This window comes from Globicephala melas, chromosome 7, assembly GCF_963455315.2.
Source record: "Globicephala melas chromosome 7, mGloMel1.2, whole genome shotgun sequence".
NCBI lineage: Eukaryota > Metazoa > Chordata > Mammalia > Artiodactyla > Delphinidae > Globicephala > Globicephala melas.
In genome coordinates this window covers 23,713,687-24,002,044 of record NC_083320.1, presented here as the reverse complement: position 1 = coordinate 24,002,044, position 288,358 = coordinate 23,713,687, and the positions used below count along the sequence as shown (strand labels likewise).

Here is a 288,358-nt window from a genome sequence, read left to right as displayed (position 1 = left end):
TTTTAATTAGAAATGCATCATAAGCATTTATTAATTTATTTTTTTTTTTAAAAAAAAGATGATAAGATTTTATTGCAAATGTCATTAATAGACTAGGCTCTTATCCAGCATAACTTGGTGGTAAATTTAGAGAGACACATAGGCAAACAGTTTTCAAAAATAAAAAGGAACAAAAATATGAGAGAATAAAGGAATTTCCTATTTGTTTTATCATGTGATAATAAGCAGGAGGGATTAGCAAACATTTAAATTATCTTAGAATAATTACATTTTTGGATGTTGCAAAATTTCAAACTTAGCTTGACCTTTTGGTGACCTTTTGAGTTTGTCTACTTTTGGCATAAGATAGTTTCCTGACTTTAAAGGCATCAGGCAGCTCTTACCAATGAAAGTTTTAATTATTCAAGTTGCATAAATGACTTGAAAACATATGGAATCAATTTCCCACACAATATTCCTTGGTTAAAATATTGTGAGAAAAGTGTCTTTACTGTACATGAATTCAATTTTCTTCAACTTCAGATTTCATGGGGTTCAAGGTAGAAAGATTCCTGTTAAATCTCAAGCAAATCAGAATCGACCACAATGCCAGGGCCCTTCTGAACCGTTTCAAGTATTATTAGCTTACATCGCAATCAGTTTTTATCTACACAGTATATTTATCACTGCCCTTCCCCTGCCCCTTAACACACACTCATATTACCCTTTAAAACGATGCCAAACCTCTGCAGGATAAACCTGGCCTGCTACAATCCACGGAATATCAAAGAAAGCCAAAATATATGATTTGTGGCAATATTCATTTTGCATGGACTTTTGATGAAAAAAACAAGCCCATTTAATGACAAAATCATATTGGAAAGGCCATCGTTTATCAACTCAGCAGTGTTTACCATGCTCCAAACATCTCCATTATATGATTTTCACTACTTGTTTTCTAAGTCTGAATTCCAGGCCATGGGGAGATACAGCTCTGCTGTTCTATTACTTATTTTTCTGTCACTTCACTTAATAGCACTGAGCATCATGTGGACTGTGTGGGATTATAACACATGGTATGAAAAACTAGTGGGAGGACATTATAGCAACAGTTATGTTGAAATGAAAATCTGGCATACACACAAAACCATCTTCCAATTCTTTCACATTTCCAATTTTGGCCCTACTATCTTTTATTATTACTAACATTATTTTGTTATCCCTCTGAGTGATTTAATTTTGTGTTACAGTAACTTTAAAATTCATTATATTTCAGTTGGTTTATCCTTAAAACTTTAGTACAAAATGCATTATTAGATTTGAAATGGTACAGACTGAAGCAAGGTTGATCATTACCCTAATAACTGGTCCCCAAACTCCCAGTATGAAAATTAGGTCCATTGATTTCTCAGTGTGGATAGGAATGTAAGTGGCCACAGGTTGAAAACTAGTTTTGTATGGTTTGTTTGTATTTGCAGTTGAATGCCTTTGTTCTCAGTTTCTGTATTTGTGAGTTCACCTACTCACTAAAACTTATTTGCAACCCCCAAATCGCGGTGCTTTGAGGTCATTCATAGACAAGCCCAGAGCAGCAACGAATTTGTGTCACCCAACAAGCATATGTCCAGCTGAGGTAGAACAAAGGGATGCTCTCATACTGTAAATATGTCCTTTTCACGGTCTCTTTAGTGTCACATTTTTTGCATTTTTTTGCTTTTTGTTGTGATTCGATGTTTAAAATGAACTCCAAGCACAGTGATGAAGTGCTGTCTATTGTTCCTAAGTACAGGACGGCTGTGATGTGTCTTCTGGAGAAAATATGTGTGTTAGATAAAGTTTACTCCAGCAAGAGTTATAGTGCTGTCAGCTGTGAGGTCAGTGTAATGAATCAACAATAATAGTAAATAAAGTGCTTTTAAACAGAAACGTACACAAAACAAGGTTTGTATTAATCAGTTGATGAAAATGTGATGAATTGTAGGAACCTAACCCTTTATGTCCTCTAGGAGCAGTGGTTTAGTATTCAAGGCAATTTTATAGAACAGAACTACCACAAATAAGGAGAATTGACGGTATATGTGGTATTTTCATCATCTTCAGAAACGGTCAGATGGAGAGTTTAGAGGAAGGTATTAATACGCAGGGTTTATTTTAATGAGATGCTGTGTTTTACCATATGTCTCATGCTTATCATATCCTCTTTTATTATGGCTTTTAATTCCTTTTTTAAAAATCTTGCTCTTAGTTGTTTTTTTTTTCTTAGTATTGTTTGGGTGTCATTGAAGATATTTCCAAATCTAAAGCTCGACAAAGAGTGAGTTGCTCAGAGTTCCCTGGAAGTAACCTGGCGGTTGTGCCCACTTGGCCATGCAGAACATCTCTGCAGTCTTCCAGGTGGCCACATCACTTCTTCGACAAGATACATACAGCAGAAAAGAGTACTTCCTTTAAACATAAATGGATCCAAATTCAAGCTTTACCAATGCATGCTTATTTAACCTAGAATGAGCTATTTACCTTTGAGTTTCTTTCTCTCTCCTCCTCTGTAAAATAAAGATAATAATACAGCTAACAAAGAAAACTTTTACTTTACTAAAACCAAACCTAGAAACCCCTAGCCATGGAATAAGCAGCTTGGTGTTGATTTGGGTGGGGAACCAAGTTGCTTTGGCATTTCCCCCATTTTATCTTTCTGTGTGGTTGTCTAGATTTTACTACCCCTGCTAGCATCAGGAGGGACCCTCCCAGGCTTGCTGTTCTCTTTAACTGATCTGAAGGTCATTATAGCCTCCAAGAGACTTTGCTAACTATCAAGGTATACAAGAGCTCTGGGTAAGCATGTGAGGCCTATACTACAGATTGTTCAAAATGGCATTTGGAATCTCATGAGGGCTGAGTTCTAGTTAGCAGTAGCTGAATCAGGAATCTGCACTGTGTAAACTCGGCTTTTTGTCTTTTCTATATCTGTGTCCTTTTAATTTTTTTCTTATTATTTAGTTAAATCCCTTTAAAAAGAGGTGCCTAGAAAAAAGGTTCCAGTTTTGCTAATGAATGCTTTTGGTATTTCTGGCCATGCATTAGCTATAGCTTTAAAAGGGGTATAACTGGAGATGGAAGGTAAACATAGTATGCAGGACAGCAGTCTTATCAAGAAACACCCAAGAGGGCTTCCCTGGTGGCGCAGTGGTTGAGAGTCCGCCTGCCGGTGCAGGGGTCACGGGTTCGTGCCCCGGTCCGGGAAGATCCCACATGCCGCGGAGTGGCTGGGCCCATGAGCCATGGCCGCTGAGCCTGTGCGTCCGGAGCCTGTGCTCCGCAATGGGAGAGGCCACAGCAGTGAGAGGCCCGCGTACCACAAAAAAAAAAAAAAAAAAAAAAACACCCAAGAAACTTTAGGGAACAGAGTTGAGTTTATTTGGTTAGGTGTAAGTCCCTACTAGGAAGGTAGCAAAGTGGTTGTCACAAGGACCAAGTGTGACAGTATATGTAAATGTTTAGTACAATAATATGGTACATTCTTCTGAAGTATTTTGACAAGTATAAACACATATGTTAAAATTAGATAATATTTTTAAAACTTTTTCATAAGAAAGCTACCAAAGTTCAACTAGAAAAGGGGAGGGCGATATGATGTTTTAAAAAATTGTAATTCCGTCTATTCAGCTCAAAACATATCATGTAATAAAATCATATAACTTTTTTAATGAAATCTGTGTTAGGGATAATTATCGCTATTTTACCAAAGGTAAAAAGACATTACATACGTATTTCCAAATCACGGATAGAGTTTAAATTAGGACTGAAAACCTTTGGCCCCTGTACAAAATCAATGCTCGATAAAATTTGTTGCCTGAGTTAATGTTTTTAGTTGAACTCTACTGCTCTCTAGAATATGTCACATTTCATGATTTTTAAGTCTCAGAAAATCTGTTCGGTGCGCATTGCAAGACAATAAAGAAAAATACTTCTGTAAATAGTGTTAAATGACCCTGCCAGCTGGTAGAATCAGGGAAAAGGGAATCATAGCCACTAATTTATTTCCTGATTCAGAAAATGACTCACAGTGTAACTTTGTGAACATTGTTTAACCTTTCAGCATTCCAGTTTCTACAGCTGAAAAACAAGGGTAATATTTGTCCACCTTACAATGGTAAATGCTCTAGAAATACACACACAAAAAGTAATCTCATATTAAGGGACAGTAAAGCTGGTTTTTCATGTACTTGAGATATCACTGACACATTCACAAAACAGTTTCTGCCACAGTTGTGTGGTTACTGCTTCCAGATCACCTCCCTAAACACCACATTGTGCACTGAACTCTCTTTATCCTGCCCTGAATCAGAATGGTAATCGCCGCGGGGTGTGTTCAACATGACTGATGAGGCAAGACGTGCAGCCTTATCACCCGCTTGTGCCAGAGTGCTTTCTGCATGGTTGTCAAGGAAAACAACACTCAACAGAAGGAAGAAGATCCATACGATGGGAAGAAACTTTCTCCTTGAATTCTGATTCTGGGAAATATGACTAAAATTATGAATGAGCCAATTTCATTTGCAGTCTTCCTGCTACAGTACACAACTGTTCAGTTTCCCTCATATTCTGGATATCACACTTTAAGAAAGATATGTGTGTGTCCTCTCTGGTGCTTGCCTTATTATCTTCTTCCCCTCCTTGCATGCTTTGTTTTCTTTTGTTTTTAAAGAAGAGTTATTTACAAAGGTTAAATCAGAATCTCCAAGATCTGTTGCTTGACGTAGCTAAAGCTTGCCCCATTATTCCCACAGCTGGCAACAATTACAGTTCATTCAACTAAAGTCACTTTAAATGGCTTTCTCCTCAATCATCTATTGCTGACATGGAGCGTTATTTTTAAGTGGCAAATTCAAATATACCTTAACTAGATAGGGTCAAAATGTTATTACCACAAAGAGTTAATGAGCAGGCAGTATCAAAGTACATGGCTACCTTGACCAAAGTTCTTCTGTCACAGAATAGGTACGGGATTGACATCAAAAAGCCCATGGGGTTGTCACATACAACTAGACAAAAGCAGGGCTCCAAACTGAGAAGGAGTGGAGAGAAACTGGGCTGTTTAGAAAATAATTAAGATTTTACATCACGAAAGAAGATTTGTTTTTCAACGTAAACACTTTGGGAGGGAAAAAAAAAATAACATGACTCTTCTCAAACACCGTGTTCCCATTGTAAATACAAAAGAACATCTTCTAACTGTATTGAGCTGCAATTTGAAGCCATTGCTTTCAGTGCTCACTGACTGGCCTCCTCTCTAAAACTAAACTTGGATTGTTTTTTTTTCCTTTGGCTTTAACTATCCACCACTGCACATCAGAATAGGGTCATTAATGTTCACATTTACGTCAAGAAGCATGGATGTCTGAGCATAAATACTAAATCCACACATAACCGGAAGTAAATAAAATGGACTGCTACTGTGTATTGGGCACGCTATCAAGATGTTTAGATTTGACAACATGATATAACCTAACCAGAAAACTTAGACCAATGTTCAAGTGCTATTTCGTTCTATGCCAGTATTTTCCAACCTGCTTTCCTTAAAATATGTGAGATATTTTATACTGCCAAAAAGCTTTATGGTTGAGAATTGTTGCTTGTCACATACATCCCTCTCTTGAAAATTCATAATATGTATCAGCCTACCAAATACTCCAAAGTTATGTAGAAGGCAATAACTTTCTTTAACTCAGCCTTTCCGAAAATTCTTTAACCAAGGAACACCTTCTATATTTTAATTTTTGTGGGAGTTATAATAGAAGATCTCAGACCCTCTGCTGGAGTTTGGAAAATAATAGTCTATACTTTCTATACTTTTCAATCCCTTTAATGTGGAATTGAACTTCTGGCTCTACTCTTTCATCCATGATTCCTTCAACATATTCTTAAATGTGTACTTATATTTAAAATACAAATAACTTCCCTATTAGCAGAGACCTATTTTAGGTGTGACCTGGGAAAGGATTAACTACAATTCCTTTTTCTTCTGAATCTTCCTGTAGAGCATTTGTGGGCAAGCAGCTTCCTCATTTTGATGGTGAGCAAGCAGAAAGTATTTGTTTAATTGAATCAGAGTATACCAACGTCAGAAAATTCTGTTTCCTACAATAAAAATTATCCCAAAGGGCAAAAAAAGAGAGATTATTTTTTCTTTCACTTTTGCATATTTAAAGAGCATCTGCCAAGACAAAAAAGACAAAGACAGTGAGACATTTTATGTGTTAATCATTTTTATTTGCAAGTCCCTGTAATTTGAATGCTGAACTGTCCCGACCACACAGGTGTCTCCAGAGACATGAATTAACAGTGAATTTAGGCAACAGACACTGCAATGGGATCTACCCTTTCTCTTGGGAAAAAAAAGAGAAGTACATGAAGTTCATACATACGTTCCTTGATAAATATTAGCGTTTTTTCTTTTCTTCTCCCCACCTCTTCCTCCATTCCACTGTCTTCCCTTTTCAATGTAACTTGAATTTCTCTTTTAGTTTTGCTGTTAATATGATTTTGCTTTCACTTTTTCAGATAGCATCATAGAATCACAGAGTCCCCGAAACGCAGATCTTTCCTTCTAATGATGCATGCACTTTATTACACGAGTCTCATGTATCTTGAAGATACTTTTTGTTAAGTAGTGACATTCTCAAGTATTCCAGTCTACCTTTTAAAGGTAGAGGACAGAACATGGAGACTAGGTGACATGCATTGTCACCTAGTTGGTGACTCACCCACTTGCCTGGAAGAGGGAACCATTTTCTCTATCCATTCAGACAAACTTTTTTTTCCTTCTGTTTTCGCCCTGAGCCTTGTTTCCACTGTCTAATACATTTAGATGCTTTAGGCATGTGCGCGCGCGCACACACACACACACACACACACACACACACACACACCCTTTTACATCATTGCAGCATTATCCTTGACTTTTTTTTTTTAACATTTAATTAGCATTTGTACCAGGTCAATGCTAGTTTTCCTGTTATGCAAACCCACACCCATGCTAAGAGTCTCTAAGGTTAGGAACACAGTGATGATATGACTATTTGGTTTCGGTGTTTGTGTACAAGGAGCCCCAGGTCATTTCCAGAGAGAATGAAAGATTCTGAGGACAGCCTCACCATTGAAAATGACAGGTCTTTTTTTCTTTTTTTTTTTTGGTGATGAAGAAAAAGAGCAACCATGATAGAGGGTCAAGGGAATATGGAATATCAAAAATAGACAATGAATCAACTCTCCGTTCAGTCAAGAGAGTTGTAAAGCTAAATCTGGAGTGCACTGAAGAAGTGGCTTTATGAGAACTCTAGATGCTTAGGGAGAGGGAGTACACCCAGATGAGGAGACATATTATCTTGATGACAGCTCCTTGAAATTTAGATATTTGTGTAAAACTCCCCCAATTCCAAGAGCTGCTTCTGTGACTTCTGCAGATTTCCTCAGGGCGAGAGCTCCCATGAGCTCCTCTGCTTCTGGGATCCTGTGTCCCTACTTCTGCCCCTGCTAAGCACAGAGATGATTTTCACCCCTTCCCAGATTCCCACCAAACATCTCCTCCCATCCTAAGAGATGCATGGATGGGACCCAGCGTATGGGTGGGGCTGGGGAATGGTTTAATAGGGTTTACATTGAAGCAGTACAAACACTTCCAAATAAAACTTTAAGAAGGCCCAACTTAAATATCCTTTATTGTACACAGACAACCTCCTCCTCTGAGCCCCACCCTGCCCCAGAAATCCCAGGGGCATTTTCACTTGCCCTTTCAGCCACGTAGTTCCCGAACACTTACATTGTCACTGTTTCCCTTTTGCACTAGTCTCATCCCACTACCTGCGCTCTCCTCACAAGCAAAAACAACTACTTTTCGCTTTCTCAAGCTGACGGAGAGAGCCCTTTCTTAGACGCCCACACCCTCACTTTCTATCCCAAGCAGCTGACAGTGGGTTTTCCCTAAACAGTGGGATTCTGGGGCTATCTCATTACAGATAGAATCTCACCCATGTCACAGTTTTGCCCAGGACTACTCACGGCTTCTTCTCCCTCAGAGGCATTGCCACTTAGAGACCAACTTTGTGAAAAGTTATTATCAAATTCAGGTGCTCAGTTAGAGTGAGTCTTTCTCTATTCTCCTAAAAATTTGAAACTTTATTGAATTAGATGAAAAAATTAGGATATGAAAGCTTGCCCCCTCCTGCCCTCCCCACCCCCAGTGAATCTGTTATCTCCACTGAGACCACTCACTGCCTTGTAGCAGCATAACAAGGGGGTTAAGAGACCAGAAGCTCAGCAGCTACTAGTCCAATTGGCTCCACTCCTTTTTTAAAAAATAAATTTATTTTTGGCTGTGTTGGGTGTTCATTGCTGCACACTGGCTTTCTCTAGTTTCAGCGAATGGGGGCCACTCTTTGTTGTGGTGCATGGGCTTCTCATTGCAGTGGCTTCTCTTGTTGCAGAGCACAGGCTCTAGGCATGCGGGCTTCAGTAGTTGTGGCTTGCGGGCTCTAGAGCACAGGCTCAGCGGCCATGGCTCACGGGCTTAGTTGCTCCGCGGCATGTGGGATCTTCCTGGACCAGGGCTCGAACCCGTGTCCCCTGCACTGGCAGGCAGATTCTTAACCACTGTGCCACCAGGGAAGCCCCTGGTTCCACTCAATCTCTGGGTTCCTCAGTTTCCTCATCTGTAAAACAGTAGAACCACCTTGTTATACAGGCAAAATGAGTTAACATGTATGGAGCATTTTGAAAAATACTTGACACCTGTAAATGTGAGCTGGTTTTGTTTGAACTTGGCCAGATGACAAAGGCTAGGGAAGGGCTGGGCAGAGCACAGACAGATGGTGGCAACAGAGCTCATTCTGCAGAAGTTTTCCCCACGGGAGGCAGAAGAGATTGTTGATGTTGCTATTGTAAGAGTTTGGAAAACTCTACTCAGGAATTAGTCCTTTTGGCAGGCTTTTGGCTATAAACTTTTGTAGGTGGAAATCCTAAAGAGAAGCTAGGTGTCTCTCTGGCCCCAGTATTTCACAACCATCTGGGCTTTTTTTCTGGATAAGGCTTTATTTTATGAGCAAATCTGGGTATTTTCACAAGTAGACCCTAGTTTCCATTGAAATGGATTTCTGTTGCTCTCATGTAATATTCCTACATTTTCTGAACAAAGTGCACTTAAAAGTCTCTGAGGGAAAAAATAAAAAGAATGAATTGCATATGCTTAACATAGGGCTTGCTCACTGTCTCTCTGAAGAATCTCTATCTTATAATCTCATATCCATAAAGTGCCTTGTATATAGCACATGCTCAATAATTACCAGTTGGTTTGATTTTAATCATTAAAGAAAAAAACAACACTGAAAGATCATTTTAAAAGACTGGCAACTTCCACACAGGTCTAGCAGCAGCAACAGCAATTTAGATAAGTTTTCCATCCAATTCTAAAGGGACTTAATCACTTGGGTTTGTATGTTAACTTGCTGCACTTTAACCACATAGGAGTCTTAGATCTGGGAGTAACCAAGGAGAAAAGAATATACTTGTTCTCATTTTCAAGTGTCCTAGGATAAATTGCATTCTACTCACTGGTGCCAGAAAAAATCAATACAGACCATAACAGTAAAAATATTCATTATTTGTGAAGAAGAAAGAAGCAAAAAACAAAAGAAAAAACCCATGATGCCGGGAAACCGCAGAGAGAAATTTTCAAAGCATACCAGTATCATCAAGTGACACAGTTCTAGGAGCTGTATTTGCAAAAACTATGTGAAATGTCACCTGGAATTGCTCAAAAGGTAGCCTTGAAGAACACCTTTGGTGTCTACAATTTTAAGTGACTTGCATTATGGTCACAAATGGGTCATTCGTTTTCTGTTTACATGGGGTGATCACATTTAAAAGGATAAGAACAACATTTTTTGAGTACTTACTATGTGCACAGTATAGCCTAAGTTTACGCATATTAATTCATTTGATTTAAAGATAAAAGACATGAGATAGGTACTCTTATGTCCATTTTAAAGATGAGAAACCTGAAGCCAGAAATGTAACTCACCCAAGGTTATACAGTTATTAAGTAGTGGAGAAAGGGTTCAAATGTATTTGGTCAGGTTGTTCTAGGGTCTGAGGTTCTACAATGCTGCCTTATTTATCTGGCCTTAGTGCCTGCCAGGGTACCTTGGTATTCATGGCTATTATGGCTGATGCCAACATTTTCTGGCTGGGTACACTGAGCATGAGCTTTTTTTTTTTTTTTTTTTTTGTGGTACGCGGGCCTCTCACTGTTGTGGCCTCTCCCGTTGCAGAGCACAGGCTCCGGATGCGCAGGCTCAGCGGCCATGGCTCACGGGCCCAGCCGCTCCGTGGCATGTGGGATCCTCCCGGACCGGGGCACGAACCCGTGTCTCCTGCATGGGCAGGCGGACTCTCAACCACTGCGCCACCAGGGAAGCCCCAGCATGAGCTTTTTGATTAGAATTTTAGAGAGAATATGCAAGAGACTCATCTCTTCCCTAAGACTATGGGGATGTCTGACTGATTACAGAGAACTCCGAAAAAACACTCACTGAACAAATTCAGAAAAATTGGATGTCAAACCTTCTGAACATCCCACTGGGAATTCATGGAAACCAGGGACAAAAAGTCTTCCTACTTAATTGGTGAGAATGGGGGACTTTCTTAAGGCCTGGAGTGCTTCTTGTCTCCAGCAGGAAGAAAGTGAGCCAATGTCTACATGGTCTTCTCTAAGTAGGAGGACCCAGATGCTTTTGGACTCTAGCAGGAGGCCTCATTCATACCCTGGATTTTAAGACATCATACCTCATGTCTCATCTCCCATGTCTCCTTTGTGGGGAAATTAGAAAAAATCGCCATGATTGTTAGGTGCTTTGAGTTTTTAAGTTGGATGCGTCCTTGTGAATGTAAGGCAGTCATTTTCCTTTGAAGTCATTTGATTATTCCCAGATCAGCAATTCTGTCTCATGACAAAATCTTTGATAGTCACTTTTTATCTTTGAAGAGAATAATTTCCAAAAGAAAGTAGGTCAGGGAATTACCATAAGAGGATAGACAGTAGGCCCTCTGTATTCACAGTTTCCCCATCCTTGGATTCAACCAACTGCAGATCAAAAATATTTGGAAAAAAATTCCAGAAGCTTCCAAAAAGCAAATCTTGAACTTGCCGCAATCCAGCAACTATTTACCTAGCATTTACATTGTATTTACAACTATTTACATAGCATTTACATTGTACTAAGTATTATAAGTAATCTAGAGATGATTTTAGTGTATGCAGGAAGATGTACATAGCTTATATGCAAATACTGCACCATTTAATATATAAAGGACTTGAATGCTTGAGCATCTGTGGATTTTAGTATTTAGTAGGGGGGCAGTCCTGGAACCAATTCCCTGCAGATACTGAGGGATGACTACAAAATATTTGGCATTACTAGATGGTTATTTTAGGCAAAAGGAATAGGGAAGTCAAAAAAGAAAAGAAAGGGAGATTTTAGTTTTCTCAAAAACTAACAAAGTCCCACCTTAGGCAGTATCAGGTTAGAGCAGTTCTGAAAGGATTACCTGGCCCTCAGCCCTTGGGAATTCTCAGCTCTGTGGTGTTTGCTTTTGTCTCCCAACAGAGGTGTGGTATGAAGGGGTCACACAGAAGGTGAGCAAGACGTGGAATGCTTCACTTCCCCACAGTAAAGTAACACTCTTCAGTCAAACCAGGTGAGTTGAAATAACTGGATATTCTCCCTGAAGCTAATACATTTCTATCAGATACTTCTTCAACAATTCTTATTCCCTGACTGGAGCATTCTTTGCTGATACTAATTATAGGAGGATGGAAGTAGTCAAAACACCTCCAAAAAGAAAATGGCAAAGAAATAGAATGATATCTTATGTTGTCTACAAAAGAGATAATTCATAGTACACTATCTATACTTGAATGAGTTAGAGATTTGCAGCTTGGTCTAATAAAGAAATAACATGGTAAGCTTTTAGTTTTTCTTTTTAAATCAGATTGGCTTAACAAGCATTGCTGGTATAGAGCCAACTGAGGATATTTGAGGGAAAACAACTGTTTAGGAAATGAGGCAATGAGGCTGACTAGATTCTAAGCCAATCTGAGTCTCAGTTCCCTAGTGTATGAAATAGTAGACTGGACTAAATTATCTCTAAGAACAATTCTTGCTCTGAAAACTCCTTGGCTATTTGTTAATTTATAAACATATGCTACACAGTTAGTCACTGTGAACAAAAGCAATTGAACAGTATTATTTGTATTTCACTGAATCTGCTGTGAGAAACTGTCCTTGGCTTGTAGACAAAATACAGGAATAAGGGACTTTGAACACAAGCAGTACATATAGGCAATGAAAGATAAGACACCAAAACTTTCTTGAAGCTCTCCTACATTGCCTATCTACCTTACTAGAACTTTCTTAATGGCTATTTATCCTTTAGAAGTTCTCATGTGAATTACCAGCTACCTGTAAAAATAAATCATCATTTATTTCCAGTGGAACTTTTATTTCCTCCTTGAAGATGAATGCAGAAACTCAAAGAATCAAGGAAATTGGGACTACTTGGAGTTGCCAATGTAATCAAACTCCCCTCAATAAAAGAAAACCTGTATGTTCTGAAAGGATTATATTAGTGGGCTGACAAGTTCTTGAACATAGGAATCCACTTAAGCAGATCTACGTAGAGTGGAGTCTATTGCTGAAAGGAATTGGCTCACTCAACACTTTCACTCCTACCTAGTACACCTCCTACTCTTGCCGCACGCTTTTACCTTTTTTTTTTTTTTTTTTGAGGCTTCTCCAGTTCTCGTTAGGTTTCAAATAAAGTTTGGCATCCTCATCCAACAGTTAGTGCTGAGCATAACTAGAAAAAAGTCTGTTCCACTGGAAAGAACATGGGCTTTGTAGTAAAATAGATCTCCCTTTGAGCTCTTTGCTAGTTTTATTAGCTAGGTGATTTAGGGCAAATTATGGACCCTCTCTGAGTTCAGTTTCCTCTCTAAATAACTGGAAGGATAGCATTAACTTTTCAGGGTTATTATGAATAATAATAATTTAATGTAAGTGAAGTATTTAGTATCATAATAACATTAAATAAATGAACTAATTGTAACTAAAATTAAGAAAGTAACTTTGATAGGATTTTTGAGTGAACATATAATCTGATCGTGTTGCTTCCTACTTTTAAATTTTAATGAGCCCGTCTTGCTCTGAAAATTCCAAGCTTCTTCATATAGCTTACAATGTCCTTCCTGCTCTGATTCTGACCTCTCTTGTCCTGTTATCTGTCCCCACACCTTTCACTGCACTCTGCTTCAACCCTACTGAGGGCTTTGTTGTGGCTCTTGTATCATGCCCAGAGAAAATTCATTCTTCTGCCTGAAACTCATGTTTCCCTCCCTGACCTACAGCTAACTCTTAGCCAACTCTCAGCTTCGTTTAGTCACTGCTACATCCAATGTCTTCAACAGACTTCCTCAACCAGCCTAAATTATGAGTTGCCATAACATCCTGCATTTTTTCTGTCTTAGTACTTACCACGCTGTCCTTGGATTTCCTAGTCAGGTAACTGTGTCATCCTTACACTGAGTTCATTGAGAACTGGATTGTGTCTGTCTTGTTATCTCACCATAGCCTAGCAACATGCCTGGCACATACTATGCAATCACTAAGTAAGTCACAGTAGACAAATAAATGAATGTAGTCTTTCAATTTCATTTCTCCCTGTTGCCAGTTACACAACTTTGCACATCCATGAGAAAGATATGAGCTTCCTGTTTCCTGCTTACTACTCCCTGTTCTAATAGGAAAGGAACATGTGGATTAGTCAGAATGCTTAATTGTTAAGGGAAATTCTGCTGATTAGCGCAAAACTGGTTAAGATATTCTGTCTCAAGAGGTCAGTCTTGGAGAAACAGCCTTGATCAGTAGAAAGAGGTGATTTTTTTGTTAAGTTAATTATTAAAAATATGTAGTGTACTGCACATATGGTGTGATTCCAATTACATAAATATATGTATTCATACTTATGCAAAGGAAAAATACCAGAAAGAAAAGGAAAGTTTCAGTTAGGCATCTCTAGGTGTTTTTATTTTCTTCCTCATGTTTTTCTGTATAGTCAAATGTGCCGCAATGCCCATGCATTAATGACATAATTTTAAAAGGATTAATGCAGATAAAATCTTTGAAAAGAGACTTGTTTTTATTTGTGCTAGATACAAGAAGAGAATTCTAGGAAACTACTAATTTTTTTGCTCACCTATATCTATTACTTGCTTAAGTCACTATTTCTCACGGATGTTAGACTCTCCCAGGCTTTACACTATCCCCTCTACCTAGAACCCCTGTCAGGTAATGTACATTTCACTATGTCTTCAGAATTCACCTCCTTTGCAAAGTCTTTCCAGATAAGACACTTGTCAAATGAGAAAGGTCTTCCTTCCCCTTCAAGGGAAATCCTGTAGCAATTATTCTCAGGTCTATTTTCTCTATTCCTTTACTGTTTTCTTAGTTTTTTTGTTGTTGTGGTTGTTCCCTAATTTCCCAATTATATTTCTCGCTCCCTAAAGTTAGAAGCTTGCTTTTCACAGATTTAGTGGTTTTTAGGATGACACTGGTTACACAGAAGATTCTTCCAAAATACTATTGATGTAATGAATATTGCATAAGAAGATGCATTCTGCAACAACTTAGCAACTAAGAGTGCAGGTCCAGCAGTTCCTGGCATATAGGTGATCGGTTCCTGACATTTTAGGCCATTATGAGATTTGGATCTCTGGTATGTCCTCTTTTAATTTTTAATTTTTCCCCAATATGTTCTTATATCAAGTGCAATGAATGACAAATTTTTAATTAGACAAAGTTTTCCTTTCTTCTAAAAAAACCAAAATTACCTAGCTTTGGAAATCATTGAGAAGTTGTATCTGTAAAGTATGTTGTCTTTAAAGACAAATGAAAAATACAATCAAATGATAATGTTATGTTACTAGATCATTAATTGTTCTTACCTGTCCACTAAAGGAAATTTTAAAAGGATGCATGAATAACCCTGAAATAATCACAGCAAACTTCCTGCTCAATATTATGACAAGAATTGTTTAAAAATGAGAAAGTCAGTAAAGATTTCTTCCTTTTAAGAAACTCCAATTTGTTAGAACTATGAAATTAAGATAGATCTTTTAAAACTGTATGAAGTTTAATATATTAAGGTTTTGTACATCATCAGCTATTGTGCATCATCAGATTGATATGTTTTGCTGATTGGTGTTGCTTGTCAACAATTCCCCTAGTTCATACCAATTGCTCTTGAAAAGAATAAAAATCAATTTTTAGTATTACCAGGAAGAGAAGTTCTCAGTTTTAGGAACCTCTCCCCCTGCCAACCCTGCCCCAAGGAGGAAAGAAAGCATTTCATGGATATCTGAAAATGGTCAACCAGCTACCTCCAGAACCCTTTGGAAATGATCAGCATTCCTTGGTGCTGGACCTGGTGTCCTGAATTAACCCAAAAAGACAGGATCATATTTTCTGAGTCTTAATATGCTCTTTTACCTGAGCAAACCTGCAAGAATAGGAAAGGAAGGAAGTTAATGCCAGTACTCTGACCCTCTATAAAACCTCAATGTTCTGGGACTTGCAAAGATTCAGAGTAAAAGTGCATTGTGCCCTGCACATAGTAGACATATCACTGTTTATTTATGTCATACTTTAATAATTGAAATGCCAGCCACAGGAATCCAGCTAATGCTTACTTCACTGCAGCATGAGGTTACATTCAGCAACACCACTCAGAATAACCAGGAGAAGACAAAGGAAAATGGTATGACAGTAACGTCAAAGGCTCTGATTTCTAGATATAGTTGTGCTCTGAGTTTTTTATGTTTGCCCTTTTCCCACTGAAAAATGGGAATAATACCCTTTTCACTGACCATTGGAATGTTGAGGAGACAATAAGTTAGTAACTGGAAAGAATTTGTGGTGAAAGGTGCTATGTGAGTTCATGGTATTTGTTAATGTTATTACTCAATCAGTTCTGGCCCAATGTGGAAACAGAAGCAACTTCTATTACAAACAATGTAAGTTGCTAAAATAACCTTGGGAAAGAGAGAATAAATGAATCTACAAAGACAAATAGGTACCAGCTGGATTATTGAGACCTCATGTTGAGGCTGCAGGCTTTTAACACTAAAAACAATGTCCTTTTAATTTCAAGGAAGAATCATTTGGGGAAGAAAAGTAGGCAACCTATTAATAAATGAAAGAGTGACATTTCTAGGTGCATATTAACAAATATGTTTATAAAAACAATTTCTATTACAAGACTGTACTAAGCAGAAGTCTCCTTTAGCAGATTTTTAAAAATGGGATATGTAACAAAAGGTCCATGTGTGAACTCTGGAAACACTCAGGACTTAACCAGACTTCAGCGGGTTCATTAGGGTCTTAGAAACAGTACAAAGGGAAATATATATATATATATATATATATATATATTTAATTTATTAAAATTTGTATTAAAATTTATAAATATTAATATATATGTAAATTCAAACTGACAACAGCTATGACTTTACCATCTGCCTTTAAGCTTCTTCCAGTCAATTTCTAAAGGATACAATGCTATTTTTCCTGCCCGTGGATAGCTATTAATCCTGGGGTAGAGCCATCAGAAACGTCTCATCCCCACTCCTAATATTTCCTTCCGTGTAGAGGGATCTACATTAGCATAGTGGTGCTGACGTCTTTGCCCTCGTGGTAAGAAGGAATCAGTTAATTTTATTGAGCCCCTTTATCTCCTCATTCTCCTGGGAGTGGGGTGCCTACAGAAAGCACACATTACACCTTCCTATTTCAGACCCCAAGTTTTTCAGACCCCAAGTTTTAAAGGAGGACTATGTTTTCAATGCTGGGCAGAGGGCAGGTAAGTCTCTCTAAATCTGAGGTTCAGCATTCGTAAACTCATTCTCCAAAGTCAGCTTTCCTGGTAAGAAAATTGATAATGTTCTCTATCTTACTGTCTTATTTTTCAGGGGTTCAGAATCAGCTAAGGAAAGAGATGCCCCTAGTCTTGAGCTCCCTACTGACCCAACAACCCACATTACAATGGGAGTTACACCTGCCTTTTCTAGGCTAACGGAAAGAAAGGCAAACCTAGGTCTCCAGAGGCTTGGGAATAATGATCATAGATATAAACTCACCAAAGTTAAACTCAGCCATTAAAAAATGGACTTTGGGTTTTTTTTCCTTTGGCTGTTGTCAAATCACCACAAATTAAGTGACTTAAAAGCACAGAAATGTATCCTCCCACCGATCTAGAGGACAGAAGTCCAAAATCACAGCAGGGCCATGCTCCCTCTCGATGCTCTAAGTGAGAATCTGGTCCTTGGCTCTCCCAGCTTCTGGTGTCTGCCTGCGTTCCCTGGCTGTGGCTGCATCCCTCCAACCTGCCTCTGTGATCACATTGCCTCCTCTTCTTTGTGTGTCAAATCTCCCTCTGCCTCCCACTTATAAAGATATATGCAACCGCATTTAGGGCCCACTTTGGTAATCTGGGATAATCTCCTCATCTCAAAATCCTTAATCACACCTACAAAGACCACTCTTCTACTTAAGGTAGCATTTATAGACCCTAAGGATTAAGACCTGATAGCTTTGGGAAATGATTTTTTAGCGTACCACACAAATTTAATAGTCACAAACAAGTATCATCTTTCCTCCTTCCTCTATATTCTGAAATTTTGCAATTTAAGACACAAAAGTATGTGGTCTAAAAACACAGCCTTAGAGAATCAAGAAGGTGAATTCATCCTAGACTTAAACCAACCAAATGATATTTATAAGGAATATATCATAAAGTGATCAGCTTTTCTATGCATGTATCACCACATTTTCAAAGACATAGCATATAAGTTTCTACCAGAAATGTGGCAAAGTATAAATAAAAAACGTAAATAATCCCTACATATGTTATTCATATTAAAAATTCAGGATCACTGTTCCCTATGAAGCTACTGTTTAAAATCTTGGTTGAAGCATTTACCAAAATAGCTCAGGAATTAAGAATAAAATCTTTTGTTCTTTCTGTATATAAAGCATATGATGGAATTATTCACATCACTGATATGAACTTGGCATTTTACTATTATAGACAACATTCACCTTTTATCTAAGATCTGTTGCCTTCTTAGGCACACTGAATTTCATTTTACTTTTTAAACCAACATTAGCGGTTTCCTTTGTATTGTCATGTTCCATCCACATTCAAAAGATATTCCACTTGGCAAGTTACTGCTTACACTAAGGTGAGTTGGAGACAGCAAGTCATGAGGAAGGGTAGGCGCTCACCTTCTGCTAAGTACTCTCACTAGCTAAGAATCGTGTACTCAAGACCACACATGCACTGGTTCAGTTAGGATAGGCTATGCTGTAATAACAAAGAGATCTCCAAATTCAGTGTCTCAGGGAATAAGACATTTATTTCTCTTTCAGATAAAAAGTCAGGAGGAGAGTTTCAGGTCAGTGGCAGTCATTCAGTGGGCCAGGATGACCGAGTTCTGTCATCCTGTCAAGGTGGCTATTGGGTCCATGTCAGGAAGCCAGACAGTGAAGAGGCATGTAAGAGCACACCAGCGCCAGAACTCTAGCACCTGGCCACTCTAGCCTTGCCTGACCGCAAGGGAGACCGGGAAATATAGTTCAGCTGTGCTCTCGGGAAAACGAGGAGAAGGGATTTTTGTGAGCAGCTTGCAGCCTTTGCCACATTCACTATACAAATTTCTGCCTCAGCAAAATAAAAGATACTGTATAAATGGTGATCATGGCATTTGGGGTTGTCACAAGCATTCACACCTGCAAACTGCAAGAAGTCATTCTACCCAAGCATCTATTTATACTTAATCTCAGTTAAGGAGGGGAAAAGGAAAGAAATGGTTTATTTGGGGGGGGGGGTGATAATATAGGAGGTAATATTAGCTTGTATAAATTGTCTCCAGTGATGGTAATGCAAGGCTAAAGTCTTTTTTTAAGTACATTTTAGTATTATATAGTATATGTTGAGAAGCTTTTCTCTCTTCAGTTCTTCAATCTATTGAGGAGGGAAATAGGCCAAGGAAGTTAAACTTCTCTTCTCAGGGGGCCTAACTGTTGGCCCAGGCTGGTTTCCAAGAGCTGAAGCAAGGGATGGTAACTGGTGGGGCTGTTCTTTTGCTGAATAAAGAGAAGAAAAGAAGAATTCCATGTCTGTTTCCCAGGCACAGGGAGGACCAGGAAGCAAGGAAATCTCCAATTTTCAAGTCCACTGAGCAGAATACAAGAACAGGGTCCAAGACAAAGAGTTCTCCACTGACAACCACCAAGATGGAGCAATCGAGTCCTGTGCGCAGGCTGAGCCCGGAAAGAAGCCCAGAGGCCACAGCTTTCTTGGGAGGGAGGTTTCTCTGGACCCTTAAGGAACTGAGACTTTGACATTCCAACCCTGCCGCTAGTTTGAGGGTGGTCCACTCCCTCCATTTGGCGAAGAATAATCTGAAGCTAAATCAGCATGTTACGATCACGCTGATCTATGGCAAATCATGAAGCGAAAACAAAAGTTCACAAACAAAATTAGTAGAACCACCTGTAGGACCTGCGTTGAAAGAGAAACTAGCTTTTGTGGAGAAGAGGTGTTAATAGCATGGGAATTAAACACACTGACTTTGGATTTAAAAGGTTTGATTCAATTCCTGTTCCTGCCACTAAGTAGCCTGTGACTTTGGGCGGGTAATCTATACTCTTCAAATCTTAGTTTCCTATCTGTAAAATGGGAGATAAAAATAATACCTAACTCATATGTTTTCTTTAAGATTTAAATGAATGTTCAACTGTATTTAATAAGGTATAGGAACTCAACAACTATTAGCTAAAAGTATTTCCAAAAGTGGAGTTTTTCTTTACTTTCTTTCTTGGTATAAAATTTGTCCCTTATATCTAAAAACCAATCAGTCAATCAAACCTGACCCCCATGACCTCATAGGCTCTATTGAGTACAAGGTGAGGGTTAAGTTATGACAGCTGACACATCTAGCAAAAATATATGTTAATTTAAGACATTTCCTTTCAGACATGAGCGTTCCACTGCAAACCTAGGTATATTTCTAAGATTTTAAGGAAATAAATACTATAAAACATGACATAGTTCAAGTAATGTAAAAAAAAAATGTCCACAGGGATATCTCTGAGCATTCTTTCATATGAGATGTCCCATATACTAAGAATTCATGATTCTCCGCAATTTATTTAATATTTCCCAAACAGGCCATCTTTCCAATCATTACTCTTTCCAGATCAGTATAAATTCTATTTTCAAGGACTCCCAGTCCTTTCGTAGGAACCCATCATCACTGGGCATGCCAGTACATCTTCTGGCAAACTGTGAGAACAGTATTAGTTGACAACTGTGAGAACTAAAGGTTTTTCTAAAGGTGATGAGGCAGAAAGGGAAAGCAGATGCTTCTGAGGAACAGGGAGAAATGTCAAGAGAATTGGTCTATCTTCTTGGCACCCTGAAGCCTGAAGATGAGGGGGGCATGCCAGTTCATGGCCTAATGAAGGCCGAGAGGGAAGGATCCAGCTGACTGCTCACTAAAGGTGACTTGGAAAAGGAACTTGACCACAGTCATAGAGAAGAGGAGTTGCAACATAGATTGGAGGCATAGAAAATGCACTGGTGTGGCAAAATTAAAGAGACTTCCCAAATGTGCTGGAAAAATGAGTGGAATCTTTAGATTATTGCAAAACTGTTTCATAATAGTGATATTAATTAATATTTATTAAGCATCTGTTATGTATTCTATACTGTGCTAAGTACATTACATGCTTTACTAGAGTTAATATCCCACCCCTAAGGGTAAGCACCAGTATTGTCCCCAGTATCCAGATTGGGAAGCTGAGGTTCACAGAGGTTATGTCCTGAGTCTTAAGTAACTTTAAGGAATGAATGCAGAGTGCAGAGCAAAAATTTACTCAGAACCTAGCTAGGGAAAGAGTTCTGCTCATAAACATACTTTTCAGTGATACTTAAATTCTAAGAAAACTTTGCTCACATCCTCCTGGATGAATTGATAACTAGTTTTTGTGTCAGGAAAGGCATGTTTCTCTGAGGTCATGTTGCAACACTTTCAAAAGGGTTTCCCTCAAAGGTGTTTCATCTATTAGTATCAGCAAAGATCTCATGGAATGACTAATTTTTAGTAGTTGTGACCGGCAAGTCTTTATTGAGTCATTCTCTTTAGAAATAACATGCTGATTCATCAGATCTTTTTTTAACGTTAATTATATTTAACATCTGACATCTTCTTTACCCTTTATCCACATCACTGAATACCAGGGAAAAAATAAGCCAAACCCAGATTTAGGTTAAAATAATACTCGATTATTAGTGATTTAAAATGAAAATTGAGTAACTTCAACATCCCATTAAAAAGAAAAGCTTACATTTCATAAAGTAAAAAGGAACATTAAGTATTTTTTCTTAATATTTAATGTTAATTTCATCCATAAGTTACATGATACAAATTGTATGCTTTTACATACAAAAGATTTTTTTAATGCGATCATTCTAAGAAATGCAATAATCAGCAAAAAAGCATCTACTAAAAATTAGCTGCCTTTCTAGATTCTTGTGGAACTGTAAAATAGCTAAGGCTATTGTCACTAATGTTTGTATAATAAGGTGTGCCCTGGCCTTTAATTGAAAATGGTTAGTATTTGAACTCCCGATGTGCAGAAAGATGTCAGCAACACTGGATCAGATAGACTTAGAGAGAAACTTCTTTTTCCCTTTGATAAAACAAAAGTACCTGTGGTGAACATTTGTTGTTTTTGCCAGTGCAGCATCCCGTCTCCTTGGCTTGATAATGTCCCTCTGACTTTCTGGGGGATCTACCCATCCCCATCATGTACCATTTGGTGGGCTCATTAAATTATGAATCAAAGTGCAGAGGGGTACATTGGCATTTCTCATCTCTACTCTCACTTTCCAAGACCAATCAGATAGGAGTCCTAGGAATTTGGCCCAAGGACAGAACACAGTCAGAGCTGAGTCTTTTGATTACAACTCCCCAAAGAGATTGTCCTTGTTTCTTCCTGCCACTGTCCTGCTTCTCTCTGGAGGTCTGATTGTGCTTCCATTTCTTAGATCTTAGGAGCTACTCCACATTCTGCCACTAAATTCCCCTCTTAAGTTAGTCAATTTCTGTTGTTTACATTAACTGGTACTGTACATGTTCTTTCTTTTTTTTTACTGAAAATCTTAGTAAACACTTTTGTTCTTTTTAACATCTGAAATGAGATCAAACCTTTCCTGACAGTGTTTCAGTTTTAACAAACGTAGTATTTTCAGTTGGGATGAGCTCTTCTTGATTAAGAGAATCATACCAGAAGCTAAACCGTGTCATAACAGATACAAGTAACTACATGTAGTAAAAACAAGAGCTCTCTTTCATTCTTAATTTATTTCTACTAAACACTTACTATTTTGAGTTATCATCACTGGGGGAAACAAACAGAAAATATAACTCTTTTGTTCTTGAGCTTTTTCAAAGCCTGCCTTCTAGTGTGTTGTTAGAGCCAACAAAAGGATGCTGATGGCTCTTTTCGGGTATTGAAACAGGAAAGAAACTATCTTTCTGGGTTAGGCTAAATGTCTGTCCAAAGGTATACTATAAAGAATGAAAACTTTTTTTTTTAGACATTTCAGGTAAAATTCACTTAGGTCTAAGTTATCTGGCCAATTAAATTTGAAATGGTTAGCAGCTTGAAGTTTGGTTAGCTCAGTTGAAGTTTGGTTAGATCAGTTGAAGTTGGTTAGATCAGTTGAAGTTGGTTAGATCAGTTGAAAATAGATCTATCTGGCCATTCACTGAGGAGTGACAGTTACCAGGCTGGGCATGGGGACGTCCTTCCCCACCAGCCAACATGCCGGCCAGGCTGGGACCACCCTAGATCTCTCCTTGTATTCAACGCCAACATCCATGATGTCTGAGGTTTTTTAATTCATAACATGTACGTACAGAGAAGTGCATAAAACATGTAAGTACATGTAAAGAACAATTATAGGGGGAATACATTCAAAACTGTTATTACATTCATTATATTCAGCATTTTATATCTGCCTACTGAAAGCTCCCCTAAACCCCCAAGGCCAAGGTTCCATGCACCTCATGTGATGACCCTTAGTCCTTGTCTTATCCCTATCAAGGCACTTATCCCACTCTTTCATCTTTTTGTCCAGACATCACCCATACCAGTGCTCACACATAAAGCTTATTAAAGACACAGATTATACCTTCTAACCACTGTATTCTCTCAGCTAGGCATGGAGTGCGTTACTTTGTAAATAACTGATAATAAATGAATGAATGAAAATAAATAAATGACCCATCACTGTCTTCAAGTAACGTCAAGGACAGTTGGAGGAGAGAAACCAGTAAAACAAAAATTAAATACAATCTGCTAAGTGTTTTCATAAGAAGAGCCCAAGGGGTGCTGAGATTCAGGAAGTTGGCACCCACTTCAACCAAATCTTCCTGGAAATGGTGTGCTGAGCCTTAGTGGAAGAGCAGGTGTCTCTAGCTGACACAGCAACAAAGGAGTATGATGCAGGAAGGACAGGAGACCTCATAGCTTGAGATGCTGTTAAGAGACTAAGACACAGCCTAAGTCAAAGTTTCTTAATCCAGAATCTGCAGATCCTGACAGGGTCCATGGATAGAATACGGAAGAGTCATGGACTTGGATGGGAAAAAAAATATCTGTTTTCATTAACCTCTAACTGAAATTTAGCATTTTTAAAAAATTAATTAATTTAATTTATTTATTTTGCTGCATTGGGTCTTTGTTGCTGTGCACAGGCTTTCTCTAGTTGTGGCGAGCAGGGGCTACTCTTTGTTGCAGTGCACAGGTTTCTCATTGCAGTGGCTTCTCTTGTTGCAGAGCATGGGCTCTAGGCACATGGGATTCAGTAGTTGTGGCACACGGGCTCAGTAGTTGTGGCTCTTGGGCTTTAGAGTGCAGGCTCAGTAGTTGTGGTGCACGGGCTTAGTTGCTCTACGGCATGTGGGATCTTCCTGGACCAGGGCTCAAACTCATGTCCCCTGCATTGGCAGGTGGACTCCCAACCACTCTGCCACCAGGGAAGTCCCTCACATTTCTTTTGATTATAAATGTAGGTGACAAACAACTGCAATACTACAATACTATTATACAATCATAGTATTAGTGATAACCTATGACCTTTGTTATAAAGACAAATAATAGAAAATTTCATATCATAGTAGCGTTGTTGTGGATATCTTGAAATACAGTTTACACTCATTGATAATTTAATATTGTGGCAGTAATTGGATACACTAAAGATCTTTATATTTAATGGTTTAATAAACACAGGTACACATTTACAAATTTGTTTATTAATATTTAGGTGCCTATTTCTCTAAAATTGATTTCCTTTGTTATTCTATATATTGTATTATATGTGTTTAAATATTTAAAACTGTTGTTGAGAAGGGATCTATAAACTTCTCCAGATTGGCAAAGGGGTCCATGAAAACAAGAAGGTAAGGAACCCCTGCTCTAAAGGCTTTTCAGGGTGGAAATCATAGAATGGGACTAATGGAAGAATAAAAGGTAACCTTTGAGCCAGTGCTCTCACTAGAGGAACCCACTCAGTCCTAGAGGAATTTTTCCTGCATATCATTATTTTTGTTTTATTCCTTGCATGGGGCTCACACACCATGAAAGCATTATTTGCATTTAATGTTATCCAGAAAAAAAAAAATCAAGGTACAAATTTGCTAACTAGTGATTTCATTATACCAAGGACACAGCTTTCAAATTTTGAACCAAGTCAATTTTTTTACAGATTACAAAGAAGAAGGGGCCAAATGTTGAGCTTTAGGAGATGAATACATAAATTATATTTGGAAGTAAATTTATGAAAAGAAAATTATAATTATCATCATCATAATAAATTATCTTGAATTTGTACTTCTTTTCAAAGATGTTTCATATCTACCATGTTTGTCCTCATAAAGTCTTTGAAATAGGTAGAATATGTATACAGGGGAATAAAAAGAGGAAATTGTGACACGAAGGAAGATGTTAGGATTGGTTGACTGAAACTTAACAAGTACTTAATGTCTACCATGTACTCTCCATATTGTGTGTGACAGTGGAATGACACAGGGGGTAAAAGACATCATTTCTAACTTCAAAGCATGCCCATTTTATTCCATATATGGAGCCAAACCATGTATCTGTGAAAGAGTATGAGACTGTGTATCCGTATAACTGGGGACAAAACTTCAAAAGTAACCTACCAGAGTAGAGTAATTTTAACACACATAAATTTGGGGATGCTTCATGGAAAAGGCGTTGTAAGCTCCACTTTTAAGCTCAAGAGTAGTAGATGAACTAACAATTATTGAGCATTTAGTAAATTCTGGGCACTATGGTAAGCATTTGTCACGTTCCTTAGGGTCATACAGTAGGTAGGTGATAGATTCTGCAGTGGAACCCAAGACAATCTGAATTCCAAGTCAGAGCTCTTAAATAATTACCTCCATGGGAACTAGGACTGGGTCTCTTTGTTATGTTGTTTCTGGAGCAGCTAGCACAGTGTTTGGTAGCTTTTAGATGTTTGAAAGTTTGCAGTTGAGTGTATTTTAACTAAATCAAGGAGGAATGGCTCCAATCTAGTAAGTGGTTAACACTGAAATTCAACTGAACTGGCTGTTAATTCTTTCCATTAAACCCATTACTCCAAACAACTAACAGCTCAGACAAAGACAAAATCACACTTAATCATCCCTTCATTCCTATAGCTCAACACTGAACGACGAAATACATAACTATATATAGAGAGGGAGTGAGGTTGAGCACGTGTATGTGTGTGCATATATGTGTGTTATTTATGGGAAACTCCTGTTCATCATTCAACTTCTTCTTGGCCTCCATTTCTTTTTATTATCATAAGGCCTATACTTCTTCTTTTCATTATGATGTTCTATTTTAATGTGAGCATACATTGGATTTTAGCCTTCTTTATCATTTCTTTATATTTAATTTTCACTTTGTATCTTATAATATCCCATCTCCACAAATCGTTTGGGTAGATGACAGATTGTTTCTTCCTTGTATATATTTCCAAATAGACTATCCTTCCTGGATGTATTACTCACTTGTCCTTTATTCTTTTCTACTGAGGGTCCTGACAGGAAAATCACAGGTCTTGATTTTAAAAGGCTTGCCACTCGGTTTCCTTGGAATTCCCACCTCCATGCTACCTCTCCCCATAGAAATCCTAGTTGAACAGTTCTGATTGAATTACCTCAATCCTTTGACACCTTCCTGTCAAGGTTTTACACAGGACAATTACCTAAAATGAGCGTTTTATAAATAATTACATCAAATGCTTCTCAGAGTTCAAATTTTAAAATGCCATCTCTTTAAATATTAGCTAAAGAGATGTTCATAAAGAGATGTTCACATTGTCACATTCCTATTTCCAATAACAAACTATATGAATTATTCTGCCATGCCATAAACACTAGAAATAATCCTTCAGATTTAAACTGAGTCTTTCTTCCAGTAAAAATGCAAAGCATTTCAGGCATATTAAAGGTAATTCTTTCATTTTTTCAGTCTTGAACACGGTTTTCCAAGATCTTCAAGAAAATGCAAACATCTTAAAATAAAATAAACTCAAAAGTCATTCCTTCCTTACCACCACTATAATATCCTCATTCTCTTTACCTACAAATATGAAGGGAATAGAAAATTACAATATATGTTTGGTCTAGTTCAAGTTTTAAACAAGTCAAGGAGTAGTTTTCTAAAAGGACAGCTTTGATTTATGTTGTTGCTCATAATATTAATTCATGTTTAAAGTTATGAGTTTAACATAACCTCCTAAATATTGTCATTCCCGTGACAATATTTAGGAGGTCGTATCCACAGAACAATTCAAAAACAATTCCGGGATGTGCTCTCTATTTCCCAGGCTGGACTTCATTTCTTCAGAGGCAAGGTAGTATTTCTTCAGTGGCTCCTTGATTCAAGCAGCAGTAACTAAACAAGGGATGTTCCCTACTCAAACTGTGGTCCTTACAGCAGCATCTGCATCACCTGGGACTGCAGAACTCTGGCTCCACCCTGGGCCTGCTGAATCAGAATCTGCATTTTAGACCAGATGCCCAGAAGACGTTTGAAAGGTTTAATCCAGTGCTTCTGCTCTAAAGGATTAGTAGTGAGTATTTAAGGATACAGTATGGAGATGAAACCTTCACTCAAATTTGGGCTCAGTGAGACAGAGTGAGGGAACTGACAAGTGAGAGCATGATTACCTTAGGAGTGGGGTAATTGCATCGCCATTACAAACCCTTCCTAACTCTTCTTCATCTTCTCCTTCTCTACCAAATTTATATCATCTTGAATTTTTTTTTTTTTTTTTTTTTTGCGGTACGCGGGCCTCTCACTGTTGCGGCCTCTCCCGTTGCGGAGCACAGGCTCCGGACGCGCAGGCTCAGCGGCTGTGGCTCATGGGCCTAACCTCTCCGCGGCATGTGAGATCCTCCCGGACCGGGGCACGGACTCGTGTCCCCTGCATCGGCAGGCGGACTCTCAACCACTGCGCCACCAGGGAAGCCCAGGAAGTGCTTTTTCCTACCAAATGGAGTTTCAAATGCCCATTGGTTGGTTGACTTCAACACACCACAGACTGACCGTGGTAGAAGGGATGAGACTAGGGAGACACGAGGGTCTGCAGCTCTGAGGAGCCTCCAGTGCCTCCGCCAGGACAGCCATAGCTCTCTTGAGCACACCTGGAGGAGAGTGATGGCCATGTAGAGGGAGAGGTAGGAGGTAAATGAGGAGGGAAAAGTGGGTCTCTGTCCTTAAGACTGCTGCCATTGATGAGTCTCCCTGCTGGTCTGGGGAGTGATGTGTGTCTTCCCAGCAGCCCCCAGGGCTGGGTTGGCCACATTCTCTCTGGTAATGACACTGGGGCATTAGCTTTCTATTTTTTAATAAACTAATTCCCATGCCCGTGCCTCCTTCCCTAGAATGTTTCCCTCTTAAAAACAGCATCCTTCCTTACCTAGACTGTCTGCACTTAAGGAGGAAAAAAGAATACTTTTCTGTTTACCCTGTGGTTTGGGGGTCCTGCCCTCATATTCACAGGGTCAGGATCAAAAGTACAAACGGGGCTTCCCTGGTGGCGCCGTGGTTGGGAGTCCGCCTGCCGATGCGGGGGACGCGTGGTTCGTGCCCCGGTCCGGGAAGATCCCACATGCCGCGGAGCGGCTGGGCCCGTGAGCCATGGCCGCTGAGCCTGCACGTCCAGAGCCTGTGCTCCGCAACGGGAGAGGCCACAACAGTGAGAGGCCCGCGTACCACAAAAAATAAAAAGTACAAACGGAGGTCCATATACTCTATGTCTAAATATTTAAAAGCTTAAGCCAACGAATGCTTACATGAAATATGTTCCAACCTACATTCTTGACCTAGAAAGCTAGGCTCAAATTTAGGATCCATCATAGCCCTTAGTTCTGTCCACGACAGAACTAAGGGCTAACAATAGCTGCCCTTTATCACAGTCTTGGGCACAGTCTACCCTTTGGAGGATGGACAAGACATAGATGCCAATGCAGATCCAATACAGTCAGTGTCTTTTGGGTGCGGAGTTCTGGGGTCTCTGAAATGCAGGCAGTGGTCTTAGAACCGGGGTCACACACAGTGAAAAGGGAAAGAGCCAGCAGAGGGCTAGAGTCAAATCTCTGACACAGGAGTCCAGAGCAGAGGATTCTCTTCCCCAAGCCTAAGGGCAGTACTGAGGCTGGGGGTGGGAGGCAGACAGGGACTCTTGTACATCAGTACAAAAAATTGTCACTGCACAGCAGAGAAAATGCAGAGAATACAACCCAGTGGAAAACTCACACATATACTACTCAGGTCAGAGAGTTAAATGTTGCAGTCTCGGGAACTTTCCACACAAACAAACAGGCATCTGGTATTTTCAGCTGATACTGGAAAGAATTCAAGTCCTTCACACAGGGCAATTGGAAAAATCTCCATACATAAAAAATGTACTTGGTGTCAACTGCATACATAAGAACTCGGGCCTTCCTGAGGCTTTTACGAAAGCCCCTGAAGCAAGATGCCGACTCCCAGGACAACCAGGTTAAGATACAGAGAAAAGGATTATTGCCAGAATCTAGAAAAAGAAGACTCCAGACCATCCTAGGTCAGAAATTATGTTCTTGGTTACAGATCTATGATATATCCTCATGGTTCACTGGACAGCAAAATGTACATAGTTCTTTCAGGGTCAGGGCACGATGACCCTGAATATATCCTGTTGTTATCTATATGAATTCTCTAAGTCATATTATTTATAGATATTTACACCAGCGCAGGAGAACCAATTGTGCCCTCTCTTCCCATCCCTGCCTGCAGTGACTTCAGGGTGGTTGCTTGAAATTGGCATTGGTGAGGGTATTTTTTTAACACCATAGAAAGCCACAAACGCTATAAATCAGAGCTGTCTTCCCCTGGAGAGCCTTTTGTGATGAATTTACCAGCACACAGCTGTACGCAGGCCCAAAGTGGGCAAAAGTATCAGGCAAGTAGTTCTCTTCTTAGTCATGCTAATTTCTGAGTAGGCTACCTATTTATGACACACAACCATAATTTACATACTTGTAGCTAAACTTTATTTCAAGATATAGTTGTCCAAAAACACTTTAGAGTTTGTTTTCAAAGTGTTATGAATCAGAAATATCCATATTTTAAAATTGTCAGGGTTATCTCCCAGATTATTTTATCCAAATGTGATTTGAAAAGAATAATTTATTGCACAAGAAGGTAACAAAAACTAGTTCCATGTTTAGGAAAAAGGAAAAAAAAGATTCTCCTGCACCTGGTCAGAAAGTGCTACTTAGCTTTTGAGAATAATTTTGAACGGCACAAAGGCATTCTCGTGTTATGGTCTTACTCTGGGGCTTGTTTTCTGAAACTGCCTAGAGCATCAAATCCAAAATAACAGGTGTGCGTGCATTTCCTATGGGAGTCTGTCATTCCTTTGGTTCCCCTCTCCTGTAAGAAATGAAAAAGTCAAGTTTCCTCCTTCGAGTCACGCTTCAACATGCCAAGGGCGGACATGGCACACCTGCTCCACCTTCGCCACACGTCACTCATCATCAGTGGGAAGAGAGGCATCGAGAGAGAAGAGCGTGAAGATGTTCGTCAGCCACCTGAAGAACTGGGCACGGCTTCCTTAGTTGTTTTCTATGTCTGAAGGCATAAAGTTACAAAATTTGGAAAGGTCAGAACTGCAGGGCAAACTAGCTGCATAACTCCTTTACTGGGAATAGGGATGGAAGAGAGTGTTTACGGTTTGTCAGCTTTCAGCACAGTTTGGTGCCATTACTCCAGCCTTATTCTGATTTATTTGCAACATCTGTGGAGAAAACCACAGCCTAGAAAGAAATCACCTTGACAACTTCTTTTACTCAAAGAGCTGTTGTATTTTCTCAATGTTCTAGTCTAACACTCGCTCCAAAAACACATTTGTAGAGCTGAATTGGAAAGTTTTTCATTTGAATTGACTTTACCAGTTCTGACCTGGCTGGAGTTAATTTGTCTCATGAAAAGTAAATATTTTGATTTCTAACAAAATTTTAAAGAATAAGTATCTTCTTTATTAATTTACTATGGTGGGCTTAATGATGGCCCCCAAAGATGTCCACATCCTAATCTCCAGAACCTGTGAATATGTGATGTTACATGGCTAAAGGGGTTTTACAGGTGTGACTAAGTTAAGATCTTGAGATGGGGCGAGCATTCTGAGTTACCCAGGTGGGCACAATGTAGTTACAAGGGACCTTATAAGAGGGAGAGGAGAAAGCAGGGAGGTTTGCTGTTGTGCTGCTGTCTTTGAAGGCTGAACAAGGGGTCTGGAGCCACGGAATATAAGTAGTCTCTGCAAGCCGGTAGAGCAGGGAAGTGAATTTGCCCCTAGAGCTCCCAGAAGAAATGCAGCCCTGTTGACACCTCGACTTCAGCCCAGTGGAAGACATTTTGGACTTCAAAGCTCCAGAACTGTAAGAAAATACATTTTTGCTGTTTTTAAACCACTAATTTGTTATAGCACTGGTAGGAAACTAATACTTTTACAGAGTAAAAGTGAAAACTCTGTTCAACTTTTTTGGGGGAATTTGTATCTGAAGCCCACAACGTTAGAGACCGTACGATTACGTTTCACCACACACTGTTACTTGTCACAATTATATGCAAATAACTATCTAGATTTTATACTCAAGATACTTGTGATTCAACAACACTGTTTTTATTTTAAGGCTAAAGGATAATTTCTAGACTTAAGGAAAAACATACGATAGCATCAGTGGAGAGAAACATATTTAAAATACTAACACAGATTCAGCACTGCTGAAGCAGATAGGTTGCCAGTTAATTATGATAACTTGACTTTTTGATGAATAAAATCTCACATTCTGTGGAAATGGAGTTTGGGTGTGTGCGTGCAGTTAGCTGGAAGGATAGAAGGAAGCAGAATAAACCATTTGAAGAAGGGTATCCAAAACTTCAAGGGAAGTCTGTGTTTTATTCCTCACCTTAAAAAAAAAAGGGGTAGATGCCAAGGTTTGTGGCAGAGTGGAGTAACCCAACAGTCACTGGCTTATAAACTCTGAGTGAAGCTGATAGGGCACCGGCAGGACAGTGTCTTTAGGAAATCTGTTAAATGGGGCACAGTCCTACAAATGAACCATAAACCCAAAGAAGAATACAGGTTTTTAACCAATTTTTCTCTGACCTAAGAAACCATGAGACAGAAAAAAAAATTCTATAAGGAAGAAGCCTGCCCTGGAGAGAAGCCAGGGTCAGCCAACTGGAGCAAAGCTTATTGTTACTGTTTTCATAAGGTGGATGGATGTGGGTTCACCGGGTGAATGAGGAAGGAACAGTCAAAGGTGGTGATTCAGTTTGGAAAAAAGTATCTCTGATGTTCCCTTGCTGTGAAATAAGCAGAAATAAGAGAACAGAATTAACTTAGGTCTTAGATGTTGGATTACCATTTATGAAATCTGCTACCTTGATGGGATTTGAGGAAACCATTCAGACTTGGGGGTGGAGCAGCAGAATTTCTTATCCAACAGTTCCTCTTTACTCCGCAAATAGAGGGCTGTGTAAAGGTCTCTGGATGCAAATCTCAGAGCTGTGTGATGAGCCAAGCACAACAGCAAATAGGTCCTGAACCCATTTGCACCTGAGGTGGAATTAGTGAGCGAGACCTTTGGAAAAAGCAGTACTTGCTGGCAGTTTCCAATGAATACCAAAAGCTAGAGACTCCTTTCTAGGTGGATGGGATGAGGGTGTCCTGATGCCTTTTCCTCAAGGGTCTACATTAATTTTCTCTCAACTCAACTGCTCTCAACATATTCTAGTTTTACTTTGCAGCAGTGACCAGGGTTTTCTATCTCTTACTTCCATGACTACCTAGATGGCCTTGCTTTTAAAAATTGTGTCGCATGTACTATGCCAGCGTCCTCATTCTGCTTCCCCACCCACTCAACTTAGACCCCAAAGGCATAGTTTGTAAACTGTGTTGTTTCACAGACCCCTTTAAAAATCTAATAAAAGATGTGTAACCCTCCCACTCCACTGAAACAGGAGACTATATATGCACATAATTATACACCAAATGCCACATATATTTGCAGGAGTTCGTGAACCCCTGAAAGCCCATTTATGGAAACCCATGTAAAAAAAAAAAAAAAAGGCCTTTGCCCTAAAGGATTGTTTCACCCTGTTTTAGGGTTGCTAAGAGCTTTAAAAAGTGAGAGAGGAGTGCAGTGATGCATGTGCCTTTTCAGATAGCTTGGATAGTTCCGTGAGCTGTGGAAGAGTCAAAAAGCAAATAAACGTCAACAGTTCTGAATCCCAACATTGTTTAATGACAACCTTCCCGTGTTTGCCAACTTGCTGCTTGACAACAATCCTGTTGACACTGTGGAAAAAGCTTTCCAGGTCCTCCCAGGTAAATAACCCACTGCTACCGATCACCTGGCCGCCCAGCTGAACCCTTTAATACACACAGAATTCATGATGGTGAGTCATTCCTTGCCAAATGCACCTTGACATAGCATAGACTTTACTTTTTCATGAGATCTTTTCATATACTAATCCCAGCAAAGATAATTATAAGAAGGCATCAATTTTAAGCAAAACCGTATAACAAGTAAAATGTGTTGTTTCCATATTTGTGAAAAGTGTAAATGTCCAACTTTTCTGAAGCATTCTAGTTCCTATTGCTCTAATGCCTAGCATGTGACTTTTGGACAAGTGAAAAGATGTTTTTTAGGTTATTTCACTTGCTGGTGAAGTTAAGTCTCACCAATTTTTGTGAAATTCAGTGTGTTACTGGGAACAGGGAGGTAAAATTGACGAAAATTATAACATTCATCAATTCATTATAAACAAATGGGAGAAGTGGTAGGTTTCCTGAGGAAGAAAAACAGTAAGAGTCGAGGGAAGCAGAACTTTTGATGTAGAAAAGACAATTGTGGAGTGAACGGCAGATAAACAGCATTGTGCCCTTGCTGGCTCCACAGCAAAAGTAACTTGATCACTCTGCACAACTTGGCAAGAAACCTCAGGCAGGAGCAGAGAAGTATCCCAGGCAAGCAGGGGGTGGGGCGTGGAAGTTGTTAGATGGGCTAACCAAGCCCTTCCCTAACAGCCAGGAAGGAAACAGATTACCTATGGCTGTGACTAAGGAACCTATGGCCAACAAGACCAGTTGCCTACATAGAATTCTGCCAAGTCTAATAGCTTCAGCTTTCACAGTGGTTTTACTCAAGTTTGGAAACAGGTGGGAATATCTGGGGGGAAAAAGTCAAGAGGCACTTTTAACTTTAAACAGTAAATGAAGATAAAAAAGATTTCCCCAGTGGGGGGGGGGGAGGGATAAATTAGGAGTTTGGGATTAACATATACATACTACAGTATATAAAATAGATAACCAACAAGGACCTACTGTATAGCACAGGGAACTCTACTCAGTATTCTGTAATAGTCTATATGGGAAAAGAATCTGAAAAAGAATAGATATATGTATATGTATAACTGAATCAACTTTGCTGTATACGTGAGACTAACACAACATTGTAAGTCAACTATACTTCAGTATAAAATAAAAATTAAAAAAAAAGATTTCCCCAAATCAAAAGTGATTAAATTACTAGAAACCACCTTAAATGCTAGAGATCAGATTGGAGGTAGACAGATCAGCTAGGACAGGGTTTCTGGTTTAAGATAAGAGGAGCCTGAGTTGGAATTGTAGTACAATGAAATTCTTGAGGACCAGCATGTTAGATATAATTTAATCCCTTTCATGCTCCCATTTTACATATGAGGGTGTTCACAGAGCATCTGTGTCACTATATGATTCTACCTAAGGTACTATAGTTAGTGGAAAACCTAATAGGCTCCAGAGCCCCTGAGGACGAGTTCAGGGACCCTAGAAATAGGGAATTGGATGCAAGAGATACTACAGTGGAAAACCAATTATAGATTAATAACAACTGAAGAAGTTACAAATTAGTGAGAGAGCATCAAATTTAACCAGGTGTTAGCATGATTTAGAATACATTTTAGTGTTTTAGTTCTTTAACTTCTTGGGTTAGGATTCTTAGTTTTTAAAAAGCACACTCTAATCACTCTAACTATGCAGAAAGCCAAAAACAATAGTTAAGGGGTTTTACCATTACAAATGTCAAGAAAATGGAATGATCTACACTGTTCCTCTTATTTGAATAGAAAGTTCTTAGAAATGTCATTCAACAATTTGTCCATGTGGCAAATGATTTAAAATGAAGACTTCTAATTATTTCTAGCCATAAATTGAGAACAAATTTTAAGCTAGGCAAAATTATTAGATTCTAATAGTCACATGAACTTTATCTAAGAAGCCGAAGGTCTAAAAACCTGCAGTAAAAAAGGACACCTTGACTTTATTAATAGTGTTTTAAAACTCTAGTACAATCTTTTCCAGAGAGTTATAATAACACACAAAAGTAGGGCAAAGACTTCCAAGAAGTCTTCCTCAGTTTATTAAGGAACTTCATCTACTGGAATTTATTTTATTATTATTATTACCGTTATCATTAGTATTACTTTTACTATTACTGAATTAGGAAAAATTGATCTTTCTAGGCGTAGCCAAAAAGTCTCTGTTCTATACACTCAAAATTCACCTTAAATTATCCCAGATGTCACTTACTTGAAATGTGTAGCAGTAAAACTCCTTCACTGAACTATTGTTTTTGGGGTTCTTGATACAGAGTGAATAAGATATACTTAAAAAAATATGGATCTTAACTCAAGCTAAAGAACCATAAAATTAGTTTTAAATCATGCTAATACACAGTTATAATTTGGTGCCTTTTTTTTGGGCTGCGTTGGGTCTTCGTTGCTGCGCACGGTCTTTCTCTAGATGTGGCGAGCAGGGGCTACTCTTTGTTGTGGTGCGTGAGCTTCTCATTGTGGTGGCTTCTCTTGTTGCGCAGCATGGGCTCTAGGCGTGTGGCCTTCAGTAGTTGCAGCACGCGGGCTCAGTAGTTGCGGTGCGTGGGCTCTAGGGCATGTGGGCTTCAGTATTTGTGGCACACAGGCTTAGTTGCTCCACAGCATGTGGGATCTTCCCGGACCAGGGATCAAACCCATGTCCCCTGCTTTGGCAGGCAGATTCTTGACCACCACACCACCAGGGAAGTCCCTGGTGCTCTTTTCACTAATTTGTAGTTTCAACTGTCCTTTAATCTACAATTGATTTTTCTTAGCCTTGGCTTAAGACACAGTGTATCTATTTGGCCACCTAATTGGTGATGGCAAGGCCACGACAGAATTTACTGGGGCCCAAAAGTTAAGCACCAATCAAGTGACTCCAAAGAGAATGTAGGAAAGAAGTGAACCCTATCCTTTTTATTTACACAATTTTCTTTTTATAAGAAATTATTTAAAATTTATTACTATGTAGGTATTTCAATGATGAAAATAAACTAGATTAGAAATAAGCCAGGGGTGATACATGAAAGCATTTTGTCATAAAGAAGGAAATGTCTAAAGTAGTTTGGACTCCTCTGAAGAGAAATATGGTAAACAGCAAGTTCTATACCAATATAATTCGTATTACTATTAATCACCAAAGCCCATGTGATAAAACCTTATCCAAACACTAACCTCATAAGAGATGGAACATGCAGAAATGTCAGTGGAATCTTCATAAGCTAGAATCTCAAGAAACTACAAGAGTATTTTCAGCAAAAGGCAAAGCAACCTCTATCACTTCTCTTTTAGAAATATCGTGAATAGAACATTCTGCAGAATTTGAAATAGGAAGCATAAAGAAGGTGTATTGTGGTGGTAAGGATGATGACAGTGGATGACAGTGGCTATTTAAGGACCAGGCCTTGTTTCTTAGGCAAGAAAAGGCAACAGCAATGACCAAGAAAGTGCTGAATTCATTCTGCCAGGATTTAGGAATAAACTGATGAAGTTCCAAGCAGAGTGACTCTGCATATCACTCCCATCTCTGGGAAACTGCCATAGCAAAGTTTCTCAGTTATGTTTCCAGTTGAATTATCAGAAAGTGTTGCTCAGAGCACTAACTTACCCTTCAGAGAACTTCCATATTACTCATGGTATTTAGACAATTCTAATTCCAAACAATCCAGAGAAACCAGGAAGGAATCAGAGTTCACCCTTCAGTCACTGGTTCTTGGAACTTACTTGAGCCAACCTACACATGCCGATACCTTTTCTTTTGTTTCTTTATATTAATCTGCATTAATCCTTTAATCTTGAACAGATTGAGTCATTAAAAATTAACACAAATATTTAGGATTTTTGTTTAATTTAGTTATTGAAATTATCAATTCCCAGCCTATGTGTTGTGTATACATTCTAGTCCTATACATCTCAAGCCCATTTGGGTCTTCTGCTCATGTACCCGTGGCAGCTGCAGCTCCTGCACTCCTCTGCCATCATGATACTTGATGGCAAATGGTCTAATTGCATGTATTTCCATTGTACCAATAGATTGAAAGAAAAGGACAAAGCCACTCCGGATTGAAAAGGTAGACTTTAACAGAAGTCTCAGTAATTTTCAGGTATTAATAACTTTAACATCTTATTCAGGTAACCAAATGAATATTAACTATTATAATTCCATTAATCTATGTATAGTATCTTCTTTAAAATTGAAGTATAGTTGATTTACAATGTTGTGTTAATTTCTGGTGTAAAGAAAAGTGATTCAGTTGTACATATATATATTCTTTTTCATTATAGTTTATTACAAGATATTGAATATAGTTCCCTGTGCTATACAGTGGGACTTCGTTGTTTACTTTATATAGTAGTTTGCATCTGCTAATCCCAAACTCCTATTTGATCCCCCCATTCACCTGTGGTAACTATAAATTTGTTTTCTATGTCTGAGTCTGCTTCTGTTTTGCAGATGAGTTCATTTGTATCATATTTTAGATTCCACATGTGACAGAAGATGATATTTGCCTTTCTCTGTCTGACTTACTTTACTTAGTGTGATGATAATATAGTGTGATAATGATATAGTATCTTTTTATAATCACAAAAATTAATAAATATTACAAATTCACAACATAATGTGAATTCTAGATTTGGATGGAGTGCTGTAATTGTTCAAACACACGTCCATGAAGAAAATAGTTTGTTGAAAGGAGGGAGAAAAGAGAACTTCTATTTGATCTCTAATCAAGTTGCATCAATATAATCTTAAACATCCCTTTTGTCAGAAGACAATAATATAATTAAGGGCACATGTCTTATGAAAAAATCAAACTATCCATTTTATACTTCTTTACGAAAATCCTTTGGGGTAGTCGAGAGAGGTCAGATGGAAGAGAGTAGTAGCCTGAATTGAGTATTCACTTATTCTTTCAGTCAGGGCTCAGGAAACGAAGAGGAAGGCAGTTGAAGGGAAGAGTTTCCTTTTCCTTTCTCAGACTTCAACCTGTAAATCTAAGACCAGTTTTTAGGTACCCACTTACCTAGACAAATATTTATGTCAATATACACACTGGTGTGTGTTTATGCTATTAGTGGTGGTAGGGGTGTTGAGAGGAGTAGTACAAAGGGCAGGCAGTGTGGAGCTGATGCCTACATAAGCTATAGGAGCATTTGGCCAGGTCCACTGAAATATAGCCAGCTCTTGATACGTTCGTTAGTTCATTCATTCGTTGCTTCCTTCTTAGGTTTCTTCAATATTTAATTTATTTCCTTTAAAGTATTTACTGAGAGCCAATTATATTCTAAGCATGTCTCTTATCACAGCTATTTTCCTTTCAAATAGCTAACTAGCAAGCTAGAAAATAAGTTACTGTAATTCCATAGAGGAAATAACTCAAGTACACTGGAGTCCGCTTCACTAATATCAAAATGGTAACCTATTAAAAAAATAAAATGAGTACTGAAACAAAAATGCCATCTAAATTAGATATTCACCTGGGGATCTGTTAGTCTTAAATAATTTAAGTCAGTGATTAAATTGTAGCAAATTGAAGAAACAAGCTTCTAGGCGGCAGCGGTGGCACCGTGAAAGGGAATAAAATGAACAGGGTAATTAGTCTACCTTTACATTGAAACTGTATCTAAAAGCAAGCCTGTCTTCTTACACACCTTTCCTTTGTCTCCATGAAATAAGACAGGATCTTTAATGAAGTTCTGAATCTCTTTTCCTATTCAAACTGGGAGCTCAAATTTGAAATTTACATGTCGGCAGCTGACAGATACTTCCAAAAGAAATTCCGATGTATTTTCTCTTGTGAAGTCAGTTCCCTTTAAGAGACCAGAATTATGCTTTATGTGTAAGTATAATACATACCAAAAAACTTGATAGAAAAATAAATCTTTTATCCAGAGATGACTGACCCTTCTTTGTGAGAAGTAGACTGCAGAGTGCTATCTCTGAATTTTGCTCAGGGGACTGTGACGGTATCTGAGCATGCATGGGTACTCTTCCTACCTATATCCCAGCCCAGTACTACTGGAGTATCCCAGGCAACAGTTGAGGTGCGCTATCATTTTCAATCTAAGTGGAATGGATTTGAACCTTATCCCACAAGTGATGAGAGCCCCACATTGCTCATAGTTGTTCTAGAAATTCCGGTGCGGAAAAGGAGGGAGAGAGTAAAAGGATGGTGTGTGCTTTTTTTGCAGGGGGTCAGTGCTAGCTCTGAACTACTTGTAAACTTGTTATGTTCTTCCCAAGAATTGTGCCTGTACTGTACCGCATCACCCCTGAGGTAGTACTTTCTCCTTGATTTCTCCCCTAAAATACCACACTAGTTATGTGAGTGTATAGAACGTTGTATTAAAAGTTTGGGGATAACAAGGGAATTGATGTAGTTAGCTTTATAGTGACTCTTCAAAGCTTTCCTCCAATTTCTATTCCCTCACTTTATTATGCACAGCAGTTAACACACCCTCCACCCTTGTATAACCAAAGACTCTCAGTGTGCCAGCCTAAACAATGGGCTATTGACTCCTCTTTCCCTCTAGCAGCACCACAGAGATGCATTGAGATTCTAGACTTTCCTTTATTCACCCCCTCCATTAGACCCTCCAGGGAAGGCAATAGCGTTGATCTCTACTGATAAGAGTTTCGTCATCCTGCATATGAGCCAAAGTAGCTATAGTTGGGTTTTAAATAACCATTTGCTTTTTCTCCATTATACTACGTGGTCCTTGGTGTTACAGATTTCACTTTTTCTGCCACAGGATCACAGGCAAAATCCTCTCCATATCAACTGGTTTGTGGACCAGCTGTGGGTTGCCCATAATCTCAAGACCCAAACCCTTACTGGTCATACCAAGACACTCTGATTAGGAAAGGGAAAGAAACTTAGAACTTCTTGAGTATCTACTCTGTGCCCAGCGTGGTAGATCTACATTCACAAGGACTGAGCAAACAGGTACTAGTATTCCCAATCTTACAGATAAGGAGGTTGAGATCAGAGAAATAACTCTCATAAAAATCACATGGGTATTGGAGGCAGGGCCAGAGACTGGGCCCAGATCTTCCAGCCAGCAAAGCTATGTGCCCTTTCATCATATTGCAGTGCTGGGAAAAAGATGTTAAACTGTATTTTCCAGTATTTGACACTCCCATCCCCACCCCTGGGGACCTTTGTTTCTGAGACTTTCTCCAACAGCTTCTCAGATTCTCCCAGCAGGTGATAGGGGCAAATAGCCTCATGAGTCCAAAAGAGCACTTCCCTATGCCAAGCAGAGGGAAATTCAGGCCTTAATTTCAGGGGTCAATAAGTAACTACTGAAATAAACTGGAAACTAAAATTTTGGTTTGATGATAGGTTTGGAGGAGGTGAGCGGATTATTGTTTGGAGACAGAGGGCATGATCTGGTGGTAAATGTGTACACACATGTGTTTGCATACAAGTGGATACAGACATTTCCCACTTTTACTGCCTGCCTTTAGAAAACCACTTAACCCGGAATGGAGAAATGTACCCTTGTAGCCACCCTACTTTGTGTGTGTGTGTGTTGTAGTAAAATACATAAACATAAAAATGGTTAAAAAGGTAAATTTTAAGTGTATAATTCAGTATCATTAAGTATATTCACACTGTTGTATAACCATCACCATTAGCTAGCCAGGATTTTATTATTCCGAACTCCATACCCATTAAACAGTAACCCTCCATTCCTCCCATCCACCCTTCAGCCCTTGGTCGCCACTATTATACTTCTTATCTCTGTGAATTAGACTGTTCTAGGTACCAGCATGTAAATGGAATCATACAATATTTGTTCTTTTGTGTTAGGCTTGTCTTCAAGGTGTGCCCTGCTAATCTGATTAAGCTAGTAAGGGTAGTTCTCTGCTGCCACTGAAGAGTGGCAACAACTTCTCTGGGGTGAAATGCTTGGTTTGATCATGTCTAGGGATGCCTAAGATAGAGGAACTTGATAAATACACAGATTAACCAAGCAAGAATAATGTCTGTGTTCATATACACTGGCACTTGAGCAGATCAGCAAATTTCAAAATGACAAAAGGAAAGCTTTATGTATGCATTCTGCATATGTACGTAGCAATATTTTGACACTAGGAATGAGTATCAAATTTCTGTTCATTAGTTTAGGAAGGTTTACCAAGTTCCTACTGTATTAAAGATATCAAGGGAATGAGATAAAGATCCTGTTCTCAATAAAAATAATGTGAAAATTGTTTATGCCTATCATCAGCCATTATTATGAACATCACTCTGAAATATTATATACAATAAGATAACTAAAGGGTTAAAAATTGTGGCTTTATTTCCCTACAAATAATATTGTTGGGAAGAAAGTCATTCCTACTAAAGGGAAGGCATTGTGGTTTAATATCATGGAGCATATATTAAGAACAATATAATTCTGGCAAAATAATGCTCAGAACTCAGTCAACAAAACAAACTGGATGGCTGTTAAAAGCTAAAATATTACATTTCATCAATTCTAAGACCCACATTTTTCTCCTTTTAGATCTCTCAAACTGAAAGGCATCTTACAATCTATAGATGGAATTGGGTAAATTGAATAAAATAAAAAGTGTCTTCATTTCTTTCCTGAGATTGTTTGCCTTTCCTTTAAGGAAAGGTTTGTTTGATGTGTGTGTGTGTGTGTGTGTGTGTGTGTGTGTGTGTGTGTGCGCGTGTGCACGCGTGCGCTTTAAGAACTTGTTTGACTCTTCCAATTTCTAGTGTTGATAATTTTACAAGCTTAGAATTTAAATGGCACAAAACTCTGACCTTTGTTTTTTATTCTCTGTTCTGACCGTCACTGGGGAGTGCAGAAGCTGAAGCAGATACAAGGTCTGAAATTGGTGATACATAACCTGAGCGTTCTCTGTGCAAGACTCTGTAACGTATCTAGCTGTGTTTGAATCGTGCCTCTTCCACTTATCTCGCTTTGTGAGCTGACAGGTTACTAAACCTCTCTGTGCCTCGGTTTCCTCACGAAAGGTATCTACCTCATAGCATTGTGAGGGTTGAGTTTAATGTAAGTAAAGCACCTAGAATAATGCCTGGCACATACTAACCACTCTCCACTGTTAGCTGTTAACCCTTGAGCCTCACTTCCTGGATGTTCTCTCTAGGCTCATGTGTTTAACTACAACCCTTATTTGGGACAATTCCCAAAATTATGTCTTCAGTGTGGGCCTTCCCTCTGAACTCCCAAAGTTTATATCCAACTGTTTATTCCACTAGGATATCTAAAGGTATCTCAAAATTAACAGGTTGACAGAAGAACTCAACTTTTTGACTTTCATCAAATTGTCTCTTCAACTTTCTTAAACCACCCTCTTGATCTATCACATCCCTTATCCCAGCTTTCAGCAAAGCCTGTCCCTTCAGCATTCAAGGTATGTCCAGATTTGACCATTTCTCATGACCTCCCCTGCATTTATTTCTGGTTCAAACTATCAACTCTTCCTTGAACAACTGAAGAAGGTTCCCACTAATTTCTCAGCTTCCTTCCTCCTTGCTTCCTGTATTTTATCCAGAGTGGTTCCTTTAAGTTGTGACCCGTTAACATGTTACTCCTTTGCTGAAGACCCTCCAATCATTTCCCATTTCACTCAGTAAAGTCCTAGCACAGCTTTTCAGGTGATCCCTTATTTGGCTCGACTACCCCTTGCATCACCTCTTTTCCCTCTTCTCTGCTCCAACCACTCATGTCTTCAAATGGCTCATGTATCATCCTGCTCTTGCTAGTCTCTTTCCACAAATATCAGGGTGGCTCACCCTACTTTATTTCTTTCAGGTCTCTCATCAAATAGGCCTTCCTTCCCTGTCCACCATGTAGAAACAGCATCCATTTCCCTCCTCACTGTATACTTTTTCTACTTTACTTTTCTTCCTTGCACTTATCACTACACAACATATTATCTATTTGCCTTTCTCCTTGAGATCAGAGATTTTTCATTCAGGCTGTACCCCAAGGGCCCAGAATAGTGTTTGGCACATATTAGGGGCTCAGTAAACATTGAATAAATGAATAAAATAATGTGTCATTTTCTAAGGATGACTTTGTTGGGACCCTCATTTGAGTGATGGGATTTCCCACTGCAAATGGATTTGCATTTATCTTACCGGTCTGTGAAAGATTGGGTTAAAAGGGGCTTTTTTTTTTCTATAATATTTTCCCCCCGAGATTTGGACACTTACTCATTTGTTCAGAGCCAATCAGTGTCAGCCTTTAGTCTGCCAATGTGGTTGCTGAGTGATGAGGCATTTCATCCCTCTGGGAGTTTAAAGTACCACCTGTGCAGCATGTACAGTTGCAGCTGGCTATGAGCAAAACTCTGAGATTGATCAAGTCAGAATCTCCTAGTAGGGAGCATAGGCAAGGAATGTTCAGACTCTGGGTCAGCTCACGAAGGGTCTTTCAAGTCCTCTCTTCACTTGTATAGATTTTTAGTGCTCATGAAAGCAAGGCACCCCAAAGAGTTGGCTGTAGTCTAATACACTGAAAGATCCCCACAGAGCTTCAACCACAGCTCTGCAGAGAGAGATCTGGGTCTCTCTGGTGACTAAACTCATCATATACTTTTATAACTTAATTTCTAATAAAATATTATTTGAACCAAGAGAAAAGTCCCTTGTGGATTTTACTTTTAGAGCTGGAGCAGTAAAGAACTTGGCTTTTTCTCATTAAGATGACTTTTCTTTTCGTGCTGTAGAGCTAATATAATGATTGCTTAACAATGTGGTAGTCTTACTCTGCTTGGCTACTGTAACACTATACCAAAGACTGGATGATTTAAACAAGGGAAGTTTATTTTTCACAGTTCTGGAGACTGGGTAGTCCAAGCTCAAGGTGCTCACAGATTTGCTCCTGGTGAGAGCTCACTTCCTGGCTTGTGGATAGCTAACTTCTGGCAGTGTTCTCCTATGGCCTTTCCTCTGATGCAAGTTTCTGGAGAAAGCGAGAGAGAAAAAAAAGGGGGAGGGGGGAGATCTATCTTTCTCTTCTTACAAGAGCACTAATTTCATCATGAGGGCCTGACGCGCATGACCAAATCTAAACCTAATTATCTCCCAAAGGCCCCCACCTCCAACTATCATCGCATTGAGGGTTAGGGCTTCAATACCTGACATTCAGTCCAAAACAGTGGTTAAGAGGTTTGCAGTCAGCGTGACCTGGATTCAAATCTTGGTTGAGATAATTACTGGGTGCATTTAGGCAAATTACTCAACTTTTCTAAGCCTCAGTTTTTTAAATCTGTAAAATGGACCCTCAGCTACCTCACTGAAGTCCTACGGCAAATTCTGCCATCTCTATGGAGCAAATATTTAGATGGTAGCTGTCGTTATTATCTTTTAAATGCCTCCCTTTACCTTATGTAATCACTGAAAATATTTAGAGGAGTATTCTACTTATAATGATATATGGCAATTTTTATTTCTGACAATGCATTTTACATTTTAATACATATCTCCCCAGTGCAGAATAGCTTTATAGGTTCTTGAGCTCTTACTAAGCTGTCAATTTTCATATTATGTATGAAATGTATCAAGTATTATTTTACAATCATAAAATGAAAAGTATTAGATTGCAAAAATTTTACACTTCAATACTATAGCTTGCTTTTAATCTAATATGAAAGTAGAAAGTAAATGTGTTCTGATAAATATGTACACATGTATATTTTATTTACGTGAAGTACCTAGCTAAGTTCTAGGCATATAGTAGATGTTTAAGAAATGTTAACTTCCCTTCACCCCAATACCTACATAAAGTTTAACACAAGTTTTATATAGGAACCCATGACCAAAATGTTAGCATTTTAATTTTTTAAATGTTAGTTTCTATTTTAAACATTTTTTAATATTACCATTTTTTCATCTGCCTAACTTCCACAATTTCTAATGCAGGCAATAAGAGCTGTGAAAATTCTGTTGTCCAGACTGATCCCCTTAAATTGTTAATCATTGTTATGCCATTCTTTTGCTAAAATGTTCACTGCCAGATTCAGTCATTTATTAATTGAGCCAAAACTTATGAAGAGCCTGCTGTGTACCAGGCACTGCATTAAGCAATGGGTATATAGAGGTGAATAAGACAGGTAAGGTCTTTCCCCTGAAGCAAATTAAACTCTAGTGAGGAATGACAGATAATAAGCAAACTTTAAGATTTTCAAGCATGCTAGAAAAAGCCAAAGAATAATGAACAAGGGTAGTATATTCCTTTCTATAGCTGGTCAGGGGAGGTCTCCTGGAGGTAGTGCCATCTGAGCTGAAACCTGAAATTTGAAGTAACCAGCCAAGTAAAAAGCCAATGAAGAGCAATGCATTGAGAGGGGAAAGCAAACCCAAGGCCCCCAAGGCAGATAAGAGTTTAGCAACTTAAAAAACCAGTGAGTAGACCACTGCGAACATAACAAGTAAGTGAATCTGGAAGGAGATGATGGTGAAGTAGGCAGGGGCCAGATCAGATGATGTTATGCAGTACAAAGGAAAATGTTTAGATTTTATCCCGAATTCAATCAGAAGCCAAAGAAGGATTTTAAGGAGGGGAGTGACATAATTTTACTACATATGAAAATGACACACTTGGCAATTGTGAGCTGAATCCGCTGCAGAGGGGAACAAAAGTGAAAGCTAGGAGCCCAGGCTGGTGGCTATTTCCATAATCCAGGCTAGACGTAATGGTGGTTTAGATGAAGGTGGTGGTAGTAGAAAGAAGGAGTAAGGGAGAGATCAGACTCTTAGATTTTAAACTTGAGCACATGAGAAAAATTACTGGAGGGGGGAATCTCAGCACAGGGTTTGACAAGATGGGGAGTTATCAGGAGTTCTGTTTTTGATATGTTAAACTTGACATGTTTATAATATACAAGTAGAAATGTCAAATGTTGTTGGCTATGGGTCAAGGATAAAGACATATATTTAGGAGCTGTTGGCATCTAGGTGGTATGTAAATTCACTGGGCTAGGAGAAAGTATAGCTAGAAAAGTAGGCACTTGATCAAGCTCCAACATTTAGAAGTCTCATAAGAAGGAAATAGGAAAGAAGAATAGAGACGGAGCACTCAGAAGTAGGAGAAAAAAACAACACAAGAATGTGTTGTTGAATAATATCAATTATTGCTAGTAATTTCTGTGCCAAATACTGTTTTAATTGCCTTAAAATAACTTAATCCTCATAACTTCAAGAGGTAGGTACTATTATTACCCCATTCTACAGGTACAAAAACCAAGGCACAGTGAGTTAACCAATTTGCCTGTTTACACAGCTCATAAGTGGCAGATCTCGGAGTCAAAGCTATCTAATTCCAAAGGCAATATTCTTAGTTAGGACCTGATATTAGCTCTCTAATTTATAAATGAAAAGTTGCTTTTTTTTAATCCCCTTAAATACCAAATCTCCCTGAGACAAAATAAGATTACAGGAAAATATCCATTGGACTTGGAACATGGAGATAGATTGCTTCAATGGAGAAAACTTTTCAAGTGGAACATTGGTGATAGAAGACAGGTGGGAGTTAACGAGTTAGCAGGAAGTAGGCAGTAGAAACCACAGTGTTAGATGGCTCTTGTGCAAAGTTCTGTTGCAGAATGAAACAAAGAAATGGGGCTGCAGCTAAAGAGGGATTTGGGACTCAAGGGAGGTGTGCTGGTTAGGTCATCTGAGAAGCAGACCATAATATGGAGAATAGAAGTACAAGAGATTAATTGGGATAATGCCTTTCAAGGATAATGAAGAGGGAGCAGGAGTAGGCAGTGAAAGCCTTGAAATAATACAGAGGTTTGAGACCTGTGAAAGGAGAGGAGGAAGGGAAGGAGGATTAGGTCAGAACAGACTACTGTGCAGCTCTGAGAATGTCTCAGGGAGCTGTGTCAGAGATTGCCTGTAGAGGAGCCCTTCATGAGGCAGAATGGCCAGGATTTGGGAGCCTTGCCATGGTCAGTCATTGGCTAGGGTTATCTAGGAAAAACCTTGCCTTGGCTTAAACGCCACAGTGGATGCTAAAGGTGCTTAGCTCCTTGAAGCTGATCAGCAAGGCCTGTCTTAAGGCAGACCTGAATGTTTGTCTCCAAAGCCATCCCAGGAGGGTTGTTTTGTATATTGGCTTTATACACTGATAAGAATCAAGGTAAAACAGAGAACACACTTACTTAAAATTCACAAAAGCTAGCACAGGACTTAACTTTGCCTCTAACACCATTTTAGGCAAAAAAATTTCCCATTTCCCATTAAGTGTTCATTTAAATGGTCCCAACAAAAGTATTATGTAAAAATCATTATCTTAGGAACTTATCTTATTGAATATCAAGTCTGGACACTTCAACTCCTACAACTCAATAGAATAAAAATCTCATTTTAAAAAACAGGCAAAGGACTTGAGTAGACATTTCTCCAAAGAGGACATAAATGGCCAACAGGTATATGAAAATGAGTTCAATATCACTAATCATCAGGGGCGTGCAAATCAAAACCACAATGAGGCATCACCTCATACCTGTTAGGATGGCTATTATCAAAAAATAAAAGATAAGTGTTGGTGAGGATATGGAGAAATTGTAACCCTTGTACACTGTTGGTGTACAAGAGTCAAGATGTAGAAACAAACTAAATGTCCATTAACAGATGAGTGGATAAAGAAAATTGTATGTGCATACCACAAGGAAAATTACTCAGCCTTAAAGAAGGAAATCAGGCCTTATGGGACAACACAGATGAACTCTGAGGATACAAAACAGGCCTCAACAAATTTAAGTGGGTGCTTAATTTTATCTAAAGAGCTCAGAACACTTGGTAAATGTCATTAAAACCGTTTTCTTACTGTTGAATATGTCTGTGAAATGGTGATATAAAGATACAATTGCAAAGTCTGAGTGATAAGGTACTAAGGTGAATTGTGTAAAAGATCACATGTTTAGTGACCTGAAAACTATATTTTTAAAAATCTAGAAACCCTTTTTGGTACTGAAATGATAAAGCAATCAACAAACATGAGTCAAAACTATTGGAAAACTTAACTATGCAAAACACTAGTCTTGTTGCCTTCTTAACTGGATACAAGGTCAACTGCATAGGTTGCAAAAACGTTAGGGATTCATGCTGTGTATGTTGTTTTCACTGGGCTGGAAGACTGAATGCCTTGATTGATGTTTTGAAAACACGCGCATGCAGGCGCGCACGCGCGCGCGCACACACACACACACACACACTGCAAAATTTAAAAACCCTCACAGATTACCAAAAAACAGAAGATTTTTCTATACTAGATCAGAGTACATACTTTTTAAGTCAATACAGCACTTGTGGAACAATACTTTAATGTACTTTCCCTCAGAGTTAACAGGCTTCCTATTAGAAACAGAGTAATTCCTGAGATATCAGTTGCTTGGGGATTCTTGGTAAAATTACTCTAATAATCCGAGGCAGCATGAAGGCAATAATATAGTAGGCATATAAAAATATTCACAGCTACTCTCTGTTCCCTGGGAATTTAGATGGGTAATCCCACATGGTTAATAGTACTTGTTATGTATGGTTGAGAATGATTCCAAAACAATAGAAATCACCAAGGAATAATAAGAGGGAGTTAAAAATGAAGGGAACCTTGCCTTTCTGAAGAAAATAAAACTGCTGGCTATTTTGGCCAGTGGTTGCCAAGACCATGTCTTCTTCAAACCCACTTAGATGCTAATTTTGTTCAACAACAGACTATGGAAGAATTTAATTCATTCAACTACCTGTTTTGTAAAAAGACAGCAATGATCTCAGTGCAGACAACTGACTTCTTACTCTTGCTGGGCTGTAGATTGTTCAGCTACTCTAAGGCTATCTCTATGGGAATTACTATGAGTCGTTTTCACGGGGAGAGAGCAAGGATGAAAAATCCTGGAGTGTCATGGTTGCAGGCACATAACTGCTGCCCCCACACTCCTTAGAGAAAAACGACAGTGCACACAGCAGGAACAATATGTTCTCTCTACTGCTCTGTATTTGTGAGGGGATTTCCTTCCCGGAAGGGCAGGGTACTGGGCTTTATGTCAGCTCTAAGCAAGCCCATGAGGGCTTCCTTTACGTGAGGACTCAAGCAGTGAGATATAATAGGTCTCAGACTCATAAATTAGGAATAATAACTCTGCAGAGCAAAACTGACTTTGTGCACTCAGGCAATGGGATTAAGTTAATGCCACAAGCTCTACTCTTTGTGAAAGGTAAACTTCTGGCTGAAGAGAACAGCAATAATTATTCAAAATTCCTGAAGTAGGCCAACCATTTGTCCAGAGGGCAAAGAAATCCTGCTTAACTGGCTTCCACTCGAAACCAGTGTCAAGTTCCTAACCTTATGAACTCCCCAGAATGATATTAGGTGGCAAAGGAGGAGCCGTTCTCTTTAGCTTCTTTCTTCTTTTTCTCTCCTTTTCTAAAAATCAGAGCACGCAATGTGGTTATGTTTATATTGGCACGCACGTATTGTTTCTCAGAGGATTGTCATATTTGATAATGGACTTCCATCCTTTATAAGCTGGAAGATATTTTTCTTTCTTTCTTAAAATGATAGTGTTCCTTAAGGGAATTCTTTTCCTTCAAGTGGGTGGAGCTAGCAGATGAGCATGTACATTATTGTAGATGTACTGTCTCCCTTTAAGAAAACATTATTGTTAGTGATCTACTGCCTTTTTTTCTAAGTATTTTCTGAGTGGGGCTGGTGACAATTGGTCCAAGAACTGGAGAAAAGTGAGGAATGAGACGTGACGGTCTAAAGTAGTGGCTCTTGGGGCTTCCCTGGTGGCGCAGTGGTTGAGAGTCTGCCTGCCGATGCAGGGGACACGGGTTCGTGCCCCAGTCCTGGAGGATCCCACATGCCGTGGAGCGACTGGGCCTGTGAGCCATGGCCGCTGGGCCTGTGCGTCCGGAGCCTGTGCTCCGCAATGGGAGAGGCCACAGCAGTGAGAGGCCTGTGTACCACAAAAAAAAAAAAATATATATATATATATATATATATATATATATATATAAAGTAGTGGCTCTTAAAATGTGAGATGTCACAGATCTCCTTGAAAATCGGATAAAAATTAGGAAGGTACACTATTGGTTTCTATGCTCACAAAAAAAAAGTTTCTATGCTCACAAAAATTTATATAGAATCTCAGGAATTTCAGAACCCTCCTGGCAGGCATCAATGAACTCTCAGCCCAAAGTTTATGAATATCAGCTGAGTCCTGTATAAAGAAGGGGTGGAAATGTTTACCCCTACCAAGTTGTAGAAGACTGTGAACACCCCACCATCCTTCAACTTAAGGCTGAAGTCTTTAGGTCATCCTAGTCAGCCCCACTGCTCTGAGCACTGCTATCAAGAAATACAGTTGGGTCATCATTGGCAATGACTGGATTCTTCATAAGTGCTGGATGTGAAACAAATGCTCTACCCTATCTTCCTCTAAATGTTGAGTTCTTAAAACTTTAACCACAAACAGTGTGTTGCAAAACTCACTTGGAGCACTCAGGAGTTCACTTATGAGAAGACACACATGGTTTCAGAACTGGCTCTAGCTGAGTGACTTTGTAGTTGCCTATATGAAATGATCCGTCCATTTTAGCTTTGATCTTAGGGAAAATAGCCACATCTTGATACATTCTTCATAATAAGCAGCTTGGATAATACTCCTACCTCTGAATTAAAGGTTAAAAGTATCTGGAGAAAGAACTAACCTTTTTCTTCTTGAGACATTCCCTCCAGGGCAGGCCGAAGGTGTACTAGTAAAGAAGGAAAGCTTATAATTTTTCTCTCCATAGTATCCTGAGCTGTCAATTCAGCAGCTTTCACAAGAACTAAACCTACTTTACCAAAAAAAAAAAAAGGAGAGCTTGAAAGTGTTGTACCATTAGCTATTCTGATTCTAGTCCATGCCAGGAAGCAACGGTTCTTATACCATGTTCCATTTTTGATCTAATCCATTTCAACAGCCTGAAGTCTCAGCATGGTAATGCTGGGGGAATTCTTTGATGATAATTGGAAACTGCACTGCCTTGCCCCTTAAGTTATACAATCTGACTGTCACTAGGAGTGTCATTTGGGCTTTAAAGAGCCAGGGATAAGAAAAGTGGGCATCTGAAGTCTCCGTGGAAGGTACAGCAGCAAGTCAGAGTCTCTTGTGAAAGTTCTCCTGTTGGTTAGGTTGGGATATAGAAGGAAGATGTGTGTCCCTCCCCTGATATTTTAGAGCCTCAAGACAACTCAGTATATCATCACTCAAATACCCAGACTGCACTACCTTTACTTTGGGGGCACGCAGCCATGATATGGGATGAAAAGTCACACTACACAGCAGTTATTGATAACAGTTAAATATAACACCAGGCGTTAAAACCTGGTACCTTCTTGCCATGATAAAGATTGTAACAAGAACAGGAAATGGCACGGCACAAATCCGTTTTCATGATAATGATCTCATGAATGTAAAGATCATAGGAAATGGAACAAATGTAACCCATTCCATTACCACTTTCAAACGGTAACCTCCTTGTCCTAGTCACATGCCCTACTTATGGTCCTGATTAAATCACAAAGGAAATCAAAAGGCTGATTGTGACACCGGGGTAGCAACGCAGCCCCCATTTGTGTGTGTGCATATGTGTGTGTGCACACGTCTTTCCTTCTTTTGAACTCTGCTGCACTGTTACAGCTGATTCCCTAACTTTGACCTGAAGAAAGCAGGTCAGACACAGAAGGAACAAAGAAAACTAAAAACCAGGGAGTCAGCTGGGAATAGGCACTCTCCTTACCATCCTTTATCAAGATTAGGAAACCCTGACCTTCCCCTAAACAGAAGCCGTAAACAAAGAAGATGACTGGCTGCCTTTCTTCCTTCTAGCCCTCATAGCTCCTCAGCTTCTTAAGGAAAATGGAGCTTCTGTCTCATTATGTGTTCTCTTTGTCCTATCTAAAGAGGTTGCAACTTGATTAGGGCTCATCGAAAGTACAAAGAAAGGTCTCAGGAACACAAGGAAGCCAGAATTGGTTGAGGGCGATCAGGCCCATTCAGTGTTGCTGCTTCCATTCCTTCCTCTTTGACCTGGCCATGTTTCCCAGGAGGATCTGTTCTCCATGGAAAGCTCTTTAGGTAATGCAATGTGAAATCTATAATAAATCATCTCACCCCAAGATGACTGCTTCAGATATGAGGGGGTGTAGTGAGGAACGATGGCTGAGTTTGCCAAATAAATACTAGAGAAGATGAGAGCCAGATGGCCTGGAGTACTGTGCCCACACCCTTCCCCAACCAAATGTCACTCACTCCGCTCAGCTGGCTAGTAACTCCTTACATGGCATCCAAGTAGCTGCTTTATACATTTTCTTCCACTGGGGATTTGTCCAGGCAAGCAGGCCTGAATATGCTTTACATTTCAGGCATCCTGAATGTCTGTCCCTTCCACATGATATCCCAGTTATCAAACGGCCCTGGTTGGTTAATGAGGAATGCAATAGTGTTCCTTGCCCTGGTTATATGTCGCTTGTTAAGGGATGTTGGGAGATTCCCAGATGATTTCACATCTTAAGATAGCAATTGGTAACTGCCTTATCAGACATCATGCAAAAAATTTTCTGTGGGTGCAGCAGTTTCCTAAGTGTCCTATCTTGATTCCCAAAACTGATTACATTGGAATTATCTTTTCAAAGAAAAGGAAGCCCTAAGTTTCAAATGGTCTAAAATTTAAGAATGCTGTAAGCCCTGAAAAATAATCATTTGGGGACAGTACGGTGTCAGAAAAAGAATATATTGGAAAACTGCCTATGTAGTTTTGAATCTCTAATTCCTTCCTAGGAGGTATTAACTGATTGTATATGATTGTGGTGAGTCACAATAATGTGTCCTGTTTACTTAAAATCATTCTATAATACTCTATTAAAAAGTGATGTGATTGGAATAACTAGAATCTAGGTCAGGTTATTGAATAGGCTTCCATCCTCCAATTTTTTAAAAATTTTATTTATCATTTTTGGCTATGTTGGGAGTTTCTCTAGTTGTGGCGAGTTGGGTCTTTATTGCCTTGCGTGGCCTTCTCATTGTGCTGGCTTCTCTTGTTGCGGAGCACAGGCTGTAGATGTGTGCGCTTCAGTAGTTGTGGTGCATGGGCTCTAGGGCACAGGCTCAGTAGTTGTGGCGCACGGGCTTAGTTGCTCCGTAGCACGTAGGGTCTTCCCAGACCAGGGATAGAACCCGTGTCCCCTGCACTGACAGGTGGATTCTTAACCACTATGCCACCAGGGAAGTCCCCCCATTTTTTTTTTTTTTTTTTTTTTACTGTTTTTTTAAATTCTCTTTCACTATTCTATGGGAGACTTTGTGGTTGTTTACAAGGAGAACTGAAGTGATAGCAGGATGCGGAGGCAGATCTCACTAGCTGTATAGCCTGGGGATAATCCCTTGGTATTTCTGAGCCTCAGTTCTTTCATTGGTAAGATGAAGAAATGGGTCAACTTGGTACTGAAGGTCCCTTATAGCTCTGAATTCAAAGAGACATTGGGTTTCCATGAAATTTAAACCAGTGACATACACATTCCCTGCATTTGTTGTTGATGTCGTTCTGTGAAGTTTCGATGAACATCACCTTGAGGAGGGTGTTATCTTCTCTTTCCATGAATTTTAAGTCTGTCGCCTATTTCTTGCCTATCATTCTTTATCTTTACCAGTGAGAGGTACTTTGTTGTTTCCAACAGTATTTGTCTCTTTGTTTCCACAGTATTTATTTTTAAGGAATAAAGACATGAGAATAGGAAACAAAATTATGAAGTGAGTTATATGCAAAGTTTGCAAGGCACAACATGGACCTATGATGGAGACAAGGAGGAGGAAGGGTTTTTTTAGTTAGGACACTGCATGTAAAATCTCCAAAGTAATGGAATTATATTTTAAAGAACTACGACTGACTAAATGAAGGAATGAGTTTGTATACATGAAGTTCTTGAGCTCTATTTGGTGAGAAGGAGACTTTTGACTTTTGCTAAACCCTCAGACCTCAGTTTTATTTAAAAAAAAATTATCTGGATGTATAATTAGAAAGAGAATGTTAGAAGTAATTTTCCAAATCAGAAGTATGAGCCAGACCCAACTTTCCTACTATAGATTAATGCCATCATACATAACCCTGAAACATGCCTAACCAGAACTACTCAACTGGCAGAGCTGCCACTATCCTCTGCCATCCACTCTGTCCCAGCACCCTCTTGGGTAACCCACGTCTATTTCAAAGGCTTTCATGCTGTAGAACCAGAGATAAGAATTGTCTCAGGCTTGTGCAGACAATTAATCCTGACCACAGCAAGATGGCATTTCCCACCCCGGAAGTGGTATCCGCTGAAAAGGGAACTTTCTTTGATCTTATTCAGGGACTTCATGCCATTTAAAATTACCCCACTTGAGCATCCTATTTCCCAATTCCACAGTCATCTTGGTTGGCTGTTATTTGAACGTTTGAGTTCACCTTACTTGAAATTACTTCACACCTAGGCTAACTTACCAGGGGTTCAAAGCACTCATCGTGTGGTGTGCAGAGGATATAGAGACGGCCTTGTGTGCAAAGACAAACTGGTAACAAGACGGCATCTGTCAGTAGCTTGTGACTAGCATGCCTCTCCGTGAATCAAGTGATATTTTCTAATAAGACTTTAGACTTGTGGTTTTATCCTAAGTTGGGCTCTGGTGCCAAGATGTCTATGGCCAAGCTAATAAACTGGTGATCAAGCAGATGTGACTTTGTTACCAAAGATTAGAAAGACTATGGAAAAAGTAAACCAAACACTACAAGTGATAATACTACTACCTAGTACAGAAGCAACAATAAAAGCAAACAAAAGAATACAGAAAAATGGGCTTCCCTGGTGACGTAGTGGTTGAGAGTCCGCCTGCCGATGCAGGGGACGCGGGTTCGTGCCCTGGTCTGGGAGGATCCCACATGCCGCGGAGCGGCTGGGCCCGTGAGCCATGGCCGCTGAGCCTGCGCGACCGGAGCCTGTGCTCCGCAGCGGGAGAGACCGCAACGGTGAGAGGCCCGTGTACCGCAAAAAAAAAAAAAGAAGAAAGAATACAGAAAAACAATTCTTCCAAAGATTGCGTTTTCATTGCCCCCCTTGCCAATGCAGAGTGTCATATTCCTACACATCTGGTAATCCTTACCGGTCCTTTAGAAAGATGGGAGACAGAATTAATGAGGTAATTAGAGAGCTGTAGACAAATAAAAGAAGGCTAGCGTTTGAGATCTCAACTATAGATCTATGCACCTGGTTCTAGATCAACATATGTTTTATTTATGAATCACCTAAAATATGTTTGAGAGTTTGTTGCTTATATCCATGCATTTGTGCTATGGAGAGGAGCCTAAGGTATGTGTTATACGGCAGTCTCTACACTTGAGATAATCTAATGAAAGAGGAGTCAAATACATGTGATCGTGTTCATGTGTTTGTATGTAACATATCTCTAAACTCACTTTAGGTAAGGAAAAGGGTGCACTGGTCAAGTTGGAACCAAGTGTGCAATGTTTCCTCTGAAAATGGCCCAAGGGCTTCATTTGCCTTTACTAAAATGAGAAAAGCTTATGAATAAAGTGGATTTTGAGCTGAGTATTGAAAGTTTAGAAATGAATGTAGATGAGAGTATGGCTAAAGGTTTATAGGCAGGTCATGAAGAAGCAAGTAGGAGAAACAGAAGTAGAGCAATAGCCAGGAATAATAATGGGAATGTTGACGGATGACCTCAAAACCCACTTCAGGCACTTAAGGGATTTTCAGAAAAGAACTATGTGATCCCAGCAATGGAAACCAAGACAGGAATAAAGACACAGACCTACTAGAGAATGGACTTGAGGTAGTAGCATTTAGATGAACATATCTGCAGGATAAAAGAGTCTTGAATATTAATGGTGGAGCAAGAAATGGTAGCTAAGACCAAAGATATTCAGAACCCAGATGAAAAATGCAACTAAAACAATATAGAATAACAAAATACAATACATAAAATAAACTGATATTATTAGGGAATTTGCTGGGGCCTGATATCCCTTAATTTTCTGGGAATAGGAAAAGACTGCTTAATTTTCTGGGAATAGGAAAAGAATTTCTAAAATTGTTAAGTGTAATTACCAAAAAAAAAAAAAAAAGGGAAAAATCATCTACTCTAGCTATATGATCTTCTGCTGCTAGGGTTCAAAGGCTGGCTTAGTCTACTTAACTAAATGAAATGTTCTACCCTTCTTTTTCCTCTTCTCCCCTGCACCTTTGGAAATGGATTTTATGCTGATTTTGCATAAAGTATAACATAAAAATTTATTTGGAATATAATAATCTTGTCTGTTTCAAGAGGGATTTCAATTTCTTATAATGCCTTAAGTTTATTATTAAATATTTTGACAGGGATGAGTGGGGAGAGTATGGAAGAATAATGCTAAACAATTATTGGGTATCTTCAATTCTGGTTACTATGCAGTGGACTTTCCATATGTTTTCCTATATATTCAATTATTTTTCATTATAGTTATTTCAGTTCATATCTTTTTCTGTTTTACATAAACTTTACTGCACATTATATATAATATTGTTCATCAGCTTAATTATTTGATGGAAGGAATGATTTAGGGAAAAAACCAGTGTGAAGTAGCAGCCACATGAGAATGAAGGTCTTAAGTAAAATTAAGGAATTGAGGGTTTGGGGAACAAGTTTAAAATTAAGATATATAGTTAGATAGCTAGATAGCAATTTTACTTTTAAAAAGGAAGAGGAAGAAAAGGATCCAGGAAAGGCAGAGTCTCATTCTGTTAGAACTAGAAAGTTCTGGAGACATTCATGGTTGGACTTTAGGAGAAATACGAAGACAAAGAAGCTAATATTTTGCATTAGTTGCTATAGTTTTGAGGCATTACTGCAATAATTTTAATCTACTCCTGTTTCCATGGGGGCGATGAGCAAATTTTGTGGGTGATTAGGAATCTTGTGCAATATTAGCATAGATGCAAGATACTCTTAAGCAAGACTCATATTTCTGTACCTAATTGGAAAAGCTAGGCCTTTATCTTAAGATATCTTGACTGGGAGATTCATTAGTTATAAAAGAATTTTAACTTTGAATCCACAAACATGTATTGAGGAAATAGATGTTTAGGTCACTATGCACATTCCGAAAGGAGCATCATGTTGAAAGCCCTGAAGATGCATTTTCTTTAAGATGTTTCCCATTAAGATTGAAGATAGTTACTCCAGAAGAGAAATGCCAATGCATTAATAGCACTATGTTCTTTTTGTGGGGTCTGTCTATATACATAGGATCAGATAAAACAGTAATTCCGAGTCACGTTAATCGGGTAAGAAATGTTTGCTGTCTTTCAAATAATAGAACCACTGCTGCCAAGCACTATTAGGTGTTGCAGCTGAAAAATATGTACTGAATATATAAACTTCTGCCAAATATTGCATTTTATTCTGTCTTAATAAGTAATAGAGTAAATTGGAATTTCTAAAATTGTTAAGTGTAATTACCAAAAAAAAAAAGGGAAAAATCATCTACTCTAGCTATATGATCTTCTGGTATTGTATTACTATTTGTAGAGTAGGTTTTCTATGCTGCCATTTTATATAACAGAATGAATAATATGGTAAAAGGTGTGTAAGCAGGAAATTCCCCTAAGGGAAGGCTGCAGAGGGATAGGTGTTTACCAAAGTATTCTATATGTGTATAAGAATCAATGGGACAAAAATACAAGGAAACTTTGCAGTTATTTCCTGTAACATCAAATGATATACTATGTTGAGAATTACAGGGCATATTTACAACAACCAATATAATTCAGCAAAAATAAATAGAAAACTTCTGAAAACTCCGATCAAGCATTATTAATGCTTAGCAGTTAGATGGACAGTCCTTTAAGTTTTTCTTTACTAAAATGCATCTTACCACCTTTTCCATGATATTTCCCATGGCACTTTCAAGTTTAACTGAGCTTAAATATACCAAATATAAGCATATAATTCATGATTTGGAAATGTAGAGAAACAGATGTTCACAATTTGTGGAGGGAATAGAGTATCACTTGGCATTTGAGAAATGTTCTCCTTCAGTATAGTTTCAAATCCATTACCTTGTTTGATTTTAACAACATTCCTATGATACAGTTAAATTTGGCCTTTAGAAGTATTCACATTTGACTGTAGAAAATGAGCTTGCTACCTGCCCAAGGAGAGTCATGGAATTTCTATTCAGACAACTCTATTGCCTTGGTGTTCTTTCCAATAAAGCTTGCTGCCTTTCAGGACTAGAAACAGGATGGACTTAACAAAAAGTTGGAAATGACCCTGAAAAGGAGGAATTATTTTTAAAAGAGAGACAGACAAGTGGCTTGCCACTTGTGAAGATTATGCAGTTTTATAATCCTTCAGGTTGGTTTGGTCAGCATTTGTAATCTAACCCCTTACTTATGCTTTGGAGAAATAACATTTCCTCTTACAGTATTTCTTATACATATTACATGCTTTCAAAACTGTTCTTTACCACACATCTCAAAGAGAAGCTTAAAAATATCTGAACTGCAATGGGTCATGATGCAAATTCCTACTGACCCCCATTCCTCATTCTTTTCCCCTAAAAGCACATTTTTTTTATCGCTTCCAACTTGGAGGTGTATAACATTTGACAAAACGAGGTGAGGTGACTCTATTTGTGATTATCTCCTGTTTCCTTCTTAGAAATATTGTCTATGTCTGCCATGACTTCTATGTGGCTGTGTCATGTGAACATATACCATCTTTTCTTAAAAAGTGATGGCCTTTATGCTAGTCAAGACAGATACTACTGTAAACTAGTCATTTTCTATGAAGCTAAAGTTCACTTTTGTTCTTATTTCTCTAGAGGAAAAAGACTTGTTTATTAATCAAAATTTAATCTAAAAGATTTGTGAGAAAGTGGTATGTCTTACCAATTTTTAAGAGATTTGTTCTATTTTTGGTTATGGGCATGTCAGCTCCTCTAGTGAGAGTTACAGTAAAATTTTCAGTTGGCAACACTTGTTAGTTGTTTATAAAATATCAACTCATTGTTTGAAGTTCTAAAAACTATTGCTTTTTACGTTGTTTAAAAAAAAAAACAACAACAAATAACCCCAAGTTACTGCCTTACTGAATTTTTCTAAAATTTAAAGCAATCCAGACAAGTTAAAACTAAGCTAAACATAAACGAGTAAACTTTATAGTTGAGGTTCTAAACCTCCTTTCAAAATTGCTTCACGAGGGCTTCCCTGGTGGCGCAGTGGTTGAGAGTCCTCCTGCCGATGCAGGGGACATGGGTTCGTGCCCCGGTGCGGGAAGGTCCCACATGCCACGGAGCGGCTAGGCCCGTGATGCATGGCTGTTGAGCCTGCGCGTCCGGAGCCTGTGCTCCGCAACGTGAGAGGCCACAACAGTGAGAGGCCCACATACTGCCAAAAAAAAAAAAAAAAAAAATTGCTTCACATAGTAAGACTTTAAATACAGTTGGCCCTCCATATCCTTGGGCTCTGCATCCACGGATTCAACCGATAACAGCTCAAAAATATTCGGAAAAAAGAATCTAGAGAGTACCAACAAGCAAAACTTGAATTTGCTGTGTTCCAGCAACTATTTACAAAACATTTGCATGGTATTTACAACTACCTACATAGCATTTACATTGCATTAGGTATTATAACATATACGGGAGGATATGCCGTATGTTATATGCAAATACTATGCCATTTTATATAAGGGAATTGAGCATTGGATTTTGGTATTTGAGAGGGCTCCTGGAGCCAATACCCTGTGGCTACTGAGGGGTGACTGTACTTTAAGGATTAGTGGTGGTGATATTTTATATTTCTGTCACACCTCCAACATCATCTATTACAATTCTGGACAAATAATAGATGCTTTACAAATGTCTGATTGTTCAAAACAAATGCTTGTATCATCTGTCTCTTCCTTGCCCTTTTACTGATTTCAGCCAAAGCACACTGATAGGAAGTTATTTCAGTGTTTGTCAATTAGAACATTTAAAGATTAAACACTGAGTTTAATAGGGAAGGAGGATGCTAGACCTGGCCAATAGGAATAAGTGATTAATTCTGAAATAATGAAAGAGTGCAGGAGTAGCCGAAACAGTCAGTTTTATGCTTGCAAGGAAATGATGAGTGGGAAATTTGTGACACCTGACTAAAAATCAATGCTCGTGGAAGGTGATATAATAGCTTTAAGCTGGAAAAAAATAAGTACGGGGAAATCAAAGCTGACACGGTGAAACTGCACAGAAAGAAGTGGGTAGAATAATGACAATGTCAAGCAACTAATGGAGCTAATGAGGCATAACGCGATGGCACTAAAGATCTCATGTCCTCTAAAACAACTAGTTAATTTAGCTGATTAATTTCCTTACCTCTCCTACTAAATCTCTTAAGGACACCCTAGTGTGGTCCCCTTATATGATATTTTGTATCATTTCTCAGAATTTTCAAAACAATAATATTAGAAGGATACATTTCAAAAGAGGAAGTAAATGCTAAACATAAGCGTTTAACTTATTTATTAAAGTGGTGATTATCTAAATCCAAAACAAATCCCAAAGTTGTTTTTCTTTATGAGAGAACATGAAGGAAAGAGAAACGAAAGTAATATGTACACCTCCATTTTTTTCTGGCTCCAAGAGAAAAAAAGTTAAGATGAAATATTTGTGTTAAGAGAAGAAAGCTTAATACTAGATGTAAAAAGTCTATACTTATGCTACATTTACTTTATGTTAAATTATTCCCAATCTCCTGTTTGCTTCTAAGGAGACTAGTCAATAGCTTCCTGCACATTCCTCTGTCTTAGAAATAGTAAGAGAGGATTGTAGAAGTGGGCTAAAAGAGAACACTAATTAAAAGGGATTCCAGAGACATTTGGACTCAGCCGAGCAAACTCCTTAAAACTGTAGGAGAGATATTGTCTTCAAGGTAGCAGTCAGTGCCTTGCTCTGACTTAACTTGGCTGGGATAGGCTTCTCTGTTGGCGAGTGAAAGGGTCTCAAACAGCAAGAGATGTTTTATCTTGGTTAAGCTGATAATTTGTCCTACTTAAGCAAATGATGCAAATTTCCTTGCAAAGCTCATTGCTCATTAGCTCATAATTAGGGTAATAAATCTGTAATCACCAAACACATCCATGAAAACATCATAGTGCTGTAAAAGTGAAAGTGAGCTTATCCTGTCCTGAAGGAACTAGTAGAGAATTTGTGGAAACCTATTCAAATTCTGAATGCAAAGCTACATGAAATTGTTATAAATGTAACCCCTAGGAAGAAGAGAAGGAAACATTCTGGATGGTGTGAAATCACCTTAACAGTCCATGTGAAAACTGAAAGCTTTAATTGAATTTCTTAAAAATGTTTTAGAATTATAAGTATTCTTTATGTTATGCATTATTTTTAAGTGGGTCTTTCACACACATTTTCATACACGAACATTTTTGCAAGTAAGCACTTACTCTGCTGCTGGTGGAAACCAGTGGCCTGAAGGTACCAAGCAATTAGTCAAAATTCACATAGTGAGTCAAAATATCAAGTCAAGAAAAAAGCCCAGTAGAGGACTCAGCAAAGCACAAAGCCCACACTCCACGCTTAATATACAGAATTCTGGGGTGGATGGATAACTTGAACTACTCCTGAGACAAGGGAGAATTGTGAAGGCACGAGAAATCAAGCAATGCTGCTTTCTTTTACGTTTAACAGAAAAATGCTAATTCTATGCTGGTTCCTTGTATACTTATAATACATCTTTCATTCTGCATTGCTTGCAAATTATTTACAACCGTCGGTTTGCAGTTTGTTTACAAATATGACCCCTCCTCCCTCAAAGCTCATATTAACTAATGTCAGTCTAGATCATGCCTGTACATGCTACGGATCTTCTGTTTACTTCTGAGCTCCACCCAACTTGTTCATTTTCCTCATCACTCAAGATTTAGAAAATGTTGATTCATGTCAGTACCATACCATGTAGACTGACTAAAACTAACTTCAGAATTAGGGTAGACGTGTCTTCTTTATAGAAGTACATGGAATTGCCCTCAGACTCCATGTGTTTGTCCTAATCCATGTGACACTTAAATTAACAGAACTGAATTTCTTTGTAGTTTATGTTACTACTGAGAATATGTTTCTTCTTGCTCAAAAAGTGGTATGTTGAGACCCTAAATTGTTCCAGTCTTAGCAGAGGAGAGGCAGGATGAATTTTCCCGTGGTCTATGTACTCCTCTGAAGGGGAAACGTTTCTTCAGCTACCCATTTGGATCTCTTTTAGGACTTTTAGCTAAGATGAAACTATTAGAAATTTAGAAATTAGAAATACATGTCCTTTATTTGAAAAGAAAAGACAACAAAAAAAGCCATATAAAGTGAATGTGACATCTATTTATATTTTATTCTTAGGAGGTAAGTTTCTGGAGACAAGACCACAGTGGAATCTTAGTGTATGCTAATAGGTAACCAGGAAGATGCTTATCATGTAACATTAGCTAAAAGACCAAATGTGCATGGTAGGCTCAAATATATTTTTATTTTGTATTTAACTCCTTAAAGGTCTTTAGTAGTCTGGCTGCAACTAAAAATATTTAGAATGATATACATAGGTATGAGAATTAAATCCAATCGTTGTGAATAAATCATATTGGAACTTAAATACTCCTCTAGGTTTTACCTTAAAAATTTAAAGATTTCTTTTGCTCCCTTCCCCTTTAATTTATCAAAGACCTGCATATCCACTATCCTATCCCTATATGGGGTATTTAACACTAATTTACATTTCACCAATATATTCAAACTTTGCTCCTTGACCTTTTGGTGAAGTCAAAACTTGCTATAAAATATAAGACGTTCATCTACTGCCTAGAAGTCTCTCAGAAAAACTCCATTTAATTATCAGTTTTTCAAACTAGTAGAAGTACTCTGACATTTTCCAAAAAGCAGCTGCAAGCAGCATTTCTTCTGGCAGACCTACAGGCCCCATCCAGTGTAAGGGGCTTTAGTCCAGATCGTAGTCACCTCAACTAGAGTGTGAGGCACAACCAGTTTTTTCCAGAGCTAACATAAAGGAAGAGGGGAACTACCTTTAGATGCATTTAAATACTGAAGGCTGAATCATACAATAGAAACAAAAATAGAAAGGTGAGAGAAATGGTTGAGAATTTTTGTAGATTGCTAGCGGAAAAGAAAAGGATAACAGGAAGAAAGAAAAACAAAGGGCAAATACAGAAGACATCAGATATTCTGAAGCTTCTAACTTTAGCACTTCATCAACATTCCATTTTACCCTCTCCTGGAGAGACCAATTTTTCTTCTTGGTCCATCCTTCCCACGTCTCAGAAGAGCATCCCTGAATTCCAAGGCCACATTCTGACAATACTCGTCTCTCATCCCTGTGTGTTGTCAGCACTGCTGCTTGAACAAAATGAGGGGCTAAATCCTCCCATTCCCAAATATTCACCCCTATCTCAAGTTTTTTTTCCCTATATTTTCCTATGATTTATTGTGTATCATAAAAGGAGTAGATCCTGGGTCTTTTTTTTTTTTTTTTGGTACTAAATTTAGGTGTTTTACATTTATTGTGGGGAACCTGGACAATGAAGTAAAGAATAACCCCTTGGCTTCATGCAGATTCAATCAATGCCTCCTTTGGCTGCCTCTTTATTGTTATTTAAGACAGAAAATAGTAAATGCATGGAATCTTTTAGTTTATTAAACAAAAATAATTAAGTACACAAAACTTGTCTTTAGATGTCAACACCAATTCTGTCTTTTCTCCTTTTGGGATCTCCACTAGAAAACTCTCATCCCCCTCCTCCATTTACACATTTCTATGAGCTGAACTATCTGTGTTTCTTTCTTCAGGGGTATTTACATTTTAACCCTTGCATCTAATTCTGGAATGGAAAACTTTGTTCCCAAGACATTTCAGTTATTACACCATGTTTTTACCTAAGAGACAGGCTCTGAAAGTTAACTTCCCTCATTAAGTTTAAGATGGAGGAGGTGGTGGTGGTGAGTGATTTTTTGCTCTTATTCCATGTCCTCTTCTGCCCTGGAGGCCATGCAAGAGGCTGCAGCAATGGCAGCTGTTGCATACCATTTGCAGGAGACACAGGTAATCGTGGAACTCGGAGCTGGGTTGAAATTCTTCTAGTCAAAACCAAGACATGGCAAATAAGCAGGTTTTATTCTGCTTCTAAACCAGGCCTCATGTCGCTTCTGTCCTTGTCATGGTGCCCATACTGCCCCATATACTGAGGTGGCTGGGATATGTAGAATATTCATGTGTCCTACAAGGCTGGTGAGACATAGTTCATAAGCTGGTGCAAGGCGGAGAATTGTCTGTTTTATTTAGACCAATTCAGGAAAAACTGTTTATAGTCCACTTAAAATTTCAACATAAGAATAGCTTCATTTGGTCTTTTGTGAGGGTACATATATTCACTCAAACTTAGATTACCCATTAAATGTCAGTGAAAAAAACTGGAACCACTTCTTATTTACTAACGTGTTAAGGATTGTCATAATACAGGACAACATTCTAAACTGAATCCTAAACATAGGTCCTCTATCACTTGGAAAAGTCGGAAAGACTGAAAATCCGAGCCAGAAGTTGCTCATCACGGACCTGAAATCTAATCCTCTTTAGGTCATTCAAAAACCCAGAATAATTAATGTCAAAATTTCTATGAAGGAAGAATTAATTTCTTTGGTAGTGAGGACAGAGAGCCTCAAACTTGAGTCGTAAGAAAAGAGCAGGAATTGAGGATGTGAACCAAACACTTTTAACATGAGGGCAAATGTCATGATTATCTAATTCAACCTCCCAAATTTTACTGACAAGGAACCAGATCAATTACATAACTTTTCAAGGCATTTAGTGGGAGTCAGTCAACTTCGGTTTGATAACTGACTCCCTCATTTTTCACTTGTGGGACATTAAGTATGTAATTTTACCATAGTTTTCTGTCTACAGAATTGGGATGATTTGATAGTATTGCCTCATAAGGCTGTTGCAAGGAACAAATGGATCTGCTCATATATATACAGACCACCAAATCAGTATATGTAACCAGTCTGCACTCAATTATAAACTTTTCTCCATAACTCTCCTTTCACATGAGGGATTTTAATTTTTCCTCATAGCTTTCAGAATAATTTAAAGAATATAGAGAGATCTTCCATTTACACAAAACTTCTGGAAGAAATAGCATCCTTATGAATTTTAGAATTAAAATATAAAATATATTCAATTTTAGTTCTCATTTGAAATTTAAGTGGGTCTTTAACATGAACTTTGGCCAGACTTGAAAACATGTAACAATTCAACACGTCGGACAAGCATTTCAGGTCTGGCTAAGCCTTGAGGAATGGGAAAAAAGGGAGTGGAAGAGCCTCCCGCATTCAGAGGTAACACCTCCCCACCCTGCTTATAACTCAGACAGCTCTGTACTTTGAAGAGCAGAGGAATAAAAGGAAAAGATAAGAAAATTAAGACTTTCTTGCAGCTCTGTCTTTCTTAGAATTTCTCTTTCCATGAATGTCTTCCTTTCTCTTTCCAGCTCTCAGCCTATCATTCAAGTTCATGAAAATTTCCCAAGATACCCAGCCTACAGCCACCTCTTAGTCTCATAAACTTCTGATACTTATCATTCCATTAATTTGGGTATTAATCCCAAGCCACACTCTGATAACTCCTCTGCTGCTTTAATATTTCGCTATTACTTTTCTGGTGTTAATATTTTGTTTCCCAACTAGATTGTAAGTGACTTGAAGTTCCTGGAAGATATCTTTTTTTTTTTTTTTTAAATTGGTTGACCAAAGAAAGAAAAGGCAATGCAGAAAAAGAAAGTAAACACTGTAATTCAGAAGAATTTGCCAGAACAACTCAAATACCAGCTTTGCTCCACAAGCCCCACCTCAAAACTAAGCAGGACTGAAACAGCCAAAGCAAAGCCATAGCAAAGCTCAGTCAATATTTAGCTTGTATTGCGTATAGCAATAGATTGCTAACTAATCTTTTTGCCTTCAGTCTCTCCCGTCTAATCCATTCTTCACACGACTTCTTGAGTGATCTTACCTATGTTAGGCACTCAATAATCAGTTGTTTAACTGAATTTATTAAGCATATATTTTCTGCAAGGAAAAAATTACCTTGGTGGTTTGACCAACTGTATCAATGTTGTGCTGTAAGTGAAAAGACAAAACTTTGGCAATTTAAAGTGTAAGAAACTCAACTTAGAAAATAAGGTCTTGGTACAATGTATTCAGGTCCTTTCTAAATTCATAAGGACAGCTGCAAACTAGGGCCCATTTTTTGTTCACTGCTCTCTTAGCAACTATGGCAAAGTAATAACTCCTTAGCTACATCACTCTATACACAACATGCAATTTGACCATTAATGGTCTTACTGGAATAATACTGATGTTAGAAACCATAATTCAGGAAATCTTACACATTACATAGATTCATACATTCAATCAACAGGTAGATATTCAGTATCTACTACAATCCACACACCAAGACTGATAAAATTACCACAGAGGTAAAACAAATACTGGGGTGTTATGAGAACCTTGTTTTATTTAACTATGACAAAATAAATGCATATAGGTAAGATCATACATTTTGAATCAGTAGGGCTGAAGCAGGAAACAGATGGCACATTCAAATTAAGAAAGCTTGAGAGAGTGTAATGTGAGCTTTCATGAGCTGGGTAGAAAGACACTACAGGGCCAGTATCTGTTTGAAGGCAGGACTCTTCACAACCCTTGTCCTGAAGGAACGGTTGGGGGGAAGGGGTGGTGACAAGAACTGTAGATGGAATACTTGTGAGGAGGCAGCCGGGCAGAGCTGAAACCGTTGACACCCCACGGGGCTGGGGCCTGAGGTATACACACCCGCCCTCATTCTGGGCACTCCCTCCTATGCCTGTCTGAAGGTCAGAGAGCAAGGAGTCTCCCTGGTGGGGTCCACACGGTTCAGCCACCCAGGCCGCAGGGCAGTGCAGAGAACAGAGCACAGACCCAGAGATGATGTTATTCAGCACCCTTTAAAACTTTATCAGAAGTATGGATGCAGTCATTATGGGTTGGTTGAACAGCACCAAACCCTTAATGAATGAATGATTTAAAGTAGTGCATTTTTAAAACAGCACAATAATATTCTACTGAGATCACTAAGGCAAGGTGTCAGAGCAGCTGTCATTACTGATACTTTTTATAGAAAATGGAAAATTAACAAAGCAAGAAGAAGAAAATCTATTCAAACTTGGTTTAGCTGTAGAGAACTACTAATTTCAACCATATATATTAATTGCTTACCATTTATGCCTAATTACCATGTAGGACAATAATGTGTATCATTACACATGTGTCATATTCATTTTACAATATTAACTTTGCAATGTTAACTTCACACAATTAGCTCAGTTTAAGTCTGGGCAGTTTTTGTAGTTTTTGACTCATGTAGGATGGTTCTCTCTTTTAACTCAGAGAAAGTGATTTGCTTCATTGATACTCTGTCCAATCATATGGTCTCCAGAGACCCAGGAAATGAAAAAAAAATTGTAGCAGATCCTTTCAAGATAATATGACTTAATTTAATAGTGCTCAGAGCCAATCCAAAGCCCAGGATTGGGTTATCAACTCATTCCAGTCATGATATCATGAGTAGGGAAAAGCTCATGCCAGACCCTTTGTAACTCTTAAGTCATAAAACTCAGTATGCAGTGAACTGCCACTAGGAGGATCAAATGGGCAAGGGGTGTGCTATCTTTAGCAAGTATATCCTGGTCACTAAGACCACATTCCATTTTTGCACGTGAACTAATTCTTAACTGTAGCGTAAAACTGGAGACAAGATGACCTACCCTCAAACACCAATGATTAAGGTGATTATGATGTGTTAATACTGCATATTTGCATTTTCAGTCATGATTCAGACATCTCATTACTGGGTTTGTGAGTTCATTCCAAGGATTTATCATAAAATTTTTCTTTGACCTTGATAAAGGGAGAATAGATTTAGTCCATAAAGTCTAGATCCTTTAAATTCTCAGAGAATGCCTGAAATATACTACAAGGTGTTCTGAAAAGGTTCAGTTTAACTATATCAAAAGCCATAATTCAGCAGTGGGTATAATACTATAATTAAAGTAGGTTCAAGGTACTATGTGGTATGCATTTAAAGGATTAATTTACTTTAAAGAGATGATCCTTTGATCCCAGTGAATAGTTGAGTTGCTTTGCCTCACATCTGGATGAGGATCTATACCCAGAAATGTAAAAGTGTGAGCATATGTTGGGGCATGGGCCGTATTTCACAGCCTTACAAAATACAAGAGTTTCAGCGATTCCACTCCTCCCTGGGGATTTATCTTCTAGGATCACAGGACCCTTCACAGTTACTGTCTCCTCATGTGTGGTAACAGGGGTGGATGGTTATATTAAGTCCCGCTATGCACCAAGAGAGAAAGCAACATGATGTGGGAAAAGGCCAATTGTTTGCATTTTCACGCCATCCTTGCCTGCTGATGTGTTATCTGACCTTTAGACACTTTGCCACCGTTGTACATAGAGGGCCGCTAAATTAACCACTTAAATGTCAACAGGAATGAATTGACCATCTGCGGTAAGCAAATGATGGAAATATGACAGCTGGGGATATTTTTTATGGGTTAAGAACACTTCCTACATAATCATATAGGAAGTATAGCTACCCTATATTGCTTGCCTATTTTCTACTACATACTTAAATCCATCAGGATTTTAATTCTTTGATCAACCATGTGAGGTATACCATATACCTATACCCATTACGTAGATGAGGCAGCAAGATGAATGGAAATAGAAATTTACCTATGGTCACAGAGCACATGTAAGAGGAGGAGCCTGGATTGAGACCAAGTCTGTCTCGTTCTAAAACTCATATCCTTCCCACTATTCGGTAAGTCTTAGCAATGCCTTTTAGCATTCCAGTTATGGTTGTTTTTTCTCCATGGAGATTTCCCAATTACCGTATACACAGAAACCCACAGCCTATCCCTGACTCTCCTCCCGTTCTCTGTTCCTTCTAAAACATCTGACTCAGAATAACCTTCCTGAAGCAGCAAGATACTGAGACTAATGAAGCAGAAGTTACTATTATGTCATTTGGGACAACGACCTATGGGCTGTGGTCAGTAGATTACAGCCTGGAAAGGTCACATTTTGGGGGGTCAGAGGTGATGATTCATATGATATCTTCTTTTATCAAGATTAGTTTTAAGAAATGTCAGAATGTCCAGTCATCCAAGTTCTCTAAGAAATCTGCTGGTAAAATAATTGTTTTTTCTCAAAGTTTAAAAAAATCCACTAAGGTGTTCTATAACTCATCATTTTGGGAAGACTGTCAGGGGTTAACAATTACAGATTTCTCCTTCCCTAGGCTCACTCTGGCACCTGTGCCTTACATCCCATCCCTTCCAAATTCCTCAAGAAACTTGTTACCACATGTTTTGCCTTCATCTCTAGAATCTTCAGTTTCTGCTTCATTTCACATTTATTTTCTTCTGCCTTCATACTTCACCAAAAACTTTTAGTTTGCTCTGCTGTCCCCTCCAGCTACCATTACTCTCCTCGTCATTGCTGAGCTTTTTAAATAAGTGGTCTCAGTATGCCGCCATCATCTCTGCCTCATATAGCCTCCCTTCAGCTCCCACCCCACTACCCTTTCATGGACGTGCAGTGGTTTTTTTCTTTGCCAGATACATCAGACAGTCTTTATTCTTGGTATCTCTGTGTCACGTTAATTTAAACAGCTCACTCCTCCTTGAACCACTAGCTTCTTTCTTGGTTTCCTTTAGTCTCTTCCTACAAATTTCAGTAGCTTTTTCTCCCCTATTTTTCCTTTTGTATTTTTATTTACTTATTTTTCTATTTTAGGGTTTCTGTGTAGTGCTGATGTAATCTTTTTTATTAATCTTCGTTAGCAGCTTTATTGAGATATAATGGACATACAGTAAACAGAACATATTTAAAGTGTACAGCTTGATGTTTTGATATATTTATACACCCATGAAACCATCACTGCAAACAAGGTAACGAATATACCCATCACCCCAAAGTTTCTTCATGACCCTCTATATTCCACTCCTCTAACTGCCCCCCACTTCATCCCTAAGCAACCACTTATCTGGTTCCTGCCACTATATTTTTCATTTTCTAGAAGTTTTATAAATGGTATGATACAGTATTCACCCTCTTTTTTTGACCTGGCTTTTTTCAGTCAGCATAATGATTCTGAATTACTGTTGCACATATCAATAGTTCATTCTTTTTTATGGTTGACTTTGAATTCATTGTAAAAAATAGTATACTAGAATTGGTCCACTCATGTCAATTCTAACTACTCTTTGATGGACATGTGAATTATTTCCGGTTTTGGGTTATTACATAGAAATCTTCTATGAAAATGTATGTTCAGGTCTTCCTCTGAACATATGCTTTCAGTTCTATGGAGTAAAAAACTTAGAGTGAAATGCATAAATCATAGGTGGTATATTTACCTTTTAAAAAGCTGGTAAACGAATCTCCAAAGTGCTGTACAGTTTACATTCCCACCAGCAGTGTATGAGAGTGTAATTTCCTCTAAATCCTTCCTAACATTTAGTATGGTCCACATTTTAATTTCAGCTATTCTAATAGCTTTATTTCATTCTGTTGCTTTATTTGCTTGTTATTACAATATCAAAATGTCTTCATTACTGTAGCTTTATAATAAAATTTTAATATCTTCCTCACCTTATTTTTAAAATTCCCCAACTGTGGCTATTCCTGTTGGAACTGCCGCTGAACTTGAGCTTTCTCTCTAAACATGACTGGCCTTAGTGAATTCTGGAAACTTTCTCACAATTCCCATAGACACTTATTTTGCTAAAGGTGCTTTAAAAAAAAAAAAAAAAAAAAAAAAAAGCAGAACCGCTAGCCCCAGCTTCTCCTTTTCCAAGCCTATAGCTCTGCCAATGTAAAGATGACTATAACTATACTTGGAAATCTCATTTCTTCAAGTTCTGAACTTTTCTGAAATTCTCATCTGACCCTCCCCATTAGTTCTCCCTTCCACTCCATTATGTCAGCACTACCACCATTCTCCTCTCTGTCTCTCAGACTTGAAACTTCATCTGTGACTTAGCTCTGTCCTACTTCCCCTAATCCAATAAATCACCATACCCTGGCCATTTTTTTCATTCAAAATAATTTTCATATAATGCTTCTTCTCTTTTCCCATTGTTCATTCATATTCTCACTTTTCTCATTCCTGAATGACTGAAAACCTAACAGACCATCCCATTTCCAGACTCTCCCTGCCCCAAGCCATTTTCTTGGATTTATCTTTCTAGAGTAAATTTGTTCTCAAGGCAAACCCCTTCCCAGAAGTTTTCCTTTCTAGCTTTGTTTTCTTCTAACTCTCTTTTAACTTGTTTCAGTCTAGCTGGTTTTTTACTTGCATTTACACGTGAAACTAGCTAGTTTTTAAACAAGTATTTTCTAAGTAGAACAGAATTTTAAGTAACATTTACTTAAAGACTTTGTGGAAAGTCTGTGAAATCCAGGAACCATCACAGAATTTGGTTCTCTGTCCTCTCTATTTAAATTATACCTTTAGAGTTTTCTATGAACCGAAAGGCATCCAATCATTTGAGATTGAATGATTTTATTTAAACTTGTCCCTTGTCCTATATTCATACAAGAGCCTACTATAGGTTAAAAGAACAACAAAAACAAAAATAGTCTAGAGTAAGTTCTCTCATGTCTCTAAGATACGAAGTAGACCAACTAGACTGGTGTTCTACAGTAAAGAGAACAAATTCCTGTGACTGTAGGTAACTAAAGGAGAATTTTCAGAAGTGACAGCTTACTAACTATCCCCTTTCTTCAATTAAAAGTTCAATGAGGGGCTTCCCTGGTGGCACAGTGGTTGAGAGTCCGCCTGCCGATGCAGGGGACACGGGTTCGTGCCCTGGTCCGGGAAGATCCCACATGCCGCGGAGCGGCTGGGCCCGTGAGCCATGGCCGCTGAGCCTGCGCATCCGGAGCCTGTGCTCTGCAACGGGAGAGGCCACAGCAGTGAGAGGCCCGCGTACCGCAAAAAAAAAAAAAAAAAAAAAAAAAAAAAAAGTTCAATGAATCTACTTAATTTCAACTTAGGTAAATGCCCAATTAATCTTTAGACTTGCCGGCCTAATTGAAAGTCATGGGCAGGTAACATTTGTCAAAATAGAAACAAACTATAAAAGTTTACTTGTGATATTTTGTAGAAGAGATAAGAAATAAAACATTTTCTAATAAGTATAATTGTTCAAGGGAAGTAATATTTGAAGATCAATTACTTGAGAATGGAAGAAAGATTAGAACCATATTTATACATACAGAAGGACATGAACTAGGAAATGTATCTTCTCCTGGTTTTCAAGAATGTGGTATCCTGAACATGGAATCATTAACATGATGAAAATGCCATAGTTAGGGTAAATATCATGGTTGGTTATTCTGGCATAAGATTATTAATTCTTTAAAGGCAGGTATTTATCTTTTCCCCATTAGCACCTGATAAAATGCCTTATACATAGTAAGCACATAAATATGTATTTAAAAATTGAGTTCAGTAATACTATTTTCCCAAAATTAATATCACTGACACAGTTAAACAACTGGCTTCAAAGGGTCAATTAGATTTTAATTTGCAGGAAGAAAATAAATGAAAAAAAGCAGTACAATTCCAGATTCAACTTTTCCTAAGCTAAGAAAATAAAATAGATGACCTGAATCAGAGCAGGGCACCGATGAGATAATTTTCTGATACATAATGTAGATTTATTTATAAATGCTGCTAAACAGTAAACATTAAGGAAAAAAAAATTAACGCAGCACATTGTATTAGTAGAAAGGCTTTTTTCCCCAAGGAGCGCAAGTTCTTTTGGAAACCTGCATGTTTTTAAGGATGTGCAAGTTCAGGTATATGCACTTGTGTGGGGTAAAGGTGTCATAATCAGAACACGGTGTTTAAAACCCAGGTGCCTGTGCACTCACACAGTTCAACTTCATTTCAAAGTCTAGGAGAATTGAGTTTCCTAGAATTCTCATGAGTAGAAGACAACTAGCTTATTTTTTTTTATCTTCCCACTTCATGTGTGAGGAATGAGCGGCAAAGAAGGGTAGTGGCACTGTTAACCTCACGCAGCAAGCTAGCCTGAGCATTGCCTGATTACCCAAGGTCTGTATTGCATTAACTTTCACCTGCTCAGGAAAGAGCAGGAAAGTGCAATGCTATGTTTGGATGAAAACACAGGAATCCAGGTAAGCCAAACCAAACAGCTTAGCCAAGAAGATGATTCAGCTTATTAGGACTTGGGCAGGCAAATGGGGGAAAAAAGGAGTGGGGGGAAGGGCGGACGCTCAGCTTTTCCTCAGCAAACCCAATCCCCTTCTCCCAAAAAATAACAGGAAACTTTAATTTTTTTTTTTTTTTGGAAACTTTAATTTTTAGTAAAAGATGTATGTGATGATGCAAAGTAGGTAGAGCAACAGTTTGAAAAGAGACAGCAATAAATCAAATTTACATGTCGTACATGGAATGTGATTTCTGATAATTTTAGAAGGAGAATTTGAACATAGAAAGGTTTGAACAGACTTTAAAAGGCATGGAGAGGGAGGTAAGAGAGTGAACTTGTCCATTTAAGCATGTTTTTTCCCCAGTCCTTACTGCTCATCTGAAAACAAGAAGTAGAGCAGGTCAGGAAAGGGGTTATGGTTAACACTGCAAGATGAAAGATAAGCAGCCAGGCAGTTAGAAGCCAAAGCATTTTATCTAGAAGAGCAGGTCTGGCCTTGTTTCCATCTTGATAAGAATTTGATTGGAGAGCTTGTTTGTCTCTAGGCTAGGATGGGGTGGCAGGGCTGAAGAAAGGGGACAGGGAAGTTGGGGGCTTAGTTATGGAGCTGTGGCAAACCACTAATGTAGTGATAAGTCCTTCTTTTGTATTGTATGTCTACCTGAACTTTCAAATTGTTAGACTTGTCTGTTGAGATAACACGGCTGTGTTTCTTTCAAATGTGCAGACTTAAATATCCAGAGAATTTAAGTGACCTGAACAGGCTTATTATCCTAGTTTAAAATGTTAAAACAATGGCTAACTGGTTAAGCCACTGACTCAAAACTTGAAGGAAATGACATTGACTTTAACTCCTTTTAAATGGTATGTTTATCTTTTTTCTGAAGCATATGCACAACGTACACTGGATTACTTTTTAAAGTTATGTTCTTATTCCACTTCAAATCCTTTTCTTAAAAAAAGGAATACAATTATAGGACCTTCTACTTTCTGATGATATAACTGCTTCAGAAGTGGTTTTTTAAAATATAATTATTAAAATCAAAAACTTCTAGGGTCATCAAGTTCTGTTCTTGGTGTTCTTGGATAAGAGACATGGTTTCAGGTTTTCCTGGGGTTTTATTTACTATTACTTTAAGTATCTCAGTCTCTCATAGAACCAAGAAATCAAAAGTTCAAAATGAAATGAATTATTTTTTTAAAGTAGGCCTTTAAAATTATTTTAGCAGCTAATTGAAATGATTTTAATGTGGTGAATTTACTGCTCGTGCCATTAATTGCTCAAGTCGGGTTTATTGAATATGTCAGATGATTAGCAGAGGAGGAAGCATCATAAGATGGATATAATCCATATATTTGCTGGGGTTTATAATCTATACTATCTGAGAGATCAAGTAGAACATTTGTAGCCCAAAAGGTTAGATCATAAATAAGTTTGTATAAATGACTGGTGGAAAGAAAGATCTTAAAACAACATATTCTTATCTTGGCTACTTTACACATTGTCTGGCACTTTGAGTCTTGTCTTCGCTGGTCCTGAGGCTGTCCCTATAGGTAAGTAGCTCTGGACACTGCCCTGACCACCAGGAAGAGTGTCCAGAACACCCTACGAAGAAAATTATCTTTCTAGAATGCTCCCAAATTAAAATTTTTCTTCTTTTACCCCTTGCCTTTGGCTATTCAGTAACGTTGTACTGGTACTGAAAGTCTGAGGCCAGAAGAAATTTAATGGTAATCGATAACAATTATGATAATATAATAATAATGATAGCATCCCTCATTTACGGGAAGCCTCCCAGGTGACGGGACTTTGTAAGACATTTTATATATGCTGTTTCTCCATTGGTTACAAATGTCTACCTACTAGGCCCTTACTCTATTTCCTTTCACAGACAAGTTTTGCCAAAAAAAATTATATATTTATTCTGTATCCTGACTTCCAGGATGCTTTTAATTTTTTTCTTATAAAACAATGCATGTGTATGTATATATACATATGCATATATATACAATTTAGAAATGTGTGCAAATTTAAAAGTGAAGTAAAACGCATAATCCAACTACCCAGCAATAAACACTTTGATATATATAGCTTTTTAAAAATTGTCCTATATACATATGTACACATTGTTTATTCATAAATGGAGTCATTGTATTCATTTGGTTTATAATTTTTTTCTAATAATAAACTATTAATGCCTTTCCGTAGTGTTCAATAGTTACCATTTTTCATGGTTGCGTGTTATCATAAAGCATGGATACTTTTTTAATCAATCTTACCATTAAATATTTTAATTTTTGTCTATATTAGTTTAACAAACACTCAATATAAATACTTTATAGTATTTATTCACTTAATTCTTGTAAGACTCAATTAGGCTGTAACAACCATTTCTGACAATGGTAATCCTTTTACTATTTTACAAATAAGGGAACTGAAACACAGAAAGGTTAAGTAAATGACCCAAGGTCACAGAACTAGTAAGTGGCAGATTTCAACTCAGGTTGTCTGGTTCTAGAATGAGTGCTCTTAACTACTGTGATATGGTTACTATCATAAATAATGCTGCAATGAATATCCTCTTTTTTTTTTTTTGAGAAAATCATTAGAATGAGAATGCTGGCTTTTCAAATGCATTGGCCATTGACCTTCAAAAAGTTGATACTTTTCTTTCCACAAGCTGTATATTTCCAGACCTTAGAAAATACTGAGTGTTATAATTTAAAATTAAATCTCCTGCTGTTGTATTTCTCATTTCCCAATCCTCTTAATCTAGTGGACTTTTTTCAGTCATCTTTTAGCACTCTGTGGCATTGGGTAATTTTCCCTCATTCCCTTCTCATGCACCTCTTTCCTGCTTTGGTGTGATATCACCCTCTGCTACTCTCCTCTAACTTGTATTAACATTCCTTCTCTGTCTCCTTCACTGATACTTTTCTCTGACCTCTTTTTTAATTTTAGTGTTTCTTAGCTCTCCACTTGATTCTCTTCTCATGTTGCAGTCTCCCTGGGAAGTCTCATCCATCCCCATGACTTTAACAACAATTTAAATGCTAATGCCTCACTAACCTTTATCTCCTCCCAGACATTGCCCCTAAATTCTAGACTTATATATGTAACTATCTATTAGATATCTTCAGCAGGGATATTCTCCAGGCTTTAAAAAACAGAATATATTTAAAATTGAACTCAGTATTTCCCCCCTAAACCTGCTCTTCATCTTGTATTTACTATCTGAATTTGATGTTACCATCACACAACCAAACACCTAATGTGAGACTCACTCTAGGCTTGCACTACAGCATAGGGTAAGGATGAATAGCAATGATTTTGAATCAAGCAAATCTGGATTTAAACCTTACCTCTATGACTTAAAATCTGGATGACCCTGGAAAAGTTGTTTAAACTCTCTAAACTCCAGTTTTATTTTCTGTAAAATGAGGATAAAATTACCTACTCTGCAAGGCTATTGAGAAGATGAAATGGGATGGTGTATGTTACATATGTTCTTATTGGAGTTCCTGATATACTAAAACACTTAATAAAGAGTATTGCTATTTGGGGGATAATGTCTCACCTCTCACATCCAATTGGTTTCTAAATCCTGTTGTTTCTAACTCTGTAACTTCACTCCAACAATCCTTGCTCTTTACCATCACTGCTGACAATGCCTAGTTAGGATCTAGTCATCTCTACCTCAGTGATTGCAATTTTCTTTAACTCAGTGGTCCTCTCCATTTTTTCCTGACATCACACAGGGTGATATTCACATGCATGATTCATTCCCTCAGTCATAGTCAATGTCAAGTACAGTTCTAGAAGTTTAGGCTATAACTCTACTCCTTTCTTTCCCATGCCATGAGAAAACATACTAGAATAATAGTAAGAGTGGCACTATTAAAGAGGTTAATTTGAATCTGCTCCCATTTATTTCAGTCTGGTGCAAATTTGAGTACTATATTTTCAATAGCAAACTGCTTGCAGCACATATGTGTGCAACTACATCATGGTTGAAAGCTTTGTGTTAACCAGCTTCCTTTACCAGTTTTCTTACCCCACACTAATCCCATCCCCCTCAAGATTGTCAAAGTGAGCTAGTTTCTATTATGTAGATTTTACTACATGTTTTGCATTTTCTATGGTGTAAAATGCAACTCCCTTTGGTCTGGCACAAAAGGCCCTTCAGACCTGGCCCTTTTTAGCTTCTTCAGGCTTTTCTCTTTCTATACCTCACCTTGCATATGACTTTTGAAACAACAAAATAATGACATTCTCATCTCCCTTTCTTCATCCCCCCTCTCGGTCCTCATCCCACTGCAGTCTGCCTTAGGCTACAGGTGGTCCCTTGATTGTGCCCTTCATCCTGGGCACTCACGACCTGTGCACAACTGAGTATCTTCACTCAGCAGTAATGGACACTTGGAACACTCCCCTTCCTCCTGATTCTTTGGCTGCCCCTTTATTAATTGCATTTTTGGCTTTTTTTTTTTTTCTACCCATACTTCAATATTCTGCCCCCAGGACTCTTTCCTATGCAGTTTTCTTTTCTTTTCTGTTTTTCTCTTCTTTTTTTATATTCTACTATCTTTGGGAGATCCTCTACACTTCGTAGTTTCAACTACCATCTGTATGCAAATACCAACAAATCCTTTTTTGTTTTTTCCTCTTCTAAGCCTTACCTCTTTCCTGAACCCTATATACCCAATTGCTCATAGGACTTTACGACTTGATGGTCTTATAAGTGACATAATTATTCACAGTGTTTCCAGAAGGGACTTCATTATCCCCCTACCCTCCCAAACCAACCTTTTTCTCATTCAAGTTGCACACTTCTATAAATGGAATCATTCACCCAGTTTCTAAGCCAGATATCTAGGAGAATCAGTACTTGACCTCTACAACTCTTTTGAACCCTACATTTCAACCAGTTATCATATCTTGATGATACCTCCCTAATACCTCTAAAACCCCACAACATATTTCCAAATCCACTGCTATGCCTTAATCCAGGCTGCCATCATCTCTTACTTAGATTAATTTATCTTTTTCCTTCAACTCTGCTGCTCACTAACCCATTATCCTCCACACTCAACCAGTTATTTTACCTCAATTCAAATCTGATAGTATAACCCTCAGGACTTAAAAGCCTTCAAGATAAGTTTCAAAGATTTAACATGATTGATATGGCTCTCCAAGACTTGGATCTGGCCCCTCCTTCCAGCCCAGACTACTTGCCATGTTCACTCTCATACCATACAGTCCAGCTATATTGAACTTTTTTCAGTTCCTCATGTGGTTTTTTTTTTGTTTGTTTCTGTTTTGCCTGCACAGGATACTCTCCTTATTCCTACTTCCTTCCTTTGCCTGGCTTTCTCCTACTTCAGAGCTCCTGTTCTCTAGGATTGATTGTCTTTCCACTGTAGATTTCTAAGGTCCCAGCATTTGCCATATCATTACATCACATTTCTTTACTAAAAATTTTCATCGCATATGACTGCTAATAAAGTAGATTCAAATTGGGGAACTATAAAAATGTTATCTACATACCTTAAATTATTTTTCAGCCTAATACTTTAAATGCACAATCACCACCAGCTTTTTGATGTAGGGCTATCACTTTTAATTTGGAGATGAGTACGTTGAATGAAAGCCATTGTCTTTCTTTACCACAGTGCACCATGTGTAAATTGTAGTTTCACTTTATTTAAAGTGCAGTGATAACTTAAAATAGGGTGAAAAGTTAAAGACATTGACCAACCAATCTGAATGTACAATTTTCTGGATTATTAAGACTTTTTTTCCTCAGTCTTTTCTGGTTTACATCCTTTACCTAATTTTGGTAGAAATGTTTTTAATGGTTCCCTTTTATTGAGTCTTTCCAAAATATTCAACTTAATTTTCAAAGAAACAACTCTTTCATTTTACAGTCTATATCACCAAATTATGCAACCAATGTTTAATTATATTACATGGTTACAATAATAAGTCAACTGTCGTAAATAGTTTGAGCATAAACACCGCTGATTCTTGGCAAGCATGCAACTCAACCAATGAGAGAAGTGTGTAGGCTTACTGGAGTGTAGCCTACTGTCTGAGAGCTTTCACTGAGCCCAGAATATTAATGAGTTTGTTTGCAAAGGCAATTGATAGTATTAGTTAGTTTGCCAAGTCAGTTAAGTGGAGGTCTGTTAAGAGTGCTCTGTTAACACAGTTGTCTCTCTTCCACATTGACTGTATGCACTGTGAGGACAGGAGAAGCATGCATGTCTTAGAAAGAAACCATCTCTTTTTTTTCCCACCATGATGTTCACCAACATGTGCTGGGCACACAATAAATATTTGCTGAAGAAATGAATATATTAATAAATAGGTGGAATACCTACTCTTCATAGCCTGTCTTTCCTCCAGAATAGCTCAAGTGTCAACATCTTAATTTATAGCCTGACTTCCCTGATTGATCTCTCTATCCTTCAAAGTAAAATGTGTAACTTCCCTCTTTGTCTCCACTGTATTCTAAACCTCTTTAAAATACTCTTACTAACATTTCATTTTGTTTCTATTTCCTTTTAATGTATTACATATTTCTGGAAGTCAGGAAATTTTATTTTTATATCTTATGTTTAATATATAAATAGCACATGTAATATTTCAGAGAAAAATTAATAAATAAATGAATAAATAGCTCTACCATGTAGGTATACTTGTCACTGCTTTAGACGAAGAAACTGAGCCAGAAAGATTAAACAGTGTAAGCAATATTACAAAGCAAATAAATCTTGGGGTCTCCTTGGTCCATGGACCCCAAAGCTCATTCTCTCTTTCAACTCTATTATGTCTCCTTTAACCACCTAGTAAATTAAAACCTCTTCTAGGAATAGAAGTAAAGCATTTCCTGGTCTCGATCAATTTTTACTTTCCAGCTATCCGTGAATATTAATATTCTCTTTGCTTAATTTTTTTTATAGACTCATAGGTGAATAGCAAGGAGGAAGGGCAGATGATGAGTGCGCAGGAAAAACGATCCAAACCTGAGCAATGAAGTGGAGTATGTGGTCTGAATTAGAGGAATGTGGAAACTGAGGTGGGAAAGAGATTATATAAAGCAAACCAGACCCAAAGATATAGATTTGCCCTATGGCATTACTTATCCCATGGAATGAGAACATTTGTATAAATTATCCATGCCACTGTTTCTCTCCATGGAGGATACTGTATTTCCCATATATGGTTTGGGAAGGTTTCCTGGAGTAGATTGATCCCAAGGGGGTATCTTGAATGACAGGAAAAAAGAAAATAGCTTAGTGTTTGGAACAAGGGATCTAATTTGCAGGCTGAAAAGCCAGTGTTATTGAAGGAGCTGACACAAATGAAAAAAGGCGAACCTGGATGATGAATAGAGTGAAGAAAGAGCCATTGCAATGTTGTAAGCAGTAGAGAATCTCTGCACACTCAAGGGAAGAAAGGAACAACATCTTTATATTAAGGATTTTCCTGAACCTCCAACTCCATACCACTGACTCTTGCATTCATCTCTGATTTTGTCCAGATCAGACTTGCCTAATGCTCATCTTAGTTCTTCAGACGTCATATCTAACGCAAAATCTCTTAGTTCTCAAACTCAAAGCTTCATATTTTAGAAAATTCAGACATAAAATCAATCCTCCAGTTTTCTAAACATTTATAACTGATTTACTTTCAGTATACTTAATAATGTAGCTGTTCAACAACTTTTTGTGTTTCACCACAAATTCTTTCATATAATCTGATTAAAACACATCCAGAATATACTACTACCTTTCCTACTCTACTCGTTTTCAGTTTTATTCAGCAAAGATATACATCCCTGTGGTCACTTTCTTCAATATCATTATCTTTGTAACATCATCTCATTTGTTTTTCTTTACTATTTATAAATTCTTAATCCACAAGCAAGGTGGGCGGGTCAAGTGGTCTCTCCCTTTCTACTTTTCACTTCAATCACTTTTCCACACATTTACTTCCTCTAAAATCAAATCGGCTATCTTCACTGAAAATTAAAAGTACAAAATTATCTAAAATATAAAATATATTGAGATATATAATTATATTCATATTTGTATCCCTGGATTATCACAGGTTAACTCCATAGATTTAGGCAAGCCATTAAACTCTTAAGTCTCTCGTTACTCCAACTAGAAAATGGGGTGGACAGTAACATCTACGTCATATGATTCTTTTGAGGATGAAAAAAGAAAAACATGGAAATCACCACAGTGACTGTTACATAACTTAATAAAAGGTAGCTGTGGTCATTACTACAATACAGGATTATTTATACAATTGAGTTTAACTGTTAAGACAGATCAAAGATCTGCTACTGAGTCCTTGGAATGTGGCTAGTGAAATATGTCTAGTCCAAATCGAGATACACTGTAAATGTAAGATAAAAACTGGATTTCAAAGACCATGAAAAACGAAGGTAAAATATAAGATTTTTTATGCTAATATTAGGTATATTAGATATATTGGAATACAAAAACTATTAAATTTAATTTCACTTGCTTATTTTAAATGTGGCTATTAGAAAAATTTTAAGTCACGTATGTAGTTTGTATCTGTGGCACATATTACATTTCTATCGCATAGCACCATGATACATAATAATCACAAACTCATGAGTGGGTTTAGTGTTACCTAGAAGTCCTGTCATAAACTTTCTATTTCAGATGAAATGTTGTCACCCATAATTAACTTTATTAATTTTTATAATATATATGTATAATAGAAGAGGCTCTCTCTTAAGATGATAGATTTTAAATAATCCATATATTATGATGTGAAATTCTTTCTATATTGTATTTGTAAAATGCCCTCCTACATAGCCTGCGAAAATAATATTGGGCATCGTATATTTTATGTATCCAGTTAATTTATATCCGTGTGCATAGCTGAAGATTTGTATGATAATAAATGGGAAAACATAGTTAATTTTACTACAAAGCACGCAGGTTACCAGAAGACCAGTAACACATTGTGGTTAAAAAGTGGTTCCAGAGAAGCCTATGTAGGTAAAAGAGATTGTCTAAAAGCGCTGTCGGGCTACAGGGTTGTTCTATAACTGTACATCCTGCCTTAGTGTGACCTTGAACACCATCTGACTATGAAACCCCAGTTCCCAGTCATGTGATGAGTTGGTGGTGGAGAAAAAAGGCTTATGTAAATAGATTCACCAGAAGCCTCGTGGTGAGGACCCCTGTTTCTAGCTCTGTAAATTGAGACGAAACCTCTAGCTCAAAATAAGATGATAATGCATGGCACATTTAAATAACTGCAAACATACACCTATTTTTTTTACACATATATGCCACATCTATAAAAGAACAATTTTAAATGGTATTCTATTGCATACATCACAAAGAGAAACAAAAAACTGTTCAAACCTTCTTGAGAGAAGGAGACACATGACTGGACACCACCCACCACCCCAGCTGAGGTATATGGGGATTCACTCTCTGGCCAAGGGGCGGTCTGTGTCTGTGCCTGTTTGAGGTCTCTGGTTGTGCTCTGTGTTTATTTTAGACACATTCAAATTCAGAGGAACTTAAAATTGAGGAAGCTTTCCCTTAAAATTCTTTTGTAACACAATTTCAACTTAGCTTTTTAGTTATCTTTCTGAGAACTTCCCAACAGAATTTTCAAAATCTCTCTTATTTATTTATTTTTTGGCTGCATTGGGTCTTCGTTGCTGTGCGCGGGCTTTCTCTATTTGTGGCGAGCAATGGCTACTACTCGTTGCGGTGCGCGGGCTTCTCTTGCTGCAGAGCATGGGCTCTAGGCACAAGGGCTTCAGTAGTTGTGGCACGTGGGCTCAGTAGTTGTGGCTCACGGGCTTAGTTGCTCTGCCACATGTGAGATATTCCCGGATCAGGGCTTGAACCCGTGTCCCCTGCATTGACAGGCACATTCTTAACCACTGTGCCACCAGGGAAGCCCCTCAAAATCTCTCTTAAATCCCACCTTTTCTATGAGGCTATTTCTGGCCCTAACACCTTCTCCTGGTACCTGTGTTTTGATTCTTGGTCACAACTTTTCTTTATAATCATTTCTGTACATCTCATTCCTTCTATTGTTTTATGCATTCCTTGATAAAACTCTTCTTACACTTTACACTTTAATCCCTTGAGTTTAACTTTAAAGTTTGCTTTTTTGCTGTACACTCTCCCTAGATGATCTCATCCACTCTGTGATTTCATATTACCATATATATGTATGTGTCTATATATAGTATACATACCATATATTTTATATGTCATATTGTGTGAAATACCAGTATGACATCCAAGTGAAGTTTACATGAACTGAAGCTCAGATCTCTCTCCTGATATTAACCTAGTATCTTCGATTTCCTACTAGACATCTCCATTTGGATGTCACACTGGTATTTCACACTCAACATGTTCAATATGTTCCTCCTCTTTCTACCCCTCAAATCTGTTTCTCCCCACTGTGATTTTGACATCAAAAAATGGCACCACTGTGTCCTTACTTTTCTGACTCAGAAACTAGGGTATCATCCTCAATTTATCCTTCTTCTTCGCCACCTACATACAACCAATCACCAGTCCAGCACCTCTACCTTTTAAGTATCTTTGGAGTCTAAGCACATCTGTCCATTTCCAGACCACTCCCATAGCATCAGCCACCATGATCTTTTTCTAGGATTTACTGTAGCAACTTCTACTTCCTGTCTGGCATCCCTCCAACCTAGTCTCATACTGAAGCCCAAGCAATTTTGCAAATCTAACCATGTTACTTCCCAATAGAATCTTCATTGGTTCTTGTTTCCCTTGGTATAGATTCAAATTCCTTGAATTAAAAAAACAAAGCCCTAATATCTGACTCTACTTACTCACCTCTCCAGTTTTATCTCTTGCTATGTTTCTGTTCTCATCATACACTCCAGCCATATTGAGCATGCAATTTCCTGAAGGTAACCATTCATATTTATTCTCTTTCTGTCATCTCTTTCTGATTCTCCTTTGTCCTATTCCTCTTGTCCATCTGTCTGTTTTCTCTCTACCCTCCTCTCCAGGAGTTTGTAGATGTCTTCCCTCTGCATAGAACACACTTTCCATCTTCCTCTCTCAGTTTTCCACATTCATCAAATTTACTTCGATTTATCCTTCTGGACTCAGCTTAGATGTCACTTCTACCAGGATGTTTTTTCTTGCTCCAGTGCTAAATTAGGTTCCCCTTCTATTTATCTTCACAGCATTTTACTTTTACATTTATAGTAATGACTATCATGTTTTATTCCTAATTATTTGTTTTCTTCCTCAGTGTAAGATAATTTCTTTGAGTATACAGACTTTGTCATATTCAATATTATATCCTAAGCACCCAATCTGACATACTGGAAGTACTGAATAAAAGAATGAACTCCCTGTAGTACTTAGCAAAGTGGCTTGCCTGCAGTAGACATTCTAATCCCTTAAATTTTAGATGATTTTACTAGTGAATACTGTAACAGGAACCAAACATGCACAAAAAGAGGAGATGGTATAGAAAGGAAAGGGACAGAGCTTACGGTCTCCTCAAACTTTCAAAGTAGACTCAAAGTTAATTTTGGAAACAAAATCATCTGCACATTCTATCCTCTTAAAGCCTCATCCTACAGGCTAATTCTGTAGACATTTGCTTAAACTTCAAGGACTTAAAGTGACCTTGTCAAGAATCCCAGAATAAATAATGTTCACTGGGCCAGAATCCTAGAATGAAAGTGTGAATATGTTGCTTCATACTTGTTTTTTGTTCTTCTAGAGCTATTTACCAAGTAATTTCTTCAAGGTTCTCAAAAGAAAAAAAAACCTTTACATCTTCAAATAATTTACTCCCTTCACCTTGACAGAATCAGGTTTAAATCTAGATTTTAAAATGTGTACATGCTTTCATAACTGTATCTCCTAAATATTCTATGTTTAATATTAATAAAATGATCAAGGACTTAGACCCATATGTAGCCTAACTTTATACTTAGAGTAAAATATCAAAAGGCCTTGCTGTGTCATGAATTAGGTGTTACTCCATATAAATCAGGCCTGGGCTTCCCTGGTGGAGCAGTGGTTGAGAGCCCGCCTGCTGCTGCAGGGGACACGGGTTCGTGCCCTGGTCCGGGAAGATCCCACATGCCGCGGAGCGGCTGGCCGCTGAGCCTGCGCGTCCGGAGCCTGTGCTCCGCAACGGGAGGTGCCGCGACAGTGAGAGGCCCGCGTACCACACACACACACACACACACACACACACACACACACACACACACACACACACACACACACACACACACACACACACACACACACACACACACACACACACACACACACACACACACACACACACACACACACACACACAAATCAGGCCTGTTTTGTACATAGTGATAAATGCAGTGGGGTAGGTCATTCACTCTTACTGTCATTCAGATGGCCAATGATATTGCTGTCCTTGTTTCTCCAAATTAGTTTTATTATGGAGTTCTGCCATAATAGCTGGACAAATGGGATGAATTTAGATCTCACAGACCAAAACAAATTTAGAAGCTAAAGCTCTTTTCCTTTTCCAGACTATTGCATTTGTAATTTACACAGGTTCAAAATAGTGAAAATAAGTCTTACTTAAAAATGAGAAAAGTAGAAAAAGTCTTTGCTTCTGAGAAATACAAGGGTTATTTATAACTCAGCCTCCAGAGAACTAAAGAACAAACAGCAGATAAATGGAACCCAGAAAGTTTACAAACTTAAAATGTAACAAGTGAACAAATTATACTAGTTGTACCTTAACCCTCTGCTGGTGTATTATAGGTGACACTGACTGTCCCAAAGCAGCAGCTGAGAGATCACCAATCCTGATGCTTGAATATGCTAGGTTACCATGGAACACTAGCATTACCCAAAGCTACTTATAAACCCCTATGTGGTGACTAATAATTGTAGTTGGGTTATACACACATGGGAAATGCGGCTGGCAAGGCATACGGACATTAATATGAGCCACATGATCACAGAAAAGGAAACACGTGCCCTCCATTTATCTTGGTCATTTGGGGAGGCTTTCTTTAAACTGGGATAATTGTGCCATGTTTTCTGAGTCACATACAGGAGTATAATATAACTGATCCAAGCATATCTAACATACTTCATCTTAAAAAAAAAACTACATCATTAAGATAATCTATATTGATAGAATGATATGTTAGCAAATTTTTACATGGCCTCAAAGTCACCACACAATATCAAGCTCTTCAGAGTTAAGTTTTCTATAGGTTAGAAACTATGCCCAGGATAAATTACTCTAAGAAGAGTTCAAAATATAGCACAAAGGAGAATGTTATTAACGCTGAAAAAGGTCATATTGAATATGGTGGCAGGTATCTCAAGAGGATGTTTAATAATTTTTAAAAAGCCCAAGCCACATTTTTATAATTAAGGCAGAGAGTGTTTTTCAGCATACTCTAGTTTAAATAGATAATATCGGTGTCTATTTTAGAGTTTCAATTTTAAAAAAGTGTAAGAGAGATAATAACATAGTGCTAATTCAAAAGAATTAGACAACAACTCATTTCATATCTCAAAGACCCAAGAAAGCTATTTAAATTCTTCTTGGCAAATAAAGTGCTGTTGTCCCTTTACCTGTGCCTGAAGCAGAGTTTTTCCCATGCTCATTATGTGATCAAGTGATCACATTCTTAGCTATAATCAGACTTGTCAAAACATTAAAGAAGAAAGCAGAAGACTCTGGGTTTATACTTGTAACTTGGAAAATATATTAGTGTAATACATTGGTATAGCCAAACTCTACTATTTGTTAGGATGACTACAAAGTAATTTGGCTAAGAGTTTGGAAAAACATGAGTCATTTGCTGTCCCAGTTTTTTTTTTTTCCCTTGAGTGTTATCAAATGATAGTAATATATATACATGTCACAATCTGATGCAAATAAATAAAACAAGAAGGGAGGTGGGGTGAGGTGGGGAGACAAAGGATAGAGTGTTTGAAGGCCAAAATATCAGGTTACTTACTTATATTGTAGAAGACAAGGGAACATGGTGGTAGGCGTAACTACAGCAACCATTCCTGAAGACTGGGGAACTTGTCAGGTCAAAGCCAAGAAATTCCAGATGGTTGTACATGTCTCAATCCTGAGGGTACACGATATCAGGTCGGATTTTATCATAAATATATCACTCACTTCATAATGGCTAGAGTTGGAACTGGAGTGAATCTTGGAAACTCCCTTAGGCTACAGAATTAACAAAGTGGTAAATTAGTAGATAGGTTTTAGCACCTAACAAGAATAAGCACAATATCTAGGCCACTTACAGAATTTGGAAGATACCATAAAGTGACAACTTATCATTGCAAACACTTGGATATCATGGCCAGTGCTTCCACTACAAATATCTTCATATTACTCATGACAAGTTAGCTCAAGAGTTTTAAATAGAAAGGAGTTGGAAAACAAGCGTAAATATTGGAAATTATATTCTGCAGTAAGGAAAGAAAAGGAGTATGAGGATATGGATAGACTGATATGGATAGGCAAAGAATGCCATTAATTATGGAGGAAACTTGGTAAACAAAAGCCCACACTTATTTAAATCAAGCATGAAGGCAGTTTTCAGAAGACCATGTTTAGGATAATTTATCCATCTTTAAAATTTCTACAGAAAAGTGTTAATTCCAGATTATTTTTGCCCTGCTACTTAATGCTGTTTCTTAGCCTTTCTGACTGTGTCAATGAGTTTATCTGGAACCATTCTGTTTAAAAATCACAATAAGCAAAACACTACTTATAAGGTATGACTGTTGAAACATTATTTTTTGTTATCACTACCTTATAATATTTGCTGTCTTTGTCCATTTGGGCTGATATAACAAAAGACCACACACTGAGTAGCTTATAGACAACAGAAATTTATTTCTCACAATTCCGGAGGCTGAAAGTCCAAGATCAAGGCACCAGTATGTTCGCATTCTGGTGAAGGTCCTCTTCCCGATTCATAGCTGGTGGCTTCTTGCTGTGTCCTCACATAGTGGAAGGCACTAGGGAGCTCTGTGAGGTCTCTTTTTTAAGGGAATTAATCCCATTCATGAGGGCTCCACTCTCATGACCTGATCACCTCCCAGAGACACCTCCTCCTAAGACCATCGAATTAACATTGCGATTTCACCATGTGAATTTTGGGTGGACACAAACATTCAGACTATAAATCTGTTATTCCCCTTTATTAGTGGGGCTTATCAATCAAATGCTGAATACACTTCTTTTGAAATGAAACACTGGACTAAGTATATATAGAATTAAGAGTCTAGTTTTAGCTTTTTCACTTATTGGGGGTGTTTATGAACAAAATCACAACAACCTGAACCTGTTATTAATAAAGTATCAGGTAGCCTACAATTTCCATGAGAACTTTGAGAGTAAATTAGATAAATCCAGTTAACAGCTGTGCTAATTTGTAAAGTCCTTGTAAAAAAGCATACTTAAAACTCATATTCTGGTTGCACTAAATTACTTATATTAAAAATGGCTGTATTTCAGATTAATCAGAATTGTGACAGGGTGAAGAAGAACAGATAGCAAATGGTGCAACCGGTTATGTTGAGAAGAGAGGGGAAAGAGAAAAGGTTGGTGCGGACACAGATGAGGAGGGCGGTGAGAAAGACGCTGGAAAGAGATGTAGATGAACTACATGACATCATGAGAAAAAACAGGGGAAGAAGGAAAAAAATAGGAAAGAAAATAAGGCCACTTACTCCCTAGACTGGGATATTCCGCTTCCAAGATACACATCCACTTTTATTGCTCTAATAGCCAAATGCCCTAGGTCTCCCCATCCCTACTTCTGAATGGGGAATGTTAGAAACTCCCCCATCATTTGCAAAAGTTGTGTGGGCCATAGTCTCTCAAGCTTTTATATCCACCAAACCAGAACCAATACGTGGGCCCAGCGCTTTGAGATAATAGGGACTTTATTCCCATTCCCTCTTAAATTCTCCTACTTCCCTATCAAGGGATTTCACAAAACCCTCCCAGTGGAGACAGCTGATTCTGATCCCAATCTCCATCAGCTGAGGTAAAATGACAATACTGCATGACTCTTGCCTCTTTAGGCATAGGCTTACCTAAGGCCCAGTAGTGCCCCACACATACACCCTTACCTTCATTTTTACCTTTGGTTTTTCCTGTGCATTTAAAAATCTTGCTTCTTTGCATATGTTCCAATGGGTCAGATGATCAGGTTCATGTAGCTCTTTTAAGGGCTTCTAGAACAACTCAACACTATATGTGCCTGACAACTCAACACTATATGTGCAGCAACTGTTTTTACTGTTTTTTTTTTTAATCTTTATTGGAGTATAATTGCTTTACAATGTTGTGTTAGTTTCTGCTATATAACAGAGTGAATCAGTTATACATATACATATATCCCCATATCCCCTCCTTCTTGCATCTCCCGCCCACCCTCCCTATCTCACTCCTCTAGGTGGTCACAAAGCACGGAGCTGATCTCCCTGTGCTACGTAGCTGCTTCCCACTAGCTATTTTACATTTGGTAGTGTATATACCAAATGTAATGTCAATGCTCTCTCACTTTGTCCCAGCTTACCCTTCCCCCTCCTTGTGTTTTGAGAGATTTGTCCTGTGCCTGACAAAACTTCAAGTTAGAAGTAGTTGGTCTGATCTAAGACATGTTTTGGGATTGTAGAGCAGCAGTAAGGACAAAAAGAAAAAAGCTAACATTTCTTTTTCTCAGATTGAGCATCTGTTTATTTTCTGGGATCTCCCTTTATTTTCCCCATTTTTATATGGAATTATGGGTACTTTATACTCTTTATCAATTCCTCCCCTCTGCCTGTTAGGCTAGTTTATGGAAGCACCCCCCTCAAGTTTTGTGCCAAACCAGAGAAGAGCAGCAAGATTCAGTTTTACCAGTTGTTATCCTTGTTGGTATCTCTAGCGAGAAGTTAAAAAAAAAAAAAAAATCACATCGGGAACTGTTAGTAGGGCTATTAACGAAACATGAGGTTTTGTTGAATGTTTAATGGGTCCATCTTAGTACTCCCTAATAGCAAGAGGCAGAGTGGCAGAGCTGCTAAAATGCTAAAAATGAACTTCCTTCGCCAGGTGGCTCACACCCCAGGGAACCCTTGGGCTTGAGCATGTTGATAAAGTCTTACAGGCATATCAAGATTTCAATTATTTATCATTTCTCTGACTCTACTGTAATAGAGAAATCAAGAACGTATGGCAGGCTTAAAAAATCTTTTTCATTTTGCTTCTGTCGATACTATAAGTCAGGAGAATTTGATATTTCTTGCTGATCTTGAAGGGATCCTTCATAAACTTAACACTTTTAAACCTTGCTACTTCATTTGTTTGCACTTTTCCCCCACAAGGTAGGTTAGTATTTTGGATTAAAGGCTGGTCAATGAAGTAACATTTCATTTGAATATGTGGCATTTTTCATTCTCTGTGGCATGTGGAAGTGAAATTATTGGGGAATGTGATAAATATTCATAAAATTCTAATACTTATGGATGAAGGAAAATTCTAACAGCCATCTCAAATGTGATGGTGGACTTTAACTTGGCATGGGGGGTAAAAGATAGCTAAAGCTCAATAAAATGAGTTTATAATCATATGTGTTCTTTTACGTTTCCAGTTATGGAGACATTTGTAACAACAAACCTTATGTTAAAACAAACCATATTTGTAAAATTTGAGGAGATTACGACTCACGTGGTGGTGGTATAACCTGAAGTGGTAGTATAACAGAAAACCCATTTTTGCCTATGTGATTGAACAATCTCTATGACTTAATCTAATCTTGGTCTGATTCCTAAGAAATGCTGGTTTCTAATATGGTGATTGACCATTACTTGGACGGCTTGGGTAATTTACTCTGTACTCTGGAGCAAGTCCCAACTTTCTTCCCTCATGTCTTACTTTTTTCTTCTATAAATAGGGGATAGGCTCTGACATACATACCTTTAAGATTCGTTTTAAGGGTAAAATAAGATATATATGAAAACTGCCTGAAGAGAAAAGAGAGGTCATCCTTAACAAAACATAGGTTACTTTGTTCTCTGCTTTGGTGGACTACATAGTAATGATGGAGGTTTCTGACCTCACATGTACCCAAATCTCTGGGTCAGAAAGCAAGACATGTATACACAATGGCAATGATAACTTAAGCCTGATATGATTCAATAGTTCAGTTTTCTGTATTTGAAAGATGTGTTTGTGTACAGAATTTTCGCCAGAAAGTTTTTATAGCAAACTTTTTATGTCAGAAGTTTATTTTATTGGTAAAATATTAAATAATATACAGAATTAAAAACTGCACTTACACTTCTGAGAAGAAATAAATCTTGGACAAATTATATGCTTGTTCCTGAGATTCCCTAAATTTATTCCAGTAGCTGTGCACTCAGACAGTACAAACCTTTATAATATAATCCTTTTCACAAAGTATTACAAAGTTTCTGCAGCTTCTTTAGTTGTACATACATACAGACACACACTCACACATGCATATACAACACTCATACACGTATACACAATACCCACATACATGCACAGAACATGTATGTGTGTGCATTAAAAACAAAGAAAATACAAGTCCCACATTTTAGTCTGCAGTGACAAAACTGTTAGTGGAGGTCTCCAAACTGGTATATAGCAGAGTGACTTGTCACACAGCTGCAAAGACTGTTTCAGTATTTCCGTAGTAAACCTCATTTTCTGAGGTATGGTATTCGAGCCTTAAAAAAACTACATTACACTGAGCAAACCTGACACACAAGGTCTGGAATTTTAATTTTACATATATATTTATATATATATATATATATATCTTTTTTAAACAATAGTTTTTATTTTCCCAAATTATTAGTTTGAAAAAAAATGAGGTTTACTGGTTTGACCTATTTTTTTTTCGCTTCTAAAACTTAAAATATCCTAGAAACTGTCAAGCAATTAGTTTTTAAAGTAGTCTAATTACCTTTGGTATTGTTAAAGAAAAAAAATCTAAAATGGCCAAGACATATACTGTACAAATGCAGTAACTGCCTTTAAAAGAAATGCCAAAGAAATGTTATCTTTTAAACGAAATATGTATTTACATTACAGCAGTTTTACTACAGGGACACAGGTATGTATAAAAAAAAGAAAATCAGAATACTACATATAAATATGTATGATATGAAAAATACCTCTTACTTAAGTTTGTATGAAAACAGGAGTGCTCCAAATATTTCTTAAAATTTTTCTCCAATAGGTGATAGGTAAGTGTTTAAAATTGAGCTAAGTGCTTTACTTTTATTTTAAAGTTCATTTCCAAAAGGAGAATAGAGAAATAAAAAAATACTAGGTTCTTAATTTAAAACACTGGGTAAGGGTCTAAGAAAAAAATTCAGTCTCTAAGAATTTCAACTTTAGGACACATTTCTCAGGCAAAAGATTACTAATTGCAAAGAAAATTTAGCCTAAATAGAGATACCATGAGATTAGACCAGTAGTTTCCACGTTCTCTAATCTTTTGACTGTGGAGTGTTTTTCTTTTTGCTTGTTGTGTCCTTTAACTAACATACCATAATTTTCAAGGGTTTCTTTTTGTCTTTAACTAAAGAAAGAAGGAGAAAAATAACCATAGGTTTTAAGACTTCAAGAAAAGTATTGCACTTGTACAGAAAGAAAAGAAAACATCTTTTAAACTACATAGCAGAAGCAATCATTCTGGGATTGCAAATAACACATGGTCTAAAAGGTCAACTATTAAGAGCAAAGGTGGAGCCTGGAGAGCCCACTCCAAACCTGGAATATTATTATAGTAATGTTAAAGCATTTTCTCCCAACTGGGAGATAGTTAAGACTTTTTGCTTCAGATTTTTAACATCTTTCTAAATTCTTGCAAAAAAATTGTTTAATCTCTCATAATACACATTTTAGGAAGAAAAGCGAATCAGAACACAAAATCCAGCAAAAAAGGAAGGCAAACATATCATGTTATTATGATTACATAATCTCTGAAGTCATATTTTAGATACCCAATATTTGAAAGTGAAAGTAACACAAGGGTTATATACCTTACTAGTTTTAATCCAACTACCTTTTTAAAAAAATTATAAAACTACACTTGAGTATAAAAAATATGTCAGCAGATTATACAGCCAACAAAAATCATACACAAAAAATTAAGACTTAAGAGACCTGTGAATTGGAAATAAGAGTTGACCTAATCCTCAAACTAGTAGGGGGAGAGAGAGGCAGAGATGTCCAGAGACAATGATGGAGGGAACGTGGACAGAGAAAAGAAAAGAGGTGGGGAGAGTAGACAAAATTTAAGAGATCACAAAGAACTTCACTACATAGAAGGGGAAGTGATTTATGTTAAAATCTGAGCGTGCTTGACTGTCAAAATGTTTTATCACAGTTTCAGAAATTGAACTACTTAAAAAAAAACAAACACAGAAGAATAAAACAACAAAAAACAAAACCCAGAGTCTTTCCCTTGTTACAGTGTATTCATTAAAAAAAAAAAAAAATCCATTTCCAGTAAATTAAGTAGAATCCTGATAAGTGCATAGTTGGGGATTCAGTGACCTCCACCCGTTCAAGAAGCTTTCCTTACTGTGTGTCACTTGAGGTAATTTGAAGGGCCCGATTAACTGCAAACTGGCTTATCTGTACCTATATGAAGTTTTATGCTGTACTTTATGTGGCTTAGCAGAGGGCCTCTAAATTTTATACTTTATTCACAATAAAAAGGACATCTTAGAAAACTAGTCATTCATGTACCACTCTCTGTATGGGATAAAGGTTAATTCACAACAAATTTATACAGAAAATATACAAATGCCATGTTACGGGAGAAAAACCCCATAAACAGAATTAGGAACTTATTTCTAAGAGTGTGTGTGAAAAATATCCACAAACTTACAGTACAGCAAGAGAAAACTGAAAGGCTAAAAATACAATGTTACATAAAAACCTTATGGAAATTCCAAAATTTTAGGTTTCTGCAATAAATGTAAAAATATTCAAGATGTCATTATTTGGCCTAGCAATACACTATGATAAAAAGAAACACTAGATTATCACAGCTTCTTGGTCATATGACATTTGCTTTGAATAACAAGCAGCTCATTTTTAAAAAAACTGTCATATTTTAACACATCCATTGCAAGTAATACACAACCATGGTAGGAAACCATTTGAGATTATGCTTTGGAGAACAGCAATGTGATATGACTGTTCAGTTTTGTTTTGTTCAAGGAGAATTAATTACCTGCTTCTCTACATCATTCCACAAAACATTAACAGGTTAGAAGACAGAAGTTCTAAGACTAGCAGAACACTAGTCTACAGGTGAAATTCCAAAACAATACTACATTTTATTGACCAAAAACTCCACTAATAAAGCCTTGTATGATATTAGAACTTATTCTTCCTTAAAAACAAAACAAAAACACATACCACAATGCAATTCACAGCTACAATTTCCCTCTACCTCATATTTTACCTGCATAATCTTGTAATGGTATTCAGAAATATTATCAAACTAAAAAGATATTAACATCTGGTTTCAAAGTTTCCTTTTACTTTAAGCAGATAAGCTGAAAGTCTCTGTATTGGAAATTCCTCTAACAGTTTTGACCTAGGAACGCAAAGAAGAATTATATAGTAATCAATTTTAAGTGATTTTTAAAAATACATAATAAAAGTGTGGTAGAGCTACAACGGCTAACCAACACTCTCTCAATGCATTTTAAAAAGGCACCAATATAAATAAATTTTATAAGTATTTAATACATTAAATTCAGGATCTTAAGACCAGTTACTGTATATTTTAATTATTTTGCAGAAACTGGAGGTTTAAAAACATTTCTAAGATAACTTTCATATATACAGACTTTAATTTCACCCCCCCATTCTTCTTTACTTTTGCATTTGGGGAATTTTCTGTTTTAGAATAATTTTCACACAGATAGTACTTACTAAAATATATATAAAATATAACTAAAGATGACCACAAATGTAACTTATCCCTTTTTGTAAAATGAACAGTTCAAAGTTAAAAAATAATGTATCCAGTACCTCCTATAATCTAAGTTCTGTCTTGAAACCAGGAGCATATAGTTTTTTATTTGTATTTTTGCAGCCTTTTCTGTTCTTTTTCCACCATAAGGAATCACTTTAAAGATAACATTTGGGAAGGAAGTAAAACATCATTTTCATCTAAATGCCTTCACTGATGTAAGTTTTGTCAAACATTTATAAAATATCATAAAACTTCATGGTTCTGTGAGGTCTACAACTCAGACACAAAAACCATAAATCAAAACAATACCAAGCTCACTAAAACATTCTTGTCTTTCTCCATTTGTCAACAAGTAAAAGTTGAAAATTTTTCTGTATCTTCCTATTCAAAAGTAATTTGTGTTTCTTTCACTTTGGAGGTTATATCAAATCAACTTAAAGCCTTTTTTTTTTTGATTTGATTTGTTTTGATTTGTTCTGTAAGTACACAGTAAAGCCTCACGGTTTGAGTCGAATAGTTGCAACTAGTCCTAAAGACACACTAGTAACTTTAATATTTCTCAGTACAATCTGGTAAAGTAAACCTACTAAGTTGCTCAGGTATTAACTATAATTTTAACTCTCTATAGGCTCTTGCAACACATCTGATCACTGTGCTTTTTTTCATGAATTTTCTTTAAAAGAATGTGTGTGTATGTGCACTATGATGCATGTATATAGCTGCTTGTATGTATGTAGGAGAGACAATCCCTACTTTTAGCCAAATCTGTATCCTAGTCTCTCGTTCTCCCATTTTGTCCCTCCAGAAAATTCTCAATGGCATGTTTCAACAACTCAAAATCTCTTCCAGTTTGCTTACTGGTCACTTTCACTATTTTAACAAGCCAGATTAGAATGGCTTTTTAAAAGTGACTGACCACTATCAGAGAGAGGTAACACCTTTCTCTAACAGGAGCTGGAGATAAAATTCTGGGCGAAATTAGGGCAAAGCAATGTGATGAATTTTTGCCAAACTGGAAAATACAGAAGCTAACCTATTTTCACGCCCCTCAAATGATCTGTAACGTGAAATCTCACCTAAATAAACTGGGCATATAACTGTTATGTAAAACTTGATTTATTTGGTGTCTGACTCTCATATCTATTTTTAGGTGCTACCACCTTGCATATTTCCTTTCATGAAGAAGCATGCAAATATAGCCATCCAGGGTTTCCCAGAAGCACTGTGTCCACAAAAATTCTGTCTAACCTACACATTCGAATTGATCTTGTCCTTATTTGTCCCTGCCATACCCTGAGCCATCTTTACCTCTTTTTGTTCCTTATATAAAGCTAAGAAAGTACAAGTACACACGTGTAGCAAATACACTCTCAAAAGTATTAAGTCCCTTCAATAAAAAAGATTCTCAGAAAGATGAAATCAGAAAAGGAGAGTGCATTAGTACTGTCCTCATGGGGGTACTATGGAACTCTGTAGGTCCACCTAAATTCAGTTTCATCCCAGGGCAGGTAGGTACATGATTGTTCATACACTGAAAATAAAAAATAGTAACCAGGAAAAAAATTCATAGATGATGCCAGCAGAAACTCACACATAACCAAAGTTATGAACATACTGACTGCCATCCAAATATTTCCTTGAATTGTAGTAAAACACAAAATCACTAGCCTTAAATTATTTCCCTTCCTCTAAAAGGAAAAAAAAATTAAATTCCAATTATTTATGAGGGGTTGGGCAGGTGGGTGAGGAAGTCTCAAAGACATGCTTCACCTTTGAACACACTGTATGTTCACGATGCAGTAAAATGTACCAAAGCATGCAGGAAAAGTGACAGTGGACGTTCTCTTTAAAACAGGTTGCATTTCTGTTTTGGTGCCTTCTCTCAGAGTTAAAGGAACAATTTGGACATTTCTCCAGAAATAATTACCACAGAGGGCTAGTAAAAGAGAGTTGCGTTGTAACCATTTTTGCCTAGCTCTAGCTGTGTCAGTGCTTAGAAGGTGCTTACATAAGCAGATGGTAAACTAGAAAACGAGTGAAGAACAGTACTGGGGCCAGATCTGCCTATCTGTCCACAGTTCTCTAGTCTTGCTAATTCTCACATCATTCTTGCATCATTAAGAAACACAGTTTCAGCATCCCATGTAATGACTTTTTTTTTTTTTTTACAGCGGTTATCAGCTTAATGTAATTTTAGTATTCAGAAATGGTTATCAGATAATCCAGTCATGGTCAGGCCTGTCCTCCGTAAACACAAACAGTAAGTTCCCCCTCCAAGGGTGTCCCCCAAGATGAATTTAATCAGTTTCATTCAGTTCCTCCCCTCTAGTGCTGTTAGACTGCAAAGAAAAAGCAGAGGAGCACCCATATAAAAGAAATTAAAATCTGTACATGAAATATGGCAACGTATGTATGAATTGAAAGAAGAAAAATTCTGTAGTAAGGGATTGAGATTCATTTCTGACAAGAACTTATAAATAGTTGCATGTTTTTGAGACAGAAAAATGTGGACGTGGAGACTTAAGCTTGGAGGTTCAGTCACATTCTGGACTCCAAGAAAGGTAAAAATAAGTTTTGCTTTTCTGTCTTATCTATAGTTAATGTACCGGTTACAAAGACGTTCCCTTTTCCTTGTACCAAAAAGTGGTAAATATTATTATTGAAGAAATACTAGAATAAATAGCCCTAGTTCCGTAATCTTATGGGGTTCAAGTTACCACATTCAGGTCAAATTAGCAATTGCTCTGAGGAGATTTTGAAAGAAATAGCCTATGGCAAGATTTTTATAGACCTTCCACTAGAAGAGTAAAAGACGAACAGACTATGGACAAAACACTGGGTGGTCACAGCTTGAGAAAAACCAGTGAAAAGAGAAATACCAGAAAAGGGATTTCTGAGTGGATATTTTTCCCCCCTACTGTTAGTCTAATTATATTTTTCTGCTGACTGGTTAACACTGATTAAATGCTGATAAAGTGACAATCGTAAGCATACTTTTAGAAACAGATACATATACTATGCTGCCATCACATTACAACTTTAAAAGAAAACTTCCCAAGCAAATTTAAGAAAAGCAGAGGTCCCTTCTGGAAACTACTGACTGCCTCTTAGCCGCTCTTAGACCATGTTATTCTGAAAACTAGATAAAAATACTATTCATTAAAGGTGTTAAAAGTAAGGCTGCCAGGGTGTCTATAAAATGCCAGTCATCAAAACTATGGAAAAACAGTGCTTAAGTTTAGAAAAATAAGATCCTAGGACCTCACATGTATTTGTAGCTGTCCTTAACTACCTGTAGTTTAAAAATTTTGCTATATGGTACAGTGTACAACATACCGTATTATAAATTCCATAGGGGAAGTAAACATAGAACCCACAACAACAACTCATCCAAGGAGTTATCACTGAAAATAATGTGTTTGTGTTCCATGATCTCTAGAGGGAAGAAAAAAAGTTTACATTTTGAAACAAATTCTTCTTTGAACAGTAAAATTACTTATCCCATTTTAAACTGTGAAAGTCCTACCCAGAAAACGCTAATCTTTCCTGCCTTCAATCATAATCCTGAACATCAGTGGCAAATTAGAATCCTTAGGTGTGAATCTTTACGAATCAAGTGATTATTTTTTTCTCAAAGCATGATATACCTTAACATCTATGCATGGCAGAAATGAACTGCTCTGTAATTCCCACAAAATAAACAAGCCAAGTTGTCAAGAAACAATATCCCATCCCTCCTCTCTTCTGTTTCTTCCTTCCTTATTGTAATTAGGCAGAGCAAATGACACTGCGTCCACAAAATAAGAATTAATGACAGTAATAATATTAAAAAAAAAAAAAGGTATGTCAACATCTGAAGAAGGTGGGATTGTAAGTGCAGTATTTCTTCATGTGCAGTTCATTACTTCATAGGGGTCCCCTTTGGAATGAAAAGGCCTAGTGGAATGTGTGCTCCCCTCGAACAATGTGTGATGAAAACTCATAACGGTCCTGGCTTCTGTAGCCACAGATGTTGCATTCCAGTGGGTCCCGGTAGCCATGGCAACCCATGTGAATGGTGTACATGACATGGTCTAGGAAAAGGACTCGACAGTGCTCACACTTGAAGGCCCTAATCTGTTCTCCTTCTCCATTAAAGACCTTGTAGATGTCCTTCAGCGAGCCCTTAGGAGCCTTGGTGGTATCCAAAGCCTTGACATCCTCCTTCATGTAAGCTGGGCTTTGTTTCCTCTTGGGATTTAAGGCTGGGTTTCCTTGGTAGGACTGGTGGTCATCATGGCTGCTTTCTGAGTCAGTAGAATCTAGGCAGCTATTGCTGGGAGAGGCCTCTCTTTCCTGGGGTCGACTCTTTGGTCTGATGAGAGAGATAGGGCCATCCATGTTGTTTTCATGACTATCGGAGGTTTCCCTGCTAATGGGTCTTTCTATCCTATTTGGATGATAGACCTGAGAATAAGCTGAGCTTATAACTGGGGCCACCTCAGCGATTGTGCTTGGTGGGTGCTGCATCAGAGGGTGAAGGGCCTCAGCTCCAAGGTAGGTGATTGCATTGTTGATGGCTTGGTCCATCATATGAGACTGCATCAGCTCAGCCTCCTTCTCATATGTTAAGTTCATATCAAAGTGAATGTCTGGGTAGCTGAATCGCATGAGCTTTTCCCCTGAAAGACAGAGGGGGAGAAAAGTAAAAAAGAAAAAAAAGAACACAACAAAATAAGTGGTTGGACTAAAAATATAAAAGTACAAAGTTAACTCATCACTTCCATTTTCCATAATATGGTATCTCTTATTCTTTAGATCAAGTATTTAAGCTCTTTAATTCTGCTGAGACTCACAAATACTCTTCACCTACAAAAAGGATTAGTAATAAAAATTTCACAAGCCATTTGCACTTGTTCTAATGCCACCACGAAAATGCATCTAGCCTAAAAGTTATCATTGTGTGTTATCTTATTTTCATTCTCTATTAAAATGTCCACTTGTCTAGAGCTCAGCCACTATAGGAGAAAGAAGAAATACCAGGTGAAAGTAAGTCAGAGATTATACTTGTTTTTGCATACTTTAAACATCAGTGACCAAGCTTCAAAGATCATAAAAGCGAGAGTGATCTGGTTATAACACTTGTTATCTCACAATTGTGTAGGCTTAATTTGGTTGATATAGGTGCTATATTAGAGAAAGATTATAGATCCAATACATGTCATTATGGAAAATTTTAAAATGCCACAATTAAAGTACTGTTAAAAGCTGATATCGTCTGATAAACTGAATGAAATTTAGGGCTATATAAAAATAGAATATTTCCCAAAGCACTTACTTATAAACTTGGAAAATACTATGTTTCATTGTTTTGCTTCTTGAAATGGATAATTATTCATTTTTGCATCAACCCTTTCTTATTTAGACACATGTGCAATGGTGCTGGTATGTATGTATACCCATTGTTAGTTTTCTATACATTTTCTTGACTGAAGGATATTTGTAGTTTTCCCTTTAACATTTACTTCAACTAATTTAATTTTACTTCAGTATTTTACTTCAACATAATATCTAATATTACCTATAAAAGAGTCTGGTGCATGAAATAGTAGTTTAAATTTTTCTCCTTCAAATATTGCCAGCTTTGGACAGAATATTTTATCTTTGAAAACTTCTGCCACTAAAACAGTGGGTTCTCCTACTAATACTTAGTTACTTTGATAGGTAAATCTCACAGATAAATGCTTCTTTAAAATATATGTGAAGTTCTTAGAAACGTTTGGTATGCTGTTGTAGGTGCCTAACATGTGACGCTGATCCATAGAACTGCATTCTGGAAAAATACTTTCATGTGGCTAGTATTATTACAGGTTTGAAGAAATGTCCCCCAAATGAGATGAAGGTAATGGTCAGAGTAATGAAAATGGAAGAAAAAATATGATGAGTAATTATCTTGTAGCATACAATTAAGATATTGCAACGTCAAGAGTTTAAAAGTTAAGCTAGACAAACCTAATCTATATTCTCAAAGAGTGTACAGTTTAGAGGGAGTGACAACAATTTAGGGATCATTTATAATACAGTGTGATATGTGGTATGGGGTCAAATAAGAGGAATACATAACTCATAGTAAAAGAAAACTTCTTGAAGAAAGTGACATCAGAGAGAAGAATGTGATGACAAATATTAGCCAAGTAAAGGAATGGTGGGGGTTGGAGCAGCTGGTAGGAAGGCTCAGAGGCTAGAGGGCATGACACATTCTAGGGATTACTTACACTTTGCATATGGCTGCGAATGGAAATAGATGAGAAAGTTGGCATCAGATAATATAAGGCTCATTCAACAATTAAGGAGTTTGAATTTTATCCTGAGAGCAGTAAGAACTGAAAGGGTTAAACAGGGAAGTGACTTAACTAGATATTTATTTAGCAAGATGGTTTAGGAAGTTCTTGCTGTAGAGGTGTAGAGATCATGGTGGCTTCAACTAGTAGAGTGGCAGTGGAAATGGAGAAAATTCGATGGAATGGAGAGAATTTTAGAAAATGTTGCTAGAACTTGGTGATTATCTAGACACAGAGAATGAGAAAAAGAGGTTAAGTATGGAGCCCAGGTTTCTGGACTGGGGAACTTAATGGATAGCAATGGGATAGAAAAGATGGTGAATTCAGATTGGGGAATACTATGAGTAATAAGTCATGTCTAATAAGTACTGAGATATAGTCTCAAACTCAGGAGAGAGATCTGGGCTTGAGATATAGATATGAGAGTCATCAGTTGATTGAAAGTAACTTCTGAAGCCATGGGAATAGATGATATCACCCAGGCATAGGTAAAGTGTGAAAAAGAGAAGGTCAAAAATAGAACCTGGAAGAACATCAAGATTTTTATGCCTGCCCATAAACTAGGGCAAGTGGGATTTGAGTCCCATGCTTAGAGAGCCCTGGGCCGTGCTGCTCATGGAATAAGGAGCGTACAGGGACAAGGGAATGTGCTTACCTGGAGCTTACACCCTAGACCATACTCTGGGCACCCAGGACCCCAGAATTCCTTCTCCAAATGGCTGGGAGCTTGCACCAAGTGTCGCACAGTCCTCTTCATAGGGTCCATTGTCCTGAGTACCAACTGTGCTGCCGATACGTACACTCTTAGGCTTGAAGAACGGTCAATACACTACTCTTGTGTGCTGTGTTTGGGGTGCGATATGAAAAGAACTTGGATGTGCAGACTAAAGTCTACACATAGGTACATAAGACCCCTTTTTGCTACTGGAAAGAATCAGGAGTGGGTTTAAAAGAAGGGCCTGGCTGCAGGTCAGGGAGTGGTGGCTCGGCTCATGCCTCCAAGGTCTGATGTGGAACTCCACGGAATCTGAGAATTCTATATTTATTTGAACTCAGTCTTCCAGATTAGGAGGTTAGAACACAATAGTTTTTAAGCCTGATTGACAATATTAAAATATTTAGGCATATGAATTGAGGCCTCCATTACTACTGTTGTCCCATTTGCATAACTGTTGGGGTAAATCCATACAAAAGACTGAGAAGGAGTGGTCAGAGAAGCTGGAAGAAATGCAAGAGAGATCAATGTCATAGAAACCAAGGAAAGAGAGTGTTTCCAAAGGAACTAACTATTCAGCAGTGCAAATGCTCTCTAGGTTTAAGATGGTCTAAAAAGGTTCCTCTGGACTTGACACTCTGAAGCTCGTGGACACCTCAGTGAGAATAATTTCAGCAGAGCACAAGGAAGAAAACCAGGTTGTACAGACTGGGGAATGAGTAGAAAGAAAGAACTTATAGAAAGCAAGTATAGGGAACTCTTTCAACAACTACATCCTTGAAGAGAAGGAGAAAGTAGGCAGCTGGAAAGAGACCTGGGTTTGGGGTTAGATTTTTTTTTTAATCATGAGAGTTTATCACATTGAATGCAAAAAGAAAAATGCCAATAGAAGGGAGAGGTTAAAAATATATGTGAGAGGGCTTCCCTGGTGGCGCAGTGGTTGAGAGTCCGCCTGCTGATGCAGGGGACACGGGTTCGTGCCCCGGTCTGGGAAGATCCCACATGCCACGGAGCGGCTGGGCCCGTGAGCCATGGCCACTGGGCCTGCGCATCTGGAGCCTGTGCTCCGCAACGGGAGAGGCCACAACAGTGAGAGGACTGCATACCGCAAAAAAAAAAAAAAAAAAAAAAAAAATATATATATATATATATATATATATATGTAAGAAAGGGGGGAAATAATAGTGTAAGTTATCTGGGGGCTGGGATAGGAGAATTCCAGAGTGCAAGAAGAGGAATTAATCAGAAGGAAGGATGCTTCCTTCATCAATGAAAGAAAGTATTCATGTGAATGCACGTGATCCTACAGGATTAGTGATATTATACTGAAATCATTTCAACTGATTTTATTTCCTATGAATCTAGATGTAATATCACCAAGGAGTGAGATACCATGTTTTGGGAGAGTAGAGAAAGGTCGAAATGCCCGAAGTGGCGAGTAGGAGAGAAAGCTATTCAGGGATGAATTAAAGGAAGGCTGCTATATAGTAGGGATGGGACAACCGGTATTTGAGATCAGTTACTCAAATTTTCTCTAAAATTACTAGCAGCTATGTAGATGTGGAAAAGAGGCTCAATTGGCTCCATTAGAGAGTGGGGTTTTACTAGGAGAAAGGTAGAAGGACAACAAGACAACAGAGTCATAGAATCTAAACTGAATAAGAAAAGAGAGGAGGAAACACATACAGAAAGTTCAAGGATCACTGGCCTGGAGGGCTTGATAAAATCAAAAAACAATATTTAACTGAGGGACATGATAAAAAGAAATTTACAGTAAGTGTGGAATGATGAAATTTCTCACTTCAAAAGACATCATAAAAACAGTTACTATGCAATTGTTTGTTATTCAGTTGACCCTTGAACAACATGGGTTTGAACTGCGCTGGTCCACTTGTAGGAGGACTTTTTCACCAGTAAATACTGTTGAATCCATGGATGCAGAATAGTGGATATGGAGGAACTGTGTATAAGGAGGGCCAACTGTAAATTATATGCAAATTTTCTACTGTATGAGGGTCACTGCCCCTAACCCCTATGTTGTTCAAAGGTCAACTGTGTATTACCACTAGGATAGAATCCAAATAAAGAAAAAATACCATCAAATTCTAATAAAAATCTAATGTCCTTATTTTAGAATCAAAATGTACTTTAAAAAAACTACCCTTTTCTAAGGAATTTAATCAAATCGAGAGTAGCATCTCTAAGTCAAAGGAAACATGGAAATATTACAAAGAGCAGAACTAAGTAAATTCAGAAAATAGAATAGCAATAAATTTCATATTTTTCCAACTATACTAGTCTCTAGTTGAGACATAGACATTTAATGGACAGCCATCAAATTAATTTTAAAAACAGATGAATGATATTTTTAAAAAGTTATTTATAAACAGGAAGAAAGAGACACAGAGAAATAAAAGTAACTTAGGGCCCAAGGCAGATCTGAGTATACTCTCAGAGGCTAGTTTTATACTGACCTAGTATAAACTATGATCCTTGGGGCTACCCTTCAGCATTCCTTTAATGAACTTTGTCAGTTAATCTCTCCAGCTTGTCTTAAACTGATATTTTGGTGATTTGTTAGTTCTTTAATTTTAGATTGAAAAGAAATCTTCTCTAAGTGTTTATTGGAGTAAGACAATTGTATCACCCTTTCCTCCCTGAAATAACCAAAGAAAAGATTTTCTCTCAGTCACTACTCAACCCTCACAAGGTGTTCTATAATGCGTTTTGACACTAGAATGTGAGAATCTGTTTATTTTTATCTTTTCTAATTTTTACTCTATGTAAGTCTATGAGAATATATATTACATATATAGTGATAATTCTTTATATTGAATCTGTTATTCATTCATTTTTTTTAAAAAAACTAGATGCTTCTGTATCCTCAGAGATACTTTACAACTTACACTCAGAGTTGGCATCATTCTGTATACTGTATCAAAGAATATCAGGGCTTGGAAATGAAAAAGGAAAGTCTAACACATCACATTTAATCTTTTCAGTTCAAAACTGTAGGCTACATGAAAACAAAGATCAAAATATGAATTATAGATCCAAATATGAAACATCTTGAATGTAGGCTGCTGCATTATATATTTTAGTGCAGAATTAAAAAAAAAGATTTCTTCATTCTAGATTAAATACTAAAAGCATTAACACTGTGTAAAGAAAACAGCTTAAAAACCTGGCGCTAATGCAAATTTAAAAAGATTACAAAACTGGCTAGTAGGCTACATCATTTCCCTTAAGTATTGTTATTTGTTATTTCACTTTATATAATATTTCATTTTGAGAAAGTAATTGATTACTATCACTCTTTCCTTCATTTCTCTTTCTTAGGCCCATATGCCTAAGGGTGTGTAGTGTGTGTGTGTGTGTGTGTGTGTGTGTGTGTGTGTGTGTGTATAAATGCGGTACACACGGAGTGGCATAATGGAGTAAAGAGATGGGCATTTACTTCATGAACTGAAATACACCAATATATATTTCTAGCACATGGGGACATGCCTTTGCTCATTAAAATCAATTTTTACAGAAATAAAACCCTTTGTAATGCTTACCCACAAACTTTTGTGGAGTGGAGCTTTTACGTTTTCCCATATTCCCTGTGAGCTTCTCTATGACAGCAGGTCTCTCAAAAGGCACCAGAGAAATATTGTTGTCCATAATAGGCTCTTGTTCCTTACAATCTTCCATAGGAGGTACTATATAAAACCATACAAAAAATGTAATCTGATAATTTCTTCAACATTTAAAAAGATACAAAGCTGGACTTGCCATCTCAATATGTGTTATACAAACATAAGCTAGTATGCTTGAATAAAAGTTAAGTAGAAAGAATAACCTCTAGTGTTAAAGTATACTTTTAACACTAGTGTGTGTATACTCACACACACACACACACAGAGGATTTGTTTTTATCCGAGTCTCTCTCAGATCAATGACATAAACTGTTGCCACTATTGGTGGCCAACATGTTCTTCTTGTGTCTCATCTTAGTCCTCTGAAAGTGTTTTTAGCATTGATTAAAATCAATACTACTTTAAGACTGCACTGTTCTCAAGGCTTCTGGAGTTTATTTTTCTAAAACAATTTAAGTAAGTCAATTTGTTTTGGAGGAAACCTTACACAGACACACAGAAGAGCAGTATAATATTTAATCAGTTTTTTTTCACCCATGTATTTTCCTGTAACAGATTTTCTACTTGATGAGCTGAGTGAGCTGTGAGCCCTATTGGCAGTAGCTACATACCTGCACAAAGCAGTCTTCATGAAGGAGATCCAGTTCTAAACATGTCCATGCACAGTAAACGGTGACAGCTTTATGATTGTAATTTATTTTAAAAAGAGCTCTTCAGCAGGACAACATAATCCATTTCTAAACTGGCATATTTGCTTACTAAACTACTGCTCTAATTCATTTGACATAAACTCTCCAGTCTAAGTTGCTGTGGGCTAATATATTAATTCATAGATATTGAAATTACATATTGACATTTATGGTGTAGACACAGAACTTATAAAAGTTGTTTTTGAATAAAAATACTGTCAAAGGACATTTAAGTAAAGATAGAGGAATATCAGAGACAGACCAGATCAGTTGATTAAAACCAATATTCACAGGAAGGACCATAACTTATTATTTCTTGATTACTGTTGCTTTCTCCAATCGTACTTGTGTCAGCACTGTTTGGAAATCTAAAGGTTTCATATCTTAGGATATCTTTACTTGTTCATCATGCACTGTAAAATGATTTATTCTGCTCCTTTCTTTTGTAAAGGGATAGCCCCACTGTGTGAAACACAATGTATTATCCTTTATAAGGGCAGACACTAAGAGTGAGAAAGCAAGAGATGAAAGTTAAGAAAATCCAGTGCACAATTCAGGTGACCTATTTAATAACCAATACAGGTTGCTGATTTTGAAGAAATGAAAAACGGCATCAGAAAATGTTTTTGTAATTCAAGCATGTTTAAAGACATCGATATTCAACCTAAGTTTTGGGTTAACCTAGTATAGCCAGGTGGATGGGCCAGAAAAATTCAATCTTCAATCTCTATTTTAATGGCAAGGGATTCTGTAATTACTGGATGTTAATTTGGGAAAAAATTCCAAGAGGAGACTTAGAAACAAAGAAACACATAAGTCACTTTCTATACAGGTATAATTCATGATATACAACTGCAAAAAGATGTCCCCAGATATTACACACAACATCATGTCCTCTCTTAGCAACAAGTAAAATAAGAAAAAAAAAAACTTAAAAAGAAAAGCAAAGAAAGAATGACCACAGAATTCAAATAAGGGGGGCCAGGAGGATGGAATGGCAGTGGTGATGTGGAGGGGGGCCATGCAATTAGATACAGATTATTGTCAAAATTTTAACTTTTGTTTTAGGTGTTGAATTCACGGGCACTTACTACATTATTAAAAAATAACTATATAACTGAAAAACTGGCCATGAATGGACCAAAGATGAAAATATGTCATGAGCCAAGATCCGAAACGAAAGAAGGAAAGAGAAAAAAGTTTGTTGTTGTCAATCTTGCTAAAAAACAGCAAAACTGGTTAACAGGGTTTGCCCCCAAATTGAATATACTAATTAGTTTTGAAATGAATAGTCTAAAACTTGGCAGTTTTGCTCTAAGTCTCACCTTGAATTTTCATATTTGCACACATTTAACACTCAAAACGAAACCTGGGTGTGGGAACTGTCCCGCACCACCTCCACCTCAATTCAAGTGATTTGTCCCAAGTTCAATGAAGCTCATATGAACTGAAAACAATGACTTTGGCAGAGCTCTGATCTAACTTCTACTTCACAGCCAACAGTCCTTTACATATCAAACATTAGTCTTGTTTCTACCATATCAGCAATAATAATAACAACAACAGACTCACCCTATGTGCTAAGTACTGTTTGAAGGCTTTCCATCTGATAATTTATTTAAGCTTTCAACAACCCACTGAGATAGGTACAATTACCATCTCTTTTATACAGATGGGGAAACAAAGACCCAAAGATGTAATTTTCTCAGCGTGCTTTTTTAAAAATTGAAGCATAGTTGATTTACAATGCGTTTTTTTTTTCAATTTTTTTTTACTGAAGTATTTTCTCAGTGTTTATATCTAGTTAACAGGGAATATACGAGTAGAACCCAGGTGCTGTGACTCCAGAGCCTGGGCTCTTAGCCACTATTTGAGTGTTGACTTTGTATAAACAAGTTTGAAATATTTTTAAGGTCTCCACTGAGAAAAGATCTGACACATTTTATATATTACATAACTAATCTAAATTATTTGCTTTCATGTGTCTGGGTGCAACTCATCAAAGTGCTTCTAGATATACATTGCTTGAAACACAAAACAAGTTGTCTAGTTAACTCAATAATGCATTAATCGCATTGTGAGACATTCAACTAGGCTAAGAAAATACCAATATGCAAACTCCACTTCTTAGAACAAACTTCATAACCAAATATCTTCCTTATTTTTGAAGTTATAACCATGATAAAAATATTTATCCTTGCATTATTTCATTATCTCACCACACTGATTAATCATAAAGATAGAACCATACAAGTGTTCCCAACATAGCTATTTTGCCAAACAATCCACTCAAATTTCAAATTCCAAGAAGACACAGTCTGAGGGACCTAGATTAGGTCACATGTCCACCCCCCACCAGAAGAGGGCAGGGCACCTAGACTGACAGTCCTGCCATGGCTTCAGCCGATTAGAGAGGACAGCTCTCTAAAGGAAAAGAGAAGTCTTGTTAACTGTAGGAGGATGAGGGCATGTATGACATGTATGACAGGCAAACAAAACAGATGTCTTCTATTTTGTCACAAACTTTCTCCATGTTGTAGAACATAAAAGAAGCTTTTACCTAAATTATATTCTTGACAACATTGGGCAGTGCCCACACTTGAAATCACTCTTTCCATTTTCCCATCCTCTGGTCTTACTCAGCTTCATTGCTCTTTTCTTCCCCTTCCTAATGTGTTCTTGGTCTTGTAGATGTCTTACTCTATGCTCTATATAAGGTTGTACCCATATAACCTTATAAAATCTCTTACTTTAGACTACTACCTATATAGTGATGGCTCCCACATCTTTATTGCCTACTGAGACTTCTCTCAAGAGCTCGAGATCTATATATTCAACTTCCTTCTAGATAGTTTCACTTGGCTGTCTCTCACAGGTGCCTAAAAGATAATGTGTTCAAAAACTGAAATCTCTATTTCCCTCCCCAAGCTTTCTCTTCTTTTCCTAATTTCCATCTCAGTGAATGACACTACCATCTACCTGGTCATCCATGCTAGACATGTTGGGCAAATCCTAGATTTCTTCCCTTTCACCCAGTCTTCTACCCCTCCTCCCTATCACCTCTCCTTATATATACGCATAGAGGTACTATGTGTCTTAGATTCTACGTCTATAGTTGCTCTCAAATAACTTCTGCATATTGCTGGCTACTAAGTCCAACTCAACCAATCAGGAGACTGTTGCAATGGACTACTTGGCCCTATCTTGACTCTTCTGATCTATCTCCCACATTTCTAGCAATAAAATGTAAATGTAATAATACTTTTTAGGGTGAAGTACAAAATTCTTTGCTTAGCACAACAGGTCTTTGATGCCCTGTTCATTGCCTCTCTTTCAGGTCTTATCACCTTCCAATTTCTCTCGCCTTTACCAACTGGGCTCTAGTTATACATAAGTACTGGTAGGTCCTTAACCCACCATGCTCTTTTAGACTTCTATTTCTTCACACATGCTGTTGTTCTCTCCACATGAAACACCCTTTTCCATTTATTCAGCTGGCTATTCTGCCTTTCAAAACCCCACTCAAAATTTTCCCTAGAAATTCCTCTTGGACACCCACTGTGATTTAGATATCTGTCCTCTGTGCTTATCATCTGATGCTTATCACTCAGTGCTGTAACTGTTGGTTTACTGGTCTATTTCTTCCAATAGCTGGTAAGTGACCTTAGGTAGGGACTGAATTTTATTTGACTCTGTGTCTTTAGTACCCTTTACGATGTGAGACAAATGTAATAGTCAGTGGATGTTCACTAAACATCTTAATGAAGGAAATGTTGTCACCCATTGGAAATAGGTTGAACAAGCTTACTAGGAAGTTTATAGGTTCCCAATTGTCTCCATCCTTGCAATAAAGAAATTCCCTTTACCAAATAATTCAAAACATAAACATAAGAATATATATTCTTGCTTTAAAGTTGGCTGTCTTTCTGGGTCACACTTTCATTTTTGTCTTCAGGCAAGGAGGAAAAGCTAATTACATACTTTGCTTTTTAAAGCTTTTACTTGAAGCTGAGAAGACTTGAAAAATGAGCATAAAATAACTTTCAAATAAGATAATCTGCCATAAAACCCAATTCATCATTATCTTTATTTCCAAAACTACAAGTCATCAAGTTCCTCCTTTTCCATCAAACTTGAGGACTTTTGATTCTAACTTGTAAATATGTCTTCAGTGTTTCATCCTTTTCTCCTGCTGCTTCTCTTCATCTTTTCCTTGGCATTCTCAGGCCTAGTCTCTCCTCACACTCCAGTCAGGCATCTATCCTTTATTCTACATTGGTGACACTGTTCTTTAGAAGACAGGAATTTGATTACCCCAATGAAATTCAAACACTGGATTAGCATGTAAAGCTCTATCGTTGCATCACAGCCTACTGTTTTAGTCTCATTTCCTACCACCCCTTTAACTCCCAACTATGTTCTACATCTAGAAACTTGTTAATGTTCTTTTATACCTCCAAGTCTTAGCCTATGGAAACTTCTCTCCCTGGAATGTGTTTCTGTGAATCTATCAGATCTATGCAATTTTTCTCATCCTCGTGTATGGATCAAACACTTCATTTAAGAAGCTTTTCCAAAAACAAACAAAAAAACCCAAACAAACAAAAAAAGAAGCTTTTCCTTGACTTCTCCAATCAGTTAGGTCACTTCTGCATCTGTGCTTCTGGGGAAGTGTATATGCCTTTATTAGAGCGTTTGCTTCATTTTATTGATCTTTTATGTATTTCCTACCAGACTACAAATATAAGAACAAAATTATATCCATTTATCTTTATATTCCCAGAACATTCCTTAGAGCTTGGCACATAGCAAGCCCTCGATATATGTTTCCTGAATGAAGTGAAAGAAAGTCTCTTTGACTTCAGATGCTTCCTCACTAGAAGGAGCCAACGTGGGAACATGTTTTGGGAAAGAAAGGTCTAGGAAATATAACAGTGTCAGATATGAAAAAGAAAGAATAGTAATTAATTTCAAAGAGCTAATGGGTGACCACAATAATGGCAACCCCCCTACCTACTCTGAAAGAAAAGACAGAATAACAGATACGATGTAACAGGATACTAAGAGAGGGAAGGTGTAAATATGAATTTCACTGTGGCTCTGTCAAAAACGAGTCACATGCCAAGCCATGTATGTGAGACAAGGTTAATGATGAACTGTAGTAGCATTTTATCCATATTGTCTCTCTTATGGCATTTATCGACTCCTACCTTATAGGGTCAATTCTCTATTAAGCATGTTAACAAAAGGAAGCAGAGATTAAGGATAATCTCAATTTATTATTAACACCACACCTAGAAAAAGTACAGCATGAAATAGTAGTAATATAAACTTATGTGGTTAAAACTCCATCCATTATTGAAGAACAAATATTTGGGTCTATAAATGATATCAAAACCTACCTGCCCCCTCCCGTGCACGCACACACTCCATCTTGGCTTTGTCCCCTGCTCTACCCAGTACCTGAGTGTCTTTCCCACTTTCCTCACTTCCAGTTTCAGAGCCATCTGTAAAGACCTTCGCCTGTCAATGGCTAAGCGATCTGGGGAATGGGGGTTGATGCTGAGGCTGTAGTTGTTTAGAAGTCTTTTTACCCCAAAATACACCTGTTGAAACTTTTTGGCACCACTTATTCTACAGCTGATTAATCTCTCAACAGATAGTTACATGTTGACTATAATTATTTATGTATGCCTTACCTCACTATAACAACATAAGGTCTTTTAGGAGAGATTCTATTTTTCGTATTCACATGTGTTTGCAACACAGTTTCATAAATAACTGTGAATGGAAAAATTAGTTAATAAAACTAATAATCCAGTCAAATGTCAAAATTGCAATGAGAGAATATTATACAGAAAAACTAGTAGTAGTGCCATACGGTGTCTTTGGAAAACTCTGGCATGCCCCATGCCTCCATCAGCTACCCTGCCTCAAGCCACCTCTAAAAGCAGCAATTTGAACAGAAACAATGTGCTCAGTAAGTAAATGAAACCTCAAATGCCTAAGTTAACACTGGTAAGTAACATAACTTTATAGGGGATGCAATATTTATTATTTCTTAATATTTAATGCCCTGAAATAGTAAAAAAAACTTTTTTTTTTTTTTTGTACATCCAATCACTTTTAATTCAAACCAAGCCTATGAGTGACAAACTCAGACATCACATATCTGGACCAGAGTTGTTGGACTCCTAGGTCCACCATTTTAACCTCGATGCTCTGGATCCTATACTACTGTCATAGGCCCCAGCAATGCAAGCTTGCAGTTCCAAATTTACAAAGACTTAAAACATGGACAGGGTTTTTAAAATGTTAGTTGATAATAATAATATAAAAACAAATAGACTCAACTCACAACAATGATAGAATTAAATCTGATTCTTTAGATTATATAACCTATCCTCAATACAAAGAAATGCTTCAATTATTCAGGATAACAAAATAAAAGATTCCCAGTTCAACAACAAGTAATCATTAGCTGTCCAATAAACATAGTTCCACAGTACATACTATATAAAACAAACAAAAACCTCACAGATAATTCTTGAGCTGCCTATAAATACAAAACGAATATTTATATTTTAAAAGTGACTACAGGATTTCCCAACTGTACTATTTAATACTGGGCAAATCTGTTTTAAATGAAAGATATAAATGTATCAGTAAGTTAACATTTCTGTATATATTTGTATGAATAATAAAATCAATCAGTATAAAAATATAGTAGGACCAAAGAGATGCCCCAAATCTAAAGAATTAAAATTCATAACTCTCCTTAAAAAGGATGATTTACTAACATTAACTTTTTAGTTACAGATAATTACTAATTGATAAACCTTAGGGACTGCTTTCCTACCCGCTATTGTAGGAGATCAGGATGTTTTGTTTGGGTTTTTATTTTTGTGGAGGGAAGTGGCACCTAATTTTGGTCTAGATTGTTCCCCATACTTGTAGAAAGCTAAATCAGTAACTTCCAAGATAAATCACAAGACAGATTGGAGACATTTTCAATTATATCACTGATCACTTACCTAAGAGAAATGAAAATACACAAATGAACGATTACTTCTTTTAGAAAAACCTATAGACTTATGCGAAGCCATCTCAAACTCTTTGGTGCAGCCAATGTAAAAGAAGAGTAAAGAGTACCTTACTTTGGTGTATTCAAGGCCAGGTGCCATTATGATGGCAATTGAAACAAATGCTATCAGGAATAATTTGGGTGTATCACAAAAACTCAATATAGCTTGTTTGCAAAGTGTCCCAAAGCTCAACTCATTTAAAGTACTGAAGATAATCCCATACAAAGTGAATGTGACCTGAAATTGCTCTAAAATAGACTATAATGTTACCTTCATGCTGAAGGGTAGAGAGAACTATTTAACCCATAACAAATGACAAAAACAGTAGGGGAGAATGAAAATGGTGAATGCCATTGCTACCCACCATGGTGACTCATGACCTGCCCGGCAGCCTCCATGCTGACATTCTGGAGATAGTTGTGGCAGCGTTCCTTGTGCTCCTCCAGTGAACTGCGCTGCTTGTAGCTTCGTCCACAGTAGTTGCACTTGTGAGGTTTACCCACTGTGAAGAGAACTCAAGGTTAGTGTGCTGTCAAGTCTCATCCAAAGCAAAATTACCAGCTAACTTTTGATAGTCTGGAGGAAGCATTTATATGCTTTTCAGACTTAAATCTCTTCCTCCACCACACTCCCGTTGAGACAATTAAAGATAATAAACTTCTACCAAGATTAAAAGACAGCAAGAAAAGGCAGATCGTACCTTTGGTGATAGGGGAAATAATGAATCAAATCATGCTCTGACTGTACCCTAGATCATGAGAGGCTGATGATTGATCTTCAAATTATCTGACTCTTAACACTAACATTTACTCTTACACAGTTCTCTCAGCTCTGACTCATTCAAAAGACAAATCAGGAGTGTCCTAGATACATGATGAGAATTATTTTTATTTATTGGGAGGGGGCTAAGAATAGAGAATTTTACTGAAGGAAACTAAAATCCAACAACTTGAAATGTCATTGTCTAATGAAAAGATTATTCATGGGTACCAAGAAGACTAGAAAGAATTCAGGTGATGAGAAAAAGCACAGATAAAGGCAGAGAGTTTCTCTTTTCTTTCCACCTTGGTAAGAACTATTCACACATGCAAAACTTTGCGGCAGATCAGCCTATTCTCCTACATCAGTCAGCACTGTTCTTATATTACCAAGAATTATTAACCTACTAGGTGCTTTGAGTCAGGATTATTAACAATAATCACCAAAGCCCTAACATATTTAGTTATACAACGATAGTGATACTTAATTACATATTTCACATTCAGGAAATGAATTATTTTCTAATAGCCACATCTCATTATACCTGGTAAAATACTTCAATGCTCACATTAAAAAAAAAAACTTTAAAAAATTAAAAGAAAAAAAACACATTTAGGGAAAGAGGTGTGTTTTAATGTAAGACTATTCACAAGGGTATCACAGAGCACTTTGATTCTTGGTGTTGAACGGATACAGAAAACCATAAAGCATCAGGTGGTCTGTTGCCAAAGCCCTCAGTTAAGCACATTGTGAATCAGGTCAGCTGCTCTCATTTGACTCCCTTAGGAATCATTTTGTTTTGCCTAGAGGACAAATAGACAACTCTTTTTTATGGTCAAAGATAGCATCCTCAACTCCAGGTCCCTTACAAACCCATGCTAGGATAATGGTCATAAATGAAATTGAAATACTTTAACAAGACAAGGTATTCACACCTGCATAAAGATTTCACTACATCGATTAAAAAACCCAAACAAACCTTTAGATTGTATTTGAGGTGCATATAAATTCAAATCAGTTATTTTGACAATCGCAATTTTTTTGTAAACCGTCTTAAAAAACAAAAGCTATCTAAGGCAGGATCAGTCATTTCTAAAAATACGAGGCAAAGTAACTTCTATTTTTCAGAACCAAGAATTTCTGGGAAGTAAAAACTAGGTAGCTTTTTATATTGTGAAGACTCTTACAGCATTGTGTGAGAGCATAAAAAATACAAGAAAATATTCTTTTAGTCAAAAATATTAATGTAAATAGTATAAATATATTTATATATAATTGCATTCCAAGATATGGGGCTACATATGACAAAAAGCCTTTTATGAATTTTCTCTCAACAAGTCTATTAAGCAGCTAATACTTGTTAAGCATATACATTGTAGTTAACAGCCCACTATAAACTAGTTCCATCATCTCTGCCCCTTCTTAAGTCCTGTTGCACTGTGTCCTGTGATACCTATGTTTTACTGTGAACATAATATCCTCCTATACTTCTTCCCCTTATTTCTCTAAGCAATTGACACCTTTTTAACTTAATTAAAATATAGTTCTTGTCCACTTCCCTTGGCTCACAACGCTCTATAAACTCCCAACTCCCCAGGTAAGGAAGAAAAGACAGGATACTTTCTACTCCCCTCATTTTAGAATTCAACCCCATCTGCTTTACTTCAGCCTCTCCCATTTTGTCATCTATTTGTTTAAAACGTCACTCTTCCTCTCTTCATCCCATCCTTGTTCTCTGTGAGTATAACAGATATTGGAGTAAATTGCTCTAAAAGTATAACCTCAATTTCCCCAAATCTTCATCTGTATTCTATTCCAGGAATCCACATACTGGGTGACATGCTGGACTCTGACATCTCATAACTATTCTATGTCCAAGAAATTTGCTCTGGAAGTGTTCCACCTTACCCTTCTACATGTCTCATTTAATACATCTTTATTGAAAGCCTACTAGGTACCAACACTGGGACAAGGCTGGAATGTAAAGTGGAGAGCAAATTCTCATGGTGCCTATCCTCATGCAACCAACAGTCTGTTGAGGAAGACAGACATTTAACAAATATACAAGCAATACATTACAAATTGTAAATTCTACAGAGCTAAAGAATGGTAAGCTAGTATAACATGGGGACCCCAATTTAGTGTGAGAAGGTTGGACAGGAAGGTCTACCTGAGGTATGAACATTTAGGCTGATAACTGAAGAAAAAGTAGAAGTTCGTCAGATAATGGGGATGTGGGGGAGGGTGGAGGAGAGACAGTGTTTCCGGGAACTGCCGTCATCTCTTTCTATTTACTCTCAAGTTCTTAGCTCCTTCGAATTCTAGATCATGCCCTTGCTACTCTTTGGAAAATTATTTTCAAGCATCATCAACAGTCCCTTCCAAATCCAATGGCCCTACTACCCCTACAAGACCATTTCCTGTCAGTTCTTTGATATTTCTTTTTTTCTTCCTCCAGTTTTATTGAGATATAATTGACATAAGCACTGTATAAGTTTAAAGGGTACAGCAGAATGATTTGACTTACATACATCATGAAATGATTACTACAGTAATTTTAATGGACATCTATTTTTCCTAAAAATCAAGGTCATGAAAATATTGTTTATATTTACTCCCTATATATGATGAGTTTAACTGTATAATAGGTATCAACTATATGAGTTAATATGTATAACATATGTATATATATTCACAGAAAAGGACCAGTCTTTTGCTACTTTTCTTTTTACAAATGTTATTATTTACACAGTCTCACTATCTGAAACACCTTCATTCTGCTACCCCTCCTCAAAGCTCCCTTAACTCCCCAGTGCCATCTTCTCCAGGCTCCAGGTCTCCATGATGTAGTACCTTCAACACAGGGACCTTCTATCGCCCTTCCCCTAATAAAGTTCTATATTGAGGGTTAAAAAAAAAAATTAAAAAAAGTCATCGATAGTCTCTGAAGTGCTAAATCCGGTAGACTTTAATCAGTCCAAAATGTTCCTAATTCCTTGCCCCTATCAAACTTTCAGGAGTCTTGAATCTCCTGTTTTAGCTTCTGGGATCAGATTCTGCATCCTCACTCCCTGGCTTCTCAATCTTTTCCTACCTGGTAAATATATATGTACCTCCAGGTTTTGCTCTCAGTACAGTAGTCTCCCCGTTTTCCCTCTAGATTAAGCCCTCATTTCTATGAAATGTCCAAATCATGCCTGGAATAATTTCCCATGTTTGGAAGCTCCTATTTGTCACAAACATTTAAAAAGTGATCATGGTGAACCCAAGGACACAGTTTCCTCCCTCTGTGCTCTCACAGCGCTCTGTCCATATTCTGTTGATGCATTACTTACGATAATTGCATTGTAATTACCCATCTGATCTCTGTTTCCCTTGTCCTAAACAACGAGTTCTGTCATGAGGACAGAGGTCATGTTTTATTCAATTTGGAATTGATAGTGCTTACTGTAGTTATTAAACATAGGAGGTACTCAATATGTATTTGCTGAATGACTGTACTTCAACCTCATACTTCCAAATGCCTTTGGAGTATTGCGTTATGCATATTCCTCTGAAATCTAAAATCTAAAATTCAACATATCCAAAATTATCTTCCTCTACAAAACTACTTCTTTATTCTGACTGCTCTTTTGTGCGTTACCACTGTTTTAATAAACTAGACTCGTGATAAGGCAACCACTATTGTTGCCTCCTACCTCATTTCTCACATCCAAATAACTGCTCAAGTTTATCCCTCCTTCTCACTCCCAGAACCAATTTCCTAGTTCAAATGTTCATTACCATGAACCTGGGCAAGCTTAGTATACTTCAAACCAGGTGTTCTCTTCCCTTGTGTAATTATTTTACTCCTCTCCTCAACAACCTTCAATGACTTTTCACTTCTACTGAACAAAGTCCAAATCCCTGTACTTGGCATTCAGCATCCTACACTGTCTGGTCCCAAGGGATACATCCCATCTTCTACCCCAGGATTCAGCCAGGATTACCTTCCGCTTTTACACTTCTGAGTCTTAGTTCTTTCTGGAATGGCTTCACACAATTTCTGCCCCTTGAAATCCCACGCATCCTTCCAATCTCCCTAACCATGTTCCATCCAAAAGCGATCTTTCCTACTAAAGAACTGTAACTGTATTGGTCCTCACACTTAGGAAACTTGTAACATTCTGTCTCTTGAGTTATTTGTGAATACATCTGACCCATGAACAACTTGGGTTTGTACTGCATGGATCCACTTATAATGTGAATATTTTTCGACAAATACATACTACAGTACTGCATGATCTGCAGTTGGTTGAATCCACTAATGTGGAACCGTGGATGTGGAGGGCTGACTGTGAAGTTATATGTGGATTTTCCACTGCAAGGGAGGGGGTGTTTGTGCCCCTAACCCCTGTGTTGTTCAAGAATCAACTGTATGTATACATTCATTTTGATCTCCCATGTTAGATTATGAGCTTCTTGAGAGACTGAAATAATGTCTTATATATCTTTGTAACCTCAAAGAGTTTAGCATGGTGATTTGTTCACAGCAAGAACTAATAAGTGGTGTTTTCATGAATGACATCATTTCCTAACTTTAAATATTTTCCTTTCACTGGTTTTCCCTGAATCTTTTACAAACTTTAAAAGCAATGCATCCATATAGAAAATTTTTTAATTCACCAAAAATTATTTATAATTATATCATTTAGAGATAAGTATCTTTAACATTTTTATCTCATGTATTTTTTCTATGCATGAAAAGATCTATTTTGTTATGAAATTGGGTCATTTTTTATGCTGTATTTTATAATCTGCTTATTTTACTGAACAATATATCTTGAAATTTCCCCATGATATAAAATAATAGTTTTGTTGCTGCTGTTAGGTAACAATTTTTTCCTGAATTCTAAAATTATGATATGCTGATTTAGTTTGCCTTAGCATTCTTAGTCCTTTTCTTATTTACTTTAATAATTATTTTTCTTTTTACCATAGTTACTATGCCCATACTTGAAAAAGAAAAAATCAAATAGCCCTAAAGGGCACTTAATGAAATAGTCTTCCCCTCACCCCATGCGCATCTAAACATAATCTATTTCTCTGTCCTCTCTTTTTGGAATTTCTATTAGTTTGATGTTAGACCTTCCAGATTGAGTCTTGAAATTTTTTTCCCTCATATTAATTATCCTTTTACCCTGTTTACTTATAGAAAAATTCCTCACCTTTTTCTTTGAATCTTTCTGTGAAATATTTTCTGGTAAATATAAATTTCTCTGATCTCTTTCCTTTTTCTTAAAAATAGTATTCTGTTTTTTCATAGGTACAATAACATTTATCTGGGCATAATTTTTTCTTTTTAAAAAAGTTCTTTTTATATTGTCTTCTCTGGCTTTTTTTCTTTTTTACATTGGTGTCTGTATTGGAGGCTTTCCTTAAATGCCTGGTGCCTGAATATTTATTGTCCATTTATATTTAACAGTAAGGCACTAAAAAGCTAATTGGAAGTTCAGGAAACACAGGTGAGGTTTGTGAACTACTGGTGAACTACTGCAGAGTGACCAGGTAATGAAGCAACCTTTTCATTGTCAGACCCCCAAATATAAATATATATGTCTTTTCTCTAGGATCTCTCAATTCCCTTAGAAAAGATACCTCCAATTTCCAGCCCTGGAGGTATGGGGGAATATGAAGCTAGATATTAGTATTCCGGAAGTAAGGCAAGATACGGGGCCAGAAATCTAAATGTTCAACTGTAGTCTTTCATATACTGTCCCTGCTTTAAGTCCTTTGTTTTCCCCCTACTCTCTACTTTTCCTGGAGTCTCTAAGCTAGAACCTTTCCAATTCAGTATCGCCAGAGAATAAATGTTATTTTCCTGTAGTTGGTTGGCTGTAGTGAGAGTGGTTCTGTGGCCTGTTTTGTATTCAGATTTTGAAATCCTTTTATATTCAATCCAGAATTTCATCCCTACCATCAACAGTCATGTTTCTTCCAAGTCCAGAGACTTTTCAGGATTCTCTAGGGCCAAATGGCTTTGCTACTCATCCTTTATTCCCTTCTATAATCACTATAAGTTCCCGAGTCTTCTGTTTTGGGAAGTCTATTACCACCCCTCCCTCTATCTTCTTTCCATCTTCCTCTTGCTGCTATTCTGTCCTTTCCCATTGTCTTTGATCTTAAAGCGTTTATACTTCTATAAACGTCTACTGCGATTTTAGTGTAGTTTTAAAGAGTAGAGACAGATGTAGCTTTTCATTTCATCATGTTTAGACAGCAACAGACAACATCACTTTTAATGTTGGTATGCTATGGCTCTGGAAGGGTGTACCATAACTCTGTATTTAGATAAACAGGAGCATGACATGTTAGTAAAGATTAGCCACCAAAAAAGGAATCACATATTTGTAAGACAAGGGGAATTTGTGGAAATGTAAAACTAAATATTTCCTCTATTCTACTCTAATCTGCTAATACAACATTCCTACCTATATTCAAATATGTTTTAGTGTAACCATTTGCAGTGGTTCTCAAAATATGAGCTGCATGCCTCCTATGTTAGAATTACCTGGAGTGCTCTTAAAATGCAGATTTTTGGGCACCATGCTAGGGCCTAGAATTTCTGAGAGAGGTACTCTGATCTCCCCATGTTTAACAAGCCTGCCAGGTAGTTGCTTATGTACTGAAGTTGAAAAACAATGGTCTATAGAAGCTCATAAATCATCATGTTCTCTAAGTCTGGTATTGAGTTAAAATTTCTTATCAAAGTGAAGAATACTTTTCTTAACTCCACCATAATGATCTTAGTTATATTATTGAAGGAGTTAAAATTAATTTTCTTTTACAAGAAATGTTGGGACGAAAATCTGAAAAGCCTATGAGTGAAGTATCATTTATTATTGGTAAAAAATTTTTAAAAATATTTATTTTGGTACGGGAGTTTACTCCTGTATGTTGATAACATCTTTTGAGGACAGTGATCCACTTTAAACTTTACATCAATTCTACTTCAAACTGACCTGTGTGTCTGGATTTTAAAATTCAAGTGGATCAGAGTCAGTTTGGGGCCATCCCGACTGGTTAGGAGAAACCCTAGAAGTTACCCCTTGCTCCTGGGAGACCCCAGTGGGGTTCAAATGCTGGGTGAGCCCAACATGTCCACAGTAGGTTCCCGAGGATACAGACCCAAGCCTGGAGATAGTGTGTGAGATGCCACCCACAGCATCGCCATCTGGGAGAACAGGAGGGGAGAGAAGACTCTAACAATCTGCCATTACCCCAAAGAGGCCTCACTTAGCCGGAAGTTACCATTTTACCCTAGAATTGTGTGTTACAACTGGAAGAAAAGGAATAATGTTAATGGACCCGTTTACTTCCCAATTCTACTGATAGTTCAAACTTGAGCCACACATTACTTGAATTATATGGTCAAGAAAGGAGCCACAGTTTCACGAAACGCATGGGTTCATGTTTGTTTCATTAAAAATTTGGGCCGCACCAGAAAGACAAGATCCAGCCTCATCCACCAGAACACAGGCACTAGTCCCCTCCACCAGGAAGCCTACACAATCCACTGAACCAACCTTAGCCACGGGGGGCAGACATCAAAAACAACGGGAACTACGAACCTGCAGCCTACGAAAAGGAGACCCCAAACACAGTAAGTTAAGCAAAATGAGAAGACAGAAAAACACACAGCAGGTGAAGGAGCAAGGTAAAAACACACCAGACCAAACAAATGAAGAGGAAATAGGAAGTCTGCCTGAAAAAGACTTCAGAGTAATGATAGTAAAGATGATCCAAAATCTAGGAAATAGAATGGAGAAAATACAAGAAGCGTTTAACAAGGAACTAGAAGAACTAAAGAGCAAACAAACAATGATGAACAACACAATAAATGAAATTAAAAATTCTCCAGAAGGAATCAATAGCAGAATAAATGAGGCAGAAGAAAGGATAAGTGACCTGGAAGATAAAGTAGTGGAAATAACTACTGCAGAGCAGATAAAGAAAAAAGAATGAAAAGAATTGAGGACAGTCTCAGAGACCTCTGGGACAACATTAAATGCACCAACATTCAAATTATAAGGATCCCAGAAAAAGAGAAAAAGAAAGGGACTGAGAAAATATTTGAAGAGATTATAGTTGAAAACTTCCCTAATATGGGAAAGGAAATAGCAAATCAAGTCCAGGAAGTGCAGAGTTTCCCATACAGGATAAATCCAAGGAGAAACACACCAAAACACATATTAATCAAACTATCAAAAATTAAATACAAAAAAAAATACTAAAAGCAGCAAGAGTAAAAAAACAAATAACATGCAAGGGAGTCCCCATAAGGTTAACAGCTGATCAATCAGCAGAAACTCTGCAAGCCAGAAGGGAGTGGCAGGACATATGTAAAGTGATGAAAGGGAAAAACCTACAAACAAGCTTACTCTACCCAGCAAGGATCTCATTCAGATTCAATGGAAAAATTAAAACCTTTACAGAGAAGCAAAAAGTAAGAGAATTCAGCACCATCAAACCAGCTTTACAACAAATGCTAAAGGAACTTCTCTAGGCAGGAAACACAAGAGAAAGAAAAGACCTACAGTAACAAACCCAAAGCAATTAAGAAAAAGGTAATAGAAACATACATATTGATAACTACCTTAAATGGAAATGGATTAAATGCTCCCACCAAAAGATATAGACTGGCTGAATGGATACAAAAACAAGACCTGTATATATGCTGTCTACAAAAGACCCACTTCAGACTTAGGGACACATACAGACTGAAAGTGAGGGAATGGAAAAAGATATTCCATGAAAATGGAAAGCAAAAGAAAGCTGGAGTAGCAATTCTCATAACAGACAAAATAGACTTTAAAATAAAGACTATTACAAGAGACAAAGAAGGACACTACATAATGATCAAGGGATCAATCCAAGAAGAAGATATAACAATTGTAAATATTTATGCACCCAACATAGGAGCACCTTAATACATAAGGCAAATGCTAATAGCCATAAAAGGGAAACCAACAGTAACACAATCATAGTAGGGGACTTTAACACTCCACTTTCACCAATGGACAGATCATCCAAAATGAAAATAAATAAGGAAACACAAGCTTTAAATGACACATTAAACAAGATGGACTTAATTGATATTTATAGGACATTCCACGCAAAAACAGCAGACTATGCTTTCTTCTCAAGTGCTCATGGAACATACTCTAGGATAGATCATATCTTGGGTCACAAATCAAGCCTTGGTAAATTTAAGAAAACTGAAATCATATCAAGTATCTTTTCCGACCACAATGCTATGAGACTAGATATCAATTACAGGAAAAAATCTGTAAAAAATACAAACACATAAAGGCTAAGTAATACACTACTTAATAACCAAGAGATCACTGAAAAAATCAAAGAGGAAATCAAAAAACACCAAGAAACAAATGACAATGAAAACACGATGACCCAAAACCTATGGTATGCTGCAAAAGCAGTTCTAAGAGGGAAGTTTATAGCACTACGATCCTACCTCAAGAAACAAGGAACATCTCAAATAAACAACCTAACCTTACAACTAAAGCAATTAGATAAAGAAGAACAAAAAAACCCCAAAGTTAGCAGAAGGAAAGAAATCATAAAGATCAGATCAGAAATAAATGAAAAAGAAATGAAGGAAATGATAGATCAATAAAACTATAAGCTGTTTTTTTGAGAAGATAAACAAAATTGATAAACCATTAGCCAGACTCATCAAGAAAAAAATGGGAGAAGATGCAAATCAATACAGTTAGAAATGAAAAAGAAGTAACAACTGACACTGCAGAAATCCGAAGGATCATGAGAGGTTACTACAAGCAACTGTATGCCAATAAAATGGACAACCTGGAAGAAATGGACACATTCTTAGAAAAGCCCAACCTTCCTAGACTGGACCAGAAGGAAATAGAAAATATACACAGACCAATCATAAGCACTGAAATTGAGACTGTGATCAAAAATCTTCCAACAAACAAAAGCCCAGGACCAGATGGATTCATAGGTGAATTCTAACATTTAGAGAAGAGCTAACACCTATCATTCTCAAACTCTTCCAGAGTACAGCAGAGGGAGGGACACTCCCAAACTCATTCAATGAGGCCACCATCACCCTGATACCAAAACCAGACAAAGATGTCACAAAAAAAGAAAACTACAGAACAATATCACTGATGAACATACATGCAAAAATCCTCAACAAAATACTAGCAAACAGAATCCAACAGCACATTAAAGGATCATACACCATGATCAAGTGGGGTTTATCCCAGGAATGCAAGGATTCTTCAATATATGCAAATCAATCAATGTGATAAGCCATATTTAAAAAATTGAAGGAGAAAAACCATATGACTATCTCAATAGATGCAGAAAAAGCTTTTGACAAAATTCAACACCCATTTATGATAAAACCCTCCAGAAAGTAGGCATAGAGGGAACTTACCTCAACATAATAAAGGACATATATGACCAATCCAAGCTAACATCGTTCTCAATGGTGAAAAACTGAAAACATTTCCTCTAAGATCAGGAACAAGACAAGGATGTCCCCTCTCACCACTATTATTCAACATAATTTTGGAAGTTTTAGCCACAGCAATCAGAGAAGAAAAAGAAATAAAAGGAATCCAAATCGGAAAAGAAGTAAAGCTGTCACTGTTTGCAGATGATATGATACTATACATAGAGAATCCTAAATATGCTACCAGAAAACTACTAGAGGTAATCAATGAATTTGGTGAAGTAGCAGGATAGAAAATTTATTCACAGAAATCTCTTGCATTCCTGCACACTAATGATGAAAAATCTGAAAGAGAAATTAAGGAAACATTCCCATTTTCCATTGCAACAAAAAGAATAAAATACCTCGGAATATGCCTACCTAAGGAGACTAAAAGACCTGCATGCAGAAAACTATAAGACACTGATAAAAGAAATTAAAGATTATACAAACAGATGGAGAGATATACCATGTTCTTGGATTGGAGGAATCAACATTGCGAAAATGACTATACTACGCAAAGCAATCTACAGATTCAATGCAATCCCTATCAAACTACCACTGGCATTTTTCACAGAACTAGAACAAAAAATTTCACAATTTGCATGGAAACACAAAAGAACCCGAATAGCCAAAGCAGTCTTGAGGAAGAAAAACGGAGCTGGAGGAATCAGGCTCCCTGATTTCAGACTATACTACAAAGCTACAGTGATCAAGACAGAATGGTACTGGAACAAAAACAGAAATGCAGATCAATGGAACAGGGTAGAAAGCCCAGAGATAAAGCGACGCACTTATGGTCACCTTATTTTTGATAAAGGAGGCAAGAATATACAATGGGGAAAAGACAGCTTCTTTATTAAGTGGTGCTGGGAAAACTGGACAGCTACATGTAAAAGAATGAAATTAGAACATTCCCTAACACCATACACAAAAATAAACCCCAAATGCTTTAAAGACCTAAATGTAAGGTCCAACACTATATGACTCTTAGAGGAAAACATAGGCAGAACACTCTGTGACATAAATCACAGCAAGTTCCTTTTTGACCCACCTCCTAGAGAAATGGAAATAAAATAAAAAATAAACAAATGGGACCTAATGAAACCTAAAAGCTTTTGCAAGCAAAGGAAACCGTAACAAGATGAAAAGACAGCCTTCAGACTGGGAGAGAATATTTGCAAAAGAAGCAACTGATAAAGGACTAATCTCCAAAATATACAAGCAGCTCATACGGCTCAGTATCAGAAAAAAACAAACAACCCAATCCAAAAATGGGCAGAAAACCTAAATAGACATTTCTCCAAAGACGATATACAAATTGCCAATAAACACATGAAAGGATGCTCAATATCAGTAATCATTAGAGAAATGCAAATCAAAACTACAATGAGGTATCACCTCACACCAGTCAGAGTGGCCATCATCAAAAAATCTACAAACAATAAATGCTAGAGAGGATGTGGAGAAAAGGGAACTCTCTTGCACTGCTGTAGGAATGTAAAGTGATACAGCCACTATGGAGAACAGTATGGAGGTTCCTTAAAAGACTAAAAATAGAACTACCATATTACCCAGCCATCCCACTACTGGGCATATACCCTGAGAAAACCATAATTCATATACCACGATGTTCATTGCAGCTCTATTTACAATAGCCAGGAAATGGAAGCAACCTATCAGTGTCCACTGACAGATGAATGCATAAAGAAGATGTGGCACATATACACAATGGAATATTACTCAGCCATAAAAAGAAAGGAAATTGATTTATTTGTAGTGAGGTGGTTGGACCTACAGTCTGTCACACAGAGTGAAGTAAGTCAGAAAGAGAAAAACAAATACCGTATGCTAACACATATATATGGAACCAAAAAAAAAAAAAAAGGTTCTGAAGACCCTAGGGTCAGGACAGGAATAAACACACAGACGTAGAGAATGGACTTGAGGAGACAGGGAGGAGGAAGGGTAAGCTGGGATGAAGTGAGAGTGTGGCATGCACATATATACACTACCAAATGTAAAATAGATAGCTAGTGGGAAGCAGCTGCATAGCAGAGGGAGATCAGCTTGGTGCTTTGTGACCACTAGAGGGGTGGGATAGGGAGGGTGGGAGGGAGATGCAAGAAGGAGGAGATATGGGGACATATCTGATTCATATTCATAACAAAGCTTATTCACTTTGTTATAAAGCAGAAACTAACACCGTTGTAAAGCAATTATACTCCAGTAAAGGTGTAAAAACAAAATTCAAGGAAAAACTTACATTGACCAATTTCTCTTACATTGCTGGTTGTGCTGTTGCAGTCTTTTAAGAGGGCTATATAGTGTTATTTCACATAAGAAAGGACAGCATGGAAATTAATCCTTTCCACTAGCAAAAGATAAATGGTTTGCCCGGGTGTTGATTGTGGGAGTCTATCTTTACCACTTCCCACAACACCACGTTAAAAGCCAACTGGAATATGTTGTCAGAACATAGCTAAAGCCTTTAAGTCATTTATTTTTCAACAAAATTACTTTGAGAACTCATGGGGAAAAAGATAAAAGTAGAGGTTGGGAAGAGAGAACCATTTTAGAGTTGCCAATTTCCTTACTTGATAAGCTAAAGTAGGGTTCATTCACATGATCATAGCTTTACATAGGCACTTCCAACCGTCTTCCTCAAATATCTGTTGCCTCTGAAATCTGACTTATAGTACATATAGATTTTTACTTTGTTAAATCAGTTTTATTGAGGTATAATTTACATTAAATAAAATCCACTCACTTTAAGTATATAATTCAAGGAATTCTGAAGTGTATATGGTTGTGTAACCACCATCACAATTACAATATTTTAATTTCCATCACCTTAAACCAAAGTTTGGGACTGACATGTACACACTGCTATATTTAAAAATAGATAACCAACAGGACCTACTGTAAAAAATAAATAGATAAATAAATAAACTTGGAAAAACTGAAATGTATGAAGAATACAAATTAAAATCATCTGCAATAAACATTATTATAAATCTAAAAGAAGTAGGTCTTACTAATAGAGTTAGTCTTTAAATTGGGTAGTGTAAGTCATCCAATCTTGATTTTTCAAAATTATTTTGGCTATTTTAGGTGTTTTGTATTTCCAAAGAAATCTGCAATCAATTTGTCAATTTCTATAAAAAAATCCTGCTAAGATATTGATTGGGATTGTATTGAATTGATAGGCTAAATTTCAGGAGAATTAACATCTTAACAATACTGAATTGTTCAAAATATGATCATACTATCTCCATTTACTTAGGTCTTCTTTAATATCTCTTGGCAGTGTTTTATAATATTTCTTGCACATAATTACATAAACCTAAGTATTTCACATTAAATTTATCTCTTTTTCATATATTTTGGATGCTATAATAAATGGCATTGCTTTCTAATTTTCAGTTTCCAATTGTCCATTGCTAGCATGTAGAAATAAACTTGATTTCTTTTTATTAACTTTGCATCTTACAACCTTAATGAAATCACACATTAATTTTAGTTGTTTGGTAAATTCCTTGTTATTTTCTATGCTATAGGTGATCATGTCACCTAAAACAAAACATAGTTTTATTTATTCATTTCCAATTTGTATTCTTTCCCTTGCCATACTGCATTGACAAGACTCCCAAGAAAAGAAGTACAGAGAGCAGACATTCTTGCCTTGTTCCTACTCTTAAGGGTAAACTTTCATTCATTTATTGTTAGTGTGATGTTAGTTGAAAGTCTTTCAAGGATGGTTTTTATCCTGTTGATAAAGTACCTTTCTATTCTATTGCTGAGAATTGATAAACCCCACTTTGTCATGATATATTATCCTTTTTTATATATTTCTGGATTCTACTTGCTAAAATTTTGTTAAGGATTTTTGCATTTATGTTAAGGAGGGATATTGCTATACAGTTTTCTCATGTTATAATGTCTTTGGTTTTGGCATCAGGGTAATGCTGAACTCATACAATTAATTTGGAAGTATCACTCCCCCTTCTATTCTCTGGAAGAATTTTCTCCTCACATTATTTCTACCTTAAATGTTTGACAGAGTTTAAAAGTGAAGTCATCTGGCATTTTCTTTGTGGGAATGTTTTTAAATATTGGGTGGGCCAAAAAGTGCCTTTGGTTTTTTAAATAAAAATAAAAGACATTTTTCAATTTCACCAAGAACTTTATTGAACAATGTATTCACCCTTTTGTTCCACTACCTTCTGCCATTTTTCAGGCAACTTCATATTCCATCTTCCCAAAACTTGTTATTTTTTTGAGCAAAGAACTGTTTCAGGTGCCTTTTACAGTCTTCCAGGGAACTGACATTTTTTCCAGTAAGAGAAGTTTGTAAAGACCGAAATAAATGGAAATCCGAAGGTGCAATGCCTGGCGGATGAATCAGAACTTCCCAGCCAAGCTGTTAACAGTTTTTGCCTGGTCATTGAAGAAACATGCGGTCTTGCGTTATCCTGATGGAAGATTATATGTTTTCTATTGACTAATTCTGGACACTTTTCATTGAGTGCCACTTTCACTTGGTCTAATTGGGAGCAGTACTTGTTGGAATTTAATTGGTTTTCCAGAAGGAGCTCATAATAGAGGACTCCCTTCCAATCCCACCATATATACAACATCACCTTCTTTGGATGAAGACTGGCCTTTGGTGTGGTTGGTGGTGGTTCATTTCACTTGCCTCAGGATCTCTTCCGTTCCACGTTGTTGTACAGTATACACTTTTCATTGCCCATCACAATTTGTTTTAAAAACGGAACGATGTTTTCATTACGTTTAAGTAGAGAATTGCATGGGGAAATATGGTCAAGAAGGTTTTTTTCGCTTAACTTACATGGAACCCAGCAAAGCAATTCACATAACCAAACTGGTGCAAATTATTTTCAACGCTTGATTTGGATATTTTGAGTATGTCAGCTATTGCCCACGTGGTATAACGTTGATTGTTCTCAGTTAATGTCTCAATTTGATCGCTATCAACTTCAAATGATCTACTCGACCATGGAGCATTGTCCAAAGAGAAATCTCCAGCACGAAACTTCACAAACCACTTTTGACACATTTGATCAGTCACAGCACCTTCTCCATATACTGCACAAATCTTTTTGTGTGTTTCAGTTGTGTTTTTACCTTTCTTGAAATAATAAGGCATAATATGCCAAAAAGTTTGCTTTCTTCTTCCATCTTCAGTATTAAAATGGGTACATAAAAATTGACCAATTTTGATGTCTTTTTTTTAAATGCATGCTGTTATGACAGCTGTCACATACAATCTAACAAAACTGTTTCAAATAAAGTTAGAGACAACTAAGTGCTACTAGAGCCATCTTACGGAACAAACCAAACGAACCTTTTGGCCCATCCAATATAATTTCAATTCCTGGAAAGAATATTAAGTTATTAAGAATATCTATTTCTTCTTGAGTGAGCTTCAATAATTTCTATGTTTCAAGAAATTTATTTCATCTGCTCGAATTTGTTTATTTCAAGTTTACTGACATAAACTTGTTCATAATATTTCCATATTGTATTTCCAATGGCTATAGGAGTTTTAGTGATGTATCATTTTCATTTCTGATGTTGGTAAATTGAATATTCACTCTTTGTACTGGTTGATCTTGGCTAGAGGCTTACGCATTTTATTAATCTCTTCACAGAATCAGCCTTTGATTTCATTGGTTTTTCTCTATTATTTGTCTGTTTTCTCTTTCATTATTATTTCCCTACTTTAGATACTCTAGATTTAATTTACTCCTCTCTCATAATCTCTTTAGAAGCAAGCTTAATTGGTTTGAGACCTTTCTTCTTTCCTAATACAAGCACTTAATTATATACGTTTTCCTCCAAGTACCACTTTCATTCTCATCATGTTCATGTTTCCTTTATATTCTTGAACATAAGGAACATATTTATTATAACTGTTTAATCAACCCTATCTGCTAATTCCACCATTTGATCATTTCCGGGTCTGTTTCTACCTACTGATTTTTCTACTGATTGTGGGTAATCCTTTCCACCTTCTCTGCATATCTGTTAATTTTTTTAATAGGTGCTGGCTATTGTGAATTTTACATTAGTGGGTCCTAGATTTTGTTGCATTTCTTTGAAGTATGGGTTACTTGTTCTGCTACGCAGTTATATTACTTGGAATCAGTTCAATCCTTCTGGTATTTGCTTTTATGCTTTAAGGCAGATCCAGAGAACATTTTAATCTCAAGGCTTATTTAGCCCCAGTACTATAGCAATACCACTGAGGTCTTAACTCAATGCCCTGCATATGACAAAGTCTTTCTCTACTGGTTTGTGAGAATGAACTCTTCCCAGCCCTAAATGAGCTCCAGGAATTGTTTGGCCTTCTGCTTTCTGGTGTTCTTTCCGCAGCTTCAGGTAGTTTCCTCATACATGTAAAGAGATCACTAACCAAAGAGTAAAGAAGGCCCTCTGAAAAACTTGAGGTTTTTCTGTGCAGTTTCCTCCTATCTGATACTCTGCCTTGCATATCCCTGGACTCTGATCTCTGTCTCCTCACAGTGAGACTGCCTGGCTCTGTTTGGGTTTGCTGTCCCTGCACTGTGGGCTGGAAACTGCTTCTAGGAAGTAAGCTGGGGTAATCATAGACCTCACTGCCTTTGTTCTCTTCTCTCAGGGATCTTGTCCTACAGTGCCTCTTGTTCAATGTCTAAAAGCCATCTAATATTTTGTCTGGTATTCTAGTTGTTCAAGGTGGGAGGGTAAATCTAGTCCCTAATACTTCATCATGATTGGAAGCAAAAGTTATGTTAGTAATTGGGTTAAATACCAAGAAATTAAATACCACTAACTTTGGAGGTTTTACTATCAATACAATTCAGGTAACTGAAATAAAGTTTCTTTTAAATATAATTCTAAGAATATTCATTATAATACCAAGAGTCCTAAAACACAGAAGATAGTTGTGTCAGTGTTCCCAAACACTCGAGAGTTAACAACTAGTCTCTTCTTTGGCATACTGTCCCTCATAAAAATCCTACACTGACCAAAAAAGGGAAGAATTATCAGTATAATCTGTCAGAGATATAGATGGAGACTACTGACCTGAACAATAAACTACAAATTGAAGATGCAGTAAAGAAAACTTGACAATCCTGACAACTATTCAATTACTAGAAAATTCTAGCAAATTTTTTTGTTTTCTCCATCTGTCATTATGAGGAATTAGAAATAAGAAATACCTGCACCTATACTTCTAAGAATCCCACATACCTACCCAGAAGTAAGAGCAAATCAAATAGCCATAAAGAATTGTGAAGTAGAAATGTTTACCATAAATTCATAGGGTGTTATGAAGTTATATAGCACAACCAAGACCTGTTCACTTATATTTTCTTGAAATATGTCACTTCAAGAGTTATCCTAGTGAAACCTATAAAACCAATTACAATAGCACTAATTCACGTGGTAAATGTTTTATTCTTTATATAGATATGTTTGTTTGCACATACAGAAACACGCAAAGAAGTATTTATATACAGAAAATATATTTGTCATGACACATATAAAATCAGGAACAGAGCATTATGCATATATCACATTCATTTTTCCTTAATGAAATTAAATACACCCACTTTCCTATAAATATATAAATAAATGCACAAATTTGATATCTGATTTTCTTAGTGATTGCTTAAAGAATTATAAATTAATCTGAAGAAAGATTAGCCCTGAAATATGGCACAACTGTCATTATTTCTGTAATTATATTACTAATTGGGTTAAATACCAAGTTATACTTTATCTGAATTAGTGATTGGTTTTATTGTATCAACCCTGTACATAAAAAAATTCTAATATTCTTGATCCCTAGTGCTATATTGCTGCATCAAAGAAGGTTTTGCCAATTCATATTCAGACTAGTAGTATATAAGAGAGCCATTTCACAATACTCTCAACAATGAGTACACTCATTAAAATAATAAATTCTCCACTATTGTGCTAGGCCTGGTGACCCTCCAGTTGTAGCAAGGCACTCTGGGGACACAGAAGCACACTCTTGGGCAGGATATTTTAAAGCAAGATAAGCACAGGATATTTTAAAATTTGAGAGAAATAATAAAACTACACCCCTCAGGTGCCATGTGAACTACCTGCTCACAGTTTCAACATTACAACACAATACATTCCTTTAAATGATGTCATCTTTGTGAAGCTAGGTTTCAGCAGTTGCTGCAACACAAGGCAAGTACCTTGTGAAAATCAGTGTAGAACAGGAAATGAGAGGGACGGTGTCCAATCTGATTCACGAGTTGGGGAAGTTGTGCAGTTCCCAACAGGGTGTACAATCCCATTAGTAAGTATGACTGTTTTAAGAATGAAATGAAAACATTTTTTGTATTTCAATTTAGGTATACTATTTTTCAAATGGCTATGAAGTGGTTGGGACAGAGATACTTAAGTCGTTTAGACTTGACTACTTAATAAATGAAACTGTTAGGTATATTTCTTTTAGGTCTAAAGGCACTGGAAAAACTTACTGAGACACCAAGGGCACTGTGAACCAAGAAAGTTTGGGAATCTCTGTGCTAAACAAAATATAATCATATTTCTTTTTATCTCTGTATCTATTAAGGCTAATAAACCTTTGACATCTCATAAATACTTAATTTATGGCTTTTGATGTTTAGATGTTTTGAATTTTCATGGAGTTAAAACTGTTGGTAATTTTCCTCTTTGTGATTTATTTTACTGTTCTAAGTTTCAAAATTCTGCCTGATACAGAATTTCTGAGAAATATCTACATCTATTTTTTTCCCTAAATCTTTAGAAGTCTTAATGACTAGTTGTTGTTTTTTTTTTTTTTGATTAAGTAGAAAGAGTATTTTAGAAAGAAAACAAATTCTTACCTGAAAGTGAGCTATTTTTCAAACAGAACCTCTGTTATGCTAAATTATTTCAGTATAATTAGGTGTCTGTAAAAAATTATTACAGTAAAATAACTTTTATCTCTCTAGGCAGAGTTTATCAATGGCAAGGAAGGAGAATGTTAAATGTTCAAATATGTCTGTGAGCTAGGACAGTTAGGTGGATTTCAGAGAGAGTCACAATGTACATGAGCATACCAGGGTTCTTTTTGATGTTTAGATTCAATAACAAAACAAGCAAATAAAATCTGTTTAACCCAATGTTTTCCCCAAATTATTTTAAATATAAAAGTATTTTATAACAAGTATTAATTTCCTAAGTAACTATTTTTCTATGGATGTACACTGAAAAAACTGAACTATGATAATAAAATAGGTACACACTGCCAGCTTTAATGTACTTTACTGTTTGTTCTTTATAGGATTTGCTAAGTGTTCAGCAAGGCCATATAATACTTTTATCACTCATTTAACATACATTTATTGAGAGTCTTCAAGTGCAGTGGATACAAACCTGAACAAGACAGACATTAGCATTGAATTCACAGAGCTGACATTATTTTTTTTTTAGTTTTATTGTTTTGAATTTTATTTATTCTTTTATACAGCAGGTTCTTATTAGGTATCCATTTTATACATATTTTGTATATATGTCAATCCCAATCTCCAAATTCATCACACCGCCACACCGCTTTGCCCCCTTGGTGTCCATATGTCTGTTGTCTACATCTGTGTCTCAATTTCTGCCCTGCAAACCAGTTCATCTGTACCATTTATCTAGGTTCCACATATATACGTTAATATATGATACTTGTTTTTCTCTGACTTACTTCACTCTATATGATAGACTCTACATCCATCCACATCTCTAATGACCCAATTTCATTCCATTTTATGGCTGAGTAATATTCCATTGTATATATGTACCACATGTTCTTTATCCATTCATCTGTCAATGGGCATTTAGGTTGCTTCCATAACCTGGCTATTGTAAACAATGCTGCGATGAACATTGGGGTGCACGTGTCTTTTTGAATTATGGTTTTCTCTGGGTGTATGCCCAGTAGTGGGATTGCTGGGTCATATGGTAATTCTATTTTTAGTTTTTTAAGGAACCTCCATACTGTTCTCCATAGTGGCTGTATCAATTTACATTCCCACCAACAGTGCAAGAGGGTTCTCTCTTCTCCACACACTCTCCAGCATTTGTTGTTTGTAGATTTTCTGATGATGGCCATTCTGACTGGTGTGAGGTGATACCTCATTGTAGTTTTGATTTGCATTTCTCTAATAATTAGTGATGTTAAGCAGCTTTTCGTGTGCTTCTTGGCCATCTGTATGTCTTCTTTGGAGAAATATCTATTTAGATCTTCTGTCCATATTTGGATTGGGTTGTTTGTTTTTTTAATATTGAGCTGCATGAGATGTTTATATATTTTGGAGACTAAACCTTTGTCCGTTGATTTGTTTGCAAATACTGTCTCCCATTCTGAGGGTTGTCTTTTCGTCTTGTTTTGGTTTCTTTTGCTTTGCAAAAGCTTTTGTTTCATTAGGTCCCATTTGTTTATTTTTGTTTTTATTTCCAATACTCTAGGAGGTGGATCAAAAAAGATCTTGTTTTGATTTATGTCATAGAGTGTTCTTCCTATGTTTTCCTGTAAGAGTTTTATACTGTCCAATCTTACATGTAGGTCTCTAATCCATTTTGAGTTAATTTTTGTGTATGGTGTTAGGGAGTGTTGTAATTTCATTCTTTTACATGTAGCTGTCCAGTTTTCCCAGCACCACTTATTGAAGAGACTGTCTTTTCTCCACTGTATATCCATGCCTCCTTTGTCATAGATTAGTTGACCATAGGTGTGTGGGTTTATCTCTGGGCTTTCTATCCTATTCCATTGATCTATATTTGTTTTTGTGCCAGTACCATAGTCTTGATTAATGTAGCTTTGTAATATAGTCTGAAGTCAGGGAGTCTGATTCCTCCAGCTCTGTTTTTTTCCCTCAAGACTGCTTTGGCTATTCAGGGTCTTTTGTGTCTCCATACAAATTTTAAGATTTTTTGTTCTAGTTCTGTAAAAAAATGCCATTGGTAATTTGATAGAGATTGCATTGACTCTGTAGATTGCTTTGGGTAGTATAGTCATTTTCACAATGTTGATTCTTCCAATCCAAGAACATGGTGTATCTCTCCATCTGTTTGTATCATCTTTAATTTTTTTCATCAGTGTCTTATAGTTTTCTGCACACAGATCTTTTGTCTCCCTAGGTAGCTTTATTCCTAGCTATTTTATTCTGTTTGTTGCAATGGTAAATGGGAGTGTTTCCTTAATTTCTCTTTCAGAGTTTTCATCATTAGTGTATAGGAATGCAAGAGATTTCTGTGCATTAATTTTGTATCCTGCAACTTTACCAAAATCATTGATTAGCTCTAGTCGTTTTCTGGTGGCATCTTTATGATTCTCTATGTATAGTATATGTCATCTGCAAATGGTGACAGTTTTTCTTCTTCTTTTCTAATTTATATTCCTTTTATTTCTTTTTCTTCTCTGATTGCCATGGCTAGGACTTCCAAAACTATGTTGAATAATAGTGGCGAGAGTTGACATCCTTGTCTTGTTCCTGATCTTAGAGGAAATGCTTTCAGTTTTTCACCATTGAGAATGATGTTTGCTGTGGGTTTGTTGTATATGGCCTTTATTATGTTGAGGTAGGTCCCCTCTATGCCCACTTTCTGGAGAGGTTTTATCATAAATGGGTGTTGAATTTTGTCAAAAGCTTTTTCTGCATCTATTGAAAATGATCATATGGTTTTTATTCTTCAGTTTGTTAATATGGTATATCACATTGATTGATTTGCATATATTGAAGAATCCTTGGATCCCTGGGATAAATCGCACTTGATCATGGTTTATGATCCTTTTAATGTGTTGTTGGATTCTGTTTGCTAGTATGTTGTTGAGGAATTTTGCATCTATATTCATCAGTGATATTGGTCTGTAATTTTCTTTCTTTGTTGTATCTTTGTCTGGTTTTGGTATCAGGGTGATGGTGGCCTCACTGAATGAGTTTGGGAGTGTTCTTTCCTCTGCAGTGTTTTGGAAGAGTTTGGGAAGGTTGGGTGTTAGCTCTTCTCTAAATGTCTGATGGAATTCACCTGTGTAGCCCTCTGGTCCTGGACTTTTGTTTGTTGGAAGATTTTTAATCACAGTTTCAATTTCATTACTTGTGGTTGGTCTGTTCATATTTTCTATTTCTTCCTTGTTCAGTCTTGGAAGGTTATAACTTTCTAAGAATTTGTCCATTTCTTCCAGGTTGTCCATTTTATTGGCATAGAGTTGCTTGTAGTAGTCTCTTAGGATGCTTTGTATTTCTGTGGTGTCTGTTGTAACTTCTCCTTTTTCATTTCTAATTTTATTGATTTGAATCCTCCCCCTCTTTTTCTTAGAGTCTGGCTAATGGTTTATAAATTTTGTTTATCTTCTCAAAGAACCAGCTTTTCATTTTATTGATTTTTGCTAGTTTTCTTTGTTTCTATTTCATTTATTTCTGCTCTGAACTTTATGATTTCTTTCCTTCTACTAACTTTGGGTTTTGTTTGTTCTACTTTCTCTAGCTGCTTTAGGTGTAAGTTTAGATTGTTTATTTGAGATTTTTCTTGTTTCTTGAGGTAGACTTGTATAGCTATAAACTTCCCTCTTAGAATTGCTTTTGCTGCATCCCACAGGTTTTGGATCATCATGTTTTCATTGTAATTTTTCTCTAGGTATTTTTTTATTTCCTCTTTGATTTCTTCAGTGATCTCTTGATTATTTAGTAACGTATTGTTTAGCCTCCATGTGTTTGTGTTTTTTACGTGTTTTTCCTTGTAATTGATTTCTAATCTCATAGCATTGTGGTCAGAAAAGATGCTCGATATGATTTCAATTTTCTTAAATTTACTGAGGCTTGATTTGTGACCCAAGATGTGATCTATCCTGGAGAACGTTCCATGAGCACTTGAGAAGAAAGTGTAATCTGCTGTTTTTGGATGGCATGTCCTATAAATATTAATTAAATCTATCTGGTCTATTGTGTCATTTAAAGCTTGTGTTTCCTTATTAATTTTCTGTTTGGATGATCTTTCCATTGGTGTAAGTGAAGTGTTAAAGTCCTCCATTATTACTGTGTTACTGTCAATTTCCTCTTTTATAGCTGTTAGCAGTTGCCTTATGTATTGAGGTGCTCCTATGTTGGGTGCATAAATATTTACAATTGTTATATCTTCTTCGTGTATTGATCCCTTGATCATTATGTAGTGTCCTTCTTTGTCTCTTGTAATAGTCTTTATTTTAAAGTCTATTTTATCTGATATGAGTATTGCTACTCCAGCTTTCTTTTGCTTTCCATTTTCATGGAATATCTTTTTCCATTCCCTCACTTTCAGTTTGTATGTGTCCCTGGGTCTGAAGCGGGTCTCTCATAGTAGACAGCATATATATGGGTCTTGTTTTTGTATCCATTCAAAAAGCCTGTATCTTTTGGTTGGAGCATTTAATCCATTCACGTTTAAGGTAATTTTCGATATATATGTTCCTAATACCATTTTCTTAATTGTTATGGGTTTGTTTTTGTAGGTCCTTTTCTTCTCTTGTGTTTCCCACTTAGAGAAGTTCCTTTAACATTTGTTGTAGAGCCGGTTTGGTGGTACTGAATTCTCTTAGCTTTTGCTTGTCTCTAAAGCTTGTGATTTCTCTGTCAAATCTGAATGAGATCCTTGCGGTGTAGAGTAATCTTGGTTGTAGGTTCTTCCCTTTCATCACTTTAAATATATCATGCCACTCCCTTCTGGCTTGTAGAGTTTCTGCTGAGAAATCAGCTGTTAGCCTTATGGGAGTTCCCTTGTATGTTATTTGTCATTTTTCCCTTGTTGCTTTCCATAAATTTTCTTTGTCTTTAATTTTTGTCAATTTGATTACTATGTGTCTTGGTGTGTTTCTCCTTGAGTTTATCCTACCTGGGACTCTCTGTGCTTCCTGGACTTGGGTGGCTATTTCTTTTCCCATGTTAGCAAAGTTTTCAACTATAATCTCTTCAAATATTTTCTCAGGTCCTTTCTCTCTCTCTTCGCCTTCTGGGACCCCTGTAATGCAAATGTTGTTGCGTTTAATGTTGTCCCTGAGGTCTCTTATGCTGTCTTCAATTCTTTCCATTCTTTTTTCTTTATTCTGTTCCCCAGCAGTGAATTCCACCATTCTGCCTTCCAGGTCACTTATCCATTCTTCTGCCTCAATTATTCTGCTATTGATTCCTTCTAGTGTATTTTTCATTTCAGTTATTTTAGTGTTCATCTCTGTTTGTTTGTTCTTTAATTCTTCTAGGCATTTGTTCTTTAATTCTTCTAGGTCTTTGTTAAACATGTCTTGCATCTTCTCAATCTTTGCCTCCATTCTTTTTCCGAGGTCCTGGATCATCTTCACTGTCATTATTCTGAATTCTTTTTCTGGAAGGTTGCCTATCTCCAGTTCATTTAGTTGTTTTTCTGGGGTTTTGTCTTGTTCCTTCATCTGGTACATAGCCCTCTGCCTTTTCATGTTGTCTATCTTTCTGTGAATGTGGTTTTTGTTCCAGAGGCTGCATGACTGTAGTTCTTCTTGCTTCTGCTGTCTGCCCTCTGGTAGAGGTGGCTATATAATAGGCTTGTGTAAGTTTCCTGATGCGAGGGACTGCTGGTGGGTAGAGCTGGGTGTTGCTGTGGTGGGCAGAGCTCACTACAACTTTAATCCACTTGTCTGAAGATGGGTGGGGCTGGGTTCCCTCCCTGTTGGTTGTTTGGCCTGAGGTGACCGAACCAGGCTCTTTGGTGGGGCTAATGGTGGACTCTGGGAGGACTCACGCCAAGGAGTACTTTCCAGAACTTCTGCTGCCAGTGTCCTTGTCCTCATGGTGAGCCACAGCCACCCTCCACCTCTGAGGAGACTCTCCAACACTAGTAGGTAGGTCTGGTTCAGTCTCCTATGGGGGTCACTGCTCCTTCCCCTGGGTCCCGATGCGCACACTACTTTGTGTGTGTCCTCCAAGAGTGGAGTCTCTCAGTCCTGTGAAGTCCTACAATCAAATCCCACTAGCCTTCAAAGTCTGATTCTCTAGGAATTCCTCCTCCTGTTGCCAGACCACCCAGGTTTGGAAGCCTGATGTGGGGTCAGAACCTTCACTCCAGTGGGTGGACTTCTGTGGTATAAGTGTTCTCCAGTTTGTGAGTCACCCACCTAGCAGTTATGGGATTTGATTTTGTTGTGATCACACCCTTCCTACCATCTCATTGTGGCTTCTCCTTTGTCTTTGGACGTGGGGTATCTTTTTTGGTGAGTTCCAGTATCTTCCTGTCGATGATTGTTCAGCGGTTAGTTGTGATTCTGGTGCTCTCGCAAGAGAGAGTGAGCGTACGTCCTTCTACTCTGCCATCTTGAACCAGTCTCTGAGCTGACATTACTTAACCATTCAAATATTTCCATTTGCTTTATAATGTAGAATGATTAATTTTTGAATTAAATTAAAAACTTAGTATAAAGACACAAACACCAGGAAAAACAGTACATAAGTGTGGATGAGCATTTTAAATGAAAACTATCACAGACGATTGAAAGCAAAAGAATCTACTTTTTATTTTTAGCTCAGTGTGGAAAAAAATAGGCACAGTTGTAAAAAGAAGAAGTCTCATGCAAGATTACTTTCATAAGAATGTATATTGTTGACATCTACTTTTCTATCATTCTCTTTAAGTAACAAGTTTCACAAGATTTCTTCAACTGAACACCTGAAAAAAGGAAGCTAAATGCAACTGAATGAAATACACATTGTAAAATATTTTGGCAGTGTAACAATTATGCTTTCCAGGATCTTCTTTATCATAGAGAGTGTAATTATTTCTTCTTTCTATATTTGTCTATAAATTAATTACTTAAAAAACAAAGATGCTGAAATCTCAGAATTTTTGCAGCTGTTAAAAGTATATACAAGTCAGTTGTTTTTCATACCACAGATATTTACCAACTACCTCAAGTGTGGTATGTATAATCATAATAAACATAATATTCATAAACCATTGAACTTAGAGGTATGCCCACCTCTCTCATAGCAAATGTAACAATAATTATTTAACTGATTGATTGCTGAATATAAGAAAAGGAGTCACTGAAATTACAAATGTGAAAAAAATTTATAATACAGCAAGGAGATGGTGAAGTAGAAATCTAAGACACAAGACAAACAGATGTATTTGATACTGTTTCATTATTATAAATGTGCAAAATATTTATCATGGGGAATAAAAAGTATAAAGTCAAGGAAGAACTTTCTAGGCTTATAGAATAAATTAATAATCCCATCACAGAAATTTTCCTTTTTGATATGATTTCTATTCTTGCTTTAAACTACTTTTCTCATCTGACTTTCCAATGTTATAATAACTCAGGGAAGTAAGCAAGGCTTTCAGATATTGTAACAATGCAAGTAAGAAAGAAATTTGGATATCAAAGGGGTCCAAGTAAATTGAAAGTAGATAATCTCTAATTTATGGAGTATTCACATAAGGTAAAGAATGATATATATACATATATCCATACTACGGTTTCATACTTAGTTTTCAAATAAGAGCCCTAACACTTACTGTCTATGTGTGAACCCTAGGTTAAGTTAAATAAGGAACTATTTATACCTAACTCATAGGATTTTTGTGAGAAATATAAAAATATGCACATAGAAAACTTAACAAGGTACTTGACACAGTAAATTCTCAATAAATGGCAACCTTTTTCCTGCCTGTAGTAAATGCTCAATAAATGGCAACTTTTTTCCTGCCTGTAGCTTTCATCACCTAACACATTATATAGTTGACTTATTTATTACATTTACTGTTGGTTGCCTCTCTCTTTTCATTAAAATGTTAAGTTACATAGGGCAAGATCTTTTTTCTTCACTGCTGTATCTCAAGTGCTAGAAAAATGCCTGGCACATAGCTAAGAAATATGTGTTGAGTGAATAAATGTGGTTTCATTATTAGAGCTTTTTAAAGCTTCTTCACATAACACAAAGGATTTTCAACTGAAAGAGGCCATCGCTCATGTGTGTTATGTTTACTATCCAGGAGTGAGTAAAAAGAGCACTCTTGAGCTACATCTAATTTCACAAGAAACAATCTAAATGTATATACACTGAAAAACATTAAAAATATGCATTAGCTGACTCTACAGAAATTAGAATAGGTCAGTGTTTTCTTCCCTTTTTTTTTTTTTTTTTTGCGGTACGCAGGCCTCTCACTGTTGTGGCCTCTCCCGTTGCAGAGCACAGGCTCCGGACGCGCAGGCTCAGCAGCCATGGCTCACGGGTCCAGCCGCTCCACAGCATGTGGGATCTTCCCGGACTGGGGCACGAACCAGTGTCCCCTGCATCGGCAGGCGGACTCTCAACCACTGCGCCGCCAGGGAAGCCCTCCCTTTCCTTTTTATGGGGATTTTTTTTAGAACAAGTACATTATACCATAAGGCCCTCATCATTCAATTAATCAACAAGTACTTTTTGATCACCTATTATGTGCCGAGCACCATTCAGGGAGCTGGGAATACCTTAATAAATAAGGCAGAGGAGACAGACAGTCTCACAAACTTACATTCAGCTGGAGGGAGACAGGTAACATATGCATAAACAAACAAAAAAGATAACCACAGATTCTGGTTCAAGCTTTATAAGACTTTATGATAGAGACAGCAAGATAGAGAGGACCTAGGAGGATGCTTTAGATAGGGTGCTTATAGAAGGGCATTATCTCCAAGGAGATGACATTGAAGCAAATATCTGAAGGATAATGAAGCAACCATGTCAAGAACTGGGGAAAAAGCTGAAGGTAGAGACTTCTAGGATCATTAGTGCAAAATCCAAAAGGGTAGGGAAAAACTTAAGGAACCTCACATGGCAAAGAACACAGCATGAGGGGTAGAGTGGTATATGCTCAAACAGAAGAGGTGGGCAGAACTTCCGCTGGCCATGATTAACAGTTTAATTTTATTATAAGAACAATGGAAAGCCATTAAAAGATTTTAAGTAGAGCAATAGCATGATTTAAACTAGTTTTTAAAATAATGTTCTGGCTGCTATATGAAGAGCAGAGTGGAAAATAGGAGTGTGGTAGCTGAGAGCATGGGCTCTGGAGTCAGGAAAAGCAGTTTATATCCCAGCTTTTCCTGAATATATTGGAAATTGTACGAAATATGCATATGTAGTTATAATGGTAAGATTTTGACTATATCATAGCATAATTTTGAAAAGCACTCTCACATAGATGAGTTATTCTATTCTTAGATTTATTTATTTTATTCTAAATTTTTATATGTCCTCAAGCATTATGGAACATTTTTGTTTATTTAAGCATGATATGTTTCTTTAGTTTCATTATGTCAAACACTTTTGTGTGCTTGTGTGTATGTTTAAAATCTAATCCAAATAATACATTGTTGGCAAAATATAAATTTAAAATATAAGGTAAAAGAACAATAACCTTAATAAGATAAAGCTTGACATAAGGACCATACACATAATATTCAAAACTATAGATTGTGGGGATATTAGCGTCTCTCTCTCTCTCTCTAATTTTGACTCTACTTATCTGTAAAATAAGGCATTTAAAATAGCGCTTGTCACAAAATAAGAGCCCGTTAAATGTTAGCCATTAACTTTAATTTTTACAATGGACTGACATTTATCATCTGCTAGGAAACACATATAACCACAACTGATCTCCAGTAATCTTAAAAAACTAACTTTCTAGTTAATGTAAGAATGTTCAACTGAAAGCATCCATAGATTCTTTCATTCATTCAATCGATACAGTATAAGGGATACAGATGCAAAGGAGAATATAGTAAGATCTTTTATTTTGAGATGCAGAATTTAGGATCTTTCGTTTTTATCTATATGCTTATTATATTTTTGTACAATTTAGAGAGAAACCACACTGACTGATGATTTATGATACCTTAAATAAAATTTTAATTATATCCTAAGTATATTTTATATGCTTATAATGAATGGTACTGGGTTTTATTTACCTCATTTGTATGGTTTTCTAACATTTGGGAGTTTTCTTACAAGATTGGCAAGACAGTACAGGCTGTGGATGAACAGGTTTCTTTGACTCACATGCACGGATCAAGTAGGAAAAATAAAAGGAGAGGGTGGCGGTTAGCTTACAAAAAAAAAAACCCTCAACAAAACAAAACAGAAAACAGTGTGATGTTCATTTTTGGACACTGGGTAAGTAAAGAAGTTGGCATGCTGCCCTCCTGTTTCTGCCATGGAGTTCCAAACATGCCAGGCCTGCAGACTCAGCACTGTGGAAAGGAAAATGTGAAACAGCCACAAGCTCAGGCTGTCCACAGTAACATCCAGGTAGGATGCAAAACTGTACTACTCAACTTGTCTACAGAAAACTGAGAAGAATAAGAAATACGTCCATGGTTCCTGCTTATTTCTTTAGAACTCCTGAGAATAGAAAAAGGTAAGGAGGAAAGGTTCCAGAAGTAAACTAATCTGATTTGGTCTTTGAGCCAACGTGGAGAGCCACATCAGATGAGTATGTGTTAGAGAAGAAAGACTGCTTTTCCATTACTCCTTCTAGAAATAAGTGTCAAAAATTTAAAGAATCATGAATACCACTATTTGAAACAGATGAGACCGTATATGCTATTAAAAACTTAATTTCTTTTATAAGGCCCATATAAGGTAGAGTATATAATGATTATTTGTGTTCTACTGGGTAGAAATCACATGGATGGTCACAGCAGCTGGCCTGACTGAAAGTGGCTTTCCCTCCTGGTCAGCTTTCAATGGGCAGGGCCTTGCATGTGTGTTGTGTGTGTCTGAGTCAGGAATGAAGACACTAATCCCATCCCCTCTCTTCAGTGTTTATTGCAAAGCATACAGAGAGGCACCACGGGCATAAGTGTCAGGACTTGATAGGTGAAATCAGCACAGCACAGTTATGCAAATCACATGTGCAACTGACACTGCTTGTGTAATTATCAATGTAATCCTCCTCTATCTACCACCTCCAGGAAGGAAAGGAGGGGTGAAGGGTGGGCAAAGTTCACACTTGGGAGATCACCCAGAGAGTGGGCCAGGTGCCAGGTCTACAATCAGGTGAAAACAGTTCCTTCTCAAGGGAAGTCTGCAGGGCAAATTATACTACATTAAATGCACCATCACTGCTATGAATGAGCTACACTAAATTCAATTTCTGTAACCAGCATCATTTAATCCAATATGTCTATCATTATACTGGTCTATGGCTTAGTATTGTTTGAATGGATCTCTTTAGCAAATCTGTTAGAAAAGTCATGGTGATCTGGTTTTAAAATAATGTCAATATGGAAATAACTGACAATGATAATCTTTTAGCCACATACCTAATTTTCAGACATTTTAAACTCTTATTTCACAAAATAATCAGTACTATTAATATCCAAAGGTCTATAACCTATAGCAAATCCATGTTATAAAAAGATTTCATATGTAATAGAAACTTAAGCTACTTATTTATGTACTTTTTGTTTACCTCAGAAAAATAAAGCAAAGTAGTATTGAAGCAAACATTGAAGGATTAGGGGGAAAACAGCCTATGAGAAAAACAAAGAGTAGAAGGCAGAAGGAGAGGCAAGAACAGGAAGATAACTTAAATGAAACAAGATGAAAAGGGTGTATTAGACAAGAAAGTTAGTGATTACAAATGCCACATGTGCTTTGAAGTACCTTTTAGTTTATGGAATTCCTGAACAGTCAATAATTTAAGGAAATGATGCGACAGTAGTAGTGAGTCCCTTAGTAAGAAATGACAGTAAATCTGAGGGCATATCATCCTCATGGCAAAGTAACAGACTGTCCCATATGAGAAGACTTAAAACTAGAGCATTTGACATGAACTTGTTTCTTTAACAGTATGGTTAAAGGTTAGCATTATCTCAAACCAAGTCAGATGCTACTTTTCAACTTTATTTTCAAGAAATCTGAAGAGGAGGAAAAAACTATCTTTTCTTACCAGCTTCTCTAAGAGCATGTAGTTTATACCTTGAAAATGCCTGTTAGCTGGTTTAATAGTCCACTAAATGTGAACATCCAAATATATTCAAAAGCAGGGTGAGTCATAATATTCTATAGGTATATCTCATGATAGTTAAAGGAATAACTGAACAAAATATAAAATAGAGTTAAAAATAAAAGGCAAACTTTTGAGTTTGCAGCACTACACTACTGAACTGATACATTTTTTTAAAAAATTACTATTAGGAAAACTAATACAAGTATTCCATATTTCTGAGCTATTTTTATGGATAAAATATAGTACATGGAATTATAGGGTCTTAAAAAAACAAAAAGACAGTCCTTATATAAAAGAACTAAAAATGTACAATGAGGCGGATGTTGTTTTAACAGATGGATATTATATGGTACATCTGGTCCAGTTGCTTTTTATAGGACAAAATAGCTTTAACTTGACAACCAGACATAAAGAAAAAACTTCTTAAGTGAAATTTGTCAAACATTGAATAGATTACAAAATCATGTTGTAAAAATTAACATAACTGAGGTGTTTGGAAATAAACTAGACATTTGCTCAGAATAATGTAGGCTTATTGATCCTAAGTCAAAAGACTATGAAACTGGAAGGTTTCTCAAATAGATATATTCTAGGGTTATATGCTATAGATATATCACATAAACTAATTTTAAAAAGTGTTTATTTTTAGGTGCTATATCCAAATAATTATATAATAAATACTGATTTAACTGAAAGCTAATAAGGTTTTCCTCTGACTTTTATAACAGGTCTTACTAAAAACACAAAGTAATTCTTATTTTCTTAAAATGAGATGAACAAAAAAAAATCAGAAAAAATTCCTACACTTATCTGCTTATTCAAGGATATTTTATTTATATATCTCTGAACAGTACCTTAATGTTATAATAAGTAATGTAAAAATACAGTAGTGTTAAGGAATACAAGAGACAGTGGATAAGTTTCCTTGGGACATAGGATTGTTCATTTTCAAGTGAAAAGATTCCATTTTTAAGCAAAGAATATTTTTTTGTAAGAATGTAAGTCCAGTACAATTCCATGGCCAAAACTGAATTTTACATATGGCATAAAAACATTTGAGACTGCGCAAGAGGCATTCTTACTTACTTTTTTCTCTTTACAATTTATACAAAGGAATGTATAATGCATATATATTACATGTTTCCATACATTAAAAATACATACTCTTCTATTGTGTTTTAAATATTTGGGCACTGCATTAGAGTATGTGAGAAATATACCTGAAGTGCTAATTAGGAAAAAATATGTAATTCTAGTTCCTCCTAGATTTAAAAAATAACAAGTATGCTAAGTATTGTTTTGATTAATAGGGGTTCAGGGCTTAATTGTAACACTATTTCCCCAGTGTACTGGCTATAATAAAGACAATTAAAAGGAGTAACGCCTAACGTATGAAGCATACTAATCAAATTTCTAAGAATGAAAGGACTATAATCACTTGCTAAACTAAAAATCTGACAAAACTAATAAAACATTTTTTATAGCAGGAGCACTGATTCAGCACAAAAAACTGACATAAATACTATGTTATGTTATAAATTTACATAAAGGAAATTAGATGATTTGTGTGGTAAATCTCAGATTAATGGATAGAGTTTAAAATATAAACCAGTATCTTTTATTTTCCTACAACCTTATATATTAATATAAGGTTGGGATATGTTTATAAAGTGTAGTTTATTTTCTCAATGGACTAGAAATTTGACTGTGGTCTCCAGCTGATATATTGTTGATGATACAATTCTTTATTTCTCTCTCCTTTCCTTCTCGTCATTTAAATTTCACATGTAAAAGGATCTGGGTTTTTTTTTTCCTTCCTCAGTCATTCTTTCTTTTTGAGTGTTCCAAAGAGGCAAAAGTAGAAAGAGGGTTGCAATTGCTAGATGTCTTAAATTTAGCCAACATACTGCAATAAAATAAAGCAATTCTAATGAAATATCCAGCATCAATATCAGCAGAATAGCTCTAACCCATAATACATGAAAATAGTTTTTAAAAAATTAAACACTGATGACTGTTGTACAAACAAAACTTAGATTGTATTATTTCACTTTTTTTTTCCTAAATGGACAATATTTCACAAATAGGATATAGCACTGCCATAACAAAAGTAAGAAAGGTTCTGATTTCTCCTGTTATTATCTTAAGAAGTTGGGAATAAAATCTAAGAGTTGTTGACAGGAATTATCTGCTATTGAAAAAAGATGATCATATTAATCTATTTCCAGAAATAATATTATACTGTTTAAAATTATTGTTAGAGGGCTTCCCTGGTGGCGCAGTGGTTGAGAGTCCGCCTGCCGATGCAGGGGATATGGGTTTGTGCCCTGGTCCGGGAAGATCCCACATGCCGTGGAGCGGCTGAGCCCATGAGCCATGGCCGCTGAGCCTGCGCGTCCAGAGCCTGTGCTCCGCAATGGGAGAGGCCACAACAGTGAGAGGGCCGCGTACCACAAAAAATAAATAAATTAAAAAAAAGAAAATTATTGTTAGAAAACAAACTTTTCCATAGCAAATACTGGCAAACACTACCAAAATATTTTTGCTCTTTAAGGAGCCCTGATTTATTAATTATTTATAAAATTGGGCATCCTTTCAAAATTAAAAAAATGTTATCAAGGACTGTAATCAAAATTTAAAACATGCAATCAAATGTGTGACTGCATCTTCCATCCCAGTGTGAAAAATATCATTCAAGTACTAAGTGGCAAAGGTGGGAGAGGGAAAAGTCAACATTGTTTCACACTTCTGCTGGCATTCAGCAACACAGAGCTTTTTCAAAAATATTCTTTAAAAGGGAATGCATTTTAAATGAACAAACTATATCTGGAACTAGAAGTGCAAAATCAGAAACTGTCTATATCAAGGTTCTGAGATTTACGTTAGCAGATGGTAGCAGAGAAGTAATGTTGGTGCCATGAAGGTCATCTGAAAATCTTAAGACCTATTCCATTTTATGCAAGTCTGTTTTGAAAGTTAAAACAAACAATAGAAAACTAAAAAAAAAAAAACTGGGGAGTGGGGACTACCCTTTTACTCTTTAAGGTTTGATCTTAGTGACTGATGGGCAGCAAAATCCCAGGAGAAAAGATAACAGATTGTTATTAGCATCACATAATGTGAACAGCATAAGATTAAAAGATTAAATTAAGTGATCTGACAAAGTCACACAGCTAATTTGCAATGAGCCCATTCGAAAATCCATTTGTCTTGACCTCTTGACTTCCAGACAGTACTCTTTTTTGCTTTATCATTGAGTTAAAAGAGTTCAGCAAGACAGAGGATGCAATAAACATATGGGGCTGTATCATTTATTCCGTAGCATGTAGTACGGATTTAGGAGTTTGACTGTCTTGGTTTGAATTCAGGCTCCGCCCGTGTGACCTCTCTGTGCCTCAGTCTCCTCACCTGTAAACTAGGAATAATATTAGCGAGAGGCTTTCTGTCTCTCCATTCCCTTTGAAAAGCATACTGAAATTCTGGTGCTCCCAGGCCCTTCTTTGGTATGCCGACATAAACACTTCTAGCAGTTGAACTGGATACTCACGTTCAGTCAGTTATGATTCTAGCCAAACCTATTTATGCCAGCTGTACCTGTTATCATAATTAAGTAAATTATTCAAATATACATATTCCAATAAAATAAGTACAGAAAGAAAGTTCTTTCTATAAAAACTAATTTTACCCCTCTGGAAAAATTCAATAAAGGTGAGTTTAAAAAAACTACTAATGAATTGGAGGTAGGCAAAGGTAATCTTAAAAATTAGTGAGAAAAATCTTTTTTTTTTTTTTTTTTGCGGTACACAGGCCTCTCACTGTTGTGGCCTCTCCCATTGTGGAGCACAGGCTCCGGACGCACAGGCTCAGCGTCCATGGCTCATGGGCCCAGCCGCTCCGCAGCATGTGGGACCTTCCCGGACCGGGGCACGAACCCGTGTCCCCTGCATCGGCAGGCGGACTCTCAACCACTGAGCCACCAGGGCAGCCCAAGAAAAATCTTTAAAAACTTTAATAGAAGTCTGATTGCTTCACAAGGTCTTTAAGTTCTTAAAGAAACTGAAAATGGAATTAGAGATGATGTGATATGAGTGTGGTTTAGGCCAGGAAAATTACTTGGAATTCCATAACTAAATTCCTCACTGAAAGGAAAGGGCCTGGCCTTATATATATATATTAAAAAAAAAGATTAAATGCATATTTTATATTGGGTTGGCCAATAACATACATCTGACGGAAAAACCCGAACAAACTTTTGGCCACCCCAATGTTTATATTTTTAAATGTTAAGGACCTTTTTATGAAAAGAATTTCCCATATTGCTAGACGTACTGTTTTTAATTGATAAACTACCTGATTTTGCTCATGTCAGGTAAAGGAGTGTTAATTAAATGAATAATCCATAGGAAGTGCTTAGCACAGTGCCTCATGCCTATGGAGAGTTCAAGAAATGCCAGACATTACCTGTCAATAACCTAACTATTGGGGCTATGCAACCAAAATCAAGACACTACCCGGTGTCCTCTAGAGTATGCAAGAGAGTTCCAAATAGAAACTTTCAGCTTATATGGGATCTTACAAGGGAGGGAAGGAAGAAAGAAAGGAAGGAAGGAAGAAAGAAAGAAAGAAGGAAAGAAAGAGCGAGCTAGCATTTATTGAATGTATACTGTATTCCAGATATTTTTCTTAAACTGATTGATAGATATAAAATCTCACAGAAATATGTAAGTGCACATCAATACTGGGCTCATTGTTACCAACCTACTACATGGAAAATTTCAAATCTAAAACACAGGAAGCAAAGATGCAGTATTAATACTGTAGAACACAATAGCTAACTAGATAAAATAAAACAATGAGCACTCATTACCCAAAGTAGGGGTTGGGATGGAAGAGAAGGAAGCAAGATACTTCATATTAATAATAGTATTTATAAAAAAACAGAAATTAGAATTAAAAATCATTACATTACACTTAATACCCTATACTAGTAAGTTTAAGCACTAGTTCTTAAATTTAATCAATCTGTGGCATATTTTCTTTCACCTCTACAGCCATTTTCACTCTGCTCTACTCCTGCAGAAAGCTAATTTCTATTGGCTTCATCAATAGGCTCCTTTTTCCTCTGGCTTCTGGTTATGCTCATTTAATGTAAGGCATCAGCAAGACAGGAGGGGTGGAAAGAGTGAGGCCAAGGTGTTTATTCCTCAGTCACAGGTTAGCAGGGGTACATTCCTCTACTGAAGGTCAGTTTCAAGACTGTCTCCTACATCTCCTAATTCCAGTGACCTCTTCAGACATGGGATTGCAACCATCCCCTGTTGGTTTTCTTTATGCCTACCCCTTCTCTTGTAAATATTAGTGCTTTCATGAATGTCTCCACATTTTCCCCATTTGAGTGTCTTACTGCTTTCCTATCAGGGCTCTGATTGATAGTTATTGGTAGCACGAGTGGCCCAAGGCCTCAGACAAAATGGCATTCTGGCATTGAGTTTCTCATGTTTGAATAGAATAGCATGGCCTCCTTATCAGGAAGTTAGTGAAATCCTGGTAATTCTAGACATGTGCTAGCAACATGATTATTCAAATTGTCACTGATGGTAGTATGAAGTGCAGATGCAAGGCAAAGCTTTAGGAGTTGTGGTCTTTACTTGCTGAAGGAACAATGGTGGTGTCTAATGTGAAGACTGTAGTGTTACATGGCTACTTCTGATGGCCTGAAGGATTATACAAAGGAGAAAGGACAAATCGAAGGTCCTGAATGCTCAAGTCAGAACAGCAGTAAAATATCAAAGTTCTCTGTTAGCTTTAAGAGAGTCCTTATTTACTTACGGCTCAGGGCAAATAAGGCTGAAGACCAACTCCAGAATCTGATTTGAAGGGTTATGAAATTGCCATATTAAATAAAATGGGCAAAGCCAATACCATTTGGTCTTGGTAACAGGGTAATGATAGGGAAAGAGTGAAACAAGGGTTGTTATGATCTAATCAAATACTGAGGTTCAGAATGTTGAACCCCTAAACCCTCCCGAACCATCCTTGCCAGAAGACACATTTGTCTTCACTCCCCACCATTCCATTTAAGGAAACCAACAGTCCCGTAAATCAGCCTTTCCATATAGTAAGAGGACTTCCAACTGCTTCAGCTGAGGCGGGAACCCAATCAGAGAATGGCGATTCTTTTCAGGACTCATTTCTGTTACCACTCATGGCCCTCCAGGCTCATACCAAGTTAGATATTAATATAGCCAAAATCGAGGGATATTTAGGAGGTGACAGCCTGTACACTGAAAGAATTGCAAAACTTTACCAATTTGTATCAGTAAGGAGTCCAGATAGCATGTAAGGAAATGGATTGATTCTAAGGGTTTTATACCAAGAAGATGAATTAAAATGCTAGCTCAGGCCAAATTTATCAATATAGGTGCATTCATCTGGAATTTGGGATTTAATATATTGCTTTGAGCAGGTGGGAGTGACTGGTTTATTGAATCCTTGATTCAATGATGGCTTACACAGTGAAAAGTTGAAAGGGCAGAATTTTCTTGGCACACCAAAGTAGAAGTCCAAAAGCTCAAGTAAGAATATTGGAAAAGGGCTTCCCTGGTGGCACAGTGGTTGAGAGTCTGCCTGCCGATGCAGGGGACATGGGTTCATGCCCTGGTCCAGGAAGATCCCACATGCCGCGAAGCGGCTGGGCCCATGAGCCATGGCCACTGAGCCTGCGCGTCCGGAGCCTGTGCTCCGCAACGGGAGAGGCCACGACAGTGAGAGGCCCGCGTACTGCAAAAAAAAAAAAACAACAAAAACAAACAAACAACAACAGAAAAAGAATATTGGAAAGGATCTATTATGAATGACCCCGTTCAGTCCTCCCCTAACCATACCCTTGGAAGGGCCTCACCAAAGAATTACATTGGTGAGGAAAGAACCAGCGTGCTTGGAAAGCTTCCTGGTAACTGTCTTCTCTAGGCTGGAGAGAACAATGATAGATGTTACCAACAGATCTGGGCTCCCTAATTTAAATGTATCCAATGTGATCTTCTGAAATGGCAGAGGCTTTGTGGTAGAAATTAATTTCAGGAAGTGCAGTTATCTTAATAAGCCACGGGGACGGGATAACAATGTGTTTTGCGCCACAGGGTTCTATGGAAATGGCTAATGGATTACAGATCCTCCAAGAATGAAAATGATGGTTAGACTGCCAAGCTGCTAACTATCTTACATGGACAGAAAAAGTCTAGGTCTTGTGGGCAAAAACCCAACTTTAGTCGCCGTAGTGGGGTTCATGATCTCTTATCCACTGCCCAGACCTAAGTCTATTCACATATCCAGAGTCACATAATTTTAGGTAGAGCCAGAGTCCCTTTCAGAAGGGCCCTGAAACCTGGCCACCGCTGTATGCTATGAATTTTCCTCTAAGCCATTCCAGAATCACCTGTGGCCATTTATGAGGGTGACTGTGAATTGGGAGAAGGAAAATACCAAATCCTTCTGCAGGTTATTAGACAATTGTATTAGATTAGCTCTGAATTGACATTAATCCCTGGAACCCAAAATACCACTGTGGCCTACCAGTCAAACTGGGAGCTTATGGAGGTCAAGATATATATGGAGACTTCACCCAAGTCCATCTTATAGTATCATAGGAATAAATGCATTTAGTAATGGGAAGAACCCTTACACTGGTTCCCTGACCCATGGCAGGAGGTCTATTATAAAAAGCCAAGAACAGTGCTGTCCAATGAAAATATGAAACACATATATAATTTAAACTTTTCTAATAGCCACATTTTAAACAGGTGGAATTAATTTTCGTAATATATTTAATAAATATAATTTCAACATGTGGCATTAACCATATGAAGGTACTTAACAGCCACATGTGACTAGTGGCTACCATATAGGAGATTGCAGCCCTAGAACTATCATTTCTTCCAAGATAATAAACTAAAACTGAAGGATGCTAGGGTGGTCACTCCTACTACATACCCGTTTAAGCTGTTTGTTAGGCTAATGCAAGACCTAGATGGTTCTATGGATGAATGACAGTTTAATCACATAATGCCAACTACAGAAGCAGTTCTAGTAGTAGTATCTCTGCTGGAGCATATTAACATAGTACCTGATACCATGTATGGAGCTACTGACTTAATTTCTTTTAAAAGTAATTCCTTATCAACAAAGATAATCAGAGGCAGTTTGTCTTCACAATGCAGGGTCAACATACTTTCACTATCTTACCTTAAGGCTAGGTCAACTCTTCTCTCTTTGTCATAATATAGTCCAAAGAAATCTTGTTCATCTTGACATCTCACATAACATCAAGCTGGAACATTACATTCATAGTATCATACTAATTGGATTTGGTGATGGGTCAGGAAGTAGTAAACACTTAAGATGCCTCAGTAAGACATATATTAGGGCATAGGAGATAATCTCTATGAAAAGTTGAGATTTGCAGGATTGGTGAAATTTTAGGGGCCTAGCGATGTAGGCATGTTGAAATAAGAGCCTCTGTAGTAAATGATAAGTTGTTGCACCTTGTACCTTTCATTATGAAGAAGGAGACAGAAAATGTGGTGTCCTCTTTGAATTTTAGAAGCAAGATATACCACGTTTGGGTGTTCTGCTCTGATGCATGTACTAGACAATCAACAAGGCTGCCAACATTGAGAGGGGACTGGGGCAAGAAATGAATCTGCAGTGTACCTCTGCTGTAGTGAAAGCTGCTATTTAGACCTTTGTTTCTAAGATCCAGAAATGTAATGATTTTTGGAAATATCTGTGGTAAGCAAAGATGGTGTATGACATCTGCCACTGAAGCATCAGAATGCAAATCCCTAGTGGAGTAAAGATATGTGATCTTCTCAGTAATGATTTGCCATTTGAAAAGCAGCTCTTAATTTGTTATTGGACTCTTGTTAAGACTGAGTATTAGGCCATGCGACTCCAAAAGACTACGTGGCCCAAACTAGACAAAATGAACTATGTGTTAATCCGATTCAACATATCATACAATAAGACGTGCACAAGAGCATTTCATTATTAAATGAAACTTGGATCACACAGGTTTGGGAAGCCCAAGTATACATCATGAGCAAGTAGCTCACGTGTTTCTGATACCTGCTCCTACTGCTTCACAGTCTCTCACAATCTGGCCTCATGGGGTGTTCTCAATGACCAATTAATGTAGGATAAAACCACATGAACCCAGCTTGTAAATGGATCGTATGGTATTTAGTATTAGCAGCAACTACTGTGTTATAGGCCCAATGAAGGGGGCTGCCCCTGGAATATAGTAGTGAAAGATAACCCCCTAGCAGAATTTCAGATTGTACGGTTTGCATGGAAGAAGAGATAGCTGAGGTAATGATACATGGCATGGCCATATGGTCAAGGACTTGGAAGAACAAGACTGGAAGATTGGAGATTGAAGGTTTGGGAGAGTTATGCAGATGTGCCTCTCAGAATTGGTACAAAGTGTGACAACATGGTTACTACGTGAATTCCCTCTGGAGGGCTTCCATTGTGGAGAACCCTCTTAGTAATCTGGGCAAGATTATGTGATGGGTGACCCAAGCCAATAACACAATCTGTTTTATGGATGACAGATTCTTTATCTAGCTACCCTGGTGCTTGCTCAAGTGGCCCATGTACAAAGTGACAATGGGAACAAGGGTGGAAACTATGTATGGCTTCAACAACATAGATTTCCCCCTCTCTATGGCTGATTTAACTACCACAACTGCTGAGTTCACCACTTTCCAATGCTGAGACACTGATACAGCATTATTCTCCAAGATGATCGACCAGTCAATTAATTAATGGCTGGCAGGTTACAATGAACTTCTTTCAACCTGAAGGAGGGAGAAATTTATTCTCATAGGAATTGATAGATATTTGGTATATAGATTTACCTCCCCTTCCTTCAGTACTTTTGGATGTGCCTCTACGCCTGGATTTAACAGAATGCCTTAACAATTATCATAGTATTCCTTAAAATATTGACCTTAACCAGGAAATTCTTTTCACGGCAAAGGAAATATAGAAATGGGCTCAAACCTATAGATTTCGCTGGCCATACCTCATGCCACGACATCCAGAATCATTTGGCCAAATAGAGTGGTGAAGTGGCCTACCAGTGGAGTGGTTCATGTATAGTTGCTAGCTGGGAGAAGTTTGGGTGTGTTCTATAGGATGTGATAAATGCCAAAAGTCATCTATCTCCTCCATTGCCAGAATGCATAAGTTTGAGAACAAAGAGGTTAAGGTAGTGGTGGACACAACACAAATACCTCAAATAACTCATTTAAGGGATTTTCACTTCCTGTGCTGAAATCTTGGGATTGGTGGTTTTGGAGATCTCAGTGCCCAAAGGAAGAATGTTTCCACCAGGGATCAGAGTTCTGTTACCATTGTGTTGGAAGCTGAGACTACTCCCTGGCTATTTGGGGCATTTTAAGCTGCTGAATTAACAGGAAGAGAAGTGGGCTATTGGCTGGTAATTTTTCCAGATTACCAAAATGATCTGGGGTTGTTGTTATATGATATGGGCAAGGCCAACTATGTTTGAAACTCAGGAGATTTAGTGGGGCATCTCTAACAAAAACTTCTCCAATAATGCTGGTTATTGAAAAACTACAGTAATCCAAGGAAGGAAGGGCCACCAAATACTCAATGTTGTAGGAATTAAGGATCACCCATAAAGAACCCTGTCCAGACCAGGGGCTAAAAAGAGGGTGAAAGTAAGGGGAAGATGAAATTGGCAGTGGAAGAAGAAAGCCATATATATTGTGAAAAGCATTGGTGATGGTGAGTGTTGGAAGTAGGCCTGAACTGACTTCACCCCTTGATGATGCAGTAAGTGGATGATACCCCTCTCCCCCTCTCATCCCTCCATTAAACTCCCCTTATTAGCCAATTTGAGCATATCTGTTTATATATCTGCAAAAGTCATGACTTAGTATACCAAAGTGCAAAATCAGCATAATAGCAGTTAAAGGGACCATGTCTTTTTTTTTGAACCTCAAAGTAGAAATGTATTTATTTACAAAATTTACAGTTTCATAGAAACAGCTTTGCTTTATGCACATAAACTTTATAATTATATAGAACCATGTAAATTATAGGGTCCGGCCTTGCAAAGCCAGTGGAAGGGGCTTACTTTGGGTGACATCTTTCCCTCTCCTCATTCCACTAGCCACCAACCGGGAGCCCCTATATGGGCCATGCCTAATCTGCATAACGAAACCAATTGTAGCCGTCCAGCTTAGTCTAACACAAAAACCAAGGTGTCTTGACTTCTTAGACACTACCCACAGGGATAAATCTCTTGAAAGAACAAAAAGGAAATCAAGGAAACAAATTTAGATGACTGTCAAATGCCTTCCAGAGGTGTCAACAGGCAGTGAACCTTCTAAGAGCAATCTAGCAATCACCAGGCAAAATTACATGTATACACTAAACCGTGACAGTAAAAACACCACAGTTTTGTAAATTTTGTGACCAGTGGAAATAGATGTTTAAAGTTATATTTCTGCCTCAACTTCATCCTCATGAAAAGCTATGTTTTATATAATCCTTGGTCAACTGAATAATACTTTAATAAGCCAGAGTGCATGGCTACCTAAAGGAAATAACTGTCAGGTCTTAAAAATATCTTTCAATAAAGAATACTTTTTATAATAAAACAATACCACTTTAAGATATAATTTTCACAGCATAATTTTTAAATAAAATATAATGTGTGATAGTTGGAAATGAGTGAACTGCTTTAAGTCAGGGATGAATATAAAATATATACTTAAAACAGTTTAATATTTGCTTTAATTTCATTTTTCTGTAACAGCCCCAAATTTAGGAGTTAATGTCTAGAATAGTTTTACATTATTTCACATTCACGTTAAAAACTGTGTAAAGCCTTAAGGATTAACAGGAAACATGTAAAGAAAGATAGTATGAGCATTACCTCACAACCCACAGCACTCTCTAATATAATTTGTCAATGTAGATGAAGATATCACTTCCATCATATCTTCATATTAAAATTAAATTTTAATATGTCATTATGAACAGAAGGAGCATATAAAACTGGCTTGAAGAGTATTCTATATTAATGTTCCACCTTTAACTTCTTAGTTATGGCAATTCATGCTAAAGCCAAATGAAATTCATTCGGTATCTAATCATTCTTTTGCTTGTATGCACTATATTCTGGCATTTAAAATAAAATCAAACTTATTCTAGATTTTTAAATGATGATTTATGAAGCAGAGAAGAGTTTCAGAGAGCATCCAATGACTATAGTTTGAGAGTTAAAGAAACAAGGAGGGTTAAAATTAAACATAAAACACTCTCACCGCCAATTTTCTAATGAGCATAATATTTTCAAGTTTAAAAATAGTGATATTTGACTTCCCACTGAGGTCCCAGCCCAGGTACCATATCAGTCAGAATAATATCACAGCTTTCCTCTCCTCTATGGTAACAACAGCACGTAACGATGATATTTTACTAGATTTTCCGTTATTCTGGATTAACCATAATTACTGCATTAATAATTGTAAAATTTAAAAATCATAGAAAATTTATGTAACAGCTGTTTTCTTCAATGGCTTGAAACTCTTCAGTTGACAGTACTCCTTTCTGCCAAGTCTGTAAGCCTAAAAAAGAAGGGCCATATGCATCCTGCAAGATTTGTCAGTTATTCAGTGTACACAAATAAAAATACTGTCTAGCTCATTCCCAGCTACGCACCAAAGTTAGAAGTTACTTTGTGTTATGCTATAGCAGTCTCCTGAGTTCTCATATTTTACTTTCTACTCAAAGAGTTGGTGGCACTTACCAGAGTGAGTCCTGAGGTGTCCTGTGAGGGCGTCCCTCCTTCTACAGGCATAGCTACAGAAAGGACATTTGAACGGCTTCTCTCCAGAGTGTAACTTTATGTGTCTCAAAAGGTTGCCCTTCTGAGTAAAAGAAGCTCCACACTGGTTACAATGGAAGGGACGTTCACCTGCAGAAGGGGAAAGAGGTGGGGACGATCAAGTAGGTTACGTGCAAGTGACTAATTTGCTGTACAATGTTAACTACAGCCAGTTCTCTGTGCTGAGAATGTCCATCTCCCTCCTAAGTCTTCCAAACCTTTATCTTCCTAGAATTTGCTTTGCTAATACCAAAGTCCCAAACTTTAGGTCAAGTGCCGTTTCAGCTCTTCATGTAAATTTTACAGGATTCCTGTCATTGACTGCAAAGAGTAACAATCATAGCATTGACCACTGGTTGAACAACTAGGTGCCATCACTTTACTGACTTTACTGGTTGCTTTACATACAATATTTCAAACCTCACGATGGCATTACTAATTTGGTATTAATAATTTCAATTTACAAATGAAGGAATGGAAGTTCAAGTATCAAAGTTTCTGATTATAGTCACAGCTAATAGGTAATTGAGCTGATCATGACTCTTGGTCAATTTGACTACAAAATCTTGCTCTCTTTATTGTACCATGTTATCTCTTAAAATAAATCACAGGAACTTTGAGCTGAAAGGGACCTTTAGTCTAACTCTCCAATTTAGCTGATAATTTTGTTATCAGGGAGCCAAAGAGGTTCAATGAATGAACTAGGTTGCAAAGCTCATTACCACAAAATCTCAAAATATAGCCCAGGTCTCTGGATTCTCCTAGTTACTAACAATAAAACCTGTGGCAAAATTTCCTGATATAATCAGAGAAAATCAAAAGAAAATTATTCATCCAGACATTTCCTGTACATATATTCTCTGTTTCTTGTGAAAATCATTTATTTGATAGGAACCTTTTCTCCTACTACTCATATTGCCCTAAAATTGTTTAAGCCAGAATTATCTGCTGTCTGTTGCCATCAACTGGCTGTTGACAATGTTACTGAAGGTAAAAACGTAGTCTGATGAGGGAGTAAAATTGGCAAGTAGGATCATACGGATAACATCATTAAACCATGATGAAATACTCCCTTTAAACATGTCTATCTCTAAAGATAGACATAAAATATAAATTAATATATAAATAATACAAATATATTAAAACTCAACATTAGGATAAAAATTAAATGAAAAAACAATTCCCTTTTGGTTGAACTGGACCATTTCTGTACTTGAGGTTAGATAATGACTGTAATTTTAATAGTTTTCAAAAAATTTTACACTGAATTGTCATGTTTCATATCTTTAACTGAAACATTCATAATAATAGTGAATAATGAAACCACACTGTATTGGGGGGCCTTTAAAATAATGCAAACTCAGTGATTCTTTTTATTAAAGAAAGCTAGGAGGCATAAATAAGATAAACTTTGGTCACCTTCTGGCAGCTACCACTGCACATTCTATCATATAGATTATAAAGCCCAAGGAAATTGAAAAACTGACAGATCAGGTGTGTCTTGAATTCTGTAGTTCTTGCTCATTTTGGAACTTAATGAGATATATACCAAAAAAGAGTAATCTGTGTGTGTGTAGCAAGGGTTAAGGTTTTTTTCTTAAGAAATTTGGAGAGGAAACTTAGGACCTAAGTTTACAAAAAGTCCTATATTGATGGTTGAAAAAGAATTATTCATAATGTTAAAGTTACCTTAAGTTTTATCTAATTTAACTTGGTTGATTCATTTGGTAAAACTGACAAATCAATACTAAATACAGCTTAAAAAAGAGGCACAACCTAAAACCTCTCATATGATATCTTATAAAATAATCAAAGTTTAAAAATAAACCTAATTTTGGTAAATTTTTTTTTTAATCTTACGCACACAGACACACACACATATACAACTTAATTCTTTTACTTGTTTCAATGGAACAGCAGTCTAAAACTTTAAAATCAGAATTTTCTTCTCCCCACCTGTGTCATGAAATTAGTAATAAAAAGGCAGGAGGATTTTATTAATGAAATTTTCTTACTCTCTAAAAAGTTAATAGCAAATGTAAATTACACATTTTACTAAAAACATTTGATTTTACTTTTGAAATCCATGTAGGGTTTCCCAGGCAATAACAAATTAGTACTCAATAACTTAAAAACAAATTAATATGGTGAACAAAAATATTTGAAATCATGTTTTGCCTTTGGAAAATATTCCTGTAGCATGCTAACTTTGATTTTCTTTAAGCCTCCTAAAATCTTTGAGCTGAAATATTTAAAAATTCCTAATTTAGGTTACTGAATTCATCATTCAGAATAATGCTAATCTAAAAAAATTATAATAAGGATCATTTAAAAAAATAATTTTTAATTTACTTAATTGAGTTTTATGAGACTAATGACAGGGTAATTTAGTTGTTAGGTTACATTTATAAAATATTCCAGATATCCTCAAATATTTTTTAATAAGAATTACTTCTGAATTTATATGATCATCTTTAAAGGGGTAGGAGAAATGTCTAGTTATATCCAGAGACACTGCCGTGTTGCTGAGTGACTAAGTCTTAGTGTGAAGGCGTTTGCTAATTCCGTTCCCATGGCCATGGGAAGTAAAGAAAGAAGCATGATGAAGGTAATCAGTCATGTGCCCATTTTTGATAAGAGGAAAGAGACTATGATAATAATGCACTTTGATTTCAATCAGATGAAGCTTTAAGAAATACTGATTTTCCTGGCCTATTAATTTCAGAGGTATGTGTAAAATCTGATAACTAACTGAAAGGTACAGTTGACTACCCATAATGTCTATGTAACTTGAAACAACACATCTTGGTTATTTCTTTTATAATAATTTGTTTTTTCTTTAATAAATAGACTGAATCAATTGGTCCTTTTCAGGTTGGTTTAGACCTTGTCTAATATATATATATATATATATATATATATATATATATATTAATCACTTTCTTCAGATGTAAATAAAAGCAAATTTCAGGAGAAACCCACAAATTTACTAAATACATTAGTGACATTAAAGAGTAAGTCCAATTCAAAAACATCAAGTAGGCTATTGTATCTGTGATAACTAATCCTCCCATGGGTGGGCACCAAAGTCTGGATTAACAACTCTGGATCCAGGAGAACAATTAAGATGTAGTCACGTAGCCATGCTATTCTTTATTTCCATTCTCAATCTGTTTTTTTTTAAATCTTCTAATCTACTCAAGGACCGTTTTATTCACTGGGTGAAGTTATCTACCTATTATGGAATAAATTATATTTCCATATTTTATATACTTTCATAAACATATTTGTAGATCTGTGTTTATTCAACTGAAATGCAAGTATACATGCATCAATTTGCTTTGGTGAATCAAAGACAGAGGGTGTGCCTGTGTTGCATGGAACAACCACCTACAAATATGAAAAATCCCAACCATGTGTAGAGAGGGCCTTAGAGCAAGAGAATGGCTCTACAAAGCTGCAATGGACAAAATATTATGCTGAAAATTTAGTTACAAAGATAACAGTACTCTACCCCAAAGAGATGCAAAATTAAGTATATTCTACATTTATAGTGTTTGTATCAATTTGTGTTTATGCATGAATTGATTTACTACCCCTATTTCTTTTCTTCTCCCTGTATTCCCAGTGAAGAGTGCCTGGAGTATCCGATGACAATATTACCTGATTACCTACTAAAGTAGCAATACCAAAGAAATAGCACCAAGCCATTAAAAAAGACGCTGGAATTGGCACTTTAGTAGAGTATGAAAGAGAAAGAAGAAGAAGTGAATTAGATATGATACTCCATGTCAGTTTAATGAATGGGTGGTTATGTATCTTTTTCCACTATCAATTTTATATTAGACATTCCATGAGCTAAACGCTCATAGAAACAAGCATATGTTTCTCAAAGGCTTTTAAGGATTTAAGACAAAGTCTTTTATACTAGCAAGGTATAAATAATTGGTGAGAGGGGGAAGTTCTAAAATGAAGACAGTTCATCAAATTAAGGAGAAAACATTTGGTTAATGACTATATTCTGACTATATATATATATTTTCCAATCTATAGAAATACAAGTAGACTTTCTATTCTCATATTGCTAAAATGGAGTTGAAAATGTCATGACCCACTCCGATGTATAAACTGGGTCATCAGAAATACATATAAAAATGGCTAATTTAAAGACACATCATCACAATTTCACGGTTAACAATGTATGGCAGGTATCCCAAGCTCCTCTACGAATGGCTAGTAACTTTAAGAAAAACCTCCCAGATCTGAGGAAAGTGTAATAATTTTGCCAGTACTCTAATAAATATTTATTAACAATAAAAGTTCATAGAGTTCCAAGAGTACTTTAAATAGTTGTTCAGTCTATTTTCCTTGCCTTTACTAGCTGAGTGAATCCCATACTCCTAGGACTTGTGGAAATCTGTATAACTATTTAGAAACACTTTCCATGTTAGTTAGATGGTTTTCAACTCTACTAGAGTAAAAAATATGAAGTGGACAGTACAGTAGGTATGCAATTATTAACTGTGTTTACAAACCAACAATCCTCATGAAAATCACTGCAGTTACAGTAAAACATCAATTAACCTAAATTTTCAACAGAGTATATTCAGATTCTTTGAATATTCTTAACTCAGACCATAAAAGGTTTATTAAATATCTTACAAAATTTTTTAAAATATATTTTTCAGACTTATGAACACTATATGCAATTCAACTGAAAAGTCATTAGACTAATTTTGTTTAGTTTCTACATTGCTAGATGGGAGAAGTTAGACATCTGAGTGTTATCTTCCTCAATATAATCACTCTGAGATGATGAATACATCGTAACTTTGTGGAACTCTTCTTTTAGAACTGCAGTTGGAATTACTTCATGAGCATAGAAGAAAAGTAGCCTCACTACTTTACAGCCTTTTCCTTTTTTTCTTATCAAATATGGTACCAAGCTTGATCTTTTAATTTTTCCATGAGACATTTTTAAAAATTAAAAAAAAATTTTCATTAGTAATACAAATATTACTATAAACTTAAAAATATTTTAAAATCATGATGCTATTTAAAAAGGAAATTCAAAACAAAAAAGTAAAAATGTAACTGACTATATGGTTGGATAAGAGTGTAAGCCCTAAAGCTGATGATTTTGTTTAAGATAACACTGATTTTAATGTGTAATTTCTCACTATAATTAAAATATCAGCCTTATAGTAATACCTCATCATAAAATATTGATATATTGATATACCAAGCATAGAAAATTGGAACAAAACCACTCTGGACATCAGGAAACCTTGATCCTAGCCTCACAATTCCCTTAACCACGTAAGGGATCATGGATAAATCACTTGACTGCTTTGGGCTTCAGTTTCTTGATGTGTAAATGAGAGGTTTGGACTAAGAAGACATCAATGTCCCTGGTATCTCTCATGTTTTAAGCATCTACTTATGAAATTGATTATCTAGAAGTCAATCTTTTAAATCAATGTCTTTACTGTGATTTCTCTCTCTTCCAAAAGAGTGTCATATTTTAAAACTCTGAGTGTATGAGTTATTACTATTTTGCTGTATAATACTACTCTGCATTATAGTTTAAGCTATCATTACCTTTAAATCGAATTTCATATAAATTTGAATTTTTCTGGGTCAATGATCTGCCTACCTTGCCACAATCTCATTTCTTGTGTTTTACATTAAAAAGAAATTTTAAAAAAATTTTACCAAAGGATTTGAAGAGGTTTAAATAAGGCCTGCTCACTGAGTTGGTTTTTCACATTACTCAAAGGTCTAAAAGTGTATATTAAATTAACCTGAGGTCTCTTTTCTCACCTGATTCTGTGATTTCACATTCCTACCACCCTTTGCTGTATTCTACCCTACGTATCTCCTTGCAGGAGTTATAGTTAAAAATTACAGGAAGATGGTGACATCCTGGAACTGGGGGAGATAAATATCTGCCTCCTACAGAGACCCATGGTAGGCAAAGATTGATTGGAAATTGTATTCCAAGAAGTTAACTAGACAAGATGAAAATGATCAACCCTTACATAAATGCATGAGTACCATGTTATAGCAAACTCTATTACCTGCCCATGGGTATGGTAAAATATGTATAGGAATACAAAAAGATCAAGTTACACAATGAAATTCTCCTATACCTTTTGAACCCTTATCATATTTTTGCTATATTAAGAACTGTGGAAACTGAATCCCAAACTTCTTTTTGATATGCTATTCAGATTTGAAGGCTGGAAGTCAAGACCCAGGCTACTCTCTGCTTTTCAGCAATCCAATACTAGCAGAATTCTGAAAAGGTAGTTTCACCATTGCCACCCCTGAATAAAAAGGAAAGAGAATAGATGTCAGGTAATATCAACATCAGATGTCACAGGCAGTCATCAGGTTATTCTTTCAGCTGCTTACCAGTGTGACTCCTTTTATGTACCATAAGCACATTGGGCCCAATGCAAACCATGCCACAGACGTCACATTTCAGTTTACCATTCGGAAGCCGGATTCCTCCCTCGCCTTGAAGCTCCTGGACTTTCCTGTTGTCTGCCACCTCGCTGCTTTCAATTAGGGGTTCTTCTAGGCTGCTACCCTCATCATGGCCCCTGATCTCATCTTCGCGGCTCAGGGGTTTCCTGTCACACTCTTCATCACTCTGCATTTCTAGCTTTACTGAATTTGCTGTAATTTAAAAAGAAGAAAGGAAGACATTTTAAATGCATGTTATGTGTTGTCACCTACATCTCTTTTCCACCCACTGCCATTCTATTAACATGGTTGAGAATGCTATACTAAGTAGAATATAGTCCATCCCCCATGCAATGTTAGTACATACTGTGTTCTATGATATTTCCGTGAAGCTCTGGCATGAAAGTGAAGATGGCTTAGGAAAGCTCAGTATCAACTGGTATTGTTATACTTTTGAGTTTGTCACTAAGGCTACTAGACTGAGGTAGGATTATGAAAAAGACAAGATTAGATACTACTTAACCCATTGAGCTACACCTCTTCTGAATGTAACAATCATTATATATACACTTCATAGTCTCTGTTTTCCATTAGGGTACTTGCATAAACCTGTTTTTTTTTTCTTTAACATCTTTATTCGAGTATAATTGCTTTACAGTGTTGTGTTAGTTTCTGCTGTATAACAAAGTGAATCAGCTATCTGTATACATATATCCCCATATCCCCTCCCTCTTGCCTCTCCCTCCCACCCTCCCTATTCCACCCCTCTAGGTGGTCACAAAGCACTGAGCTGATCTCCCTGTGTGATGCAGCTGCTTCCCACTAGCTATCTATTTTACATTTGGTAGTGTATATATGTCAACGCTCCTCTCTCACTTCGTCCCAGCTTACCCTACCCCTTCTCTGTGTCCTCAAGTCCATTCTCTATGTCTGCGTCTTTATTCCTATCCTGTCCCTAGGTTCATCAGAACCATATTTTCTTTTTATTCTATCAAGAGAAACAACTCGGGATCTTAATCCAGCAAATAGCTTAGACGTATGAAGGCACACTGTCAAGGCAAATATCCTAAAATCAGACTAAACACATACATTCAGTTGAGAGCTGTATAAATGAAGGGCAGAATGCACAGACCTCACGTGCTCTTAAGCTACTCTTTTTTTTCCTATGTGAAAAAAGTTCTCTATGGAACATATTAGTCTGCAAATCAAAGTATTCCAACTTTAATCTATGCACACCAAAAAGCAGTGAATGACAGGAATGGCATAGCATGCATGCACGCACTTGTGACTGTTAAGAAATTCAATGCCTTCTGTTTGCTGTTTTTGGATCATCCCACAGAAAAGTTGGAATTTTGTTAGCACAGCCCTCATTATGGATTGCTGACAGAGTCCTTTCACAAGAGAAACAAGCTTTAAATGAATACCAGTTTTTTATCCAGTGATCTTGAAAATGCCTCCAGAAACCATATCAAAGTTACTAAGCAAAACAAATTATTTGGTATTTCTTGAACAGAGGAACTATTTTCATAAAAAGGAAGTAAGTTCTTTTTACTGCAATTGTTTTCTTAGAGAAACCACCCCTTCTGTGATTTGTTGTTAGTACTCATGATAGGTAGTATATATTATCAAAATGACTCTTCCCTTTCTCCCTCTTTGGAACTCCCCTGTGAACTACAGGCAGTGTGGTACAATGTGGGGATCACTGGATTTAGTCAGGAGAACTGGCTTTGACATTTACTGCAGTATAATCTTGAACTAAGTATTTAACCTCTGAATCTTATGTCTTTCATTTGTGGAGATGAATTCAGATTACAGAATAAAGTTTAAGCAGAATAGTTTAGCTATTAAGAGTGAAGATCCTAGCAGTGGCACTTAGTAAGCAGTGTCACCTTCTGCAAGTTACTTAAGTAAGTTCTCTATGTCCTCTACAACACTGGGACGATAACGGTACCCACTTCCTAGGGCAGATGTAAGCATTAAATGAGTAAATATAAAAAATGGGCTTACTATTATTTTTCTTTGGATATACAGTGCTCTTTTTATTCCATAAGGTTTTTGTAAAGATCAATTAACTTACAGCATGTAAACTATCCCAAGATCTGCAAAGGGATAGACAGTCTTCTTGCCTGATCTCTAATAAAATATCTACTCCCTTGAGTTTCACCCTATGTACAAATTAGGACTGCTTTACTGGGGTTTGAGAAGAGTAAAGACAATATTTTTCCATCTTAATATCCCCAGTATGCTAAAGAAATCTGTGGCATATAGGAGGTATTTCAGGCAGTATTCCCTGAGGTATTTTACTTGATTTAGAATCTTCTTTCTTTAAGCTTTTTAAAAATATGTTTAAAGTATCCATTAACATAGCAACGAAAAATTAATCGTCATAAAGGATAAAAAGTGAAAATTAAGTCCTTTTCTACCCAAAGTTCACCCATTCTTCAGTTCTGGTCTCAAAAACAACCCCTATCCTTGTCTTCTCTTTAGAACTGTGTGTGTGTATATGTATGTGTGTACATGTGTGTATATATAGTCTCTCTTTTTACACAAATTGGACTGTACAATTTATCTGACTTTAACTTTCCTTTCTTCAATTAACATCTGTTCAATATTTTCCATACATAGGAATCTACACTGTTCTTTCTAATACCTGCATAAAATCGACTTTACAAATATAACTCATTCATCCAGGCTTTTAAGATTACTTCTTGTTTAGTGCTATTATAGACACTATTGTATAATACCACACAGAACTGTTAATCTGATAAACACTGGTTATTGTACTTCAGATTTTTAATATGAATTTTTTTATTGTGAATGAAGTTGGGCATCTTTTTCTATGTTTAAATGTGTGTGGTTTTTTTTTTTTGTAGAACTGCCTATCAAAGTTCTTTGCCCATTTTTCTACTAGGTTGTCAGCCTTTCTCACTGAATTTAAATGCTTGATATACTAAGGAACTTAGCGCTGTGATATGTTTTGCAAAAATTTCGGTTTATCTTTTTACTCTAGGGTATTTTTTGGCATGTATGCTAATTTTAAATTTTGAATTTTTAACATTTTCAATTATGGCTTCTGGATTCTGTGTCTTGCTTCAATAGATTTTTCCATATTCCAACAAATTTTTCCGTATTTTTTCGGAGAAGGAAAATTTTTCTAATTAATGTAAAATACTATTGGTTACCCTATGTAGTCCCACATTTCATCCACAATTGTCAGTCATTTAAAAGAAATATTAAGAAGAAAACAAATGAAAAGTATGACTTTATGCGGCATGACTTCATATACCAGCCTGTGAGCAAATTTTCCCACACATTTAAGTGATGTCCTAAAGTTCACAAACTTTGCAGCAATGCCATCATTTACATTCCTGAACTAGTCAATATCTGATAAGCTACCTTTAATGAGTATAAGGTCTACTAAGATTTCATTTCGAGAACTGAAGAAATGTATACCTAAAAGAGTGGGTTTTGGGTCTGAAACTATAGGCCTCTTAAATTTCAAAACTACCAAATTATGAAGGATATGACTTGATATTACACTAAAGTATCATCTTTTCCCTAGTGAGAATATTATAATATGGACATCAAAACATAGTCTCAAACATGGGTAAATATGTCATTTAACAATGTATTGGATATTAAAATTATACTTAGAGTTTCTATCCACAGAAGAATATACTTGAAATGAATATCCAAAAAAAAAATGTTTATTAGCACTGAAATACAGAAAAAGTGGAAAATTATAGTCATCTTTTCTCTAACAATATTATACTCTAAGGAATTATATGTTTGCCATGTATGGATGTGTACACACTATTACTGTAGTAAACAGTATATTTATTGATATAGTAAATCAATAAAATGAAACACATTTTAATACATACATAGCATAGATTAAGTTTTGCATTAATATGATGGCCTATGTACAAACAAAATTCCATTCTAATTAATTTTTAACCCATCCTACTAAAATTAAGTTGAAATTCTAGGACAAAAAGTGATTACTTAAAGTGGTCTGAATTTTAACTGTTAAATAGAAAAAAATTTCTCTACTCAAAGAACATAAAAGAAATTCTCCTATGATTTATTTTTACTGTTTAGGATGTTTCTAATTAACACAGAGCACCTAATATTTTAACTCATTAATGATTAAATTAAAATGTCTGGTAAATTTATACTCTATAATTTATATATTAATAAATGACTTATATCATAATTATTTGTAGTTACAATATATAAAGCTATTATAATTATTAATCATTGTATAATAATCATAGTACATAAGTTACCAAATCTTTGAATTTTAACTCCTCATATACTACTTCTTTTACAATTTGGTTAACAGAAAGGCATCCTCATAAATGGCTAATTTCTATGAAGATAAGAACTTGCTAGTGTGAGTGAAAAGAAATCTTGTTATTATAAATCTCAATACCAACAATTATTTTTCAAGCTTATTTTCTTGCTACGAAATGAAGAATGTAAAATTTAAACATATCTGTGGGAATTTACATATACTTTTATATACTGACAAGCAGTAACAGTTTAATAAAAACAATATTTTGTCAGAATGAATGATTAGCAACGAAAAGATGTGAAATAAGATTTTAATTGATCAATCTTTTCTTTGTTATTTGATATTGTAGTTACAAATAACTATAATATATAGATATTTGAATATTTTTAATAAATAAATATGCTTAACATAGGTATCTTTTTTTCTCAAAGGAGATGATATAGTTCACAGTTTAAAACAAAGAAAAGTCAAATTTTAAAGCATCAAGAAAAAGTTAATTGTTATAGTGATTTTTTTTTTTAGTAGACTTGGAGGTTTGTGAACATGGTTCAAGGATAACAACATTTAATCAAAAAGACTTTCATAATCAATTTTACATAGACAAAGCTTTGAATATATTTCATGTTAGAACATTCCACATATATATTTATGCAAAAAATTGCTTCATAATGCAAATATGTTTATGAATTAAAGCTTTATCCCCCTCTTCTTTATGCTTTCAAACTACTGTTTTTGAACTTTAGGATATAGTTTATAGATGCTATAAAAACGCATGGTGGGAGCTTCCCTGGTGGCGCAGTGGTTGGGGGTCTGCCGGCCGATGCAGGGGACACGGGTTCGTGCCCCGGTCCGGGAGGATCCCACGTGCCGCGGAGGGGCTGGGCCCGTGAGCCATGGCCTCTGGGCCTGCGCGTCCGGAGCCTGTGCTCCGCAGCGGGAGGGGCCGCGACAGTGAGAGGCCCGCGTACCGCAAAAAAAAAAAAAAAAAACCGCATGGTTTAATCACCTCCCATTTACATGTAATCATCCCAATGCTGAGAAGTAAAGAGACTCACACAAGAGCTCGTATAAATGACTCCTAGGCCAAACAAATTTCAATTGTAGAAGTTTCTTCAGTAACCATACTGTGCTCTCTACACTCAAAGCCTTCATAATTATCACTGTTTCGAGATACATAATACTGAGTGGATAAAGTTACACTAGACTTGCCTTAAATTCAGTAACATGTTATTAAATAAAAGGATAACTGAATAAGGGTATTTACACAGCTAAACATATATAGATGACTGTTTTTTTTTAAAAAAAAAGGCAGAAAACCAAATGGGGAAAAAATTATGTTATTTTGTGAAGCTGTTAAAACAACATTATTTTGGTTGTCTATTTCATACTGAAATTTTCTTTACTACTCATTATACTTCGAAAATTAAAGACAATTCAAAACCCAAATGTATACCACTTAAAAATAAAATGGAAAATGAAATGTACAATGTTGTTACATACACTAATAGACCTCACAAAATAGATCTCACCCACCTCAACCAATAAGACACAAGGACCAAAATGGAATTCTCTCTAAAACTCATTGAACCAGCAAATATTTATTGCTTGCCTAATACTTTGCTAAAAGTGATTCATTATGAAGATTTAAGACTAAAAGCTGAAGAATATTTTTCACTTAAATAAGAAACCTATATTAGCAGGATGGTATATACCCAGGTCATGAACTAGTTTATGAGTAAAAGTACAGGGAATATTTTACTAACCTGTAATTTGAATTTATTGAACAATACATAAATGTGAAGAAGCTTTTCCTTAGAAACTGGACATTTCCTATTTTTTACACCCTAACTTCACCAAATTACCCACTTATGCAAGGTGGCATATGATTTTGCAATGTCTGGCACCTGATGGCTTCAAATAATACAAAATTCTCAATTTTTAAAATTTGGGGGAAAAGATCATTTTTTACACATATGGTGAAGTATATCCAGTTAATTTTGAATTACCAAATTGAAGGAATAAATTCTATCCTCATCCTTAGAATGAGGTTTTCACAGATAATCCTATCTTTTTTAAAATGTCAAGTTTTGAAAAATCATAGTAACCAGAACCTAAAATATCATTATTAAAATATTTTTTAAAATCTAAATTAAACTTTATACAACTTAAAACTTTATTATTAGTATGAGTTGATTCTACTAATCCACGAACAGATTATTGAAATTCCCTAGCCAGGAAAATAATCCAAAGGGATTATGATTTATTTGCTGTATTTGAAAGGATATAATATTTATTGTGATTTATTCTGTTTAATTTCCAAATTATATTTTTCAACTCTTAATTTTTAAAGGAAGCAAATACTACGGGAGTTAAATATTTCTTTCACAGGGCTAATAATAAAAGAGAGCTAAAATGCCATTCTTATCAAACTGGGAAAAAAAATCTTTCAGGTGTGATGTATAAGTGGACTTTCATATGCTTGGTTTCTGTTGTGTGAACATTCAAGAGGACACTTAAGGGGTGTTATTACTTATAAGCATTAATTTCTCCAGGGCTATGCCAGATACTTGAAACGGTGTTATACACACTAATTGAATCAATATGTCTATCTAATAATCTGTTGAAGTTGCTTCTGAGCTAATACAACTCTCTCTCATTTAAACTTTCAAAAAAGAAACACCAAACATGATTAAATCCATGTTAACAGCCCAGCAGCTGTTTAAATAATGTGTTAAAAAAACAAACTGCTTTCAAAACTCTGATGTAAAGCACAATTATTTACTAATGAACTTACAACCGTCTAAACAATGAAAGTAAAATCCTCACAACAAAAATTATATTAAGGTATGTGCAATCATTTTTCAACAAATTTCCTCAACAAAATTTCACACAATATAAAAACTTTGTTCCTTTTAACTGTGAGTAAATAAATGCATAAGTCTTGCAAAACAGCTGCCTCATAACATCCTTAAAGTATTCGTTTTAGAAAAGGTTGGACAAGTCTAGACACTGGTGTCAGTGAACTGCAGCTGAGCCATTTGTAGGTAGCATTCTGTCTGCACATCACATCACCTCATTTTCTCGTCCTCCCCCCACTCTCTCCTTTCCCCAATATAGTTAGACTATGTATTTCTTAAACCTAGTAGGGTAATAGATCAAGACAGTGCTGGTTTCTGAAATATGACTACTATTCTAAAAACAGTGTGGAAGAAAGTTACTCTGCACCTGATTGCAGGAAATCAGGGTCTTTACCTCCCTTTCTGCCACTTAACTAGTTCTGGGACCTTTTGGGAATTTTTTTTATTTTGACTCAGCCACCTGCGTCACCTGAAATATGGGCAAAATAACACTTGATACTCCTGAAAACAGCAGGCTAGATAAAATAGTCTCTTTACACTAAGGGTTTAGAATCCTTTTAATAATAATAATAATAGAAAAATAACAACATTATAATTCTTCATGATTTAAAAAATTCATATTGTCTCATTTGATACTCAGAACCACAGTGGATTGTACGTAGGGCAAACGCAGATAAACAAATGGAGGCATGGTTGTTAAATAACCTTCCCAAGGATGCAAAGGTAGTAAATGTGAGCCTGATATCAACTCAAGATCTTCTGTCTCTTAGCTTCGCATCTTCCTATGACATGATACTGCCTCTCCAATTAAACAAGCAACTAATATTAGTATTATATTTAGGACAAATACCAGTCCTAGGCAAATAGATCTTTCAGATGTTGTAAAATTGTGTCCATCAGTTAAAGAGGATACCAGGAATTCAAGACCACATCAGTCAGATAAAATAAAAAGAAGTTTCCACAAACTGAACTACAGAATTAATACTTTCTAGCAAGTCTGGGATGCATATGCCCACTCAAAAGAACTACTTTCTAATTTTTAGATTTGTTTTGGTCTTAAGGCAGGGGTAGGTCCATGTAGTACAACTAATTCCTGAAGAATCTGCCAATATTCAATCATTTTCCTGATCCTTGCTTTTTCTATATTCCTTGTCATGCTATGACTTATCAGTGGTAGGTAAAGACAGCCATTTGAGAAAAAAATCAATATAATCAACTTTAATCTCTAAACCAACAGTTACGGAGGATGGCATTTTAGGACTTCCTTTGCCACATTTTGACAGTCTTGTGTCAATGTTTTTTACCAAGATAAATCATACCTATGAGTAGCTCATGCAGTATTTCATTTACATTTAAAGAGATCTTCACAACAAAATAAATACCAAAAAAGTATCCTCTCTACCTCCTTGGAAAAAAAAGTAAAACTAAGGAGCCTAGACATCTCACTCCCTAATGGTCTCCCACAGTGCATGCAACCATAAACAGCATGCCCATCATCAGACTACCCATCTTTATTGACCAGCACAGTGGCACCACTGTAGCCCAAGGGTGAAGTTTCTGTTTTCTGGCAGACAACTAGTTCATGAGATGTACAACGTGGAGAAAATAAGCCTAGTTTAAATAGAAATGCCACAGGCAAACAACAGTCTATCCCTTTATCCATGCTTTAAATGAATGATTGCATTTGCCAAGTCCTAGAGATTCAATATGTGCCATGTCTTGCATATCCAACTCCTTTTTGTGCATTTTCGTGGGCAACACAGAGCTTCTTTAAGATTCCCCATGCCTTCTCACCTGGAACAATTTCAACAACTTTCTAGCTGGGTCTCTTTTCAGTTTTTTGCCACACTCTACTCCCCCAATTCATCGTATGTTCAGTTTTTAGATTAATTTTCCTAAAGCAGAGCTCATATTGCTCTTCTAAATGTCTTCCGTGACTGCTCACTGCCTACAAATTAAATACAAAGGTACTGGTATGGACTTTAAGGACCACCACAGCATAGTTCCATCATTGCTCTTGGCCATATGTCCTATTAGTCCCTTAGTTATTCATACTTTTTCCAGTCATTTTCTAGTCATTCTTCCTGGAACTTATCCTATACATCTCTACTTATTCCCCCCCCCCTCGGCCCCTATTATTATTTTCTGGAATCTTTCCCCTACTTCTGTCAATATCAGCATACCTTCGAAGCTGACTTATCTTCCACCCTTTTTCATGAAGTGTTTCCTGAGCACAAAGACACATTACAGTGATTTCATTAGTATATTTGCCTTAACTCTATGCTCCCTATGGTGTGAGATTTTTGAAAAGAAATGCTGTCTTTATTCACAATTGTAAAACCATCTTCCCCTTATACGTACCAGGCATTCAATAAATGTTTGTTGAACTGCTGTTGCTGATTTACCTATCATACTTCTTTTTTAAGTTACATAGGCTATGCATAAATTAACCACAAGTGACAAATAATTATCATAGAATTAGGTTTTAAACACAAAACATCATCAACATAACATTAAACTGAAGGATCACTGTATAAAAGGAAAGACTTTCAGTGCATTACATGCATCACCTGATATTAATCATGACAGCTGCTCTGTGAAGTATACAATATTACCCTCATTTTACAGATGAGAAAACTAAAGCTCAGAATGGGTGAGGTAACATGTCCAAGTCACACATCTATTCAGAGCCAGATCTGAAATTAGAACCAAGAACTGATGACCAAATTCTTGCTATGTCCCCTATGTCACCAAAAGCAAAACAGTTACTAGTTACCAGTAAAGAAAAAAGGATGTCAGTATGTTAAAGAAGAGTAACTTTGAATCGATGTGTGCCATCTGACATTTTCTTTACTGCATGTTGAATACAGGTGTAGTAGTTTGCCAGCTTTGAGTAAAGAGAAATTTGTCTGAAAGCCTGTTTTGGAGGAAGACCAGCTTCCACTGCCAGATTTTCTGAGCATGGATTTTATTTCATATAGGAGCAATCTAGTTTGAACTGGTGTTTGGCAACCATCTGCTTAACATAACTGTGGGAGGTTTGTGAAGCAAATTACATTGTGAAATTCTCTCTTTAATAAGGGGAGTACAAAATTGTTAACCAAACTTCTGTAAGAAGTAAAATCGTTACTATAAAATCCAGCTGAGTGGGCATATTCCCGAAGGGACCCAAACATTAGATTGCCAGAGGTCACTGAGGACGTTTAAACCAGGTCAGAAGGCAGTGCTGCCGGCTCGCTAAAGAGAAAGAGATAAGAAATGGAGCAGGGTTTCTATTACGGAGCAAGGGCAACAGAGGGAAGAACCAAAGCCAGGCGATGCACTTCAACAGCTTTACTGAGCCTCTGAACTGAAGTGACAGAGGAACCCAACAGCTTTCCATACCCTGGGTTCAAATATCCCTGGTTGCCAAAATCTGGAACAAACATCAAGGCTACAGAAGTTCTTTCCCCGATGTTCTTCCATAAACCCTTCACTATTTGTGTGAAATAAAGAGAGTCAACATTTGGCCCCAAGATGCAGGATTGTTTGGTTAAAAATGTATAATCAAGAAAGCGTATCAAGTAGTAGCAAAAAAGAGAAAATTTGTAGTTGTGATTAAGAAAAATGAATCTAAACAACCACCCAGCAAATTTTATTTTCTGCAATGTAGCAGCGGCAATTTTTTTTGCAATGTTCATACCTGTTTCCTACCCCTAATGAATAGTCAGTCATATAGAATGCATTTGTTAAAAGGTAAAAAAAATAATTACAAAGCAACATAGGAGGTACTAGGTGAATAATGGAAATGCTGGATTAGAATACCTGTGTTTAAGTACTTTACATATGTGGACATTAAGAAGTAATTTAACACGCCCCTGTTTCCTACCATGTAAACTGGGGATAATATCCTCTATATAAAAGTCATAAAATTGGGGAAGCATAGTCAGTTAGTGCAAGCAGTTAGAGCCTATGGCTAAGAGACTCAGTACCCTCGGGTTTAAGGCCAGGCCCTTTCATTTATTAGCCACATGACCTTAAGAAGCCTCTCTCAGTCTCATTTTTCTCATCTATAAAATCAAGAAAATGATTACCTGTCTCCTAGGGCTGTTCTGAGTATTAACTACAATTGTATATACAACACCCTTACAGCTATTTTACTTCTTATTAATAGAGCTACCATATGAAAGCATATCATAAAATGTAGGACATCAAACAAATGTAACTGGGGGGGGGGTGTATGTTTACTCCAGGGAAGCACGGGGATGACAGAGAAGGCTTCACGAAGTGGCATTTAAGATAGTACTTACAGGTTGGATATGCTTTATATAATAAAGAGAAGACAGATGGCACTCAAAAGGGGGGCGAGCATGAAGAGAAAAGAAAGATGCATGAATACATGTTGGTTTTGAGTGACACCGTTTTTTTCTGGAATGCATATATTCAATGGGTAACATAAATAGAAAATATTTTAAAATCAAAGTTTAAAATAGAGTAAGGCACAAGGGAATTAATGCTTGTAGGTAGTAATTTCAAAGATGAGTGCTGTCAACTTATTAACAGACTGTTTCAACAACCACAGTACAGAAGAGGGATCTCCTTAGAATTTATTCGTTCATCCATTCAAAATTACTTACTGAGCACCTGCTCTGTGCCAGGTACCACAACACAGCAGTGAATAGGACAGATATGGTCCCTGCTTTCATGGCACTTGTGAAATTTATGCATATATGTATCTATGTATGTATATGTATTTTTCTGCATTTATATATGGGCAACCGTGCACAGTAAAATATTATGATGTGAAATACAATGACTTGAAAGCCCTTCCCCCAGCATATGCTACTACTATAAAATCTCAGTGCAAAATGCAGAGCATAAGTAATCAAGAAATACTCTCACAAGATCACTATTTCAAAAAGACAGCCTTTTCTGAATTGTAAGTAGTTACTTTAAGCAGTCATCGATCTGTGAAACAAAGTTTTGATTATTCAATGCGTTGTCTTTCTCCATTTCTAGAACATCCTTTAACCAGCTTTCTAAAGCTCATAGTTCAAGTATATGAAACATAATTAAAATGATGACATAGTTCTATGTATCATAGGAAGCAAATTAAACAGATATGTCTGATATCATTAAGGGGCATACAAATAGCTTGTCTTAGCTTGTAAAAGTAAGCTAATACACTTATTAGATGCAAAGGTGCCCCTTACTCATTTAAAAAATACTTTCTTTAAAATACTTGATATTTTCTAATCATATCATAAGTAGACTAAAACTTATACAAACTGAGTTTTATTTCTCCTTAAGTTATGATTTTGTGCTGATCTCACATCTCTGTCACCTGTAATTGGATGGGTTACCTTCTAAGAGACTTAGTTTCCTCATCTGTGAAACCTAGATAATGCTACTTATTTGTGCAGCTAAAATAATTAAAAGCCTACCTGCCTGAGGCCATGATTCTTGAGGTCCCTTCAGTCTGTGGTATATGTGATTCCAGGATACAAGCAAACTATACTTGAAATTTTATATAAAAAACGATTTGTGTAATCAGTAATAATAATCAGCTACTTAGTATCTAAATATAATTTTCTTTATACAAAAAATCATTGCCAAAACTGATGTCAAAGAACTTACCCCCAATGTTTTCTTTTAGGAATTTTACAGTTTGAGGTTTTAAATTTAAGTCTGTAATCCATTTTGAATGCATTTCTGTACAGGGAGTAAGACAGTGGTCCAGCTTCATTCTTTTGCATGTGGCTGTCCAGTTTTCCTTATTGAAGAGACTATCTTTGACCTACCTGTCTGTTCTTGGCTCCTCTGTTGTAAATTAACTGACCATATATGAATGGGCTTTTTTTTGGACTATTTTACTTTCATCTGTGTCTATTTTTATGTTAATATCATACTGTTTGGATCACTATAGCTTTGTAATATAGTTTGAAATCAGGAATTGTAATGTCTCCAACTTTGCTGTTCTTTCTCAAAGATTGCTTTAGCTATTCAGGGTCTTTTGTGGCTCAATACAAATTTTAGGATCTGTTTTCTCTTTCTGTGAAAAGTGTCATTGGAATTTTGATAGGGATTGAATTGAATCTGTAGAATCCTTTGGGTTGTATGAATATTTTAACAATATTATTCTTCCAATCCATGAACACAAAATATCTTTCCATTTATTTGTGTCTTCTTCAATTTCTTTCATCAGTGTTTTATAGTTTTCAGCGTACAGATCTTTCACCTCCTTGGTTAAATTTATTCCTAAGTATTTACTTTTTCTGATGTTGTTATAAATGGTATTGTTTTCTTAACTTCTCTAATAGTTCATTGTTAGTGTATACAAATCCAACTGATTCTTATATACTGATTTTGTACCCTGCAACTTTACTAAATTTGTTTGTTAGTTCTAACAGTTTTTAGGTGAGTCTTTAGGGTGTTCTATATATAATATCATGTCATCTGCAAATAGAGACAGTTTTACTTCTTTCTTTCTGATTTGGATGCCTTTTACTTCTTTCTCTTGCACAATAGCCAAGATATGGAAACAACTTAAGGTTTCAATGAATGAATGGATAAAGAAGACATGAAATATAAATACAACGGAATATTATTCAGCTATAATAAAGAAGAAAATCCTATGTTTGTGACAACATGGATGAACCTTGAGGGCTTTATGCTAAATGAAATAAGCCAGAAAGAGAACAACAAATACTGCATGGTATCACTTATATGTGGAATCTAAAATAAGTCAAACTCATAGAAATAGAGAGTAGAAATGTGTGTTGCCAGGGGCTGGAAGGAGGGGAAAATAGGGAAAGGTTAGTAAAAGGGTACAAACTTTCAGCTATAAGATAAATAAGGTCTGAGCATCTAATGTGTAACATAGTAACTATAGTTGATAACACCGTTTTGTTTAATTAAATTTTTCAAAGAGTGTAGAACTTAAATGTTCTCACACACTCACAGAATGATAAATATATGAGGCATGGACTGTTTATTAACTACATGGAAGGAATCCTTTCACAATGTATACACGTATCAATTCATCACAATGTATACTTTAAATATCTTACAGTTTTGTCAATTATATTTCAATAAAGCTGAAAGAAATTCAGGAAGCTTTTAAAAATAAATAAATTTCTTTATAAAAAATACGTTCCTAGGTTTGGGGTTCATACAAAAATCTTACTTTTAGATCACATATTTAAAACCTCTGGGTTTAAAACAGCATCCCTAAATCTACCCATTAATGAATTTCTGAAGGTCACAGGTAAGAGTATGTTGAAATGTGAATATACGTATTTATACATATACATAGTATATATACTGAAAACCTTGTTGGTATGTGTGCAGGATGTTCTTTATTAAGCAATAAATGTTAGCTACTTAAGCAGAAGATAGTGCAATGTGATGCGTGTGCCATCCCCATGTGTTTCCTTCAGGTGAATACTTGGCTGGCATCCAGAAGGGAAAAAAAAAGCAAAACAAACACAACATATTCAAAACTTTTAAAAAAAGAGTGCTACAACCTTCACAGAAAGCACGAGGTCCTTGATTCAAATAATGCTATAAAGACTCTTGAAATTTTCCTCTTTTCTACCGCGTCCCTGTCAGGATGTGAACCCTGCCATTATGTATGGCTTGCGGCTATTTGCAAGTTTCCTCCCCAACTGGGACTAAGGGGGAAATGTGTGACAGTAGGGATCGCCTCAGCACTTCACAGGGACTGTACAAGCGCAGTGAGACCAGCTACCTTGCTCCCTGTGACAACCGGCCACCAGGTTTCATAGGTTAAATTTCTGAAAGTAATACAAGTTGTTAGTTTTAGAAGCCTAGAGTTTTTCTTTGCTTGAAACATTACAAGGCATTTTACCTCTTTTCCACCTTCAAAATGGGTGAAATTATTTCAGGGGCACAAGATTACCCAAATCTATGATTTCTGTCACATGCATCTCACAGCTTACTGTCCTCTTCCACATTCCTAGTAGGCTGCCTCTGTGTAAGGCAGCACATGCTTACCAAAAGCACCTCATTCTGTGGAAGCTGTCAGCAATTACTGCGATGAACTTTAAATCTTTTTCCTCTAACTACTGGAGTATTCCAGAAATAATGACACAACTTCTCCCTGTTTTAAAATGTCAAGCTGACCACTCAGAAATTCAAGCTACGTTTCTCCAGGAAGGCCCAAATGATAAGACATTTTATGAGCCTTCCGTTTCATCTCCTGTTCCATTACTACGCTGCCTTAACACCTTCATGGTGTAGCAACACCTTCTGAGACAAGCTGAAACTCAAACAAACCACAAAAGCTGACACCTGAACAAAGTTAACAATATGTGCCTGGCAAGTATAAGTTATATATATATTTTTCCTTTCCTTGATCTGATACTATCATTTGAATTAATTTTATTTTCTTCCTTTAGTGCTATCTCTAACAGTTTGAATCTGTTGCATGATTAATTTAATTGTGCAATAATATTTAAAAATATATATACCCAGTATACTCTGTTATTTTCATGTATTTCAGGATCAAATGTATTTTTAAATGTCTGGTTCAACATTCACACTCAGAGAGAAAAAAAATCTCTCCAAAATTTGAACTACCTTCCTTAAACTCATGAAGCTTTAAACTCCCAGCTGACACCAGAATTAGAGATTTTCAAGGTTAATGGGAATGCAATAAAATCTTGATGTAGTTTTTCAGATAATATAGAAAGCATATGACTTATAATTTTAACTATGCTCAATTTTGGCAAAGAGAGGTACATTATTAAGTAAGAGATATATAAAGATCAAGTAAGGTTTAAATGGCATATCTTTAACCATACAAAGGAAACACAAATTAAGGTATAGGATCCTGATGAATAGCTTTTACAGACAATATACTTCTCTCTTCAGATATTAAAAATCTTGTTATTGCTGACATCTTATATAAAGTGTGTGTTTGGGAAGGCACTGGCTTGTATTCCAAGATCAGGGAATTCACGGGCTTTCCTGATGCTGCCTTCACATCATCCCTTTCCCATAAAAATAAATAAGCAAACCCCTTCATTCATTCAGTGCATATTTATAGAGTGCAATCTATACACTAGACACTGCTAAGTATTGGAGATACAAGGGCAAACAAGACAAGCATGGCTTATAATACGATTGAGACAGAGACGATCGCAACAATGTAGGTTGTCCTCTGAGAGGAACAGAGTGCCAGGGGAATACAGGTCTCAGTGACAAGATACAGAATTTGAGAGGAGGAAAAGGAAGACAGGAGAGCCAATGATGGTGTCCAGGTCGCTCAAAACATTACTACTGAAAAAGAAAAATACAAGGATCTCTAAGGTTAAATCTAGTTCCAGTGGCGCCATACGAATTCATTCATTATGTGGGCCAGTTTGAAATGGCTACTAGCAATGGAAGGAGTAGGTGAAAAGACAGGGAGAAGTACTAACATTTAGAGAAGGCCCATTTTGTTGCATGTCCTTCAACATTAGCCATTTAATTCTCAAACTTTGTGGTAGTTATTAGCTTCATTTTATAGAAAAGGAAGCTGACGATCAGGACCACATCATAAGGCTGAAAAATACTGTGTCTCTGAAACCAGCCAAATACCCTCATGATGTATTTCACTGGGTACAAAGGGAACCAAATGGGGGGAGGTACCCAACGTCCACAGATACAGGAACCAAATGGGGGAAAAAACCAACTTCCACAAATATGGGAATTCAAGGTTCATTCTCTATTGATACTGCCATCTTAAGACGTATTTTACTGAGTACTATACAGACACATGTTTGTTAGTAACTGACCTTAGAAGAGTACAGAATAAAGATATACAACACTAAGCAAAACACGAACTCATTTACTGAGTAACATGCATATGAATGAAATGCAACAAACATAAAAGTGCAAAGAATTTGCAGAGAAGAGAAACTGAATGCAATGAATGGGTCTAAGAATTGGAATTTTATGCCTGATTTTAAGGTGGCAAGAGTGTGAGTGTTCATTTACTCTGCAGGTATGTCTGGGTATAACTTTTCCACCAGGTACTCTGCTAAGCACTAAAGACAGAGTGACAAAATCAGAGATAGTCTTTGCCTTCATATTCTGCTCATATCAGGTGGAGGCAAAGGAAGACAGCAATCATTCAAGAGTTTGTTTGGAGGAAGGGAGTTAGTATAAAGGCAAAGAATTTGGAACAAGAAAGGCTCAGAGCAATTCACTAAAATTCCTGGAACTGAGGACTTGCAGCCCTACCATATACACCTTTATCAGAAATAACTTCACTTCATTACTGTTTTAATGATGTGAAGTTTTGTTTTCAGTATGTAAACAACTAACAAAGCAGAATATTTACCATTGAAAATATATATTTAAGTATCAGTTGGCAGGTCTCAATAATTCCTAGAGTTCCTTTACCACATATACAAACAAATTATCAAATTGCCTTTTCCCATTTCCCAACATGAAGGTAGCCCCACAATTTGAGCAAACCCTAAAAAACTAAAGCGCACACACACACACACACACACGATTTGAATGAAAACCTAAAATAAAACGTCTTCAACCCATTATACTAACCATCATTAGATACAAGATCGCTCTGACATGTAATAGAACATTTGGTCAAAAAGTAATAGCTGGGCTAAAATATCTACATGCTGATAAGAGTTGCAAGCTTTCACTATGCTGCCATATTATCAGTCTTAATGAAATTCACTTGTCAGTTCCATTCTGAAACAGTGAATTCTGGCCTTGCATGACAAGGGTAAAATTAAAATCTCTTTTCTTTTCCTAATCAAATCAGCTAAAAATGAAAAAGAAGAAACTCCTCTCACTAATTGGTCAAAAAAAGATTAGTTTTGAGATTCCTTTCCTTTGCTTTATTTCTGCTTCCACTGTTGAACTTTTCAAATAGTACCATCAGCTGCTTTTTTTAAAAAACTCACTCTGTTGCCAACAAGTATATTGAGTAAAACTAGCCAAAATATGTGGTACTATAAGGAATAATGGGGTAGATAGTCTAGAATTTACTTCTACACCAGCTGCAGGCTTTATTATCATTATCTTTTACTGGGTATTGAACCCATCCTATCGTGGAATATGTCACAAAGCAGCTCAATCTAAAACAGAGAAAGCAAAGAAACCTGTCTACTTATCTTGACTTTAATTACAAACTTCTATAAAACCTTAGTGAATTTCAGCACTCTTAAAAGTAAGCCTGATAAGAGAAGGGGTCATATTTATTTATCTTTTTATCCCTATTTACAGAGCACCTTTTCAAGCCTAGTGTATTAGACACATTAGACTTCATTTTCTCTTGTTATTATTTTGTGCTTTTGTTTAAGTGTTAAGCATGGCCACCCAATAAAAATTAAGTATGGCCTAGAAGATGATATGAAAATTCAACTCAAATGACACATGAACCTGATAAAGTCTAATGCAATTAGTCTAATGTAATTAGACTAAAAACGAATGTAGTTATTATGGTACTAGGTAATGATATACAATAAACCTACCACAGAACTAGAAGTAGATTCTACTCCTACTTGTTAGTGAGGGACTTCAGTGAGTAAAAATGAAGGTAAACATTTTGTATCTCAGTTTCCCAATGAGTCAATGGAAATAAACTAACTCCATATTTCCCACAGAAGAACTTTACAAAAGTCAAACAGAAAACACTTCCAGGGAAGTATTCTACAGATGTTTTCTCATAATCATAAAAATGTCTTACAGTTGTGGCAAGAGAATTATTCAATGCTTGATGGGCAAATTGATATAGAGCATATTACACCTCTGAAGGATGTACCTCTTGTACCACAAGAAAATCAGCAGAAAACCAACATACACGTTTACCTTTCCAAACTGCAAAGCTGATATTAAATACATAATATTCAAATCAGGAAACTGAGAACCACATTGACATCTAAAGAGCCAGACGTATGCACAAATTTATAAATAATGTAAGTTATTCAGAATGATGTGAAGAACTGTCTCTAAAACAAACAAAATCTAGAGGCTGAGAAAAAGTGAATTTTAATTACACTTATTAATCCCGAGAGTAGAGAAACACAACTATTTAATCCAGTTTCTATAATCATATTTCTCCAGTTCCGTAATTGTTTTTTAACATCCTCTCAAACTTAAAAAATAACAGTAATTTTCATTATTTTGTTGCAAATGTCCAGAGCACTGATCTAAATATCAGACTAATTAACAGTATAATAAAAGAGCAAAAAGTAAGAAAAAAAGAACTTTGATGAGGTAGATCAATCTCTTACCAAAAACATGAACAAAATAAGTAGTATTTGTTTCCCAAGCTTTCCCTTCACTAGTAACCTAATATAAAACTAAATACAAAGAAATAAAATTATTCTGACATGTTTATAAGTATTATATACAAATATTTATATCAAAGATTAAAGTCCAGACAGAACATTAGTTAGAATTTACAAAAACACAACAAAACTCTTAAATCCAATTGACTGGAGATGTTTACTTTTTTTTTTTTTTTAAGACTAACATAGCATTAATTACTGCATAGAAGTTATGGTTTAAATTTCACATGGAATCTAGACTCTGTGCTGTATTTCAATATTTACCAAGTTTTGCTAGAGTAATAATATATCAAATTTTCATAAATGATTCCAATTAGAAAGAAATCCTTTCCTTACATATTCTGTAAAAATTTTACTCATCAAGGTTTTTAGCATATTAATGTGGTAATATAGAAAATCATTATTACAATTTTATTTAAAGGTTCACAAAATGTACTCAGGCCAGAGAGACAGGCATGGATCCTCATCATAAAACAGCAGTGTGTTTTCTTAAAACTAACTTTTAGGGATTTCAGATCTGAACTATTTGTATACTTTTCTAGGAAACAATTCTAAAATGGCATACAAATTGTTTCTCAGCCATCTTCCATACTGATGCCCTATTATTAACATGATTGAGATAGTCTCACCTAAAGAGAAATGCTGAAATCCACTGCCTTATTTTGCTCAGTTTAAAAAGTTTTATTTTGTTCTTCTGGTTTAAAACAGCCTTATCAGTATTTTAATGTACGTTTAATTCCCATTCATTAACATTAAATATAAAATAGTAGATCTCACTGGGAAAAGTTTTCTAAAAGTTATGCCACGTATTAGTGAAATAATCCATTGGAACATGCTATATATGTTTATGTTCATTAGCAAAATGTTCATTTAAATACTTAAAATTAGCATATCAGCAGTAATATTTAAAATTAACCAAGAAATAAGTAAAAAGGCCACTCAGTAGAAAATAAATATCTTTTATGCCCTATGTGACTTCAAATGTAGGTAGATGTTCTGATAATGTCATTAGTAGAAGTTTATTATTTTTTTTAACATGACATCCAATTTGCTCTGGATTTCACCTAAATATATATTATTTATCAACTGCCATTTGAGAATCCTAGTACAAATACTGCTTTTCTGAGGTAGTATAAAAACCTTCTTTAAAAATGAAACTAGTATCCTCAAAGGAAATATTTGATTAATTTTTCATTAACTGATATATATTGACATAACCATTAGGTAGTTTATATTAAAAACTGTAAACATATTTTAATCATCCTCACTTGGGTAAAAAATACAGATAAGGGCTTCCCTGGTGGCGCAGTGGTTGAGAGTCCTCCTGCCGATGCAGGGGACATGGGTTCGTGCCCCGGGCCGGGAAGATCCCACATGCCGCGGAGCGGCTGGGCCCGTGAGCCATGGCCGCTGAGCCTGCGCATCCGGAGCCTGTGCTCCGCAACGGGAGAGGCCACAACAGTGAGAGGCCCGCGTACCGCAAAAAAAAAAATACAGATAAAACGTTTTCATGTGACCTCTATCTTGGTATAATTCAAGCACTGAAATACAACCTGAAGAATATGGAAAGAAAATTTATGATCCTTCTTCACCTGGGATGAAAACTGTCAAATGACTCATGGGCATAAAATAATTAAAAGCAAACCCTAAATATACACCACCATCCAGGCACGGGACTTTACCAAATTTTGGTAAAAAACACAGCAAAAAGCAAAGGGGATGTGGCATCACAGCCATTCATATACATATATTAACCCACATAGAGACACAAAAACTATGTTTTTAAAATTGCTATTTGTAAAAAATAATACAGATTTTTTCCCCAAACCTTTTCTACAAATGAAAATATTAAAACTAAATTTTTATAAACAGGGAGAAAAAAATGAATTAAGCTTCAAAAAACCCTACTACAAAACTTACAAATCTGCCAGGGATGAAGGTTCAGTTGTATAGAAAAACCCATTTGCATATGTTCTATATGTTCCAAAACACAGAAACATGAAAGGGTTCCAACTATATAATGTCATTTCTAAAATAGTATTAATAGAATTCCTAAATATAAGATATACATAAGACATAAATGAGACACAGAACTATTTGGAGACTGTGTATTAAGCATATAATGCTAATATGAAAATTAAATATGACAGCTTGCAATTTAGTTTCACTGACATAGCATCTACCAATCTATTCAGCACTTGTACACTACAGCCTTTTTTTTTTTTTTTTTTGCAGTATGCGGACCTCTCACTGCTGTGGCCTCTCCTGTTGCAGAGTACAGGCTCCGGACGCGCAGGCTCAGCAGCCATGGCTCACAGGCCCAGCAGCTCCGCGGCACGTGGGATCTTCCTGAACCGGGGCACGAACCCGTGTCCCCTGTATCGGTAGGCAGAGTCTCAACCACTGCGCCACCAGGGAAGCCCCAGCCTTTTAATTAAATCAAATGAGATAATGTATGTGAAGTGCTTTTCAGCTCTAAAGACAAATGTATTAACTAGTTATTACAATTTTTGTAATTAAATATTTAATATATAATTGGGGAGAAATAGAATACTATCATTTCCTTTCCTCAATACTAAGGAATGGTTATTCATTTTCAAATGTTCAGAAAAATTTCTATATGTTATTTTAAATTAGGAAAAGCCTGAGATATGGCTCACTTCCACATCCAAATTCTACAATTCACTATAAAAAATCAAGTGTATGAATTTACAAAACCAGGAGGCATATAACTAAAATAAAAATCATTTCAAGGAAAATTCTGGTTACCTTAGACTAAAAGATGGTTACATATTGGCAGGAATTTACCAAAAGGACTGTGGAATATCTTTATGTAGGTTACTTAATAATGGTAGAAATATCCATCTTACATGATGTGAGATTCACCAAATCTGGTATAGAGAAGGCTTATTTTAATAACATCCTAGTGATATAATTCTCCATTTCCAGAATTCTAACACCAAATGAACACCAGAATGGAGGACTAATATGTATACTAATTTGTCATTTGTTTGTATTAGTAGTTCTTAAAAGGTACTCTTGAAAACCATAAGTGTTTCATATGCTAATTTGCAGTACTGCATTGTTAAAGTAAAATAATACTGGTCTTTTCCCATCACAAAAAGTCAATTTCTAGAACTTGCCAAATTTAAATTTTTTGTAAGAATTTATATTAAATCACTGTTACTACCTCCCTCTTAGAATACTGAATGCTGGCAAACAACAAAATGAATGAAAATAGCAAATGAATATGAATGACAAAAATGGAAAACAGTCTAACATCTTTAGTTTGTCAGTTTATTTTAACTAACCCTCGGGGTTCTAGTTGTGACTTTATTCTGTGTATTTATATTAAAAAAAATCATGTTCACAGCTGGTTTGAGTGATGAAATTATATCTTTATTTCTCTTTGAAATCTAGATTTTGCTTTTGTTTTAAAATCTATAACACCAGTGGGTTAGGTTAGGAGATCTTATATTCCTTTCCAGCTCTAAAGCTTTATGATCCTATTAGGGATCCCCCTGATAAATCTACATATTCTAATCCTCAAATCTTCAACTGTAAACAGATTACCCATGTGTCCTTTGAAAAGACAATTCATAAATACATGAACTTATGTTTAGTTATGTGGATTTTACAAGGGTAAAAAACAAACTGAAATTGTTAAGGAAATTTGAAAATATGCATAGCAATATTCTAATTTCTGTTTAAAATGTTTAAAGAAAAATACACAATTTTTTAAAAAGGGGGAATTTTCCCCCTTTATGTTACATTAGTTCTTTGGTCCATATAAAGAATTAAGTTATTTTCAGAAACAAAATCTGTCTTATACAGATTATGAGACTATTTTGTCTGTTTATATTGTAACGGAACTTATACTTAGTTCCATATAGTTCACAGAAATTTTCAAATCTGCCATCTCATTAGATCTCACACTACAATATGAGGTATAAATATTTCCAAAATACATAAAAAGAAACTGAATCCCAGGCTTCCCTGGTGGCACAGTGGTTGAGAGTCCGCCTGCCGATGCAGGGGACGTGGGTTCGTGCCCCGGTCCAGGAGGATTCCACATGCCGTGGAGTGGCTGGGCCCGTGAGCCATGGCCGCTGAGCCTGCGTGCCCGGAGCCTGTGCTCCGCAATGGGAGAGGCCACAGCAGTGAGAGGCCCGTGTACCACACACACACAAAAAAAGACACTGAATCCCACAAAATTCAATTGATTTTAGTAAAATCACAAAGTAAGTTGAAGATCCATGGCTTAAATTTTATTAGTTGTTTGTTTGGTTTTGATCCAAATACTGTGCTTTATCTTCCCTTTGAAAAGTAACGCCAGAAAGGAAATTTTACATTTTGGTGAAATAAAGTGAGTTGCTACCTACTTTTGACCATTAAGTCAATTATCTGCCTCATAAAAGTAAAAATTAATAAAGGAAACCTCAACTAAAATTAAAGTCAGGAAGACCTGCAGAGAGAGCTCTCAAGCCCTATCACTCATCATCAATTACCCCAACAGGAAGAGGTAGAATCCAAAGATCTCTTGCATCTCTAACAGGAAGGTGCCTCTACTTTACTTGCATCTCTAACAGGAAGGTGCCTCTACTACCCCAGCAGGAGGAAGGAAGATTTTCTTCTTGGCCAGTAACAAGCCCAACCAATGGAAAATGCCACAGCTCAGCCAATAAGAAACCATCACCACCCTGAACTCTTACTTTATCCCACGGAACTTAAATTTAGAACAGCCCCTGCCAAGTCCCTCTTTTCCTTATAAAAGCAAGCTCCCCTCCCTTGTTCTCCGGATTTCCTGTGGTCCACCACAGCTTCCATTTCTCAAGTTGCAATTCCTCTGGCCATTCTCAAAAAAAATTCATTTTGCTAGTGAGATAACTGGCTATCTTAAAGTTGACATTACTTGGTGTCAAAAGTGGGATGGGAAAGCAGTGACCACCCCCCACCCCACCCAAGGGATAATGATCCCCAAACTGAGCAAGGTATGCACATTGAGCCATCTGTGTTCATCGTTTGCATGAGTAAATGCCTACTTTCAGTTTGGTAAGTCTCCTCTTGGATTCCAAGCTCCACTCACTGCATTTTGAGCTCTCCAACTTTATTCAGGATTATGAAAGAGTTGGCCCTTGGTGTCAAGACTTCATCCTTGGTGAATATTGATTATTTTCCTTTCAAAAGCACACTAGTGCATTGGCACAGTTCCTCTTGGAATTGAGCTAGCTAGGAAGTTTCTTTTGTTCTTGGGAAAATTTGAGAAGTGGGATCCCAATCACCTGAATGCTCTAAGGGCAACCCTCCTTCAGGGGCCCTGGCCAAGTTTATGTTTGGCCAAGTTTATGTTTAAGAACTATGGGCCCTCCATGTGCACATTTTAGCTAAATGGAGCAACCTGACCAAGGGTAATCTAGAACACCATTGGCCATTATGGGGAACTTTTCACCTCACCAAACTTGGGTTTCTTAGGACTAAATTAGAAAGCCATGGTTCTTAAATAAAACAAACTAAAATGGAATCTCTATTTTAATTGCTGCCTGGAGGCTTCCAAACGTATCCAAGACCCCAAAATCACCTCTTAGAAAAATAGAATTTCTAAGTTAACCAAGACAAACAAACAATTGAAGGAAGACAAAATGGCTCCTGAGTCTTTCTTTTCCCTTCACCCATCTTCTTTGTCCCTGGGTAGGTGACAGCTACCTGTACTCAGGTTCTGCCCCTGGTGCCATATTCCTCTCTTCTCCTCTGCAAAAACTTCCCCCTTTAAAATCAAACCCTCTGAGAATTCAAGTTCTAAACCCCTAATTACTGTTTCTAAGTTAACTGGAGCAAAGAAACAACTAGAAGGAAAAATTTAAATAGCCATTGCCCTAAATTTTTGATAATAGACAAATATACTCCAAAATTCCTAGGAGAAAACTTGCTTCTTGTTACTGTCTCTTTGTTGAAGTTCCTTGATAAATCACTCACCTCATTCAAAATGGGGAAACTTTGTTTTAAGAAAGTCCACCTTAAAGAGCACCATTAAAGAGAAGTTTCCAAATCTCTCTGGAGACAATGAAATGCATTCTTTGATTTATATGCAGAAGTCTCTCAAGAAGACAAATTGGCTCCAAAAGTATCCTCTAAGGGGATACTTACAGTATGCAAAAAATAAAATCTTTAATTAAAAAAAAAACAAACTTTGGACAACTGAGCAAGTAACCTTAACTTAGTCCATCGGCCAGGAACACACTTTGGATCCGACTATTCTACTGAGTTTTATACCTGAGACAAGGCTAAAATTTAAAACAAAACTATAAGGTCTCTGGTCTGCATCTGTCTGTATTTTCATGTGTGTCTATATATATGTGTATATATGTGTTGTAGATGTGTGGTATTTTTTTCCCCTTTTCTGAATGGTACTTCTGAATGGTGCTGCTAGAATTAATTTGTAAAAGGACTCTATTTAACTACCTTAAAAATGAACACATGCCTTATATGAACTAAAATATAACAGAGACTGGCCCAGATGCTTTTTGTGTTTACAAGATCTGGGATAAATTTTAGTAAGTGAAAGCTAGCTTAAGGCTGTTCGTTTAATTAACATGCATGTTTTCATTTAGAGTTATCCATGCTGAAAATGAAGACATTTAACTTTCATTCTACCTGAATTTATTGGTCAGATGAGTTCATGTTACGTCCATTACAAAATCTGTCAGCAAGAAAAATCACTTGGTGTGATAAAACTTTCATAAGTAATCTAAACATAATTGTTGAAAAGAAGAACATTAAGGGGATGCAAATGAGATAGTAGCTTCCCCAAATCTTTCTGGTAACCTAAAACCTTACAGTTTTGCTAACTTAAAATAACTGATGGTTAGTCATTAAATATCTAGATCATTTCCAAATAAGATAAAATACTGAAACATTACTAAAAATAGGTTCATCCACGTTTGGCTCCCTTTTCAAATAAACTATAGATATTTGGTTCTATTGGTAAACATGTTTTGTGTCACATTAGAAAATTTACTATGAGGAAAATATATATTTAGAAATTATGAAATGTATTCATAAAATTTGCCAGTAACAAACCATTCACAATTGTTTAAAGCTAGAAATAATAAGGGAAACAATTCTGTATGCAAAGAAAGCAGGATGTGTGTTTTTGGTAAGAAAAGATATAAAGAATGGAAATGCATCTTTTGTTGAGGGAAAAGAAAGTAATTTTGTTCTAAAGTGAGGCTGGTTGTTTCAGAATAGGAAAGAGAAAAACAAACAAACAAGCAAACAACAACAACAACAAAGACAGGACAAAGGCTAAATGAAAACAGTAAGTTGTAGAATGTTTGTGAAAAAGTAATCTTTAAAAAAGTAACTATTTGTGTGGTCAAGCTGGGTAAAACTGAATTATTACAAGAGGTTTAAAATTAAGAGGTTTAAAATACACTACTGATTTTATTAAAAGTAAAATGCAATTTTCTTTCATTTGCTAAAAGGACAAGGTTTACTGAACTTTTGGTCTGTGCCTGATAAGAGATTGTGAAAGGTTTTTCCTTCCTTACCTTTAAATATTTGCTTAGAAAACAAGATTTGTATTTTATCAAAATTATTTCCCATGCTTCACGATGTCTTAATCAGGTCTCTAATTATTTAAGAAATTTGAGTCTTCTCAATATTAAAAGAACTAAGTTTTGCTTACCACTATGTAATCTGTGTATTTGTCTTTGAAATCTTTTACTGTTACTTTGGTCATATAGATAATTAACTATGATTTCATAAGAATCTGAAATACTATTTGGTCATAGGTCCGAAATCTTTTGATATTTTTTGACAAAATTCCCAAAAATCAGATTCTAAATGAAGTCTTTTTGACCTTGAACTAACTTTGAGCTCTTCCAGAGGGCGCCTGAAAAATCTCAAAGGATTTGTCTCACCTGGTAAATTTCTAAACTAATCAGGCTTACTTGATATGCTAAATTACATGGGAAGCTTGTCAAATAAGAAGGAATACTAAACTTTTAACTTTGTATCTGTTAATTAACACATGTTAATATGTGTCTCAAAACTGCATGAAACTCCTGAAATTCTGCAATATCCTGATATGTGTTATCAAGTCGTAATTTTAACATGTATGTCACAGAAATAAGCAGATCCTCTTGTCAATTCCATTATAATGAACTCTCATCAGATCTTTAATAATGGGCATTTAAAATCTTTTTTTTTTTTCATTTACAAACAGTTATGCTTTACTCTGATACTTTTGCAAATGTGTTTCCTCTTCAGAGAAATTCAGGAAAATACTTTGATAGGTACTCTAGAATACAGGGTTTTGTTACATTTAAGATCTTAATAACAAACTGGGTAAGAATTTCTTAAACTCTAACAGAAAACCAATTGCTTTAATGTTTTGTTTTCCAGATTTAAAGGGCTCCTTTTTCTCCTCTCCCTTAAGCTATCTATAACTTAGCGCAATTTGGTAAAATGTATCTTCACGACAAACGTTGAAGCATTAATCCTTTTCTCCCTCCATGATCCCTCAAAGGTTCTGAAACTCTTATTAAATGTTCTTGTTTTTCAGGACAGTATGTATTTGCATAGGTCCGATGGGAATCTGTTCCCCTGGTAACAGGATGCCTAATGCACCTGGTTTCTGCTTCCTGTGACACACGGCTGAAAAAAGGGGTACAGAATTCAATATTGTAAAGACCTAATTGCTTCTATTAAAAATAACCACACTTCAGTGGAACAATCCTGCTCACAGTGTATTCCCGGAAGATGAAGACCCCAAACACCACACTCTGCAACCTGGAGATTTGTTTACTGGAAAAGACACCTCCAAAAGGACTCTCTCCAGCTTTGCTGGAAGAGCCCCCTATCACGTACTGCTAACTAAGCCTTGTGCCACCAAACTCCAGAGAATGGATTCTTGGATTCACATATCACACCTAAAGTAAACACAAGACCCCAACTGGACCTGTACGTCAATTGATGACCTGAAAGTAAAGACTTCCAGGAACTGAAGCAGATGACACCTGACAGAGACAGCTTTCCCAAGATGTCTGGCCCAGGCCTGTAAATCTTTTCACCTCTGCTCGCTCTTGCTCCTTCTCCCTCTCTCTTGGCAAGACAATGCCCTTATTTGCATCTCTCAACCTATTGAGAAAGGGGGAACCCCTCCAATGGTTGGATCCATCATCAGAAACCTAGATCTGTCCAAGACAGTAATGATCCTATGAGTAATTCTCTGGAATTTTAAATGCCACTGTATGCTTGAATTGTTCCCCAGGCCCATTTTAGAAAGTGAGGGTACTAAGCCCACTAACCTCATTCCTCCCTTGCTTCAATCTAACCCAACCTTGGGATGGGAAAATAAGAGCTCTCAAATATCTACATAAAAACTCTGTGGAACGGCCAATGTAAATTGGGCCATTTGTAAGCTTGCTGACATACCCATATGTTTAGACAGCCTTTTGATATGTAATAATATAATGTCTGAGCCTTGGCTAAATGATGCTAATGTCTCTATACCAGTGAATGGGTCCAGAGACACTGTCAGTTTTGCAAACCTCCTGGCTACATCTTTAAATGTGGAGGTTTTGGTAATGGCCTTTATGCTTAGGCAACTCACTGCCTTGACAGCAGGAGGAAAAAAGGACAGTGTGCCTTGCTGTATTTATTGTCCTATTCTCTCTCCATAACAAAATAGAAACTTCCCACTGGTCCCTCTCATTAAACCTCTATAATCAAATCACCCTAAAGGAGAACTTCCAAGAAGTATATGTGGTTCTGTGTCTGCCACCATAGCTAGAGCTTTCTTTGCAGAGATGGGAGTATGTGCCAATGGAATAAATGATCAGAAATCTCTCCCTAACATTAGGAAAGCTGGTCAGTTCCACAGCCAAAGCAGTTTTAGCTCAGCAAAGACTGTTTGACTCAATGGCTAAAATACTTTTGGATAATCATATAGTGCTTGATTATCTACTTGCTGAGCAAGAAAGTGTCTGTGTGATAGCCAACACCTCCTGTTGCACATGGATAAATGCCTCTTGAGAGGTAAAAACACAATAAAATTAGGAAACAAGCACATTGGCTACAATAAAGTTCACCTACCAATTCATGGTCTTTTGATCTATTTAGCTTGTTACCTTCAGATCTGGGCTCCTGGTTTAGAACCATCATGCAAACTACGTTTGCTATATTGTTTTTAATTCTGCTCTGCATACTTGTTAAGTTCTGTACCTGCTGTTTGATGAACCTTTGTAAAAATGACATACCTAATAAGGTGATGCTAGTTTAGCACTTTGAGATGATTCAACACTTATGACCTTGACGAAATATAGACTGGATAAGAAATGCCTCAGAGTTCTCCCCACTTGTTACTCAAATGTGGCCTCAAGCGGTTTCCAGTCCGTGTACATTACCTCCGATGTGGGACAGGACAAGCAGGAAAGGCTGTTTCTGGGACAAAGGGACAAACCACTAGATGTAGAGAACCTGACACTTGATCAGCAATGCTTTCAATAAAAGTTCTTGATCAAAAGGGGGAAATGTGAAAATAATAAAGGCAATCTCAACTAAAATTAGAGGAATACCTGTAGAGGGAGCTCTCATTCCCTACTACTTGTCATCAGTTACTCCAAACAGGAAGAGTTGTACCTTGTATCTCCAACAGGAAGGTGCCTCTACTTTACTACCCCAGCAGGAGGAAAGAAAATTTTCTTCTTGTCCAGAAACAAGCCCAGCCAATGGAAAATGCCATATCTCAGCCAATGAGAGGCCATCACCATGCTGAACTCTTGCTTTCCTCCAAAGAACTTTTATTTACAACATGCCTCCAACTCCCCCGCCCACATTTCCTTATAAAGGCAAGCTCCCCTCCTTTGTTCTCTGCATTTGCCTATGGCCCACCATAGCTTGCATTTCCTGAACTGCAATTCCTATGGCTATTTCTGAATAAACTCATTTTTCTGGTGAGATAACTGGCTATCTTATGTTTTCAAAGTTGACATAAGCATGGGCCAGAGAGAAAACCCACCAAACAGAATGGGACTCTATTGTAATTTCCTGCTATACCAAGGTCATCCTTCTCTCCCATGTCAACCTCACAGCCAAACTGTATTCTCTAAGAGTTTTCTGTTTTCTGTATCCCAATCTATGAAGGACAGCAGCTGCATGGTGGGTACTAACTTATGAAATATCAGGTTGATAAAAAAGGACTAGTCCATCATCATGAGGTTAAGTCTATTGAAAAACTGAAACTATTGCATTTGTTGGTTTTTGTTTTCTTTGATTTCCTTTATTTGAAGGGTGAGGTGAAGGAATATCTATGAGCAACAGGCTCCATCCATAAACCTCCATCATAAATTTCTTGCACGTTACCAAGAGAGGATGTTCATACTGTCCCACCAATTGGGCAGGATATGTTTGCCAGTCCCACTAAAACTGTGTAAAATATGAGTGAAATAGCCAGAGTCTTTTTCCTTTGGCAGTTACTTCCATTTTCCCCCAAATACTAGGGCCTTTAAAGCACCTAATTAATGCGCATATGTTTATCCACTCTCCACTCTGATGTGCACTTTGTCCTTTCCACACACATCCTAAATGAACAAGATTCTGTATATGGTTTCCCATCACCTGCCCCAATCAAAATTCACCTATCATTGCTTCTATTCCCTGGAATCCTGCCAAAAGCTTTTACGAAACCAATTACCTAATCTGATAAACTGATGAGCTATTTCTAGCAAAAAAATTGATTAATACTTAAAAACCACTTGTGCCCCAATTTCACTTCCTATAACTTTCAACTAGAAAGTTCAAAGGAACAAAAGGAATAAAGATACTCTTAAGAGAGGAAAAAAGCACCAAGCTTCAGCTACTCTATACCCTGAAGTATCTATAAAGCGTAAGTATAAATATATCTGGTATATTCAGTTCTGATGTGGTAACAGGTAAAGAAGAGTCTTTTTTGCTTACCCAGTAATTTACAAACATTTTATTAGTGAACTTCCAAAGAAGTTGAAGATTTACTTTAATTTGTGGAATAGCTGAAAAAAAGACTAACTATGAATTGATAACTATTGAAGCTAGGTGATGAATGCAAGAAGGTTCATTAAACATCTACTTCTCTATATATTCAAATTTTCCATATTAAAAGTAAAGAGAAAATAGGTAAGAAAATCAATCAGTTGATCAATCAGTCCAGGAGCAACAGTTATAAAAATACAGCAAGCAAATTTAATTCAGAAAGAATCTTGAAAATTGTTGTGATCAAAAAGAAGAAAACTTTAACAACGTATGACAATAAGAGATATGGGTAAAATACAAGTGATTAAAACTATATGTAAAATAAGTGAGAACTACTAAGTGTTTAGAAAATACTTTCAAATAATTTCTTAAATCTAGTAAAATTTCATAAACCTGATAAATACTTTTAAAAGCCCAACTTAATTAACTTTCAGAACAGTGACAAATCTAAGATAAAGTATCTGAGTTAGCCATGGTAAGAAATGGTTTGATGGTAATTTAACAAAAACTATATGCTGTATATCACTGACTCAAAATCCTAGCTAATTCTGACCACCTTGATAATTGCAACACACATGGGGGGAAAATAAGACCATTTACTAAGTTCTGTCTAGAATCCTAAATTTAATCGAAGATGGAATGTTTGGCATAGTCTTGACCTATTCTTAAATTAGTCCTAATCATTAAAAATCCCTTTTATAAAGCGTTTTTTTTTAGTGTTAGGCTGGATTTTTTAAATGTAAATTTATTAAAACTGATAAAAAGGAATTAGAGCTCTTATTCATTTGTTCAACATTTATTAAGTTAGGTAGAGTCGTAAGCCCAGAGACTAGAAAGATGAATGAGGCAGAACCACTGCCCACAAACTCAAGAGCAGACATATCAGGCCTGGGAAAAGCATAAGAGGTAGTTCAGGAAGACTCACAACACAGTGTTATCCTAGCAATCAACAAACTGGAACATGGCCCAAAGGTACACTGAAATCAAGATATTAGCCAGAATAGAAGGAAAAAATAACAATTCTATGAGTGTATCATTATTAGATTCAATTCCACTCCAGTATCCATAATACCCATGAAGCAGATGCAAAGCAGGTGACTGGCAATGATCCCAAATGAAGTAGCAGAAGTCATTCATTCTTTTAAATATTTACTGAACTACAATGAGCTCAAAGTCTAGTAGAGACAGAAAGTCAACAAATAATGAGAATATGGTGTGATGATTGCAAATAGATGAGTGGACTTGGGTATAGAAGGAAGTGTAAAGGAAGGGATGACCAAGGAAGTGTGGGTGGGTTAAGGAAGGCTTCCCAAAGAATATGACAAAACTTCATCTTATAACATGAAGTCTGCCAAACTGTGGGAGGACACCCAGGCACAGGGAATAATGTGTATGAATGCAGTAGAGTACGGAAAAATGGAGTGCAAACAATTGGTGGTCTGCAACTAGCCATGGGGAAGGTGGGGTTTAAGGCCAAGAAAATCAAAACCCTGGAAGCAAACCACAAACTCAGGCCCTAAGGAACTGAGGTACCAAGGTCAGACCAGGACTAACAAATATAATTCTGCATTCAGTTAGTGGGCCACCACACAGCTCCTAATGTCCTCCCTGTTAGGGTCCAGAATCTGAGTCTATTAAGGATATTCAGCTGTTAAGGTCAGAGGTCAGGCTGAAAAGTCAGGCAGATCATTAAATATACTTTAATAAGAACTAAACTAGAGCTAAACCATAGACCTAATAAGGCCTCTAAAGAAGTAGTGGAACACCAGATCAAGTTAAATGTAAGTGAAGCTGACTGCAAGTTATCCAGTAATTATGAAAAATCTACGATTTTTAGTAACATGTCCAATGGAGATTCATTTTTCTAGTTTTGTTCTACTCAGTGTTGTGCACTACATGTTGAAACAATTTGCCATGAACTCCAGCAGCAATTAATATATACGTTATTGCGCTAAGTTCGAGTAATAAAAGTAATGATAAAGAATGATCCTTATACTCAGGAATCTTATAGCCAAATTAACGAAATAAAACAGCTACCTAAATATATGAACAAATATACAAAGTACAAGTGTCAGATCAGGGCTTTCTTTTATTTACCATTGTACTTTTTTCACTAGCTTATCCTGTAATGTTATATTCATGCCAGAAGTGAAGAGATTATAATAAGAAGAAAACTGATAAAAGTAGCAAAAGCCCACTATGGTATCAGTGCCAATGATGGCAATGAAGCAAATCCTTGGACCAAGTCAATTCTAAAACTCTAAGGCTATAGGGTTTGGCTCTTATATTCATAGTCAGTATTCCAGATTATTCGAAGTACTCAAAGCCCTCAATAGGTGAAGGAATATTTAGATCACATAAATTTACCTCTTATGAGGCAAGAGTTAAAAATGTCCTTTTTCAAAATTTGGTGAGTATGTGAACAAGAAATATCTGCTGTCACCTTTACACAAATACTAAAAGGACTCATACATTTTAGTGACAATTGTTTTGGATGGGATTTTCAGCAAAGTAACTTACTATATTCATAAAAGCTGGGGACATTTTCACTACCTTTGACTGTTCAAGAATTCCTTTTTCATTCTGAAATATGTTTGCAAAATATACTTTCAAAGGAGAGGTTTTGCTTTGCAGAGTTAGCAAGTCATTTAAGTCTCCCCAAACCATTTTATATTTATTTTCCTTCTTGTGTCTGTTTATCTGATGGTAATTTTATACTTTTGATACAAAATAATACATTTTCAAACCCTCAGTTAAAATGAGTCATATAAGTGAAACAATATCAAAAACTATAGCAAAGAAAGCAAGAAATATTAAAATTAAGTATTGAAAACACTCTACTTTTACAATACTTGAAGTTTAAGTAACCTGCACAAGCTCTAGTGGAAAGAGCAGATTTTGAAGTAAGTCAGGCCTTGGTTTAAATACCAAAACTGATGCTTATCATTTACCAATTATTCAAATACCCCTGTCTAAGCCATGGTAAACTGAGAACATGCTGTGGAATCAAACCGTCTTGATTTCAAATCCCAAAGCTGTCACTTACCAGCTGTGTATCATAGAGCAAGTTAGTTCACCTGTTTCTCTCCCCTAGAATGTTTCACTGATTTAAAAAAATTGAAATAATGACAGCTACTTCTCAGAGATACTTTCAGGATTAAATGGTATAAAGTATATGAAATCATCTCACATAGGGCCTTACACACAATCGTACTCAGTAAATGTTAGTTCTCTGTTCCTCTCCTTCTCCAAAGCATTCCCCTAAACTTCCATTTGCTCACCCATTATTAGTTTGGTTCCTATAGTCAGTGTTAGAAAAGTATTTAGTAATTATTTTTTTATAGCTTGGTACACGAAAATGAACATATATGAGATCTTGTAGAAGTAACAAAGTAAACAAAAATATTTTGAAACTATCTTAAAATGATAAAATATATGAATAAAAAACCATCTGTCACTCTAAAACAGAAGTATACTTGAGAAGAGAAAAATCGTGACTTCCCCCAACCTTAAAGTTCTATGATGGCAGGTATCACATCTATCTTAGTCACCTGATGTTTTCTCAACACCAAGGACAGTACTAGGTATACAGCAGATAGTCCATTAACATTGTTGTACATATAAATGAATGAATGAACGAATGTGTAAATGACATAGGTTTGAAAACCTCTGCAGTCTATAGCATTTGAGAAAAACAGGTCCCCTCACCATCTCTTCTTTAAGTATTTTCTAAGTTGCCACAAAGCCCCAAGATTTTGTTGGGATGGGCATTACTTGAATGCCTTTCATACATGAAGAAACATCGGTACGACTTCTCTAAACTGAAAAATAGTAATAACATGAACCTTTGTGGAAGTCATATTTTGCAACTTTTGCAGCTCCTCCCTGTTTCCCCACCACACACTGGTACAACGCTCTTTGCTAACGTAGTATTCTTTTTCATTGGATGTCCTTGTTTGTCCTCATTTTCCTGCTTTCATCATTCCAGGTACAGCCCCAACGTTATTTCCTGAGAGAATGTCCCTTTCTGATGAATTCTGGCAAAATTAATGGCTGCTATCAGAATAGTGAATCTATACCCCGACTGTAAGGGGAGTGATATGATTTGACTGTCTCTTCTATTAAACTCTGACCTGAGAACAATCTTATTCACCTCTGCATTCCAGACACTTAACACAGTGGCTGACACATACTAACATGCAGAAAATGCTTCCTGAATCAAATTGAATCCTTTCCCAACTTATCTTTCTGATTTGTTATAGTAACACTTAGAAACAGGTGATAAAAGCAATTTTAAGAAGCATTTTTTAAAAGAAGAAGTTTAACTCCTTTTATTAAAAGGTGCTAAAGAACAACTAAATATTTTCTGGATTACATATATTATCAAATAGAAAGGCTTTTGGACACATAACTCATGTTACCAGCCAAATCTGCCGACGAGGTAAGTGACACCACTGATATCTTAGAGGATGAATGGCATGTATATTAACATATTTACATCAAATATTAACATATTTCAGTGTGATTTCATTTAAGTGAGGCTTAGTTTTAAAAAAAAAAGATTAAGGACTTTATTCACCATATTCTGATTCTAGAAACTATTTTTAAGTCTTATTTACAAAAGCCAGTAAAACTGGAGTTTATTCATCAACCCATGAGAGTTTTAGCGTGCTGGTTTCACTGTGGTGTAATAAAAGAATGAGAGAGTGGATATCTACTCTGTAAAGGTGTTGCAGCATTAATGATAGGGAAACTGACCTGAGAAAAACATTTGAAACCCACAACATAATCTGTAGAATGAAAGAGGCAAGATGATGTAGGGTTAGCCTGCTGGTCAATACAATGCACTCTGTTTAAAAATTATCTTATCCTGATGTATAACCTCTATGTTTTGCTGTGTATACAGAAGAGCAGGTCTCTATTCTCAATTATCCTGAAGGAGGTTGCACCTTGTTAATGATAGGTGTCAAGATCTCCAAAAGAGATGGACTTTACTCACTGGAAAATGTTGAGACTTTCCGGGATCACTCTGGCCAAGCTCTTAAACTTGAGAAGGTGGTGATTAAAAGTTAGCAAGTAGCTCTGTAGTGGTGAGATGTGGAGTAAAGAATAATTGCTAACCCAAACTGCAAGCAACACCAAATATTAACTTCACTGAATTGTAGACCTCAAGACTGATTAGTATAGGCATCATCACCCCATTAAGAACAGGAATTACCTGGACTTAGAAAAAACTTTTGAATTTTCACCTAAACACTATACTAATAAATCTTATGTTCTTCAATATTCAGCAATACTTCTCAGTGTTTAAATATAACTCTGAATGTAAGCATGTAGAATCCAGGGAAAGAATCTCTGGAATGCTGTAACTGTTTGAATAGTTCCTATCCTGCAAATACCTGCGTCCAAACAGAAAAAAAAAGGCTGGAAGAAAGCTGCAAATGTTACTAATTTAGTAGTACTAAACTCTCTGAAAATACTGTTTTGAACAGTGCAAAATAATATAGGACATGAGGTACGATTCACAAAAAAAATAGACTAAAACAGCTCTAATTTTCCATAGACACGAATGTCACCTGTGGCTGCCGGGAAGCAGAAGTGATCTCTGTGTGGTATTAAGCTAGTTCACGTGAGTGACAGGAGTCTGCTTATTTTTCACACAAAAACACTAGCCACAGCAGGGGCAGCTCACCTTTCCTCCATATCCTTACAGATGTTTGGAGACTTCTGGACTTCCTCAGCAGGAACTACAGGGACTAACAACTCTTTCAGAGAGACACCCTCCACCCCTTATACAATCAGGCACCGGTCCAGCAGCCCCTGGCTGTGCTGGAGCAAAGAATTTTAGGAATGGGGAAAGGAATGGCATATTCCTTAGAGAGGTTAGCCTGGAATGGGGGTGGAGGAGGGAGGAAAAGAGGGCACCCTTCACATCCCTGTCAGTCAATTATTATTAACTATTATGCTGATGGAATGGAATCTAACATTATACTGGCCATGTCTGGCTCTCTTCCATGTTCAAGATGATTGCCAAAGAAGGGGCTGTGGTTTTATTAAGTGATCTAGCCTTTGCTAGATCCTTAAAGATCTCTCTGTTAATGTAATAGGAAGAGTTTCAACATAATATTCTCTAGTATACATTTACTCTGTTCTGAAAAAAGTTTCCATAATCTAGTACACTTAAAATAGTAATCTGAGGTTTAAAACAAAGGTTAGAGGCAGTCAAATGAATGGAAAACCTAAGCACATCAAAGGTCTTGATACACAACGTACGGTGAGATTAACTGTAGAGCAGTGAAAAAATTGTGATCTAAATACTGCCTGCTGCTGTATTTGACTCATTATTTCTGTGGGAATTTGATTTGCATAAATGTATGCCAGACTATATGAGGCAACAAATACCAACTTACATCACTGACCATATTTCCAATTCAGAAACCACCCCCCCATGTGCTTACAAAATTCAAAATACTGATTTTAACACTTTGCAGTTCTAGGAGGTACAAAAACACAACTAATTTAAATAAGAAAAGACCACTTTCAATCTATATATGTGCAATAAACACCCATCATTATTTGTTCATTCATACCTTAGCTCATTCCAAAATATTTAAAATCAGTTTAAAAAATAATATTGCTTTTGTCCAAAATAATAACAATAACTGAAGATATTTATATCTACTAATTCATTCCAGGCACTGTACTAAGACTTCTGCAAACACTATCTAATGTAGTCATCAAAACAACCCAGTCAAATAAGTATTATCCCCATTTATAGATGAGGACACCATGTCTTAAAAAACTAAATAACAGGCGTATCTTATAATTAGTCAGCAGCAAAATCTTTGGATAAGACCCTTTGTTCAAGAGTCAAGGCTTCTATCTTCACGTCTCATAGAAATGAAGCTCAAACTTCCCCTGTTCAAAACAGAGCTCTTCACTTCAGTCCCCAAACCCAACCCTCCTCCCAGCCTTCCTGTACCAGTAAATGACATCACTATTCACCAGTTGCTTAGGTCAAAACTAGCAGTCACTCCTGACACCTCCTTTCCCCCCACATACCACCTCCAATCCATCAGCAAGTCTGAAAGCTTCTACTTACACAACACATCTGACATTTCCCACCATCTCCACTGCTCCTGCTTGAGTTGGTCCACCACCATCTTGCACAAAGATCACTTCCCCCCAGGCCTCCTTAAGGTTGCCTTGCTTGCACTACTGCTCCCTTTGTCCACTCTCCACAGAGTATCCAGAATGGTCTTTTGGAAATATTTATCACCCGCTACTTTCCTTCTCCTCATTTACACCATTATATCCTCACTGGTCTTGCTGTTCCTCAAATACACAAAATATGCAAAGTTTTATAATTCCCAACAATAATCCTAATGCATCTTCATTTAGTAAATCTAATGCTTTATGTAATAGAACATTTTTGGCTGACAGATCTGGGGGCCAAAAAGTAATCTCTACTCTCTCGCCCCAATTCTGTCTATAACCATTCATGGGCATGAACACCTTCATCCCATAAAGGAAAGAAGAGGGAGGAAACTGAATTAAGGGTTAGTAACAGAGAAGTACCGAGGACAAAGTACAGCCTCATATCTCTTCTCCGTGGGACTCCTTGCCTGAGAGTAAATGCTTATAGTAGAAGAATAAGGGCCAAAAAAATGATAGAACTTTGTTCCATGAGAAATGAAATTCAGAAAAGAGATTATGACCAGAAACCAATCAAGAGGCACTTCGTGATATTCTGGATACTAGCAGCATTTGTTGAAGGCCAGATGACATAGTAGGGCACAGAGTTAGGGAGAGGGCTCCTACAAACAAATCTCAGAAGCCACCTATGGCATCCTTGATATAAGCACTGGCTTTGTCCTCATGACAGCAAAGGGTCTTTGTCAATGAACTTCTTGTGTTTTGGATGTACACCTTTGAGAGTCAGAGGAGAGATGGCAGGAAGTCTATGGTAGTGACAGCTGAGAGAATGATTTCCAGCCATCTGTGAAGTGATAGTTGACTCCTGGAAGTAACTGGTAACTAAGAACACTATGAAGAAGGTTAATTTCCACGAACCAGGCGAGTGGGGCTGGCATTGGGAACCCCAAGCCACCTTAATCTGCTCACTAAAGTATACGTGTCTCTATGTGGAAGTCACGGGCTGGTGATATCTGTAACATTTAGATTCTGCCTATAGGTGAAGCACAATTTTTTTCTTTTCTTTTTAAAGCTTTCTAATGGAGAGTAAACAAACATGGTCTTTTGTGTCACTAGCTCCAGGCTCGTTTTCGTTGGCATTCATACTTTTATTTGATGTCCTGGCCATACACAGAATTATACAATGAAATGTTTTTATATCGTACTTCACTTTCACCAAGAAATAAACCAATTTTAAAATTCAAGATTTTTAAAAATTACAGATGTAATTGGTTAAGATGAAGTACTGATATGACTAGGATCCTTAGAAAGAGGGGAAATTTGAATACATGTGCATGTAGGGAGAATGCCATGTAAAAACAAAGGCAAAAATAGGGGTGATGTATCTACAAGCCAAGGAAAGCCAAAGATTTCCAGCAAACCACCAGGAGCTAGGAGAGCGGCGTGGAACAGATTCTGTCTCACAGCCCTCAAAAGGAATCAGCACTGCTAATATACTTTGATCTCAGACTTCTAGCCTGCAGACTGTGAAACACTAGATCTCCACTATTTAAGCCACCCAGTTTGTGGGACGGTACTTTGTTACAGCAGCCTTAGAAGATTAATACAAGCTCAGATGAGGTCAAGGAAATGCAGAAGTGATCAAGAAACTACTGCAAAAATCTTCTGAAAGATTCTAGAGAAGAGGAAAGATGCCAAAGCACCACAGGTGGGGTAATTTTATAACTTTTAAAGGCAAAGGACATGAATTCTGCAAATCAGATAAGCTTATGATGAACCCATTAAAATTAGTAGGCAAATGTTTGTGTAACAACTTTTAAAAAGTTCCAATATGGGTTCACTAAGAACAACACTTTTATTTTGATTCACTTATTATGCTGGTAGATTAAAATGTGTGGACTTTGTTCATCCTGAACTTACACATCTGAAGAAACCTCTCTCAATATTCTTAAGGTCAAAATGGAGAAATATGCAGGAAATAACATGAGAGTTAGGTACTTTCATAACAGGTTGAACAACCACACCCAAAAAGTGTTGATTAATGAAAAGATGTTAACTTGAAGAGAAGTCTCAAGTTGTATGCCATGGGGCTACTTTAACCTGATTGAAAAGAAATATGCAAAGCATGTTTGTCAAACCTGTGGATGACACGAAGCTGACAAGGATACCTGATCCTCTGAATGGCTGAGTCTGGATTCCAGAAACCTAACTGAGGAATCACTGAAGGAACTAGAGATGTTTAACCAAGAGATAAGGAACAAGGGAAGGTAGATATGAAAGCTCAAGGGTAGAAATATGTAAGATGTAGGAGCAATGAAGTTCTTGCAGGAAAAATTTGACATCTTAATGAAAGAAAGAATATTTCACTTCTCTCTACCGCTATCACTCTAGTTCTAATTAATATATTTTACTTAACTATTATTGCTGGTTTCCTCATATCCACTAGTTTTCCCATTTCTTCTCTTGCATTTTCCAATTTTCTCAAAAACTAGTTAAGCCATCTCTTATAAACTGTCACCAAAACGACCTTCTGTACCATTTCAAGGTATGATTATGGTCATACTTAAATTTTTACTTTAAATATAACAGGCTAGGGCTCTCGCTTGCCCTAGAAGTGCAGTCTACATGCCATACTGCAAGGAGGAGTAGGAAGTATTAATCAGTTTGCTACTCTCAAGACTACTGGTCTTTTATCACCCATCAATGCTGGTCTCATCTGTCATGGCATCCATCATCCTGGCTCCCTATTCAAGCCACAGTGGCTTGATGATCTGGTTTCACTTGCTGACCAGCTCAGCCATGATTTACACTTACCATAATTGGCTGCTCTTCCTCAGCATACGAACTACCCTGATGACATCTACACAACTTTCCAGCATCAGCCCCATGAGCTCAAAAGCTCTTCTCAGTGTTGGTCCCCAGCCTGTGTTCTTCCTTTCTGTCCTCAAGTAAATTTTTCCTCAAGGTAATTTTATATCACGATTTTCACTGCCCTTTCCTGAGACTGGGTTTTCGTCAGGGCCACACAGCTCCATCCCAACAGAGACCAGGTATTAGTTCTTTCTCTTCCAGAAAGCCCTGAGCATCTTATGTAAATTGACCGCCTCCTCTCCAGGAACCAGCTTTACAGAGCAGAACACACCTGTATTCTCAGGGAGTGGTGGCCTTTTATTAATGAAGTCAGAAAGCTTTCTGTTCTAAGACAATGGCTGTGTTCTTGCTCTACATTCATTTAACTAAAAAAGTCATTTAAGTAATACAGAAAATCAGCCTTTCTAAATTTAAATACTTGCTACTCCCCCCGCAAAATCTACAAATCAAATCCTGCCAACTCAGTGTTCAAAATCTTTCAATAGCTGCTCATTTGCATTAGAAGAAAAATCCACACTTCCTCCCATGATCTACAAGAAAGTATTTATCATATGGGTCCTTCCTACCTCTCCAGCCACAACATGTCTCATCCTTCATCTCGCTCACAAATACTAGTTCCAACTGCGTTCTTTCATTGCTTTGATGAACAAAAACATTATCTCCCTCCTTAGGGCCTTGCACACATATATACTCCACTGCTCTGTGAGGATCCCCTCCTTACCTACTCTTTAGGTAAAATTTTCACCTCTTCTAAATATTTAATATAAACTAAAGCCCTAATGCTCTTTTTCACAGGCCTCTTATACTTTTTTTTTCATATCACCTATCATAAACCATCATTAGGTATTTCTGTGTATGCTTACATTTTTGACGTAAGGCCAGAGCCATGTTTGTTCTGTTCATTACTAGAGAATAAGTTCAGTGCCTGGCACATAGAAAACAGCAGGAAATATTGTATTAAATAACTAAATAATAACTAGAAGTGGCCCAAAACAGAACCACCAGTTTTGCAATCTTGGAAAACATCTTCATTGCATATCAAAGGTTTTGCAGAAAGGATTGCTGAGTTAGAAACATCAACTACGTGAACGCTAACTTTCTAGTTCTGGAATTAATGCTTTATAAGACGTAGGCTGATACGGATTATAAGACATGAAGGTCATTATAAATCTGAGAAGTAAGTAAAACTTTCAAAGAGGAATTACCTGAGATAGGACTAAGATAGAACTTAAAGGAAATGTTTGACTTGGAATAGCACAAGATAGAGAATTTCCGAGGTGTGAAAAAGAACACAGGGGAACATAAAAAGGGAAATGAGAACATCTTGTGTTAAAAGATCAATCTGACTTCTTTTAAGAGAGGCATGAAATAACAAGTTAAGCAGAAATGGTAAGGTCAGTTGATAAAGGGTTTGAACTGAGTTCTAATTTCCACCTCTTGGTCAGAGGAGTGATGAAATTAGGAAGAGTCATCTGCCTATAATTAATATGTTAGAGGGGAAAGTAGCTAAAGGTAAAGGGCCACTAAGAGGCTACTAACCTACCATAATACTTATGAAGTAAAGACCAGAGTGATAGTCTCGATATCTAGCAATTACATACATTGGTACACTGCAGAGAGGCTGCAGTTCCCACAAGCATCAGCAGGAGAGAACTGGCAAGGGACTATCATAGCTTCAGGAGTCCACATGGGTACTTGGCGTTTGCTAGGAGTGGCGGGTGGATTACCAGCACTGCCACCACAGGTACCATCTTTTTTGAGGCAGTCTGTGCCCCCACTGGCCTGGGAGAGGAGTTTCATAGGAAGACGGAAGATGCTATACATAAGCTGAGACAGGCCGGCTGGCTAGCTGATAGCATGTTAGTCAACAGGGTACTCATGAAGCTTTCTTCATGGATAGAATCTAGATACTCATGGAACTTGGGGCTAAAAGCTATTCATCAAACCTGCACAAAAGCATTTTAGTATTTTAGCAACCAGCATAACTGTACCTGCAAGTGCTTGCTGAATGTCAGCCCCAGGTAAAGAAAGCTTAGAATGAGAGAAGGAGAAGTAGGATGAGAAAGGTCAGGATCAAACCAAGACATATCTTACAGGAAAAGAATAAGAAACTAGAGGACAGGCTAAGTATGAGAAACAACATTTAGTAATCAGTGATTCCAAGATTTCAAGCCTAAAGAACCATATGGAGCACAGGGCTATACTAATGACAGATAAGATATTTTGGAAAGAGAATTTGAGTGAAGTGGTATATAAGAATTCTGAGTTTTTAGTATTTTGAGCTTAAAATGTTATTTATAGTTATTTCTAAATATCTTAAATATAGCTAGAAATATTCATCTTAAGTTCAGACCTGAACTCAAAGTTTCAGACTTTGGGAAAAGCTAAGGAAAACTAAGGATAAATGTGATAATTGTAGATAAGCTCTTTAAGTACTGAACACTACAAAGAATGATTGATAGAGAAATAGCTTTTAGAATAAAATAAATTAAAATCAACCAAAATATACCATTAAATTAAAAATTATGGTGTTACACAAGTACTGAATAAATCATTCAGTAAACCCAACATTCATTCAAAACAGCGATGCTTAATCCAGGAGGCACACGAGAATCATGTGGGTAAATCATTTAAATACACTGATTGCTATGGACTAAATTGTATCCACCACCCCCCTCCAAATTCATATGATGAAGTTCTAACCCTCAATTTCATGATACTTAGAAATGGGGCCTTTGTAAGATCATTAGGTTTAGATGAGGTCATGAGGGTGGGGCCCTCATAATGGGGTCAGTGTCCTTTTAAGAAGAGATACCAGAGGGTTTTCCCTCTCCTTCTCCCTCTCTCTCTGCCACATGACGACACAGTGAGATGGCCGCTATGGGCAAGTTGGGAAGATTCCCTCACCACTAGACCCAACAGACCCAACTATGCTGGTATCCTGATCTCAGACTTCCAGCCTCCAGAAATGTGAGAAAATAAATTTCTGTTGTTTAAGCCACCCAGCCTAAAGTATTTTGTTATGGCAGCCTGAGCAGACTAATATATTGATATTTGACCAATTAAATGAGAACCACTGACTTAAATCATATTCAAAGATTACAGAAATAACTATATCTAATTTAGTCACCCAACTAATTTAACTGAAATATTTTAGTAGGAAGATCTGTGACCTAGCAGAAAAGTATCCAGCACACAGTTAGCACTCTAGAAATGCTTGTTACATGAACAGATATATGAATGAATGAGAAATGCATACATGCATGACTAAATAAAATGATCTTGTGAGAGAACATATATAAAGTAAAATATCACAAGCTGAAAAATTATAGAAAATTCTTATAATTCTATAGAATTATAGAAAATTCTTCAATGAAGAGATATACAACAATAAAGATTTATCTGATAATGAAAACAGTTTTAAACACTGAGGAGTCAGAAATTTAAAACCATGTATATATTACTCATTTTAATTATACAACAACCTCTTTAATTATTCAATGATACACAATAAACATTTTAAAGATTAATTCTTTAAAAGTATTTTTTATTAAAATTAGCATAACCTTGAGATTGCTTTTTATCTAGTTTTGCTGAAGTTTCTTACGGTGGAAAAGTCTGACATTTCAATTTGGGCTAAGCAGCACACTTTGCTGTTTCACTAAACCTAAATAAAAATAAGTTATAGCATGTATTTCAGCAGAAGCAAAACTCAGGAAAAATTCTTAATTTAGTATTTCTAGCTCATCTAAGGATATTGTTTCCATTTACTAAAGGGAGAATTATAGATATTTAAAGTAAAATGTAAATACTATGCCTTGGAGTATAAGAATCCCATTTGCAGTTTCCTTAGTATCAACTGATATTCATAAGTAACCCATCTCTGAGTTACAATGACTACTAAATATAATGCAGCCTACGGGAGGATAACCTGGAACATATGCCCAGAATTGTCCAGAAAAGGTACTGGAGAAGAAGGTATAGCTGAAATTTCAAAAAACAGCACCCATTCTCTGAGGACGAGGCGCTTGATCAAGAGAGCATTATACGCCAAACTTGATGTAAATTTCACAAACTCAATTGCCAAAATATTGACCATAAAAACACTTAAGAATATCTAAAAACGTCTCTAAGAATTGTGACTCAAGCCTGGGCCCCCCAAATAAAACTGCTGATAATTACATGTAAACTACGATTTTTTTTCTCATTGATTATCAAAGCAACAAGTTCTCATTATATAAAATCAGTATATACAGAGATAGATAAGCCAGCATCCACAAATCTACCCCTACTTTTAACATTTTATCATATCTCTTTTTGTTGCTTCTTCTCAAAGAAAGTTGAGAGCACAAATGGATAGATAAATAAATTATGTATTATTATTCTTTTCAAGGAGTTGAGACTATATGTAAATTATATACATATGTAATATGCATTATATATTATTTACTCCTCTGAAATGGTCTAATCATTTCCCATTTCATTAAGAAAATCATCACATAATTTTCTAATGTTGCATAATACTTCGCTTTATGTAGCAACTATAATTTACTAAGCATTGTTTCCAAAAATAATGCTTCAGTGACCATATCTATGCATAAACTTCTGTCTGTACTTCTGATTAGTTTCTTAATATTAGAATATTAAAAGAGGCATTAGTAGATCAAAAACCAGTGAGGACATTATAAGGGTCCTGATATATACTACAAAATTTCCTTCCAAAATGAAGCACCAATTTATATTCCTACGAGTATTGTGTGAAAACTACAATGTTACCAATAATGTTGTCAATCAAACCAACACAACATTAGCAATGTAAAATAATCTCAGTAATTTTAATCTTCTTTTAATATCCTGGGTGAAGCATGATATTTCACTTTTTAATGTGTATTTCATGCTCACAAATAGGGACGAACATTTTTTTTCTTCTTGTAATTTTTAAAACATTATAAAGATGAGTTTGTCATACAAGCTATTAACTCCTAAGATTAAAAAATTTTTGACAACTGCCAACTTAATGTCAGTCACTGAACGGCTGAATTATTATTGTCTTTATATTTTAAGACTGAGATAATACAGTGAATATGTAGTAAAATCAAGGTTGATGGTATACTTTATAATAAGATGGTTTATTTTGCTGATTTAATACAACTGTGGAATCATTTTAGATGTTCAAGTTAAATATGGGGGTTCTAGAAATATTCAGTAGTTGGAAATAATCAGACTTGTAATATAAATTGACATGCAACATTTTAAAACATTTTATTAGTGAATAATCATATCTAAAAAATTAAAGTTCCATCTCTGCTATAATTACCAAATAGATAAGAAAAAAATTAAACTCTGCACAGTTAAGCAAATAGTTATACTGTATAATATATATAATACCAATTCTCTTTCTCAGGACTTTTTTAATCACAATTACTTTTGCTGACAAATATTTTAAATCCCAAGGTTCATAACTGATTTAATATTTTTCAAGTACCCAGAAACCTCCACATTTAGCCTTTCTGTGCAGCACATGAGTTACTTAGGTGACTTTTATGAGCAATCATATCCATGAGATTCTATGACTTAATAAGATGTAATTAAATTTAATTAACAAACTCTCCCATCCTTATTTCTTCGGGTATAAGGGGAAATAGTGATTCTTATACTAGAGAGTAGTGTATTCTGGACCTGGCACATAGAGCACAGAGATGCTCAATAAATGTTAGTCCCTTCCCTTCACTCCTTGCTCTCCCACCCTTCCCTCTCTATCAGTATATACTTGCTGACAAATCAATTATTTACATTTAATTAAATGTGTGATAAAATATGATATAATTACACGATACATCACCAAGTATCTTTATACCCTATTAATGTTAGATACAATCTGCCAAAGTACAGGATCATATCAAAGGACACTTTTCTGACTCAATATTGAAAAACGAAAGATGCTGTGACTTACACATTTTTGCAGTTAACATGTAGTAATTAACCTCAGAAAATCCCAGAAGTTAGGTCAGCTATACCATACTGTATTGTTGGTTCTAGACCTTCACTGTGCATCAGAATTATCCAGGGAAATTAAAGGATCATTACAGATGCCTGAACCCACCCCTGAAGATTTTGATTAAATTGGTCTGGGGTACGGCCAAGCATTAGTATTTTTTAAATATCCCCAGATGATTCTAATGTTCAGCCACTGATCTCAAGGCAAAAGGAGATAAGCTACAGAGGAGTAAAGTGACTTGCAAAGGAAGCCAGTGAAGAAGCTGAGCCTAAGAATCCAAATCGTCACTTTTAGGAACACTAAGAAAAATCTCACTCTAGAGTTAAAAGGGGTTTGAGTCTGATGTTACATAACCTGAAAAGATTTCAACACATACAGGCAGGTACCACATTTAATCCGCATTTAACCTTAAACAAAATGCTGATGGTCAACAGTCATCCTTGCTGTTGTCGCAAATAGTCTTCCCATCACACTACCTTAATTACATAACTAATATTCCCTTTGCATCTTAAAGAAAAAAAAAACTTTAAAGACTAACATAAAAATGAGCGCTTTTTGCTACGTAAGAAGAAATGTCTTCACAACTAATCTACTCTATACAAAAATGAACAGTAAAATATGGCAGAATCACTCCAAAGCAAAGCGCTCTCTCACTCTGTCCTGGTTAAAACCTGTTTGTCTGGGGATTGGCTCAGCTGCTCTAGTTCCAGCTTCCCAGCCTTCCAAGGCACTGACGTGACCTCAGTCATCTCTTTGCTGCAGCTGTATCCAACTAACAAAATCCAACACATGCAGGCACTTGTTTCTCCATTATCCAGTGCCTTCAAGGGCAGCAGAGAATCAGGAGCCAGTCACCCCTTCTAGCCTTGCCCTAGATAGTTTTTATCCTCAATATTTAAACACTCTCCAAAGGTGATCAGGCAGATAGACACACAAATGATCAGTAGTAGAATGACCAAATGGAGACAAACAAAATATAATATTAGCTAGTTGGATTATAGAGTTTTAGGGAAGAAAAGCATCTGGAAAACCAACTGAGTTTACCTATCACTGATGAAGGTCCAGAGGCTTATGTGGTTGGGGATTCTACATACGGAAAGTCACCTTTCCTCCCTCTCTCCCACCCTCTCTCCCTCCCTCCCTCCACTCTTTCTTTCTTTTCATTTGCAAAGATAAAGAGAAAATAGATTACTAAAGAGGTTGGAGAAGGAGAAAAATACTTTAAGTGCTACTTTATGAGATGCAAATATTATATACATGCTTCTTGAGAGCTGGGTAACTGTCCACATGAAGAGTTGGGATGCCTTTCAAAAATCCCATCTCATCTCCTTTTTGAGAAGAGGGACCCTACCTTATGAACAGTATCAACTATAATCTGAACACATTATCCCTAAAATTTTGCATTTATCAATAACTGGTAGTAACAGACTCTGAGGTCAACATGTATGATGAATACTCATCTTACTGTGCTGTACCAACTTACCACTGGAGGAAACGCTTGAGTTTTCCTTTTCTACCTCTAACTAGCTCCTGATTTTAGAGCACGACACACACACAAAAAAGCTACTAAAACTAACATGATCTCTTTCCTCCATTGCTAAAAAAAAGAATGTCCTAAAAATCTGGGATATAAATTAGAAAACACCATCTCCTAACCTAACATACAAAATGTATGTGTTTAACAATCCCTCCCCCAACCAGTACTCATCTTTAAAATGAGGGTAACATGAAACCCACCCCACTGTGATTTTATAGCATTAAATGAGATAAAGCAAACCCTTTGTACTTGGCACACTGTAAGCCCTTAATAAATGATACTTATCAGGCATATAGTAAAAGCTCTGCTCCTTTAAATGCAATGAAGAGTTGGCTTTCATTTTCATTTTTGTTTCATTTATAAAAATTATGTGGTATTCTACTTAGTAATCTAGGTTGGTTTAGGGTATATTTATATTTTAATGCATATCATTCAAGGTAACTGACACAGAGCACATAGGTGACTCTCCTTATGTTATGTCCTCTAAAGTAATGCTTCTCAAAGGACCTGTGAAGGATCACCTTTTTTAAAAATTCCCAATTTGTCACAGACAAATACCTTTGTTTAATACAATAAAAGTAAAAGTTGAAAAATACAAGCTCCAAATTTTTATTACTCTGTCAATTTTTTCCAAAAGTTTTAAACACTTAACTTCTATGTTTATCTCAAGGCCAACTAGTAACAAACACTTCCTGGTCCATAGACTGCACATTAAGTAGAACTGCTATAAAGAATATCTGATGTTAGGAATGATGGATAGGGACTGTTTTATAATAAAACCAACTAAAATTAAAAAATAAAAATCCTTCTCTTACTGATGATGTTTCATTTACATGGACCACAATAATTCAAATGAGATATTAAAAAAACAATAAAGTAGCCAGTATACCATTTTGAGCCCTTCGTAAAAACATCTTTAATCTACTACCTTGAAAGGCTATTGAATGAAGGAACTGGATTTTAACTTAATATTGATTTAGTACAGAGCAGTATAGAATAACACCTATACTGTAGAATTGTCACTAAATAAACTATGATAAACAACCAGTAAGAGTAACCTCACGAGTTTACATTTAAATTATTAAATGAAGTCCCTCATACTAATCTAACTACAATATATTTTGGAACATTTGGCGACTTTAACAGAACCTGTTGCTCCTCCAGACAGTACTAAAAAAAAGTGCTATGTACCCATATAGAGTTAAAGAGAAACCCCAACGGTATAAAGACAATAAAGTCAATAATATATTAAGATTTTTAGTTTTTCTTATAGAATATATAATGTTTATTATGCCTTGTCTTTTCTCTTCTTTTATGGTTTCAACACAACCTCTTACCAGTTTTGGCATTAATGCAAATAACAGTATAGACTCTACCTACACAATTGAACTTTATTAGGGCTGTCCTTCTATACACATATATATATTTTACATATATTTAAATACATTTATATATTTTTATATGTGTATAAAGGGATGTATATATCCCTTTATTAACGAAAAAAATCTCCTATATCCCTCTCTCTAAGAAGACAATAATACAATGAAACAATGCGAGGCGGAGAAAGAACATTCTTGTGTCTATAATGATAAAGTTTGGTTTAATCAGTAAATCACTTCATACCTTTCAAGCCTATCTAAAAAAAATCTCAGAAACCATGAAATGTTTTCAATGGTTGTTTAGAAGTCCAACACGCTATCCATTGAGCAACAGAGCCACCTTTGCTGGTTATTTAAAACACCATATAGTGCTTGGGATTGGAAAGGAAGGTAAGAGATAGTCTCTAAACCAGCATTACTGGGACTTCCCTGGTGGTCCAGTGGCTACGACTCAGCACTTCCACTGGAGGCGCAGTTTTGATCTAAGGGGAACTAAGATGCCACATGCCATGGCATGGCCAAAAATAAATAAATAAATAAGTAAATAAATAAATAAAACAGCATTACTCATTATTTCTCCCATCCAAAAGAGCTTTTCTCTTTGGACAAAATTCAACACCCACTTATGATAAAAAACCCTCCAGAAAGTAGGCATAGAGGGAACTTACCTCAACATAATAAAGCCCATATATGACAAACCCACAGCCAACATCTTTTTCAATGGTGAAAAACTGAAACCATTTCCTCTAAGATCAGGAACAAGACAAGGTTGCCCACTCTCACCACTATTATTCAACATAGTTTTGGAAGTTTTAGCCACAGCAATCAGAGAAGAAAAGGAAATAAAAGGAATCCAAATCGGAAAAGATGTAAAACTATCACTGTTTGCAGATGACATGATACTATACATAGAGAATCCTAAAGATGCTACCAGAAAACTACTAGAGCTAATCAATGAATTTGGTAAAGTAGCAGGATACAAAATTAATGCACAGAAATCTCTTGCATTCCTATACACTACTGATGAAAACTCTTAAAGTGAAATTAAGGAAACACTCCCATTTACCACTGCAACATAAAGAATAAAATACCTAGGAATAAACCTACATAAGGAGACAAAAGAACTGTATGCAGAAAACTATAAGACACTGATGAAAGAAATTAAAGATGATACAAACAGATGGAGAGATATACCATGTTCTTGGATTGGAAGAATCAACATTGTGAAAATGACTCTACTACCCAAAGCAATCTACAGATTCAGTGCAATCCCTATCAAACTACCACTGGCATTTTTCACAGAACTAGAACCAAAAATTTCATAATTTGTATGGAAACACAAAAGACCCCAAATAGCCAAAGCAATCTTGAGAAAGTAAAACAGAGCTGGAGGAAACAGCCACCCAGACTTCAGAATATACTACAAAGATACAGTAATCAAGACAGTACGGTACTGGCACAAAAACAGAAATACAGATCACTGGAACAGGATAGAAAGCCCAGAGATAAACCCACGCACCTATGGTCACTTATTTTTGATAAAGGAGGCAAGAATATACAATGGAGAAAAGACACCTCTTCAATAAGTGGTGCTGGGAAAACTGGACAGCTACATGTAAAAGAATGAAATTAGAGCACTCCCTAACACCATACACAAAAATAAACTCAAAATGGATTAAACACCTAAATGTAAGGCCAGACACTATAAAACTCTTAGAGGAAAACATAGACAGAACACTCTATGACATAAATCACAGCAAGATCCTTTTTGACCCACCTCCTAGAGAAATGGAAACTAAAAAAAAAAATAAACAAATGGGATCTAATGAAACTTAAAAGCTTTTGCGCAGCAAAGGAAACCATAAACAAGATGAAAAGACAACCCTCGGGATGGGAGAAAATACTTGCAAAGGAAGCAACTGACAAAGGATTAATTTTGAAAATTTACAAGCAGCTCATGCAGCTCAATATCAAAAAAACAAACAACCCAATCCAAAAATGGGCAGACGACCTAAATAGACATTTCTCCAAAGAAGACATACAGATTGCCAACAAACATATGAAAGGATGCTCAACATCACTAATCATTATAGAAATGCAAATCAAAACTACAATGAGGTATCACCTCACACCAGTCAGAATGGCCATCATCAAAAAATCTAGAAACAATAAATGCTGGAGAGGGTGCGGAGAAAAGGAAACCCTCTTGCACTGTTGGTGGAAATGTAAATTGATACAGCCACTATGGAGAACAGTATGGAGTTTCCCTAGAAGACTAAAAATAGAACTACCATGTGACACAGCAATCCCACTACTGGGCATATACCCTTAGAAAACCATAATTCAAAAAGAGTCATGCACCACAATGTTCATTGCAGCTCTGTTTACAACAGCCAGGACATGGAAGCAACCTCAGTGTCCATCGACAGATGAATGGATAAAGAAGATGTGGGACATATATACAATGGAATATTACTCAACCATAAAAAGAAATGAAATTGAGTTATTTCTAGAGAAGTCGATGGACCTAGAGTCTGTCATACAGAGTGAAGTAAGTCAGAAAGAGAAAAACAAACACCGTATGCTAACACATATATGGAATCTAAAAAAAAAAAAAAAAAAAAATGATTCCAAAGAATCTAGGGGCAGGACAGGAATAAAGACACAGATGTAGAGAATGGACTTGAGAACACGGTGAGGGGAAAGGGTAAGCTGGGATGAAGTGAGAGAGTGGCATGGACATATATACACTACCGAATGTAAAATAGATAGCTAGTGGGAAGCAGCTGCATAGCACAGGGAGATCAGCTCGGTGCTTTGTGACCACCTAGAGGGGTGGGATAAGGAGGATGGGAGGGAGATGCAAGAGGGAGGAGATATGGGGATATATGTATATGTATAGCTGATTCACTTTGTTATAAAGCAGAAACTTAACACATCATTGTAAAGCAATTATACTCCAATAAAGATGTTAAAAAAAAGAGATTTTCTTCTTCCAGATGTCAAATTAAAAGCTTCCTTACCTAAAGTAGTCCAGAAAAGACATCAGAAATGAAATGGAATAGATACCTTCACTCCAATCTGCCTTAAGAATGCCCTAGGAAAAGGGCTTATACTAGCTTTCTTCACCGTGAGGTTTTTCTGGTGACTGACACTACCTACTCTGAAGATGATTCTGAGGTTACAAAAACAAATGAGTTTCAAATGGAGAAGAGCCTTCCCTAGGTCCAAATTTAATTTATATTTCATTTCAGGAAGCAATGATTAAAAATGTTTAACATCCGCAAATGAAAGTAACTTTAAGACCCCAGTGTATAAGCTCACAGTCAGCTATCAAAAAATAACCCAGTGCCTTTCAAAGTACTTTTAATCAGTCTCTGTATTCCACCATACATGGAATAGAGTACAGCTTGTTCCATGTTTGGTCCAAGATGCTAATGATAGTAGCTGTGGCAATCAAATCAGTAGCACAAATGATAGCACATTAACACCTAAAGTGCAAAGGGACATTCTTACCACTTTATTCTCACTTTAGTTCTGTCCAAAGGACAGGAAATAATGTCATTCCTCCCTTAACAAATGAACCTACCATTTCAGATAACTGATCCATAACCAGTTACCAGTATTCAAAATTGGCACTTAGAAGAACACTGTCACCATGGAAGCCAACAGGAAGTGAATTCCGGGCTGTAAACCTGAATCTGCTACATAGATTTTTCATATTTTTGGTAAAACCAAGATAGAAGCACATATAATGCGTAGTTTTAGGGGCTTCCCCGGTGGCGCAGTGGTTAAGAATCCACCTGCCAATGCAGGGGACACGGGTTCAAGCCCTGGTCCGGGAAGATCCCACATGCCACGGAGCAACTAAGCCCGTGCGCCACAACTACTGAGCCTGCGCTCTAGAGCTCGTGAGCCACAACTACTGAAGCCTGCACGCCTAGAGCCCATGCTCCGCAACAAGAGAAGCCACTGCAATGAGAAGCCCTCACACCACAACAAAGAGTAGCCCCCACTTGCCGCAACTAGAGAAATGCAGCAATGAAGCCCAACGCAGCCAAAAATAATAAATAAATATAATGCACAGTTTTAAAGTTGTGGCAATTTTCATTTTTTCAATTATATTATAATTTGTGACTGGCATCTTTCAGATGGCACAGATGTACTATCCTAGAAATAACTGACTATTTTCTGTACCCAGGAAAGCCAAGACATGATTAGAAGCTGTCAAGGTATCTGTTTGCCCAACTTTTCTCCAGCTGGAGCAAAGGTAATAAGCTCTTGAAGAATACAGAGAAAGTGGAGAAAGAAAAAATTTTCAGATTGAATCTTCAATGCTGAATTAAAATGCACAGTGCAGTACAGTACTTGACCATAAAATGCAGTTCAAACAAAAATAAACCAGAGCACTTCACAATTCACCAAGACAAGTCTGGAGGTTGTTTTTGAACCTCTTCTTTGTTTCCAACATAAAAGCATTATGGCATTTTAAACAGAAATAAGATGTCAATCTCTGAAGATACCAATAACTCATTATCAGAAATTAACAAAAAGTATACATAAAGACCCACAGCATAGAGCTAAAAGTTTTGATAGGACCATATATATTATTTAAAAGAAGGAGGCCTCAGTTATATTGAGTTTGTAGAAAAATATACTGTTGACTTTACTAATAATGAAGTATTCCACTCTTTCTGTCACATTCCCAGTTGTACCAGAGGAAGAAAAAAAAAGCAGTGCTTCCTCAGCATTCCTGTTACTCAACAACAGCATGCATGAAGGCACCAGGATGGAAGCAAGTATGATCAACAGGGCAGCTGAAAACAGATTTTTTTTCTACTCTAGAATATCGTGGAGTAGGCAGTAATGGAAAAATACGAGAGTAAGACAGCAGGGAGGCAAGAAAATAATTGGAGGCTCAAGCCCATAGAGTAGTCATGCTAATGAGAATATAAACAATAACAATAATAAGTAACTGAGCTCCTATACTATTCCAAATACTATAGAGGAGGCTTCATTACATACCTCATCTAATTCTGACAAAGTCAACAAATGTAAGTATTATCGCTTGTCCTTATATAGGTATATCAACTGAAACTCAGAGGTATTAATTTATTCACACAAGGTCACTTAGTAGCTAGCAAGTTTTTGGAGTAAATGATGATAGATTGTGATCAATGATGATAGACAGACAGACATGTATACATGTTTATCACAGCTAACAGAGACACTTGGACTTTAACCTATGACTGACTGTCTCCAGAGCCTGGACTGCCTATAAAAATATCTTATTAACGCTTACAAAAGGTAAACTGATTTATCAAGTCAACACACTAAAAACGAGAGGCTTAATATAAGTTTAGCAGGCACCTGATGAACGTACATTGAATGAAAGAATAAATGAAGGAGTGCGTGAGGACAAAAGATGAATAGGCGTTTTTTTTTTAAGGAAAGAGTAGGAACTCTCTTTAAACTTTCTTATTGTTACCTTCATTCCCTGAAAGAAAAGGTCTTCTTAAAACTACAACTTGATCTTCAATAAATGTTTGTTTTATAAACTTTGGATAATTAATACAATATTTGAAGGGAAGTTAACAAATAACTATTATAAAGTGTATATAGATTTCTAACATGTTGTTATAACTTAGAACAATTATTACAGAAAACACACTGTAAATTTTTTTAATAATCACAAATAAAGTCATCAGATTTATAAGGAAAATGTTAAAATTATAAAAAGAATAGTATATTTTGAAATGTACTGAATAAAAGGAATGCTAATTATGTCCTATAAAGGGCACATTCAGAATATGTATATATTTTCTGCATAAAACTGTGTTTTGTTTCCTTTATTTTAGTTCTCACTTCAGATTCTATTTGCACTATAGGTGAAGTATAGGAGTAAAATATAGGAGAAAAAGAGGGTTAACTATTCCATGCCCTGCAAAAACCCTCAGGAGAAAAAAAATTATCTTGGTGGTGTGATGAATTGGGAGATTGGGATTGACATATATACACTAATGTGTATAAAATGGATAACTAATAAGAACCTGCTGTATAAAAAAATAAAATAAAATTCAAAAAAACATAAAATTCAATTTAAAATAATTTAAAAAATAAAATAAAATATTCTAAATCAATTTTTTAAAAAATTCTCAGCATGGTTAAAACAGAACCTGTTAGTCTATCTCTTAGGCTACCCCACAAGTGTTTTAAAGTTTTGTTTTGCTGTGGTTTTGAACCTTATTGTAATCTCTCTACCTCTGCTTCCAACAGACAAAAAAACAAAGAGTTAAAAGGCAAATACAACAGTAAACCACGGGGCAGAGATAGAGCTCTCTCAGCCCATTCCTTAACAAACTTGTTGCCAGGCCTGTCCGCACCATCCTAACTCCTATGTTTCTCTGGCCTTGAGCCAAGAGTATCATTTTACTCCGAGTGAAGAAAAAGAGTTTCATTCTTCCAATCTTGTACTACTTTCACCCCGACCTTGTAATCTTGTTTTTCCACATTTTCTAACTACTCAAACAAAAGCCTTCCCCCTTAAAATATGCACAAAGCATAGGGAAAAGAAGAGAAGGAGAAGGAGGTGTTCTCTCGATAGATAGTACTCATAGTGCTGGGTGCTATTTTAAACACTGATAAGAACAAGCATGGAAGCAGGGACTCTGCCTACACCCAGTGAATTCAGGTAATGTATCCATTGTTCCACGTTGCTATGTTCTGGTGACAGGAACCACAACTAGAACAAGCTTGCCCAGCATTTTCCTTTGCATTTAGATGCCAACTTTGATAAGGTCACACCTTAAAAGATCCACATAGCATGCAACACACAGATAGCAATAAAGCCTTCAGCCATTCCCAGACTCAGATAAGATGGTAAAAAGAAGAGGAAATCAGAACAACATTCACAAACGCAAACAGATTTACACAGCCAACCAATTTGTAACTACCACTCTCTAGATCCTTCCTCACACCAAGCATCTAAGTGGAGCCAACAACAAAAGTAGTGGAGAGATTTCAATCCTCCCCCATCCCTGCTTCTATCCCAGGATTTTCTCAGAGGAGCTCACTGCCTTCCCTCACTGGTCTCCTTTGAGGAGAATCCAAAAGAAGTCCTTCATGGCTGTGTTTCTTTCAATTCCAATGACTCCCTGAAGTGAGTCATTCCTGACCCTTTATTCCCCTGAACCTCCCTGAAGACCTGGCGCCTCTCCTAGAGCAGAGCTCTCCTCCATAAGCTACCCATAGAAAGCAATTCCCCAACTGCCTTCCCTCCCAATCATTCCCGGAAGATCCAATCCTCTCCTCCCCTGCTGTTTTCCTTTCCAACCGCTCTCTTAAAGAACCTGACATCACTATTAGTGAAAATACACAAGAGGTTTGGGAAGGAAGGGGTAGAATACCACTGAAGTGAGGGAAAACACGTGCGCGCGGGTGCACACACACACACACACACACACACACACACACACAATGAAGGAATATTCTAATTTCTGAACTGTTTTTTTTCTTACCTGAAAGTTTTGTTCATACATAATACATTATATCACCTCTGATATACTCAAACTTTCCCAAATCACTTGATGAAATGATTTTATCTAAAACATTTCAATAAGTGTAATACATGTGTGTGTATTTCCCTAACAAAAACAACACAATTTACAGAAAGCTTAGCAACTTATAAAATTGTGACCGAAATCCAAAGACAGAAGTGCAAAGATCCTTTTTTACCTCCTATCAAGCACTGAAAATCAGAATTCTGGGGGAAAAAGAAACTTCTTCAGTAAAAACTACTGATAGATTGGCACCATGCTCAAAATCTCTGTAGTTAAACTGCTGAACTGCTGTGCTGTAGCTTACAGTTTAACCAAACTCTATCACAAAACTCTATTTCATTGTAATGTTGGCACTAAGATTTAAGAGTTTTGAAACAACTTCTTTTACACTATTTAACTTTTGCCTGTTTCAGATAATATAACATCTCTGGGGCAAAAGATAAATGTATAATCTGTTTGAGAACATTTTCTCCAATCTATATATTTTCATAATCAGAAATATAGTGATAAGAATTAAGTGATTCTATTTTTTTCCTTTTAAAGGTATAAATTTACCTAAACTTACTTTATTTAAATTGTTAAACTTCATCATTGACCACTTCTTTTTAAAAACAGCGTACTACTATAATGACTGATGATAATAAATCAAATAATTAGTATTTAAATATTTTAACATTGATCCTATTTTAAAATTTTCTTCTGTAGTTTCTAAAATAGTAATTTATGGAAAGAGGGAGCCAAACTCTTTTTCTAAATGAAAAGGTGGTCTAACCACTCTTAAGGAAATATGTTTGTTTTTAGTAGGTTTTCCATTCTGATACCAAATATCTAAAAGCCCTTTGCCACTTGGAAAATCTAAAAGTAAAGTATCTTAAGTCTCACTGTCACATATCTTGTTCATATTCAGTACTATGAGAACACATTAAGTAATCCATGTATTTAATATGTGGTTAATATATAATACTTGCGTAATAGTGCTAAAAAGTATCTAATTTTTAAATACTTTTCAGCTAAAAGGTTTTTCTAAATTATAATGTAATTTTCATTTGAAATATCTCCGTCATTGCACTCATCAGGTCATAAGGTAAAGAAGAGATATATCATGTGGTTGATAAATGGGAAAAAATTATGAATTTAGAAATAATTATATCATATGGGGGGGCCAAATTAGCCTGCTCAGATTCAGAAACACTTTAGGGTTCTCTCAGATACATATGGAAAGGGGGTCATCACAAAGCACTTGGACTGTTAGTAAAAGACAACCAAAATAATGGTCCTCTGAAGATACTTTGTAATCCCTTGCCCTTGAGAACTTTAAGGCTTAGCAGAGCAAGAACATGAAGAATTACTTCTTACTTGGGTGCGATTCACTATATTTATGTCAAGAGATGATAATTATAAGGTCTCATGGCTTCAAGGCTGTAGCTTTTGAGAGAGGGGAATCTTTGAATCCAAATATATTTCATGCTTCATTTTAAGTATGAATGCATACATGCATTTATCCAGTTTCCATTAGAATCTCAAAATTCTAATTGTAGAATTGTCTCTATTTCTCTCACTATAGAAAGAGCAGATTTGGTCATCTGTTGTGAGACTCTGACTAGAACTTAATAGGTACATAAGTGAATTGTGAATCAAGTTCAGTTATTATGAGAACTATATTCCTACTTTCATGTGCCAGAGTTTTCAGGTTTTCAGTGATAATTTGGATAATTTTCCATGAGATATATATATATATATATATATATATATCTTTCTCAGGAATATTTATGGGAGGAAAAACAATTAAACATACATCACACATACATATTTCTATACTCCTATGCCTTTCTTGACAATATTTTTGAGAATTTTCAAAAATAACTGGAATATGGTAGAGCATACTACAGCCTGAATTAGAAGTCAGAAGACTTAAAGTTTATCTGTTTACTAACTACAGCCTTGGACAATTCCCTAACTTTTCTAGGTCTCAGTTTTTACACCTCTAAAATGAAGGGGGTTGAAATATGTCTCAAAAGCTATGATTAAATGAAATGAAAAGATTCAGGGGCATGATCCTCAATTAGGCAAAAGGTAACATAAAGACAACAGGGACACCAACTTGAACTGTCAGAAGGATGAAGTGAATATAAATTGAGGAAAAATGATTGAAATTACTAAATAGAAACCCACAAGATATCCCTTTTCAGTGTGTAGCTCACTGAATATTCCCCGAAGTATTCATAATGAGTATTATGTCTGATGCCAACTAGAACAACACTAGCTGCTAAGAAATTAAATAATGAAGACTATATAAGATGTGAAATTATTCCATTGGAAAGTAGGGGATTTGTTTAAATTCAGCAGAATGCTGGCAGAACTTTACATATTTCTTTTAAATTTTACCTGCATTTACATAGCACAAAATAACTTTCCTTACATTAGCTTAATGTACTACATTTACCATCCCCAATGTCCTGTGATCCGTATTTGGTCTCCATAAGCAGATTTAGATGCATGAAAAGACATAGGGATCACCTTCTAAAAACACTTAGTGTGGCCCACAATTTCAGAGAGCTGAGCTACATGCTGAGCTACTGAACTGATGTGACCTGAGATCTGATCCCACTTCAGTAGTCATCAGGCTACAGTGCTAGTGTTACTTTACCAAAATAAACCCCTCCTCAATAAGAAAACGTGCCAAGAGTGCTTCCAGGTGCCAACTTCTACTCTTCTGGAATAAGATTCCACTAACAAAGTTAATAAAAGCTTTGAACTGTTTTTCTTTAGGAGGTATGTGATTAGATTCTACTCATCCTGAAATTAAGTCTCAAAGTAGATGTAAAAACACACTGCTTTTTAAATATTATACGTATATGCAATACATGTTTACTGTGTAAAATTCAGAAATCTAGAAAAGAATATAAAACAAACAAATATCACAATTCCAATACTCAAAGATAACCATTATTAACATTTGATGTATATTCTTCCTATTTTTAAGAAGTATACATACACTTATATATAAGTGGGGTTTTATTTACAAATTTGAGATCCTGCTAAACTTGTGCAGGCTTTTAAATTTCTGTATTTTGAAGAATTCCTATGCCATAATTATCTTTATAGCACATTATTTTTAATAGATGTATCTTATTCTCTCCAGTGGATATGCTGTTTTTTTAAAACAATCAACCATTATTTAAAATCTTTCAAAGAATTTAAATGGAACAGCTAATTCTCCATATGAAATATTCTATTTGAGGAAATGATTTTAAAAGTGATTTTAATAATTGATCCTATCAAACTTTCAGTAAATGAAGAATGAATTTAAACCAAACTTACAACAGTAAAAATTTTTGTAATCAACTTCCCTTTTTCATTCAAATAAATCAAATATTATAGGTAGGGGCAAACTGTGCATACTGCCTTATTAAAATTCATCTTGGAATTTTAGGGTTGCATATCATGATTAATATAACCACAAAACTAATAAATGCTTATAGTCAGCAGTCTTTTTCGAAGACATTCACTCTAATCTTGACCACAACCCTATGAGGCAAGTATATATTGGTATCTTTTTTACAAATTAAGAAACCAGCTTTCTGAAAGGTTAAATAATTCTCACAGCTAATAAATGAATCCTACTAAAACGTTAAGATGTAGCTCTTGAATCCCATGTTGAATAATGTTCGATGTTCTCATTTATATTTATGTCTTGTAAATTCACATTTATTAACTGAATTTTAACCCTAATGAAAACAAACTCCTAACACTAGCACTATTACCATCATGTTACAGCATGGCAATTTGACAATGTTATACTTCAAGGAGATAAGCATAATAAGGTAAAATATATACAGAGATTTTTAATAATATTATAATTTTCAGAGTTGCATGTTGTATAGTAACGTCCAGGAATTTTTAAGATGAATTCCAGTCCTGATTTTTGTTTAACTGGTTTTTTAAACTACCACTTACACATATTTTTGGATAATAATTGCTTGATGGTTTTAAAGTGTGGAAGCCAAGACAAAATGCAATTAAAATTTTTGAATATATACAATAAATAAAACTATCAACAAATGATTTGAGTGTGAGGAATTTAAATCTATGCTGGGGGGAGGGAAAGCAAATGGATGGATTATGCTAGTCTCTTACAGTTACACTTGCATGGAACCATGGGGATGACTTTTTTTTTTTTTTTTTTTTTTTTTTGGTGGTACGCGGGCCTCTCCCGTTGCGGGACGCGCAGGCTCAGCGGCCATGGCTCACGGGCCTAGTCGCTCCGCGGCATGTGGGATCTTCCCGGACCGAGGCACGAACCCGTGTCTCCTGCATCGGCAGGCGGACTCTCAACCACTGCGCCACCAGGGAAGCCCCGGGATGACATTTTTAGTCCCACTTCCGAGGAAAATTACTGAGTAATAAGTTTTTTTTTAAATTTTCAGTGCTTATTTTTTCTTTTTTTTTGTTGACTACACACACACACACACACACACACACACACATATATAATGTAATATATATTTGCAGGGCTCTAAAAAAGTTTTAAGGTATATATATACAGTGAAAAGTCTTGCTTTAACAAAGTATATAGTGAAGAGTCTTACTTCCAATCCATTCCTCTATCTGCTCAGCTCTCAACCCTTAACCCTCTACCAAAATACCCTCAAAACACATTTTTTGGCTTTCTTACACATCTTTTCCAATATTTTTAATATAGTGATCAGCAATTTATCTTTTTTGGTACAAATGTAGCTTATATTTTCTGTCCTTGCTTTTTTTTTTAACTTAGCAATATATTTTGGAAATCTTTCCATATTCATAATATTCCTCATTTTACACACCACATAATACCCCCTTGTTGAGGTACCTAATTTATTTAACCAGTACTCTACTGATGGACATTATTTGCAAACTGTTTCCCATTTTTACTATTAAAAACAATGCTGCAATGAATAAATCTGTACATTTAACATTTTACAAATATATTGTTAGATAAATTTAGAAATTTAGAAATAGGAATACTAAATCAAAACTTATATGCATTTGTTCTAACTTATATTCATACCAACTTATACTCTCATCAACAATGTATGAGTCCTATTTCCTGATAGCCTTGCCAATAGAGTATGCTATTACACATTTGGATTTTTGCTAATATACTGGATTATAAATGCTGTCAAGTGTAGTGATAGATTTTTTTCTATTTTGAAACTCTTTATATGTATAAAAGTCACTGGTATTTTCCTTTGAACTATGTGTTAGGATAATTTGACCAGATGTCCATTAGGTGTTCTTTGTCAATTATTAGGTTTTGTTATATAATAGGGAGATCAGATCTTTATTCATAATGAGTTGCAATTTTTACCTTCAACTTGTTATTTATGGTTTTGCTGATTTTTTTGCCATGTTGAAGTTTTAAATTTTTATAAATTCAAACATATTAATCTCTTTAATTGACTTTTAGATTTTGAATTTTATTAAAAAGGCCTTCTCCATACTAAGACCATAAGAAATTTATATTTTCTTATACTGCTTTTATGGTTTCATCTTTCAAATTTAAATCTTTGTTCCAAATCAGAGCTTATCCTGATGTTCAGTATGAGATATGGATGCGCTGTATGTTCAGTATGAGATACAGACTATATGATGTACCAGTCAAAGAATACAGTAGTTCTTCCCATTTTTAAGTATTCTTTTTCATGTTATTTAATATAAATATTATGCCATTAAATAACAGGTATATTAATTTTGAACTTCCCTATTACGGAGTTATTGTTTGTGATCATTTTTCAACTGATTCTCTGAGGTTTGTGAGCATAAAATCTTATAATCTGTAAATAGTGATTATTTTACCTCTTCCTTGCACCGTTTTATAACCGCTTTTCTTTCTTTTATCTAACTGCATTGGCAGTTTCCTCCAGCACAATATTAAATAATGGTAAAGAGAGTGAACCAAATTTTTCCTTGCTTCCGATGTTAGTAAGCATGCCTCATGTGTTCCTATCAATCATGACTTTTGGGCTGAAATATTTTATCACATTGACGAAGTCTCCTTTCAATCCTATTTTACTGAGTATGAAGAATGGTCATTAATTGTCAATTTTTTTCATATGTCTTTTCAGTGTCTATAGAGATACATGCATATGATTTTTCTCCTTAGTTTAATATGATAAATAGATTTCCTGGCATTGAAATATTCTTGCATTGCTGAAATAAAGCCCTCTTGTTGACAATATTATTACTTTAATGGAACCTAGACTGCTGTGATTTTTTAGGAACCGCCACTTATTTTGGACCATTTTATTTGACAGCATTAAAGTATGAGGCCAAGTCTTAAAGTAATAAAAAATTACCAACCAGAAAGATTTAGGGAAAAGGACTTGAATTTAGATTTGGGACTGGATATAAATTAATTGATTACACTAGACTGTTACAGGTCCATTGGTTAGGAACTCTAGGACTAACATTTTCAGTTCTACTCCTCAGGGGAATTATAGGCTCAGCAGAAGCCTTTTAGCCTAATATTGTGTATGGGTTTTTAAAAATGTAATAATACATTAATTTAACTTTATAAAGATTTACTGAACGCCTACTTCTTTTTTCAAGGCATTGACTGGCTCTATAGTGTAGTTCAGTGGCTTGCAGTTTTTGACCTAGATACACAATAAGAAATACATTTTTTTTTGTAACTCAATATATATGCATATCTATGTGTGTCTAAATATATATGCATGTTTATGAAAAATGGTTTCATAAAACAATATTTATACCTACTACATATAATGTACATTTACTACACACAAATATATCTTATATTCTTATCTTTTTTATTCCATATCATTTTTATTAAACTGCTAGTTGCAAAACACTATACTGATTTTGCAACCCATTAATAAATTGCTATCTGTAGTTTTGGAAATATTGTCATACTAGCTAAGAACATGGATTCTGGAGCAAGATAAACTAGGTTTGAATCACAGTTATACCTGTTGATGGCTTTTAACTGTAGCTATGTATCTCATCTTTAAGATGAGGGCAACAGTATCTACCTATGAAGATTAAAAGAGCTAATACTTGTAAATGCATGTTTCAATAATATATTTGACCGGTTTGATAAAATATTTCCCTTAACCCTACAGTTGCCAAAAGAAAAACATCATCCATAATATAGAAACTGAGGAAAAATCATTCAAAATACAGACTTCCTAAGATCTATTAGAAACAATGATGAACAGCAAATATGATCTAAACATCTCATCTGGACTGTGTCTTTCCTTCCAAGGCCTTGGATATAATCAATAAATATTTGCTGAATTAAATAAGCATTACGGTCTCCTTTTTATTCTCCCTTTTATATACAGATACACATAAGTCCTTTTTAAGGACTTTATAAACCAGTAACCATGCTAAGTAATTATAATTTACCAGTACACTATAAAGAAGTTACCATACATTGTGACTCAAATATATATTTTTGACTATTTCATAGAACCATACTAATATCTCTAGTAGATGTAGTCTTTTACTCCAGATTTTCAAATCTGTAAACTTGATAAAGAAACACTTCTATGCTATGTTTCTTAAAGATACTTATGAGAACATTCTGGCTTATTGTCTATCCCCTAACTCCTTACTACTTCTGATTGAGTAGTAAAAGAGGTAACAAGACCCTCGACATAATTACAGGTATTCATAAGGGACTCGGTGACCTAGTTCCTAAAATACATGGGTTCAATGTCTCTTACCCAAAACTCCTACTGGAGAAGTTGGTGGCACTAAAAGAGGTGGTAGGAACAAATATCCTTCTTTCTTCAGATTTACATGCTAATCCTTAGGGGAGTCAAAACGAAATGGAAATAAGCATATAGTAAACATCTGTATGAAAGTATGTAGGTATCTAGTGGTCATTCTCAGAATAACAGAAAAATGTGAGTCTTTCTATTTTATCCAGCAAGACTAATAATGCACACCCATGCTGGCTCTTGGCACGGCTGTAGCAAGGGACAATCCAGGAGACATACAATGGTGTAACTCTAACTCAGTCTGAAATGGTAGGCCAAAAGTAACCTAATTTTTACAGTATTTAGGTATAAAAACACCTTAAATCCAGCCTGGAGGAAAGTTACCATATTTCCTCCTCAACTCCCAGCATTCCAGGGCCTCTCCAGAGTGAACTTTGAAGGCAATGGATAAAAGGTATTTATTAGACAAAATTTCGTATTTCCATCAACTTGCTGGAATTTGACCACTATACATATCAAGTGATATTAATAGTTAGGCTACCTCTGGTAAATATGCTACATTAATTTCAAGTACAATCTCAAGAAACCCTTTAACTATACAAGTGTCTGTTTCTCAACAAAAGAAAGCCATGTTTGAAAGTCAATTAATATATTTTTAATAAATTTATTTATTTTATTTATTTTTGGCTGCATTGGGTCTTCATTGCCGCACACGGGCTTTCTCTAGTTGCGGTGGGCTTCTCGTTGAAGTGTTCTCTCTTGTTGCGGAGCACAGGCTCTAGGCACGCGGGCTTCAGTAGTTGTGGCACACAGGCTCAGTAGTTGTGGCTCACGGGCTCCAGAGTGCAGGCTCAGTAGTTGTGGCACACAGGCTTAGCTGCTCCATGGCATGTGGGATCTTCCTGGACCAGGGCTCGAACCCATGTCCCTTACACTGGCAGGTGGACCCCCAACCACTGCACCACCAGGGAAGCCCATAAAGTCAATTACCTTTTGAAGTAAAAAGTTTTGTTTTTTCTATTCTCTCTCTCTCTCTTTTTTTTTTCCAGTTGTAACTCTGGATATTTTGGAACATTTTTTCCTAATTGGGTGAAGGGGTGAAGGGAGGTATTTGTTTTATTTAGTTTTAGCACGTTCCTAAATCTGACTGGGATTGTGTTCTTAAATTGGGCATCTGTTTGACAAGGAGGGGCAAGGGGTAACCAAGTTTGAAAGAAATAAAGGTAAATGGATATTTTTACACTTATCACAAGGACGGCAAGCACTAGCCGGCTGGCAGAACCCCAGTCTCTCACTGAAACTGCAGCACCGCCTTCTCCCTAATACACCTATAACAATCAGTCCTGCCTAATACATCCGCTGGAGACATGCTCTCTATCCTTCAATGTCTTCTTGAATTCCTTCAACATTGATACTCAACTCCAAAATTCAGGTTCAAATAACAGCTGACTGAAATTTTTCAACATATTTTCAGTGCTCCTATTTGCTAATGATAACAATAGGTTTTATTGAAAAAATGGCATCTTCTTCAGAGAAATCTAAAATTTAATCTGCCTCTAAAATAAAAGGGTGTACCTATGTGTGTGTGTTGTAGGGAAATAGGATGTTTTTTTTTACTCTGCCAAGAACTCTGATCATTTTAATTTGATAGATCCTAAACGTAAACTGCGATAGAAAAATTAAATAGCATTTTGATTAAATAAAATATTAAGTAAGAAAGACCTATTTTTTTCTTTGCCTTTCATGTTTTACCCCTTGATTTACTGTTACATGGACTTGAGAGATGTAATTATTAGTGATCATATTAATTGACTATGTGATATACAACATCGTATGAACCAAATGTATGAACTGTCACAAAATAAAGTATATGAAAAAGAATGTGAAAATCAAATTATAAGATTCCTTAAAAAGTCTCCTGAAAGGTGTAAAGATTTGATTTTCCACAGTGTCTGATTTAATATGACTTTGATCAAAGAATAAACCTCTGAAGAGGTTTATAAACAAAAGCATAAACCCTCTTAGGGAAAGCTTTTTAGAATTAAAGCAAAAACATATTAACTCTTAAAAGTTGCAAAACAGTAGATTCAATTGAGCACTAAGAAGGCAAAATCACAGCTAAATTAGGTAATGCCAGGGCATGGTAGCTATGAAAAAGCTGGAGGATAAATATATACAATCACATATACTATTATAAATCATATTTCACCTTGCTACATAGTTCTTAAATTAATTTCATTCATTCATTATTCAGTAAGTTTACTGAACTTTTAGTTTATGCAAGGCACTGGCCTAAGAAAATAAAATTATACATTTGTATGCCTTACAGATGAACTGGTCTTAATTTGAGGTAGGAAGAAGGGAAACAGTGACTGGAGAGGAAAATAAGACATTAGCCCTCTCGTGAATAAACACGCTATCCTATTAGTTAGATGCAATTCTATAGGCTTGAAACAATGAAGGAATTAAACCTTGGATGGAATATTTCCTTTTATTTCTCCGCCACCTTGGGAAAATGTCTGTTTTCATAGTGAGGTCTCTCAAAATGATAGCAGGCTCATCGGCACAGGTTCTTGAGATAATGGAAGCTCGCCTGGCTAAGCAGGCAGCCTGCCCATCAACTTCAGATCCACATATCTCCCGAATTACAATCAGAGACTGGTGTTCACACCCTGAAACCAATCCATTACTCTCATCTCCTGCCTTAAAAATAAATTAAACGGATAGGTGAAGGCATTGCATAACTCAAACTATGTGGATCTCAACAAATATGTCCCATTAACTACCACGGAATAGTCATATTAGCATTAGACCAAGTGTTTCCTTATCAAAACCAAAAGATAACAGAAATGTTACCTGCCAAATGTGAGTAAACCCAGAAAGTCTAATTACTTACATGGCATAATAAATACTTAGGTCTTATTTAAATTTACAACATTTTAGAAATGAATAGCTATCTCAGAATCACAATGCTTGGGTGTATGACAGAAAAAAATACCTGTGTAACAACAGAGCTTTCTCACTTTGTACACAAAAAATAGGGTGAAACTCTTAGATATACCAGAATATCACCTGAACCTCTTTTAATAAGAATAATAGATGATACTTCGTTGACTTTCTGGTAAACACTTACAGTAGGAAAAACAAAGTCATATTATCAACATCTTAAGTGGTAAACTTTCCCTTGGTTACAGGAGCACAAAAATGATGTACTAGTAGGTTCATTACCACAGCATGAAATACTCAGTAGCTGTTAAAAATCATGAGATATATATATATGCTTAATAACATGAAAACAGTGTTTAAAATGCATACTGTTAAGGGAAAAACAATCATACAATAAGCAATTTTTATTATATGATCCTAGCCATTTCTATGTTTACAAAGGCATAGAAAATGACCTGGATATACTTTAAGTTGTTAAATAAATTACATACAAAGCAATTAGAACAGTGCCTAATACACAGTAAATGCTATATAAGAATTTCTGCTATTATTATTTTGCAGCAATTGTGAGATTATGAGTGCTTCACCCCTTTTTTTACTTACACATATTTTCTTTTTCTCCTTATTAAACTATACTCATTCTATAATATATATTTACAATAAAATGCATATCATTAAAATATATGTAATTAAAACCAGGATTTTCACATCTAATAATCACAATCCAGGAAAACTAACCCATATTATAAATCCTCCACAGAACTGGTATACCTAATAATTTTTGCTCAGTGGCGTTTAAAGTTCAGTATGAAAAAAGCTCAGAATTAAAGGTATATAGGAAAGAGAAGAAACAAACATCACAATTTTAGACATCTGAGTATTCTGTGCTGTACTAAGAAAGAAATTAATTTCACAAAAGCTCCTGACCTCAATCAACAAGCCTACACGTAAAGGAGCCGTCATTATTCAACACCACCTCCCCAACTCAGAAAGCCACAGGAGCCACTGCCATTCATCCAACAGTTATTTAATAATAGCGTTTCACATTCACAGGATCACTTTCTAGGTGCCACAAATGCTGCTAACGTTTCATGCATCATCTCACGTAATCCTCCCAACGGCCTCATAATAGAAGTGTAGGGCAGAGGGCAATGAAGCCCAGAGAGGTTAAGTAACTTATCCGTGGTTGCACAGCTCATAAGTGGAGCCACGATTTCAACCGAGGCAGAAGCTAGGCCCCAGCATCTAGTCACTAGTTCAGCATCTGCTATGAGCAAAATGTTAGGCATATCAACACCCTTGCCCTGCTAAGGCCAGGGTCTTGAACAATTACTCTGTCAATCCTCTTTCAACTCTCAATCCGAACCCCTACCTCTAGCACCACAGTCACTGTAAGTGCATTTATCGCCACTATCACCAGAACTCCTGACTATATGGGGAGAAATGTATCCCTCAAGTTCTGATTTGTGATTTGAAAAGTATTTCCTCAGAAATGGCTAGCCTGCATAATTCTATTGATAAGATAAATGTCACATTAACTAAGCTTTTTCATTGGTTATTCTGGAAATTTAACACCATTTTACCATGTTTTCAAATGAAAAGTGCATTCTTTTATTCCAACATTTTACTTTTAAATTATCAAACAAAAAAATTTTTTACAACATGTATTGATTCATAATCAAAACCACCATAATTAGGATATGGAGCAAAAAAGACATTTTAAGTAAAAAAGAAAAGCGACTTATAAACAGACAAAGACAATCCCTGTTATATCTCGTTCTGTGTCTGCCAACTAACTGACTAGGTTTTCCCTCCTTCCTAGGGAAAACGCATTGGATACCAAAATAGAAAAGTTCTGTATACTTTTGCAAATATATGTTTATACCTATGGCATTTTTATCTTTATGGATATTTATTTAAAAGCTGTAGTTTTACGGAGGCTTTACCAAAACAGTTGCAATTCTTTTCCATGGCAGTGTTTTGACAAGTGTGGAAATTATTAAATCAAGCACACCTTTTCCACACCACACATGACAGAGCACTGCTTATCCATAAGGAAGGGTCTCTGGTGTAAGATTATCAAGTGTATATTTATGCAGTATTCAAAGACATTTGTAAATGTGTCCTGAATTTATCAAACTATAACCAGAAGTTCCTTATGTTGAAACAAAACAAACAAAAGTAAATTATACCAAGTCCAACAAACTGACAAAGGTAGTTTCAAATCTTACTATTAGCTCAAGGTCTCATCGGCCTTATAGATATCACCTGAGACCTCCTCACCCACAAAAATTATTTGGCACAGGGTGAAAAGAATGGCCAAGGAGTCACTTCCAGATCCTAATATTCTCCAACTTTTTTAACCACAAAGTTAGTCTTTATTGCTGATATTCTGCACTCATGAAACAAAAAGTCTCAACACAGGTCAAATACCACTTTGGAGCTGGAAAAAGTTACTTCAATGTTATTAATTTGATCGAAAACAAAAGGAAAATATTCATGGGCCCCAAACATTTCCTCCATACCTTCCCATATGATCTGGTGCCTGAAATTCCCATTATTAAAACTGTATTACAGGGCTTCCCTGGTGGCGCAGTGGTTGAGAGTTCGCCTGCCGATGCAGGGGACACGGGTTCATGCCCCAGTCCGGTAAGATCCCACATGCCGCAGAGCGGCTGGGCCCGTGAGCCATGGCCGCTGAGCCTGCGCGTCTGGAGCCTGTGCTCCGCAATGGGAGAGGCCACAACAGTGAGAGGCCCGTGTACCGCAAAAAAAAAAAACTGTATTACAACAACTTGAGACCGAATTTCTAGAAAAGCCTCTACTAAAGCACACAGGCTATTCTAATACAACTGTAATCTATTAAACTAAGTCACTCTCTAAAATCTCGGCTTGAATGACTTTACCCAATTGTTCTATGACAGGACAGAAAGCTGAGAAAAGCATTCCTACTGCCATAGACAGGTTCTGATTTGGATAGAGAGGGATTGTGGAGACCAGTATCAGCATCATGCAACCCTGCAAGGAAGGCAGTGGGGCAGTGAAGCAACAAGAAAGTACCACAAGGGAAGTGGGTTTCTAAAAGGAGTGCTAAGAAAGAAGAAAGAATAGCAAAAGGCCCAAAGACAATTCATATGCTTCACTAAAACTAGCCTGATCTACATAACCTTTGCTGGGGCACCCGTGGCATGCCCCTTCCTGCAGCGTTCTAAGTACTCTTCCCACCACAACCTCATTTATTTTTTAATGAAATAGGTCAGCTTGACAAAGGGCAAATGCCTGAGCTGAAACAAATTTCCCTAGGGTTAGTCAGAGGAAGTTTCATTACAAGTCTAAAACTATGAGCCAGCACAAACAGGACAGATGCAAGTGTAGGAGAGAAGAAATATGAGAGGGACAAAGAATAAAGGGTGTACCACTGTTATTATTGTTACAGATGACACATAGAAGGAAGTCCATAGGAATTTTGCTTATTAATACTCTAGCCTACTGTGAGGCCCAGCAACAGACGTATCCATACTCGCTACCTCCAAACTACAAGAATAAGCAGGAAGCAAGGCCTGAAGAGGTTTGAGTGCTGAGGGCAAGACTATCCATACAGATCTGGGTTCGGAGGTCACCATCCTTTATGGATTCCTACTGTATCCTGTTCACATAAGGAGAGGTGGAGTCAGATCAAAATTGGCCTTTACTACTTGATTCCCACCCCCAGCTAAAGGGGATTCCATCTGTCTTCCCCTAAGGGCAGTCCCCGCTACAGCCCACTTCATGAAAGCCCATTCACTCTCCCTTAGTCATTGGTTCACAAAACATTGGAGAGGGGTGCACCTATTCTGTACCTGGTGCAGTTGCAAGATCACAGGTACAGAGATGAACAAGACATAGTCTAGGCAGCAGAGGATCGCAAAGGCTAATATGGGAGACAGACGTAAAACAGTAACAATAGAATGCGATAGATACTATAATAGAAATATGTACACACTCAATGCTACAGGATTACAGGGGAATAATTAAGCTTTAAAGAAGCAGTAACATACATCTGCTCTTTAAGGACTGGGAGTTTCTTGGGAGTCAAAAAAAGGGACAGAAATTCAAGGAAAAGGGAAGGGCTCAGGCAAAGATAAGGTAATTTGAAAGAAGTTGTTATGTTCAACACAAATGTGGCAAGTGTCTGTGGTTGAATCATGGTATATGTGAACGGGAATTTCAGGAAATGAAGATTAATAGATTATGTTGTTTAACAAAGGGTGTAGTATAAAATACAAAAGAGCTTATTAGTTCTTTATAGGTAATATAGCTCTTTTTAACTCCCTGTAGGTAAGGGGAGTCATGAAGGTTTTAAGGCAGGGGAATGATAAACAGATTTGTACTACAGAAAGAAATGTGACAAGGCCAGAGAAAGAAAATGATTAATTTTATGAATCGAACTAGAATTGCAGACAACCTCCAATTCTTCCCAAAAAATCACTGGATCCTTTTCCTTAATTATATGGATATAATTGGGAAACTGTTACGCTTGCTGTCTCAAACTCACATCTAAAATATTCAACTGACATTTAATTTTTTACTTATTTATGATTTCTATCTGTGAAATTTCATTTTTTAAAGTAAGAATGAATTCTTCTCTGTTCAATTACCATTTTTCATAAAGCATTCAATAAGTACTCGCTGATTATGGGGCATAATAACCTATAGGATCTATTCTATAAATAAATTTTATGCTTTCTGATTCTGTTTCTAACTTTTCCATTATTTCTATCCTTTCCATTATTTCTATCCATTCTCTTATGTTCTCTGATTCTATTTCTAGTGTATTGCTACAGGCTATTAGAGAAATATAAGGTCAAGTAGGTAAATATTCACACAAGTGCATTTAAAGCATGCCTCTCCTCTTTCCTTCTGGCTGCAGCTCATGGGGATATGGCTCCCTATCTTACGCACATCAGTACTTGGGTGCCACAGTGATACCATTAGGTATATTTCTTACATTCAGTAGTAACTCAGTGTGGAAGTTGGAGTCTCTGTGAAACTGTTTAGCAGATCATATAGGATATTACTGGAATTCCATCAGTATTTTTTCTAACATTCAGAGTTGCTGTAAGTGAAAGGACCCTAATGAAATTTTTGCGATTAGCCTTGGAAGAACTGCTCTTAACAGACTAGTCAGCTTCTTTGAGGTACAATAAAGGAAAATATCATTGTAGCAAAGGCCTTTTATAACCACAGCATTGCTTTAAAAAGACCATTATTATATTTTCCTACAGACAACTAAGTAGCAAAATGGAAACATTCTTAAGAGTTCCTTCTCAGTTTGGTTAGAAACTGGGCAGTGCTAATCAGCTGTTGAAATCTAAACTGATTATTTCTGAAGTGTCAACAGATGCACAAGCTCCAGAGCTGAAACAGGAACATATGTCTGGTTTTTTGTAAACAGGCTGAAGGAATACAACTGACAGAAGTATTGTCTCTTCTCTAAAGAGAGAAAATATTGTCTCAGAAAATGCAGTGTGAAAATGTTGCACATGGTTTTATTAAATGTCCCAAACAAAGTAACCTAGAAGGCCAAGAAAAAGGGAAGTGACCAAAGGCAGGTGGAGAACAGGAAAAAACAAGAGAAAAAGAGTAAAGACATTCTACCTGCTGCAATAATGCAATGTAATATATCTTTACATTTTTAGCATTTTCTTGAAAAGGGCAACCTCCACCCCCTGAAAACCCTAAGGACGCAGTCAGGCATATTCTTCTTGTACCATCACAGAAAAGTAAGGGACATTTTAGTGTTTGATAGTAACATGCTGTAATCCTCTGGCTCCTTGGAGCAACCAGTGTCTTCAAAGCAGTCCTTTCCAATTTCCTGCATAGATATTATTTGATAGCATTTCTGAAACTTGCCTGACATGGGTTCCTTCCTTGCTGATTCTGATTCAGTACACCTGGAGTGAAGTGTAGGCCTCTAGTTTTATAAGCATCCCAGATGATTCTTATGATCAAACAAGTTTGGGAAACAGGCTGCATAACACAACTATTTTTAAAACAACTTGGGTATGAGGATTATCCCTCCCCCAGAATTTCACAATATTCCTTGAAATGAAGGGAGACCCAACAGTGCTATGTGAACTTGCTGAAGCACTCTTACCAAATCGGCAGTGGCATAATTAAATGGGCTAACAAATTTCCTAAACATATACCCAATCGTATTTCAGCTAGGGAATCCCCTAATCAGATAATTCTCCAAAATAAAGGAAAGATGTGTCTGACAAAGCCTCGCCTGGTTAATCAAGAGAAATTCCCATGGCTAGATTTTGCCACAGGTGATCTGGAGCACTGCTATGTCTCCGAAGCTAGGGTCAGCTCCTCCCCAAATGTTCACACACAGACAAAGCCAGCTAATTTCCCTGTTAACTGTGAGTGAGTCACCATCCTAACAATTTAGATTGCTAAGGTGCACATATTGAAATATATGCTTCCCGGCACAATTCCATATCCAATTACCATAGTAAATCCAATAAAGGCACAGTAAAACTGCCACTCAGCCAGGGGAGAAATACGAAGTCATAAGCCAATTCAAATATTGCTAATGCCCGTGGAGGAACAACTGTGGATGCCTAGAACCCCTGTCAGGAAACCCCGTCTTATCTTTTTCACCTAGGAATTTTTCATAATAAATTTCAGCTGGAAAATTTTGGTAAGTTTCTACATCCTAAGCTAAATGAATGCCTGAAAGAGATTCCCATTTTTTATTTGAGTTTTACAACATCTCTCTATATGCCTCTTCCCTTTTAAGTCTTAGAGCAACAAGCTTTCAGGTAAATATAACTGCTAAAACATCTATGTATGAAGTCAAAATTTTGCATTCCCTTTGAAATGGAAACATAATCAGTGAATTTGTGTCTTCAAAATATGTCCAGTTTTCAGGCAAAATATCATCTTAAATATAATTTAATCTGAACTGTCAAAAGACTTAAAAGTTATTTAAGGTTTAAAAGAGAAATTCCTTAAATTTATTTAAATAACTTAAAAGTTATTTATAGTTTTATTAAGAGGTAACTTACTGAAAATAAAGTCAGGGTTTTTTATTTTGTTTTGTTTTTGTTTGTTACTTAACCATACTTAGATGGTTTACTTGTAGCTGTCTGGGCAAAGATGGAAAGAGACAGGACATACATATGCTAACTATGGCATTATTTCTCAGAATAAATTATGACAGTCTTTTAAACACAGGGCCAATGCAAAACTCTAAAAATGTACATGAAAACCTAGGACTACAAGCACTAATACAGAACAAAGCATCTAAAATTCCCCTGAGATATTTAGTTTGTGTCTTAGTAAAAGGCAGTAACATTCCAGAGAGGCAGATGAAGGCTCAGCATAAAGGACTTTCTAAGAATCAGAGCTGACCAACAATACAACAGCTTCTCTCGCACAGAAGTGGTCAAGGAAAATCCCAGAGACCACCTGTCACACGTGCTGCCAAGAATATTCTTGCTTTGTTTAGGAAGTTGTTCTAAATGACCTCTGGGGTCACTTCCAAGTAAGTGTTTGATTCATCAAGGTTATTTTCAGTGGTGAAATAAATGACACGAGTGTACACACAAACACACACACACACACACACACACACACACACACACTTGCAGTCCCAGAAGAGAACGTAGAAGCCTGATATTTTTAAATGTGATTTTATAGGCAAAAAGCAGAGATTGAATCAGCTACATCCTCAAACCACCATTCTGCAGAAGGGAATAAGGTACAAATTTGTTCTACCACAGCATGCTCTTTGAGTCAAAGAACAAGCCCAGGTCCCTAGTGGCCTCTAGCATATTCTTTAACAGGCTGCCATCAATCTAGTTCTTGGGACAGACTGGGAGCTACAAAACTACAGAACACATTTGGATGTATAATTGTATAAAAAAACACAGATGTCATGAAATGAACTTTCTCTGCTCTCCAGCATATTTCAGTTTCCCGTGCGAGAAAAACCTAGTAGTTTCCTGAAAAAGCGCACCAGAAAGTAAACAAACAAAAGGAGTACTAGACTTCAGTCTTTTTCAGGAGTAGGCTTAGCCTGTGAGTTCTGAGACAAATCAACTTGCTTATGAACTGAAAGCCTTGGAGAGCTCCATTAGTCTTGAAATAGGAAAGAAGGAGAAATCGGGTCCTATGAAGACAGCTCTTTATCCCCTTGCATAACCTCATGAAAAGCATCCCCCTTATTCAAAAACTAGAGACTCCAATGTAATTAATCAAATAGTTTTTAAGTAACACCTTATTTTTCTTTCTGTATCCTCTGCTTGCTACTTCTACTTTTTAGATATGCACTCTTTCCTCCTAAAAGAATTGCTGCTACACAGATAGCCAGGTTCCATGGTATAACAATTAAGATTTTGTTAACCTTAGAACTTTATTGAAGCGCTATGCTAAATACCTTGGAAGAGTTTCTTATGTGATTTACCAAGATGAACCAATGAAAGGAAAGCAGAAACAGGAATAAAAGCTACATTTTCTGCCATATTTAACTTTTGGAAGTTTTTGTTTAACATCAAACAATCAGTATCTTCCCATTAAATCTGCCTTGAGACATGGACCCCAAATAAAACCTTTTTCCTCCTTTCTCCTAGTTCTTAATAGAGTTTTTAATTATAGTTTCTTCTGGATGCTAAAGTAGAAATGTTCTTCATGGACAGAAATTAAACACAGACATTCCAACCAACAAACATACAAAATACTGTTTAAGTAACCATAATTAAGAAATGTCAAATAACCTTAGATACTATTTTCCCCTATCACATTAACCAACATTGATAAAATTCAGTGCTGTCAAAGGTGACAAAACAAGGACCCAAAGACTACTTGTAGTGTAAATTGGTAACCTTTTCACAGGGCAATCTGCCCATGCTTTATCCACCAAAATGGTCATTGCACATACTTCATGACAGCAATTCTGTGGCCAAGTTATCCTAAGGACACTGTGCAAAGGTAAATGGATGGACAGGCCATTCACTGTAACACTGTTTATGTAATAGCAAACACCTAGAAACAAACTAAATGCTCATCGTTGAAGGACTATCTAAGTAAATCACAGTGTATCCTCAGGGTATAACGTATAATGGAATTATATGCACCCAAGAACAGAAAAAAAGTCCAAAAAAAAATTCCTAAATGCAAAATCAAGTCATAAGTCAGTATGCACAGTGTAATCCTACCGGTAGTAAAAAAAAAAAAAAAAAAAAGAAAAATATATAGATGTGGTAGTCTATATTCTAGCTGAACTAGCACTAGACTTAACACGCTAGAATATACCAAAACTTATGGAAGGATAATTAAGAAATTAGTAACATGAGAAACGGAGGGCTGGGATTACCTGTGCAGTCGGGCTTTTACTTTTCATTTTATATCTTTCTCTACTGTTTTAACTTCCTACTCTGTCCCTATGTCACTTTTATTTAGAATCTTTATTTAGACTACTCTTCAGTCCCAGACCATGGCAGAATTTTGTAACGCTGGCCACATCCCCTGTGGGATGCAGCTCACTACCCACACCCCATCATCCCCAGCACTATCATACCATAACACCAAAGTTCCAGTTCGGAACTTACGTAATGAATGGTTTCAGAGCTGACATTTCCCCCACCACTTTTCTTCTTTCTTCACATCCTTATGTTATTTGTGCTGATTTTGGCCTCCCTTTCTCTAAAATGTAAGCTTGTCTGAGAGCAAGGTCAATGTTGTTTTAATCCTTGCTTCCGCCAAAAGCATCTAGCACAGTACTTAACAGGTATGAGTAATAAATAAATGTTAGGTTTGCTTTTTATGAGATTATAGCTTTGAGGTTAAAATTTTATTTTAAAGGGAAGAAACTACCACACTTTCCTGATCATGTATGTTTGCTAATAAATCACCTCCACATTACAAAAAGAAACACTGAGGTACTTTAAACTTAGATTTGCCATTATTAAACAATTAAGTAAAAGATGGAGAAAAGGAGACCGAAACATTAAAAGAGGTCTAAATATATTTTGTAAATGGTATGAAAATATGCAGTCTTTCATTAGGTATGCCATATGGGGCAAGAGAACACAGGCAAAGAAAAAGGAACTGATTGAAGAAAAAAGTGTTATAATAATCCCCTCATTTCCAACAGCATCAACTACAATTTCAAAAAAAAAAGGCACTGGTTTCAGCTCCAAGTACACATTTATAACAGTGAATAGGAACTACCCATCAGAATGGAATGATTATTGATTTCTTAATGGATTACTGCTGTACAAATTCATACTCACCAAAAAACCATCAATCTTTGTGTAATAATTATAAACCTATCACAGTACATACAGCATTCTGACTGAATTGAAACTTACTGCTATCTGCCAGGAAATGACCAGTTTTCTATTTCTCCAGCTCCAACCACAATACAGAATGGCGAGCAGATACTTACATCAAATGTTATTACAGGACATGGCTTTGTGACAGCCACAACATGCACCATCTGTAAATGGCTATTAGAGAGGTAAACAGTCAGGTCCTGGTGAACGTTTTCTTATTATTCATTAGCTATGAAAACTGTAAATAAAATGAGCATTAGGTAGTTACACTTGTCAAATGCCTATCATTACTGCCAGGTAGTGGAGAAGGGGTCAAGGGCAAACAGTACATTAGCTGAAGTCATGCTGTTCTGATTTTATATCCTAATTTCAAACCTCTCCCCAAATCTGCATCAGAAGTGCCAAACCACTAAGCTACAGAGGTTAGGTCTCTGTCTAAACCCTAAGTGTATTCTTAGTGAACTGCATTTTTACTAAATACGAAGTGGAATACCATTATAATTCAAATATTATTTTCCAAAAAGAAAGCCCCATTATGTCAGTTCCACCAAGCAGTCTTTAATCATTGGATAATTATGTGATCCAGCATTAATCAAATAATTTCTAATTCTTGTATTTTCCAGCTGTAGGTTTTAGATAACACCACTTCCTTCCAGATAGTTAATCCCATTCTGAACACCTTATTGATCTATAGTATGCACATATAGTCATAGAATGAAGATAGTTAATCCAACCTAAATAAAAGTAATTTGCAATCAATGGTATACTTGTCATTTTCTCTTTAGCTTCTAATCTATTGAATATTATCAGAATTTTTGGTTAGATATATCAATTTTCTTTTCTGAAAATTATAACATGTAATTTTTCCACCCAATTAACTCACTTTAAAAAATGTATTTCCAAAACATCCTAGGAACTAAAGAAATGAGATTTGATTGTTTTTATAAAGGATTCCCTTTCCTAAGTACTAAGAGACTATTAAATTATCATGATAATCAACCATAATAATTAAAATACTATTAAGTATAATATAAAATCAAATAGAAAAGCTAAATAAAGTTACCATAATAAAGTAAAATAAATTTGTGAAACACCACAATGGATTTGTGAAACAGTGGAATTTGTGGATGGCAAACTTGTCTGTTTTTTTAATGGAAAAGAATATTCTAAACGTTATAACAATCAAGTAAGAAAAATACTCATATTCTCTAGAAGGCAAGAGATGACTTTAGACTGAGTTGATACTACTTATAGTTCAAGTAATATCTTAGGAACCATATCTAATAAGTATAAAAATAATATGCAAATATTTATAAACTACAAAGAATAACAGTTAATTGCACCAGAAAATGAGCTACGTGCTTTATGTAAGTTAATGCATTTATTTCTTAAAACCTTATGACAGGTATTATTATTTACAGCTGAAGGAAATGAATGTAGAATATCCAAGAAACACTCCCAAGGTCACATAGTAGAACAATCAAATATCGGCAATTCCCCACATTTACCTTAAAGTAAGGAGCAGAGCAAGGACTTGACCCCAGGTCTATGTTACTTGAAAATCTTAACCACTTCCATTGGGCCCCACCCCAAAGCATAACAACAGCTGCACCCACAGAAACTGCTATGTTCCAGAGCAAACAGGTACCCAATATTTATTGTGAATGAAGCAAATGAACACATGAATGAAAAGAAGGAAAGAGCAAATTATGTAAGGGAAGCAACACCAGGCCAAGAGCAAGAACATAAGGCTTTAAATCACTCTTCTACTCTTTCCCCATGTGGGCCTCAATGTGCAGGTTTCTAAAGTACAGGTTTTGGAATAGATATTACAGTATAAAATACTGTGTTTAACATACTGGTGCATGTGCACGCACAGGCATGCACGCACACACACACACATAAACACACGCATGCAGAATTCTATTTATGGAAGGGAAAGGACAGTCATCTAGTGAGACCTTGAGCCCATATGTATCATCTACTATGTTTTCCTGGCCCAATTCTGAGTGTTGGGGTTACATCAGTGACCAAGACAAATGTTCTTCAAGCGTGTGTTGAGAGAAGAGACAAATAAATAAACTAGATAATTTCAGATACTATTAAGTACCACAAAATATAATAGGGTAATGTCATAGAATGCCTGAGAGGGGCTTATTTATCTAGGGTGCTCAGGAAAAGCCTCTCCAAAGGGGCAACAGTTGAGTGACAGCAGAAAAGAAGGAGGCTTCATTCAAAGTTATGATGGAAGAGTGTTCCAAACCCTCAGATGGGAATGAACTTGCCCTGTCCAAGGAGAAGAAAGAGGGGAGATATTTTGAGAGTTTAGTGAAGAAGAAGAATGGAGGAGGACTCAGACAGAGGCAGGAGCCACATGTTCTACAGGATCTTGCAGACTGTGGAAAGGAATTTCAACTCTATTCTGTTTTTAATAGAAAAGTTTTGTGTTTAAAGCAATGGATGGTTATTATCTGGTTTCAGTTTTAGAAAGTGCAGGTCTGACTATTGGGTGGATTATGGGGCAAAGAGGAAAAAGAATGGAGGCAGAAAGACCAGCTACAAATTTTTGTAATATTTTAGGTTTAGAAGACTAGGAAATGATGGCAGCTCAGACTAGAGATGTAGGAGTGAACATTATGTAAATTCAAGATACATTTTGGGGGACTTCCCTGGTGGCACAGTGGTTAAGAATCTGCCTGTCCATTCAGGGGACACGGGTTTGAGCCCTGGTCCGGGAAGATCCCACATGCCACGGAGCAACGAAGTCCGTGCGCCACAACTACTGAGCCTGCACTCTAGACCCCGTGTGCCACAACTACTAAGCCCACGCACTGCAACTACTGAAACCCTAGAGCCCGTGCTCCACAACAAGAGAAGTCACCGCAATGAGAAGCCCACGCACTGCAACGAAGAGTAGCCCCCTCTCACCGCAACTAGAGAACGCCCAGGTGCAGCAGCGAAGACCCAACGCAGCCAAAAATAATAAAGTTTTTAAAAAAATTTTTAAAAAGATATATTTTCGAAGTGAAGCCAACTATTTCTGATGGACTACATGTAGAGTTTGAGGAAAGGACCAGTACCAGATACAGATTGGAAAGTCAAAGCATTGCAGTATTTAAAAAAAGAAACTGAGAAAGAGACAATGACCTGCAGATGGAAACATAAGGGCTGCTAATAGATGTAGGTGAATACCAGATGTTTTCTGTTCACTGAGTAATTGGCAGCCACTGATTATGACACTTCTAATGAAGCCACTCCCTCTCTGTTTCTTTCTCTCAGACAGGGGCAGCACATTTTTCTCACTTTTCTATCGAAAGCTTCTAGCTTGGGCTTCCCTAGTGGCCCAGTGGTTGAGGGTCCACCTGCCGATGCAGGGGACACGGGTTCGTGCCCCGGTCCGGGAAGATCCCACATGCCGCGGAGCAGCTAGGCCCGTGAGCCATGGCCGCTAGGCCTGCGCGTCCGGAGCCTGTGCTCCGCAACGGGAGAGGCCACAACAGTGAGAGGCCGCATACCGCAAAAAAAAAAAAAAAAGCTTCTAGCTTTCTGATTGCAACTAACTGGACCATTTCCTTTATCTCAATAGTCAGTAACCTAGAAAATCAAAACACATGGTAAAAGTAGAAACTTGGAAATAAGTACTAATGACCAAGCCCAGGGTCTCTCAGGGGAAGCAAAGAAGTAAAACACCAAATTCAAAGCATGAGTGCACTTTAAAGCAAAAAAAACAAAAAAAGGCTTTATTATAAAGTGATAAATACAACTTAATAGGCCTTAATCACCAGAGGTGTGCGCATCCAGATACATGATTCTGAAAATATATCAGTATCCAAAATGTATCCAAGAACTCCACACTTGCAAAGCAAGCATTTGGGGGAGTGCTGAAGTTCCCCACCATCCTGAAGAGCCACCCAAGTAGGTAACAATGCACTTTAATTTATTAAAAACAACTTGCTAGCAGCAAAAGTATTTTACAGTAATTCAACTCCAACTGCTCACACAATAGAGAAAAAGACGGCGGGCTTCCCTGGTGGCGCAGTGGTTGAGAGTCCGCCTGCCGATGCAGGGGACACGGGTTCGTGCCCCGGTCCGGGAAAATCCCACATGCCGCGGAGCGTCTGGGCCCGTGAGCCATGGCTGCTGAGCCTGCGCGTCCAGAGCCTGTGCTCCGCAACAGGAGAGGCCACAACAATGAGAGGCCCGCGTAACGCAAAAAAAAGAAGAAAAAAAAAATGGCAAACAAAATTACGGATTTATTACCACAAAGGGTTCTTTTCAGCATAAAAATGCAGATGAGCTGTTATCATTAAATTGCTACCGTAGAGATATAAGCACTTTCAGTTCAGTTAGGATTAAGTACATTGCTTTCCAATATATGCCAGTTAAATATTATAGGCTTAATTTACAGAACCTATACCAAGCAAACTACATTTCATGAACTTCCAAATAACATACAATTTTGTTGTAACAATAAAGAAAGGAAAAAGAAAAGAAAAAGAAAAAACAAAGCTAGAGAAGCAATAAAATGATTAGTTCTTAAGAAGATGTTACAATGTAAACAATGAGAAGACTTGGCATTCTCCAAGCTATTAAATACACCACCTGATTTTTTGTAGCTATAGGCATGATTACAGATGTCTGTAAAACTAGGTAACGATTGGTTGCTCTTTTAAAATTGCTCAGACACATTTAACCAACTATTTCAAGAAAGGATTCAGATAAAAACTGGAAAAAGAAACTTTCCTAAAGGTTGGGTATCTGATCCTAGGTACTGTTATAACAATTATATCATGGACAAAGGTGATAAGTATCACGATTGCTCTAAGAAAATTAAGGTCTGGCCTCACAATCTAGCATAAGCAGAAATGTGTACAGTTTCAAGGAAGAGGCATTTGATTCATGGGTTTTTTTGGTTTTGGGGGGTTTTTTTTGCAGTACGCGGGCCTCTCACTGCTGTGGCCTGCCCCGCCGCGGAGCACAGGCCCCGGACGCGCAGGCCCAGCGGCCATGGCTCACGGGCCCAGCCGCTCCGCGGCATGTGGGATTTTCCCGGACCGGGGCACGAACCCACCTCCCCTGCATCGGCAGGCGGACCCTCAACCACTGCGCCACCAGGGAAGCCCGATTCATGGGTTTTTAAACGATCTTTGGGATTTAGCTACTGGGTAAGAGTTCCCTAAAAAAAGCAGCAGTATTACTCCCATTTTCATGTGTGTCTACTAAATGGCTAGGTTATGATTTGAGAGATCTTGGATCGTGGAAATTAGAAACCTTCATTAGACAAAATAATAATAATAACTTTATTTTTTTATTGAAGTATAGTTGATTTACAATGTTGTGTTAATTTCTCCTGTACAGCAAAGTGATTCAGAAATATGTGTGTATACATATATATATATGTATATCAACACACACGTACACATTCTTTCCAAAATTCTTTTCCATTATGGCTTATCACAGGATATTGAATAATAATAACTTTAAAACTATAAACTTTCTCAACAATCTCTCTTACTTCACACTTCTTAAAAACAAATAACCAAAATGTCTTGGGGTGAATTTATATATATGTATATAAAGATTGTCTACAGATCTTCTAGAATCTTTATAAAATCTATCTCTGTACTGTAGAGCAACATTGGCCTAAAAAGATGCATTTTATGAAGTCATGTGAGGCCTCTAAGCACTTGAAGCTTTTAGTCTAACACAGTATTTTGCTTGAGTGAGTGTTGCAAAGAGAGTTCAAGAGCCTAAGCTAGTGTTAACTTGAGACCATTTATTTTAAAGCTGCCTTGTGGGTAAAAAGACTAGCTGGGTGATGTATCCTTAGTACACACAGTGCTAAAGTGACCAAACCTGTGGGGTTAATCTGACTAATAACTTATAGAAATAACTGAGTTACATCCCTAAGGTGTCTAGCCAAATAAGCAATTCATATTAACTCATAATGTAGTTAAAAATTAATAGGCAGCCTTCCTGATGGAGACACATACGTATAAGGCAACATGCTAGCTAACTTCTGTGGAAAAGAGAAACTAATATTTCTTGAAATGTGTTAGGCACTGTGATAGAAGCTTTACTGAAGTGTTTTATTAATCCTCACAACAACCCCAAGAGACAAGCACTAACTTTGCCTATTTGACAAAGGAGGAATTGGAGATTAACACATAGCACAGCCCAAGTCATAAACCCAAGTCTGATCAGCACTGAAGTCAGGCTCTGACGGCTACCCTCAGGCTGTAGAGATTATAGTCATTTTGCCTGCGCTCAAGGAGATTCCAGTCTTACAGGGGCGATAAGATGTACACAAGCAATGGAGTAATGGTAAAACAAGATAGGAAGTGATAAAGGCTTCCTAGTTTTTAGAGAGGAAACTATTCCTGGATAAAAGGATCATTTTGTTTTAAGGACTGACTGCACTGACACTATGCTCATAGTAACCCAGACCCAGGAAAAGTTACACTTCAGACATGAAGAGCAAAATGTGTAACTTTAAATGATCTCATTGGGATTTACAAAGATTTCTGCATCTTTTAACCAATGACCTATGAGTAGCCTGTTTATTATGTATTCTGCTATAAAATCTTCTCAAAAGAATATCCACTTTTCTTCTTGATTGTTCACAGAGGAAAAAAATGGACATTACTGGGGACTGATATATAGTTCTGAGAATTCCAGATATGCAACAGAGAGATGGGTAATGATGTAGGACACACAGCTCCATGAGTATGGAAATTCATGGAATTTCAGAACCATACTTGGAATTCACTCACCAACATATCTAGTAAATAAGTAAACAAGACCCCTCTCTGGGCCAGGTCAGGAGGGAGTCACACTGTGCAGTCAAATCCTGCCACCAAACACGTCTTCTGAACTGCCATCTTCAAATGAAGTGCATTCCTACCGCATAATTACCATTTCAATTACATCCCTCACAAACAGAGCAGGTTTATTTGTGATTCGCATTAATTAGGTAATTTTAGCTTCATTTCTTTAGTAATTGATTTGAATACAACAGAATTAATAATTGCCTCATATCTGCACACACATTTCTTTTCAAACAAGGACGATCTGACAGCACTCAGACAGATGAAGAGCAAAAATATCCACTCAGGGATGCAGATATCTTGAGTTTTATCAGCAATGCTTTGGACTACTTTTTTTTTTTTAATTGTTGTTGCTTAAAAGCAGAGTAAAAGCACATCCTTTCTAGAAGACTAGTTGATACCACATGTATGTGGGATCTTTTTCTCGGTTATTTGATTCAAGTTTTTTCTCATACTCTTTTCATCTAACAATAAAATAATAGCTACCATTCTGGTTAACTTACACCATGCCAGTCACCATTCTGGAGCCTTTACATGTATTATTTCTAACACTTGCCACTCTGACAAAGCAGATTATTAATATCCCTGTTTTACAAACTGAGATTCTAAGAGATGAAATATCTGTCTAGAGGTCTCACATTTGATATATATCAGGGCTCACTTTTTTTTTTACCACATAGGGAGGGGAAGAGGAAAATTCATTCAGTTCTGTATTTTTTAAAAATATATGTTTATTATTTTCTAGTAACAAATAAAAGGCTTAAGTAATGCCAGGAAGAACAGATTCCTCTGAGACTGCTTAAATAAATATTAAGATCAAGTTTTAATGAGCACATTGTATGTTAGATGTGAAAGCATTTCGAATAGTCTAAAATATTTTACAAATAAAATATATGACTTTTAATAGGCTTAAAAACTGTTTTTTCTTAAGCCAGTTAAACATATACCCTGATCTTGTTTTTATTATTTATGGGCTTAGTAAACCTTCCCTTCAACAATAATACATGTGTAAACTTCATCTCACGTCTGATAAATTTTTATTGCAGTATTATCACAAGGTTAATTTTAGAAGAGTATTCCAGTAGGTAACAGCCAACCTGGGAATTCTAAATCTCTGACAGGGTATGATCTGAAGAAAGTCTTTTGAAACACTCAGTGCTTGTGTCTTAGATACTTCAGGAGGAAAATGGAAAAACAAGAGATCAGAGAACAAAAACTGGATGCAAAACCCCATCTCATCTGCTCAATATCAAGTTCCTTCTTCATTGCCGCCTCCCATGAGGGAAAAAAAAAAAAAAAGAAAGAAAGCAGAGAAAGTTCTTACTGTTTCTGGCAGGCTTATGGTCTCCCTAACTCCCCAACGGCCTTTCCCACTGAAATGAAGTAAAAAGGCAATTGAGGGACAAGATCAAAGTTGACTGCATCCGTTATAATTTAGGAACACAACCAATTAGGATACCTCTCAGACACAGCACATATTTCAGTCACTTTTGCAAAAGATAAAAGCAATAGGTGAGTCCAAGATGGCCATCAGTAACACCACTGGGTTATGACAGCAAACAATCTATTTTATACTACCGACTTCTACTGCTTCAATCTTCCAATCTTTCTAGGCTGAAACCCTTAGGACTCCAGTTCTTCTAACCAGTCAACCCCCATCTTTCACTCCCTGGCTTTCAGATATCTGAAAAAGTACACTTCTTTCTATTGACTATCAATATTTATCATTTATCTTCTACCAGAAACCACTTTAATCTTATGGCCACATTCTTCATCACTCAAGCAGGAGGTAACTTCTTTAATTAACTTATAAATTCAGATATTTAGTTATGCTTTCTGAAAGAAGAAAAAAGGAAGGGAAAGATCCTATTTTTCATTTGCCTATTCCTCTCTCCAGTAGATCTGCTAACTCAAGTGGGTTCTGTGGCTTATCCCTCACTTCTGGATTCGCCATTTGTTTCTCTCTTCTTGAGCTAGCTCTCTTCTCTGTTCTCTATACTCCATACCTCTACTCTTTCCTTTCAATGAGCAACATTCAATGGAATTTTAAATTGATGAACATGAAAAAGAGACTAAGCGTCTTTTAAAAAAGTAAACTTGGGCTTCCCTGGTGGCGCAGTGGTTGAGAGTCCGCCTGCCGATGCAGTGGACATGGGTTCGTGCCCCGGTCCGGGAGGATCCCACATGCCGCGGAGCGGCTAGGCCCGTGAGCCACGGCCGCTGGGCCTCTGCGTCCGGAGCCTGTGCTCCGCAACGGGAGAGGCCACAACAGTGAGAGGCCTGCGTACCGCAAAAAAAAAAAAAAAAAAAAAAAAAAAAGTAAACTTTATTATCATATACAAGGTAGAACGGAAAACCTAAGGATAAGTTTTAACTTATTCTACTCAGATTTCTTTTGGCATCGGAATGCTACATGTCTCCTTACCATTGCCCGAAGTACACTTATATGAACATTATTTACTTTACAGCATCTCATGCTATGAATCAATATCACTCAAAAAATTTTCCAGAGTATGTAACTTTATTTGGAAATTCCACTGTATTACAGCCATTAAGAAAACACCTTATATTCAGAATAAATTTAAAATAATATTCAATGAGTCTGTTGACAGCGTTTGTATATGAGAATACCCGACTTCAGTATTTATCATCAACGGCAGTAGTCCAATTTCACGAGTCTATTATATCACTGAAATTTCAAGGTTAGACCTTTCTTATCAGCGATATCATTGTCTCTCTTACAAAACAGCTCCGTGCTTTGAGAAGATGGTTCACTGAATTCGTTTTTTTTTAATTATACAAGTAAAAGATCTTTTATAAAAGATCCAAATAATGCAGAACTATTTAGAATAAATGATAAAACACCCTATTTACCTTCACATAAGCCAAAGTGAACACTACCAATAGTCTGGTCTTTCCTTCCTTCTTTCCTTCCTTATTCTTTGCTTTCTCTCTCTCTCTCTCTCTCTCTCTCACACACACACACACACACACTTTTAAAACATAAATGGCGCTCTCTTGTACATACAGTTGTATGAAAGCAATTGTTTAGTTAACTATAATTTCTCTGGTTTGCTTAAAAAATAACAGATCTTTAAATCTGTTACCAGTTATTGTACTCAAACTGTGGGACCAACTAAAACTACCCAAATTCATCAAAAGATAGCCTTATTGTTAGCACAATATATGTAAAAATAATTTATTTTAACTTGTTTTCTTGGGGAGCAGGGATGTTTCTTTTTGTTCCCAAAAAACTGAATCCAAAAACTGTAATTAGGTCATTAATCTGTCATAGTTCAGACAGATGGCAGTGTGTAATTCATATTTTGAGTAAAAAACAGAAGACTTACAGAAAAATATCTCGTATTTCTTTTTCTAGTTCTCAATTATGTTCAAACAAAATCTATTACCACTTTCAAATATTTTGCAACATTCAGCAATAGAATTTGTTTTATATTTCAAAATACTATATTAGAATCAGTGTTCTTAAAGTACTTATAATTTTAAAACAGTCTAAAAATGATTAAGTACTACTTACCTATTTTCAATACCTAAAAATTCTTAAACAGCCCAATGTCCAAGCTCTAAGTGATATATGAATAATCTAAGCAATCATTTCTAGTAAAAATAAATGAACCTACTTCAATCAGGAGTTAAATGTAAATCCTCAGCTCGAAAAGGTATACAAATGCTACTTTTCCATCAAGAAGGTAACAAATGTAATGAAAATAATGCAATCTACCTCAGACCATCTGGATAATAAAGATACTGACATAAGTCTGATTAAAAGGCTTGAAAGACATGTCTTACAAAAGAAATATATTTCCATATGTAAATACTACTTGCTAAAATGTTTGTTTTGAACAACAAGGCTCTTCATGAAAATGACATAACAGGAAATGTTTTATATAGTTGCAGAAGGAATAATTCCTCTTTAGAACTCAGCCAGAAATTCTTAGTTAATTCAACAGAAACAGAGCAATGCAGCTTCCCAGCACTTCAAAATATGGCCAAGCCCTGCATACTGATGTCTTAGTAAGTAGTAGGTAAAGTTGACACCGTCAGGTGTAAGGAGAGCTACAGCTTCCATGATAATAAGAGAGCAATGACAAAAATGTCAAAGGTGTAGACACCAGAATGTTAATTTATTAGAACGTGACTTTACACTGATTAATTATATGCTCCTCAAAATATCTGGAGAGCATAAGAAAAGTTAATTGAAGCATTCCATTTTGTACATGCAGTTTTAAATAAGTGATAGAAAAACTGATTTTAAAATTATACGTGGTGTGAAATCTGTAAACACTAAATGTGTCATATAAAGATATTAGTAATGAAGACGATGATGATGACTATAACATATTCACTGAAACATTTACACTAACTTGAATTCCACTGACTATGTTAGTATGGAATCAGAAAACTAAAGAGACGTTTAGAATCTTGAAGATCATCTGTTTGGGGCTGATCTGAAGATTACAAAATCCTTTTGAGACTGAGACATGGTTGAAATAAATACATACCCTAACAAAGAAAATCACAAGTAAAATGGGATTTCAGAATTATTTCAACATCTAAGAAATCAACTTTCCAAATTTCCTCAAATAGATCAGAAATACATTATTTAAATACACATATGCAATATGTGAATATAAGCAAGTTCCTTAATTCAATAAATAATTACTGGGCTCCTACAATGACCCAGTATGATACTGTATACTGGGAACGAAGAAATATTCTGTAACATCTTAAGGAAAAACCCGAACTTTGGGGCCAACCCAATAGATAAGGCATAGCCATTTTCTTCAAAGATTCACATCTGGAAAATCTCTAATTTCTTTATAATCAACATGTGGCCCCAAAATAAAGCTGTGTGCTTTGAAAAAATAGTTTTAAATTCACACTCAGTAATTAAGATAGCCTTCCCTATTAACTAACCTAAAATACTATACTTGTCTATAAAGTCTCATTTGCTGTGGCCGGACTACTTCAGAGATTTCATGAAACTAGTGTGATGTTTATTCCTCCTGACCTATTAATTAGAAGCTCTCCTAGATCCCCAGCTAACGTAAGGTGCCTTTCTCAGGTGGCAGTGCTATTTTCCATCTTCATCTAAAATAGATACTAAGACCTCTTAAACTGCTGGCCACATCACCCATCAACATTTCTGCGAATGGAAGTTTGAATTTATGGTAATAGTAGTTGGGGTATCCTTTATAGGTATTATAAGATAGCTTTCATAGAGTTAGGCTATAAAATCAACACTTAACAAATCTAAGCAGAAATGTAAAATTACATTAAAGAAAATGAATGGATCCTAGGCTGACAAGAATTGGTTATAACCTGATTACATGTATAAGTTAAAAACTGAATCTGCGGGATTTAGCCAAGGAAGCCAAGGAAAAAAAAAATGACTCTCAGAAGTATTTTGGCTGAGGCTATATCTAGGGAATCTAAATCCATGTCCATTCAGGGAAGAAGGAATTGGACAAAAGACTTCAACCATACTGATGCAAATGGCACTGCTATTTCTATTGTGATGCTGAACATATTAGGGTCTCTTAGTCTGATGCCATTAAACATTTGAATTATGTAACTAACTCCCTTTGTTTGTATTCCTTGCTAACCAGATGACCTTTGTTGCTTTACCCATATAGGTCAGTACACACACAAAAACAGATCTGGTCAAGCCAACTGAGGTGATCCAGATCCTATGTTAGTTGGTTCAGGTTTTGTTCGTTTGTTTTATTTTTAATGAAAGTACAGACATAAATTGGTATTCCAACTTTAAACATCAATTTTGTAAACTTGTTTAATGCGAGTCAACCTTGAGATACGGTGCCGCTCTGTGCATGCTGCCAATCAAGTTTCGGAACTTGTAAGGCTGAGAACAAAATCCTACATTATAGAAAATTTCTTGGGGAAATGTTCTCCTGTGGGAACCTATTTTAGAAGCTGGCTGTATTTTTGTCTCTGTTTCATTGTGTGTCTTCAAATTTATACACTTTTGAAGAATTCTCAGAGGTAAAAGGTGAGAAGCAGTTCATTTCTCTACAATGGATATAAACTATGGTGAGCACAACACACTTATTTGCTTCTAAATGCAACGGGATTATTAATATCTCAAATAAAATATGAATTCTCTTGGACCTTGAAAGATAACATCCACTCCAAAAAAAAATCCCTAACACAGTTTTTGTGCCCCAGCATCAGCAGTGCATCACACAAAGAAAATGCTTAATAAATGTTTGCTGGATCAGTGATTAAAAGATAAAAATATCTCCACAGCAAGTTCTGAATCTCCACATACAGGAAATCTCAGATGAAGTTATTTTCATCATTAACATTCATTTGAAATTTCATGGTGTCTTGGGTAATCAGGGCTTAATTTCTAAGATGGTGTTCTATAATATATGTTTTAAGGAAATAGATTAAGATGTTTTCTATACCACACTTTTCCCCTTACATTATTTTATCCCAAGGGGCACAATATTATAAACTTAAAAAAAAATTATGTACCGAATAATTTCCAAATGATATATATCATGTTGTATATTTATCACAAAGTTTTCAAAAAGGCTCTGCATAAAATTATTAAATTCTTTGGCTATTAATGTAGCAGAACTGGCTAGTACTTAGTTAACCAATGATTCCTCATATGTTTTAAGCTATGTATTTATAGATGAGAAATAGGTTACAGAATAAAGACAAATCATTACAGTAGAGGTCTTGGAGTGTATGGCATATGATTTTTTTTTTAATATGTAACCATCAAAGTTATGATATTAAATAGACCACAAAATTTTAAGGAGAGGGCTAGCATGCTTTGTTTAAAAATCAGTGAGTCAATCACATCAACTAATCCAACTTCTGAGACTAGCATAAAAGGACTCCATTAAGCAAAAAGAGTTCATTAAAACCTGTGATCGTACATTTCCATATAGAATTTTGATTCAATGGGGGCAGTTGGGGAAATATGGTCACTGATCAAATGCTGAGAATTACTTAGGGAAGAATTTTTTAAAGAAATACTAAACTATTGTTAAAGTAATACAGGAGGGAAAGTAACAAAACCACAAGCTACATATTAGATTTCACTAATTAGGAAAATTCACACTTAGTCTAAACTATCCTCCTGCCTGATTGCTATCCTCTCCCAAATTCCACAGGTGCTTCAAACTCTCTGTATACAGAATTAAACTAAACTAAATCTTTTCCTGGAAACCTGCTCCAGTATTTCCTATCTTTCCTGATGGAACCTATTGCCATCTATCCAATAATCTAATAATCATCATGAACTTTCTCCTATCCTTAACCCTACGATCCAAGTCCTGTCCACTTTAAGCTATTATTTCCCAAATCCTTCTCTTCCTTATTATCTTCACTACCACTGGCTCTCATGACTTTTCACTCTGTCATTGCAACAGCCTGTTAAAGAACCCCCTGCCCCTAGAGTGTTCCCCAGCCACAATCATTTTACTCCTATTGTAGCTGGTATGATTCATGTCAATAAAAAGACTGAAGTAATCTTATTTGTTAAAATCCTGTGCTCCCTTGAAAATGAAATCCAAGTTTCCTCTTATAAAAGATATTCCATTATCTTGCCCTGGTTAATTCTCCAGAGTCATCTCTGGCTTCAAATTCTAAGACTCCAACTTTGCACTCCAGAAATACCAATCTGTTTGTATTTCCCAGAACATATCATATTATTTCTCAGCTCCCACTGTGGGTTTGTTTGGTGAACAAGCCTTCTGCTTCTCCTAAATCCTATTCATTTAATAAGTCTCAGCTTAAGCAGCATCTCCCTCCAGGAAGTCTTCTCAAACTAGTACCACCCCTCACTCCCCATAATAATAAGAACACTGAGGTTATCATAGTATAATGCCCTGTTCAGATGTCTCTTTCAAACCAGAGCATGAGCTACAGGAGGACCAGAGCATGAGCTACCAGAGGACAAAAATAGTGTACTATTCACCTTTGGATTCACCTTACTGTGCCTGACACATAAAAGAGAGCCTACAAATATTTGTTGAATTAATCAACTAGAACAATATAGCAACATGTCAAATGCTTGTGATAATTTTATTTTAAGTTTACTTCAAATTTAAAACACCTAAACTATTACCGCCAAAATGCATAATTAGCAACAATCAGGCCTACAACTTGATTAAGTATCATCAAATGAGAACTGACGGTACTACCAGAAGCAACAAATACGGTGAAATTTTAGATACAGATTTTCAAAGAAAGAATTGATTCTAGATATGGCTAGGTTACTCTACTAAGAGGACTTTTTCCATTCTTAAAGACTGGTAGCTTTAGAGCACCAATGATAAGCAATGATTTTCTTTACATGTAACCAAAAATATAAAACTTAGCTCAGGAACACTGAAACCCAATAAAAAGAATCTCTGGCACATAGACAAACTCTACTTCTTTCTTAACCAAAATCTTCACAGATGCTTTAAATAATAGAGGGGGGTTTTCTTTCACTTTTGCCCTAAATTATTAGAAAGGCCTATCTCCATTCCATGGACCTATGTAGTAAAGTGGAAAGAGCAAAAGATCTGAATTTCAAACAGATATTGATTTAAAAAAAAAAAGAAAACATTCTTATGAATCATGGTTTGGTGCAAAAGAAACTTACCTACTCTGAGTGATAGCAGCAGTGATTATTTATTGGACCTTAGCATGTGTCAGGAACTGCGCTAAGTATTTTGCATAATATTGCCTCATTTAAACCTCACAACATGGACTTCCCTGGTGGTCCAGTGGTTAAGACTCTGCACTTCCACTGCAGGGGGCACGGGTTCCATCCCTGGCCTAGGAACTAACATCCCACGTGTCACGCAGCAGAGTGAAAAAGAAGAAAAATAAAGATAAAAAAATAAACCTCACAACAGCCCACTGACTTAGGTATTGCTTATCCCAATTCTACAGATAAGAATACTGGAGCTCAGAGATGTGAAGTAACATGACTAAGATCATACAGCAAGCTAGTGGCAAAGCAAGAATTCTAACACAGGCCTGTATAACTCCAAAGCCCATATTTTTAACCACCTGCAATCTACTGCTTCTGAGCCTCAGTTTTCTGTAGTATAAACAGAGTAACTTCACAGAGCTGTTGTGGAGACTAAGTGAAATAATATGGATCACTTAGTATAGTGTTGGGCATCCTATATATATTCAATAAATTATGCCCCCCTTCTTTCTCTCACTCCAGTTGTGATTACACATTTATAATAAGGGAAAATAGTTCCTAAATACTCTTTACCTATTTCAGCAGAGATATCCTGAGTCTTGATTAATTCACAAAAGGAAAATACTAACAGGTCAATAAATATATATTATATAAACAGATATAAAGGAAAAAAGCAAAGAAAAACAACATAGCCTACCTCATCTTAGGACTGTGACCCTGCTATTGATCTTTCAGAACATCATAAAATCAAAATGTACCGATATTCAAAGTCAGGAGAGAAGAGGATGGGACCCAGGGATCTCAATTCCTTACGGCTCAGAGGAAGACTCCCAAAAGAACCTAACCAATCACATTACATCATTTTTAATGTATTTCCAGTGGGGAAGACAAATTTGGACAAAGATAGAGGCAATATAAACAACACTTCTACAGTAAGCTGTTTTGTTTCTCCAAGACAGACATTTATTCTTACTTCAAAGCAGACTTAAAAGATGGGGGGTGGGGGGTGGGTGCGGAATGAGCTGCAAAGTAAAAAATACAGAAATTTTGCTGTTAATTCCCTGCTCATACGTACTTCCTTTAGTTCCTTTTTTTTTTTTTTTCCTTTTGGTACATGTCCATGACGCTTACCTCTGATGGGTGTAAAGAAATCAAGTCAAACTTATATTTTTTAATTTCCCGACAAGTAAAAACTAAATGTAAGGTATGTTGGGTATATATACAAAACTAAGTACTACAACTGAAAACAGAGCAAGCTTTTACATCAAGTCCATCTGGTGTTATATTAGGGTGTGTCCTATGGAAATCCAGCCAAGGGTGACTGCCAAATTAAGATACAGAAGACAACTCAGAAAGCTGGTGAGTCCCAAAACATAAGCTATATTTTTAAAAGTGCAGTAGAGCATCTGCTTAACAAGATTATCTGTTATCATTCCACCCTCATAATAACCCTATTCTACTTCTGTAATACTGTTTTTGTCACTAAAACATGGGTCAGTACTGGACATGGTGGGCACCCTGAGATAATGACATTTTCAAGAGTTATCAATAAAGTGATCTAACTAACCCACAAGGTAATATCAGTTTTACATCCCAATCCTGACAACTTTATCCTTCTGCTAAGGGACCTAAGAGGCCAACTGGTTTCTTCAAACCTCCATTTCCTCACAAGAAAAATAGAAATCATACTATACTTATGCTTCACTAGGTTCTAAAAATGGAAACTAGCTAAGAAAAAAAATGAATGTGAAGCACTCTAAAAAGAATAAACTAGATTCCCTGACCTGATTATTGGTCAGAGTCTTGTAAAACTAGAATTACTACTTCTTCCAATTCCATACATGCCACCTGGCCATCAAACTGACTGATAAATGGTATTGACTGCAAAGTTGATCCATGTAAAGGTTTTAAAGTAATAGAAACAAAATTTATGTCACAATGTATTTTCACACCATTAGCTCTCTCCAAAGAAAATTTACTTGTTAGCATTATAAAAGTAAATGATAGAGAAAAATAAGATTAATGACAATTTTTTGAACCTTAAAAATCTTTCAAAATACTCAGCAGCAGGTATAGCACAGTTTGAAACCGATACTGAAGCAACTATATAAGAATTGGGAATGAGCTAACCCAGAAACATAAGGAATCACAAAGTAAGTCTCATCTGATGGACCGAAATACAATATGGATTATTTTTGTATTGTTCTGTCTGAGTTGTCTGTCTCAGATCCTTAACTTCCAGATTCTATTTTTAAAATCACTTAACACTGTGTATTTCCAGTAGCCATCAAGGCATATACTGTCATCCCTGACACCGAAGATTGTCAGCAGACTCAATATGTACACTAATGATCTTGGGCAACAATGCCCATCTTCTTATCAAAGAGATCCTTATTCTAGAAGAAAAAGTCTAAATTTCTCTAAGGAAATCCACTCGAAAATATAGGATGTAGTCATTACAAAATGTTAAGTTCACTAATACCTCTTACTTCTTTTTATCTTACATGCTGAATTTTAAAACCAAAGACTGCCAGGCACTGTAACATTTTTAGTTCTCTCCCAAGTCACCGATGCTCTCTTCTAGCACTGTCAAATAATGATAGCTACTGTCATTATTTTTTATACAATAGCTGGCAGCAAGTTATACAGACACCCTTCATCTTAGAATAGTCATCGAATAACCTAAACAAATGACTATGACCTTAGAATAAAACTGACCACTTTCCTAAAGCCAAAATAAGTGGGCTATCACATGGTAGTGTTACTTTACTGCTAGAACGTCAGTTATTTCATAAAATCAAAGGCTTTATTCCTTTTATTTCTTTTCTAACTGTTTTAAAATAACTTTTTTACCTCTTACACATATACGCTTGTCCTCCTTGCTGCTATGGAACCTATCTTATTCTATCATAAAGGTTTTCACATTTACTTTCAGCTCTAATACTTTCAACCAAAACTGCAATTCTGTTTTTGGAAGTCACAGCCCTTTAGGAATATTATTTGAAGATATTAAAAAATGTGGGAAATAAATAAGTTCTTTTCATATAATAAAGTCAGCAATGCATATAAAGGGATTTAGAAAAACCAGTAATCTCAGACCCAAGTGATTTGACAAGTCACACACGCACAAAAAATTATTCCAAGTCATAGAAAAACATCTGAGCGACCGATTGTAGGTCTCTTATTCTAATTAACAGACAAGAGTCCCTCTCTAGCACTATTTGCTTTGGCAATCTAAAATGCTGATATTCTCCTAGATCTAACAGAGAGGAAAAATGGGTATCTTCTCCATCTAACACCTAAGTGGGTAACCTAGATACTGTAAATAGAGGCTACGTAAAGGATGCAACAGACAGCTCTGAAGTGAGAGCCAAAATATTTAACCTGCAACTCTTTGGAAAAGAACATGAAAACACATGCAGCTTAGCTAAAAACTATACTAACATGGAATTGCCACAGGCTAGTAAGTTAAAAAAAAGAAACAAGAACAAAACCTCTTTACCAAACATAATTTTACTGCTGTTGGGTGAGAAAAACTCAAATATCAAAAGCACAGTTCTTATTTGTCCAAACTGATCATGCCCATACTCTGCAATGTTTATTTAAAATAAATGAGTGAACTGCCTTTTAGAAAGGACTACTTGCAAAACCAAAATCAAATTCACAAATAGAGGAGCTAATTAACCAATTACCAAGTATTTTCCAGCTGATATTCTAGCAGTGGCTGGGGGATGACAGTCAAAGTCTGATTACCCAATATTACGTACCCCTTATATTCAATGTTTCTAAAGACAATAGCTAAATATTAAGCTAACAGAAATTGTATATCAATCTATCTTTACTCTTTAGGAAATTAAATGAAAATTATCTGAAAAATAAAATATCTATCCTGCCAAGGACCTAGTAATGTTAAAATGTAAAAATTGTACTCCCTACATTGCAATAGTAGTATAACTTTTATCAAATCAATAGCCAACTAGCAGAAAAATTAAATTAATCCTACAAGATCCATTACAAGAGATTAGCACTATAATTTAATATACATTCCATCACTATTAATTTTCTTCCTACATGATAAAGGAATTTCAATGACTGCTTCTAGAATGAAGTCTTCCTAGGAAGTGCTTCCCATTAATAAAAATAAAGAAAACTTTTAAATAAGTAAAGTAAGTTCACATAGTTCAGTCGAAATTTCAAGTCAATAACTAGAACCACTTAAAGTTAACAAATTGCAAAATGTATTCAATAGTATTCTATATACTCTTGCTTATAATTCAGAAGTCTTAACTACTTATGAAGCTAGTAGTTTCACAATAACATCAAGTTTTGAAACTGTAAGAGGGAAGTGGAAAGAAAATTTGTTCTCTCAGGATAATCAGAATTAATATATTAAGAATATGCTCATAATTCACTCGATGATTCAGTTTTCTTTAGTTATTAAATCTTCATTTAAAAAGGAAAGAAAATGCTTTTCCTTCACATGTCACCCAAATAGAAAGCTTTTAAATTAAATTATATTTACATGTAAATCAGATGGCCTTTCTGTATAAGAACATAACACATATCAAAAGTATAAACACACGATTTCAAATTAAGTTTAAGTAGGAGTAACAGAGCATTTGCACTTGATAACTTATGAAACATTATAATTAAGAGAAAATAAACCAAATTCTTAATAAAGTATTTTGTCTTCTGTCACTGACAGCATGTAAGTTGCTTTTCTATTACACAAAAACAATGTTTCGTATATCAATGAATGACCCTTTATCAAAAACAGTAGCCAAAACTGTCTATTCCTGCAAGTTCAAAACATCCTTCCAAATTTTCTCAATTCTTCTCTGGACAGTCTAAAACAAAATGCTTTCACTTTGTCAGAGAAATGGATGTAAATGAGTTCCACAAATTTTCAATTACATTTCACTTCCAATGCTTTGGACACGAAACTTTCACACGTTTAAAAAAAAAAAAAAGCAACTAACACTGCAATTCTACCACTGATGGATTAGCTTTGTGCCAAGGTAATAGAAAATAATTTCTTTTCCTTTTTTTTACTTCGAAGAGTCCTTTGGAAATAACGTGTTTCCATACTTTTTTACCCAGCAACAAAAACAAAACTAAAACCTGGCAAGACAAAAGAATAACCAGAAAAGCCTAACATTTCTTACCTGATACAGGTAAGCACCAGCTCCCAAATGCCACCTTGGGATAGTTCAGACTAGTAAGCAGGCTCATGTTTTACGATACCAAAATGAACAGGGATAAATCTGTGTTGTTCTTTCTTTAACAAAATCTATAGCAGCAGCTACACCACAATGTGAGAGGACCCTACAGACCTAACAAATTCAAGTCTATCGCTAGAGAAATAGGAAAAAAAAAAAATCATAAAATGAAGACTTACTGCTTGTCATGTGACTTGGTGAGGCATGCTGTCCATTGGGTGTGCTTGAGGTGAGGTCAATTGCCATACTGGAGTGTTCCCTTTCAGGTGAAAGCTCATTGTCACCTGTTTTCACAAAATAAAATCTTTTGGTCTCTGTTCATTGTCATCTAAAATCTAATTACCAACTTTGTAATCATATATGCAGGGGTATGCATATATGATTTTAATGAAATACATTTTTCCCTTAAAAAGAAACTATAAGGAAATGTTATTTAGAAATACATAATAAATGAACGAAATGACGAAAAGCAACAACCAGCCCACGATTAAAAAATTACAAAATTTCATTATCACATTCATCTAAACTGTAAAATAATGGAGACTGGAATAGTTGATTTCTAAAGTATCTTCTAGTTGAAAAAACTGTTTTCTTTTAACATCTAATTTAATCCTTAAGCACACAGTATTTTTAATGAGCATTTCCAAAATGCTGGCTATCAGAGTTAGATGTTTGAAAGGAGAGTTTGCTAAAAAAAAATGTCAACTTGAGTGAGCTAATTCTCTTTCACATTATGTGTCTGAAAAATAGGTTACAGAGTACTAAGTATTTAGTACATGCCATATTAGTAGACATATATGTAACCCGACCTATTCTAGACTTAAAGTAAATGAAAAAACAATAAAGTAGTAAATTGTTGATCTGCTAAGCTACTATTCTTAATATAGCAGGTATATATCTATAGTTCCTTCTTATTTCACTTCAGTGCTATTTTCTCAAACTCATTTACAAGGTGAAATTGTGAACAGATAGGAGGTAAGAGTTTACAGTTCTTGACAAAAACTTCCAATTCAGAAATTACGATACAGGTAGCAAACATAATTTTATTACCAATAACAGATTAATGAAAATGAATACTTACACGTTATATAGCCATCAATAGCCTCTGTTTCCATAGTCAAAGTGCAGTGCTGCAATACAAAAGATTATACCCTTAACACAATGATTCCTTTCAGTATCTGCCATTAAATGCTTAACTTATTTGAAGCTCCAAGCAGTTAGCCCATGTTGCTGCTGCTGCAACCTGTGCCCAAGAAACATACTACAGTGTACTGTATGTGCTCATTTGCAAGTCACTGAACTCTTTCTGCAAATGATCTGATTCCTGCTGGAGATAGGATAGGAAAGATAAGTGTGCTATGAGATGGGCTGCAGCAAGAAATGAATGACTCTTTTAATCAGAATTTACTCGGTTTAGAGAAAAAAATAGGAAGGGGGTACACCTCCAAAGTGCCAGCTTTAACTGGGATTGAAGTATTTTACCATTCACTACTTCCTACAATCAAGCTGCAGTTTGAGGACTTCCCGAGTATACAGATAGCTCTATTCACAATTGTTGCAAGTTGGTTCATCATGTTCTAATAGGGAGGGGGGAGGACAAACAAACAGAAGAAATACAAAACAAAACAAAAAAACTTCGTGCCCAAGTATGTCTTGAAGGTTTCTGCAGCAGTTACCCAACTGCCAGGCTTGTATTGACATTTTAGCCAACCCCAAGTTCTGTGTAAGCACCTGTTCAATGTAACCTTAATTTCCTGCCAGACCATGGTTGGATACCATGCCGAGCCTACTTAATACACTCCAATTTTGAAAAATTCATACACTTTTTGAAGAGGGTAAGGGGATCACTTTTTCAAAGTTTGGGGAATTATTTTCGTGCACCAATGACACAAAACAGGAACTTAATTCTCAGAAACAAAAGTAAATTGTATGAGATGACACCCCCTAGCTTTGATTTCACATAACGAAAAGATCGATAAGCTAACTGTATACTTTGAAGAAAAAAGTTTAAAGAATTGACATGTCCTGAGAAGATTTTTACTTATTTTTTTTTCCTTTGGCCCTAGTCCTTTTTGCCTTTAGTTTCAAAACTCTCACTGCACCAGCAGCTAAATTATTCACAATGAGCCATTTCTGTATTGATCGCCAAGTATATTTAGCCCTGGCTCCTGGAATTTCTCCATTACTTACTGGAAAACAGGCAGCTTCACTTCTTGTCTCCAAAACCACTTCCCTTCTCCCTCCCCTCCCCTTCTTCACCACCACCCTCCCTACCCCCCCCAAAAAAAAAACTTTTCTTTCTTCCTTTATGGAATAATCAGATCAAATTCCCAACTCAGTCACTACATAACACTTAAATTTCAACCTGCTGTACTGTTATCAAATTCTTTCAAATTATGATTACATAAGGCTTTAAAGAAAGGCATCCGTAAAGTTTAAAGGGGAGCAATTTCTTCGGATATTTTACAAATGAGTTTATCTCTTTAAAAATGTACACATTTAACACACACATATTAAGAAAGAAACGTCAGGGAGAAGCGAAAGAAGTCTGCCCCATCAATGAAATGGTTATTAACCCTCAGAGAAGGAAAGAAAGAAAAGGAGAAAGAGAAACGAAATGTACATACAAAAGAAATTGTCCTTTGATTAAAAAAGATTCATCACCATTTCCAGCTCTGTCGGGAGATCTCAGCTTCTTCTAACCCCTCAAAGAGGAGGTGACAATGTCGGGCTGAAGATAAACGGAGAGAGAAAGAAAGAAGTTTTTTGTGTTTCCCCCTTCTCTTTCCCTCCCTTGCCCCTTCCAAGCCAAGCCCCCTGCAGAGTTCAAGGCAAGGAGGAAGGAAAAGCACTTTACAGGTGGGTCATTCCGAGCCCAAATCCAGCAAACAGATCGGCTGATAAACAAAACCAAGAAATGAGAGAGAAGGAACACCCCCCTTCTCCTCCTCCTTCTACCCCTCCCCCTCGTCCCTTTGGGATGGTCTAGTAGGAAAAGTCACTCAGGAATGGCACCACGTACTTTCAGGAAAGAGGAAAAAAAAAAGAGAGAGAGAGAGAGGTCAGTCAGTGCTACAGCAATGCGATTAACAAGAAGAGAAAAAACTTGATCCACCGGTTCCTTAAGAATCGACCAAAAGCTAAGACAAGAAAACTGAAAGAAAAGGCGGGGGGTGGGGGGGGGGGTGGAGGGGTGTTGAGAGGGGAGGGACAGTCAGGGAGAACCCGGCAAAGAACCTAGGCCAACTTCACAGGACTGCTTTTCGCCCTTGGCAAAAAAAAATGATAATAATAATAAATTAAATCTTAATTCCATCTCTTTTGCCCATACCAGAACCTGTCAAAGTGATTTAACGGCTGCCTTTTTACATGTCATACCAGGTTGTTGTTGTTTAATTCCAACAGGATCTGGATATTACCTTCTATCTGGACAGCTGTAATTTATTCCAGGCTACCCAACCTTTCTTGGAATTCAAGTTAAAACAAAGCAAAACAAGTCCAAATCCATGACAGCTATAGAGATGAGAACTGATTAATCGATTAACATCCCAGAAACAGATTACAAGGAGGGGACGATAAATTAAGGCAGAAGACATCATCTTCAACCCGATTCCCTGAGCGTCCTTTACAGAAATCATTACCCTAATCATAACCACAATCCATCCCTCCCAGAGAAAAATATCTATAGTATTATTATTATTACTGGTTAATAGCAACAAGTCATTTGATCACATAACAGTGCAAAACGAGATACTATATAATTACACTTAACTTTGAAAACACTCCCCCCCTTTGCAAATCAGATACACATATTTATATATAACCTATGAATCAGAAGACAAAACAAGAGCTGTTCTTCACCACGCAAAAGGCAAGCGGAGATTTACCTCAGCAGTGCATGCAGTAAAATAATCCCATCACCCTTTTGTTTGTGTTTACTGTTAGTGTGTCCTCTCTCTTTCTTTCTTTCCTGTGCCTAACGTGTGTTTGTGCACTGCAGTTGGTGGTGGAAACTAAGGCAGTGGATCTGTAGCTAAGGGTAATCCTGTTTTTACTTCCTCCATCTTCAGCGAGGAGCAGGGTTAGCCCGGGACAGCTGGTCAAACCCCGAGAAACCGATCCGCCGGAGCCCGAGCACATCTCCCCCGCCGGCCGGGCTCGCGCAGACGCCCGCGGGCGGAGGGCCGGCTGGCGGCGGCGGCGGATGGCGGGCGGCGGGGCCCGGGGCGCGGGCGGGAGGACGTGCGTGCGCGCGCGCGCGTGTGCGGGCCCTGGGCTCCTGTGCGTGTGTGCGTGTGTGTGTGTGTGTGCGCGCGCGGGCTGGCGAGGGCGCGTGTGCGCGTGTCTGCGCGCTGCGCCGCTCGGCGCGCTCGGCAATCGATTACAGGACAAGTGCTGCCCCGGCGGCTCCGCGACGCGCGCCCTCCCTCGCGCCCACCCGCGCCGCCCCTGACCCGGTGCCCCCAGACGGCGGACCCCGCCCCCAAAGGGGGGGGTACCAGGTAACCCGCTTCCGAGAGTGCTTCGGCAGCCCCCCTCCAGTCCCCAAGTGTAGTAAATCTCACGTTTTCTGTCGGCTCGGAAGGAAGAATTGCAACGGCGAGGGGAGGTTCATTTCGGCCTCGAGAAGTTTTCTTTCAAACTGGGATTTGTGGTGAGGCCGGACGAAGGGAGCGGGACCGCGATCCAGGCGCGCGACGCGGAGCTTTGGGATCGGCGTCCTGGCCGGAGTCTGGGTGTGCGCGTGGACCCACCCACTCAGCTTCGCAATAAACTGTGCTTTGCGATTTCAGAAAACGGCCCCCGATAGACCAGGACACGAATAAGCAGAGAGGGGTCCTGGGGAATGGATTGAGAAGGAAAGTCAGGTCTGAAATGAAGCTCAACTATTACTATTTTGAAAGTGCTTTACAGTGCAAGTTTAAAATTAGAGTGTCTACTTGTTTTATCTACACCGGGCACGTGGCACATCCACCAAAGTCAAAGGAACGGGGGAGAGTCCAAAAAATTATTAGGAGTAAAGTGTTGTCCATCAATATCATCAGTTAGTTATAGCACAGCTTTTGTATTTGGGAAGAACTTATGTGGATCGTCATGAGAAAAACAAATGCACGTTCCTTCTACAAACAGTCGCATTTAGCATCTTTCTTGACCGCATTTGCAAAAAGAGGGAATAGAGACTTCTATAATTAAAGGGAAAAGGAAAATGAAAGGAGCTGAAAATACTGCACTGTGTAGTCTGGGTGGCTTAAGTTTGAAAACACATGAAATTATCAGGACTGCCAAACAGCATTTCTGAGAAACCATATCACAGATTGTGAAGAAAATCAATGCTGAAAGAGTAGGAGCAGTCACTGTACTCCTTTCAAGAATCCCAGAAATAGTTGCTGAGGTTTTTTTTCTGCTGAGGAAAGGGAAATGATACGTTGACAATAAAATCATCCCCTATATCTTAAGCATCACTCTGTATATCTGGGAAATTTTGGATAATGGCTTTAGATTTCGGGACTGGGAAGGAATTTATTCACGCTAATAGACACTAAATCATGAACATCATGTGACTTGTGTAATCCTGTATTTAAATTTTTTAATGAATTACTTTTTAAAGGTTTACTTCCTATGTTGGATTTATTAAACAACAGTTGTACCAATAGGTTTGTTTTTTAAATTATGGAAAATGATAGTTGGTGCCGTGCTGCAAACAAGATTAACCAACTTTCATTGGACAGCAAATCATTTGGGCTCAGGCTAGCAACAATTTTATGACGATTTTAAGAACACCTGTGAGTTACACGTTAGTAAAGCAGGGGTTGTTTTTTAACCTGTCAATTATCCAAATAAAAGTAATTTTCCTAAAGTCATATTTGGGAAAAACCAAACATAGAACTCCACAAATCATTCTAATCATCCCAATAGATAGCAAAGATTTTAATCTTAAATTACTATAGAAAATTGGAATGTTCATAATATATAATTTCCCAATATACAAAGGGTAACATAACTTCTCTAAATTGCCACAAATCCCCCTAAAAAGTAAGCCAAAGTGTTTAAGTATCTGCAAAGTTATGGAGGCTCTTAGAAAAGATGAATTAAAACATATGCAAATTTAAGATGAAGTATCTGATAGTTTAAGCAATTTAATTCTTTAGTAGAAGTGGATCCATTGTGAAGTCTTAAGGAATCATCAAGTTCTCGAAAGCTAGCACAGCTGATAGTCTTTGCCCCTAGCTGATTAGAGCTTAATTTAGCTCCCTTGAAAGCCTATCCTTTTCATGAGTTACTTTCATTGGCTCCCTAATCACCAAAGGTACACTCTCTCCCTCTAGTGGCTAAGTGTTCAGACACTTGACATTTGGTGGCCCTGTCTCCCCCAAAATGGGGGACTTGGGCAGGGAGCAATGGTGCCCAGATTTTAGAATGGCGAAGATCTCATGACTACTTGTGAGAATTAGACCATTTGGGGAAACTTTTCCCTCTTCTTAACATCCTATGTTCCTTTCTAATTTGCAGATCATGGTATATCCAATTTACCCCAAAGAAGTCAAGATTATGTTTACATACAAAGACTGGGGGTTCTGTTTCATCCTCTGTGGTCAAATAATCCTGGCTCTGAAACTCACAATTCCACTTTGGGGAAGGAACCTTTGTATAAACTGTAGAAATTCACTTTGCTAACAGTTTTTCTCAACAGTATTTTTATAGTGGTCAGAGCATATCTGTACTTCCAGCCTTTGCCATAACTGTCCACACTTTTATAGTTATACTATGCATAAAAAAATATATCCCCAGCAAGTGCAGTAGCATATCCTTTGGCTACTATATGCAGTTGGAGAGTTAAATTTTCACTTTGGGGGCTGGGTGAGGAGGCAGGGAGAAAACGTACCCCACCCCCACCATTTGTCATATCACTGGTTCTTCCTCCCCCTTTCTGTCCCATCCTACAGAAACCGTTCTTTCCCAGCACCAACCCCTACCTTAGCACTTGCACATTTCCTTCATTATGCAGTGTGTAAATATGTTATTCATTTGTTGAGTTTTTAAAAGAAAATCTGTCTCCCTCACTAGAATGTCATCTTTTTTAAGGACAGAGATTATGTCTGCTAACTGTTGTTTTCTCAGAACTGGCACAGTATTTGGCAGGAGTTGGTACTCAGTAAACATTTTACTGAATGGAGGAATATGGAGCAAGTCCCATACTCACCTAGCTTCCATGTGTCAAAACTATTTTCCAGGGCCAAAAAGTATAGGACATCCAAGATACACTCTAATTCCGTAAAGAATTTGGTCAAATCTTGGCTCATAAGTCATGTTACAAATAACCTTAACAGGTCAACTCTGTCTTATGATCCATGTGAAGAACATGAATGCCTTGGTAGATAATACAAAGTTTTATAAGTATGAATAGTAAAAGTGGGTAAAATAATTTTGAGTAAAATACACTTATGTGACCCCTCTGTTTCATAAACAGATTATTTCATGTTAATACCTGATAGTTCATGAACCAGACTATCAAAGAATGCAACAGATTTAATTCTATAACTACTAAGTGCAATTAGCAAAAGAACATTTTTAAAAGGCAGTGTAGCTGAAAGATATAAGGTATTAGTCTTGTTTTTTTCGGATACTTTATCTGTTTTAGATTTAAAAGCCCTAGTACCCTTTAAAAGAATTTGAATAAAAGTTCCTTTTTTTTATTCAAGCAATTAATTTTGTGTTTTTAAGTTTGGGTTTTGTTTTTAGCAGAGGGTAGGAAGGGACAGTTTGTAACATTGTAGTACTTTCCTAATATCAAAGAAGAAATTTTTGGAAACTGATTATGTACTTATTATTTAGATGGCTTTATTGTGCTAGATATAGACCATAATTAACCAGAGTAGGTGCCCTAAAATAACGTGAATCCCTGAAAAAGTTAAGTTTACCAAGCACACATAGGCACAGTGTTTTAAAACTGATTACTTGTTTTATTTTTGTCAGGTGGTGGTGTTCTCTTTGAAGTGGTGTTCTCTTTTTAAGCAGGATATGGAACAATGGTCTCACTTTCTCCTGGCGACCTAGATTGGCACTATGAAGAAGCAAGGAAGTCATAAATGGAACCATAGTTTCAAAAAAAGCATTCTAAGATACCCCATCCATTTCATAAGTAAGGTGTATTAATACCTCCTAACTATGCCTCCGTGACTACATTGATAGTCTGGGGTCTGTCCAGCTGGCATTCGAGTCCCACGTGGTAGGGGTCTTCTCATTCCATCCACCTTGAACAATAGTTTCTTTTAACAGTTCTTAAGAGTGTCACTTTGCAATTATATAAGGCTCTTGTGCAAATACCCATGTCCCTAGAAAAGGTAACATTATGACTTAAATTCACACTTTGAAAGAATAATATCACATTTCTTCTAGAAAGCACGTTTTGATATAGAGCAGATGATAAGCTATCTCTATCCCAAATGAGAATTATAAGTTGTGGGAGTTAGACTGAAGGGGTGAGGACTGGAGAGATTTCTGGAAAAAAAATGAAAGCACATATTTTTAAAGATGTCATTGAAATCTTTCATAGTTGCTTTAAAATGCAGATGTGTTCAGCATTTGAGGAAATGAGTGCTATTAGTGCAAAAATGAAGGAACTTTGAGTTGGGTCAAGTGCAGATAGATGATGCTCGAAAAACAACTCTAAAAGGCATGGGGAAGAAGATTCTTCTAGGAAATCCTGAAATCATCAAACACAAAAAGTATAATGAGGTTATTGGAAAGTGTTAGTACAAGAAAAAAAAAGATTCAAATTTTTGAAGACACAGCTCACAAATAGAGGATAACAGTAAAAGGAGAACACGTTAACTGGTGAGCATTAGTTTAGGTACAGAATAATAAACACTCTCTGGGAGTAGAAGGAAAATCAAAAGTGATCATTTGACTTTGGAACTGGGAGGTGAACATAGGGCCAACTAGCTTAAAGATCTATAACACCGATGGTTGGATTCTGCTGAAGATGTCCATAGTCTAAAGCAGAGTGATGGCAGGTTGCATCTCAAGAGAAGTATTTGGTAGTCAAACCAGTGCCAACAGGCATGTGATCCTGATTTTTTTTTAGCCTGTGAAAAGCTCATGGAATTACATGCCCAGTGTTTGTGAGAAGCCTCAACTCTTTGTAAACCAAAATTCTTTCACAGTCCAGCAAAGGCTAATCACATATTTAAACAATCCTATATAGACTGAAGAAAATAGAACTCATTAACAACAGAAAGCGAAGGAAAGAATCCAGGGATTCAACTTTCCTCTTTTTTATAGCCAGATGGTGGCAACGTAGGGAATTAAAAGCCATACAGGGATAGAAATGGGGAGCCCTTTCCTGCTTGATGACTCTAAAAGAGGGCATGAGGTGTGGAAGGAGGGAAATGAATCAAAGAAAGGTCATTTACAGGTAGTCAAGTCAAAGGTCAACTCTCCTAATTTTCATGACTTGTGATTTAAAGAAAGGTTAGCTTAAAATAGAGGTTAGTTTGGCATTCTGAGCTGTCCCAAGATATGATATGTGAAGATGAGAATAACACTAACAGTATCTCTCCCCCAGCAGCTATGTTCAAGCTTCATAAAGGTACTGAAAACTTGACATCATGGAGAAGTACTGAACACCAAGGGAAGTCCCACTTAGTAGACTAAGGATATCATCAAAAGTCCTATAAACCATATTCCAGAAACTGCTTCATTGGAAGACTGTGTCTTTCAAGTGTACTCTTTTTGAGAAGCAAATCCTCATGCATAATCTACAGCACTTTAATTTTTTTATTATAAATGTTTTTATTTATATTCTACCTTGTTCTAGACTGGTTTAAGTTACCTTATAAGCATATGTATTTACATTTATATAATTATTATATATAGTATTAAATTACATTTACATATATGGTATTAAATTAAATTTAGAGGTGCAAGAAGAAAGCAAAACATAAATGAAAACATGAAATGAGAATAGTACTAAAACTACATATCACGATTCCCACCTAAACATTTCTTTAAGTCAGGCCACAAAATTTGTAGCTTTCTAGCAGCCAACCCAAAACCAAAACAAAACAAAACAAAGCAAACAAGTAAACCCTACTCAGGTACATTCTCCACGGCACCCATAAGATAAAAACTGAGCAGTTATTCAATAGCAATACAATTCTTTTAGGTTCTAATAAAAAGAATGCTGTGTAATGTAAAGCGGCACTTTAGATTGATGATACAGCTAACTTCAACAAAGTTGAGATATCGGTGGGATTAGGAAAGCCGTATGTACTGTTATTATCATCACTATACGCATTTATTTTATGTCAGGCATCATAACCCGCACAGTCATTTTTAAAGAGAGGTAATATTTGCCCCAACTTTCACATGAAGAAATTGAAGGTTGGAGACATTATTATCTAGTCCAGAGTCCCACAATGTCAGAGCTGGATTTAAAGATGTGTTTTAAGTTGTAGAAACCCTATGGTAATTACCACTAAACTATACTGTCTCCTTAATAACCAAATATGTTTATCAATCATACAAGCCTGTTGCTGTAGTTAAATCCAGCCCTTTTAGTGACATACCGTCTGATATTGAAACACTTGAAAGGAAAACCGAATGTCCACAGTGTTCTCAGGAGGTTATTCAAATGTGGTATCAGCGTAGGAGTCTACCAAATCCAGTGCCTATTTGTGTATGAAACTCGACCTGTTGGACATCTAATACTTTAACATCAGATATTCATCTGTACCTACCTTGAGCCCTTCTGAACAAGCGAATGACAAGAGAACCACTGAAGGTGAATTAAAAGATAACTGCCCTCTAAAGAATTAAGTAAAGAGATATAGACAAGAACTTTAAATTCTGGATCACCAAGCGTATTTGCACATTTTGTTTCAAAGGGGATCATTTCTGATATATTGCTCTAAGAAACATAAGCGTCAAACTCCTCCCTTTCGTAGACTTTTGTACTTCACCTATATGTGCAAAGAATGAATGACTGACTTTCTGTTGTGAACATTGTGATTTTCAATAGTTATGGTATTCTTAAATGACATTTTGTATTTCAAGAAACAGGTTTTATTTTAGCAGAGAGCAGCTCTCAGTTTATAGTAAAGGTCAGTTTGGACATTTTGCTAGGACTCATTAAGTGAAGCCTGTGAGATTAGAATTTTTGTCTCAGTTTTAATTTACAAATACAGTGATTATTGGAGTAGACGAATAAAACTATATTAATTAGTTTTTTCCATCCCAGTTTGCTAATAGGTGTAGAAGTTGCATATTTGTTCTCCCAATAGCAGGGTTTTTTTTTTTTTCCCCAAAAAAAAAAGAAAGAATACTTTTATTGGCGGAAATTTGCTTTAGGGCATTTTGAATAACCTGCTCTAATCCAGAAGAGCTTCCCCAAACATTATGGAATAGCCAACAAATGAGATGAACAAGGGGTCTGGTATATTCATAATATATGCTTAAAAATAATTTAACATTTCCTAGTATTTATTTTAGAGAATGAATGCTTAACAGAAAACTAGTTAAATATTTAAACAGGAATCATCTTTCTTCACAATGTAATATGAATTAGAGAGGGGTACCCCACTCTCAAGTCTTTGGGAATATTGCCTTCAGAGATCATTCCTGATGTGGAGGTGAACACTGCAGGCTCTGAGACCTGGTACCATTAGGCAGATTAGCATACACAGAACCCTTGATCAATTCCAAACCCAACATTAGCAACTTTGTAATATTTTCACTCTCCATGTCGTTTTTTGTGTGGGGAAGGAATAGACTTGGCAATTATGTTTTTGTTTACAAATAAATGATGTTTTCGGGATTTGTATAGCCATGTCTTATGAGTTTAGACATTTTCAGTTATTCTTTCTAAGAACAATAGTGCACCTATGAATTTGAATTTCTGCAATCCCACATGGCTAAAGGCCAGACCCTGAAGAGTGAAGCTCCCTAAGGTCTTGTTATTGTGCACATGACCCTTATCCTCTGACCAGACTTCTCTCCTGACCCTTCAGAACATTATGGACTCACCTTTTTGCCTGCTTTAGGACCTCAGTGGATATTTAGCCTCAAACAGGCCAACTTGCTTATGGAGATTCATGAGGGACAGCAGCATTTTTGAGATAAGCTGTCTAAATGAAACCATTCAGAGATCTGAGAGGGAAACCAGGAGACCTAAGAAAGAGAGAATGAAATTAACCACAACAAATGCTGCCTGTAGTGATGACAATAAAAAACAGATGAGCACTGACAGAATAAGAAGTGAGGGAGGAGAGGCTGTGAGTATGGAGCAAAAATGTCCATGAGTTTGGCTATAAAAGGAAAGGCAGAGGCTAGTAGCTGGAGGAGAATGCGGAGATGAGGGAAGTTTTGTTTTGTTTTGTTTTATTTTGTTCTTTATGTAAGACTTAGGCATTCCTCAATGCTGATGAGAAACTGTCAATAGCAATTTAGAGACTGAAGATAGAAGCAAACTGGAGAAGTGAGGTCCCTGAGGGGATAGGAAAAAATATCTAGAGCACAAGTGAAATAATTAGCTCCAGAGAGGAAAGAGATAACCCCTTGTACTTAAGAGAAGCAAGAAAGGATGGATGCAGGTGCAAGTAAGTTGGTTAGTTGACATGATGGGAAGTTGGGGAGGGTTTGAAGAAGATATCAATGCTATTTACTGAGAGTGAAAGAAAAAGTGACTGGATTCAAAGTTTAAAAAGAGTGAATAAGCTTGAAATAGTTGCTATGAAGGATATGGGAGAGGCTAACTAAAAAAGTATGGAAAATTGATGGGCAGAATAGAGGAACCAGTTGAGGCTGGTGACCACAAATAAGCCAGCAATATGCTCCATGCTGTAACTACAGCTGGGCTCACAGCCCAGGTATAATATGGAAACAAAATGAACCACAGACATATCCAGTGTAGAAATTTCACCAAGTAGGGAGCTGGAAGACACTGGATCAAAGAAGTTGAATTTAATTAAAAGAAATAGATTGAAGCAATGAATGACTGAGTAAGCTATACAGAGAAGGATACTAATAGATTGGGTACTGACCAATAGGGCAAAGTAGAGTGATACACGGACCTAGGATTCCAGTGGGGTTGAATAACTTGTATAAGAGGGAATACTGAGTGAGACATATATAAGTACAGAAGACTGTGAAGAGAAATTTGATATCTCTGATGGAGAACAAGATACCAGGATCCAGACTGGAGGTTGAGAAGTCCTGGCCTTTAGGGGTTGGATTATCAGAAAAGTGATAGGATAATCAGGAGATTATCTTGGGTTTTGGGAGAATAGAGCAAGATTCTGAACTAGGTGCTGAAGTCTTTGAAGACTGAGTCACTGAGAGGCGGCTGATGAATAACAACAAGAAGGAAAGGCAGTGAAGTGGTAGCAGGAAAGAAGGAGCATCAGAGGAAATGCAGTTTCATACAGAAGTGTAAATATTCTTTAAAAATGGCTTTGGATTGTATGCAGGATGCTGACCCCATTTTCTAATTCTGACCTAGGTAGATAATAGGAAAATGAGTGGCCTTCACTTGAGAGGACTATGGTTAGGGTGACCATATCATCTGGTTTGCCAATAACAACCCTAATTTACACCTGTGGTCCTGACACAATTATTAATAGTGCCATCTTTTACTCTTTTAAAAGTGGCCTGGTTTCTATGTTAAGTAGCATGTTCACCCTGCCTTAAAGAGGAGTAGTGGCCCCAAGGAAAAGCTCCTTCATTTAGGAAATAAATTATTTTTAAATAAGTGAGAAAATATAGTATGGATTTGCTTATTTGTTTGTTTTTTGTTTTGTTTTGCTTGAGAGAAGAGTTCCAAGGGCCATAATAAGAAAAGTTTGGGAGGGGATGGGGCAGTGGGATATTGAATCAGAGGACAGGAGATACCAAGTAGTATTTGAACTGAGAATACAAAAGAGGAGTTGATCATGGGAGCTCTCATCTCCATTTAAATTTTCTCGTCAACTTTCTGACTCCTTTAATCAGGAGTCACATGAACAATCAGGCCTTCAGAAGTTAAATATGCCTGTTATTATTTATATCTTTACTTTGTGGCCAGAGATTGTAGCATTTATTGTATTACAGATGAAAGATTGGAGTAACAGGCCTTTACAAACATTTAACATTGTGCAAGTTTCCTACAGATTATTGCCATAAGATGGCTCTTAATTGGGATGATAGCTCCTGACAATTGCTTCCCCTTGCACTTACATTTTGAGCATTCTTTCCTCTGAACTTTGACAGATTCAGCTTTCTCTCTGCCAACTGAACTCCATTACTTCCTTCAAAATCAGGGTAAGAAAACAAGGCAGCTCAAGGTCTCTGGAACATATGAAGCCTGGTTTATTCATCAAAGTCACTAGGTTTTGCCAAGCATTATACACTGAGAGCTGATGGTGAAAGAATTAGAGAACTTAAGTCAGATGACAATACCAAAAAGCAAATAGAAATTAACAACCTTGCTAAAAGCAAAATATTCTGGTGTCTCTAGGCTAAAATGCACCTTCAAAGACCAATGTAAGGTGTAACCAAAATAGAATTGAAGATTCTTTTTTTAAAACAAAGGAAATGGTCCCACTTTCACTAAACACAGAAATCCCCATAACAGCATCTTCATAGGAGACCTTTAAGTCAATGAGGTCGTTTGCATTTAAGTCTACAAGTAATATATGGTAATACAACTGATGCATAAAGATTGTCAATGTAGCTTATGGAAATATAGATAAAGCTATTTCCCTGAGCTGTAGACATTCTTCAATGGTCATGATAAATAAATACGTAAGTTAAAATGAGTGGTTTTTTTTCACTTTCTAAAAATATTCATTCCAATTTACAAATAGACTCTCCATAGGAATCCTTAAAGTAGAAAGCTTACAGCATTGATTTAAAATATGAATCATTTATTTAAAAGTCTATGCACAGTTTTTCAGAATTACCTCATGTTAAGAAATCAGTCTCACTGTCTAAAACTGTGACTCACAAACTTTTTTCTGTTCCTAAGCAATCCACACGTTTAATATATTCCTATTTAGTTACGTCTTTTCATTGTGTAAGAAAACTCTAACCTGTACCCACCCCACCCCCTTAGCTTCCCACTCCATTCTAGAAGAATATCAGAGTATTGGAAGTGTTGTAGCAGGTTGAAAAATATTTCCTATAACAGTGTCTTTCAGATGTCAGGTTGTAACCTATTAGTGGGCCGTATATTTAGAGTGTTATAACCACCAATTTTTAAAAAATGAAATAGAGTGGAATAGAGTAACCAAAGCTGCTTCTAGTGCTACTGAAAGAATGAATGCTTTGAAAAGGCCAAAATTAACTAAATCTGTGTTCTTTTCTCATTAAATACTAAAAGCAGTTAAAGTGACTGGTTTCAGGTGAAATTTCAGTTTAGTTTAGCCACACCTTATCTTAAAAGATTCGTAGTAGCCACCGCTGGTCTTCTATAGTTTTTTGTTTTATCAATTGGAAGGCAGTTCTGTTCAAGACTGATTTCTGGTTACTGTTAGAAGTAGATTATTGATTGATCCCCCAATACTTCCTAAAAGAATTTGAACTCAAAGTAAATCCAGAGAACAATAAGATGAAAACCTATATATAACATAAAAGAAATCAAAGGGGAAAGAAAAAGTATCAAGATATGCTGGTTCCAAAATGTTGCAATTGAACACAAAGCTTACTTCTGAATTCATGGTAATCAGGCAAAAGAGGAAACACACTATAGGTTACATAGCCCTAATTATCTAGGAAGCTGTGAGATTATCAGCCCAAACACACAGAATTTCCCAGCTCAGAGCCCCAAAATGAATTTGACCCAGCTGATGCCGACAAAAGTGCCATTGGTGGTACAATGATCAAGAAGGCCTAGGGTCAAATCCCAACTCTGTCACTTATTGTGTTACTTAACAGTTGGACATGTTTCTTTATCTCTATTTCCTCATCTGTTAAAAGTGGATAGTAATAATATAACTTAACTCTTGTTTTGTTTTGTTTTGTTTTAAATAAGGATTAAATGAGGTAATATTTGTAAATGATCAAATCAAGGCTGAGACTGGTTCTGCTACCGGTAAGGGTTATATTGTGTTTCTTTACTTAATTAAGCAAGCAAATATTCTGAATGGCAGTTTTGCAAAGGACATTCTTAAATCAGTGTGATTGCAGTTAGTGCAGTTAATTATTGTAGCGATACGAAAGCCAACCATTGCTTTATATCTTATGTTTCTATTGATTTCCTTCCCAATATTTTTATCTTTCAATTTTTTTAAGAAAATCAGAAAAATAAACATATTCTACGCCACATGGGTCAGAATACCCATATCTCATGCTTCTTCTTCAAAACGTCATCCTCCTAATAAAATATGTCTGGTTCAGATTTTTTTGTGCAGACCTCAGTCAACTGAAAATTAGAGCATCTGTGTCATTGCGTAGAAAAACCTCACCTAGCAACAAGCAGCTAAACTCACCCATACTCATGTGAGGGATGACAAATTTACAATTTGCAAATTATCTCTTGCAAAGACTAAAAACTGTCCAGTTTTTGTTCGTTTTCCCTTGTTGGGGGGTCTTTCAAATGAAAAATTTTGACTTAAGCATTTTTAATGAAATCAAAGTTACAAAAAACTCTATAGACAAAAAATTTTGTATATGAAAAGACAATGAATTCAATCGCACCTTATTCATAAGCCACTTTAGTTATACTGAATCATTAAATCAAGTTTTTTATTTGTGCCCCTGATCTATGTTACCATAGATAATACATTACATACATTAAAAATACATGCTTTGTAATTTCACTTAGGTTAACTTACTTAGCATCTACACTCCACTATTGACATCAATAATGTTATCATTTAACTCATAATAAAATATATTTTTTCATGCATGAGTATCCTATCTCCCTTACTATATTAGAACAATTTTAGAGAAAGACTGGATCATTTTTTTCTAACATCCTTACTTCTTAATACCGTGATTTACACAGTTTGCTACTATCTTTGTTAAAAAAAATTATCATAGAGATGGAATCCTTCATCAATAAAGTAGTATAAAATACTCCAATGCTTCCCAGTCATTTGTTCATTAAAAAGCACTTTTAATGCAGCTTCCTTTTTCTTTTTCTATTTTCAAATATCTATGCCTTTTTAAAAATTTAGGCCTTTGAACTTTGGCTAAATCAACCAAGCTATTATTGCCTTTTGCAGTTATTACATAAACATCTCTTTGGTTTCTCCTAAATCTTTGCAGAGTTTATAAAAAGCCTCTTAAGTGTTTTTATTCCTCTTTTTTAGAAGTTATATGATCATATTATTTCAGTTCTCACTAGTCCTCTTTTTTAGGGGTTATATTATCACAGTATTTCAGTTAACACTGTACACCTCAAACATTGGTGTTGATTTAGAGTACTGTATTCATATTATATACTTTTTAAAAAGTGAACTTATGGCTTAAAATAGTGCATGACTTCACTATGACCACAGAACTAAAACTAGGATTAAAGGCTAGCTTTCAGAAACACCTGTTACTTATTCTCAATTTCTTTTAACTCAGGCTAGAGAACATGGTGAACTTTCAATTTTTAATCTTTAATTTTTATTTATTTTTCTTTTATGTAGTTCTAGTATTTTTATCTCTCAATAAAACTGACACATTTAATTTTCATTTTAATGAAAATAAAAAGTTACTTTGGACATTAAACTGAAAGTAAAATTTACTGTATATGCTACTACTTAATAGTAATGCAGATTTGTAGCTCAGTGTATCTTAGTCTTATCTTTTATGTTTTCATTTAAAAGATTGTTTTACAGTAGATTTATTTAGGAGCAATATATTTTAGGAATTATCAAAATTGTTAGTTTTTCTCCTTTCCACTCAGCTCATATCTCATTTAGCTATATAAGAATTAAAATTTTTATTGGCAAATCCATGTTGCAAGTTGGATGGGGAGTTTATTTTATTGCAAGAAGTGAGAACTTTATCATAATTAATTCATTTTTATTTTTTCAACTTTGATTAATTCTAAGAAGTATTTGAGGTCACTGTGGGAGTCTGATTTGAGAATCTGAAGAATTAACTTGGGAGGGTCTCAATGCCTACCAAGGTACAGGATTAAATTCAAAGTGACATAATGAAAGCAGTGTAATATATTTTGACACAACTCATTCATTTGATATATTATTTATCCTATCTATGTATTTTAGGAGGTCATAGCCATAAACTTTGAATATCCTTTTTAAAAATCTCTAATAATTGAAATGAAATTAATTGTGATGTGAAATAATAAAATTATAAAAATTACTATAGCCTGCAGATTATTGTTACTGAGTTTTGATTCTTTACTAAAAGTTGATATGTTGCTACCCATCTCCATAGACAGAATAATGTGTCTTAGAAAAATTATTCAATGTATCTTATAATAAGAGCCAGAAGATCTTTTCAATAGAACTAATAAATATTGCTTAGTTTTATTTTTAACAAAGCAATTTTTATCAAGAATTATCTGGCTAAGTACAATAACAACAATAGGGGGAAAATCAGAATCTCCCTCATTACCTGCTTCTGTAATTGTGCATGCATAAAGTATGCTTGAAGGCTTTGAAAGGAGAGATTGTGCAACTTGAATACTAATTTTGTGAGTACTGTAATTTCACGTCTGCTATCCATGTTCAAGCTGGTTGTGCTTTGAGGAGCAGCTGAAGCTTTATGAAAACTTTGTAAAACATTCTATTTAGAAGCAATTCTTTTCCTTTGCATTATGCACTCTGGGTATTTTTCTTCCTTTGTGTTTTATTTTAAGAACATTTGTATGAAAACAAGATCTTTGTTTCTTACAAGCACATCTGCTCTTGCTGCTTGTAGATTATGAGAAGTCATCATCCTCTGTGACATCATAAGTATTTCCATGGCAACCCATTGGGCTTACTTTTTTTTTTTTTTAATATAATAAAAAGTTACAGACTGTCAGCAGCAGCAAAGTGTTTATCTCAAAACAGATACATAATAACTTCCCAGTTTTCTGCACCCACTGCCTGTGGCCTATTCATTGCAAACACCAAAGCTTTAGCTTACTGCATTTAATTCCCTTAAAGTCCATGAGACTGTCAATTCTGATTATCCACAATCTAGTGAAAGAATAGGATGCTTGAAGAAACAAATTCTAAGTGATTAACTGTATTGTACATGGCTTGGCTGGTATTAGTTCAATGAGGGAGGAAATATATGACACCTTGTGTTTTATGTTCTATAGTAAATAATGATATAGATTTTTTTTTTTTTTTGAGGTACGCGGGCCTCTCACTGTTGTGGCCTCTCCCATTGCGGAGTGCAGGCTCCGGACGCGCAGTCCCAGCGGCCATGGCTCACGGGCCCAGCCGCCCCGCGGCATGTGGGATCTTCCCGGACCGGGGCACGAACCCGTGTCCCCTGCATCGGCAGGCGGACTCTCAACCACTGCGCCACCAAGAAAGCCCTATGATATAGATTTGAATAACAGCTGGAAGGATCTTGAAGCCCTTTACTTGAAATGATTTTATGAACAGTCTCTACATCCACTCAGCCACTTCAGTGCTGTTGCTACTGTGATGAAATGTGGCAATGAGAGACCTCAGAACATAATCGTTTGGATAGCGAGCCAAGGCTACTAAAGAGGACTGGGACCAGGAACTGATTGTGGCACGTTCTACTACATCAATATCAGTCAAAATCATGAAGTTTTAGTCACAATAACCAAGGAATCCATAAGAAAATATTTATCAAGGACTTGCTATGTGCATAGCACACTTGTGCATAGCACATTTAAGGTAGTACATACACAATCCCTGACTTCCCAAGCCCTTCTTTAAGATTGTCAGATTAAAAGTATCAACATTTTTTCCCAGCACTACTAAGTTTTGAATTAAATCGTTTCCCCTTTTATTTAAACAGTCCCATTTTATTTTAAAAAGTGTACACGTTTGACATGAACCACATTAGTTCAGGATATTTGGTGAGCTAAGCCCGAATAAGCTGTTCTGTGTTGAATGCTAAGGGAAATTTAGAGAAAGAGGGCTCAGAGGCAGCTGCTGTCTGGGAGCTCTTGGATTCAGAATGGCAGCAATAAGATACATGATCCTGGGTCTAAAGCAAGTGTCAGTTATACTGGTAGCAAACACACAAAATCGTGAGTCTGAAGATAGGTCAGGAATGAGAAGATGGGTACAAGTACTAAGGACAAAGCAACCAAATCAAGGGAAGAAGGCCTAGGGGATCTATCTAAGCAGAGGCAGGGCAGGTGTTGGGCAAAGGTCGTAACGGCAGGCAAATGGTAGAGGTCTAAGCAGTGAGGTGGGCAATATTGTAGAGGCCCAAGAGCATGAATCAGGGACCCAGTCAAGCAAGACTGAGCTCAGACATAGGAGAGCCGTTCACCATGGTACCAGGGGACAGGGCAGGAACCAAGTGAAAAGGGTCTAAAGTCCCAATTAAATGTCCCAATGAGTGAGTATTGTTGTGACATATATTCGTATAATTATTTGTTTATTCACTGGTTCAGTGATAAACACTCTATTAGACACAGGAATTAATAAAATTGACAAAGTTGACCTTATGAAACACATACTGGATGAAACAGACAATGAAGAATTCAGTAAATAAATGTATAATTAAAATCTGTATTACATGTCATGAAGGAAATAAACAGGTGTCAAAGTAAGAATTAAACTGGGGGTAGAGAGGTGCTACTTAGGTATCACTGAAGGCCTCTCAGAAAATATATATAACATGGATTTTTAAAAAAATCTTCTTAACCCTACCCCTCATCCCCCTCCACCCTGGCCTACCAGCTTTAAAAGGATAACTATTTAACATGCACATCCGTGGTTAGTTCTATTCCCAGATTTTGTAATCAGCCAGTGGCTTCCTGCACCCAGTGATTCCACACCATCAAAATCTCCTTCACATCCCTGAATTGACCCATGTATCTATGCAGACTCCAAGGTCAGCTGACAACCTGATTTCTCTTATTGCCACTTAAACCTCCATGATGATAAGTCCCTGTTAAAAATAGCTTATGATAAGGGTAGAAGTTTCTTCTATTCAGAAGAAGCTAACATAATGAACAAGCCCAAATATCTCAGAGGCTTAACACGTTATAAGTTCATCTGTTGTTCAAAGCATTTGGTGAGATTCAGGACCTTTCCAAATTTGCTCAATCATCCCCTTGGGTGATTGGAGGCCTCTGCTGACTCCTCTGCTTTTCCCTAGCAACCAAGGGAAGGAAGAGAGCAGAGGATCGTGAGAAAGTTTCTATGGGCCAGGCACAGAACTGTTGGGCATCTCTGCATCCCCCTGCCTACATTCCATTGGACAGATCTCAAGTATTCAACGGTACACCTAACTATAAGGGAGGCTAGGAAATGTAATCTAACTGTGTGCCCTGAAGGAAAAAAGAAATGGGTTTTGTTGAGTACAATAGTGTATCTCTTTATTTAACAAAAAATTCATTTCCCTCTTTTCCCCACACAAAGAGTTTACTCATCCTCTCCCTAAGTGAGTTCACTGAAGGCCCCAACCAGTCACTAAGAGACCATGCTTTGACTGAACCAATAACTTGCTTTGAGCACAGAAAGGAGGCAACGTATTTTAAGAAATACGAAAGACCAAGGAACATTATTAGTATATCCTTTTGTGCTATTTCCCCCTATATTAGCCAACCACTTATACAAAAATGATGTCATAGAAGGAAAGGGAAAGATGGAACAAACCATAGTTCCTTCTTTCATTCCTTCCTTACTCACCAGTAAGCCAAAGGTAGAGAGTATTGAAAGAATGTGCACATGTGGATAAGCAACATAAAAACAGTTGAATTCGTAGTGTGAAGCATTTCCACTGTTCCGGCAAGAACAAAATACATATGCATGTTAACGCTGCAAAACAAGAGTTGTGTAATTTCAGTAATTCCACATGAGTTAAATGTTCTCATATTTGCATTTAAAATTGGCATTGTACAATATAGAGATGAATAGTAAAATGAAATTAAATACTTATTTAGAATGACATTAAGGAGTAAATACAAAATACCATAAGTCAAAACATGCTGTAAAAGAAAGGATAAGGATTTTTTTTTAATTAATTAATTTATTTGGCTGTGTTGGGTCTTCATTGCTGCGCGCAGGCCTTTCTCTAGTTGCAGCGAGTGTCATTGCGGTGCATGGGCTTCTCAGTGCGGTGGCTTCTCTTGTTGTGGAGCACGGGCTGTAGGCACGCGGGCTTCAGTAGTTGTGGCACGTGGTCTCAGGAGTTGTGGCTCGCGGGATCTAGAGCGCAGGCTCAGTAGTTGTGGTGCACGGGCTTAGTTGCTCCGCAGCATGTGGGATCCTCCCGGACCAGGGCTTGAACCCGTGTCCCCGGCATTGGCAGGCGGATTCTTAACCACTGTGCCACCAGGGAAGTCCCAAGGATAAGGTTTTATATTTTAGTACCCTTGATAGCAACTTTTCCCTGTGACTCCATATTTTTATTTTGCACTGGACTCTGCAAATTATGTAGCCTTCCCTGGGTCCAGTGAGCTATGTCCTTGCCCCAGTGTAACTGCAATTAAAGCTTCCAGTCAGAAAAGGGAGGAATAGGATACACACAGCAGTCAGTGACCCATAGAAGTGATTCATCCTTCTGGGTAGGCACTGTGAAGGGGGACTGCCCAAGATGCAGATAGTTTCTTGTTCTGTCCCTGATTCTGCTTTCCATGGCCCTTGGCTCCTGTCTCTAAGAGCTTCTTCCTTAACCATCATCCTCCTCAGAAATATCTGAGATGGCTGTTGAGGAATGTCCCCTCCTCGTCCATTGTGGGGCT

At 36.6% G+C, this 288,358-nt stretch overlaps 1 protein-coding gene across 1 annotated transcript; it reads right to left on the bottom strand.

Annotated features, from left to right (window-relative positions):
- Positions 1–99,593: 99,593 nt before the first annotated feature.
- On the bottom strand, positions 99,594–269,542 carry IKZF2 (IKAROS family zinc finger 2). The gene is made up of 9 exons (XM_060301457.1): positions 269,421–269,542; positions 268,161–268,264; positions 266,615–266,663; positions 265,713–265,817; positions 165,767–166,033; positions 159,272–159,439; positions 114,472–114,609; positions 106,253–106,396; positions 99,594–100,318 (listed from the first exon to the last, which is right to left on the bottom strand). Exons 3-9 carry the CDS (start codon positions 266,646–266,648, stop codon positions 99,594–99,596), a joined length of 1,581 nt encoding a protein of 526 aa, XP_060157440.1. The 5' UTR covers positions 266,649–266,663; positions 268,161–268,264; positions 269,421–269,542.
- Positions 269,543–288,358: the final 18,816 nt, after the last annotated feature.

Coding starts and splice junctions, on each gene's coding strand:
- IKZF2 (XM_060301457.1), bottom strand. CDS start 266,648: ATGGAAACAGAGGCTATTGATGGCTATATAACGT. Junction 265,818..266,614: donor TATTGATGGCTATATAACGT/GTAAGTATTCAT, acceptor TTGTGAAAACAG/GTGACAATGAGCTTTCACCT. Junction 100,319..106,252: donor CACTCCACAAAAGTTTGTGG/GTAAGCATTACA, acceptor TCTGTCTTTCAG/GGGAAAAGCTCATGCGATTC.